The sequence below is a fragment of the Archocentrus centrarchus genome, chromosome 20, assembly GCF_007364275.1.
Source record: "Archocentrus centrarchus isolate MPI-CPG fArcCen1 chromosome 20, fArcCen1, whole genome shotgun sequence".
In the NCBI taxonomy this organism is placed as follows: domain Eukaryota; kingdom Metazoa; phylum Chordata; class Actinopteri; order Cichliformes; family Cichlidae; genus Archocentrus; species Archocentrus centrarchus.
In genome coordinates this window covers 28,173,321-28,381,230 of record NC_044365.1, presented here as the reverse complement: position 1 = coordinate 28,381,230, position 207,910 = coordinate 28,173,321, and the positions used below count along the sequence as shown (strand labels likewise).

Below are 207,910 nucleotides of genomic sequence, written 5' to 3'. Positions count from 1 at the left end.
CATTGATTGGGCAAAGTTATACAAAATGCTGCAGATCAATTTCAGATTTTTGACTTTTTTCTTTTTTAAATAATTTTTGAGATTTGTAAACAATAAAAAAGTATCAGTTCAATGCCAAATTAGCTTCTATTCTAATATATTACATATTGTACAAGTAAAAATTTGACAGCAGCGCTCTATAGGCTAAGAGATCTGTTGTTAAAGACTGTGTTGTCAAACCCGTGGTGATCTTCAGTAGTTCTACAACTCTACAGAAGGCTTCTGCTTGATTAAGTGTATTTTTGGACAGCTAAAAAAAAGGCTTTTAATTTTAAAAGTAGATTATTGTGATCATTTATCAGCACAAGTTTTTTTTTTTTTGTCTCTTTTGTTTTACAGCATAAAATGAAATTAGCGCACTCGAAATAAATACATTTCTTCCTTAGCCATGGGATTTGGTCCATGGACTCGTGTTGGTGTTGGACATCTGCTGACCTGGAGCTCCAAAGGTAGGAACTGAGTCTTGTCTGAAAAGTTCAGATAGGAGGAACGATGCTGCAAAGTTTATAAAGCGCTTTCATGATTAAGGGACCAGAAACCTTTGCTCTTCATTTGAATAAAAACATAATCTTATAATTCATTACATGACTATTTTACATTTCTAAGAAGTGCTTCTGTGCTTGGCCTCCTACAAAAAAAAATCAAAAAGAAGTCTGCTGTGGAAAAGGTTTATTGCTTGGGTAGTTATAAGAATGATAAAGGTATAGATTGTTCTGGCATAGTGCAACAAGCAGTGTAGTAAGTGATGATACTTTTGGGTCAAATTTGAATGCAACCATGTGAGAGCTGCAATATCCAGCCTATCAGAATGACTGATATCACAAGTCAGTATGCCCAGAAGCTACTGCTTTTTTAGTAGCAACAAAAACAGATCACTTGCTGTGGCTTTGCTCTCGGCCCACTTGTTTCTGTTGGGTTCCTGCACCGCAACATGGTATCATCACACATTGCTGGCTCAGATTATTGCAGTTATTATTTGTTCTGTTCAATCCGTTGGTTTTAATTCATGGTCGCTCACCCACAGCACCACTGATTTTCCTGTTCTGCCAGCTAGTTAATTGCAGTCAATTATGATCACCTGGATTTGCAGGTGTGACTCAGTCCCTAATCAGATAACCTGAATAATGTGTGCTGTGAAGACTGTGAAGCCAAGGTCACTGCTCCAGTCCACGCTCCAGTTTGCCTTCACTGTAGAGTATTTCATCAAAACTAATAAATTGAAAAGGCTGGTCTTCCTACCGTCCTTAAAAAATGTAATTGCAATAACAAAAAGTCATCTGCTCTATGAGTTGGCAATATATTTCCCTCGAGAGCTAAGCCACGTGCTTATGTATGCATGTTTGCATGCCATGAGCTCACACATACACTCGCACACAACCTTCAGCCAACTGCTGAAACCTACATTTTGCTGTTTATCTGCAGACTGGTGGTGGTTCTGTGATAAATCACCCCCTTTGACAGATATCTCTGGGTTGCATGCAAGCACATGAACCTTCTTCTAAGGAAGGGGTGACTGAATTAGCTGATGGAGGGCTGGCAATATTTTCTGCAAACCTCAGAGGATGCTGGACAGGAAAGCTGGAGTCAAGAAGTTGAATGAGACGCCACTTGTGTTGCTAGAGGTTAAGAAGCGGGATTGTGATCGAGAGGCCGCTGGTTCGAATTCTCTGACTTGTGTGGAAAAAACGGGATTGGAAGCACTCGGGATGGGAAGGCTTCAGTGAACTCTCAGACCGGCATGGAAAATTGTCCCTGCTCTGATCAGCTCCACTGTGGGCCCTTGAGCAAGACACTTAACCCCCCCAGTCACTCCCTGCATGCATTCTAGCTGCCCCTCCTCCCCCCAGCTTAAAAGCTGCTTAAATTTTATTTTTTATTATTCTAATAATTATAATACCAGAGTTCTAGAGACAATGCATATATTTGCATAGCAGTTTGGGAGATTTGTGAAACATAGCACCTTCAGTCATATAAAAATGCAAAGCACTGCCTTTAAAACAATACATTGTGAAGACAAGGACACTTCTTATCAAGGTCTTGACTCTCTCTTTGTTTCCAGTTTAATTGGAATGTACATTCAGCCTGTCCTCCTTAGTGCTCACTGAGCATCCCTCCAGGATGTGTTTTTTTTGTCTCAGTGGGACCATATAATGTAACTGCGTCTTACAGTGCAAACTTTGAGGCGAGAGACGAGCCTTGTTCTAAGTTGCATGCAGTACAAAAGAATAAGGGCTTTTGCTCTTCTCTGTATCTCCTCTTCAACCAAATTCAAGGCTTGCTGATGTTTCATGCACCCCAAACTGCGGTAGTTTTGGTGCCCTCTGTGTATAGCTAAATAATCTCTGATCCTCACGGCCCGGATTTTGGCAGTGTTTCCCTGCTTTACCTGCCGCATGCTTCTTTAAGCAGCAGGATCTTGTAAAAAGTTGCAGGCACTCATCAATCACTTTGAGATCTGTCTGACAAAGCTGACTTTTGAAGATACTTGTTAAAGGTATGGAAGTAACAACGTGGAAAGGAAAATTGCTCCACCTGACTCTGCATGCCACGAGCCAGCAGTATGTCTCATTTCTTGATGTGACTTACACGCACCTGGAGGTTTGATCTGCTTTCCTGCTGCTGACAAACACCCCTCATCTTTTCCATGTTTATCATAAGAGGTTTTCTTAGTTTCTACCAGCAGGAATGGAACACAGTTAAATAACATAGAAATATAAAAAAAATGTAAGTATACATTAAAAAAGAGTGGGTATATGGGGGATCTTTGCACTGACTTACCAGTTAAGTTACAACTGAACAGGATAAGTGAAGAAGTGAAATATGAGGAGGAGAAGTTGGGTAAAATACTACACAGATGTTCCCGCTCCGCATGTAGCACCAAAGGGTAGTTCTGTGGTATTAGTAGTTACCTTGGGGTCCGACCTGGCCTGAACTGATAGATCAAATCTCGCCCTGTGTGAGTTGCTCTTGTGCCGTGTAGCATGCAGAGCAGAGGCATCTAATTATGTATTCCTTCGAGTGGTGAAGAAGATGAGATGGGAGGGCAGATACACAGTGATTTTCAAATAAAATGCCTTTCACTCAAACACCTGAACCTTGGACCACCCCAGCGGCCTATTTAGTGGTCTAATTTAAATTTCAGTCTGCCTTTGGTCATGTGGGCAATGCAGCTGAACTTATAAATATCTGTCTCCTGCCTCCAAACAAACAAAATGGGTGAAAGCTGGACTGTCGGATTTTAATGAAGAATCAATGATTTAAGGCCCACTAGAAAGACAATGAAATAATTCAGAGATTTTTATACTTGCAATTAGTGCTAATGCCCTGTTGTATAACGCAGAATAATATATTGGCAATATTCCAGTACGTGCATTTTATCTGTGCCAAAAGAAGACTTCAAGGGGGACCTATTACGCTTATACTCGATCATATATGTGATGGTGGATGATCAAAACGTTGAATGTTCCTATTAAAGATGGCCAAAGTATCAAATAGCCAAAAGCATAGAATAAGCACAATAAAATGGCTTGTTTCATTTAAAAGGATGAATTGTGGGCCTTTATTAAGAGCCAGTATAAGAGTGAATAATGCAGTTTAATGGAGTCCCAGAAAGCCCCCCCCCCCAAAACAAAAAACACAACAAAAAGAAAAAAAAAAAAACCATATTGCTGTGAATGAGCATAATAGTCCCTCTTTTGGGGGAAAAAAATACTTCACCAGTTTATTCTAAGCAATGCTAAACTGAGCTACTTCAACTTCCTTCCTTCTGCTAAGTGAGACCGAAAAGAAATCGGTGCAATCTTGTACTAAATTACTTACTTTTTAAAGCGCTGCAAACACAAAACTTTTATTTTATGTCATTATTGACAATCATTATTTGAAAATACTTCCTCAACAAATAGGTGCAAATCTGTGCTTATAGAAGTAGTATACGTGCTAAAAGGGCCGGAGCTAGCTGTAGCATAAAGCCAGTTTGCGTAATACCAGCAATTAGTATGGCCCAGGCTTAGGTTAATTGAGTTAGATGCTTCCATCCCACAGGACCCGGTCCTAAGCTTCAAAATGTGATTAGGGTTTTCTTAATGTAGCTTTGCTTCCTAAGAGCTGCAGATACCCAAAAGCACAGGGACTGACGTTATTGTAACCCATGTGTGTTTTTTTTCAGTTTAGTGTTACACAAATACAGAAAATATCTTCTGTGCTTCTAAATATACTATAAAATACATGAAAACATGTATCAGAAAATCCAACTCAAGTTTAAATATCTGAGTTCAGCTGCCTAGACTTTTGCAAAATTGGGCTCAATTTGCAAATAAATTGAGAAATCAAAGAAAATCAGAAGAATATTAGAACACATTGCATTATTAGGTGGAGAGAGATAGAGAAAAATGTAAAAGAGAAACATGGATAGGGAGACTCAACCTTGGTGTGGTCCTGTGGGGAGTAATAAGTGGGGCCAGAGATGGAGACTAGATGACTAATGAGGCAAGTCACCAATTAGTGGCACTGGCCCTTTTTCTTTCACATGCTATACCTTGTGTGTCAGCCTGTGCATGTGTGTGTGATTGAGACAAGGCACGAGGCAAAGAGACTCTTCCACTTATGCAGGTATGCATTCATATCATTATTTCAAAAAAGAAATGCACAAAAATCCATAAAAAAACCTTATTACCATAGGGAATTTTGCATTTATAAATTACATCTAATAATACTGCTTAGAGTTTTCTAATAAAGTCTAGCTGAGGCTCCTCAGGCTACCAACATGTCTATAAAAAGTCAGTGACTGCTTTTAGATTTCCTGCCATTAATTTAAAATTAAATTATGTAATTTAAAAAACTTTTAAGAACAAGGTCGATGCTCGTGAATCCACGACATGTGTGCAAGAGTTTTCATTAGTGACTAAAAAACATCAAGAAAATAACATTTTCTCTTATATTTCACCATGAAAAAAAGAAGTTGTTCAGCATTGTCGCTGCCATGATGATGGCCTGCGCCTGTGTCATTTACCAGCATAGTGACCAGTTTACAAAGCACAACAAAAACAGAAAAATCTCCAAAAGAGCTTCAAGCATTAGTAATCTCTTGTCTCACAGGAAGCGGTCTTCCTCTTCTGACTCACCTCAGGTTCACATGGTTAGGATCAGTGACACATGCAGCCTCCACTCAGTATGAGCCTACATGTGGACCTTGAGGAACTCTCTGGGGAGCCTTTAAAACCTGTTGACCAAATCCCCCTCAAGCTGTTGTACATTGAGACAGTGACTTTTGTGCTTTTTTTTAGTTGATCATCTAAAGTTTATTTTTGTGTGAGACCAAAGCAGAGACTCCTGGACATAAAGGGTGGACTGCTATATACCCCCACAACATTACTGGAGACAATTGCAGTTATTTGTTCTTTTTATGTATAAAGAAGCTAAGCAGGTTTGAGTTGTGCCATAGTTGCGTAGCTACTAAACAAATATAATGTCAAGTAGGTCTTCCCCTTGGCCTCCTTGTCTCTCTGATCCTATCTTGAGCCCAGGTAAAACATTAAGGAAACAAACCAGTGTGACTTTGAGACATTGCTGGGGTTTTGCCGTTTTTGCCCAGCCTAGCTCTTGTTTAGAGGCTGGAGGAGGCGTCACTGTAATTGCTATGGAACAGCAAATTGGAGAGCTGCCAATCTAATTGCTTCCTGTGTCTGCAAGCCCATCAGTCAATGGTTGGAAAGGCTCAGAAGCTTTGGCTTGAATGACCACAGTTCACCTTCGTTTGACTGCAAGTGTCTATTACATTATTCATAATTAAAAGCAATGCAGCTAAACCCTGAACTAAAGGGACAGGAAAAATATGTGAATGAGCGATGATTTCTGTGCTATGTGCCACTTTGATTTAATAGCTGACCATATATAACAGGTTTATTTTGCATTTTCTTCAAAGAGTTTAGTGCAAATCTGTAAAGAAAAGATAAAACAAAAAAACCCCACCATTTTTGCATGGATGTGTTATTTTCACTTTCCTGATACCACAACCTTTAGTAAGTTAGACCTTGATGCAACTCACACCATTACGATTGTCTCATGGATTAAGGCACGATGAAGACATGTGGAATAATGAGCTTGGCATTTCCTCTCTCGCCTCTCGCACCGAGGTGGTCTGAAATTTATGTTGAGAGTGTTCTTGATCAGAATTAACCGCCGCCGTCCTTTCCACTTCAGCCGAGCAGAAACGGCCCTTGTTAACACACTTCATAGGCAGCACAGCTGCCGCTCATATCACCACGACTTGTTGCATAAGATTTAGCCAACACACGGAAACTTTCAAGACTGTCCCCCAGACTCCTCAGGCACTGATTGATTGGAAGAGATTTGCAGCACTTTTGCCGCTGCTTCCTCTCACACCGCTCAGTGTGGCTGTAAAATAAGTCTTTTAGTGAGTGACACGGAATACTAAACACGCCGAAAAGGTCAGTCAATATCTAATTGCTTTGTCAACTCAGTCTTTATTCATATCTTAAATATTTAATATTGCGATTAAAAATTTAGAGGCAGGATAGTCTAGCCTCAAATCACAAGGTGGTATCAGGAAAGATCTCATTAAGCATTTTCCATAATGAATGACATCTTTCCTGTCAGTAACGGGCTACTTAACATGGATACTCACACCTCCAGGGGAGATCACCTTGCCTCCAATGTGTGAAATGTAAAACAAAGGAAATGAGAAAATGTTTTATCTTATCACGAAGATAAAAGATAAGAAACCTCGCAGCTGCCGTGGACATCGTTATTCCACCGCAGTCTGCTTCCAACAGGGAAACAGGATAATGTATTTATTTGATGAGATTTGTATTTTAATTGTTTTTTTTGTTTTTTTAAAGGTTCACTGTACTCCTTATCTCACACACTAGAAGGAAAATCTGTCTCGATAGCAGCTGTTTTTTTGGGGGGGGGCTTTTTTTCTTTCTATTTCCCTAGATGATAAAGTGACCTTGTTTATTTATTTATTAAATAAGAAATTGCTCCCCGTATTCCAACCAGCTGCAAAACAAAACGCAACAGTGACGAAGTCCGTGCAGAAACAGGAAGCAAGCGTGCAGATAAAACGCCACGCTGCGAACCCCGCAATGAAAAACAAACTTTGTCAAGCTGGATTAACACTCACAAGCTCCCGAGCAGGAAGGCAATTACTTGTGTTAACACTGTTATCCACTGTAACGTCCCTCGACAACTGATTTTTCTTTGTGGGCGTCCGTCCGTGTGTGTGTGTGTGTGTGTGTGAGTGAAGAGGAGAGAGGGATAAAGAGCTTTCTTGCCCTCTTGTCTAACATGGTGTACATGTACACTCCACAGAGGCTTGAATGCAGTAAAGACAGACAGTAATGAGGTGCTGCAGTAGAAGTGCGTGCGTGTGTGTGTTTGTGTGTGAAAGAGAGGCTAATTTGCACCTCTTGAGCACTCTATGACTTCATTTTAAACTCCACTGCATCTGAGCCATATACCATGAAAAGCTATGAACCCCCCCTTTCAATTAAAAAAAGAATATGGGCAAAACAATGAACACTATTGCAAAGCAACCGGTAATTGAGGTTTGGAGGTTCTATTTTTTATTTTACACTCGGGCTCATGCTCAGGAAATCTTCAAAAGCTGACTTTTTAGAAATATTTATTTAGTTTATTGAGCTGAGGTGCTTTCAGAAGAGTGGTAGAACCGCAATGAAGGTTTTCTCATGATGACAGGAATATGTTCATTTGTGTTTTTGCATTGGGCGAGTGTATTTATAGTTACCAGATGTAAAACTTTTCCCAAACTTTCCTCAAACAGCTGTGAGATTATTCTTTTTTCCCCTTTTCTTTCTTTTTTTTTTTTTGCTAAGCCCGTCCCAGACTTCTGTGCTCACTTTTTTTGTCTCATGAGCTCTTTCACTTCAGAGTCACTCAGATGTTGCTGCTGTGTGTAACAAGGTCACCCCTACTAGCACTCACACCTTTATTCATCTTTTTAGGCCTCGCACTGGTAGACCCCACCTTCACACACCCATAACCCCCTCCCTGCACACACACACACACACACACACTTATGCACACACCTCATCACCCTCTCTAATCACTGCATGCATGCCGTTCTGCATGCCAGGCTGACTGACAGCTGATCACTGTGACTGACCTTGGCTGCTTACATTCCTGACAAAGTATGACAGACACTAAGCTGCAGAGAAAAATAGAACCCCCCCCCCCCCCCCCCTAATATCCATGTATATGAAAAGGCAGATTGATAAAACTGAAAGAAATGAAAGGAGAAAAACACAATGGCTGAGTAGACGCGTGAAACAAGCAGCATGCAACAAACATGGGAGAGACAGAAAGACATGAAAGAAGAACAGGAAGGACTGTACGTGCTTGTATTTGTGATTACTTTAAAACTTTGCTGCAGTTGGTACAGGGTCTCCACAGGTGCTCCTGGTTCATGAGTGGATCTCCTCAGAGAAGGCTGGGGTGACCGGGGTCACTGGTTGTATGGTCGGTCCAGAACTGTCGACCCACATAGCCATTAAACACTACAAAGCCTCTTTATCAGCCTGTGTGTCCAGGGGGACAAAACATGCAACCTTGACCCTGAGCACCATCAAAGCTCCGTCAGTACAGCACAACACACTAACACACACACACACACACACACATGCAATGACTGGAAAGGCTCACTTTGGAGTCAACCTAAAGAAAAGCGATTAGGTTGAATCAAGGTGAGCGCTACGAGCACTGAAAGTTGGGAAGGACGGTATTTTTTCCTCCCTTTTTCAGGGCTGTGGGACCAGGTGGTTGACATTTACAAGATTCTGCTTGAATGAATTATTAAGAGTTTTATGAATAAATATGGTGAACAGATTCATGGCATGGGGATCGGTTAGGTTCAATTTTCTGTCTCTTTCATCGGAGTCAATGCTGCTGGAATGCTGTTAATCCTAATTTAACACAGATCCCATCATCCTCCTACTATCAAATGTGAGTCCTAAAGAAGTGAAAGGTTTGAACATTTTTACCTTTAAGTTCTCTTTTTCAGTTGGTTTGAGGTTGACTAGACTGCTTTGAGCTCATAGGAAGGCAACTTAAATAACAACTTGTTACAACATATGCAGAACAGCATCTCTCACTGCACAGCACATCAAACCTTGAAACAGATGGGCTACAGCAGTGGAAGACCACATTGGGTGCCGCTCCTGTCAGTCAAGAACAGGAAACTGAGGCTAAAATTTGCACAGACTCACCAAAATTGGACAATGGGAAACAGCCTGGTCTGATGAGTCTCGATTTCTGCTGCAGCATTCAGATGGTACTGTCAGAATTTGGTGCAAACAGCATGAAAGCATGGATCCATGCTGTCTTGTATCAATAGTTCAGGTTGTAGGTGGTGTAATGGTGTGGGGTGTATTTTCTTGGCACATTTTGGGCTCCTTAGTACCAACTGAGACTTGTTTAAACACTATATCCTACCTGAGTATTGCCCATACTCAGGTGACCATCGTGTATCCATCTTCTGATTGCTGCTTCGAGCAGGATATCACACCATGTTACAAAGCTCAAATCATCTCAAACTTTTAAGTTAATTATTAGTTTTTGAAGAGCTTCTGATTCCCTCTTTAGTGTTTGTTATTCTGTGTTTTATATTTCCTGTATTTTTGTTTATTTTTTTCTCATTCTTTCTGTTACCCTTGTATTGGTTCTAGTTCATGATTGGAGTTTTCTAGTTCCATTTTTAGCATTTATGATTTAGTCTTCAGTGTTTCTAATTCTCTTTTTAATGTTTGGAGTTCCCATCTTATATAGGTCCATTTTAGTGTTGTATTATATTGTTTTGGTTCTCTTTCTTGTTTCTTTTTTTTTTTTCTTCTAATAATTCTTCTTTCTTGCCTTTTTTCTATTATGCATTATGCTATAAACCTATATTCTTGCTATGTTTGGTTTGTGTATAAGTAGAGTATTGTGAATATAATCCGTTGTTTTTTTTTGTATTTACAGGGCTTTATATAAGCCCCTTATCTTATCCTTCTGTCAGTGCACATTGGGTTTTAATATTGTTTATCTTTTACCATGACAAATGTAGACTGGAAAGATAAAAAAAAATAGAATTCTATTAAAAACCAAAACAAACCACTGCAAGTCAGCTTTTGCAGCATCGAAGAGCATCTAAAATTCAATAGAAAGTATAAATTCTGTGATTTCAAGTTTTTTTTTTATGATTTGTGGGCAACAATGCTGAAAATGTTTCAATTTTATAAATTCTCAAAGTTCTCAAAAATATTTCACAAGCTATTCTTATAGGCAAATGTACATTGAATACACACAGTAATGTACTGGAAGATTCATTATAATCTCCTAGACCCTTATACTGAACAAAATATTCTTACCAGGAAAAAAAAACAAAACAAAAACATGGGGGTTAAAAAATGCAGAAAAAAAAAAAAATCCCTGTCTGCTCCTGAACACCAGAGCCCATCTCTGTTCTCTTCAGCTATTTTCTGTGCTGTATTGATTGCTCACTGCAGGAAATATTCCTGCTTCTCCTCCTGTCTGTATTCATGTCTGAGCTTCAAGATCTTTCTTCATTATTGACATGTGCAGTTGAAGACAAGTAGCAATGGGGGACGCGCCTCAGTTCCTGCTGCACGTAGAGTTCAAGCAGCTGCTCTGGCTGATTTCTGAACGGTGTTCTGGTAATTGAGATGTTTTTGGAGGCAATGCCTGCACACACAGCTACAAAACTTAATTTGTAAAACTTTCTGAGCAAGAGGGGAAAAAAAAAATCATAACAAAGATTTAGGATTTTCTCTTTTTGCTAGAGGAGTTTAAGAGACACACCAGCTTAGCACATCATCTCCAGCTGGAAATAGCCCTCATGTCTGGCAGTTCTTGAAGATGAGGATGTGTTTCCTGTTCTGGTCCCATTATTTCCTAATGATGAATCTCTGCTAATGGTTAGTCTCTCCTGTGCTGCTCTGTGGTGCTCACAATGGGCTTCTTGTTAATTGGCCCTTTGACAGTGATGCCCACCCACCGGCGGCCAACTGGGGTTTGATAAATGAGGTGCTCACGTTACTTGCACTCCCTCCATACTTCATGTTTTGAGAGTGGAGTGAAGTGGGCGTTTTTGTTTTCCATTGCACTTTCTGAGAGGTGAAGTACGCTTTGCTGCACACGACAACTCCTAAGAACCCCAAGTTGAACAATGCTTGTTTGCGTGTGTATGTGTGCACTTTGTACTTAAAGGTAAATTCACCATAAAGTGTTTCACTTAAGGCTCCTCATCTCACACACTGAAGTGTTAAAAGTGTATGACGATCAAACTGGAATATGTTTCCTCTACAGCTGCATGCAGACTATTTTCTTATACTTTCAGTAAACATCAAGTGCCTTTTCTAGGTGCAAAATTTCACATCAAATCCATGCCATAAAATGTTGTTGTAAAAGTGAGTGGAGGCTGATTGGCTCGGAGAAGGCGGGCAAGATGATGATTGGACTAGTGCAGCCATTCCCAAAGATGTGCTTCAGGCCACTTGCAACACAGAAAATCCTATGGGGCTCACCCAGTCTTAAACCTTCACTCTAATCAAAATACAAGAGACAGTGTATTTCCTTGAAATTTTTTTAAAATATAAATTAATACTTTCATTAAATATGTAACTGTACATACTTGTGATTTCAAACTGAATTTCTGTTATCACTGCGACCCACCTGCATTACCTTCACTGGACTGGAGCAATGATGTCAGCATTGAGTTTGACAGTGTGGTCAAGTGGAAGTGGTGTAAAGAATGGCCTAGCAGCCTGAACACCCAGGAAAACAGGCAGATGGTTAATTACAGATCTTCTTTACTGAGCTCACACATCATGTGACGGACTGGTGACCTGTCCAGAGTGTACTCCACCTCTTTCTTCATGACAGCTAGAACCTGGAATTGGATAAGCAGGACTGATGGATGGAGCTTTGGCTAGGAACAAGATGGCATCTGCTTGTTAATCAAAATAGCCACTTTCTTCATTATTATTATTTTAGGCAAAATTTGTGGGATTTAGTTAAAGAGCTCAAAACTTTTTTTTTTCTTTGCATGGGGCTGTAAGCATGTTTCAATTTCCTGCTGTAAAATTTTCATTTTAACATCTCTGGGGATTGACTTTGCAGCTAGCTTCAATCAGCCAGTTGGCTGATCGAAGGACTGCAGTTTCTGGCATTTCAGCACTTGGCTGCATCTTTCCAACCCCAGAGCGCGCTGCTTGTTCCGTGCCTTTTAAATGCCGTTTGCATTCAGATTAATGCAAAAAACAACCTGCCAACACTGGCAGTCTTTTACCTCAACCAGCTGCTTACCATGAGCAACAAGGTCATCTATGAACGCATGCCAGATCTGGGTGGCACCAGGAAAGCCTGATTTGTCATCCACTTCCACTGAAGATTCAAATCAAAATGCAGTGGCAGTCTTACTCTATCAGAACCATCTATTAACTTTGATCCATCTGATTAACTCCATGCTTTACTGATGAGCAGTTTTATGGGGACATTTTAGGTGGAAACTAATCTCTGACAGTGTCTTCTTTCCAAACTATAACTGTGATGTTGCACATAGAGTCATAAATATTCAGTGGTCTGGATAAATATTTAATACTTGCACAAGTTTCCAGTGTACCTGGATATGTTGAACAATATTGCAAAGTAAATATCTGACATTGTTGTGTCATTTATATGTCAGAGTCTTCAAATAAATGAGAAAAGTAATTGATACTGCAGAAACGTGGTCGCAAAGGCTGGATTATTAAACTGCTGAAATACGGTAGTAACCTCTAGGGGGCACTGAACTACCAAATTAACCTCAGGTCAACATAATTTGTGAGACAGCGTGCACAGACACCTGCAGATAGTCTCTTGTCATTTCAGTGCGCCGCTCGCAACCATTGTATTATTTCATATTTTCTAGTATAATTCCTGCCACAATAGAAGTACCTCCTGTGTCCTCACTTCGTGTCCTTGAGGAAATATTTCTTCAAAAATGTGGTTGCTTAGGAAAATAATAAGGAGAGGGTTAATTAACATGCTGGGCATATTTATGCCGAATCTTGTTTTAGCTCTATTAAGCCCTTCTTCTTTTCAGTTTCGCCTTGTAGGCTTGTATTCTTCATCGCTTCCTCCTCCCCTCCTGTGTGTCTCTTTCAGTTTACTTTTAATTCCTTCTTGTACTCCACTTTCCTCTGTACACTGTGTTTATTTCCTCACCCGTGCTGCGTCTCAGCCTCTTAATGGATTGATCTAAGTGCTCTCCCGGTGCTTTGCAGCTGCTTGTTGTTCTTTATTGCAGCAGAATCTTGGCCTTAAGGCTGTGTAGTTTCGTCTCTTGTCCCACAGTGGGGCAACAACTGATGCCCTTGATGAGGTGGCCCTGTTGCAGTCAGACTCATTAGCTAGCAGATGTGAGGTGTCACTACATATCACAGCATCAGGCACAGGTGGATAACTTTTTGCCAACGTGTGAATAATATATCAGATTTTGTTTACAGGCTCCTCTCTCCTCAGACATTATGCAGTCGGTAGCAGTCCACCTTTACCTGGCATACAAACTCAGGAGCCACCAACTTGCCTGGGAGCAAATAACACAGCCAGAATACTTCCAGTGTTCTCTGTCACCTTGCATTTAAGTTTACAGTTGCTTAACTATACACGGTGACACTGCCCTCTGCGAGACACACTGGGTGTGGCTGGGTAGGACAGTACATTCAAATTATCTCAAAGGACAATCTGAACAAAAGAGGAGATACGTGTCCTCTGGCCTGTGTCCAAATCCTGTTTGATGGGGAAAAACTGATTAGAGCAACCCTATGAGAAGAGACTAAATCAGATCATGTTTGCTGCTCTCACTTTGATTAGAGATTAATTGAAATAGGAACTGAGCCTCCTGGGAGGAGAGAGGAAATAACAAGGGTTACAAAGCTTCACTCACACACACACACTCACACACTTCACCTTCCTTTATGTCTCCCTTTATTGCTGTCTTTGGATTGGCTAGCCAGCCCAATACACTCTCATCAAAGGTGGAAGAACAAAACAACTTGCATGCATAGTCATTCATCTTAATTGCTTAGACTACTAAAGGATGTTGCACACTTGCTTGAAGTATTGACTTAAAGCTGAATTTATTTGTTTTGAAGCATGTTGGTCCCTTTAAAGTTGCAGAAAAAATCAAGGGAAATCAGACATAGCTGCACATATAGCATAAGCTTTAGCATTACAATGTGTTAAAACTAGTAAAGCTGACCAATCTACAGTATGTATTACTGTCAGACTTGGCTGTTTATGCCTCTTTCTCCTCTTATTAACTCGCCCACTGGTAGGTGGTGGGAGTTTGTGTGTTAGCAATATACTGTAACTCAAAAGGTTTTGAACCAAAATTCATTGTGGAAATATTTCTTAGGGGCTTAATAACATGTGATTTCATTTTCAAGGTCAAAGGTAAGGTCACCACAATTTAAAAAAAAAAAACCTCATTGTCAAATTTTAAAAATTTCTCATTTTTTTATCTATCTTGATAAAATCGGTACTTAGGTGTAAGCAGTTACTGTTCCTTTTCTATTTTTCTATTAAAATACTCACAATAATACAAAGTGAACTACAAATCCTACACAAAAAATCACACATGCAGTTTATATCTCAGCAAATGTTTGTTTTTCCTTTTTTTTTCATTTAGTTTTTTCAGAGGATGCTATTAGGGTCCATAAACTGAATAAAATATATCCCGACTAATATACATATATATATAATATGCCATTATCTGTTCACATGGATCTCATTTTTAAAATAAAAAGATAAAATCATATTTTACAGGTTTTACACACCAATAAAATAAATTCCTTGTCTTTGTGATCTAGTAATTTATGATGGAGTGTGACAGCACTGGGTGATCTATTGCAGTGTAGTATCAGCACATAGAAAATTTAGGGTGGAGGAGGTATGTGCTCTACTGAGTGCCCTTCTAGTTTCCTTTGTGTTATTCCTCTCCTCTTGTTTTCTGCTTCTTTTCCCTCTCTGTCATATCCTATGTATCCTGATTTTTGTCTTTTCTTTATTTTATACGCCTCCGTCTCCTCGCCCCCCCATTTCTGCTGCCTGTGACCTGGATATTTATCTCAGTGGGCCATCTTCAAGGATGACTCAATCCCTAGAATGCACCTGGAGGGGAGAGAAATGAGGAGAGAAGTGAGTTTAATTGCGGCGGTATGAGCGAGAATGAACAAATATGTCCACTGCATCTCAGGTGCTTCCACCAAAATGCCAAGAGAGGAAAAGGAAACTGATTTTGTATAAACTGAGAAATGAAAAGAAAGAAAAGATTTGTACAGTAAGGATTTCTTTCTCTTTTTTCCATTTTCCCAGCTATGCTCCAATCAGGAGCTCTCCGTCTCTGTTAAGCACACCTGTGGCTCATTAACTGCAGTATATCTACTCAGGCTCTCCAGTCGCTGCCAGATCATTCTGCCTGCTGGAAGATTTGGTCCTGCTGTGTTTTGCTAAGTTAGCTCTTCGTGTTTTCTCCTGTAACTAATCCAGCACTATTGTGCATATAGAGCCATCACCTCATCATCCACCAACTCAGTCAGTTTGAATCTTTTACTTGCTGTCAGACTCCATTCACTCGCCTGTTTTCACACCTCCTCCGACACCACACTTAGGGTGTACTCAAACTTGATGACAAGTAATGTGCCCGAGCATGTTTGACTCCCAAAGTAGAGTTCATTTAACTTGTGTGATTGCAGTGTTCTGTGCCCGGGCACATAAAAATGTACCATGACCTTGCTTGAACGAGTAAGAGCAGGTGTTTTAATTGGGCTTTAGTGATCGTGCAGAGGCACAGACCTCCAGAGAGGACTGCCTTTAAAAATTCACACAATTAAAAAAAAAAAAGACCATAAAATGCAAACTGCACAAAGGTGTGAATGTGAGTGTCCATGGTAGTCTGTCTCTCTGTGTTAGCCCTGTGACAGACTGGCGACCTGTATAGGGCGTACCCTGCCTCTCGCCCTATCACAGCTGGGATAGGCTCCAAAGGCGCGCGACCCTGAAAAGGATAAGTGGAAGAACATAAACTGCATTGTTCTTTGCAAGAGTGCTTTTCAAAAATGTACCTGTGAATGAGAGTGAGGGGAGCTGAGATGTGCAGGCAAACTGAAGTGTACTCCAGCGTAGAGCACACGGGAAGGGGCAGTATCATGCCAAGGCACGGTACACCATGCACAGAATAAAACATGGACATAGCTATCGAGTTGGAAAAATAAAGCCAATGCTGAAGTGCCTTACACCTGCATTCTGTCTGAAGGCCAGTAGGTGGCAATAGTTGTGGTTGCAAAAAGACTTTCGGTGCTATAGAAGTCTACAGCAAAAACAGCTTTCCTGCTGAGTTTATGTTCTCAGTCACACATTTTGGGTCATACTGAATAAAAAATGAAGTCTGTTTTATAAATCTTGGTCATATTATTTTCATGAGGATTATCTGTGGTATGAAACAACACACTCATTGGGATATGACTTGTCAAGCAGAAATCATTAGTCAGTGAGTGTGTGGGTGCACAGTCAGACCCACTCCTCCTCACCACATCCAGCGGGGGAAATGCTCATTTCAGTGATTCAAAACAGGACTTTAGAAACCAACGGGTGAAGTTTCAACCTTCTTTTATAGGCTACTGTCTGTAGAGTACAGCCTTACTGTGCCTCCACCTTCAGCCTGCAAACTCGCCATGCTCCCACCTCCCATCTCCAATACAGCACCATTTTTGACATGGAACAACTAAGTTTTTCTAATTCTGCATCATATGGTCCACAATACATAGGGGAAAAACTTATGAATATGTATACATTATACACTATATTGCCAAAAGTATTGACTCACCCATCCAAATCATTGAATTCAGGTGTTCCAATCACTTCCAATCACCTAGCCATGCAGACTGCTTCTACAACCATTTGCGAAGACATTTTGGATAATGTAATGCTCCCAACTTTGAGAGAACAGTTTGGGGATGGTCCCTTTCTGTTCCAACACAACTGCACACCAGTGCACAAAGTAAGGTCCATAAAGACATGAAGTAGTGAGTTTGGTGTGGCAGAACTTGACTAGCCTGCACAGGGTGGGCTGACGTATTAAACTCTGTCAATTATGAATGGGATGCTGCATGTGTGATGCCTGTGAAGGCAGATGAGTGAATACTTTTTGCAATATAGTGTACGTAAAAGCTACATTTATACAAGAAATAAGGAAAATGTAACATCAAGGCATTAAAGGCTTGGAATAAATCCCACCCCAAAGTTTGGTTATACTCTTAGTGCAGCTTTATGTACACTACTTATATATGTGGTCAATAATTGGGGGCTTGCCCTTGCTAGTTACGGCTGCTTTTTACAAATATGTGAAAATGGAAGCATCAAGTGCCAGGGAGCTGGTTTTGTATTTGGAAAATGTATCTTCCAGTCAGCCTTGGGTTTGTTTTCAGCTGAGTGCATCAAAACCTTTTTTTTTCTTTTTAAGAGAAAGTTGAAATTTGGCACACTTATACAAACGTAAAATGTGAAGACTTTTCAGAGGAAATTCTGTATTCAATGCCACACATGTTGATAGACATGACTAATTACAGTACATATTTTATGCTTCTGAATTTAATGGATTTAATGGTGCAAGTGTCCTCTTTGGTCTAAGCCATTACGTGTGGTTCTGAGATGTCTAGGTGAGAAGTTATTATGTATTAATCAAAGGAACGTAAAATCAGGTGGAAAAGCAACCACAGATAGTGCTTAACTTTTATGGTGGAAGGTGCATTATGAAATTATATCTTAATATGCAGTTACTCAAGTTTAGCTTTGCAGTTACCACCTCGCTGATTTGAACTGATGTAAGACTTTGTGCCCGTCCATTAAAACTTGATATAAACAGCAGTTGGTATAAGTGCTCTAGAATAGTCAGTGAATAAATTGAAACCTAGCTGACCTCTTTTCCCCTCAGTGGGGGTGATATGGGTATTGTATTACACTGTGAGAACTGCCTGATGCTCAGCCATTGTAAAAGGCTTGATTGCTGTCGTGCCGTTTGATATGAGCCTACTACCGCCAGGGTTGCTCCATAAATCTCGCTCGTTCAGCTGCTTCTGCTCCTCTAGTCTCCTTTTGACGGAAACCATTGACCAGAAACATTAATAATAAAAAGAGTTTTAGTCACGGCCCATAAAGTTACACTTTGCAGTCGTTAAGGAAGCCCGGGAGGAAATCATTTGTCGTGGTTTTGATGTGAATTGTTTGAAAGGCAACCCAGAGTCAAGCAAACAATTTGCATGCTCGCGTGTGCCGAGATGCCGAATGAATATTTGAAATTCCGAGATAAAAATTTATCACGTTATCTTTCGTCATTCATCACCATTAGGTACGGTAATGGATGCAGATGAGTTGCAATCTGGAAATTAACATAGCTCTCTGATGTTAGTAGTGAGACATTCGCTGGGTTATGTGTGCATCTTACCATTGACTCAGTGTTTGAGCTTTTATTTTCTGCCTGATAACTTTAGACATGCATCCTCAGTCGAGTTTTATTCTGTTTGTATACTCTCCAAGGACTGTGGTAATTTATCTGCCATCCATCTCCATCTATTTCTCCCCATCTCTGTCCCATTGTATGTGGTATATATTTGTGTTTGTGTATATGACAGTGTCCTTGAAACCTATGTACACACGAGGGTGTGTATTAATGCGAGTGTTTCTTTTCTCTCTCTCAAGAAGAGCACTCCCATCTGTCTTCTGCGCTCAGTAATGGGGGCTCAGAGAGGCTTACGCTCGGCCCCCTGATCCGTCCTCATTTGCTTGGCATTTTGTTACAGGCTAGACACTCTTCCTGTGACAAGGAAAGAAACCCAGACTACCTCCCTCCACCTGCCACCTTCGCCACTGCTTCCCTTTTTCTTCTCTTTCTCCTTAGAGCTCTTTCTCCCTCTGCTTGACAGAAAAAACACGTGTACACACACACACACACACACACACACACACACACACACACACACACACACACACACACACACACACACACACACACACACACAGATGCACACATCTTCTTCCCATGTCTGCATCTCAGCTTTCGCACCACTACCACAGGACGAGGCAAAATGAGGACAAATTGATATGAATCTCAAGGAAACAAGCCAAGGGGTAAAGAAAAAAAATAGAAGGAAAGAAGGTAGCGGCGCTTGGCTGCGAGGCAACTGTAAGCATAAATCCACTGATATACTGCTGTGTTATTCGCTCTGTAAGTGCATCCATTCCTCACCATGATGCCCATAACGGTCATACAAGAAGAGCCCCTAGGATAACCCAATGCCACACCAGCATCAGATGCTGTAGATCATGTGCTTTGATTTTGAATTTGCCATCAGTATAGATCATAGCCACGATCATTGTCATTTAATTTAGTCATTTAATCTCAGTTTCTCCTCCAGACACGCTGGCACTGATTGATGCTTCCACAGTTGGTATACAGTTCAAATAAGGGCAAAAATAGTAAACCAGAGAGAAGTGATCTACCTCACCTGGCCAGGGGCATGCAGGCAATGTGCTGCAATGCACTCTGAATACCCTGTGGTTAAAACTGAGGGCTGACAAGCTGAGACAAACCTCATCTTGTTTAAAGGCAATTCCCCTTCATAGTGGTTCTTTAGCCCTGTGCTGCAGGGCCCCAAAACAAAGCCAGTCAATCTAATCATGAGAAAAGGTGAGTGGGGAGGATAGAAGAAAGAAAGAGAGAGACATTGGGAAGGAGGTGGAGAAAGAGCCTTTTGGTGTATATGAGATAGAGTGCGAGGAGGGGGAGAGGGCTTTACAACATCAAATCTATGAACTCTGAGGCCCCTGTCTGACTCTCAGGGGTGTTTATGTGTCTTAAATCCAGATTTAGCCTGCCCGCTGCTTTCACTGTCTGGGAAAAAAAATATTGTGAGATACCAGTGTTGGATTTTGCAGACAAACTTCTCCGCTGTTAGCACCGAATAATGGCTTTCCTCCTTTTTTTTTTCTTTTGCATCTATAAAAGTGTACTTATGCAGAGCTACACTTCCACCAGGTGATATTTTTTAATATACCCTTTAAACTCAAAAGCACATCAGCACAGACACAAGGCACACTCATACTTGAATTCTTTCCGAAAAACTGGAAGAGTAGCTCCATCGTGTAGGTGTGTGTGCTGAGGTGAGCTCTCAAGTCAAGTCAGCACAACATGGCTTCTCTGAGCTGCTGGATAGCCCTACTGCTGAGCACTGCAAGTACAGTACATCTCAATTTGTTCTGGGAGGGATCAAATTCTACTGCCTTGCAAATCTTCCCAAACAGCAGGCGAAGCACACGATGAATAAATGGAGAACTGTAGGAAATATAATAGAGCTGTGTGTGAACCACTAGAATCAAATTGGAGCCAGGATATCTCTATCAATAAGCTGTGGGAAGTCTGGCCGAGTTGAATATAAAGTAAATCAATGAAATCCAGGATAATTACAGGCTGCATATAAAGCAAAACTGCTTATTGTATCCTCATCTGTTCCCAGATGAAAGGCTGTAAACAGCTTGGCATGGAATAATCAAAAAATATCAGTCTTCTCCTCCAGGATGACAGTTCATACAAGTCTGGGGTCTTATTAATAATTACCTTTTGATAGATGTTATTAATCTTTCATTCAGAGCTGGCACGAGAGAGAAAAGAAAGTCCTTACAGGTCTCGGAGAAGGTTGAAGAGCAGAGGTTGTGAAAGGACAACCAAATCCTAATTACCGTCATCACTCACTCTGCCCCTTAATTTATCTGATCCTTTTCCGGAAATGAAAAACCTCATCACTAATAGCCAATATCACATAGCTGAGGAGGAGTTTCACCAAGTAAGGCAGTTTCTTGATGGTATTTGATTCAAATTTTTTTCCTTTAAGGTTGTTAAAGGTTAAATTAATCACCATTTATTTGGCAAAAGGGAAAGGGCATGTTGACAAACAAGCATTCATGGCAGAAGGGTTAATGATCGATTAACATTAACCTTTGCACATGTTGCGGCCTTTACTTTCACACGGCCAGTTTAGGTTGTTTGGAGCAGGGTTGTCAAAAAAAAAAAGCTTCATTCTGTTACTTGTTAAAAAAAAAAAAATCCACAGAAATAACAGTGCAGTGTGTCCAGCACCTGAAGCAGTGGGAGCTGCACCTACGCCACACAGCTGTTCTGACTTTGACACACACTCGGTATGGCGACTGTGGGTGGATGGTGTTTCGTTAACCCCCGGCAGCGCTGTGTCTAACAACTTTTCTGGTGGAAATCCAGCTTTGCATTCTGTGCCGCTCAGAAGAGACAGAGAGAGAAAGAGTCGCTGGCAGCACTGTTTTTTTTTTTTTTTTTCACCCACTATCTTTTATTTTTTTTTACGTTTAATTATATAATCAAATTTAGAATATTCAATCACATCCCTGCTTTGTTTTCATCTTATGTCTGCTTATAGCAGTTAGTATATCTTTATGTAACCACTGCCTGCTTACAGCCCTCCTGCTTCATTACCAGCATGCATCGTGGCAAACTTTCTTGTAATTTCTGTAAGCAGTCTTCAGGAATAGTTCTCCAGGCTTCTTGAAGAACATTCAAAGCTCTTCTTTGGGTGTTGGCTGCCTTGGTTCCATTCTCTGTCAACATGATCCCACGCTGCTTCGGTAATATTGAGGTCCAGGCTCCGAGGAGGTCAAACGACAGCCGCCCCGCCACTGAGATGTTTCTGATGAGGCTTCAGTGAAAAGTAGGTGGATTAGCTGAAGGTCCAGATGGACTTCTCATGTCCTGTGTGTTTTCTTTGGTGGATTCTTTCCTGTTTCATAAGGACACCTTTCAGATACTGTTTATCTGGTGTAGATAGTTTGTTTTAGGCCTGTCACTTCTTCTTTTGTCCTCCACTTGTCCAGTTTCCTCAGTTTTTTTTAAGGGCACACTACACACCATGCTGAAATACACCAAGTTTGCAGCTAATAACTCTTTGTTGGTGCAAAAATATGTTTTTATGTCTGTCAAACTGTGTTAGGTTTGGCATTTCTCATAGATTCAACTAAAGAAATGGGAAAAAAACAATGTGTTTTCATGACAGGCTGCTCGTAACAAAGTGCCTAAAGATCCAATTTAAAATTGGTTCCTTGCTAAGTTGTCTGTTATTTGAAGACACAACAATGGTTCAGTTGAGTTAGATGCCTTTTTTATGCTTGAATGATTAATAAGGCAATGTTAAGTGGTTTAAGAAACCAAAAACAGCCGGGAGAACTATTTCTCAAGACCACTTTAAAAAATTAAAGAAACAAGGGCTGGCTCAAGACTTTTGCACAGTACTGTACAGTATTAAAAAAGGAAACTATTCCAAAATCAGAATATATCATCTTTAAAACAAACCAGATTTAAGAAAAGGATGATGTCAGATGAAGGTGCCTTTTAGAAACAGCCTGACTTACAGACCGCGTGACAGGTAACGGCTGCTGATAAAGTCTAGAGATGGGCATAATTTTAGTCAGTGGACATCAAAGCGATGAGAAGCTTAGTTCTGCTTTCTTTGTGTGGATTCAAAGGTCCCAGTTTTAAAAAAATTAGCTCAGATTTTAAGTGGTCTAACCTGGGCAAACCTTTTAATAAATAGCCTTATTAAAATACCTCCTACATTACTTTGGAGAATATTTAGCTTTTTTTTTTTCCCTGCTGTTTTGCTTTTAGCCTTCACACTTAGTTCCTGAGACACCTTGCTGTAGATCAATAGCTCATCACAAGGTCCATTAGCAGAGCGGATGGATCTAATGAGGTGGGGGAAAAGAAGAACTGGTTTAATCCAGGACAGCCTGACTCTAATCGTACGGCCGCGGTAAAGTAAAGAGCTAGAGAAAGATGAGTTACTGGTTGTTTCTGAAGCTGCAGTGCAAATTAACACTGATTAATCTCCTAAACAGCTTAGGTAATTGAAAATTTAAGATCCAAATGCCGTATTTTTTAATGTGGCCGCAAACTTTGAAAGTGTGAAAGGCATTCAGAACTGTTCTCACATCTCATTATATGATGCCTGTGATCACTCTGCTGGAGGAGAAAACGAGTGTTTTTAGTGATGTTTTATATGCACTTATAAGAACCATTAATATTAAAGCTTTACAGAACATCGTGATTACTTTCCTGGACTGATTTCCTGTAATGATCGCGAACTAAAAACAGGTAGCCAGTCATTACAGTTCCTTATTTGCCATTGTTTTCTAGTTAAAGGTAATCAATTTTCTTATGAGCATGAATCCCTTAAGTGTTCCACTGCCTATGTTGAGTGCTTTCATTAATCAAACAGACAAACCATACCTCGGGGGGAGCTCGGGCCTCTATTGTACATTTGTGAAAATGGCAGCAAAACAAAACAAAACAAAACAAAAAAACTTAATATGTAAAAATGAAAGATGTTACAGCACCAGGAGAGACAATAACAAGAGTCTGTCTTGAGTTTCTCTTGCTTGTATCGTTCTCTGTCATCGCCTGTCTGTCGATTTCTCATTCTCTGACTTTCCCCTCTCTCTCTCTCTCATCTCCTCCCATCCTGTGGCTCATGAAGGGCTTCATTTGTCATCCTGCAGGTGATGAGTGCAGTGTTTTTCACCCTGACCTCCACTCTGTCCCTAATGAGAAATCAGCTATGCTGCTTCATGCTCCCGCAACCGAGACTGAAACCCAGGTCAAATAATATTTGAAAACACTCGTTCAGTTCATTTAAGCCTTCAAGCAACCGGGTGATGGATTTTCCACACAGGAGACTGTAATGAACAGTAAACATTTAAAGCAGTCCCTCAGAGGATATAGCATCTAAAAGATAATAACTGTCTGGGATGGACAACTTATCTGACACTGTGAATGATCTCCAGCCGTGCGGTGAGCTCAGCGGGTAAAAACAAGCAATGACACTTGAAGCTAATTATACAAATAGTCACACCAGCAGTGTCGTAGAAGTTTCTGGCTTCATCCTGGTTTAACACCTGCAGTTCACACGTGCTGTCTCAGTCCTTCTCCTCTTCCATCAGTGTCTGTAAATATGATTCACTAAATCAAAAAAAACAAAACAAACTTTTATATCAGACCCCAAGAGCCTTCGCGGCAATACGTGTTCAGCTAGCACTCCCACACACTTCATGGTTTCAGTCACACACTCACCGTCCATAATCATTCACAGCAAAAAGCAAATCAGCAGGACAGCTGATGCTGTAATGGGATGAAAAATTAATTAAAAAGAAAAACACATATATGCATATATTATAAAATTTGTGAAAAGCCATTGGTCTTATTGGGAAAGGAAAACAAGCTAGGTCAGTGATAGATGATGGGGAAAAAATGAGATGAAATCCAACCTCTCAGCTGGATATGTCGAATGGGAGAGCCTCACTGTAAGATAAGTTACACCTCTAGGGCTGAAATCTAGTCTTTTCTATAGCAGGAATCATGTGGTTGTGCCAGGAATGATGTCATGCGAATAAATTTGGCTTAAAGTTACTAAACACATCTACTCAGGTACTGTGCAATTTTACAGTACTTCAGTATTTTCTAATATCAGCTAGTATCTATATTTCAAAAGGAAATGTTATTCACTGCGCATTTATTTGGCAGCTAGAATCCCCACAAAAACACAAGACTATATGAAATATGAGACCTTTTTAATAAAGAAACTTCTCAAAAGTATGAAAAGTGTGAAATTATATGTTCTCTGCCTTGTTCTGCTCTAAAGAAACGGTAATATATATGAGATAGCTCCAGTTTTCTAGAGTTTTAAAAGGCATGGTCAAAGAATACTACTCAATGAATTTGATTAAGTAAGAATAACTCAGCACAGTGCAGAAACATCCTCCTCAGTGAATCCTCAGAGGAATACATTTTTTAAATCGCCAGTTCCATTGCTTTAATTCTTTGAAATTGTAATTGACTAAACACACACTTTCAAACTTTCCTTCTGCAGCTGTTTGGCTACAGATAGTGGACTGGATGGACACGAGTTACTCATTACTCTGATTTACAGCCAAAATGCTTCTGAAACCAATTTTTACTCATTTTTGGTTGCTGAAATTGAAAAATGATGCTTAAAATTGTTGGCTGGCTCCAGTTTTCGTGATATGCTGCTAGGCCAGTTCTAAGACCAAATGTTCTTAATTAAAGCCAGAAGTGACTAAAATAGATTTTGACCCCTAAATTCTGGCAAAAATGGCCCAAGTGGGGGTAGGTGTTAATTGTCAGATGGCCACTCTTCCTGAACTATCCATTCAATTTTGGGCTCACATGAACTGGAATTATATCAAATATGAAATGCAGTTTTGATAATATCTCGATTTGACCAGTAAACTGACCTTGGATTTAACCCTCCCAGTAGCAGAAAGCCTGAAATGCTGCAAAGTCAAATTACATCCTACTGAAAGGATATGAAAATATCCCCAGTAGTGATGCTTTTCATTATCTTTCACACTATGCTGTTGAAAGTACTATGACTTGCAGTACTTGCATCAGTGAAATGAATATAATGTTTGCAGTTCCTCTGTTGGTGCAGTGCATTGTTAAATAATTAAATAGGTTTGGTTGTGGAGACATCCACAGACAGACATGCAGGCAAGTGGTGAAACCAAGATGTCTTCATGTCACAGCATCCCATCTCTATTTTCTTTTTTTTTTTTTTTTTACAAATTGAGGTGGACTAACCCAGCTGCACTTTCTTATTAAGCTTCTCTATATAGACCTTTTCTCTGAATTTACATTGTTACATACAGTAAAGACAAAAGGTTAAATATTGTCATATGAACAGATAAGCTCACTTTTTCCAATTAAAACTCAAGTATCTAATATACATAGCACAACAAAAGCCATCAGAAAATGGGTGTTTTATCTCCAAGCAGGCAATTTATGGTAAAACCGTTGACCAGTGATTTAGTTCCTTTGGTTTTAGTGGCTCGGGTGCTGCTCTTGTCAACAGTGATGATATAGATTTATCCACAGAAGTGATCCAGGTTGTGATAAAACAAGGTGCACGACTGAGGACTGTGATGGTGGAGCTGAGGAAACCAGAATGGATGCTGGCATTCATGTGTATGCTATTTTAACTCATACCACCCACCTAAATATTGTCACAGATCGAGAACACTCCCTAATAGCAACAGCACTCCCTGATGGCAGCAGCATCCCCCCAGATGATAATGCACTCCACAAAACAGCCCCCCCCCCCCAAAAAAAAACCAAACAAACAAACAAACAAAAAAGCTTAAGCATGCTTTCAGGGACACAACAAAGAGCTCATGGCATTGACCCAACCTCCAAACCCCAGATCACAATCTGATTGAGCATCTGTGGAGTTCACGTCCCCGCAGCAATCATCCCAGACTGCAGGGCACCCCCAAAGGTGCCTTATCCATGCCTCAGTGTGTTGGGGCTGTTCTGGCAGTAGGAGAGGAGGGGCATACAATATGAGGCAGGTGGTTTTAGTGCTGTAGCTGATTGTAAATGTAGTAAAAATGTGGTACAATTGATTTTAGTGTCAATTACACGGACTCAAAGAGCTGCCGAGTATGTTCTGGTCTCATCTTGGCTGAGTACCATCCAGATGAGTGATTGGCTGTGACGACCCTGCTTGTGGTTGAGGAGTGATATCTCATCAAACCATTGTTTTTCTAAAATATAAGCTGTCTACCCCCCGAATCGGGGATCCAGTTTCAGTTTGCTGAAATTCTTCAGCTGTTTAGTACAAATTAGCGAGTTCGGTCTTCTCGCTGGCATTCAGGTATTTCCTGTGTGAGATGGCTGAGCTGCAGCGCTGAAACCTATAAAAACACCAGTGTGCACAAGGAGAATATCCTTGTGTTTTATTGTTAGCATCAGTTGCAGTTGTGCAGTGTGGCCACATTACTTGATGATGTTGAAGCGTTAAACTAGCATCCAAAACCAAATGCAAAGGGCTATTCCTGGCACTATTATTAAAAATATTCAAAACAGGAGTAAAAGTACACACAAAGGTTGAGGGTATGGTACATCTCAAAAGCTCTGCCAGGAATATTATGAACAGATGATTCACAACAACACTGGAGAATTGCTTATTCTTCTGAGGATGACAATAAATGAGATCCTGACTTTGTGAATGCAGAAATAATATCCACAGTGATTCACGGGCGTGTGGGTACATTTCTCGCTTCATAACCGTCAGCTTTGCAGTGAAATGCAAGACATTTGGATGTAAAAGCTCAAATGCTTTCCACAAAGTCAATCTGAGTTTGTTTGAAGTTTGGTTTAAAGGCATCCTTTTTTTTTTTATGACTCCCATTGCTGTGTGTGTATATTTTGAAATATTGATTCAAATATTTCATTTCAGGCATGCCACAGATGAATTTTGCTTGAGGCTATGCTTTGAATATTTTCATTAGATTTGTTATGGTAGTATTTACAATAGATTGGATTTTGTTGAGTAGCTGTTGAATGCAGAACAGCGACTCATGCTTTTTCCCCCTCTTTACAATTTTAGCGCTATCAGCAGAAGCAGTGGCTGCCACACTCTGCTGAACAGAGAGTGGCAGCCGGTGAGGGAGATCTGGGCAATCAGAGAGGAGAAGTGGCCATTTTTATAGCAGTACTGAGTACCACTGAGACTCGAGTGCAGCTCCAAAGATAATAATATAGAGAATGTGGAGAAAGGAGCAACAGGTATGATGCAAAGAATCATCTCATATTTACACTCAACTAAAACAAACCGGTGTGTGAATGCTGAGCACAAAGCTTTGGGTTAATTTGTGATGAAATTTTGTGATGAAAATTTAATCAATGATGGGTTTTTTTTTGTTTGAAAGAGTGATGCAATAGGAGCAACATTTTACAAGTTGCCACAATGAATAGAAGTCTTTAACAGCAAATAAGTGCCGTTATTAATCGAAAGATGTGCAAACATACATGTAAACACAGTATATGTGGCAAAAACAGAGTTTTTCTAACAATCCCCATGGGTTCATCCTTTGAGTTACTGTGGGTGCCTAACTCACACTCACATATGAGAGATGCATCTGTTCCTTCGGCTGATCCATTCACTATTCTCAGATGCCTCATCAGAAATTATCTCAGTGGAAGGGTGGCTATTAATAAAGCTAATAAGGGAAACAGGGAGAAAAGGCTGAGGTATATTCATGCTTGAATAATTCACATATCAAAACAAAACAAAAAGAGCCGTCCTCTGAAAATAGTCAGGTACTTTCAGAGAACCTGGAGAACTACTGTTCAAGACCACTTTAAAAAATTACAAAAACATCTGGCTCCTTGGATGCAATATATAAAGAGATGAGCGGGGGCTCAAGACATTTGCACAGTGCCGCATATTATATAATTTTACATTTTCTGGCCTAAACTAGACCGCACGGTTGTGCAGTGGTTAGCACTGCTGCTTACAGCAAGAAGGTGCTGGACTCAAATCCACCATCTGGCCGGGGCCTTTCTGTGTGGAGTTTGCATGTTTTCCCCATGCCCATGTGGGTTCTCTCTGGCTACTCCGGTTTCCTCCCACAGTCCAAAGACATGCAGTGAGTGGGGTTAGATTAGTTGGTGATTCTAAATTGACCACAAGAGTGAATGGTTGTCTGTCTCTCTCTGTTGGGAGCCTGTCTGGGGTGTATCCTGCCTGCCTCTGAGCCTATGGCAGCTGGGATGGGCTCCAGTGCCCCCGGTGACCCTGAAAAGTATAAGCGGAAGAAGATGGGTGAATAGCCTAAACTTCTTTACTTTTCATCATATTTAAAATAGTTAAAATTTAATTGCATTAAAGTCCAACACTTTCTGACTAATTCAAAGTCCTTTGCAAAAATCACATTACAATTCAACAAAGTGTGCTAGCATTATCCTTTAGAATTAATGAATGATTAATATGCTTTTTTATAAGCTTTCAGACTTTCTTAACCTCTACCGTTTTCTGTAAATCTAAATGTGATACGAACCGTCCTTGCTTTTCTGTCGACAGCCTCAGAGCAACAAACCAGATTAGATGCTGTGGACCTGAGAATGAGCCAATGAAAGACACTGAGGAGCACAAGTTGGAGGTGATTACTCTGAGAGTGGAGCTGAATAACGCTGGGACTAAACTGCAGCTCCAGCACAATGAAACAGAGCTACTGCAGAAGGACGGATGACTTTGGAGTTTTAAGGTTATTCCTTTTACTTGATAAAACAGCCATACACGTCTCTGCCGCATTTAGCATGTTGAACATTTCGGGGGTTTAACTTTTAAAACATTTGAAACTGATATTAATAATTTCCCATAATAATTCTTCAAAGGCAAGCTTGCTTTATCTGTTGGTTTGACCTATCAGGTGGGACAATTCAAGTCAGAGACCCCATTGAAATTCAACATTTGCAGTACTTACATGTATAACTTTAGGCGCAATTCACCTAACAAATGAATCCAAATGGATCCAAGCACACTTAACCTTCACAATGTTTGATAAAATATGAAGCCCTCTTTTCTTATCTTCTCATTCAGGCAGGTTCATTGTACTAGCCAGAGGTCTTCTACTTCAGATTCACTGCCTTTGATCACTAAAATGGGAAACTTTGGTCTTCACCTTTACTGCAATAACCAGAAAATTATTTCTAACTGGGAAAACAAGAATAATGAAGGCCATTTATATCTGTCAGATACATTACCTCCTCAAATAAATGAGGGTGAGTTGGTGTACATACACCTTCCCTCTGGGTACGGCCTTTCTGATGATCCAAATATTCCCAACACGCGATCTCTTACATTTCAGTCTCAAATGCTTGCCGCTGCTCACATTGTGCTGCTCATTTATGGCGACCCACGACATAACTAAATACTTCACGATCAGCAACTGGCACTCCTATCATCCATTGTTGTGCATTTATAACACAGACCATTTTCTCTGCTAAATTACCTGTGATTAACCTTTAATGTGAGTCTCATGAACTACAGGTTAAGGACATATGTTTACTCTGGCAACAAAGCTGATTGCTTTGTTTTGATGACTTCAGTCTTTAATTGCTTTTTTGGAGTCATCTCTAGTTGAAACAGGCTGTTGAAGCCGCACTTGATCAAAGACGTGCAAAAGTGAGGACTGCAGTGAGAGCGTAAGAGAACAAATAGTGATTTCACATTCTGTATGAAGTCTATTTTCTATGATACTCACTCGTAAAAAAATACTAGAAAATAAGACATCTTTTGTGGCTGAAATGTACATAAGTATAACACACACATACACGGGATCATCAACACATAGACATAAAGTGTTAAAAATGTATATGCATGTAGAACAAAGAGAGCCCAGGTCTAGGTCTGTGAGGCTGTACTTTGAACTAAATGCTTATGTCAGCATGCCAGCATAGAGTACATATTGCAATGAGAGTGCTAAAATGCTGATGTAAGGTTTAAATGGTGAACTGTCTGCGCCTTTTTACCTTAGCGGTTCTGTAGTACACTTTAGAACACCAGTGGTGCTCACCTGCTATCAGAAACAGCTCGTAGCTTAGCATGAGCCATGGCTGGTTTACCAGTCACCATTATTCAGCAAATTAGCATGTTATTAATATATCTTTACATCAAGCATGAAAAACAAAGTGCAGCTAATGGTGAAAGGGTTGAAAAGTAGTCATTAGGCAATTCAAAAATGAAACAATACACCTAATTGTACCCATTAGAGTATTTATGTAATCTCACAACATTACTTAAAGGCTTAAAAGGCTACACTACAGCAAGATTTAACAGTGTGACTATGGTTTAAAAAAAAAAAAAAGGAACATCAAATGGGTAATTGCTTGTGTCTTTCATATAACAGAAACACAAATTTGATTGCAGCAAACATCTGTTTGTAATGGTTGATTCTCATTGCAAATGGCAGTAATGCTCTTTAGAATCCAAACTCAGTTGATATAATTACCATGTCATTAAGAAAGGTCTGGCTACAGCTCTCTGGTAGTTTGTTGGACACCAGTATTTGCCAGAGACATTACACTTTGAGAGATACTTTTGCACTATTGATAAGACCAGCTAAACGCCGTGGCAGTCATCCCTTGCGAGTGAATCTAGCGCTGACAGAGCCCTTCTGTTCTGAAAGGTCTCCCTCTGCACAGATACCGAAGAAGCGGAACAGCGCCAGAGCAGCTGGGCAAGATGAGTAGAATCAGGGCCTGTGGGGAAGTTGGCAAGGAAAGATGGAGAAGACATAGTGGGTAATTGGAGCGCAGCGATATCCGCCATCTTGGCTCGTTACCTAAATAACAGCTTTGATTGAGGTGAATAGGCCCATAAAGGGTTCTGGTGGAGCTGATAAGCCTCAGTGTAGCTTGGCTGGTGGTGCGAAGCTTTTGGCATCCACGAGGACTCCTGGCTTCCTGCAGCTGAGACCTGGATCGGTCGGGAAGGGCACCTGGGATTCCAGATGTCTCAGGGTGGAATCTATGGTACCATCTCTCAATTGGCATTAGTGCCTACGGTGACATTCATCCTTCAGTCTGGCATGACGGAACTGGAAGCGTCGTGCCAGCTTCCTATCTACCCACACAGATCTGCGGGTGAGCCCTGCTAGAAGTTGTGGTTCCTTCTGCCTGGAATAAAGGAAGAAAATAAAGAAAATAAAGGAAGAAGAGGCTGCTTTTCTGTCTGGAAACTTGGAAAGTAGCACCAAAAGCAGATGCTAATGTAGCCTAATGAGTCTAGGATTCGGAGAATCGGTGGCAAAAACACAATTTTCCTCAAAGATGTCGCTGTTCAAAAACATATTTTTCTTTAAGCGTGGCAGCGAGCGTGTTATGGAGATTAGAGCTGCTTTGAAAAATCTTTCTCATCTGTTTGCTTTGAATACACGTTAATGTTAATCTGGACTGAAGCTGCATTAGGGAATGTTTGCTTCAAAACATACAAGCGTGTGGAAAAAAAAAATTACACTTAAGGGGATGCTCTAATACACTGTGGGATAGTTAAAGCATCTTCTGTCTGACTCAGTCTATTTACAGCCTCAAAGTAACAACAAATAAAATGATAAATCCACACGGCTTCACCTTGGCCTCAGGTGGGGAAAGATAGAGAGGGAGTGTGAGGTAATGTGGTGCTCTGCTTTTAAAAGTAATTTAAACTGCGCTTACTGTACCCCCCCACCCCACCCAATCCCTGTTCAAGGCTTCCACTGCATAATAATCGCCGGTAATCAGTGTTATTTTCCTACTGCGAAAAACACAACATTTCATGACAGCTCATAAATTGTTCAGCAGTTTTCAGTCTTCCCCGGGGTTGTTGAGTCAACATCTACTACCATCACTTCTCCATGCTCGTACAAATGCAACAATTCAGCATGCATTCATCACTTGGTTTTCTCTCCCTGACTGTATGGGGTCCTATCCCAGACTTTGCTTTAACTTCTTTTGATTTCCTCCACACAAACAAATGACTAAAGAGTGTAGGCTGGATTAACCACAGGCACTGAATAACAATGGCAGCTACAGCAGCCACTTGTTGCTTGGGGACATCTTTTTGGGGAATTTGTTAACTTAGTCCTGCTGATGTTTCAGCGCTAACGGGGTGCTGCATCTACTCGGGGAGGTGCAGAAAGACCACAGCGATCCATGCGAATGAGAGAAAAATCTGATCTTGAGAGGAAAAAGAGGTGTTTAATGGGATGTTCACGCTCTGTTACCTGCCTGACAGGAACAATCTCACTCACTCGCCTTATTTGCCACTCAGAGGCCTCTGTATACAGGCTGCTAATTACCAGGGCTCCTGAATGCTTTATGAGCAAATCTGCTACCTGCACAGAGAAGTCTGGCTCATATTTGGAAAATGAAATTTCTAGCAAATGTATGCCATCTTTCAATCACATCATATGCATTAATAATAATAAGAACGCTCAAAAATGGGTATTTAAAGTGCAATGTTGTGCAAAGAGTAAGTAAAAAGAAAATGCTATGACCTGCCAGTAATTCAAACCTATATTTAATTTAAAATTGTACAAAGATACTCAAGGCCAGAACTGAAAAAAAATTTATTGATTTTTGAAAAATACAAGCTTATTCATTTATAAGCTTATTTGGAGGACATGCAGAGGGTTGTTATGACAGAGGAAGATGCTAGGGATAAGCTGAGATAGAGGCAGATAATCCACTGTGGAAACCACTAAAGGGAGTGGCTGAAAGATGATGACAAAGAAGCTGATTTGGAATCTGATTCCAACAACAGCTGGACAAAAAAAGCTGTGTATTAGGGTAATAGGTCATAGTCTAAATCATTTTTGGATTTCATCATAATATCAGAGAGAATTTTCCCCTCACACTCTGTAAGTCTTGAAATGTCTCAGAGGACTTAATTAATTACCTTAATTAACTTCAAATTGAAGTTAATTAACACTCGGTATAAAAACAGAATTTGTAGAATCACCAGTCAAATTTGATAAAAATGCTTCCGGTGTTTGTTAATTTTGCCCCCAAATAAGGATTTTATACTTCCACCACCATCTTTGCCGTTTTAGATTTCCGTTCAGGATTCTCTGAGTGTCATGTCTGACTCCTATAATGTGTGCGTGCCAAAAAGCGATATTGAAAGGCCACGATCTTTGGGCCCTCGGGTAGCAGTGCATTAAAAACAGACATTATTCTATGGTGGCGATCACAGCATTGACTCAGGAACACTTGGTGAACAAAGCTCTTTGCTGCATCTGCAAATATAAAACTCTACAAAACAAAGGAAAAAATAAAAACAGGATCACACTGCTGCCTTTACTGGGCCTGAGCTTATTTAAATAGACTAAAGTAAAGTTTCCCATGATCTGACCAATTAATATCTGATTTTTGGGAAATTATGAATTCTGTATTCTCCAGGGTGCATTGTGTAATGTACATTTAACACTCAGAGCATTTTAGCATTTGCTAAAGTCTTTCCTCCACCTTATTCGATGCACTTTAAATACTTCTCTTTTAAATACTTCTATGGCCAATTAAGAATCACTAATTTAAGCTAACATACCTGTCTTTGGACTGTGGGAGGATGCCAGAGTACCTAGAAGAAAACCCTGCAGGGACATGGAGTATATGCAAACTCCACATAGAAAAGTTCCAGCCAACCAGGAACCTTCTTGCTGTGAGATGACAGTGTTAACCAGTGCTCCACCATGCTCCAGTTATCAACAAAAAAGTCCAAAAGTGAGTATCTTTGATGGTCACACATGTGTAAATTGCATTTCAGTGATGGCACCATTAATGTTGGAAGATACAGCATTATTAAAAGTACAGTGTGTAAAATCTCACCACTAGATGTCAGTAGATTGCAGATGGCAGTCATCTGAATTCTGTTTTCTTACCCCTCCCATTTCAAGTGCATAATCCTAGCTATGGTGGCCGCTGTAGGACAAACAACTCTGGCCACTGTTCATCTGTAGTGCGTGTAGGCTGTTAGTCTGCTGTTAACCTCAGCTGTCAATATATGTCCATGTCTATTCACTGTGGGGGAGGCTGTAAAATGTTGTGAAAGGAATCTGATTTGACTCAGTGAATCAGTGAAGCTCACTTCTGTCTGATGACAGCAATATTAAGGTGAGTTGTTGAGGATATCTTGATCTTTTCTGTTGGTAAGCGCTGCTGTTTTTGCCGCTGTTAGCCAGATGTAACATTCTTGGACTCTTAACGAATAAATGCTCATTCAGTGTGAGAACGAAATCCAACTGTCAGAGGGAAAGTGTAATTTGTAGGACACTTGAGCCTCAGAACATTAGAAATGGCTTCCAGAAACTGGCACCTGTTCCTACGTATTTTTAATGGATTAATTTAAAGTTCACAAGAATGCATCAATTTGCTGCTCCTCTCAGTTCTCAAATAAATGTTATAAGAAGATGTGATGTAACAACACTGCAGCTGGAGTCAGTGCTTCAAGAACCACCAGCACAGACGAATGCAGACATGGGTTTCAGCTGTCGCAGTCCTCGTGTCGAGCCACTCTTGAAAAAGAGACGGCGTCAGAAGCGTCTCGCCTGGGCTAAAGACAAAAAGGACTGGACTGCTGCTGAGTGCTCCAAAGTTATGTTCTCTGATCAAAGTCAATGTTGCATTTCCTTTGGAAATCAAGGTCCCAGAGTCCCCCAGAGGAAGAGAGGAGAGGCACAGAATCCATGTTGCTTGAGGTCCAGTGTAAAGTGGTTTGGGGTGCCGTGTCATCTGCTGGTGTTGGTCCACTGTGTTTTCTGAGGTCCAAGGTCAACGCAGCCGTCTACCAGGAAGTTTTAGAGCACTTCATGCTTCCTGCTGCTGACCAACTTTATGGAGATGCAGATTTCATTTTCCAACAGGACTTGGCACCTGCACACAGTGCCAAAGCTACCAGTACCTGCTTTAAGGACCTGGTTTAATTGGCCAGCAAACTCGCCTGACCTTAACCCCATAGAAAATCTATGGGCTATTGTGAAGAGGAAGATGTGTTGCACCAGACCCAACAATTCAGAAGAGCTGAAGGCCACTATCAGAGCAACCTGAGCAGTGCCACAGACTGATCGACTCCACGCCACATTGCTGCAGTAATCCAGGCAAAAGGAGCCCCAACTAAGTATTGAGTGCTGTACATGCTCATACTTTTCATATTCATAATTTTCAGTTGGCCAACATTTTTAAAAATCCTTTTTTTGTATTGGTCTTAAGCAGTGATTCTCTAATCCAGGCCTCATGGCCCAGTGTCCTGCAGGTTTTAGATGTGTCCTTGATCCAACAAGGACACAAGTAATATTCTAATTTTCTGAGATACTGAATTTAAGGTTTTATTAGTTGTCAGTTATAATCATCAAAATTAAAAGAAATAAACATTTGAAATATATCAGTCTGTGTGTAATGAATGAAATATAATATACAAGTTTCACTTTTTGAATGGAATTACTGAAATAAGTCAACTTTTTCATGATATTCTAATTTTATGGCCAGCACCTGTATATCATCTTCATAGTTGGGAAATCAGAGCTCATTAGGACTCATTAGTTTTTCAGTCACAATCCAGTGCCTGATTTGTTTGATTCAAATCTTCATTCACTTAAAGCCTCTTTAATACACAAAGCGCAGAATGTGGCCCATCTCATTCTGCGAGTCACATCTTGTGACACTTTGACTTTTTTATACACATGCAAGCACTCCACACAGTCAGTTTCTCTGACATGCACCAGACCTGCTCTTCTGACCTTTAGCTGTGACCTTTAGCAGTCCCCAAATGCCACTTTGAGAAAGTCATTTATCGTCCCGGCCCCTGCTGTCAAAGTGGAATGTCACATGTGTCTGACTGACTATGAGCTGCATAGCTCATGTTGCTCACAAATTCATGGAAGGATAAAAGTGCTCAGGAAAACTTCAGCACTTCTCTTTTGGCTGTATGTGTGTGTGTGTGTGTGTGTGTGTGTGTGCAGTTAATACATTATGTGTGCATCCAGTAATGACTCATCAGTCAAGGTTAGTTAAGGTCAGTTTGGAACAAATTGCTGATTTATATAACATGCGCATAAGATGAAAAGGTGGTTGGAAACTAACCAATACTGAGAGAAATATGGACTTTTCCCAGCCCCTTTCCAACACAGTAACAGATACACAACCGCACTTACACTCACTGCCCTCTAGCCCCTTCTATACACAACCATCTGTGTGTCTGCTGCTGCATCTCTTCTTACTCAGTTTTCGAGAATGAAGTCAAGGTAAAGAGAGATTAATTCTCTGAAGTCAGACCCTCAACCAACCAAACAGCGGGGTGATTAATAACACCCCCTCCCATTACCCTCTGCACACAGATGGGACGTCAGGTTGAAGGTTGATGGAGAACAGCACTGTGTGTGGTATTACACCCAATCATACAGATTAGAGTTCGGACTTGAGACCCAACCACCTTTACCCCGCTGCCTCGCACGATTTGTATCCTTCAGGTATCCTTCCACTGCAGCTGATGCCATTCGTCACCGCAGGGCCCTGCTGAAGACTCCTTTAAAATCAGGTGGAGGGAGTCTGCTCGTCTGGTTTTGGGTGATTTATGAAGCAGTGGTATGTGCCTAAGCTGCTGTGGTTTTACAGTGCTTTGCCCGAGGAATATCACAGTCTCCAATGTTGTGAGATAAACCACAGTGGACAGAGGTGTCTCACACTTGTGAGTGATTTATATACATGTAAGGGGTTCACAATTTTCTCATCTGACATACTACCAAAGTCCTATATGATGGACTCAGCAACCTCTTCATCAAAACCAATCAAATTCAAACGTATTCATTTGCACTTATTTTAAACTGGATCAGCTATAATTATCAATTTACCATATCAAAGTTTTGTCTGCTACTTTTGGTTACTCTCTCTGTGTTTATTGAACACAATTTATTCAAAATACCTGATTAATTTCCGTCCATCCATTTTCTGCTGCTTATCTGGGTCCCAGTCGCGGTGGCAGAGGTCTAAGCCCAGACCTCTCTCTCCTTGGCCATACAGAGGCGCTCCCAAGCCAGCCGAGAGAGCTGTAATCTCTCCTGTGTGTCCAGGGTCTGCCTGAAACCTCACTAGGAGGCATCTTACACAGATGCCCAAAACACTTTCTTTCAATGTGGAGGAGTAGCAGCTCTACTCTGAGTCCCTCCCAAATGACTTAGCTCTTCACTCTATCTTTAAGGGAGCGTCCAGACACCCTTCAGAGGAAGCTCATTTCTGCCGCTTGCATTCACAATCTCATTCTTGTGGCGGCTACTCAGATCTCGTGGCCATACGTGAGGGTAGGAAAGAAATTTGCCTGGTAAATTGATGGCTTCACTTTTACATTCAGCTCTCCCTTCACCACAACAGCCACAATCACTGTCAGCACCGCATCACTTCATCTGTCAATGTCCCGCTCCCCTCTCTCCTCATTCATGAACCCAGAGAAACTTAAAAGTCCTCCACTTGGGACAGCAACTCATTCCCAACCCGGAGTGGGAACTCCATCCTTTTTCCATGACTTTTATCTACCTAATTTAACTTTTAGCACACACTTTAACAATTTCCAACTTTTAATTAACAGTTTTAGTTAGCTATTTCAACTGTTTTGCCAGCATGTTAACCAACAATTTATCAATACTTTTAGCTAACCATTTTAAATAGTAGTCGCAGTGTTAGCTAAAAACAACTTTTTGATTACATTGTTTTGCTAACTATTTATATAACTGTTTGTCCTGTATGTTTAGTCAACAATTTTATTTGTGTACTCTTAGTTAACAATTTTAACTGATACACATAATTTTAGCTAAATTACATTTAGTAAGTTTTTATTTTTTTTGCAATAACAACTATTTAGAATACAAACTAATCCCCCCCCCCCCATAGCTGAGAGGTTTGATGGACGAATCCATGCATCCACTCATCCATTGCTGGACTAAGATTTTGGGCAAAATGGTACATTATTTACAGTTTATGCTTTTTTTGTGTGTGTGCAGCCGGGATTCTCGGTCTGTCTTCGGCCCATATGTTGGCTCTCTGTTAGTATTGCTTATCTAGATCAGTAAATTAACATTTCTGCTTAAACCCGTGCAGATCCACAAAATTCTCCAACTGACTTTTTTCAAATTTTGACCTAAAGTGTGCATCGATTCCCTGGCTACTGCAGAAGTAAACCCCCCCCTTCCCGGTTGGGGATCACAGCTTTATATCATGTCTGTTTTCAGCCAAGTCTTCTTTAGGTCAGTCATTAGAGCCACAGAGCTGATAAGCATTCATGTAATGCACTGCTTTGACACTTTGCAGATGAGATTGCAGGAAACTGAGAAACTGCATAACTCACACCTTTGACAAGTCATTTGTGTACGAAGCAATTTTAATTTATGCACAGTAACACAAGCAAACATGTAAAAAGAGTTAGTTGCAACTAAACCATTGAATAACCTAATATTTGGTTATACACTCTGAACAGAAAGATCTCAACTCGATGAATGAATTTCATCTTACAGTATATGGGTAGCACTCCAGTTGGGTTTTCAGGAGAACAGTAGTTGCTACTTTGCTCCATCTGTACAGCAAATGCCTGCTCTCACAAATAGATACTTAGCTCAGAAGCCAAAGGAATAATGAGCACTATCAAAATTCAAAAACATTTTTTTTTTTTTACAAAAAATATATAAAAAGTATGATGACAAAGACAAAACTTGATGCAGGCTGAAATGAATACTCCCAATTACTTGCCAGAAAGCACATAAACCTTTTTTTTTCTTTTCAAAGGAAAATGTTCTTTTAACACTTGAGACACCGAATAAATGTATTTAGAAAATCTACAGACATGGACTTCAAACATAACTTCCTGTACAAAAAAAAAACAAAACAAAAACCTAAAAACAGCCAACCAAACAAAAAAAACATGTACCCTTTAATGCAAAACAAAAAGGAAAAAAACAAAACAATTTTACATTGATAGTTTAAACACTTCTAGCTGCTAGAGGAACAAAAAGCAAAACAAAGGAAAAAGATGGACAAACTTGACCACAGACTTCAGAAAAACTACATCCTGATTCTGGGGCTGGGGGGGGGGGTAGATATTGATCTGCCTGGAGATTGGTGCAGCAGTAAAGCCACCAGGCATCACCGCAGCCTTTTGTTCTTTTATGACATCCAAAACCAGCCCTGAACTTAAGCCCAGCAAAAATGCCCCCTACAACCTGGAATGCGATCGATCATGCAAACTCAAACAGAAAGGCAGAGAGAACACATCAGATGAAGTCATGCAAAGCAATTTGTGATTATTTCCAATCATTACAAATACAGGTCTGTTTTAGAGGCATCACAGGAAAGTTAAAAGGGATCACATTTCCCAAAGTCTCATTGATATGAGTTCTTCTTTTTCCTTTTGTCTTTTTTTTGTTTGTTTGTTTTTGTTTTATCCACATCAGGAAATCCAGTTGTCTATTTCTCAGTGAGAGTCAAGGCAAGATATACCCCCAAATATTGAGCTTTCCAAGTGTACCCCAAGGCACCTGAGAGAAAGTGGGGATTTCCCTCTGTTGGCAACACCGTGTGTCTGTATTTAATTACATACCAGCTGCCATAGAGTCTCAGAGTGGGTTTATCCCACGCGTGGTGTGACGAATCTCAATACAAAGCACAAAGAAAAGAATAAAGTCAGATTCGATGATAAGGTACGTGTTGAGGGTTAATAGTCATCATAGGTGTTGAGGTCGGTGAAGTATGCGTTGGTATAGGTCTTCCCGGCAAGCTGTGGGTTGAAATACTTATTTCTTTCCTCCAGAATCAGATTGTTTTTGTTGAAAGCCTGTGAATATATATAAAAAAAAAAAAAAAGATGGAGAGGAGAAAGGCAGATGAGTCAGTACGGACTTGTTTGTGACACATGGATCAAGTGATTATTCAGCCCAGATGGCAAGGTAAAAGCAAATCCATCTAGCACCCTCCCCAAAATAAAAAAAAAGGAGCAACACAAATCAATGAGAGGCCGCTCAGTGAATGAAACATACTTTCCACAGTGCAAGGTCAAAGCATTTGCAAACAGGCTGGAAAAATGATAAGCCACCACAGGGCTAAATTATTTTGATGCGCATCCGTATGTCCACCTCTGTCATCTCTAATACACGGCATCAGCAGTTTTTATGGCCCTCGGATTGTTGGTCCTCAGGACAATCTAAGCCATAAAAATTGATCAAAGGAGACTCACTTTTCTGTTAAACAATAAGGATGAGCCATGGGGGCATCTTCTCTGTCCCCGTATGACATGGTAAACATGGAGTGATGCCTCTGATGTGGTGCTCAATACAACATCAGCAATTTGGCAAATAGATGTGTTCATTTCCAGTCTGTTGTAGTGGAGCGTGTGCTGGGAGTCCCTTGGGGGCAACCGTAATTGAACACTTGATGATGCTGCGCTTGCAGCTGATGGATGCTTCCGACTGACACTGATAGGGAACAAGTGTGCCGGACAAAAAACTCATATATTTTGCTTCATTCCCATTATGTGATTTGCACGCAAAAGGAATGTAATCAACTCTCCTGCTGCCCCGGAGACGGTTATGTGTCTCTGCAGGTGGCCCCATGGCTGCTTTTAAACAGATGTGCTACGATGCTTGTTAGCCTCACCTACTTTATCTTCTTGTCTTAAATGCATTTAATTGGCTCAAGAGTGATTATATTTGTAGTTTTTGGTGCTGTAAACAAACATATCTTTAACTATAAAGTAGAATTAGCGAAAGAGAGGTAACAGAGGAGTTTAATAAAAGAACCCAAGAAATCAAACTGTCAAGTAAGAAACAAAACAATACATACATACATGGAAAAAAAAAAACCCACATGCACATGGAGGCACATGTAAGAGAAAAATAAAGATGGGATACACTGCCTTCTCACAAGCTGGGAGGGAGAAGGGAGGGTTTTGTGATGGAGGGATGAAAGGGTCTGAGCAGAGAAAGAGAAACTACAGTACTGTACTCCAACCTGCCACACACAGGAAGAGCCACAGGAAGTAGAAGGGCGGGGCACGGTGGGAAACAGGAAGTAGCAGTAGTAGTAGTAGTAGTAGTAGTAGTAGAAGTAGTGGTTTGGGTCAAATTGCTGTTGGGGGGGAGAGTCAAAAGGCGGGATGTTGTAGAGGTCAGTGGTTAGTAGAAAATCTCCAGTCCACGCATAGACACCCCCATGTTAGAAGAGAGAGGCTGGTGCATGGCGGGGTCGTCCAAGGGCAAGAGTACTGACACATCTGGCTGCAAGGAGGAGAGGAACGGGCAAGAGTCATCTCAGAGAAACCCTAAGGCCATAATGTGTTTACAGGAAGCCTGGAAATATGATACACTGTACATAAAACTGCAGCTTCACGGCGAGGTTTGCGATCATAAACTATACAGCTGGAAACACTCCAAGACACCATTATGAAGGGTGTCTGTGATACGCTGTGCATAATAATAACGACAAATGCATCATCAACATCGGGATTTGAGCCAAATGCCCTAAAATATGTTGTCAGGTGTTCATCATTCCTTTCTGTACACACTTAAAAGAGGCACGTTATGGTTTTGCACACTTAATGATTGAAAATTCACTGCAACACGTGAACTGTTTGGGCCCACTGTGAGAGGGCTGGAGGCAGAATGTGCTTCTGGAAAATCACACATTATTCATTTGTCAGGCACCTCCTTTTGTATTTTCACATGGAGTGTCTATATTCATATCTGCCTCTATTTGCAACTGCTCTAACTGAATTATGCTGCATGCCCCTGACTCTAATTGCATGACAGATGATGCTCCTCACACCTTCATTTTGCAATGAAATAACATTCAGAGAAGTTTGCTCCGAGCCAGCGGATCTGTTCACACTCTGGCAGTTTTACAAAACATTTTCATAACCATGAAGTGGTTTTGCAAACAGAGATCCAGGTATTCACTTAGTTCATAAAGTAGACCGTTTCTGATAGTGAAGGTGCCCCTCTGATAGTGTACAGCATGAACAACTCTGTATGGAAAAGCAAAGTTGTTGAAAGACTGCTGATTTACCTGAATTCCTGTAGTATCAAGTTGACTGTGAGACTTAACAAAATAAAGAATTCTAAATAACTGTCCACTAAGTCCTCCCTCATAATAGAAACTGTCCAATCATAGTCACAGAATCTAATCATAACTAACCAACGCATCGCAGAAGGTATGCCAGTTATAGACTGTAGTTAAAATATGGCTGTAGCTTCAGGGTCTGAGATGTCCATTCCCTTTAATGGCCAGCAGGGGGCAACTTCTGTGGTCACATTAAAAGTCAAATTGTATAGAGGTCTACCCCCCCCCCCCCCCCCCCCCAAAAAAAACAAACAAACAAAAAAAAAACAAAAAACAAAAAACAAATCTACTGCTCACTTTATTCATTATGGTCTCAATCACTAATTCTAAGTCTTATTTAACACAGCAGGGGGTTCATTTAGACAATAATGGTCCCATTCAGAGAAAAATACACAATAAAAAAGTATGCTTTTAGAACAGGGGTACTTTGTGATTAATATGTTGCTAGTGTATGAATGTGTTAATTTTTTTCAGTCTGTTTTAGTCTCTATTCTTTGGTCTTCAGAAGAAAAAAAAAGGCTTTAAAAGACTGTTTCACAAACCTGCTGCTGATCATATTCATCTTTGTATCGAGTCTCTAATGTCAGCCTTGGATGATTCAAAATTGTTTCATTTTTAACATCTAGAACTGGGGTGTCCAAACTACGGCCTGGGGGCCAAACATGGCCCGAGCTTGGATTTCATATGGCCTGTGAAACTTGTCCATACATATTATTTTTGGCCTGCTGGTACAAGCAATGAATACAACTCAGGTTGCAATTCGTCTTTTTAACTAATCTCTTGCTGGTGAGTTATACGACCGTTTTGGGGATTTTCCCGCTATTGAAAAGGACATGTTGCCGTTGACCTCACCTGTAGCTACACCTGCAGCTGGAGCCAACTGAGCCTCAGTGTGACAGCCAACACCAGCATCTCTCTCTCTCTCGCCTTTTTACTGGTGTCGTGCCAAAAAGTGATTTTTGGTATTTGCCAAAAAATGATTTGCTGTATTTAAACTGGTGTAAATTATTTTTGGCCTATAATCTGTCAAACATATCTCTCATGAATGATATCAATTCATTTTGAGTGAGAAAGAACACTCCTGTCACAGGTAGAACCTGCAGTCACATTTTGGTAAAGTGGCTTTTATATATTCTTTATTTATCAGGAAAAAAAACTCATTTTTTCAGAGAGATCTGGCCAAGGTGGCAGCAGAAGTTGCAACAAATATAACATGACAGCTCTATAAAAGAGAGTTGATGTAGATGTTGATAATGTAGATACAATAACAGAGTCATAAAGATACTTGCAAAACAGGTCATTTCTTTATTTTATTTATAAGGCCTTTATAAATCCTGTTTACTACAGTCTATTTACCAATATAAGCAGAGACATTATACATCAAAAACACATAAAAACATCAGAAATCAGTTGTTTTCCTTTTCTGAAATCACTTTTTGGCTAGAGATCACTTTTTGGCACAACACCGGTCAAGTTTCCAGAGATGCAAACATTTGCAAAGAAAATGTTCAGCTTGTTTGACTCCACATATTTGTGTGTGCAGTTTCTCTGTTCTGAACCTAAACAAGAACCGCTTCAGATCAAGACTAAGTGACTCCCACCTGCGTGATGTTTTACGCACGTCTACCACTGCTCTGGAGCCAGACCTGCCCTGTGCACCTGTGTGCCCTTCGCATCAGTGTCAGTAGCTTACCTGTCGCCCTATTATCAGAATTGCACAGTAGTATTTTACAGTTTCTGCATGCTATAAATTTCAGTTGGCAATTCAGAGAGCTTTTATGCTCTACATTTTGGTTACTTCATGTTTGTTTGCTGCATGGAAATGAAAATATTAAATAATATTTATGTGCATCTTAAAATAACGTCATCAGGGACTGTTGGCCCTTGGACAATTTCACATTGTCAAGTATGGCCCTCCTTGAAAAAAGTTTGGACACCCCTGATCTAGAAGGTGAGCTCTCTTTTATACGTGTGATGAATGGAGAAATCCAATCTGCAGATCTTAGCATAGTTGCCTATTAGCAAAATATCTACATTCAGAGTATTAGCAAAAGTTATAGGGTTTTAGGTTCTAGATAAAAAAAAACAAAAAACGTGCTGTTTACCATAAAAAAATACCCTCTCTAATGTGTTTACATCTGTCTGGAAGCCAGCACACACAGTGGCACCCACAGGTGCTACATTTGTTATGTTCTGCTCTTTATTGAAACTGGCTATGTTTACAAACTCATAAGCTCAGCCAACAATACCTGAGACGTTATCACGTGACCCAAACACAACGGTTCCATAATCATCCTCTATTGTAAAGTTAAAAGTGAATCCTGCTGTTTGAAACGAATGTAAGCTAAGCTGAAAAACAGGGTAATGCTAGAACTAAATTACAGTTTATTATACTTCAGGCGGCTGGAAATGTGAAGCCACTTTCACGCGCCCCAGCCTGACATCGAGGACCTTTTTGTTTCAAAAATGACTATAAATTTAGCTACTGCATTTGCAGAGGTGGAGCAGCAGTAAAGTTTGCTAGGAAAGGGAACAAAATGCTAAAACTCTGTGAGTCACTGGTTGTCTTTTTCCTGAAACATACAGCAGTACCAAAGGCAGGCCTTAGCTGCTCTAAAGCAATGACTTTTACATCCTGAATAGCTGCCTATCAATAGTGAGCTCCACTAGACTTTCTTTTAAACCTTTAATAAAGAGCACCAGGAATCTGGAAAAGCCCAGCTGGAGCACGGGGTGTCTGTGGACAAGTAGTAATCACCAGCCCAGTCATGGGACTAAAGGTCTGATCTAGCAGTAGATAAGAGGCTGTTTGTGCCACAAGACTATCTGGCTGTCCTTCACTGGCTCTTACACATCCCACTGTCTGCCTGTACTTTAGGATGCAATAATGACACAAAGAAGTGGCCTAAGCAGCGAAATGTGCAGATGCAAAGCCTCTTCATTGACTTCCTACTTGTGCTCTAGTAAGTAATTGCACTTTTGTGTGTTTATGAGAAAGCAGTGTATGACCACTGACACAGAACAGTCACACACTGGGACACACACCAGAGGAGCACAGGGAGTGAGGATGAACGCACAGCTGCCTATCTGTTACACGACTAGAGAGTGTCGGAGCACGACAGGAGGTGGCGTGACAGTGAGAGTCATGCAGTAAGAAGTGCATTTAATCACAGCTGACACTGGAGGAAGAGGCAAACCGTTGCTCACTGACTCGGAGTGGGGACATCAACTGATTAAGTCAAACAGTAAGGAAATGTTGCAAACTGCTGCTTTGCCTCAATGTATCTGGACGTCTGTCAAGCGTGACCCGCAGCGAAACCCAGAGCAAATAAGTCTACAGACCTTGATGGCTTCCACGGTGTCGTATTTGTCCAGTTTGTTGATGTGGTTGGTGATGCTGGTGTTGAGCGGTGCGGCCGAAATGGGATGGATGACGGTGGCGTCGTGCGACTGCTGCTGGTAGCGCTGGCAGTATGAGTACACCAGCAGGGTGACCAGACAGCCGAGAATGGAGCTGCTGAGCCCCACGGCAATCATGTGGAAGAGGTTGAAGTCTGGAACGAGAAGGAGAGGCTGCGAGTAATTCTCTGCCAGTTCACACAGTGGAAGCGCAACTGAAGCAGCAATTCATATGGTAACCATGGAGCATCTTACACTAAAAAAGACACTTTTGTACTGCTGAAGAAAACAGATAATTTTAGTTGGTGCTCTTTTTTTTCTTCTTCTTTGTTTTCTGTCTGTACTGTGTGCAAGGGGAAAACAATCTATCACAGAGATGACATGCTCTGTTTATACATTCTGTGCACAAAGAAAAGAAGATTAAAGAAAAAATATAAACGCTTAATGGATGCTATTTGCCATACCCTTAGCAATGCTGTAACAAGCTATTAGCAGCCGATAATAGCAAATGAGCCATCATTTAAATACTCATTTAACCTTAGTCTTAACATAATAATACGCTTAGAATTTGATGATAGCTTAGAATATAATATTTTGAAATGAGAGCTGTATTCATGGCTGAAGAAAAAAAGCAATGCATTTTTTTGCAAAAAAAAAAATATCAAAACATAGAATCAGCTCTGTCACTTTCTTCCCTGTTTCTTGGATGTGTTTACTTCAGAGCTTCTATGCTGCTAAGCAGGACTGGAAAGCTATCTTGTCACCCATGATACTGTACATGTGTACTGCCAGGTGCTATACCCCCCTCCCTCTCTTTATCGCACTCCCTCTGTCACACACACACACACACATATATAAATTACCTCCACAGCGCCTCTCCTCCTGACTGGAGCGTGCGATCGAGACTTCTGGAGAAGGAAAAGAAACAGTAAAAAAATGCGGCAGCATTAGAGATACAGCCATACACATATACGCTCCCCTGTTAGCATGACAAAGTGAACCCTTGAAGGTGAATGTGGAGATGAAAGCTGCGCTCAATACGGCGCAGATTATCGTAAAAACTCCACAAGCTAATCACGGCTGTGGCACCTGGAGTGGTTTATGAAAAGTATCAGCTCCCATTAAAGGAAATGAAGTACAAGACGTTGCTAATGAACCCTAATGGACTACCTTTCCCATAAAATGGGATGGATGATAAGGTATAAAGGCAAATGGGCAATTCTATAAAGATCTGTGAAGGTTCTCGTGAGTATTACACGCCTGCTAATTAATACAGAAAGGTTACAAATCCATGTTTCAATCAAATGTTTATTCTGTTTGATAATTAATGATCCCTGTAGTTTTGACTCTGGGACTTTCCTTATGAATATGTAACTTTTGCAAATGCAGTACTTACAGTGTTCCCAGTAACACAATGTGAATAACATAAGCATAAGAGTCCTTGGTTAAAGGGAGAAGTTTCACTGATCTCTGTGCAGCAGAGATCGATACTTTTCTGTGTCTCACATTACTGGCTGTCGATACGGAGATGCCTGTCTAAGCAGATGTCAATACTGATGTGTGTGTGTCAGTCTGTGTGTGTGTGTGAGAGAGATAATGTGCATGTGGTTTTACAGTAAGTATGCTGAGGTTTTAAAAGGAAATGATTTTCACAACTTCTGGAAAAATGTCCCTCTCATAATCACTGAACCCCTCAATTTAAGAAGTATCTTAAGATGTTTTGAACTGCCTTTAGTTGTTCTCACAGTAGGTGTCTTAATCCTTTGTATCCTCTTCCGTCTTACTTTTATGGCATTCTCTGTTTATTGCTTGTATGCATGCACTGGTCTTGTAAGTCCTCTTTTGTGTCTTGCTTTATTACACATACTTCTGATGTGACTTGATATGCAATGTGTACAGCACTTGAGTCAACTTCAGTTGTTTTAAAATGTGCTACATAAGCAAACTTGATTTGATTACTCTCCACTTAACCCGTCTCTAAAAAAAAAAGAAAGTAGGATTTTATCAGCTATAAATAGACATCACAAGCTAAAATGGTCTGTACCAGGCTGCAGTGAGCACGATCATCAACTAATCAGTTGTTTGTGGGGTTACATTAAATAAACCCTGACTCAGAATACCCACTGCCTAAGACTCAACTTGTTGCCATTTTCTCCTGCTCTTTATTGTAACCAACCAACAGGTAGTGTTAAACTTGTGAACACAGAGCAGCCAAATCACACCTCTCCTTAGGACTAGCTAACTTTAGACTGCAATAAAAGAATCATCTAAATGGATCATCAGCTTGTGAGATTGCAGCTTTGCAGCTTTACTGTCAGATTTTTAGGACAATATGCAAATAGACATCAGAGGCTACCAACTTAACTCTGAATTGTAACTCTTACTATTTTAAACTCTTTTAGGTGCTGTGTGAAAACTGATTTGTATGAAGAGTAAGTGGGCAGGGGTCATTTAACCTTCTAAGACATCTAAGTCATCATAGCTGGTAACCCTAACCCTATGTTTTAGGGTTAGGGTTATAAAGATGTGACAGCTGACCTGTACACAATACTGAGTAACACTGGACCCTGATTGGTCCTGTATTTTGGGATAAAGTAATAAGAAAAGACATTTCTGAAACTTTTCTCATGCAACTTATCAACTCTGTCAGTCTATGAGGTTGCATGAATTTAATAATCCTCAAAGGGGAAGACTCCTACAAACAGCTGTGAGCAACACACAAACCGTCTGCTCCTATTTTTTTTAAAAACCTGTACTATATGAAGTGGCAAGAGGAGAACTGCTAGTTTTATTTGATGCGAGACTGGTTCAGGCAGCCTGAGACTGTGAGACGGACCCCAACAGTGGGCGTCTCTGCAAGTTGGCAGCTCTGGTGAGCAGTGAGATTTCCGTGAGCAATCAATAATGCTTATCGTATTTACTTATTTGTCTTATTTACTTTACTTTTTGTACTTTATATTGTTGTTACATTGACATTTAAGAAGTTTTTCACAAGTGGCAAAAACACTCCCACACATTATTGCCTTAACAGTAAAATTATTCTCATTAGGGAACATTAAAGGTAATATTGTTACGTAAACACCACAAGCAGAGAGGCAAGCAAAAATACCTCATTGACCAGATACAAGCAGCATGCAGGAGCAATTTCTTCCATTTGAGAAAGGCAAAAGTGCTTGTGCAAGTGCTTTTTGCACGGCCCGACAAGACTCCTAGGCTCATAATGAAACTAATAGGGAAGCAGGATTGTTGGAATGGGTGGGGAGCTGCCCTTAAGTGTGGCATAAGAGTTCACGCCCCCACATAATCACATGCCGTACTCAGGAGTCCTTGAGCAAAAAACTTATAACCCCAAACATCCACAAAAGTGCTGCCCTGCCGCTGAACCTGACCTCTGACATGAGATGGGTCCCTTAGAGGGATCAATAACGCATTTCATTATCACAGGATTCTTGTAAATGAACTGAATTGCCGCTGTGGGCATATGGTGGTGGATGGTGAAGATTGTGTGTGCGTGTGCGTGTGTGTGTGTGTGCTTGTGTGTTAAGTCATGCATGATTGCCCCAGATATTTCTACACGGGAAGCTCACATACTGTGCAAGTGTGTGTGCGATCACCTGGTATAAAATTGGAGTCAGGCGAGCATGGCCTGGTCTCGCTGCTGTTTCCCAAGCACTGGTTTCCAGTGGGAAAAAGGACATCACAGTGACGCACCCGCAGCTGGACGCCATTGGAGTCACAGTGGGACCACTCTGACCAGCTGGACCAGCTCTCTGGAAACGGCAATGATAGCATCCCTCACAGACTGCCCGATGAGTGTGCGTGTGTGTATGCGCTGCACTGGATAAGTATTTTAGTGATGCATAGGTGCCCTATGAGGGTCCTAAAGAAACTAAGCAATGATCCTATGAAACTGCTTATTATTAAGATGTGTGTGTGTGTGTGTGTGTGTGTGTGTGCGCGCGCGCATACCTGGACAAGGCTGTGTGTTGCACAGTGCCTCTTCAGTGTGAAGACCCAGGCAGATATCCCCTCCGTAGGCTGGTGGGGGGTTGCTGCAGGTTCGCGTCCTCATGTAGTGTCCCCCTCCACAAGTCACTGAGCACTTGGACCATGAAGACCAGCATGACCAGCTGCCATCCACTAAACCAAGGATATCAGATATTGGTGTAAGACAGCAGGAAAGAGTCACTAAATTCGACTGTTTCTTGTTTTCCAAAAGAACAGTTACTAAAATGTGGGCTTTCATATCTTCCAGTGTTTGGGTTCCAGTCCTTTTCAACAGATAATTTCAACTGAAGTCACTCTAAGCCATTTTGAAACCGCAATGATTGATAAAGACATGAGGCACACTGAATATGTGCGAACACATGTGTGTGTGTCTTGAACTGAAAGAAACTGGGTTTCATCCAGCTGTTCCAGCAAATGCCTGACTTCCCTAAACCCTTGGAATAACACTCTCTCCTGTAGATTAATAAAGATAAATGAAGCATTGCAGTCCACTGCCTTGCTTCTCTCTTCATGTAATGCCGAGCCAAACAACAGGCGTTTAAACGACATGAATATTCACGATCGCATCGGTCGCGCAAAGAAGATATGCTGCATAAATAGATGAATGAATTGAGAGAAGGAGGACGGGGAGAAATAAAAGGAGAGGAGTAAAGAGAGCAATAAAAATGGAGGCAATCTTTACACATGAATCACAGTAGAGGCAAATATCCTTTGCCAGTCATCTGGATAAAACCTCACTTCATTGTAGCAGAGAGAAATCCCCTTTTCGATTGCTTTTAAAGACTTTGAGATGGCTGGCAGCACTGCGCAGGTAATTGAAGTTGCCGATGCTTTTTGTCATCTCAGTGTAATTTCTCTATCACAGAGTGACACCTAAGTCGATCCCTGGCCCTCGATGACGGATCGTCTCATCTCAGGCGCCGACTCAAGAAAAACCTGGATTCATTTGTTTCCAAAGCAGATGGATGGTAGGCATTGCACTTTTTTCCTCCTCTCCGCCCTCACAGCAAACTAACAAATTTAAGAAGCACTGGATTAGCCAAAGGAGGATTACAGCTGGTCTTCCAGCCTGGCCTGCATACCTCAAAATAATATCTCACTTTCAGAGGGCTGCTAATTGAGTATGCATTAGTATTCATTGCTGCTCAAGTCGTTTCCTTTGGGGGAGACACGAGTGCATAGTTGTTCATCATCATGTTGTAGCAGTGGTATTATTCCAGTCAACATCCCAGAAAAGGTGTACTACATGTATTAATGCAGTGCAGAAAAATCAAAGCACATTCACACAGTATTTTACTCAAGGCGGAGCACCTGTGGCAACCCTCCTCCAGGATAAACCAAATCTGATTCTCCGAGATCCATCCGGAGTCTTCATCCGAGCTTGCAGCTGATAACAGCTTACCCTATTAGCGAGGATGCTCAAGCTGTTGGGGAACTGAATGGTGTCTGCTTTCACTGAATGAATTAACGGGCTGTAAAAATAGTATAGATGGCCATTCACTCTCTTGTCTCTTTCACTTGCTTACAGCGTGGCAGCAGTTATGAAGACAGATCGCGGGTGTCGAAAACGATGCGCAGATCCGGGCTTTTAGCAAGATAGCAAAGCCGTTCTCCAGGGGGCTTGTTTAATAATCATCTTAGACAACGTCCTGCTTGTCTGCTTACCACCCTTGCAGGATACCAGGTGTGCTTTATGCCAAACTAAGCAGTGGATTTCCATTTAGACAGCTTACTTTCCTTGTCAGACAGAGTATTCTTTTAATTAGAAAGCTTCCTCTTGCCGTCTTCCACTAGTGGAGTGTTGAAAATGCATTGTCTCAGGGCTTTTCACAACAAAATAAGGCCTCCCATAGCTGGCAGCATAATTACCCAGGAATGTAATTACACAGTGGAGCGCCACAGGGATTGTCGCTTTGATTCTTGGTGTAAATTGGGGTCTTCGTCACACCTCTTATCTACAACTGATTTCTTTTTGTGGTTCCTGATAATTTGGTCAGTCATTTTGTCTCTGTACTTCTTATAGATTAATCACAAAAAAACAAAAAACAAAGCCTGAGTATCGTGTGGAGGAGTGTGTATTTAAATGTGTGTGTGAAAAGGAGAACTTTTGACTCCTGATCTTTTTTTTTTTTTTTAAAGTGGTAAATGGAAAATGCACTGGTTTTTACATAGTGCTTTTCTTTTCTACTTGAGCACTTTCTTCTATGCCTAAATGCTTTCTATCTAACATTCACACTCAGCTAAAAACCCAAGGACACTTTAGCATGCAGACTGGAGCAGCCAGGGGATCAAACCACCAACCTTCTGATTAGTAGGTGACCTGATCTACCTCCTGAGCTACAGCCACCATTTCAGTTGTTTCTACAACTGAAATGCTTGCATGTATTTCACCGTGTAAGTGTGGATTTCTTACCGGGACAAGGGGTGATGTTACACTCTTGGTACTCCTGTGCAGGGCCCAGGCAGGTCTGACCTCCATATCGGGGCTCTGGGTTACTGCAGGTCCTCTTTCTGCTCCGGATTCCCCGACTGCAGTCTCTGCTGCACTGAGACCAGGAACTCCAGGATGACCAGCCACCATTTACCGTGTGGCTTGAGATTCTCCCCAGACGCAGCACTTCGCCTATTAGATACAAAGAACACGGGCAAGTCTGACAAAACTCTTAGAAAAAAAACAAAGCTTGCACAGTATCTGAAATTGTGGTATTGTTAGTATTTCTCAGAAATGAGCCCTGCTGTTTTCTGGAAGAAAGCAGATGGCTGTTCTCACTTACTAGCATCATTGTGTGCATCTGTTTTCAACAGCTATAAGAGGACAAAGAGTCAATAACCACTCTTGACAACAGTGAATGTGCATTTACTATTGAAGCTGGGAGCTACAAGCTTTAGCTCAGTTTCTGCTGAAAAGCAGCTCCTGGCTTGTGGTGTTTTTAAACGAGTTTCTGCTGTAAAGCAATTTGACAGATTTCATCAACAGGTAGAAGCTTATAAAGACTGTCAGTCTTAGTCTGCTGTCTCAAACAATCCATCAGAAACACAGAAACTGGTTCATTCATTCCCGTTTCTGTTCATGTGCAATGCAGGCAGCATGGTTCCAGGTATGGCCGTGTCAGCCCTTCTGTAGCTTAATCCACCAAATCTGTTCACACAGATTACATTTATGATACCTGAAGGATAATTACAAGCTACATTTCTTATGGTGCCAACTCTGTGTAACTCCCAAGAAGAGACTTTATATAAAAGATGGATTTAGTCACAGTGATGATTCAACCTAAATTGCATTTACAACCAGAAAAGATGCCCCCTGATGGTCATTAGAAAGACTGCAGAATTAAGGCTTCACTTTTCATCTTTTATATACAATCTCCAGTATCTTTCATATTCATTAGACCTCCACCCAATGTAGTGCTTATTCCACAGCTGTCCTAAATGAACAGTATTTATAATTACCAAAATAATTATGATGTTTCTGTGATGGTTAATCCACCAGCATGTACAAGCTCTTTAATTTAAATTATATTTTTAATGATTATATTTTTAATGAATATTTTTTAGGAATCATTGTTGTATATTCAAATTTTCTCTTTTACAACAAAAAAAGGAAAAATAGTAAAGCACATTATTATTTTTTTGATTAAAATGCCAAATTACAGTTATTTACTTGCATTCCTGAGCAGAAAATTTTGTTCTAGTGGTCGAATGCTACGCTTGATTAATTTCCGACTTCTCAGAGAAATCCAACGTGCCGGCTCAAATTTAGGTGTAAAATTGAGTATTCAGTTTGATATTTGCCTCATAAAAAAAGAATATAATTGCTTTTGTTTTTGATTTTTCTAAAATATTTGTGTCTTCTCGTTTTTATGACAGGGTGTCTAATAAATTTGTTAAGCACTGTACTTGAAGTGCTGTCATTTGACAGGAAGTTATGTTTATAACATCCACCAGCTGGAGGGACTCTCATCCGCCATGCCAATTGCCTTCTTAATTGGACTTTGATCAGTTATAACACTTTTTTATCAAGAAAAAAATTTAGTCACAAGTCGGAAAATAACACTACATGCACGGTGCATGAAAATGTGGCACCAAAAGGTTCTCACGTACTGCACCAGTGTGTAACACTTTGATTTATGATCAAATACCTGTCAAACTAATGGCATCATCTTCACCTATTGTTAAAATCTAAAATGTTAGCTTGCAATACTGAGATGTGCAATGTCAGTGTGAATGTGTTCACTGCCATTTTCCTTACTGTGCCACTCAAACAACTGCTAGTATGACTCTGGACTATTAAACATTTGAAAATCTGCAAACATACATGGTGCCAGAAATCAGCTACACAATGTAATCCTTGATTTGAATCTTCTCTTCCAAAGATGGATTCAGAGAGGGCGGCGTGTGTCCTGTCAACACGCGAACATGCTCGCTCATCGAACAACATCACTTGACTATCCTGTGTGCTCTCATCTGGAATGAGTCGAATAGATGATTCCTAATGAAATATGAAACCCTAATTTCTACTAAACTGTAATTACTGCGTGCATTAATCAGCTCCTTGTGTTGAGAGACAGAGCAGAATGAGTGGAGAGAGAAAGCGTTTGGCATTTTTGAATGAAAAGAGCAAATTCATCTGTGTGACTGAATGATAATCACTCAAACATCCAATGCAACTACAGTCCCTGACCACTGATGATTCCCTCCTTCAACAAACTGTGCTATTATATTTACATTACTTTTTTCAGATAATAATAATACAAATTTCGTGCCTGCGCTGTGTCTGCTCTGCATCATTCTGTGCTCCGTCTCAATTTGCTCTTGCATTTAAATGAGCGAGAGCAGAGCATATTAGGGCTTTTTCAAACAGACCGCAGATGCACATCTGGATCACGAATCTTAGCTATTCAACTGTGAAACCTTCCTTTTGTGTTTGAGTCTCCTTTTAATCTTTTGATTTTTCTTTTATTATTACTATCTCATCTATTTTGCTGATGGCGTTTCTATATCCTTCTCTTCCTGGCTGCCTATCTTTGCTATTAACCTCCTCCTACCTTTTGTCTTGCTGCTGTCTCTCTGTCCTCCAACCTGGCTTTACTGTTTTGTCAGCATGCTCTTTTCACTGACAGTTATCATGGCGCGACTGCTTTGTATTCTCAGGGAGAAGAGAGTGTTTACTTAGTGCAAATCCTCAACCTGTTCATAACTACGGCTGACCTTGGCAGTGCACAGGCTGACTCACCCTGGCGTCAAGATGGTGTGAGTGCTGACAGGGCTGTCGAGGGCTCAAGGCCCCCAGCTCTTTATAGATTCTGAGCAGGAAGTGGCATGGACAGTCCCACCTGCCAGTATGACCCATACTTTTTATCAAGCCCTCAGTAGCCCAAGAGACTGTACCACCGCACAGAGGGAGATGGACCGCTTCATAATAATACTTCTCATATGTGCAGACGTGTACATCAGAGCACTGCAGTCAACACACACATACACACAAACCCACATTCAAACAAGTATGTGCAAATGCAGCTTTGGATCGTGTGTGCTGCAGCCCACAATACAGTATATACACACACTGGACTTTGCTCCCTTTGCTTATTTAAGCTTTAGCTTTTGCTCTGATGTACTGTGCATATTGTTAACTCTACTTCACAGGGGCTGCCCTCCCGTCGCCAAAACAAACAGCTTGGTGCCCTCCTTCTCAAATAGGTAGCGAGAGGATCTATCGATCATCACAAGAACCACACACAGCCGGAGAGAATTAATCCTCGCTCTCCTGACAAGCTAGGCTGAGCCAAAGCTAAGAAGGACATCCAATAGTCCCCACTGCAAAGAAACTAGGACATAAAAACAGTTCCCTGCTCCCTCCCATTGCTCAACCTTACACCCAGCTCAAAGGCAAAATGCACTGTAAACAAACTAATGAACTTATGTGTGTGTGAGATTGTGGATGCTGTGAAAAAGAGGTATGGTGGATTTTTGCGAGACCACACAGACACGCAATGCCGTGCAATCAACTGAGATGGAGATGGAGTTGAGATGACATCTGCAAACCAGAAAGACAACTCGGCTCCGAGACAGACAGACAGATGTGAGAGACAAAGAGGTGGAAAAGAAAAAAAAAAAAACTTGCAGCAGAGAAGGGAGATGCACTGTCAAGTTTTATCAGCACCAGAGTAAACCAAGACCACACTGGGAGAAAAGAAGAGAGGAAAAGTGCTTCTTCCAGCCTGTCCTAGATTCTGAACTGCACATTTACTCCCCATTACTCTTCCTCCCCCTCCGCCTCTACTTTCCATATCAGATCAGCAATGTTTCCCTGAGGAGGGACCCATTTCTTTCAATGTGTGTGTGTGCTTGTAAGTATTTAGAAATGTATGGCTGTCCCCACATACGGCATGAGTTGTAAAACCATAACATTCAGGGCTCCGGCTGCTTGCAGTGGCACAATATGGCAGTTTTACCTGTGTTATCCTGGCGTCTGCAAGGCGACGGTTGACCCAGAAACCCTCCAGAGGAACACTCTCAAGGAAGAGGCAATTAAAGGTTTGTAAAAGTGCAATTAAAAACCCACTCCTGGAGAGCATGAGAAATCAGTGCACAAGTTCAGAAACACACACACACACACACACATACGCACACACAAAAAGCCAAGAACGTGGATTTAAATGCTAACCTGAAATAAGCACATGGATTACTGAATGTACTGGAGCGGGATGTTTCTGGAATTCACCTAGGTTGAATCCGGAGAGTTTGTCATGTTTTTATAAGGAGGATTAAAGGCCCAACTTGCACCTTCAGAGAGCGGTGTCCTCTGCTGAAATACGGTCATCCCCACTTCCAGGTTTGATTACAGACAGATTTATTGGACCAAAGACGTTTTATTCACGGTCTGTAATATTTAGGCTTACAAGGATACAAGGACTAAAAGCACATTATTCAACCTCCAGCAAGTATAAACCACATTTATTTACTTTGTGGTGTTTGCAGGGTTTAATGTTTGAAGGGATTTCCAGGAGGTTAAACTTTATAGCTGAATTTCGACATCATTAACTTCATATCACATAGTTTTCATCCCTGCCAGTGTCTGAAATCCAAAATTTGAACCATACGAGGAATCTGCCTTGTGCATTTCACACTTCTCATGTTTGCCTATTTTTTTTTGTTTTTGTTTGTTTTTTTCTGGGGGCTTTGATTTTCTGACAAGAAAGCTCTGGATTGCATCATAAGATTTGGAGCTTCTGACTGACAATTTGTCTTTGAATGCACCATCAAGGAGAGTGCTGGCAATTGTTTCTGTCTGGATGTGCAACAATAAAACAACTTTGACAAGAAGATTAGGGTAACTACAACTTTTCTTCCATATGCAGGTTTCAGGTTTCACTTTCACAGGTATTGTGATAAAATGAACTGAAACAAACACCTTGTTGGAAGGTGAAAAATCTTTATTGTAGACTTCAGAATCCATCCATCCTAGGCTACCTCCTATAGCTCATCCTGGACACCTAGGCATTCCCAGGCCAGCTGAGAGTGTGTCCTGAGGCCTCCATGCACAAAACACCTCACCTAGGAGGCGACCAGAACGCATCCTAGTCAGATGCCCAGAACATCTCAAGTTGCTCTACTATGAGTTCCTCTCAAATGACTGAGTTCCTCAAACTATCTCTAAGACTGAGTCCAGGCAACTCATTTCCACCGCTTATATCCACAATCTCATTCTTTCAGTCAGAGCTCGTGGCCATAGGTGAGGGTAGGAATATAGATTGAACACTAAATCAACAGCTTTGCTTTGATGCGCAGCTCTCTCTTCACCACAACAGAGCGTTACAGCATCCAGATAACTGCAAATGTCACACCAATCCGTCAACTCCACACTGCCCTCTCTCGTGAGCAAGACCCTGACATACTTAGCCTGCTCCTCATGGGGCAGCGACTCACTCCTGATCCAAAGTGGGAACGCCACCCTTTTCCATCTGAGAACTGTGGTTTCAGACTTGGAGGTTCTAATTTACAGCCTAACCCCTTCACATTCAGCTGCAAACCACACCAGCGCAAGGCAGATGTCATGGCTCGATGAAGCCAACAGACCCACACCATCTGCAAAAAGCAGAGAGGAGATCCCGAGACCAGCAAACTGTCCACAATCCATCCTCCACCCTTTGGCTACACTTAGAAATTTCTTCCAGTATAGGTGAGCAGCTCTGGCAGCGACTAATATCCACCAGGATATATTTAAAACAAACATTTGTTAATGTTTTGGGTTACTTTTTTATGTTATGTATAAATTGTCTAATGATAAACACAGTCTTCACTTGGTATACCAGCTTTCTTGGCCAGATTTTTGTTTTGAATACAGCAGAAGGAGAACATATGAGCATAGGAAACTCAAGGCCAGCTCTTTCCATTCATCCCTCCTGCCAGTACAATTACAAGTAACACAGATAATCAGCTGGTCCTGCTGGCTGTGCTGCTGGACGTCAATCGCACATTTGTTGCATCAAAAAACAAAACAAAAAAAAGAACCAAAAGTGCCAACAAACAGTATAAAGAACCTTTATTTTTCTACCTGCACCAAGGAAAGTTGCCACCATCAAAGAAAATTCCTTCTCACTGATAATTTGCTCTCGTCTCTGAGGTAGCAGTCAGTCCAGAAAAAAAGAGAAACAAAGCAGAAAGTGAATCAATGTCAGAGAAGACAGGCAAAGAAAAGCCCATCACTAAGCCTGAATGTAAGCACCCAAAAACTTTTCTTTGGGCGTTAAGTTTTATTGTTGAAAACTGTTTAGATGGCACTGTCAAAACCTTCTGGTAAGACGTTTTAAGAGCTTAGAGCCATGATTTCATGCAGACATGCTGTAGTGGCTTGGTGCCAAAGAAGTATTTATTTTTTTTTTCCCCTGACAGGTGGTGTTTTTTTTTTTTTTTTTACTGTCTACACTGGCTTTTTAATTTTGTTGACTCTGAGTCACAAAAATTTGTGCTGCTCTGTAAAGTGCCATACTGGGGCCGAAGGTGAAGCAGGCAGTGTGTCACTGGCATTCCAATCTTACACTGCAAATTTGGTGTCAAGTTAATTCCAATTAGGTTGTGAACTTCGTCTGACAGCAATCTGGAGGAGGGCACGGGTTACATGCTTAGCTGAGGCATAACTGACAGGTATACAGGGTGGGATCCTGTCATCAGCAACTAAGGCTACTTCACTATAAAATATACAGCAATATCACAATTTAAGCCATTCACTGCCATAATGACATACGTACAGTGCAAACGCAGGGGTTTCAGACAGAGTTTTCCACCAGAGCCTCATCTTTAAAATGGATCGACTTATTGCACAAAATGAACACAATACTACACAATGACAAGCAAAACGGGCCTTTGGAGGAATTATCATATTTACATGCTTCATTTACATAAGCATTCAAACTCTTTACTTAGTAAACGGTTAAAAGATCTTTGGCAGCAATAACATCCTCAAGTTTTCTTGGGAGTGATACTACGCACTTGGAACAGCAAGCTTCTCTCAATCTTCTTGGCAGAATCATTCAAGCCTAACCCCGCTGGATGGGGAATATTGCTGCTCAGCCATTTTGGGGTCTCTCTCTAGAAGTGCTCTATGGAGTTCTGGTCCAGCCTCTGGCTAGCCAATTCAGCAAGTTTTTCCGAAGCCACTCCCATGTTCCCGTATGGTTTTAAGCCACTGAATCTTTGGAATGTAAACCTAAGGTTGGATTTATATATTTTTGCATCCATCCTTCCCTCTGACTAGTCTCCCAGTCACTGTTACAGATTCCCACAGCATGATGCTGCCACTACTGTGTTAAAGTGTAGCACGGTTAATAATGAGGTGATGCAGAGAGCCTAGATTTTTCCGGTTGGGAGTTGTGGTGGAACAGTTCACGCCTTCAGAGCAGAGGATCTTGCTTCTCATGGTGTGACAGCTGTTGAAGTGCCTTTTGGTAAACTTCCAACAGGTTTTTGAATGCCTTTTAGTGTGGAATGGTTTCCGTCTGGTCACTGTGCCATGAAGGCCTGATTGGTATAGTGCTCTAATGTTCTTAGACATCAATAAAGGAACTCAAAGGATCTCTTTCATAGCCATTATTAGGCTCTTGGTCTGAGAGCCATCCATCAAGACTCTTTTTGGTAGCAAGCTTTTTCTATTTGAGAATGAACAAGGTTACTGTGTTTTTGAGTACTTTTAGTGATACAGAAGTGAGCCCTGGTCCAAACCTGCCTCACAGGTCTAGGGTTGATTCTCTCATTTTCACTTTCACATACACTACTGTACCAAACTGTGGTCCAGTGCACTCCAATCAAACTGTAGGATCACCTTAAGGACCAACCTATGACCTACTATGTGTAATTGCTATTTTTAACAGCGCTACAGTAACTACTGCACCACCATGCTGCCTGTGTGGAGTATGCATGTTCTGCCCTTGCTCGTGTGGACTCTCTCTGGGTACCGTCTTCCTTCAGCAGTCCAAAGAAATGTTAGGTTAATTGGCAATTCTAAATTAGCCATAGGTGTGAATGTGAGTGTGGATGATTATCTGGCTTTCTGTGTCAGCCCTGCAACAGACTGGCGACCTGTCCAGCGTGTACCTCACCTTTCACCCAGTGACCACTGGGATCGGATCCAGCCCCCCGACAACCCTGAATTGGATAAGCGGAAGAAGATGGATGTATGGAATTAGTTGCAATAGCTATTTTGTAAATTATTGCTGGCTCTGAGGATGTTGCACCCTTTTACCACCTCTCATCCCTTGTTGAAGCCAAAAATAAGGAATACATTTAAACATTTTACTATTTTGCAGCAGTTTTCCACAGAAACAGGCACCTTGGGGGGGTGTTGTATAACTTGTGTTGTCTCTAACTAAACTGCGCTCTGTTGTTGGCTCAACTACTTTTACTTGTTTTCTATTTGACAAACAGTGTAATGGCTTACAGAAAACAGGTGTGCTGACTGTGGGGAGAGAGAGCGAGTGAGACAGAATACCAAAAAAACAATAAGGATACCGGGATGGTTGTCATCGGTCAGCGTCGTCCCTCAGCACTGTCCTGTGTCTACTCAGTGCCTGCTCATGACATCCGTGCAGAAGAAACTAATCTGTCGTCCATGAGAAGGCCCTGGCCTTGATACCAGATCAGCTGAAGTGAAACGCATCAGGCTGCTGACAAGCCAGCGTTTCTCCGTGGGATAAAATGAAGCCATCACTCACCAGCACAAGCCAGCAAAATTACAAACTCACAACCTTCTACAGAAACGTCTTTCATCTTTGCAGCGCTTTCTTTTGCCTCCGCCTCTGGCTTTGTGTGATGCAAAAGATAAAACGTTTAAAGCAGCAGTGGTATAATCAAGCTTAAGAGTTTTTTTTCTTTTTTAAGCTTGATTATACTACAGCTGCACATAAAACCAGTCTGACTAACTTTTAACTAATTCACCACATGCACAAATTGAATCGCACAAGAATATCTGTTTTATCGACATATGGCTTTGCAGAAACTGTCATTTAAAATTAAAAGTGCAGTGGGCTGGCCTGTGGCAGCACAGACAGTGAGTAATAGCTACAGAGAATTTTATATTAAGCTGACTAATGATAGAAAGCTACCTGGCTTCAATTTGTGCCACAGTGGGAGGGTTATTTCCAGCTTTGTCTCGAGTACATGTGACTGGCTGATTGGTTGATAACTGACTGAACAAAAAACACCATCCCCCCCAAAAAGAGTACCCAGTCAGTCCTCTATCGCAAGAAACTACTAAAGAAAAATGCAAGCACGCAGTAATCATTACTGCAAGATTTATTAATTCCGCACAGGTTGTCTCATGCTGGGCCCTGGGCATTCCCAGGGGAAAACATACATCAAACACAAAAGGACATGTTTTCTCGTAGATTTGAGCAATGTTAGCAGCTCTGTGTGGATTTTTACTGGTTGCGGGGACAAAACCCCAACCAAATGTAAGCATGCTGTTATAAAGAAGTATGTGAACTAGTAACCAAACAAGCCTGTTTTTAAAGTTTCACAATACTGCTACACTTGAATGCAATACAGTTTCTTCAGTCCTCTGTCTTAAAAATGGATGAACAATTTGAGGATGCTGAAGTTTTAGATATAGGGGTGGCACGTTAGTACTGTTGTCTCAGCTTTCAAAGAGTGATCTTAGAAAAAAAACAAACTGCTAGAAACAATTTCAACCCTTTTTTTGGAGCTCAGACCTCCATCAGGGCCACTAGACTCATGAAACATCATTAACATTTATTCAAAAATAATACACACATGAAAAGAGAAAACACATCAAGCAGCAAACCAGAAAAAAGAATGGAAAATTAGAAATCAGTAAGGTGTGACTTGGAAAAATGGACACTAGTGTCACATGGTTATTCATATTAAAATACTTCCTGTTTGCTTCAAGGAAGCAGCTGAGGCCGCTCTAGTGTACTGAAGAGAGCTTTGAGCGCACACTCCAATGATGAAATTTACACAGGAAGCATAATACGGGCTTAACATATTCTTACATTGTTAAATAGCTGGAGCTTTTTTGTTAGTTTTTTTTTTTTTACACACACCTCTAATTGGGGCTCCTTTACATGTCACTGCAAATCTCTTAGGGGAGGGGGGGGGGGGGGGGGGGGTGACGTGTGTGAGCCCTTGGAAGCCATCCTTGATTTGAATTTGCATTGAATTTTCTTCATGCTTAACAAACCGGCACACGGCAGACAAACAGCACTTCAGCAAACAAAATTCATGTCTGCAAAAAGGACCAAATGATTTGGAAAATTAAGAATTCTTGTGTGAATTCTGCCACAATTTCAACTGGCTTCTAGCTGCTGGGATACACTTCTACACTGTGCTTTCATCCACAGAGAAGCAGAGTGTAGGTATGTGTATGTACTAATACATAAATATTACATTAAGACATACTATAGTACTGAATAAGGAGAACAGTCACAATGGACAGAAAAGGAAAGGAAGGCCGTGTTCTATAAAGTTTATGTTTTGCGTTTGAGAAATTTAAAAAAAACATGTTTATATAGAAGGTTATCCAAATGATCAAATATTTGGCTTTTCATTCATCCATGTAGAATGTAAAAAGAAGGAAAAATGGCTACAAGAGCTACGAGACTAATAACTGGGTGTCCATGATAAGAGAGGTCTTTAAATCACTACAGATCTTAAGTAATTAACTCATCGCTATCATTAAGCCACAATCACTGATATGAAACAAGTCAGTATGTTACACAAAAGCTCATTGTAAATGCTTGGTTAAATCATATAGTCATAATTTGTCTCTCATAATAAAGACAGATAACGATCACGAGTGAAACAAAGACATGGGGAAGCTGGTAGGTTGGCTCTAACAGCAGTTTTATTCTCTGTATCGACAGGGGATTAATTTCCACTTATCTTTATGTCACTGATAAGACTTCCAGGTGTGTGTCAACAGCATCTGCCATGTCTCTGAATAAAATCCAAAATCAGGTATATCTGATGGCTGCGGTGCTTGAGTCTACAAACATGGTGCCCGAGAGGTGGGCGGTGGAGAAGATCTTAAACAACACGGCAAAGTGTTTTTTTTTATTAAATTGCAGGGAAGTGACATTAGTGTGACAGCAAGGCGGCAAGTGAGAGAAAATGTTCCTGCGGTGACTTCAAACGAGACTATCCAAAGAAGGATATTCCTAGCAGCAGTGCAAGAAGAGGATGGTCCACTTAAAAATATGTTTAAAGAGAATCTTTATGTATTTTAGCTCAGTGGTGACACAAAAAAGTGCATACACAAACTCACGCAAAAATAGAATTATATCCAATGTTAAGCAGTTAAGTCAGGAACAGTTGGGAGTCTAATTATTTGTTGACTTAAGCTCTGTTCACATCGAATTAGCATGAATGTACTGACATCTGTGGTCACCAGTTAACATTAACAGGCGTTAACTGTTGATCCTGTTAAAGACTGTAAAATGGTCCTGACTGAATGCTGCCACGCATGTGGCATCTCATCATCCTCGGAGCTTTCGCACTTCTAACAGATTTGAGCTCGCTCTTTCTATGAATAGTGCTGTGTGGTGACATGAGCCCTTGTGAATTTGCACTCAGGAAAGAGGCAGACGAAAGGTGGAGAAAACACTTTGTAGAGAGGAAAATAAAAAACAGACTGAAAAGGAGTGAAATATGAAGATGCTGATTTGCACAGGACTAATAATATCACAAGACCTCTGCTTTGGGCAAAATAAACTACACTTCATTACGTACACCTGTTCATCTGCCTGTTAATGCAAGTACATAATCAGCCAATCACATGGCGGCCACTTAACAAGTGGGAACGCAGACACGGTCAAGACGACCTGCTGAAATTCAAACTGAGTATTTCGGGAACTGCTGATCTGCTGGGATTTTCCCACACAACCATCTCTAGGGTTTACAGAGAACGGTCTGAAAAAGAGAAAATATTCAGTGAACAGCGGTTCTCCGGATGAAAATGTAGGTTGATGCCAGAGGTCAGAGGAGAGTGGCCAGACAGCTGGCAGGAAGGCAAAAGTAACTCAGATAACTGCTCATTACAACCAAGGTATGAAGTACAGCATCTCTGAACAAAAAAAACAAAACTGCATAATATAAAACATCCCACATTTTGACCAGAAGGCTGGTTACTTCAATATAATAATAAAGATAATACATTTTTGTTTTTACAAATACTGTGATTAAATATTCAAAGTTAGTATTATCTCACATAGGCACTAATTTGCAAAAATGTCTAAGAGACAAAGCACATACAAATATTTTGGGCATTATGTTTTGACCAGTTTAAAAGAGGAAAAAATAACCTAAAATCTCACAAATTGAGCAGTACTTGGAAGCATATTCTCACATTAAGTGTCTCAATATGTCCTCTGTTAAGTAATAACAGTAACATATTTATTGTGGGGTGTGTACTAATTGATTACCGTTTCAAATAGCTTTCCCAACACTCTTCATACAGCAGTCTGTTTACACTGGCTCTCACAGGTAACGCCCGTGATGCCATCTGAACTCTAATCGATTGTAAGCTGCCCGACGCGAATAGTAAATCTTTATTGAGTGACACCCCATTTCTTTTCGATGCTCATCTTCTCAGAGGGATCTCGTTGTCCTTTGCCCCGGTTCTGGGTATCAATAAACACCACCGCTACGGTAGTAATTACTTTATGATAGCCTCTTACTTTAAGAAACGTTAACTGCTGTCCCCGGGGATCTCGCACCACACGAGAGATGGACGGTAGGAAGAGGAGGGCTTATTGAAAGAATGTCTGATACACACACACACACACACACACACACACACACACACACACACACACACACACACACACACACACACACACACACACACACAAATGTGCACGTATCCACCCACCACAAAAAAAAAAAAAATTGGCAAACACACATATGAGCCCGCCTCCACATACACCCACAAATACACACACCAGTGCTTTCCAGATGGATGGCAAGTTTGATAATGGCTGAAATGAAGAAGTGGATCGCTGGAGTCCGTCCTCTTTTTCGACAGTTATGACTTAAAACTCCTCCGAGAAGTGAATCATATTGCAGACTGGAGATGAACAATCAACATGGGACAGAGCTGGGCGAGCACACAGAGGCCACGCACACCTCAATAGATCTTCACTTTACTCTGCACAGCTAATTGAAACAGAAGTTTGAGGATGTAGAAACTGTTTCAAAGTGGACACTGAAGTTTTTATCTTTTTTTTTCTTTTCTTTGCTCAAACATGCATGGCTGTAATTTTTTTTTTTTTTTATAAAGAGAAAAAAAAAACAGATTTGAGTTAAACTGTTCTGATGTTGAAAGGAAATTTGCGTCACTGAACATTTGCAGAAAGTAAATGAAAAAAATACACTTTTCATTTCATATATTTCACCAATTTCATATTAAATCACCCTGTTATTCACAAGGCTATGCTTTGAGGAGACCAGAAATATTGCCTGCAGTGATGTTAATTACTTATCTAGTTAAAGTGAAGTGTAAAGTGCAATAGCTTCACAACTAATCATCGCTGCTGATAATCTTTGCCACAGAATGTATAATGAAGTCTGTCTCTATTAGCACAGAACTTCTAACCTCCCCTCTGAAATAATGGTTTAAATGAAACCTGCAAAGCCTTAACCCCCCCCCCCCTGTAAAACAAAGCCCCATTTGTTGATGGTAGTTTAAGCTTGTACTATGCAGCTCATATAGTATATTACCATCTGCCTGCCTGGATCCTGTAGTCTGCTTACATCCTGCACCACACAGACTGACACGTTGCCAAAAGTGACTGCTGAACTCACTGCCTTCGCTTTTTTCCAATTGTTGTAATTAACGCTGAAGCTAATCTGATGTCGGGCTGCTGGTGACAACCCCTAATGAAACACGTTGTGTCGGTTACTTCCTCCCACTAATCAGAAACAAGACAGACCTATTAAAGCTCAAGCCTTTGTTCTCTAACGTCTTAGATGTGTGGCTGTCACTCCTCTTAAAGCTTTGAGTCTGCAGTCAGGTTTTTCCTCTGTGCTTGTCAGCACTCATTTAAAACCCTTCAGGAACATTTAAGCGCAGGCTTCAAAGTGCGAAGAGAACAACTTGTACCACTGTTAGCGCCCAGAAAAAGACAGATATTAATAATCAGAAATAAGGGAGATGTGCGAGATCAAAAGGCTAACCTCGGTGATTATCGCAGCATGTGGCGTGTGATCGGTGGTAGCAACAGACCACCCAGAGACACAGACGAACTCAGCGTGATGGGAGGCCGCCGCAGCTTATCCAGGCGCTAACTCTAAAGCCCTTAAAAACAGCTTTTCCCTCTGAGGCAGAGAGCAGCACCATAAACAAACTTTAACTGCTGCATCTCTATCTGAATCCCTTTGCTGTGGTGTGATGCCATCCCGCCTGTCTCATCTGTAATATGTATACTTCCACTTGACAACATAAACAACTTGTCAATTAGCAGCCTGTTTGTACAAACATTTAGAGCGTTTAATTCAGCAGGGGTGTGGCTGAGTGAGACTGTGTGGTGCACCGACTCAAGCAAAAGGGAATAGCTGGAATTATGGATAAAGAGCTGCAGTTCGCTGCTTCTTTGTGAGACTGTAAATGAAGTTGTGTGCGCATGTCTGTTTGTGTTTGCGTGTGAGTGCGACAGATAAAATTAGTCGTAAACTGCTGATCGGCTTTGCGGATTGGAAGCTCATTAACACGTCTGACGCTTTGATGTCTGATGAAGTCGAGGAAGATGGGACGGTAAACACAAGAGTTGACTGAGTTTGGGCTCCTTTAACTTTTGCAGGGCAGTGAGCGAGGAAGACGAGAGAGACACAGAGCTAGTGAACAACAGCCAAACAGAAAGAAGGAATGGCTTGAGGCGAGGAGGACAATAACTAGCCTGCAGAGATGCAGGAGGGACAGTTGGAGTAGGAAAACAGGAACATCCAGAGGCTGAGAGAGCTGGAAAGAGACCATCTGTCTCTTCCCCTGTGCACTCACCATCAGTAGAGCAGCCAGTGGATCCATCGCTGGAACAGTAGCGCATCTCGATCCTCTGTCTGCCCACTTCTAGCAGGCTCGGGTCCGGGATGCGAGCTTTGCAAGTGTAGCGGAAACGTTGCTCATAGTGGCCGCCGTTGTCAGAGATGTTGACAGGCGTCCACGGGGTCCAGGGTGTGGTCTTTTTAAGGTCAGGACACGGCAGGGTGTTGCAAGACTGGTACTCCTGCAGGCACAAAAAAAGTGCATTTAACCTGCAGTTTTATTTCATGAAAGATAATCACAAATAACTGAAGCAATAATTGGCCTGACAAGCTCAGACAAAAACTTTTGTTGTGTTTTCCAAGCAATAATAATGGCCCAGACAGTGCCTTCTGTAACCCTCAGCAGTCACTCATACGAAATTAAAAACACTATCGGGGGGGGAGAAATTATCTCTCATCCTCGAAAGCCTCTTGATTCTGGTTCTGGCAGGTTTACAGTACCACATGTTACCAGAATGAGTGCCACTCATTCCCAAAAATACCCCTTACAAACCAACCAGGCCTGGTTTGCCTGGCTCTAATATAGCGTGCCATTCTGCCTGCACGCACTGGCTAAGGATGTGTTCCCATTAGACCACTTGCTGAACATGGAAAGAGGCAAACAAACCAAGCAGAAAAGGTCATTGTTGATCAAGTTTAATCTATAACCACAGGGAAAGGATGGAGAGCAGAAGCGATGAAGCCAAGGACCACACGAGGCTGACACAGAAAGAGGCAAAGAATAAGGTAATAATAGCAACTCTTCCTCCCATCTGCATTTGAGTTTGAAAGCCAGGCAGTAAAAATGAATAACGCAGCATTAAACCTATAACAATATGATATGTGAGCCCTACTCAGGAGTGCCATATATATATATATATATATATATATATATATATATATATATATATATATAAATAAATACAACACTCCCCTCAGCCAACTTGGACAGCTGGCTGAAAAAATATTCTTATTCTGTGGTGCTATATTTGGTGATAAGATTCAATGTGATAATAGCTGGGTAATAGGGAGTCCGGCCCCATTTTTGAGCCCAGCTAAAAAATAAGAAGGCGGAGGAAGAGATACAACTGAGGAAAATGACACTGTAGAAGAGAAGGTGAGATGGCTGCCATTTTCCTCACTGCTTGTTTATTTATGCTGAATAGGACTTGACTGACTGCCAGACCTTGACAAAATAAGATAAGAGTTCCTTTCTGCACATCTGTCAGCCTGTCGCATAGGATACGCTGACAGGTCAGCTGAGGAGAGGAGCTCTATACATTATACAGTATGCAGGCATATTTTTCACCATCTCACTTTCTTTTTTATCCGCTGTCATGGTCTTACTTTGCATCCATCCATCTATCATTATACCCCTCCACTCCCACCCACCCGATGCCTTTTTCAAACACAGCTTATAACTCGCTTTGTGACACATCTCCCTCTCTCTTCCCCTGTTTTTCTTTCTTTTTTTTGTTTTTCCCTTCTGTATCAGTTTCATCTCCTTCTCCTCTCCCCATGCACCCTTGTTTCTATCTCCTCCTCCCTCTTGCTTCTCCTCCTCCCTCTCACTCCCTCTGCCTCTCTTCCCCAGGGTACCAAGGTTAAAAACACAGGGAGGATTTAGATTCTGTTAGGGCTCAGTGATGAATGAGGGTGTCACCTCCATCGCACTTCCTGCCTCTCTCCATCCAGAGCAGTAATCATCTTCAGACATTAATATTTAACATTGTCACGCATCACAGACCAGCCCACAATCTGTGATTATCAACCAATAACAAAAGGGAAGGAAAAAAAAAAGAGCCCACGTCAGCTTATCACCATCGCCTACAGTGACACAAATGCAACACATGGCATGGGGGTGGGGGGTGGTGGGGGCAAACAGTCTGTGAGTGTTTGTTGTGAGAGTGGTTGATGGTGGCCAAACACAGTAAATATTTAATGAGGCTTGTCTGGTAAGCGTTTCTCCCTATACTCTCTGGGGATTAGTATCAGTGCAGTGGGCTAAGGAGATAATTACTGGGTGTGCAACTAAACCTCATTCAAGGTCTCTAAAGGAATCTACAACAACTACAGCTGAAGTATATATATCTTACAGTTAGGTGGTTTATATATATATCATACAGTACTATGCATAAAATAGTGAGCCAGCCCTCATTTCTTTATATTTAGCTTCCAAGGAGCTGGACTTTCTTGCAGTTTTTTAAAGTGGTCTTGAGTAATCGTTCTCCAGGCTTTCTGCAGGTCTTTCAAAGCTTATTTGGACATTGGCTGCTTTTTCACTGATTTTCAGGGCTTTCACCTGACCATTTTCACAGGAATGCTTTTTTTTCCCCGTTCAGCCACTTAACACGGACCTATGGATCATTCCAGCATAAAAAGGGTACCTAACTCTGAACCAGTGTTCAACTTAGCAAAGAACACATTTTAAATTGTATCTTTAGGCACTTTGTTACTAACAGCCTGTCACAAAAACATCATTTTTTCCCTTTTTTTTTTTTAGCAGAATCTCAAAAAAAAAAAAAAAAAAGCCAAAGATAACAGTTTAACAGGCAGAAAATAGTATTTTTGCACCAACAAGATGTTTCTCAGCATCTCAGCATGGTGTGCAGAGTGTTCTTAAAAAAAAAAAGAATGATGAAAACTAGACAAGTGGAGGAGAAAAGAAGAGGTGACAGGCCTAAAAAAAAAAAAAAACTATCTACACCAGTATCTGAAAGTCATGTCCTTAAGAAATATGGAAAAATCCAGCAAAGACCTGACACAAGACCTGTGAGATGCATCTGAACCTTCAGTTGATCCATCTAATGTTCACTGAAGCCTCATCAAAAATGGTCTCAGTGGAAGGGTGGCTGTCAAGAAGCCATTCTTATCAGTCATGGATTGGCTTCCCCAGAGCCTGGACCTCAACATTACTGAAGCAGTGTGGGTTCATCAGTGTGGCAGCCAATGTCCAAAGAAACCTGAAGAACTATTCCTGCAGACTACTTAAATAAATTACAGTTAAAGAAAGCTGCCTAAAAGAGGTCAGGCTGTGTTGAAGAATAAAGGTGATCACACCAAATATTGACTTTCAAACTCATTAGAATTGTACAAACTCTGTTTCTTGCTTTATATACTGTACTTCCATGTTTGTTTGGACAGGTTTCAATAAATTGCTGTACCTATTTCCCTTTTTTTTTCAGCATAATATAAATAAATGAGAGGTGGCTCAAAATATTTGCACAGTACTATATCTCTATCTGTATGCATACACTGAACAAACTGGCATCAAATTATGTCCTAGTATGTATATCAGTAAGGTGTATATTTTGATAGCTTTAATGCGGACCCAGACTCTTTCAGTGACAAGTTCACAAAAATCTCTGTATACGGTCCTGAGATAAAGATGAGGGGTCACAAGGTGATTAAAGGGGAGAAAAATAGTCTCTCTACAAAAACACTCTAATTAAACACTGAAAAATGTGACTCTGTAGTTGAACTATTTATAAATTATAAACACACTGATTTTGATATACGGTGACAGTTAGACATGGCTTCATTTTTAGGGGTCACAAGTCAAAAAAATTAACCAGCAGCTGTATGGGATTTGCAGTGGAATAGGGGTAATAATGTTTTTAATTAAGTACATGAATTAATTTATTATACTTTAGAGATAGCAGCTAATTTGATTTACCTCTACTGCAAAGGAAAAACAAAACAAAAGGACTCAGAGTTACTTTTTTTTAGGCTCAAGAGATGTCATTAAGCTAGATAAATATGCTATTGATTTATGTGTGACATTGCAGGCATGTGTTAGGGACTATCTGTTCGAAGAAAATCCGCAAGCTAAGTCAGTTTTATTTATACAGGTGATAATGACAAATCACACATTTGTCTGAAGGGGTTTTAAAATCTGTTCAGCATACTGTCTATCCTGGGCTTCTTCAGATGGGGAAAAATAGTTCCCTCAAAAGATTGTTTGATGCGGAAATGCTGGACAAGCAACACAGAACCAGATATATTTTCCAAGCATAGACTGTACATAAATGATGGACAAAGCAAATGTGACATCTACTGCTGATCTGTGGACACAATGACCACTCAATCAAAAGGTAAACTCACATTTAAGGAGATAAAGTCATCAGCAAAATCTTCCCTGGGGTCACAAATGAAGTGACAATGTCTTTTTTTTATAGTACAACAACTAGTTTAGCCCTCTGCTGGCCACAGGAAGGAATGCAGATTTAAGGCGCTTCACTTGTCCATGTCCATGTTTTATATACAGCCTTTGCTACCTACACAGACACATTCATGCAGAGATGCTGTGTGGGAACATTTGTGAGAAGGATCACTTTTGTTTTATTTGTACAGTTTTACAAAAAATACTTTAATATTAATAATAACTATGCCTGTCAAGTGAATAAGTGGCTAAAAACAATGTAAAACTATGTAAAATTATATTACAAGAGTGCGATGCAGTGCCATGAAGATAATGTTACTGCTCCACAGTATGAACCCTGCGCTATCTCGAGGTCTATAATGTGAAATAAGTAAAATACTCTTGCTGTTAGTAATATCTGCTTTTAAATGTTGAAGGATGGAGGATAGTTTATTGTATTTTACTCCAATAAAAGGAGCCTTGTTATAGTGGCTATGCATGGGACACAATGGCATAATAATGAAAACAAAAACAGTCTCTCCTGCTTTTAGAGTAGAAATTTTTACAACATGTTTTGAATAATGCATTAAAAATGGACCTAAGGAGGTGAAAATAAACATCAATCCAAACCTATAACCCTATAACACACATACACCCACAAATGAGTAAAATGACTCATTTTAATGACTTTGACTGTCTCAGAGCAGTGAATAGGCCATTTTAGGCATAAAATACATCTTGACTATTGTAAATGCGTCTATCTGAATTAAAACAAAGAACCTTTTTTTTTTTATTATTATTACTAAACTTTGATTTTAACTATGCTATTTAAATGTTTTATCTCATTTGCTCCAGCTGAAATGGTGAACTAGTAAAACAAAGTAATACGACTACAGTAAAAGAAGTAAAAGAACAACAAAAGCCAGGAGAATAATCTTCTGCGCTCCTCACTCAGCCACACACACGTCTCAATTTCACTGAAATTACCCTAAAAGGGAAAAACATAGCCCAAAGCAGTCAAATGTGACGAGTGGCATGTGGAACACAAGATTGGATTCAATTAGTCTGCTGATTTTGACTCATACCCGTGCCCCAACCCCCAGTGAGAGTGGCAATGTGCATTATGGGCAAATAGAGAACTGCGATTTTATGCTGTGAAACACCTTTAACAGGCAGCTGCTCAGAGACGGACACCTCTGTAATGGGTTTCTCACTGGAGCTCAGGAGGGCTGGGTGGAAGGATGCTTGATAGCATCATAACTGGTTGGTCAGTACTGGAAGCAGTGGTTGGGCTGTTTATGTGTATATATGCAAGGCTGTCAACTTGACTATTGAGTCAAAGTTTTTACTTTGGCACCCTGCACCGATTTGTGTGTGGGTGTGTGTGCGCGTGCGTGTGCGTGTTTATACGTTTATGCATGGCCAAGTTATAGATTCAGGCTTCAGCTCCTATCTCATTCTGTCTCCATCCACAGACCTTTCTGCTTATTTTTTTTTTTAGCTGTTACACACTAAGGGGATACAAGCTGAGGATGGAGGAAGGGAGAAAGAGAGGCAGTGTGAGTGTAAGCATACTATTTGAGTCATGTGGAAATATAATCCCTCAGCCTCTTTCCTTACTGGAGAATGTATGAATGTAAAGTGGAGACTGAAATACATTGTATATCTCTACTTCTGTGTGTGTGTGTGTGTGTGTGTGTGTCCGTCCGTAAGAAACATAGTGTGTGTGTGTAGGTACAAAAAGACCTCTGTCGTGGTCAGCTGTGGGAGGTGAATAATAAGGAGTCGTGCCTCTCCAGCCTCCTACCAACATTACACTCATTAAACTTCTTATTGGACTGGGAGAGCTGTGAGTGTGTGAGCCAGAGAGGAAAGCTTATGTGAATATAAGGATGGCTACACTTACACACTGCTGCAGAACCCAGACGTTTAAGTGAATGGTCCAGATGTGAGGGTGACTAATCCCCTCTGGTGCCTACGTCTTTATCTATTGTGGTCGAGTCTGCAGAGAAAGGAGGCCTAATGTTCCTCAAGTCTCTGTGACACATCAGTTCAATTAGCGGTGCCGACCAAAACACACTTTGTCAAACACAGACTCGTCTCTCTTTCTCTCTGCCTACCAGTCTGACTCCATAATGAAGCCCGCTCTCGGCCAGGAGCAGGCTACACACCAGTGCACACACAATGACTAAAGCCGAGCGATACACACACACACACACACACACACACACACACACACACACACACACACACACACACACACACACACACACACACACACGCACGCACACACACACAAGTGGCTTCACCTGCCAGTCTGCCTACACAAACACTGGGTGCTTAACTTTCATTTCACAGCCTGGCTGCACAACTGAACTCCTCACAGGTAAATAGAACAGCTCTCAATTTCATTAAGCAGCTCTGTGCATCGTCAGTTCTGCCCGGCCCACGTTTGACTTATTTAACTCCGCGAGGCATATTCAGCAGTGAAGAATGGTTCTTTTTGATCCTTGGATGTGACAGATATTTGATGTACTTTACTGTACAAAGTAGGAAATACCACAGTGAATGATGTATTCTTGAAGACGGCACAACTCTGAAGTCTTCTTTTATCTAACATGAGGAACTAAAAAGAATAACACAGTGGCATTTACAATGAAGTTGTAGCTCTTGACAAGATCTAGTTTAAAATTCTCTCTTATATACTGCCTTTTTACGACTTATATTGTAGATCATTTCTAACATAGTAACTTCATAGCTTTTAATGCATTAAAACTAAGTGCGAGTAAGCAAAACCTGACACCGAGCTGAAATGCAGTAGTATATAGAAAATGCAACGTGAATACTAACTTGCCTTTTAAATGAAACTCAAATGAAACTCAGCTTGAATTTAGGAAGTAATGCATCATTTAATAAAAACTACTGTAGATCTTGCAGCACATGGGCCTTTTTTTTTTTTTTGTCGGTAAGCTGCTGTGATTGAAGAATGAGAAATTAATGTAGGTTTTGGGCAGTGAAATGTATTTAATCATGCAGGAACCTACTCTCCAAAGTTGAAGAAAGACATCTATTTGTCAATGTCGCTGAAAAGTTTCATAGATTCTAATCACCTACAACCATTTTTCTTCTCACTATCTCATTTCTTACTTCATGCTTATGAATAACTGTCCTAACTGCTCTGCCCTCTGACCTAAGTCAGCAGTTGTCTGTGGTAACTGAATGAAATTCATGTTAAAATCTATCCAGACAGTAACATGCTTTTACTGTGAAATGTCTCAGGAGTTGTGGGTAGTGTTGGACAACAATTGTGTCGTTACTTGCGTTACAAAGGCGCTTGAGTTATCTGTAAGATGGGTGAACAGAATGAAAAACAACTTTGGCTCTTTGCAAGCTACTGCAAAAACAGCATGCTACACAAAGCTAGAGAAGAACCCGGAGTGAATGAACGCATAGTGTGTGCTGACCCAAGGAAAACAGCCAGAGCCTGATTTTCAGCAGGTAACAAAGGCAGTGAGAAGCAGTCAGGCTTGCAGCACCTCCATTTCTACCTGTACGTCTACCTGGTTTTCAAGTTTTCTTTGTGTCGTTAGCTTCGTGTTTGAACACTACAAGAAAGCTTGTATGTGTGTCCTAATTAGGACAGAGATTTCTACCTGTGTGCAGGACTGTAGCTTCAGGTTTATATTGCTAACTGGTAGTTTTTTTAATTCACTTTACTTCAGTTCAGTTTTATTTATATAGCACCAAATCACAACATCAGTCGCCTCAAGGCGCTTTATAGTGTAAGGTAAAAACCCTACAATAATACAGAGGAAACCCCCTCTGAGCAAGCACTTGGCGACAGTGGGAAGGGAAAAACTCCCTTTTAACAGGAAGACTCAAGCTCAGTAATAAAGTAAAGTCATGCATTACTTAAAAAAATAGATGAATGTGCAACACACTTTTTATGAGCAGCGACCCCAACACTGGTTGTGGAATATGAAGCAAACAGCAACCACGTCGTGGTTCAGGTTTCTCTTGTGTACTTACACATTCAAGTTTGTGCTGTTTTATACCTGCTTTAACTTATATAGATTGACTTTCAGCGCCCAGTGTTTGTATTTTGTTATTTATTGTTGTGGTTGCAATAATGCTAATGTATCATGATCAGAACTTTTTTTTTTTTCTGCGCTCCTGTTCAAAGCAATTGTCAGCACTTATTAGCCAGCTGTGTTGTTATCAATTACCCGCTTATGCTAGCTAATGTAAAAGTCAAAGCTTCTCTGTTTTTCTGCTTGTTACGCTTTCACTTGTAAATTTTCATTTGTCTTGCACAAAATTTGTCAACACAAAACGCTTCCTGGCTTGTGAAAAGTTTCACTGTCCACAACTATCAATACAGAACATATAGCAGTAATTAACTCGACATAAAGTTTCATCAGTTCACTAAAATGATAACACTCTCAACATAGTGTGTGAACTGCATCTAGATTCATTTTTTTTGAGCAACTTTATAGCAAATTTATAGCCTCTTTTCCAGAATGCATAACATCTGGCAAATAATAACTCATTGTGTCAATACTGGGGGAAAAATAAATATCCTTCCATCCAAGGGTGACTGAGCACAATTCCACTTCTGTAGTCAAGTTTCAAATCACAGGAGAAGATAGGGTTAAGTGCTGTACTGCTGGCATAGTGCATCTCTACGATTTTATTTCCTACCTAGCTTAGCCAGCTTCCCTGGAGATTCAACACTATAGTGTGAACACACGGAAAGAGATGGAGCAGCAGTGTGCGGACTTCAGGCTGATGAAGTTGCAGCCAGGTGGCCTTTTTCATCAGCAAAAATGAGGCACCGAACACCTCAGGAATAAATACTTCCATTATAGTAAGCCTGCAGCTGAGGCTTATGGCTATGACACACAGGGCAACATAAGGGCAGGTTTGATGGAAATAAAGCACAGAGAGAGGTTGTTCCTTTAATCAAGCATCTGGCAGCATTTTGTTTTCAGGGTAGCGGGGTTGCATAGTGAGCAGAGGCTCTCTTATTTAAACTGAAATGTCCTTGACCTGAATCCCTACCAGTTTCAGTTGAGCTATTCTATATCTGACTGTGTTGTGAGCTCCCCGTGGAGGGGTACGAGCAAAGAAATGTTTGCTTCAGGGATCAACAGAGAATCACAAAAAAAAGTAACAATTGAAGTTTTTTTTTTTTTTTTTTTTGGCTTAGAGATTCATTTTACCACATGTTGAGAGTGTATTGACAATGTTGACAACAGAAGTTTTTTGTACACTTGTCAAAAAGTTCCAAAAGTAAGAAGCATTTATTAGGAATTCTCTGTTAAAAATATATATATATAGCAGATGTTAGCTCACTGCTGTCAATAAGCATCTGACAAACACCTGGAGCTGACCACAGGTGGCTGTGACCATATCAGTCCTTACAGGTGAACATGAACGCAGAAATCAACACAAACGCACCACCGTCGAAGCTCTTACATCGTGTTCTTTTTTTCCAGGTCTCAGTAGGAAGACTAAAAAAAGTAGCTGTGATGACAGAAGCTGCAACATGCGTGTGTTTGTGTGTGTGGTGTCCTTCTGTTTAATTAAACATGTGTCCAGGGGAAGAGACACAGACAGATGGCACATAAAATTGAACTCCATCACATTTGGGTGTTTTATTAAAGCTTAAAAAATATTAAAGCACATATATATATATATATATATATATATATATATATATAAAAATAAAAGCATGATGTATTTAGATGCTTTAAATGCACTAAAGGACTTGTTATACATTAACAGCTGTGCCTTTTAGCACCTTATACGAGTTGTAAATAAAAGGCAGCAAATGTTTCTTTGATCTGAGTAGATGTGCGGCTCTGGTGTAAGTTTGAAAAACTGTCCAAATAAGTCTTCCCTGGCAAAGAGCTGCCTCTGAAGTCTGCATGTAATTACATCTCCGGTGCTTGAAATGTCCCTAATTAAGTCCATGTCACAATGTTAGAAGACAAGGAGTCAATGAGAAAACAAAACAAAGGAGAAAGGGACAACAAGTGAAAGTGCAAGAACAAGCAGGAAGAAGGAGGAGGAGGAGGGCAACTTGGCTAAATAGACAGAAAATTTAAAAAGTCAGTGCAAGGTGTCTTTTTGACCTTTCCTGCTTAACTCTGTGTAGTATGACTGTAACCACCGTGACACTGTTCCCGCCACTGACACACACAAACACACAGAAACATCTTTAACGTCTCCTCTGCAGTTCCCTTGTTCCTAATGAAAAGTTGCTTCATCTCAGCTTAGTACTGACTGCCATGCAATGGCAGAAATATGACCACAGGAATCATGTGACTGCGTAGGTGCACGAAGCAGTAGATGATAAGATGTGACTGCTAAATTGCTACTTAATGGGAGGTCAGTCTTTTTATTTGGGTGTTCTGCAGCCACTAATGTGTCATGGGCAATTATCAGATACTATATATGCTCGTGAGGTATCAAGGGCCAGCGTGGGATGTTTCATCATGTATTATTTAGCATTACAACGGGCCATTACACAACCCCTGTAATGTGGCTTCGTTTTTGCTAAATGTGATTTGGGTCAATGAAAGTGTTTTCCAGCATTTCACTGAAATTTTCTGACAGCAGATATCACCCAACACTCTTTAATTCAATAATGTGAATGCCCGTGCAGCCAATCATTTACATACATACAGATTCAAAACCATTCAGCTTTGGGCCCAAGATGTTCAAAAATCCAAATGTCTACTTAAAATGATAAAGAAACCCCCCCAAAAAAACAAACAGAAATACACTTCAAGAATCCTATGCATCCACAAGGCCCTGACCCATATTCTTTAATCCATTTCCAACAGGGGGGACAAGAAGCTACAGCTATCATGTTTGTTCTCTCTTATTTTTACCAGGACAGAGGATGAGGGAGTCTGTGTGTGTATGAAAATAGCAGCAGAAATAACACAAGCATCACATCATTCTGTCATCAAGGAGAAGACTCGTATTTCAACATTTCCTTGCATCATCTTTGCTTTGGAGAAATCTTTGTAGCAGAAAATAAGCCTATTCATATGTGGAGTGATTACAGTATGTGTGTGTGTGTGTGTGTGTGTGTGTGTGTGTGTGTGTGTGTGTGTGTGTGTGTGTTAAATAGGTCTTGGTAATAAATCTGATGGCTGCTGCCACTCTAAAAATATAGCCGGGGGATTTGGTCGTGTTAGACGTTTCCATTTCATCACCACTGACGCTTCATCGCATCAAATGGCTTAAGCTGGGCTCCTAAACAATGAACAGACACGCAGAAAGACTGATCTTAGAACGGTGTGTATGAGAGCCATTGTTCTGGATGACATACCTGACCACACCCGGGACAGTCGTTGCCGTTCTCACAGGTTCTCCGACGCGACTGGATGCCTCCGCCGCAAGGCACAGTGCAGCGTTCCCACGCTGACCAGGCGGACCAGTAGACATGAGGCGGGCAGGGCAAGTGTTCGTTGCAGTACCTGAGAAGTCACATTAAGTACAGATTTAAACGAATATATTCCAGCAGCACAAGAAACAGACTGAGCAGCCTGCCCTATTTTACTGTAGCTGATTTAGCCTGACCACAGTCGCTACACATCTGCAAGCCGCTGTGCAACCATCCTCCAGCTCAGCTCTTTGTTTCATTCTGCTTCTGCTTTAAACAATATCCAATTTATTCTGCTTAAAAGGTGAGGGCTACCACTAACAGCAAACCTGACAACCAGTCCTCTGCCTCCGAGGTCATGTCAGTGTGTTAGCTCCACACTTAGGGTCAGTGCAACATGCTGAAAACAGCACTGTCATATTTTAATAGCAAACATGTAAGCAGCTGGATTTAAGAGCATTACGCTCCCATAAGTGACTCCATATACTCCACCTGTGGCCTTATTTGTCTGAAAAAAGCTCCAGAGGGAAGCCTGACAGAAGTTAGTTTAAAAGCTTTGACCAGAGAGTATAACTTATTGAATCATCTATAGCAGTCTTTGGGATTGTCTGTGGAAAATAGCTTCTCTATCTGACAGATCACTGAAATTATATATGAAGGACACCGAAGACGTTACCACACTCTTGAACCCTTGCCACTGCACTACAACACACAAATGGCTCAGACCACAAGACAGGGATGTTTGAAAAGGAGTTATAAACTTCACTTGAAACAAACTTTTGTAAAAACCAACACATGTCTTTGACGCGGCCTTGGAGTGAGCGGAGTCTGAAGGTCTATAGCATATGTCACAGTGTAATAGCCAGCGTGGCTTAAAAGTACAGCTAAGAAAATTTAATCTCAGCGCAGAACTCGCATATGTAGTTTGCATAATTCATCGACACAGCTTATTAAAAAAGCCTCACATGTGCATGCATCATCTGTAATTACATCGTTTTACAAGACAGGATTATGGCGATGTCTAAAATACTTTAATTACTCAATCCTCATTAGACATTAACTACAGACGATTGCCAGGCTTATTAGAGCCATATAATTTATTTTATAACTCTTACGCATGCTATAAAATTGCTTTTATTGCTATTTTGTTGTGTTTTCGCAGATGACCGCTTTTTGAAGAAAACCGAGTCGTCTTTAAGCCCTTCCTCCAGAGGCTCAGTCTGGATATTTCCATTGTATGATTCTCAAACACTCCGCTATTGTTCACGTCAAATCAAACGCTACATTCTGTACACCCTTGTTGTAAAAAATCCTTGGAGCAGTGTCTTCCTTTCCACTTCTACTAATCTGCATGGTTGTACGACACAGTAGGGAGGAGGAGTGCGGAAAAGTGAGGACAAGTGTGGATTACAATCTTGTGGAAGCCTGAGAGAAGGAGGAAAATGCACAAACACACACGCTCACATAGACACCCATGCAAACAAGTTTGTACACTAACTGGTGCAACACAAAAAAAAAAACCAAACCCCATCAATACAGTATGTAGAGCTTTAGAATCATCATCAGAGACGCTAATCATTTCGGACGAGTAAGTGGCTTTGCTCCATCTCGTCTTATCCTTTTCCCGTCTCTGTAAAACACACAGAGCTGATCAAACCAAAGCGAGGCTAATTACCCGCTATAGGCTGAGTAAGCAGTGCGGACGCTGTCAGTGTGCTGAGGGAAATACCAACAGAAGGTTCATAAATGCAGGCATTAACTGGCCAGATTTAAGCCCGTAGCGCTGCTGTGTACGGTTGGTTTCATAGCATTTGCTTTATCTTTAAAAGCTCTGCCTGCTGCAAACAATCAGGACCAGACTTATTGGAGGCCTGTTGGCTAAAAAAAAAAAAAGAGGTTGAAAGAGGTTTAGTTTGCCCTTAGAATCTTTGTATTTTGTGAATATGCGTGTCTGTGTACATATAAGCTTGTGTCATATGCATGGATGTTTGAACATAAGGCCTAGGAGACGAGTTAATCCCAACAGGGTGCTTGAAGCAAGAACAAAGTGTATAGTGTTCCTTTGCTGCTGATGCCTTGCACCTATGAAAGAAGCCCTGTGCCTCATAAAATAAAAGCCTCTACCAGCATTAAAAGAATCGCTCTGTGCGCAAAAGTTAAGAAAACGGCAGTCCTGTTCAGAAGACGTTAGCTATTGTACACGTGGGTAATCTGAAGTGACAGATGTGGTCGGGATTTTTTTCAGACACAGCGTCGAGCAACGGCACTTTTTTTTTCACAACTTCTGTCCATTTGTTTTTTTTTTTTTGGCACTGGCAATAAACACTGCTACACCTGGATATGCTCGTACTGTAATGAACACACACACACGCACACCTTTTCTAGCATCCCTTTCTTTTTTCCTCCCTCTGGCAGACTCAAACGGACACAGCATAATTCATCTGTTAACACATTTTCTCTCTGTCTCTCTGCTTTCCTGTTCATCTCTCTGTTCAAACACACACACACACACACACACATGCACGCACACACACACACACACAATACTCCTCCCCTCTTGCTACTGTCTTACACGGATCCTTTTCCAGCCCTCACAGCTGGCCTCTAACTGGCCTAAGGTGTTTTAAATAGCTGAACAGAGCAAGTAGTGAGAGCAGGAAGGGGAGATGAAACAAATGAGATTAAAGCTCAGAGTGAAATGGGGGTGGGGGTGGGGGGTAAAATGTGCTTCTGGCCTCCTGTGGTCTTTAGTGCCAGCCAGCATTTTTTTTTTTTGGTTTGGTTCCTGAGTAAGTGGGCTGTGCCGGTCACTCCATATATGTTCTGCTCAGGGCTCCTGGTGGAGCAGTGACTTTCTCAAGGACTGCTCCACCAGGAGCAGCAATGAGTGGAAAAAGGGGGGGGAGGCAGGAGGTTAGATGAGGAAGAGAGGAAATGAAAAAGTGCAGGGTAAAGAAGAAAAAAAAAGTAATATGAGGTTCATCCTTGAAGGCCGTATCCTATTACTCGCCCATCACGCTGTTTCTGTTGCCATGGTGACAACTGGTAACAATTTCTGTCTCCTTTCTCCTGCTGAACTGTGTTTATTTGTACTTTTACTGCCTTCACCTCAGGTTAACAGTAGGAGCTGGATGAAAAACATCAGATACTATGGACACCAAGAAGGAATGCCACTCTATACTTGGATGGAATTAAACGGTCTGATTCAGCTTGTCATATATAATTTTCAAACTAAAGATCTCAAAGTTTTTCTCTCTCTTTTTCAATTTGAACTTATTTAACTGACCTTACTTTAACTTAAGAAAACTCTTGACCTTTTCTACCTGTGCTGCTTTCAGTGTTCACATACTTTCTCCTTGAAAAACAAAGTTTTGCTTTCAGGCCTTGAAGGTTGCTTAGAAACCATACAAACATCTTTAAAAAGGCTATTATTCTACAGAAAAACCTCCAAAGCTTCAAAACGTGGACTCAGTCTGTGTGTGAAAGCCAGATAATTACCCGAGCGCAGGCCTATCCCACTCATTCCTTAATTGGCTGTCACATATTTGGACAGAAGTGAGGGGGGGGGAAACAAAAAGTCACAGTCAAAGTCATACTTTCTAACAGCAGGTTGCAAATTACGGGAAAAAAAGTTGTGTTTTTTTTTTTTCTTTTCCTTTCACATGCAAGGATCCAAGTGCATTGTACAGGTTGTTTTTACTTTAATCAGTTCATGTCAACCAGTGTATATGTATGGGTATTGCATTTGCATTATTCACCTCTCCTCACGGTTCTGGCCCACGCATACTCGTCCGCCATGGCGAGGGGTCGGGTTGCTGCAGGAGCGCTGACGCACCTGAAAACCAATGCCACAGGTGGTGCTGCAGGGAGACCAGGAAGTCCAGGGAGTCCACGCTCCATTTCTATGGTGACAGACAAAGCAATGTCAAGTCTGTGACTTCAGCCACTGATTGAGAAGCCATCCAATCAGTCTTCCTTGCACCAGTCTTTATTGTTTAAGAAGAAAACCTTGAGCTGAGAGCCCATTCCTCATCACATGTTGCCCAGAGGAACAGCAAGACCTCTCATGGGGCTAACACAGAGAAACACACCACCATTCACCTTCACATTCACACCTATGATCAATTTAGCCACACAGGCAGAGGGAGGACATGCAAATTCCACACAGAAAGCCTCCAACCAGCCAGCAATCTGAACCTTCCTGCTGTGAGGCAACGGTGCCAACCACCTCTCCACCGTGTTGCTCTGAAAAGTGGGCAATCACACAAATCTTTGTAGCCCCTATTAATGGAAAACGGGCCAGTGAATCAAATCAGATAAAGGGATGTGTTTTCATGTGTCTGTTTCATTGTAAATGCAATAATGGGCCCCGAGTTTGTGATAAGCATTTATCATTACTCTCAGACATTTATTACTATAAAAGATTAATAGACTGTTACTAACTTCCCCTCATCAACGTGCCTCATTCTTCATGAACGAATATGCTCATATCCTCTGTACAGCTGACAGAAGAGTCATGCAGCAGCAACTTTAGCCATGAGTGTTAAAAACAGTCATATATCAGCTGAGGGAATGCAAAACAGCAACACCCAATCAACGCTTGTTAGCCCTGCATAGGTGACAGTGAGGATGCATCACGTAACAACTGACTGCGCGTGGATACCAAACGAGTGGATGTGAGGCTGCAGGGAATTAACTACTTCCCCTGCCTCACTCTTAATGTTTCATTGTTCCCTACATAGATTTATCCAGAAATATTCATGGATCATTCACAAATATTTGCACATATGTGCTGCTGTGTCAACAAAGCAATTTACCTGGAGCAGTTGGCGACCTCGACGCTGATCCCGTGACACGACTGGCCGCCACACTGCGGGGCGGGGTTATCGCAGGCTCGCGTTCGACACAGACAGGACCCTGCGCTCCCGCCATCATTGTGGCTACAAGTGGACCAGCCGGACCAGGCACCAAAGCCTCCATCGACTGTAACATTACGAACCTGTTAGCAACAGAGAAGGTCAGAAATAAAACACCTGAAAATAAAGGCTTTCTCACAAACTGGTCATCGAGTGATGCTATAAGAAATGTATTGCTCTTGGAAATGCAGCCCATGGGTGTGGGGTGGATGCAAACAGAAATCAATTTTCCTTGAATAGATCCAAAGGGGAAAAAAAAAAAGCATTACATCTACAGCACATCCAAAATTGTGCATTTATGTGCTGTAAACATGAGGAAGAGACACAAAAATTGTATCAGGAAATGATAAGATTCCAAAACAGGAAAATAGAGATTCATAAATGCAGATCAAGGCTTTGAACGGACATATTCAAAGAACAGAAATATGAGGAAATAAAAGTGGCCTCATAACTGAATATGTGAAGCACAACAGAATCGAACAGGAAGGCTCCGATATTGCGTTCGCTATGAATTACGACTGATGTCCTGGGCGTATGAGCTAAATACAAAAAAGCGCCCTTGTGAGATTCAGAGCTGCAGATGATATGAGCCATGTCGCTGCAACATTTCAGGGTGATTTAAAAATGCAAAGAACACTTTCACACAAGGCGAAGAGGGAGCGTGATCATCAGCAGTTTTGGCAGAAGCAGAATACCGTCTGCCCTCCGCTCTTTTTGGTAATTGAACTCTGCTGTGTGCCTAAATGGGGTACCCTTGGCTGAGGCAGACAACATCAATGGGCTGCCTAGAAAGCAAACAGCAATACAGAGACAGCCAATGTAGAAATATTGCAATATCATTTACAGCCCGGGCTATAAATGATTTGGTAGATGAATATTTCATGCTGTATATATCTCTCATTAAAAAATAAAGATCCAAAGAGAAATAAAGTTGCTTTTTTACTGGCAAGAAATGTACTTTTTTTCATTAAAATGCCAAAATAGAAGGGAAAAGGCACCAGAAAGAGGACAATAGAGCAAATCTGAAAGATGATGAAAAGCACTCCTATTTTATATGGAATATAAAAATAATACTTTCTTTCACAGACTGAAAAAGCAAGACATGGGTCTCTTTTTAATTCAAAAATATATTAAAAAATCATGCTTTAGATTTGAGCTCGGTGGAGAACAGGCAAAGTGGATTCTTTACAAAAACATAGAGCAAAAATTTCCATTTTACCTGAGTTAAAATTGGGACAAAAATGTCTATGACTAAGATTTTCACCTCCCCTAAAAACCACAGCGACACGCTTTTTTTTTTTTTTTTGCTTGTTTCCAGACATGAGACTGTGAAGCCAGATGGCGATTATGAATAGGTTGGTAAAGCATATCTCCTGTCTCTGCCTACACAACACTACTCAGTGTGCAAACCCTTGACTGGCCTCCAAACTCCAGACTTCCACGTTGCAGGAGGATGCAGCAGAACAGACATTCAGCCAGTTTAGCCTTTGCGAACTGTTAATGGACTCACAGGGAGTGAAACTGTAGCTGTGATAAAAGAACAGCTCTTGGTTTTCAGGTTTTACATACGGTGACTGAATTGTTGCAGACTCCTATTGTTTGGGCATTCCTCCCTCTCAGCATTATAAAGTTATTACTGTTAATTCACAATGATGCTAAACGGACCAGACCTGACCAGGCAAAGGTTAAGCAAACAAATATATATCCCATCAGTGGTGTGGGCAGTGTTACAGTATGTGGCCACCTGAAAATGCATAAAAACTTAAGTATTAGTGGCTTTGCTGAATAATATCTTTATTCAGATCCTGGATTTAAATTAATTTGAAATTTTTAGAACACATATTTTTTTCTCCCCAACAGTTAGATTGAAAGACCAGTAGAATAAGCCCCGCAGTCTCATGTCCATGGATAAACAGGTGACAATTACTACTCACTTTTGGAGGCAGGTTTTTGGCAGTTTTTGGCTTTATTTTACAGGCCTGAGGTTTGGGCGAAGTTTGGGTGCGACCCTATTTTCGCTCTTTATGCTAAGCTAAGCTACCGTAACTCTGGTTTGGCTCCCCCCCTTCATCTTTAATAAGCAAAAATGAGAGTGATGCCATTTTCCTGCGCATTAGAAGTGTTCAATAAGCAGCAGAGCTAAGTGTTTTCAAGCTGAAATTCAATGAAAACGTGACTATGCTGATGAAATATTGACTAGAAATGCTGTGACGAGCTCATGGAGCTTTTGCCTTTAGCACAAAGAAGAAAAAAAAACTGCTGCAACTGCAGTGAATAGCAACTTGGTGAAACTGTAAAGCTTATTCATGCACATATATGTGTGTGTAATTGTGTCCATGTATGCTCTGTGAATGGGTATGCGGATGTGGTGTAGGCTAGCTTTCTGCCAGAGCTCTGCTGACAGATGCCATGGCTTCAGTGCCAAATATTTCCCTGAATATAAAGCCACATAAAAGACCCACACAGCACTCCTGACTGGCTTGAAACTGATGTCTGTGAAACACTGCTCAAATTGATAGGCTTACCGCCCCCTAATACGGCTCCCAATACTGGTGCGCGTTAAAAATAAATGGAAGAGCTGTTGTGCTAATGAACCAGCAGTCGGAGGTGAATGATTGAGGCAGCATTCTCGATCATTCCAAGGGTACATGCAGCTCCCTTAAAGTCAAGTTGTTCTGTCCCGAGATGGCTTTTGTTGTTGGCAAGGATATGTTTCTCAGTCCTGGTTTTAGGGACTTCTTGTGAACTGTGAGTATCTGCAGAGCAGGATGTGGCTTTCAAGGGGGAAGAGGACAGATTAATGTAAGAACTGAATACATGTGAAAAAGAGAGTGAGCACGCAGGCAGAGCTTTCTGTTTGTTTAGTAACAATGAATTCTGTACACATCAACACATCACATACAGTAACAGCTTCATGGTACTCACAGGGCATTTTGAGATGCTCTGCTCCCACTGGCTCATTCTGACGCTTTCCTCCAGAGTGGTACATTTCTTCAGCAACAGATCCCAACCACAGTACGGGTCCCTTGCTCCTACACAGGCTCTAAAATGGAGAGAATAAAGTTCTGTTTTAATGGGCTTTTATTAACACAGACACCTCTGCATTGTTGCTTGACACGAAATCAAACATCAGGTCGAAGAGGGAGATTACGGGGAAAGCTAAATGATAAGGTGGCGGGATAAATGCTGTATGGAAATATAGGAACTGCGTGAGATAAGAGGGTAGGGGAAGGTATGAAGTGTCAGAAGACAGATGGCAGAGGAAATAAGAAAATATAGGGGTGTAGAGAGAGAGAGTTTGGGAGAAGACAAAGAAGAAAATTAGCAAAGGGGGGAGTTTTGCTTATGAATGTAAAACACTATCATGCATTACAGTGCATTGGCATCCTAGAATTATCTCCTAACACAGTTTAGTGACCGATTTTTCAGGTAATCTTCAGGCAAACACCAGGATTACATTCATACGTTTCTGACTGAAATAGCTTATCAGCTCCCGTATGAGAATGCTGTAGTAAAGATAGCTGGGTCTGTTTTTTGCCGTATCTGCCTCAGATGTTTTGCTGAGTGCAATAAAAAAGCCTGATGTTACTATTTTCATATAAATAAAAGTCTGCACTGACAGCACAATGACATATCTTTGAGCCGCAGGCTTCAATGCTGCCTGACATGCCCCTAGCGAAATGTAACAAAGTTGTCCGTGGGTTTCATAACAATGAGCCACATGCCGACACAAACAAGTGAGCTTATGCAAGCAACACATGATCATATCCATATGAAATTGCAGAAAGGGAAGACTCATGCTTTCCTGCACATACAAAGTGGCTGACATAATGTCTGGGTGACTGTAGGTGTCCAGACAAAATATCAGGGGCGAAGACAGCAGAACAAAATGAAAGGGAGAAGTAACACGTCAGTACCTGTCTTTCACGGGGCCTTAAGGGCTGTACAGATTGTACACCTCCCATCGGTGAGCCACACAGCCAAAGACGGAGACAGCCGTCTAATATTTCAAATAGGTAAACCTCAAAGAAATGTCAGTGATGATCCCAGAAACACTCCCTGCTGCCAGTCCGTGTCCGTGGTTTTATTACTTTTATCTGTTTTGTCTTTTCTGAATTCCTTGCACTCTCTTTACAAAAAAAAGGAAGAAAAAAAAAAAAGCACCAGAGATGTGATGAAGTACCATAATGGCTGCAGCATATATCACAGAGCCAGAGCTGTAATATGAAGCCTTAAGTCTTTTGTGTATTCCAATAACAGCTCATTGTGCGAGAGATAAGGCATGCAGGTGTGATTCCTTTTCTGTGTGCAATGATGGATGGGATCCCAATCTTAGTGAGTCTTCACACCCCGGCCTCTGTCTCGGTTTTTTTCCTGGCCAATATTTATACCTTGATGGAGCTTCTTCCAGACAGACAGAAACTCAATATATCAGATAAACACACACACACACACACAGTCGCTGCAGGACTGTGCACGAGGCTGAAAACATGTGGCTTTGTGGGCGGGTCAATGACAATGAGCGACAGCGAGACAGGGCCGCCGTGGGCACCTCCAGTGGCTCACACAAAGCTGATTTAGAGGATTTTTAATCTCACCAAAGGCCCCTGATCAACACAAAGGCCTGGCTCCCTCAGATAAAGAGCATCTTATGAAAGAGGGAGCTTTAAAACTTTGTTGTAAGCACATCTGCTTTTTGAAAATTTCAACTGAGATTAACGGTGTCGGATTGTTTGCTTCTTTGCGCATGTACTCACTCTCTGCTCTTGTGGTAGCTGCATCTCTTGAGTGGGATCTTGATGACCTGGTCTCTCACACCCACATATAGCTCGCTGCGGCTGTGCAGGATCAGCAGGCTCCGGATATGCTGCCTCTTCCTGGGCGGGAACAGCTCGATCTCTTCCAAAAGGCAGCTCCCCGTAGACTGGTTGAGTGGAGAAAGCACTTTCTTGATGGTACCGTAATCTGGAAGAGAAAGGGTTGAGGTGAAGATTTGGCCACACAGAGGAGGAGAAAAGGAAGGTCATTTCCTGAACACGAAAAGGTAAAGAGTAATGTAGGAAAGAGCAAAAGGACAGGCATGGTAACAATAGAGGAGTCTGAGGAGGGAAAGCAACAACACATATTTGCTGGATGAGCAAAATTGCACCAAAGCCGGTGCGAACGCACACAAATAACAATCACTTCCTAACACTGCGGCTGTGAAATAATACTGTCAAAAAGAATGGTGATGGCTGATGTGCCGAGCTCTGTTATGCCATCAACATGCAGCACTGTTGATGCAACCAGGGAATTGATGTGGCACCTGAATCTGTGATTTCTGGCCTACTTTGCTTTGAGGGGATATTCCAGGGGATAAAACCTCTTTGCGATTCTGAGAGAGAGGAGTGTGTAAATCCATGTCACTGTGAATGTGTCCTGACCCTTATTTCGTGTAAGGCAGGCCCCATGAGATAAGGTTAGGGGCAACTTTTCTTTAGAGAGTGTTAAAACAAATATCATCTATTATACATGCAATCCCCTGGGTGAAGAAAAATAATTAGGTGCACAGTGATGCCCGAGGAAGACGTGTGACATGCTAATAGATATTTTTAAGGCAGGGGATGTAGAAGTTAAGTTTTGCCCCTAGCAGTAAGGGCAAGGGTGCAATTAGTTCTTAAAGTAGCAAGAAGTGTAAGTGTAGAATCCCAGCAAAGCCACATTACTTTGGCATTGAGGAGTTGGCTTGCTTATTTTGGACGGCAGATATTAGCCTAGAATGTCCGTGTAAATATACTGGTGTGCAAGCTAATACCTTTGCAGAGAGATTAAGGAATGGAGAGACAGGTTGACACCAGCAATGGGGGCTGAATGTAGTCGATTAGATATGCAGTCGCTCCACAGTACAGTGGTTTACGCAAAAGATCGAACCACGATTATTTTATTGTGCGACCCTGCTCTACAAGAAAGTTGTGACTGTGTGTTAAAGGTAAATAAAAATGCAATGATTTGCAAATCATTAACTTTACCATTAACTTTATATTTAATCAAAATTAGATTACATTTAATTTGATGCAAGCAATCTGTTTAATTAGTGATTTATCTAATCCTTTTTCTATTTATGTGCTGTTGCAAATATTGCTTATATTAATCATAATATTCATATAATATGCACATAATATAGGTATTTTAAGACACACACACACACACACACACACACACACATATATATGTGTGTGTGTAACGTCACAGATGATGTATCTAATTACTTCTGCTGCTGATTAATTAGTGAAAGTTTAAATCAGTGATGTGGCTTCAGTAAGAAATGTTATTTTTCTCTCAATGCGTGCACCCGGTTAAAAGTTGAGCACTGTGGTGAACAAGGAATTTAAAAAGTCTTTTGCTTTCAACTGAATTCTGTTCACGTTAATGGAAAGAAAACAAATACTGCTGCAGGGCAGAAAATCCTAATGAGGGCTGAAAAACAAGGTGACTGCATGCCACATGCTCGAATTGAAAACCCAGCACCTTCACATCTTCGGACCCCCAGTCGAAGCTCTCAGCATTCCCACAATGGCCCCAATCAGAGGGATGTGTTTAGGCGTTAATAATAGCATGTGATTAGGTACAGTATGTGTGCTAGCCAGTGGCCTTGGCAGTGTTTCAGATGTTTTCATTAGCGTCTGGTTAGTGTCTAGGGAACTTGCAGTGTGGGCAACTCTGGTCCAATGCTACATTGATCACAGCCCCATGCAAACAATGATGGGGGAGTTTTTGAGGGAGATGCCAAGCACGGAGGCAGCGAACTGGAACAGGTTGTGTGTATGTGTGTTTGTGTGTGTGTGTGAGAAAAAGAGCGCGTATGCTTGTATATCAGATATCCTAAAATAACACTGACGCTACAACAGGAAGATGATGTTGACATTTCCCAGTGGGCTTATGGCACATTAGCACAGTGAAGTGGGTCACTACATTCAAATTCTGTTCAGTACACCTGTTCATAATCCATGTATGTGTGTTATATCATAATACAGGCACCCTGGTGTCTTGCTGATACCGTTTTCCCCACCTTGCCAAGTCTAGCATCACATATTGTCACACCATTATGATCAAACAGTGGACTGATAAGCAGACGGTGCCATGCACGTCAGACAGGGTAAACGTGTAAGGGCTGAATGTGTGTGTGTTATTAATTATCCATCTGTCTGCTTTTTGATGCATCACTGTTGGTTGTTTCATGGTGTTTATGATCTGTTCATGAGGCATTGCATGGGAGTGACATGTGGTGTGTCTGCCCGCATTATAGTTTATGTTGAGTCAGTGCATATGGTGCACATATGGAGGTAAAGAGTGATTTAAACTCATGTCAAAGACAGAGCTTTGGAGTCTACATGATAATCATACTGATAGATTGGTTTCATTATTCTTCACGCAGCCCCTTTTTTTTTTGCTTGCGCAGAGTGCACTTCAATTATAAGAGTATAATTTTAAGTATTTTAGTGTGACAACCAATATTCATGGCTGTCTGAGTAACAATTAACAATAACAGTTGAAAAATGACCCTTTATTATAAATTAAGACAAATTTAGCTCTAATTTTGCCCACTTCAAATAAATAATATGTTTACGTAGGATACTGTTGTATAACAAGAAGCTGATTCATAAAAGAAGTTTTCAGGCCCTTTTAGATGCCACAAATTAAACATCAGAGCACCCAAAACACAATGTGAATGAAACAGAACGAGGCAGCAACGTGCACAGTGTGCTGAAAACACTGATTTTACCAAACATGTAATCTTAAAGGTGAAAAGCTTTATAATGGACCTACCTGTGGCCAAATATATGATATGGAACAGCGTGTCTTTCCCCTGGACCACATCCACTGCCACGTGAGTGAAGCGGACGTTGTCCTCCATGAAGTACGGCACAGGAACCACAGGTTGGACCACCTCATGCATCAGTAAAAACTTCTGAGCGTCCTGCAAGTTTCTTTGAGTCAGGTTCACATAGGCGCCAGAGTCGATGGTGCCGCACTGTAGAGGTGGGGAAGTCGGAAAGAAAAAAAAAAAAAAAGGTTTGACTGATTTCATTAATAAAAACCTTTGGGATGGCAAGTTAATAAGCTTAAGCTTTTAGTCCAGAAGTACCACCAGAGATGGAAAAGGGAGGGATTGAATGATTAAATGAACAAGGCTCGAAAGTCAATTGCTGACTCGTTGCAACGGTTTTCTATCCTCACAACCTCAAGACTTTGTACTCAGTACACCGAGGCTGATGGAAGGAGTCTGAATGTGATGTTTGACTGAGCAAGTAGTTATCGCTTTCATTAGATTCTTTCCTCATATGCATATATATTGCTGGTGAGCTTTATTGGTGCCCCCATAATAATGTGTCTTGATTATGTCATTCTTTACCTCAAAAGTATCTTCTTAAATCAGGTTTCAGGTCTTCGTTATTGCTATTCTGAAAATAAAACATGCAGCAATATCATTCAACCAAAGAACTCCCCCTCTAAAAAAAAATAAAATAAGACTTGCCCCCATGATTTTTGGACTGTAGAAATCTGCAGTCAAAGCAACAGAAGTGTCTCACAGAAATAAGTAGATTCCACTGTCACAGATAAATTTGATTTTATCAGGCATTGTTTACTTGGAGTTTGCATTCTAAGTCCCGGTAGAGCCTTGCGACTGAAGCAGAGTCATTGCTGACTTATAATAAGGAATATCTGCCATGTAACATATTTGGCAGGGTCTATTATTAAAAACAATTCAATAAAGTGAACTCTCTCCAACTGGGATTTTAAAGATGGGAATACTAAGGAGTCAAGAGTATGGTTTCTTTTTTTTGTTTTTAAGATTTTATTGTAACTATCTTTTTATTTGAAGTTGCTGAATCATCTTTAGGATTTTTGAAACACGGTTTTTCAAGATCAATCTGGTTCCAACGATCACAGCGCACTACTATTTTTCTAAAAATGACAGACAACGAGATTTCAAGTAAACTGTGAAGTGTGAGACCTCACTCTTGCATCTACTTCTTAAAGCAAATAAACTATTTGAAAACACACTGGATTACCTGAAAGGCATAAACTGAAGACAGGGCTGTATTTCTAAGCTCTTGAGGAGTCAATGTTTGGGAGGCACTTGGTATTCACAGGATGATCCTCACGCTTTTTAAAGTGGAAATGCAGATCCTTTTCTCCACCAAGCTGAAAGGGACAAGGTGAGGCATAAAGCTATTCCAGCTGAGGGAGTGCTGGATGAGTAAAGCTAACCATGCATGTCCTCTTCAGTAAAAGAGGTCCCAGACTGGGGTCAGGATTGTGGATTGAGGCCCAGTCCGCAAAGAATAGCCCTATACTAAGTCGCAGAGCAGAGAAAACCAAAATAAGCTATGCTCTGCAGTTACAACAGCCCAAATGACTGGCAGTGTTTTAGTTTTGTATGTAGGATCATGTTTGCTCCAGGCTAACTATACACAGTCTCTTCTTACTTAGCCGAGACTGGACCTTGGGTGGCGATTAGTTCCTGCTGACTAGCTACAGCATCAACATGACAGACACTTCATACAGATCAATCCCTGGCCTTCCCTGAGCTGACAGATGAGAATCGTAGAGGGCTTCCCCACGCTGGTGAACGGATCAGTGCCCTCGCCACATCAGGAAATGGGAAATTAAAGCCCCGAAGGACGAGGAAAAGCAACACTGAGTGTGCCTGTGCGCCAGACTGCCTAAAATGAACCTCCTCCTTGTGGCAAAAATGTGTTGTGTGTCTATGCGATGCAGTCTGAATAGCAAGACACGTGTAAGGTTTCCTTTTGTGGTTTGCCCTTGTACTTTGTGCGTGTCTCTGAATCTCAAAGTGTCTGCACGACTATATTTCTGCCACAGTGAGACAAAGTCAGGCGCTGACCAGTGAGGGTCTATGACATCTGTGAATGAACCGTGAGATGGATGTTGTGATTTTCTCAGCACAGTCAAGGTGAGGGACACGGCCATTATTTGGCTGAGGACCCATCCAACATCAGCTGTCTCGCGCATCACCAGTGCACCGCGCTCTGGCAGGATGATAAGTGCCACTCAGAAATCCATCCAGGTGGGGCAGCCTGATAGTGTGTCATTCCCCTCTCTTCCCCCTAACCTTCCAGGTTATTTAATATTTTACAAACAATGCTGGTTCTAACTGAATCTGTTTTTCTTTAATTTTGTCAGTTTTATGATTATATATAATATCAAAAGGAAGGCAGAGGAAACTGACACCTCTACTTTCCCGCACTCTAAATATCAACAATAAGCACATCAGTATTTGGCTTTGAGTTTAACTTAACAATTAATGTGTTTTTACAGTTAGCAATTACAGAGTGACAGAAAACCTATACAACTCATAGACGGTATTAGCTCCTAATGCACAGCGAACATGACTCATAGCCCGAATAAACTCTGCAGAATCAATCCGTGTGGTTCAAATAAATGGGGGGATTTTCTTTGCAGACAGACAGGGAATTAAGCTCTCAATCAATGACCAGTATGTGTGTGTTGAGTGATGAGCTCGCAGTCATAATTATCTCTATTTGGCATCAATCTATAACACTTTATTTTTGAGGGCATATTTATGTACGGTAGACATGTACGTGGCCAGAGGCTTTCATGACTGCAAGTTTCCTGTAGGTGTTTGCTTGTGCATTCACATGTGTATGTGTGTGTGTGTGTGTGTGCGCGTGCCCGCGCGTGTGTGTGTGTTTGTGTGTAGGTGTGCTCATAGAAAGGGATGGAGAAAAAAAAAAGACAGGCTATAAATCCTGTGCTCATAAATCTAATCCTCCAACATTGACAAATGCTTGATGAAGATGTCACTGAAACCTAGATAAAGTGCGCATCGGTCCAGTGGTGAGGAGCAGCTATTGTGCTCCAGCTTAAGCGGGGAGATGAGATGGAGAGGAAGAAGCTGTATAAAAGCCTATAGTGCACAGAACCCCCCGCCTCCCGCCTTCCTCATGATGATGTACCTACATGAACAATATGCTGAAAAGGATACATCTGTGGGCAGCACTTACCAAATAGGGAGCACTGGTTTTCTTGAAGGTGCTGATGTGCAGATATGTGACTACATGGTGACAGTGAGAGGCGTTCTGTGTTACAAATTCATATGTGTGTGCATGTTTTGTTTTGTTTTTTAAATACTGTCACAGCCAGCACTTTTGTCTATGTGCATTTCAGCCACTTTTACATGAGAATATTTTTACAGATAATGCGTCCGTGTTAGTTCTCGATGGCAGGCATCGCGAATGCTCGTGCATCCGCTGGTGGAAAAATGGTCGAGGGATGTGTGGAAGCGAGGTGTGTGCTCACCACTGGTAGCCAGACCTCAGAGGGATTTGAATCCCTCACGGAGAGCTGCGTGGATTAGCTCATTCACTATCTGCTAAGCCTGCAACAACTGAGAGCCACTTCTTCTGCTAATAAAGTGTTCCCGCAATGCCATCAGTATGGAGGAGCGCTTCAAATCAGAATAAGGTGCTCGGTTTGCCCCTCCGGGTTTTAGGATGGAGCATAAACATAAAGTGCCACTTGTGCAAAACAAGGACAGTTTATTAGGAGGGCCACAGTTCACAGAACGAGAGACTATGAGACATCTTCAAGGAATGATTGTGCCATTGTAAAAATCACTGGATTTTATAACGAGCGGTCGTAATGTGTGTGCTCATAAGCGGAAGAGAGAGGTGACTGAAAGAGAGGGAAAATTAATGAGAGGGAAGAGCTTCCTGGGACTCTGACCAAGGCTGATCTAAGCAAACACACATTTATTTACCAGTGTACGCATGCAGCATGCACACTAAATGGATACATTTCCTTAGGCATGCTCCCAGCTGTACATCCTGTATGACTGATTTGACTGTGTGTTGAGTCTAAATGACCTCTAGCTTAAAAAAAATGATCAGTCACAATCACAGAAGGGTATCTAGATCTGAACTTGAACTTGCATACATCCTTTAAAAGCTGCTCCATCACACATGGCTTTTACCATACTAGCAGCATGGAGGAACGCATCGCGTTGGTCTGTTGGTCCAAAACGCTGGCCTTGACAAGATGAATTTCTATACAGACATTAAACCCCAGAGGATAAATCTGAGCGACTCTACCTCTAACACACCGGTGGAGTTTGAAAGCTCAGGACTGGGATAAATTTACTAAATGCCCCAAAACTCAGACTGTCGATAACATGCTAAAAGGCTAATCTATGATTGTGGATAAGGCACACACACACACACACACACACACACACACACACACACACACACACACACACACACACACACACACACACACACACACACACACATATGTGAATAGAGAAAGAGTTTGGTTACCAGGGTAACCCCAGTTCTCTGAAAACTGAGTGAGGTCTCATTCCAGAGGGTGCTTCCCATAATGAGATACTGAGGTTTGAAAGACAACTGCTTAATATCAGCTTCATTTTATGGATGTTAGCATTCAGCCCAAAGAACTGCAGACCAGGAAGCTTAGATGTAGTTTCGTTACCTGAAAGTCTGGGTTGGGGTTTGGGTAGGGCAGCCAAGCCGACCTTGAGTTCTCCTGAAACTTGAAGGGCCCATTGAAAACCTGCGATATGGCACTGAGATTGAAGGCACACACTGCAGATGCAGCAATGCTGTTTCTGAATGTCAGGAAGAAAAAAAAAAAAAGGCGAGAGAAATCAAACAAAGGATAATGAGAAAATGGAAAGGATGAATGTCGAGACAGAGAGAAACAGAGATAAATGTTAGAATAATCAAAATCAAAAAGGGGCGCTATAATACAAGCAGAAATCTGTTCAGGATTTCTTGGTATTTGTAAAGCTGACCTCTTTATGTCTGGACTGCTCGCCAGCAACACAAATCAAACTCCGGACGGACAGACGCAGACGCTGGGGTAAGTGATGGTCATTATTGGAATATAAATCCAGCAATGGGACACAATTAAGCTGTTCGCCTTGTCTGATTAACTGTACAGATCTCAGGCCTGAAATACAGCCTTGACTTTTTAAGCTGTCAGTTTCAACAAGTACTGGTCTCCTCCCTCGGACGAGAAGGTAAAGAATGAGAGTATTAACTCTCAACTCAAACACTGAGACTTGGCCAGTGTGAATTATAATCCAGCGCAGCTGTTCATTAAACTCTGTGCCTGCAGGGGGAAATGTTTCCAATACCCTTCAAAAGACTTCTTTTTCAGCAATGTGAAGGCACTGACCATAAAGAATTGATTACTCAGCTTTTAATAATGGTCTGTGCGCGCATGTGTTCGTGCACAGGTGTGTTTGTGTGTGTGTGTGTGTGAGCAAGTTAAGAAAAAGAAAGAAAGATGGAGAGACAACAAGAGGGAAAGCGTTTTGATGTTTGCGACAACAAAAAAATAGGTTTTCATTACAACCCCATATACTTAATGCAGTGTGTAGCATTATGATAAATGTCTTTTATGGGGACATCCACTTTGTTGATGGTTTGGAACATTTCTAGTCAAGAATATGGTAATAAAATACTGAATTTTATATACCCTGAGTTGACTGTTTCTATGAACACGTTATACAAAATTTAACTGCATGTTCATACAGATAAAAAAGTTGTTTTTATTATTTTGTTTTTTTTTTACACAACAGCAAATATTTGTTGGGGGTTTACCATTCAAACCATTCAACCCATTCAAACAGAACCACTTTTACTGTGGAAAACATCTAAATATTCAAAAGAATAACCGAATAAAAAGATAGTTGATTTATTCTGACTAGTCATGATGTCAAAGGCCAAGGAAAAAATGTTTTATGCAAAATTACCTAAAAAAAAAAAGCAACTTGCCAATAAGGAAATTTTAATATTAAATGATATAAAACAAGATGCTGTAAAAGTAAGTCAGACCCAGGAACTGGGTATTTTGTTGGCAGGGCAATTAAAAAGTTTGTGTTTCTCTAATTGCATCACTACACAAAAAAACAGAACTTTTTTGACACAGACACAAAAATGTGTGTACTTCCTGTCACAGCTACAGATAAAAATCATTTTCTTACTGCTGCTGGATGAAAATTATTGAACTATTGTTACCTGACATCTGTATATGATGTTCACATCAGTATCTGTGTTGTAAAGTAATGCATGCTTTTTATTTTTTATTTCTACAGATATTTCATCTATATTTTAAAGTAGGTTTCTTCTATGGTGGAGTTCTCTTTTACCTGCATGTGTATGCATTTATTGTCCCTTGAATGCAAAATTTATAAATTCAAGTGTGAACTGAAGCCAAACTTTTTATTATTTGATATTTCTTTAGATACACACTATAATAGACACGTTTGGTGCGACTTTAACGTACAACTAAACTAAGAATAATAGAGAAAAATATATTTATTCTTCACAATTTTATGAACACTTTTGTGCATGGATCACAAAATGAGCATTCTTTACCAAAACAGAAGAGAAGAGAACCCACACAGTTACAGGTACCACCGTGTCACCCTCAGCACACTTCTGTAAACCATTTGACGCCACTGCAATCACACTGTAAATGTAAAAGACTTTTATTGTGAAAGGAAGGGATTGTGGATTGGGCTGTGATAGTGGGGACTGCAGGTGTAGCAACGATAACTAAATTTTTGAGTTTTGCTAATTTTCTGCTGTGGATAAAAAATAGGATGGAACAATAAATAGTAAAGTGTTGAGTCACTCACACATTAGTGGTAAAAATGCCATAGAGCAGCTCCAGCTCAGGCAAGTAGAAAGTGCCCTGCAGCTCGTTGTAGTTGAAGGGGATTTCCCCTGGTCTGGAGCAGTTCAGCCTGGCCTTCATGAAGGTTGTCCATGTGTCCTCCAGGAGGAAGCGGCCACCAATGTCATTTTTACACACCCGCCCGGCGCGGGAAAACACAGTCCGCCCGCAGTCATGCTCCACTGCATTCTCCCGGAAGAAGAAGTATGTGAAGTTGCCAATATCGTAGGATGAGACAAAATTCGGCTCTGTTGCAGGAAAGGTTACAAGAAAGGAGGGGAATGAATGGGAGGAAGGATGTCAGAAAGAGAAAGAAGACATAGAAAGAAAAATTGAAGAATGCCAAGAGAAAGATGAAGTGCAGAGAAAGGAAGAAAAAATATGGAAAGAAAACTATTTAAGGTTGTGGGAGTAAGACGGAGTGGGAGAGCGAATGGGTATGTGTTATGACTGATTGACTCGCAGTGTGTGTGAGCACTCAGCCCACACAACAGCAGGTGATCAGGATTAATAACTACAGGCTATGTTATTAATGGCGTTGTGTTGTAATAAGAAAACTCATTTTTCACTCCCCAAACCTAAAGGTTAGGATGAGAAATGACCAAAACAGGTGTAGTGTAATAGCTTCACCCTATCTGAAACACACGACCTCCACGACACTGTCACGACTACAGCGTTCGTCTTTATGTATGACATTATTGGATTTAAACCGCACACTTTATTCTCACTGACAGTGATTTAATTCAGCTTTAAATGAAAGTTACCCCCCCACGCCCCCCCTTCCAACACCTCCTCATTTCAACTCTTTTCTCCTCTGCACCTTCGGAGGGCAATGTGGAAAAAAAATCAATTCGCCATAAAATTAGTTATTAAACCGTCTCCCAGAAGGTTGCTGCCAAGCAATGTATGTGGTAGTTTTTAATTTATTTTTTCAATTTAACTTAAATGTGAATCAGATAAAAGTCACTTGCTGACAAGATAGTGATTGACCTGCTCCTCTGTAGGCTGGACACCTTAAGCTGTCTGAAGTTGTCCAATCTGCACTGAGGAGGTCTCTGCTTGAAGTCCGTCTGCGCTTTCAGGGGAAAAGACATCGATTTCTTTTTTTTTTTTTTTTTTGATGAATTCACAATTTTATGCCCCTCCTAAACGAAACGGCGAGGTAAATATAAAGATTTTCTAGTTTCTTTGTAGCTTAAGAAATAATTGTTTTTAAAGGTAAAATGCAGCAGAACAGTTATGAGGGGAGGATCTTCTCTTTTGACACTCCTCACGTTACACTGCAAAGCATATTTAAGGTGGAAGATAATCTTTCAACAGAGACAGACTCCAACTCCCATGCTACATAAGCATCTGCCGTGCTCAAGCATCCTCGAACCACAAATTGAAGCCCCGGCAGCTGCGTCGCTAATGTGAAATAGCTGTGCAGGGAGAAAGCAAAAAAGAACGAAAATCCCGCCGCCGTGTTTCTCTCTATTCAAAATGGCCATTTATCTTTATGTAACAACTTTTTACATATATTTGCATAAATTGTAGCAGTCATTTGAACTTTGGCAGCTCCCTACCAGGGTTATTATAGTTAACGAAAACGAACGAAATAACGAAAACTGAAATTGAAAAAACATTGTCGTTAACTGAAATAAATAAAAACTATAATTAAAAGGAAAAAACGATAACTAATTAAAACTGAATTGTGAGTTTACAAAACTAACTAAAACTAACTGAAATTATCGATAAACTGACTTTCATTTTAAGCCTTGTGGATTGATATGAAATCATTGTTTCCGCTCTCGGAGTTTAAGCTGGGAGCGCCACAGGACAACTGTGTGAGTGCGCATGTGCGTGCGCTCACCGCGCTGGTCCGCCGAGTAATTGCTGCGGTCTGCCGAGAAAGCGGCAGAGTCCCGTATGGAGGTTCTTTGAGTACACCTGCACACGACCACAAGGTAATAACACACACAATCCAGCTACACAAGCATAAATGCGGACATGAGGTCGGCAACTTCTGTAGGTTGTGTACAGAGGCCGCAAAGACCCTGCAGGTTTAATTAGCAAGCATCTAACCAAGCTAGCTCCAAAACAGAAGCAGCTTCAGGTGGTGAGAACATCAGGATGCAGCTGGATTTGAGCTTTGACTCCTTCAAAGAGTTTGTTTTTGTTTAACACCACATGTAGGCGTTATTAATCTGCTGCACTGATGCTGAAGTTTATTGTGGAGTTTATTGTAGAATTTATTGAGTTTGGGAATTCATGTTTTTCTTTGTTTCTCCCTGTTGATGTTCATGTGTGTCCTTAATATTACACACATTTAGCATGTCTTGTGAACAGCTGGTTTTTGAATATATTTCTTTAAACGGTATCTTTTGTCAAGTTTTCATTACACAATAGTCACTTTTGCGCCTTGAATCTTGCACCTGATCAGGTATGAAAATACTAAAACTAATACTGAAACTAACTAAAACTAAACATGAAACCAAAAATAAAAACTAATAAAAACGAGCAAAACCACTCTGAAAACTAATTAAAACTAACTGAATTAGAGAAAAAAAAGTAAAAACTAACTAAAACTAAACTATAATGTAAAATCCAAAACTATTATAACCCTGCTCCCTACCGTTGAGCCACTTGGAGTTGTATTGGGCGGTACGCAATGGTGGCAAGCCGCCCAGGCTGCGGTAGATGGCGGGGTCTCGCCCAGAGAAATCCATGGCAGTGGCAGCGTACAGTTCCCCGCTGGAGGTGATGAGGGCGGTGGAGTTGTGGAGGGGATTGTAGGGACACCGAGCCATCCCGCTAATCTGATCGTGGATCTCTGTCAGATTAGTCAACTGCAACACAGATAGAGAAGACGATGGAGGCGGGCGAATAAAGAGGAAACTGAAAGCTGATAGAGATTACTAAAAGAAGCTGAATTTGATTGTTAGCACGAGTATGCCGTGTGTTAATAAGCCAAAACAATCAAAAATAAATACTCATGGGAATAAGATGTCTTTTCTTCACATAAATGATTATTGTTGAAAACCTGCATAAAAATATAGGACATAGTATCAAAGGGCAGCATTAAAATTCAAATTGGATGAGTCTGGTAATGTTTTGTTTGTTCCGGCTAATATGCAAATGGTACAGACTTTAAAAAGAAAAAGAAAACCCCCAAAACTTCTTCTCATTATGTTTTGCTTGGTTTACATCTACTGCAAAACACAAGCAAAGATCTACTCATGGAAAACCTTCAGGAGCAGCAAGAACACATTTAGAATCATTAGCAACGTGAAACACATCGACACAGCAGCTGTTTCATGTCCAATGTTAAGAAACCACCTGTTATAAAACCAATAAAATTCCTAATCAGGCTTCTTAAATCGAGTTACTCTTGGCCACATTGCTTAGTTGCTTTGGTTTCTGCTGTCTCTACAGGACAAGCAGCTGTTTTTGGCTGTAGCATTATTCTACGGCAACTTTAAGAAGCCCTTCTGAGCTCAAAAGAGGCTTGATGTGAGATGCAGTCTTCTGTTGCATACTGCCTTTGAATATGAAGCCAAATCCAACTCCCTGCTTTTTAAAAATACTTTACAGCATGACCCTGGCTTAGCACTGACACACTGCTCTGGTCTCTCCTAAAAAAAGGAGAAAAAAAAAAAAGCACAGGCCATAGCTCAGTGACTCAGCCCTGAATACCAAAAAGTACTAATGCAATTTTTTAAATCCGAGATGTAATTATATTTTATGGTGCAAAAGTAAACACAGTATACGGGGATTAGCTCATGGTTCGTGCTTCCATCCAAGTTCATCTGGGTTCTGAGGGAAAATGCACGACGCAAAGCGACTGCACTAATCTCAGGTTTAGAAATGCACAAATGATAATTAAAATTATTCAATTTGCAATTACTTTTCTATCAATCAGCCGCGTTCCAGATTTATGATTCCGTTACCTCCAAGTGACAGCACTAAGTCTCAAATGCTTCAATCTTCCCTAGGCTCTTTACACATTTTAACTAGCTGAATAATCTATGCATTCCTTCCCTTATTCCAGAAAGAGCCAGCCGGCTTCTGCGGCCAATTTCCCGGAGCTGGTCAATTTGGATCAAAAGTTCTGTTCATTCCTGCCACCCCTGTTCCGCCCAAACCACAACAGACAGAGCAGCCCTGTCTAATCTCTGCCAGGCCAAGATGAAAGCCTGGTATTGACTGGACTCATTCTGAGGGCCAGAACAGTCATTTTTAGGTCAATTGGGCCATTTAGAAAACCAAGAGCAGGAGTGATAAATAGAATGCAGTGCATCCGTCGCATTTTGAGGAAGTGAAGTGACAGTTGTCTCTATAGTGGACCCAACAGCTGCGAGAACAGGACACTGAATTGACTCTGAATGCCTCTGATAGAGACGATGCAGAAAGAGACAGCTCACAGTTGAAGACGGATCACTGTGAGAGCCAGCGGGGTGCTGTGTATGGTGCTACTGAGACACCATTGAGAGAATTTTAAACTACCCACTATGGCAGGAGATCTAGCCGCAAGCCCTGTGTCTGATCTGAAATGTGTTAGTGGACAGAGTTGTCAATGATAATCCTCTATGAAACACGAGGACTATCACTTTAAATGACACATCCAGTAGCTATCTGTCAAGTAAGCATGAACCGAAGGAGAACCCCCTTCTCATCCTGAGCTGCAACAGAAGTTATAGTGTATCATTTATCTATCCCCAGATATGAACATTATAACAAAACTAGGTGTTCCGGCCATAAAAATACAAATTAGTAGATATTTGCATCCTTTACTGTTATGTAAATATTAAACCACTGCAGGAGATGAACACACACTGAAATGACATAAATAAGAGAGAGAAAGTTAGTCAAACCTCAAATGGTTAAGAGCATTTAATCAGCAATCTCCCAGCGCTTATTAAACCATTAATATTCTCCTCGTTCTTTGTTCATCACCACAGCTGATAGTAAATCTGTCCAAGTGCAATTCCGTCGCCGTTGCCGTTCCCAACCCGTGTTTCACATTAACGGACGTTCAGTGGGTAAATATGACAGCGCCTGATGAAATACTGCTATAATAATGCCATGACATTTCAACTATATGTATTTTCACAGCAGTAAACAGTCATTATGAGCCAGTGACCTTTGGATTCAGTGCTTTTGGACAAAAACAAATGTCATCATAATGGTAAACTCCTGCCTCCTCCTCCTCCTCTAAACATTCAACAGAAGGAGAGCTAGATATTTGCTTTGGCGCTATCACTGTTCTAAGGTAAGAACAACCCTCTAACATTTTAAATGTTGCTCTGTACTTAACTTCAATGCGCATTTGTCACCACCAACAAAAAAAAAAAGCTTCTGACATGTCAGTTACCAAGAAACATAGTTATTAGTGCTGCTTTTATAATAAAAGTGAGAGGGCTGGAGCCAGTAGCAAACCGGTGGTTAATTCACAAGAAAAATATTGGGTTGCTTTACTGTGTCAAGAGCCTGCTGAAACACAATAGCAATTCAAAATGAAAAGTCCGGCTAAACATCCTTTAAAACACGGGATTAAGAGCTACAGAGAATCTGAAGGCGTACGAGAGAGAAAAGTGAAAACCTTGCATCACGCTAGAAAGAAATATAGAAGACGGAAAGACGATGTGATGTGATAGAAAGGAGCAAAGCAAGAAGGACAAAGCAAGCACAGATGAGACAAGGAGTCTGTTCACCTGCAGGCCAGCGCCATGATTTTCAGGAGTAATGAGCTTAAGGCAATGTTTTGATTACGACGCTTAACAAGTCTGAGGTAACACGACATCCAAAATAATAGAGCTTAATAAGATTTATTTTGTAATTAGCCTGCATCCCAGAGTGCAAAACAGGAGACATAAGAAAGCCACAGGAGCTCGCTTAGAGAATCCTGTGATATTAAGATCTCAATCATACTTTGATTAAATGTGTTTATCAACCTTGACCTTTCTTTCTGACAACATCCCTTCAGTCAATCTGTCTTCATATTTTCAATATTTACAGTCTTATTAAAAAATAACGACTTTTGGGGGATGCTTGAGAGAACAACTGGGACTTTCAACATGAAAGTCAGACTCGTGCACGTGATAATGCTTCATCAAGGCCCCTTTGTATCACATTTGAACAAACTGAGTATCCCCTTCAACATGCAGGCTAGGCTAAAGATGTGGTATAAAAAAGACTTGACAAAGGTTTGCATACGCAGGCTGGTGGGATAATGAAAACCCATGACTTTCATCAAGCAGACTATTTTTAGACTTTTCATTAATTTGCTGCTTGGTTAGTCTTAGGCACAACTAACCAAGGCCAGGAGCTAACCAAGGCACCTGGCCTTGGTTAGCTCAAGGAAACTTCTGCATCCCATGTGTAACAAGAGTCTGATAAATCCCACAAAACTGATGGCACCACCAGGGAATGATGTGACACTAAAGGGGTAACCAGTTCTCTAAAATGGGATGTTTCTGGGTTAACAAGCTGTCAATTTAGCAGTTGATCTACATTGCTACCCTCACCTACGGCCATGAGCTGTGGGTAGGGACTGAAAGAACAAGATCGTGGATACAAGCAGTGGAAATGAGCTTCCTCCAAAGGCTGGCTGGGCTCATGGGGTATAACAATTCAAAATCAAAAATAAAAAATCTGACCACGATGCCTCCTGGGCACCTCGTAGGTGAGGTGTTTTGGGCGTGTCCCACCTGGAGGAGGCCCAGGGCCAAACCCAGGACCTGCTGTCGAGGTTCCATCTCTCATCCAGCTTGGAAAACCTTTCGTTTGCCTCAGAAGAGCTGGAGGAGGTGGCTGGGGAGAGCTGGGTCTAGGCATCTCTGCTTAGACTGCTGCCCCCATGTTCCAGATCCAGATAAATTGCAGAAAATGAATGGATGGATGGATGGATGGTCTGCTAGTTTGTCTACCAACAAGCTTCTGATATTATTGTCTAAAGATGTAAAAATACTGAAAGACTACATTTTACTCTACATTAATTCATCTAAAAAACAAACAAAGTGATGAGCAAAAATGCTGGTAAACTATCACCCCTGAAGGGTGTATCAGTCTTAAAAATTTACTGACTTCACTTGAATTAAAACCATCAGGGATACAGTTCGACTTGGTTGCTGCTTTCTTTGGGTTAAATATAATAAGACTTTGCATGAACGTTAAGGTCAAATTAAGGTAGCATGATAGAAGCAAGGGCAAATTCTGGCATTGTTCATACCGTTCGGTTGGTGCAGATGGGGGTGAAGGCATTGGTTCCACATGTAAACAGCCTGTTCCCATTTACCAGTAGCACCCTGATGTAGTTCTGGCACTCCTCCTGTGGAAACACACCAGCAAACACACATATCAGCGATAGCAGTTAGCAGCAGTGCCATTATCTATCCACTGACAAGCAACAGCGGGCAGAGACAAAATTACACTTTATGCCAATAAATGAGAAAAACACCTGCAACCATGGGAGGGCTACTCTGAAACGTGGGCAAGCTAGACAGAGTCAAATCAAGGCTAATGCCCACATAGCTTAGCCAAGTCACATCTTAATTCAACAGGGGCTGGATTTGGAGAGGGATCTGAATAAAGTGAAGAGCAGATAAATGCAACGGCTATGAGAGAGTACCACTCAGGATTGGTTTAGAAAAAAAGCTTTGTCTCTGGTGACTGGTCAAAAAGTGAAATATAAAGTGTAGACTCTCATTTACTCCATTCAGTCATGCTTTCTTTTAGCTGGCTCTCTACATTAATCAATTCAAACTACTTTCCTCTAAATTATGGTGAAGTACATGTTCACAGCTCCTTTCTTGGCTCAGTACTCTTTTGAGGTTTTGGCCTAGGTTTCTAGCAAAACCACTCAGCACTTGGTTAAAAGCGCACAAATAAAGTGGGGCCGACGCAGAGAATGATTGATTGAAAGAATGATTGTCGCTGAAAGTCGTGAACTCTGAACGTTACGGTCCGGCTTTCACAAAAGTTTTCTGGTGATTTCCATCAACAAGAGACATTTTGTAGTAAATGTAACAACAGTAGTCAGTATTCATGTCAGAGAGTGGCATTTGTTTTTGTTTTAGGACAAGGTAATAAACTCATAGGGTCCCCTCCATCTGAAAGGGGCCATGGCTGGGTTGGTGAGGCCCCTCGTAGAAATTTAAAACCTTATAAATCTGCTATTGTCTGAGCCACTTGAAGTGCCCAGGGCAACCCTAACTCTCCCTCTCGAGGGTCTGATTTAGGAGTGGAGGGCATCATAGCGAGGATGGAAGGAAGGAGGGTAAGGACTTTTATTTCCCCCTATCAAGATGAAGGCTGGCTCGTAAAATAACTCGTTCCCTGGTGCTAAGCACACCCAAAGTATGTGCGTATGTGTTTATCCACGTGTACGAGCAGTCACACCTAATGTCACGCATGCCTATATATCTGTGCTGTTTGTGCAGCTTGTTATGCACTGTATACTTGCATATATGTGTGGGTGTAGGAATAGGCGTGGGTTGTGAAGGGGCCTGTATAATTCAATTCTTCACTGCAGTTTGTTTCCAGAGTAAATACCAGCATATTTAATATTTGTCCAGCCTCACAGTCTTGACTTGTTTATGAAAACTTCCTGACAAATGTTCGCCGTCCATACTGTAATGCAAGAGGCTGCTGTGCTTGGCTCTCACATTATAAAACAAAACAGAAGCAGCAATCAAGTCCTGTCAAGTCAATTTAAGTCTCCTTTCTTTTCCCAGCTGGAATAAATCAAATACACAAAAGAAGAGCGGATGCGTGCATTAAGGAAAAAAAAAATACAATCACTTGTAAATTCACTCCAAGCACAGGGACAGTATCTGTGTAATAGCTTAAGCGATGGTATATTGCTCCACATTGAGCTAGGTAATAAACCATAGAAAGCCCTGTCAGCTGCCGGAGAATAAAGTCTTTTAATGCTATTCTTAGTGTACATCACAGGAGCTGATCCTCAGAAGGGAACAGTGAGCAAAACAATTCAGCCTTGCCAAACAGCAGTGACTCTCAAGGACTGAGGTAGCTTTGGTCTGTAATTCACAACAGCTATCTTGTGCTAGCCAGCCAGTGCATGCCTATTATGGGTCCCTAACCACCTTTCACAGGAGGATAAATACACAGTAGTGCACGTACGCACACACACACACACACACACACACACACACACACACACACACACACACACACACACACACACACACACACACACACACACACACACACACACACACACACACACACACAGGGAGCAGGGCTGGGCAGTTCACCTACAAGTCAAGTTCAGCCTCTAAACCATCTGTTTTGTAGGAGAATATCCCAGCTAACCACGCACAAAAACATACACTGCACAGAATGAAACAATAGGAACTCCCTTTGCACAAGCTCCATAAATAGGGGGTTAAGGTGTGGTGGGAAGGTTTTTATTTCACATTAAGTTGATTTAAAAAGTCTTTGAGGTCAATCTCATATACAAAGCAGGGATTCCCCATGTTTCTATATGTTAAAATTGCATAAAAAGCCCCGAGTTGCTTTCAGGCCTCATCATGTTTCATCATAGCTTGACATATTTTCTTTGTGTTCTTTGATACTGATCAACTGCTTCTGTAAAAAAAAAAAAAGAAGAAGAAAGGCTGGTAGATCCATGATTAGTGCCTTTAGAAGATTTCTTTCTTTCTTCTTCTTTTTTTTGTTTTAAAGCCAAAACTATAATACAGCACCGATATGCTGGTGGGAACATCTGGGCCTTCATTTCTACCAGTGAACAGCATTCATTCAGGTGTTATTTTTGTAGATAACCAAACCCACAGGAAAAGGCTGAAGGAACATGGAGGCTGCAGGCTTGTAATTTTGATTTTTTTTTTCAGCAAACACTGGAGGTTTGCATTTTGGTTTGCAATTGTCTATTTGTGTTTCTACTTTAACAAAACATTGTGGGAAATTCCATTCATTTTTCACATTAATGTCAGTTCTCGTGCACGAGCGCGCTTTGTGAGATGTAAGAAAACGTCGTCAGGGTTGGTTTGGATTAAGATCAGGCCCTTTGCTAGCGTGGATTTGGAAATGTCGGCGTCTCCCTGGCATGCAAAGCAAAGTTGCATTATGGGAAATGTAGAATCAAGTTGTTTGCTGTAACTCACACAACCATGAACTTAAATATGGAATAATTCATCAAAACCAACAGTTACCCCTAAAGTAGAAAGTGAGCCAAGTTCATCTTTTACTCAACACCAACACTGAAACTTGTTTTTTTTTTTGTTTCAATCTAGTGACAAGTGATAAAGCAAGACTGTAGTTAAGCCATTGCCTCAACTCACCTCAGACTTTCCACGGCTGAAGCAGGCCCCCTTAGTGAATTCATCGCAGTGCCACTCAGCCTCCTGCAGAGAGAAAGAAAAGCTGTGTAAGGCTACCAATAAACCATCAAGAAGAAGCAAACACTGGGTGCCATGTCATCATGAAGCACTTTGAAAACCACTCAGCGAGCCCAAACAAAACAATGCCTGGCTCTAAGCTGTGGCATGATTCCTGCTTTTTTGAAGTCAGCTTGATGTTTAGCGACTAGCTTGGCAATACAAATGCCACAGAAGACAAGAAAACACATTTGGAAAATCAAATGAAAAACCATACAGCGATTGACTTGGGTGGGAGGAATGGTTTCAAACAGAGGCGAAAATTAATTTGACATCTTCACTGTAGTCTCAGTGCCACACACACACACACACACACACTTACAGTACACACACGTTTATAAGCCCTGTTAAATACACACAGAATCCAATTAAGGTGCATACCAAGCTGAGCCCCCCCCCCCCCCCCCCCCCCCCCCCAAAAAAAAAGAGACGCAAGCGCATGCAAGCTGAATGTCAATTTGATTTATGTGTGAGGGAAAAAGGAGGGATCTTAAGACATAACAGGCGAATCCCTAGAGTAGGGTGTCAATGTGATTTACATGGGAGGGAGAAACAGAGGGACACCTTTGACATCCTACGACAGCAGGAGGAAGAATAAGAAGATAAAACCGACTTTGTCTCCTCTGAGGATGGAGACACCAGTGTGCTCCACTTTCTACCTTTTAATTTCATTGTAACCTCTGGGGAAGGGGGGGGGGGCTTCCTCATTGATAAAAGTTCTCTATTCATGAAATGACTGCTGGCCTTGGGAGGGCAGCAGGCCACTAAGAAACTCACACTCGTGAGAGGCAGAATTAGTCACCACTGCCACGAGCGCCGCACGACTGACGGAGACAGGAATACTTAAAAGAAAAATTGGCTGGTGAAATAATGTGCTTAACGCAGAGTCACGGAAAGTCTCCAAAAGTGAGACTATTTAACTTCCGTTTTTTTTTGCCCACAGCAGTACAACTTTCCTGCAGTAATAACCTGGAAAGTAGCCAGAGGTGCAGGACTTTTCTCTGAAGGAATATAGTAAATATTGCAAACTGACAGAGAATATTAGATTTCACCTTGGTATCAGGACTGTTTTATGCCAGGACAAGAGGGGAAAAGAAAGCTGAACCCCCCTCAGCACTTAGGAGAACTTCTTTCATTTCTTCTTTAGAAGGCAGTGGAAGTTTACGCTGCGTTTTATGACAAGACCTTTGCTTTCTGCTTCAGTGACCTTTAGTAGGCATAGAAACACCTAAATGTGTGTACACAGCTCAGCAGCAGAAGGGGGGATTAAAGAAAGGAAAGTGCTCAGGGTGTGTGGCACTATTTGGGGAGGATAAGATATGGAACATTAATGGGCGCTGGCTTCTCTCTGTCTCTTATGTGTCAGTTCCATTCCAGGCCAAAGCTGGCTATTCTGGGGCTGTGCATCCACTAAACAAACCACACACATCAGCACAAGCAGCACAGCCTGTGCACACAGCCCCACAGCTGGTCCCAGCTGAATTCAATGAGGGTGCTGAAAGCGCTGAAACCGCTTTCGCTAATCACACGGGGGAGAAGAAGAACTGTTAATGGCCTGAAACCTTACTCACTCCCATTCGGTGTTAAAATCAGTCATAGCACGATGCAAAATTACTGCTTGCAAAGTGGTTGCTTTTGTTATCATGGGGCAATAATGTGATTTATCTCCATTCAAAATAGTGCAAAACATATTTTCAGAATACTACGTATTCTTGTTTCATATTTCAGACATCGACTTAATAGCTAATGAAGCAGGTGATGTCCACGAGGAAGCTAAGTGGCAGATAAGCTGACATCACAGACCACTAAAGCCACCTAATCTGACTGCCCAGGCTCAAATGGTCCGGAGTGAAGAACAGAATCACAGCCGAGCAAAGCAAGCACCAGTGTCATTAAGAAACATTAAAAGCTCATTAGAATGCTATTGTTCAGCTCCTGTGCCTCTAAGATGAATCTGTCTTAAACTGAAATATGTCTGGAATGTGCTGTCATTAAGTAATAATAATTCTTGGCTTTATCAGAGGAAGCTGCTTCGGAGAAGTCTTTTCTGTGCCTTTGTCACCTAGAGGGAACTAGAATAAAGACACAGAGGGGAAACAAAGAAGATAAGACAGGAAGAGAGAGCCAGGATTAAATTTAGTGCCACATGAAGGTGTCGATTAAGCCCCAAACAGAAAATGCACCACAGGGAATTCTAATATTTGCAAAAAAAAAAAAAAAAAAAAGAAGTAAAAAAAGAGAAAATGATACATAGATACTGAAGCATAAATATAGTTTACTATTTATTTTGATAGGTTTTCAGTTTCAGCGGGTGTTAAAATGTGCTGTGGTCACACTCTGCAGAATCATGTGACGCACACAGTCCCAAAAACGCAACTTCTGAGGCAAAAAAACAAAGAGTCCAAAATGTGAAAGAAATGCAGCTGCTCCAAAAGCATGCTAATCTCCACAGACCAGAGTGTAGAACAGGGGTGGGCAATTAATTTTCCCAAGGGGCAAAATGATAAACTGTGACCATTGTGCAGGGCCACACCAATGAGTTGAACTCAAGTCTGCCCAATATTCATTTTTATCTCTTTATAAACTGCTACTGATAAGCGTAGATGTTACAATTAGGTAATAAAAATGTGAAATGGGCATGAAATGTGAAATATTTAATCAACATTCCCGTTTTGTCCCATTTCAGCTCCAGTCTATTCAAGAATTAATTTACCTCTGTGAACAAATCACTTCCTGTGGTAGTCCCTTTCACTGAGTGCATCGCTGCCAGCTCCTCTGTAATCTCAAACTCTTTCGCGGGCAGGATGGTTCTCGTAAAGAGCCAACGAGAAACCGTCAAAACTGCCCGCTTTGTTTTTTTAGCTGAAGCTCCAGATTTCCTGCTATATCCTTGTTCCGTCTTATTATGTTTTGCCTGGAGAGCGGCACATTTTCAAATGCTTCCAAAACACTCCCCATCAGAGAATGGCTTATTGTTTTTTATGATTGAAATGGGACAAACTGCATGATGTATACTTATTTACATTTGAATCTTAATTTTTACTTGTCATCGAGGGTTTCATAGTATATTGCTACTCTTACTAAAGGAAAAAAACTAAATAATCCCTCCATCATTGGTCATTCTTTGTTAATGGTACATATATCTCCCCCTCTATATAGCAAAAATAAAACTTATAATCCTAACACTTTTTTCAGCTATGAAAGAGTTTAGGATGAAGATGTCCAGGCAGAGTGCAGCAAGATGCAGGAGAGACACTGTCAGCACAGAAAAGACAGGCAACATTAATCATGAAATGTTTATTATGTTTTCATCTGCTCCAATTTGTCTTGTTGGTGGGTGGAATGAGCTGGTGGAATTGCTCAACTGATTTGGTGGTTGGGGGATCATTTACTCTGCTTTCCTTTCTGTAAAAGTCATTGCACACCACTGATTCAGACCGATAACATTTAGAAAATCTGTGAAAAAGTTAATTATATAATGCTTTCTATTTGTATAGATGCAACAGGACGTTAGTTGGCCAAACACATGTGCTGTCAAACAGCTCAGCTGGATAGAGAAAAACGTGCACTTCTCAACAGGTTTAAACAAAGCTGCTTAGCCCCACTAGCTCAAGTTTTCCTGATACAGCCACAGTTACCTGTAATGTTAATGGCTCTCTCTTAATATTTTTAATATTTTCTCTTCCAAATAGTTCAAAATTTCAAATCTGGATAATTTGTATGTCTGCTCCTGTTCATCATCACAATTAACTTATTTTAGGCATTACTGCTACTATCGTCTGGAGCTCAGCAAGTACTTGGTGGACAGTTTTATTTATTTTTATCAAAACTGCTAAAAAAAGAAAGTGGAAATCGACTGGAACAGCATGTTAAGAAACATAAAATGTGATTACAATGCAGAAATTCAGAGTTAGGCAGAGAGAATTTACCACAGTTCTTTGATGCTTCAGGGAAGAAATGAAAGGAATGAAGAAAAAAAAATGTTATTTTCCATGTGTCCACCCTCTATACTGCCCCCTGTAATGGGTGCAGTCCTTAAAGATGAACCATTGTGTCCGAGCCTCTCGTCAGTCCTCACACTGAGGGGCTATTGTTAGGTGTGGTGGGTGCAGGAGAGCTACAAACGGGGGGGAGTAGGGAGGGAGGGATGTGCGACAGTAACCGAGGAAAGGACAGAAAAGGGAAAATAAGGGACAAACAGAGAGGAAAAAACCAACAAAGTGAAAACAGAGTCCAACTCAGGAGTCAGCCAGAACAAGGGAGACTGTGTGGGCTGAGTGAAGTAGTCAGTGAGATTGAGGAGGGAGTGAGGCGCTGAATTCCAAAACAGCAGTTTCCAGACATGATATTGAATATATTTTGCATAAAGAGGGTCCAGAGAACACACTCGCTGCTGACAGCTGTCTAGCTTTGTGAAATGACTAGCTTGTGTGCCTCATTACAAGGGGACGGCGGGTTGAGAGTAAGAGCTGGACAAATCCTGTGGGGGGAATCTAATCTGGCTTATGAATATCTGATATTACCTTCTGATGTGCTGGCACAGTATTTACTATTCACACTGATGTCTGCTGATGTAAGCTGCTGAAAGATTTACACTCGAAATTGGTCTTGATGTCACGCCTCAGCCAACGTGTAGGTCTGCGTCTCTGCTCATATCATCACGACACCTTAAAGAGCTACGTCAGTGTAGAAGAGACCCCCTGCTACTCTAGGCCTCTTTTAACATAGACTTATAATGATCATGCTTAAACATGACATCATCTCCATGATATCACTGTACATGTCTCTATCTCTGGTTCCAATCATGCATTTTATTCTATGCATTTAAATGCCCAAGTTAGTATTCAGTTCAGTAAATTAGAAGTGCTTCAAGTACTATGGAGGACAATTTCTGTTAGCTACTGATTAGGAGGGCTAATTGTTTGGCTGATGCAGTGTAATTACAAGAGACAGGCCCATGATATACAACATGCGAAAGTAGAAAAGGCCTTTAAAAAAACACACACACACACACACAAAAGGACAGCACAATACAAGAGGAAGCAAAGAAAAATAAAGGCACAATATACATCTCAACAGCATACAGTGTCTGTTGCCAAGGGAAACTGTTATGGATAGTGTTTTCCTGTGCCAATGCAAGAGGACAAGAGAGAGGCTGGAGTGAATTTCCACTATTTTCTCCTCCTTGCCTGTATTGAATCATGAACAATACCCCTGATCCTCCTCATCCCAGTGCTTATTGACTAATGCTGTGCCTCGGTTTTTCTGTTGAAACTCAGGCTCATCGTCTGCATCTTATTCCGATTTAGCATGGAAGCAGGATCCTGATATTGGATTGTACAGGCTATGTGTCTTTTGTTCCCCCTGTTAATTCTGCCTTACATTACATTCACATAAACATAAGCAACATTGTTTATGTGAATTCAGTGTGCTCTTATCACTGAATGCAAATTAAGACACTTTGGGCCCTTTCAGTTCATGCTTTTAAGGACCAGCATGGAAGTTAGCAGTGTTTCATTAGTGCAAGTGCGCAAAGGTAAAGATGCTGCTAAAAATGGGCACGCGGGAGGGGGTGTCACCGTATTTAGCTGCGTCAAACGATATTATTTGGTGAGCTCACGTGCAGACTGAAACACAAGCAATTAATCTGCTCTGGCAACGTGGTGAGGAATGGCAATGCCAGCATTAATTTGCTTTCTCTAAGGCTGGCAGTAGCTGATTTCAGAATATAAATGATAAGCCAGAAGGACAATACTGAATGGTTACGACATGTAATGTGCGATTTACTGTAAACACAGAAAGGAAACTGTGCTTTGTTGGGTCGTTTCTAGCTAACTGTTTGTCTGTGGAAGCTCTAAATGTTTCAGTAGTTGCAGATGCTGCAGAATTAGTTTTTTGTCTTCTTCTTCTTCTTTTTTTTTTTCAGCTCAGCTGCACAAGTTTGAAAGTGGAGCAAGGAGAAAAGTATCCACCTTTTGTTCTTGACAGTGTTTTCCAGATCACTGAGGATGAGGGTAGAGGTTGACAGGGAGAGGAAAGCCTCTCAGGCTACTGAGACACAGCAGAAAAAAAACAAAAAAAACTTTAAGTACCAGATATTAACTCCAATCATGGCCATTGTGGGTGCTGACTCATGTTTCAACGACTGACTCGTCCCACTTCAACCCTAACTGCCATCCAGTTTGAGCACATGTTAGCGAGTTAATGTGATGTGAAATATTTTCTACTCTTTATGATTCTTTAAACGTACCTCTGTCTTGTAAACAGCCTTTATAGCTTTCCTTAGGGAGTGACACAGTTTACGCTCCTAAGACCAAATCTTCAGGGTAATCTTACAAAACACACACGCACACAAATTTCTCAGATGGATTCGCATCCACTATTTTTTTTTAAACAAAGGTTCTTTTTCTCTCCAGCTTCTGATGGTGTTGCCTTTTCTTTCTTTTTTTTTTTTATTACCTCCAAACAAGGAGCCTATTTACTGGGGAGATTATGGTTGCTGGGGCTCAGGCTCGATCAATCTCCTTGTCTCATCTCGATGTGTGCAACAGACAGGCAGTGTTTAGCTACCACTCCAAGTGTCAGTGCTTTCTAAAACCCCCGTAATACAACAGTAAGACTACCAGGTATTCACAGTTAATTTTCTGCCTCTCGGAAAGCTTGAAAGCAACTCATCACACTGCAACCAAGGGCAGGAGAAGTAGGCGGGATTAATTTTTGCCTCAGTGGAAAACCTCGGTGCCCCCCCCCAGCAGAAAAGTTTCATGCATGATGAGATCAGTCATCGATCATATGGTAATTATACCCAACTCTTTAGTGTATTACAGGCTGTTTGTATTGCAGAAGCTTTAAGCCTTGTGCTCTGTCAAACCATACACAGCCTCCCTCTTAACGCTGCCAACCATGCAAGAACAAATCACTGCCATCGGGCATTATCTGACAGGGCTGATACATGGGGATAGGGTGAAATCACAAAGACAAGCGTAGGTGTAGCTTTTAGCTTGATTTCCTTCTGCAGAAGGAAAAAAAAAAACAAGAAAAGCTCATGCAACTCTTTTGAACCTTGGTGCAACCGTTAATAAAACGCACAGAACTACTAACAAGTGTTTGTGCTCAAACTTTCTTTGTTGGCTCTGCCACTGTCAGCGCCATGTTCCCTTGTAAATCTATTTGATCAATCAGCAATGCGTGTAATGTGAGTGGAGCAACAGCGCCAAAGGGGAAATTCATTCAAGTCTTTCATATCCAACAACAATAAGAATGAGAAATATATGTAAACCCAGACGCAGAGGCAACCAAATCTCTGTGCATTTAATCTCCTGTTTCATGCTTGGATGAAAAAGAAGGAAGGAAAGAAAGAGAGTTCAAGGAGGTGAAAGAAATAATTCCATTTTTGCTCCTTAAATTCCACTAGTTTGATATGGATTTATACTTGACCCTATGGAATAGTCAAATGCAAAGTGGGGACTAGTGTGCAGGTCAGCTTAAACTGGCCCCAGATTACTGTACCATCTCCTATTCTCTCATAAGAAGACATCTTGGAGATGAGGCATAGATTGGCTCAGTGAAATCTCCTTGCTGATTCTGCAGCTCCAGCCGAGCACGGGATGAAATAAAGAAGGGGAGGATAGCTGGGTGCGCGGATGGCACAGAGCAACTTTAAAAAGCATCGGAGTCCCAGTGAGCGGCCACAAAAGATCGGCTCTGCATGAATCCTCGTCTCTCTCCACAGGGGGGGTTTCTGCTTTCTTCCCTCGCTGTCTCTGCGCTGTCTCCCTGCTCCCTGATTGCTTTGTGCGTTCCACCCTCCACTCCTTCCTACCCAACAAATTCTGCCTTTCTTCTTATTTCTTCTGACCGTTTTTCTCATTTTCCCTTTTCAGTCAGATCTGTGTCAACAACGCTCCCTCCACCTTCTATTCTTCTGTTCCACCCAGCCGTTCTTGCTCCCCTGATTCTCTTTCTCTCCATCCTCATCCTCTCCCCTGGTTTTCTAGGGTGTAAATGGCAAACATAAAGAGTTGTCTAAGCATCAAAGAAGCCTTGCTGTTACCACCTGCAAATAAAGTCCTCAATGTGTCAGTGTTTGTATGGTAACTCAGTGGGTCACAAAATTGGCTGGCTCCACAGGTGGGAATATGTGGGCTCTTACCAGAGAGAGAAAAGAAAGTGAAATGAGAAGATGCTGGAAAAAAAAATTAGTGACAAGATGTGGGAAAAGGGGACTGAAAGACAGAGTGAAAAAAACAAATTGCCACCTCGCCTGTACTGTTATTTATACATAATTAAAGCAAATTGTACACCATGCACAAGGTGGTAAATCCTTGATGTTAGGACACTTGAATTTCTGTCTGGCATTTCAAAACATTTATAGTATCACATTAGAGAAATTACACAAGATCCTTTAAAAGCTCCAAAGTATGGAAAAGTACAGCTTCAGATTTCATAAACACCTTCAAATTGGATTTCACCAGGAAGGGTATTAACACAGACTACACTTCATATCAACAGTCTTTCCTCCCCTGCGAGTATCAGCCCACAGTGCCGTCAATCGAGCCCGCTGGTGCTCCACCAGGTTGTGAAGTTGTTGTGACATGTGAGTTGCTAAACCATTTTGCTGTAACTGCTTTAAGATGCAAGCACAGACAGCGCCGTGCTAAAAGTAGCGCAGTATTTGTTGAAGGGAGAATCATATGAGCAGACAAGAGTTAATACATACTCTACAAAACTGGGTGAGCGAGACGCAGAAAAAGACAGAGCGAGACAGAATTAGCACTCACCTGGATCAGTGTCAGGTCTTCAAGATTGAGTCTGAAGAGGTGATTTCTGTGAAAGGAAGGAAAGGTGTGAGTTGATGGAGCTCTTTTCTGCATTAAAACTAAGACAGCATTTTTTTTCCTTCTAAGGTCAAAGCTCTCTATATCATTTATCTGCTGTATGTAGTGCCTCTGGCTCTTTCAGCTTCACCCACTCACACTCCAATTTGTAAAGAAACATCAGTAAAATCATTTAGAAAGTTGGGGGTTTGTTGTAAGAGCACTTCCCTCATTTAGTCATGAACTGCTATAAAAAGACATTCCCATATACAGCTTGTAGATCCATCTTTAGCACCAATAACTTTAAGTAATAGTTTTCTTTGTGACTTCATCAGTCTCTCAGATGGCCTCATATTTGACTCTAGAATACTTTGGTATACAGAGGAGTTAATGGTAAACTCAATGACTGCCAAGTATTCAGGTCATGTGGTGGCAAAAAAAGCCCAAATCATCACCCCTCCACCACCGTGTTTGACAGCTGGTATGAGGTGTCTGTGCTGATATGCTGCCAAATGTGGTCTCATCTGTCCAAAAAACATTATTCAAGAAGCCTTGCGGTTTGTTCAAATGCAACTTTGCAAACCTAAGCTGTGCTGCTATGCCATTTTTAGAGATAACACACTTTCTCCTGGCAAACCTTCCAAACAAGCCACACTTATTCAGTCTCTCTCTAATTGTACTGCCATGAACTTTAACATTCAACATGCTAACTCAGGCCTGCAGAGTCTGAGATGTAGCTCTCGGGCTTTTTGCAATTTCTCTGAACTGTGCTGAATATTTTCCACTTGTGAATAATGTTTTTCACTGTAGAACGATGGCCTTGTAACCTTTCCCAGATGGACAGCTCCTCTAAGATCATTGCTGTCGTCTTCCTTCCTTAGCATTGTGTTAACATTTAGAGGTACTCACACTTGCTGTTTGATAATCAATTAATCAAGTGCATTTGATTAGCAGCGCCTCCTGCTTTCCCTTCTTACCCTCTTAAGCCCTATGGAAGCAGTAAGAGTGTGCTTCATTTTTCACACACTGCTTCTGCATTTTGGCTTAGTTTTTGTTGAATAAATAATGGTACAGTGTAAAATATGCTATGTGTTGCTGTTCATCTGTGACTGTATTTTTCGAACATTTTAGAACTTGTTAAGAATCAGATGATTTTTTTTAAATGATTTCCCCATGTGTAAAAACCTAGATTTAAAAAAGGATGCACTTTCTTTTTCTCATCACTGTATTACAAACTAGACAGTGTGGACAGAGCTTTATGACTAATGTAGCTTCAATCCGCAAGCCTCAAGCCTGTGGATTGAAGCAGAGATGAGAAGGAGTTCTGACAGCCTTGGTTGTCTCGCGCGCCACACCCTCATTTTTATTTGTATTTTTTCAAACCTCTCTCTCATCAGCCTGACCTAAGCATTGTTGAATTTAGTTTCACAGAGGCAGCGGTATTCTGCCAGAATTGTAAATAGACTTTGTTGTGTAAAATTGTTGAAGCTCCCCTTTAAAAATGCGACATCTGAAGCTTCTGAAGTTCCCGCATTCAGAGTTAAAATGAATCTTTTCATAGGTGGCACAAGGAATTGTAAGAGTGTAGTCAGGGTATTGAAATGAACTGTATTCAATGGATGGCTGGCTTCAGTGGCTGCAGCAAATGACGGACCTCTAGGTTTCGCCAACTCGTAATTAGGACACCAAAAAAAAAAAAAAAAAGACTAGATAAAGCATAGCTAAAAGGTTTTATGCTCCTATTCCCAGGGTTTCACATGTATGAAAAGAGAGAGAGAGAGAGAGGGGGGAAAAAAAAAGAGACTGAAGGATAATCAAAGCCTGACTGTGAAATCGCAGTCTAATAAGTATGTCCTGCTTGCCTGGAGCTTTTCAAATCTGCGAGGCATAAACAACGCTGTTTCATTGGCATTTCTAACTTTTCAAGAAACATTACAGTTGTAATGAATGCCGTCTCAAGAGGAATATTCTATAATTTGACTAACAATGTCTCAGGCTGTCTAGAACAACCATTATCCACCATTACCAGAATGAGATCACATGAAACCTGACAATTAGGACTAAAAGCATTATTTACTGTGATCCCCCACCCATTGAGACTTCTGCAAAATCCATGTTTTTGCTAGTCCATGCTACCAAAAGAGAAATTTTGTAACCCTAAAACACTAACGTGCTGTGACACGTGGATGAAAATCACCTGACGTTAGTGTTCTAGGGTTAAAGAGGGGAAAGCACATGTTAAATGTGCCCAAGTTTAATATAAATAAATCAGTTTAATATAGCTCTGTGCATTTAGTTTCCAAGTTTTTCTTTAATTTTTTTTAAAAGAAAACTTTTGTGGCGAACTGAAATCAGCTCGTAACAGATTTTATAACGTCTGCTCCAATCACAGCAAATACAACCCAAGTAAGGTCAGCCTTTTAGCACCTTTTCTTACGCATAGCTTTAATTGCTCTACAGACCAGCTGAAAGAGGAGGAGGAGGAGGCAGTGCTCACAGTGTGCTTTAAGTCCTATGGTTCTCTGAGCTAAAACAGCTTGTTTCAGACATGCCGCAACCTACTTGGAAGGCCTCATGAGGGTGGCTCCAAAAGGGAGTCAGTCTCTACAGGCTACCAAGTTAAAACACTGAGCTTTACAGCATGTATAAGAAAGTAATAATTTCAGCCTCTGTAACTATTTTTGCCCATCATGACAATTGGACAGGTAATGAATTTTTATTTAACTTGCATGCTAAAAATTTTTAAGACTTAAAATTAACCATCTTTGAGGGACAGTAAGGTGCCGACTCATTGAACTGGATTTTAACTGATAACTGTGTGGTACTTATTGGACAATTTTTAATGCAGCTATCTGACAAATAAATGTTAGCATTAAAAAGCAGGTATCTGTGTATGTGAACTAAACCCGTATTTAGGTACCTTGCTAGCTAAGATAGCTAGCTAGTATGATATGATTACTTAGCACTAAAGCCTCGTGTCCAAATATTGATGCTGGAAATTGACTTAAAACCAAAAAAAACAAAAAAAAAACAAACAAAAACAAGATGATGATGGCCAAAAATGCCAAACTCAGGCTTCAAAATGTGAATCCACAAAAAAAGAAAAACGTGACACTGTGCTCATCTTTCATATACAGACAAGTTGAGGGTTGTTAAGTTTAGTGCAATTACCCAGCACACATACTTTTTTCAAAGATCGCATGATCTAGTTTTTCATTGCTTGATTCGCTTAAAAGCTCTAGAACAGACCCAGATTTGACAAAAGTATAAGAAGATAAACCATCAGGTTCTTTTCTTTCATGCCAGCACACAGTTTTCAAGAGCAAGCTTTGATTTATTTATTTTTTTTAAAATAAAGTAGATATCTCATTACAGAGTTACAATTTTCAAGCCTGCTCACACAAACACCTGAATACACAAGCACATACAGACAAGTGCTTTGGCAAAGATCTGTCAATCTCCTGAAGAGTGGCTATCAGCCAGGTCTCAGTGTGGCCACGGCCTCCTATTTTACTGTATTGATATTTCCATCGATCCCTCCTTCCTTCCATTATCACTCATACTTCTAACCCAACCTGCAGTCATCCATCTAGCTACACTGCCTTTCATACTTAAACACTCAACAGCCATCGAGTTGGCACAGAGAAGTGAACTAAATATCTTATTTTATTTTTTATTTTTTGTGTGTTGATAGAACTGTCTAAATGGCAGCTAAAAATAAAATATGGCCACCAGACACAATGCTATATTATATTATATTATATTATATTATATTATATTATATTATATTATATTATATTATATTATATTATATTACATTCCTTGCCATCTTTTCCGGTGGGAATTGGCTCACCTGTAAGACCTTTATCGACTCACACATACATTTTCCTGATTAGGCTTTTCCATCTAAGGTTCTTGGTGCATTAGTAAATTCCCTGGGCTCACTTTGTTTCTGTTTGCTTTGCTGCTCTCCTTCCTGATAGCTTTCCTGTTATCTCCTGTTGATGTTGCCATGATTGTTTCTTTCTACAGTTACTAAAGCTATTACACGAAGTGCAGAGCATGCTTCATCCGCAATCAAGCTGACACTTGTGTGTCTAAGTATGCAAGCACATATACAAAATAAACGTGTTGCTCATTCATAACTTTATGCATTCATTCATTCATTCATTTTGGAGCGTAGCCTAACTGCAGCCACTGCTTGCCTAACCCTGACCTTACCCTAACCTTCAACCAAGTCCTTCACGTGACAATTTATGTTTTGGGGACTTGCTGTTTGTCCCCCAAAAGGGAAGCTAATCCCCACGATGTCACTGTGTAAACAGATTTATGTCCTCACAACATAAGTAATGCAAGTACACATATATACAAACACACATGCACTTGGCTGTGCTCGACAAAGACAATGGACTTGGAAACAATCTCCAAAGCCATTTTTCTTTTGAAGACATCTATGGAGAAACGGATCATTACTCATGCAATGCACCAACAAACACTGCAAAAAACAAGAATGAAAGACAACAAAAGCCCAGGCAACAAAGGAAAGACACACGAGAGAGGACGAAGCAAAGAGAATGAGAAAAGTAACAATGTTGGATATGAGTTACCTGGCGCCGACGATAAGTTCGTTCTGGCCGGGGTCAAAGGTCAGCTGTGAGTAATCCACCGTACCCTCTGCTTTGAACCTGAAGATCCATGGCTCCATTTCTGTCAACGACACAGCGGACAAAATGACAATGAGACAATCACAGTGGAGCGGGTTGTAAATGACAGCTGCGCTGATTTATAATGTAAGTTCAGCGGGCTGCTGTAACTTTTTTCAAGGCACTCAAACTGTTGGGTCCTTAAGAGGCAGGTTTGCAGCAAGGGTGCAACTCTCTGTGCTTGTGCCAATGTTCAGATTTTTTTAAATGTAACTAAAGATGTTTTGTTTGGCTTTGAATTGAATGTCCACCCCTCCTCTTTCAGTTTTCTAAGGTGGACGTTCATTAACATAAAAATGCCAAAGGTCCTTCTTTGAAACCAGTGTTTGTCTATTCTGGGCTCATGTCGGAACAAGGCAGCTGTAAATGGCAGGCTCCCTGAAAAAGACCCCACTCCATACAGTATGTAGATATGAAGGGCTCATTCTAAATGATCCAAAACACAATCAATTTATAAGTGATTATACACTAATGAAAACACACTTATAAATAATATACTCCAGTTTAAGGCCTCCCTAAATCCTACACAAGCTTTAAATAAGACATTTAATAAAAGAAAATTACTTGAAAGTAAGTAACTGCTACTTTGTATTTGTAAAGAATCCAAACACTTCTTTCCCCTGTGGGGTCCAGTGGTGTCAGCTTTTAGTCTAGTATGTTGTGCAGACCATGAAATCCTCTTCGGAAGGAAATGAGGTTATATAATAAACCTGACACGACTTATTTACAGGAAGTTTCTTAGGAAAAAAAATACCCTTTTTTGTTTTTAGTTATTTTTATGTTTTGGAGGTAGCTCTTGGCACATTTTCCAGTATTATTTTGATATCACAATCTCCCAACAGAATTTGTCAGTCCACTTCTTAACTGCCATGATTTAAAAAGGGCCTAAGGAAATGAAGATGAGACTAAGCAAAGAACAAAAAGGCTCTGAGCCGTCCTTGGTTGATAAGGTCACCCATTCAAAACTTCTTCCGCGTGGATAAAAGTACTTAGACATTAGTGTTTCACAAGCTCCTTTTCTTAAAATCCCTCAAAGTGAAACCTGAAATTTGGATGTCTCATGACTCACTGGGAAAATCATTTAAATTCAACACATCACTGAAAACTGCTGTTGATTGGCAGTTTTTAAGGACATGAATGCTCTGCAAAAATATGAGATGAGACAGATGAGATTTGGACTATTTTATAGAGTCTGACCTCTTCTCCACAGTATGACAAACACAAACGATGAGAGAGAGAGAGAGAGATCCCAGACAGACGCTGACATCTTATCCACAACATGCCTGTTCTCATGGCGCCCAACCCATTAACCCTTGACCAATTGAATCAAGCGGTGAGGATGGCCTGTCTACTGTCTGGTTACCTGATAGGTTTAGTTGAGGGTAGCAATCAGTCATCATAGTGAGCGTGTGCTGCTTGATCTGTAGTCATTATTGAAGTATAACTGTATACCAAAGTCTGATTATACTTTAAAAACTTTACCATAAATGGGACATTTCAGTCAGATATCTAGGAATTACTGCACGCATGAATATCTTGAAGCATTAACGTTAAGGGTGGCAAGGTAAAAATTTTAGTGGTTGCTACAGTGATTTAAAATCATTCATCACTACATTTGTGAGCTATTTCCAGACTAAAAATTTCAAAGGGACGTTTTTAATTTACTGGGGAGCTTTCCATCAGGGCTGGAACAGAGGGAGAGGACAGCTTGAATATCCCCCCCTCGAAACACATTATCTGCTTCTTCAGGCACACCTGTCAGACAGCGTTTCAAATGAAAGCACGCTCTCCCTTGACTGCATCAAAAGCGAGTACTTCGAGTTTCTGTGACAAACGTGGGATTTGTGAGTGGTTCAAAAATGAAGACAAACAGAGCAAAGAAACAGGAGCTTCCAAAGAACATCTGCCGCCACCAACTCACGTAGCGGGACCAAACCCTGGCTCTCCTAACAAAACAATATCATCCGCAGAGACAGCGCCGCTGTATGCAAAGACATTTTCCCTTGTTCTCTTTCAAGTCTCCAGCGATAAGTACAAGAGAACTACGAGACGAAAAAGCACCCCGCATCTTACGCCACAGCACTAATGCATTTTCATTAGGCGTGCTGAAATAAATATCTGGGAGATCACGACCAACTTCACCCCAAAGATTTCATTTTGCTTAATGGCTGCTGCTCTGCTTAGTCTAGAGGGAGGCAGCAAGTTTTGGATGTGCGGATCCTTTGGCTCTAATGGGCTTGTTTTTCTTTTTTTTTTTTTTTTTTAAGCACGCCATCGAGAGGATCCCTGGCATACAAATGCAGTTGTGACACCCCCCCCAGGGGGGAAGACGGTGCTTGACGAACCCAGCTTCTTCTCATAAATCTCCTTGACTCACCAGGGGAGGCTCTATAACGGGGTGATGGAGAGTGTGTGTGTGTGTGTGTGTGTGTGTGTGTGTGCGCATCAGATGGAGAGAAGAGAGGATATTTGTTGGGAGCGTGCAAAAGGGGCAAAAGGTTCTAATTGAACACAAAAGCACTCAAAGAATTTATGGCCTTTGGTGACGAGGCCAAGGAACCATTCATAAACATTCATAGCCAGAGTGGATGGGCCCTCCCAAGGCTGTGCAGCTAAATATATGTGGAGCTTCCCAACATCCCACTCATGGCGGGGGGATTGGCACATTGCACTCTGGCTTTCCTGTTGCAAAAGTGTGGCACACTTGGAAAGATTAGAAAAAACAACATTGCAGGATACCAATTTACCATCACCAAAGAAACTCATTTAATCTCTCATCTAATGTGTGATATATATATATATATATATATATATATATTTTGGCTGGCTTATAGAAGCTAAATTTAGAGGCACCCAGAGAGGATTTTATGATCCGATATGCTGCCAAGAAATTAACCTTATCGTTAACCCAGCAGATAAGGGACCAGTAGGGCAACCCCCAACTAATAAGACAAATCCAATTTCCTAGCTCCCTTACTAAATTTCAATGCTGCTTTGCATGTTGCATGGACTCACATGAGCTGCACTTTAAATGCATATGATAATGTAATCACATCAAGGCCATGCTTGTACAGCAGCTGACTGAATCAGAGGATTGGCTGCTCATAAGACGAAGGCGTGCAGACACACACGCGGGAAGACTCGCACACATGGACTGGGGTGAAAATTCAGAGCGCAGCCAGGGCTCTGAGCCAACATGAAACCAGCGAACACACACAAATACACACCCCTCCCCCTTTTCTCTGTCCCAACTTATCCTCTCAACCCCTGCCTCCCACCTCCTCAAAATAGTACAGCCCATCACTCACATACCATTTGTTATTCCCTTCTCTGACACACAGCAATTGACACAAAGACAAAATGACAGGATACATAAATATTTACACTGAGCATCAGAGGCAACGCCACTCTCCAGTCTCCCAGTGCTCAAAGTTGCCGCTCAACAACACTGCCAGGCTGACAACAATGGCAACATGTGGAACCAATTCTGAAACATGAATGGTTTCTCTGTGAGTGGTGTAAATAGAGTGTGGCGGTGGGCGCTCGCATAAATGAAGAGCCAATTCGCTCTAAATGCGGCCCTGCGGTAATGGCGCTGCAGCGAGAATGGCAACTATTTGTTCAAGTTGTTACGAGGAAACGAGCGGTCCACGCAGTCAAAGAGGCAACACCTGTGCGGTTGGCGACAATCCAAAGCGAAAAGGCAAGGGTGCTTAAGAGCTTCGTGCACGGTTCAGCGCCCGAAGGTTCCTTCGTGTTTTCTTTTTTTAGGCAAAAACAAGCATGAGTTCCAGCTAGAAGTTTTATAACTTCAAATCCCATTGCTGTGCTGTGGCCCCGGGGCAGTGAGTGAATCATGCAAAACAAACCACAGTAAAGCCACAAATAAGTGTGCACTAAAATATTTAAATCCAATGTGTATTTAGACACAAGTCCTTTCACCAAGATGACCAAATCTCTTCAGGCCGCTCGGGGATACAAAATGAAAACACTTACAAATAGCAATGACGTGTCGGACTCTTACTGCAGTTGAGGAATGAAAAAATGTACTAATCCAAAATAAATAAATAAATAAAAATTCATTCCACAGGCAGCTTGTCATCCATTAAAGTAAAACATGGCTAATACATACCTGACCTTGGACATTAATAGGGATGTTAAGCTCCAAAGACCTTAGTAGGCTTTTAACGTTAAAATAAATCCCCAAATGACCAATTAAAGCATCTCTGACACGACTTGCAGCCTGTTGCATTTATGAATGCTATGAGGCCATTTGTTTATTTTCTTGCTTTCACTCCCCTCCGTCTAATGATGTGTTCGCTGTTTGGGGATGATAAAAGCTGAGCTCAGTTTGTGGCTGTAAAACAAGTCAGGCCGTTGCACTCCACAGAGACATGGCCCTCAGCTTGGCCTGTGAAGACATTGTTTACACCACTGTTTATAACCTTTAAAAGCCTTTCAAGCCTACACCCAGGAACACTTGTTAAATACAACACTTTATTAATACAGTATATCTCAGGGGCTCGGTGCTACAATAACAGTACGAATTCTTGGTCAGGCATCCAAACATAACCTTCTCTAGAAACGGGGATAAAAATCACCCTTGCTAAAGTAATCCTATAAATGGCTCACACTTACATTGGACCTATATTCAGACCTGTTTTTGTGAAAGTACAGCAAGCGTACCTTTCGGGTAAACATTTGGAGCATTGCTGCTGGACTGTATGGTGTACTTTCTTTCTGAAACCCTACATTTCTGAAACCACCACACAAAGCAGAAAGCAGTCTTTAGACTACAGCACCCTTGCACCACAGTAGCAGTTCTGTCAGCCAAGTGTTGTGCCAAGTCAGAAAACCACCATCCCCCAGTGGGGTCAAACCCATGTGAGGCACACCCTTCCACTGTCAGGCCACAATCACACAGAAAGAAAGAAATGCTGTCACTGGAACCCACTCAGACAAACCTTGACCTTGGCTTCTCGTGATGGGTCACAACCGCTCTTTGAGCTCTGTTTTAACTCCTTTTTTACCAGCTGAGCATGGGATGTTTTTCTGTGAGCTGAACAGCCACAGATGCAGGTGCAGTAGAGCTGCATATAAAAAGCCTGTGTCTAAAAAGCAATGCGGCACATCCTTAAATCTCCATTCTCTCTAATGACTGGCACAGAATGACTCCTTTAGTTGCAAAAATAGTTGCAAAAATAGGGCCAAAAATAGGGCTGATACACTTGTATACAAGTGTATCAGAAAATGTCCCCATTATTCTCTTGTTTTCTGACCTCGGTAAATACTTTGAAAATGCATGTCAAATCTTCTTCATGCAGTGTCTAACTTACTGTAGGACTGACAAGTCACTACCATAAGTCATACATGCATCTGCGGTTGTGTCACATGTGCAGCTACATGCTGCGTATGACCCCTTGTGAGTAAGTGAGGAGCCAAAAACAGCTCTAGCTCTTCTTACCATAAAATGAAGCTGCGCCATCGCGATTCACTTTGAAGCTGATGGTCTGGTCATTCCAGGCTCTAGTTGCCCAGATAACCCACTAATGTATTTACTACCAGGTCATATTTCATTTTACAGATTAACTTCTAATGTTGGAAAATTGTTTAACTTTAATATCTCAGTGTCTTAATGGCCAAAATCCTAAAATATTTGGTTTGCAAATATAGAAAACAAAGAAAATCAGAGTAAAATCCACACGTGTTAACTGCTGGCCCTGGAAGGACTAGTTAGTTAGCAAAGTTTAGGGGGTCCATATCACTCTTATGGCTATGTCTGACTAGTTATAACCAGCAGCAGTGTGGCCAGAGCCAGAGTGACTGCATTCCTGTTTCCAATCTGTATTCTCCTTGTTGTAGCTTGATATTAAGCATCCAGTCTTCCTACCCAAATAAAAGTATTCCATGAAATGCTAACTTGCCATACACTAGACTCTTTCTAAACCTCTATGCATTTGTCTGTGTTTGTTCTTAAGGGAATTGTTCGTCCGAGTTGAGTGGGACAGTTAGGTTGCTGTGATCCGCAAGGGTGTATTTAATGTGTTTGTAGTCCTCCCAGCTTGGCTAAAGAGGAGTCATGGCAGCCTGCACACTGTTTATTCACAACAACCAGGGATTACATTATATTACATGGAGCACCATGACTCACAAAAGACAATGATAATAGGTTTAACGAGAGGCTTCGCTTCCCTCACACACAGTCTATGCATATGTGTATGCGTGTCTGTGCTCATATACATATGCTTGCGATATTTGGTAATGACTCATAGCTGTTTTTTTGTTTGTTTTTTTGCTTTTATTGCAAAAAAGCATGGACTGTAATTTTGCAGTCACTAAAAAGCTTTGTACAGCCTCTTTTTTTTTTAACAATCCTGCACAATGAGATGTGTTTGAACTGCACAATCAGGGCACGGAAGGAAAGCTATTAAAAAAACAAAATGGAAATAACTATAAATGTGAAGGAAAAGATAAATGGACATCTTCATGGGACCACGGGAATTAGCAGCTTTGCAAATGTGCTGATTCTTACACGAGGTGAGAATAAATAGGACTGAAATGCAAGTAATCAAAGTTCAGTGATAAAACTTCACGTGAAAACTTGTACTTAAAGCAAATTTTCTTTCCCCACATGGCTGCAGTGAAAAAGTTTAGAGAACTTTAAAGCTTTACAACAAAGCTGATGTGTAAACAAGGCTGCAGCAGGCTTTACAAGCCATTTAAATGGAACTACATCAATGCAATCCCATTTTATGAAAAAACAGGTCCGCCTGCACATGAGCGCCACTGAGTGTTTATGTACCCCAACACACACACACGGCCTAACCCACTCACACACAAGGAAAAAAAAAAAAACACTGCAGGTGAGACAAAATTTGATTTACACTTTTAATTTAAATCCTGTGACCACCCACCTCAAGACTCACGACTTGGGGAAAACTGAGAAATGTTCAACTCGTTCTGACTCCCCTGGTAAACCGAATCATGATGTTTTCTTCTCCAAAATAAAAATTAAGGATAAGATGGACATCATGTTCCAAGACTTCCAAGACTTGATCAATAGATATATTACATGGAAGCCGTGTAGCTGTGGAGAGTGCTTTTTAAACTTCTCAGGGGGGCTAAAGCAGTTTGGAAGCTCAGACCCTTTAACAGTCAGAGACACTTGAGGCAAAGAAACATGCTGATCTTTTTAACTCCACTACATGTGTTAGAAGTGTTGCATTTGTCCACTTTTTTGTTTTTTTTTCACTGGTGCTAATTCAGTTAATCTGTTTGCTATAATGTACCAATACTAATGACACAAACCAGCATTTAGCTGCAAATGTCCATATATAATGAATTTTAATTGCTGCAAAACTATAATTATATAGCATACTTTTCCACAGAAATGTTTTCCTACACACCACTTCTGTGTTGCTAAATTGTTCCAGTAAAACACGGTTGCAAATGCCAATTCCCATGGCTAAAAAATGAACCAACCTAAAGTGCCAAAAACTCCAGTTCCCTGAGCGACCACTCGAAAAAGACTCCAAAAGAGAGCGAGTCCTCTTAGGTTCTCATGCTGAAATGTCCAACTTTATAGCATAAATAGCCTGGTACTATTACATTTAAATAAATTAGTCTTTAAAATTAAAGCTAAAGTTAGTAATTTAGCTACTTTAATTAACAAGTTGACGCCGACGCAAGCAGCTGTTGCCGGCAGCTGTCTGCTAGGCCTCACTTCTGATGAGTTGAGTCACCGAACTAAACCTCTCGACCGTGTTGTGAAGTTTGTGCAATTATCTAGCAGATAATATGGCTTGCTGCTGCGTGGTTAATTGTAGTAACAGACTGTCCGAGGCTGCTTCAGTTTTGGTGCACAATATTATAGTATTTAACTTCTATGTTAAGAAGCACTCATTAGCAGGTATTTGTGTCTGCGTGATACACCCATATAGGTTTTGGTGGTGGGAAGTGTGCTACTGTGAGCTGATATCTTAGCACTCCATCCTTTCATCAAAATATGGTTACCAAAAATCCTGCATGGCTGTGGCCAAAATGATAACATACTTTAAGTATAGTCTATATCCAGAGCACTGGAGTTAAAACTTTAAATGATTTTGTAATTTGGTAAGCCAACCTTTTACTTTTTACTCTACATCATCTACTTTTATTTAACAACTCCCCAAAGAAACTCTAAAGACTCTTTGCATTAAGAAGCAACTGTATCATCACAGCTAATCACTCACTAAAGACTTCTTCACTTGTCTTTCTCTTTCTCAGTACAGTAGACTCTGTGCTGCTGAACCGTATCTGAATGCTAACTAAAATGTCGACCCTTCTTATTAATGCTCCCATATTCCAACCAAAGCATTAACCCGCTGAAGCTTAATGGGCCAATCTGGTACATTAGAGAACACAAACACATTGACCACAGCTGACCCACTAGCTGATGTCTGATCCTCCTCATGCAGAAAGCACAAGGTATGAACGCACTGCATTAGCTGGGCAGTTAGTCATCATCATTGCACTCAATTGGTGCAGAGGGAAGAGCACCACCTCGGCTAACAATGATGTGACAAAGACTGGGAAGAAAGACAGCATGAGGGAGAATCAGGGTTGTAGGTGGGTGGTTATTCTGAATATGAGTCTTTGCATGCATGTGGATCACATGCAGTGACCTTGGTCTTCCAGTCAATTTTAGCCAGACAGAAGGCTATGAGATTATCTGACTGGGGCTCTGTTGTAATGAAAACAGCTCAATGACATTTTGCTGCTTCACAGTGGCTAGACAGGACCGCATTGATCGCTATTGATACTTAGAGTCGACTAGGATTCAGTGTTTCATTACAGTTTAGTTGTTCAGTAGAAAAGTATGATAGAAAGTGAGGGCAATGAAATCGGATGCAGAATTTACTGTATCTAAAAACTGCAGAGCCGTGTCGTAAGGGCACATAACGAAGACAGTGTCTGCCTCGTAGAGCAAAGAGGAAGGTAACAAAGGAGGAGAAGTTTTCCTAGACAGAAAAAAATTTATTTTTTTGCAGATTACATTTGGATTTTTGCAACAGGAGGTAACAAGAAAAATTTGTGAACTGCTGCCAGTCCTCTTTTCGAACACCACATTTGCAATTTGCAAATTTCAATTGTGGTAAATGTATTAAAGGTATTAATTATGATATTTTTCTTTTTTTAAACAATGTGTCCTTGATTTCAATCTGAAAAAGACAAAAAAACAAAAAACAAAAAAACACATAGCTAGTTGATGACTGTTAATTCTGCTTGATGAGAACTGTCTGGAAAAGTTTAAGAGATGGTTAATTAAGGGCTTGACTTTTGAATGTTTCTGGTGTACTTCATTAAAGTAACAAAGGGGACAGAAACAGAATTTGCATTAGGCTTTTCTGTTGTTCATCATTGTGTGACCAGATTGTAAAAATTCCATCAGAATCTGTTGGGTAAAAGAGTTTTTCTCTGCTCTAATGTCTGCTCTAATGGGTCTGAAATGTGAAGCCAACACCGAAATGCTTCAAATCTGCATTCTTTTTTAACTGTCCACCAGGGGGCGTGAAAAAAGACTTACAATTCTATTGAGGCACATGTTGGAGAGTCATCCACCGTATTAGATTATTATTACAGTACATATTATTACATTACCATCACCAGTCACAAGGAATAAATATGCATTCCCCGACTGGTTAGCAAGTGGATCCTGACAGTTATTGTCTGTCACTACACGAAATCTCTCACAAAGAGGCTGCTGCACTAGAAACCTCTTAATGATTGCTTTGATCGGTGGCATGATTGCAGCAGTCGCCTGTCGTTTGCATGGAAGATGCTGACATGTCTGCAAACATTTGCTAACTACTAACCCAGCAGTAGTAAAACTTCAAAGTAAAAGTTGTGCCTCAGCACTGGCGCAATCACATTTCAAAAGGCACACTTTTCAGTTTCGCTCCCACTCAGAGAGTAGCTGGTGTTTGTAGGCAAGTTGTTGTGTTCCATGCAAACTATGGGTGACCACAGCAATCTGCTAGAGAAGTAGGGGAATATATATTTTTCCCTAGCAATCGGTGGTTGCTGACTTCACTTGTGGGATGTAGGATTCACTTGATCCTACATTGTCACCATAATTTTCACACGTTCCAAAATGCGGACAAGCTAATGTCACTTGTCTGCTAAGTTTATGGGCCCAGTAACTCATCTTGGGTCACTGAATAAAAAATTCAGGCTATTTTGTAAATATTGGGCAAACCTTTTTTCAGAAAGGAGGATTATTCAGGGTATGCTCATTAGCTAATGACTTGTGACTGACAAGTTTTTAGCCAATGACCGTGCAGTTTCACAGTCAGACCCATCGCTCTTGTGATGGCTGGTTTCAAAATACTAGTGTGTGATATCATGGTAGCTACCTCCATCTTTTATACTATGTTTACAATGTTTTTTAATTGTGGAATCTTGCCTTTGCTTCTAACAGACAACTTTACAACTTTATTTTGATCCAAATGCTCAAACCCTGTTAAACTCAAACCCTAACTCACACCCTATAGGGTACCTAAAGGCTAACACTGTATATTCCAGGTTAGCTGGGGACGGAAGCAGACATTAGAGCAGAGAAAAACTCTTTTACATTTTTGAAAAAAAAAGCACAAAAAAAATGACACCACAGGCAGCATCATTCTGCATTTAAATAACATTAAAAGTGGTGGAGAAATCCACAGCTTGACAGGCCTGAAGTGTCTAATTACAGCTGCTAAGATTTAATTGGATGTTCACTGTTTAGCAGAGGTTTGGCAAACAGTTAATTCACATTAAATCTACTAAATTTGAGTTAGACTTTAAAAGTACGCTTACCTCATGTCTGTAACATAATCAAAGGTTTAGGTTCATTGCTCTCCGGGGTTGCAGATTTGAATGTTTTTCAAAGCGCTGAATGCATTTGATTCACATGATTTTTGCACATTTTTAAACAGATTGAAACTTGCCAAGCATCAAATGTGAAGGCGATGTATTCTAAAGAGTGATAATTACAATAATATACCATAAAAGTATGAGAAAAGCAGCTAATTGCAAACTTCCTGATCTAAAAATAGACAAAACAAACAAACAAACAAACAAACAAACAAACAAACAAACAAAGTCCTTTACTTGTGTACTTTCTTAATCAATTTCATTGCAATCAAAGTGATGTGAGCGATTATGTCTCTTAGCAACAGAACTGATTTAATGAAACAGTTCAGAAACTGACCATATATGGTTTACAAGTTTAACCTTGCAAAGAGTGTAGGCGGGAAAATAACTGAGGAGAAAATTTCATATAATTATGAAGGGAGGAAAAAAATGTAATGAGTCGTACTGATGACATCAACAGTGTGCGTGCGTGCGTGCGTGGATTTGTTAAAACACTTACCTGAGTGTGGTATGAGTGGGTGCTCTGTCTTGTAACAGGGTGATTCAGGCAACAGCACTGGCCCTCTCCTACCAGCCACACCTCCAGGCCGTAGGACCAGCATGCACTGCAGCAGCAGCAGTGCATGCTGGATGACAGGGCGTCCCATTGGGGGCCTGGGCTTGGCTCACTTCTCCTCAGGCCTCAAGGGCCAAGAGCATTGGGGAGACACACCTGGAGAGACAGAAGGGGAAAGAGATAGATCTGAGTTTAAACAAAGGTTTATTTCACATTTGATTTGATCCATGTGCTGAAAATCTTATACAGCACCTCTGTATTGCTACATTCACCACCCAGCAGTCCCCCCAGGAGATGAAAAGCTGCAAATATAAATCCTTACCAAAAGGGAGCAGGGGACTGAGGTGTGAAGAAGAAAGAGTGTGACAGATTTGCAGGGAAAAGTGTGCAGGGTTTTTTTTTTTTTTGCTGAGAAACAGCAGGGTGCTCGTCTGCACCGAGACCTCACTTTCTCACACCTTTTGACACCACTGTGGTCAGTCAGACATAGTGTGCATTATCACCCAAAGGGCAGTGTTTGTGTGTCCTCTAATATCTGACATTAAGTGCCCTTTGTGCAGGTCTTTGCTTTCACTGCGGAGGACCTTTGTTGTATTTAATCATAAGGGAAGAATTGGATATTCATGTGTTTTTCATCACTGCTTTTGTGCCTTTGTGACTGATATGCACGTGGAGCAGCGCAGCACTCCTCGTGGCTCAATTACACCCTATAGCTGCTGCAAATCTGACATGTATTTATTCACAACCTAACCCTCCAATATGTGGATGTAATTATTACATAATGCACACAGCAGATTCACGCGTCCTGTAGTCATTCGCTGTGCGAAAAACAGAGCAGTTTGCACAACTCAATTGTTCATGATTTCTTTCTTTGTGGGGGTGAATTGATGAGCGGTCTAGACCATCAACATCATTACTTTTTAATCACTTATGCGATGCTATTACCAAGAAAGACGCATGCTGTGCGCAGCGGAGGAGTAAGCCTTCCTGACTGTATATGACATTGTGAGCAGCATGTGTGGTGGAGTGAGCAAAGATACTCATGAGCTTAGTTGTGAAGTACAAGTAATGGAAGGCATTGCTTTAAGATTTCATAACAGAACAACTGAACCTGTGGTACATTCTTATTATTTTTATTGCATATGAAATAGGCTTTTCATCTGTTGTCCAGCCAGTGGAAAAATTGTATTTTCTAGAGCATGCACAGTTGATTTAGTATGAATGGTAGGTTGCAAATAAGAAAAAAAGTGCGTATTTGTGTCCTTTGTGGGAAAAAAGCTAAATATGGAAAAAAAAAAAAAAAAACCTGCATGCTGTATGCAAGCTAAGAAAGAAGTGGTGTGAACATTTGTTCTCCACAGAGCTCCACTTCTCTGTGAAGTATGAATCCCCCTTAGTGCTGGAAAGCTTGGAGTGGCTGTGGGGTAGAATATAAGACACCTACTCCTGCTTTCAAGTGAAAACCATAATGCCGATAGTGTGGTGGTATTATTTCATTTTCTCCTTGAATGAAAAGTTTACTCTGCCCTTAGTGTGCATGAATAAGCTCCACGGTCGAGGGGGCGATATGGAATTCACTCTCTAGTCCAGTGTGTAAAGGTGCAGGCGGTGCAGATATATGGCTTGCTTTCACCCACAGAGTAATGTAAAACACCTGTCATCTACAGCAGGGAAAGCAAGTGACATCCAGTGCCAGTTGCCTCTCTCTGTTCCATTTTCCTCTCGTCTCAACGGTTCACATGTCAGCTTTTGCACCCTTTTGAAATTTTGCTTTAGTCAACCTGTCTCTTTACATGGCACTTTTCTTCGTCTGCTAGTTTCTTTGACAGTCTTTAGCAATGTTTTGCCCACTAAAAAGCCATTTTACCTGTTGCAAGTCTACAAGCTTGGACATTCTTCTTGTCATTTCTCGCACGGCCTTTTCTGCCTGCATTCACTTAGAGAAAATATTTCATAATCTTCTGGGCACAGAGGTGAACTCGATTTAGGAAATGAGATTATGGATGTTTTTACAGTCTTGTGTGTGTATGTGGTCAGAGATTTAAAAGGGCTCTGTTATTCACATGGATTTCTCTGAGCATATTTGCTGGTTTCCAACACACACACACATTCACACCCGTACAGAGGGTTAGCTGACAGGAGCTTAAGCCAAGGCCAGCAGGTTGAGGCTGAGTGCCCTTTGTTGGCCTCGCTCCCTCTGTAACAATCCCGCACATAACCGCCCGTCATCTCAAACAACTCTGCATACACACACACACACACACACACACACACACACACACACACACACACACACACACACACACACACACACACACACACATACACACACACACAGAAAACAAAGCTCCACCAGCTCATTTAAGCACAATTTGTAATGCTATTTTTAAAATTTATGCTATTGTGTAACCGTTCTTGTTTATCTGTTTCTTCATTGTGTCATGCGTTCTCCTTGTTTTACTGATTTACAGGATGTTAAAATTTGAATTTGCTTTCATTTCTAGGCAAAATATGCACTCAAGGTGCTCTGAGGTGTGTGGGCGTACGCACCCATGTGGTATAATTCATCTGTTGGACACTGCAGTAGTGGGGATGCGCATTAAGCTGATCACGTGTAAGTGCATCCTCATGTATGATTCAACCAAAATACAAACCTGCTCAAGACAGTGCTTCATAACGCAAGTTATGGTGCGCAACTCAGCTTGAATTTTAGAACACACAACAATTAACTAAGTGAAAATGAATCATTATTTTTATCCAAGTGAAGGCTTTTGAGCCTTTAGTTTGTTTTCCTTATCATTGACATCTGGACTGAATGACATCTTCCATCACAACGGTACTGTGCAAAAGTCTTGAGCCACCCCTCATTCTTTAAATTTTAAGGAAAATGAGGAAAAAGCTGAAATGATTTATTGAAACATGTATGCAAACATACATGAAAATACAGTATATAAAGTACAAATGGAGTGTGTACATTTCCAACGAGCTTAAAAGTCAATATTTGGTATCACCACCTTTTTTCTTCAACACAGTCTGAATTCTCTTAGGCAATGTTTCTTATAATTTATTTAAGCAGTCTTTAGGAAGCTTCAATAATGCTGAGGTCTGAGCTCTGGGAGGCCAATCCACGACTGATAAAATACCACTGAGTGTTTTTTTTCTATCCTGGTATGCTTTTACTGCGTTGGCAGTGTGTTTGGGATCATTGTCATGCTGAAAAATGAAGTCATTGCCAATCAGATGCTTTCCAGATGGCATCACATGTCTGGAAATGTAAGCTGACTCCGAACCACTGAAACAGCATGGCATTTATACTGGTACGAGGACAACAAAATAAAAAGCAAAAGGATTGATGAAGAACATTGAGAAAGACTCCTCTGAATGTTTTGTTTTGAACAATCTTTTGTTTTTCCTAGTTGAAATACCTTTAACCAGACGGCAGCTGCCCACCCATCTAGAGCACCACAGTGCTGGTCAGTGTGTAGCCATTTCTCTTGTTGCTGGGTTTCAAAAATGGCGTGTTTGATTCTTATCAAGGAGTCGTTCTCATGACTCATCTAGTGATGTCACTGCCTGGGCAATCAGCGGCATGCAGTCTGTTGATGTCACATTTTTGGCTCGACTCACCTCGCTTGCCACCCCAGCTGAATAGGTAGAAAATAGGTGGGAAAGAGGCAAAAGTCTTTGATCTTTCCACTCCACTATTGTCTTCCAGTACCTTGATGCCATAACTTCATACCCTCCACTAAGTGTTGTCCCCTCTTGTGTACCAGTATAAATGGCATGCCTTTTCAGGGGTTTGGGATCAGCTTATTTCTCTGGTCTGGTAAACCCACCATATACTAGAATACTTAATAAACACAACACCACAGCAAATACTGAGAAACAGGGCACATGATGGATCAAAATCTGAAGATATATAACTCCATGAGTTTTGACAAGCTCCTCAACACCTCTGTCACGATTTTGGGCTAAAATTCAGCCCAAACTGTGACAGCACCTCCACCGTGTTTTACAGATGGCTGTAGACACTCACTGTTGTACTTCTCTCTTGACCTCCTGCATACATACTGACTATGGTTTGAACCAAACATTTCAGATTTGAATCCATCACTCTATAAGGCCTGTTGCTGCTCAAGACCACGTTTAAAAAAAGGAACAAGAAAGTGTGGCTCCATGGAAACATGATACAAGAAACCAGGGGTGGCTTAAGACTTATGCAGAGTTCTGTATATTCAAATGAAAGTGAGCGCCAGTGAAAACCTGTCATTACATGGCGAGGCAATTAAGATCTAGAGGCTATAAACATTTATAAGCTGTAAATTTAAAAAATGCATGTGTCACTTCAAAGTCCCACAGAAACCTGATTTATGACCACATAAGCAGCTGCATTATTTAAAGAGAAACTATTTAAACTGTTGTTTCACTTGAAGTGATTTCTGGTGGATCCTATTTTCTCTTTAACGAACCACAAGCCACTGACTTGTCCTATGGGAGAAAACTGGAAGAGATCTCTGCTGTTTGGTGGTTTAACTCTAAATCATCTCCAGGGCATTGATACAAGCCTCCACCACCACCCACTACTATTCTCAATCCTACACAAGAACACATGTACACGGCCAGTACATTTACAGCACACTGAATGCACCCTGGGACCTGGTGATGGATAACACCCGGTATATTCAGGGCACAGAGCAGAGGGAGTAGAAGTCACATAAAAACTTAACATGGTGTAAATGCTGTTGTCATATGAAATGTATGTGGAGAGCCAGGGAAGTATATGTTCCTTTTAGCAATTTTGAAATTTTTCTAGGAAGTAGGGTGACATGTCATCCTCACTTTTCCTAGTTTGTGATTTTACTTACTTCCCTGCTACCACTGGTAGAAGAGAAATCTACATATCTCTCACTTTTCATCAATACTCTGCTTCAGAGAAGCAACTGATGATGATGATGTGGATTTTTTTTCTTGCCCCCAGTTTTGATATGCAGGAACTCACAGGTTGTTCAACCTTATTGTTTGAGATTTATGGGCCACTATGCAGCATGAATAGATGACAGCAGAACCCAATTAGGGGCAGAGGTTAAAGTGGGCTGGGACAATCTGGAAAGGCATCCAGGCATCTTCAATTATAAGTAAATAGATCTGACTGGCAGTTTAATAATGTCACACAAGATAATTGTGTGTGTGTTTGTGTGCAGCAACCTCTTGTTCCTTCCAGTAGATGCTGTTGAGATGCTTGAGTAATTTCACTCACCATGCATCCTTTTTCCATTTATATTTCTCTCACTAGATTGGGTTCATGAGTGTAGGTATCAATAAACTTGAAAACATGGTTCTCATCTTAAGGATCTAGCTAGCTACAGAAGGAGTCAAAATATAAGTAGAGTGGCTTTTGCTGAAGTGTGAGTTAATATCAATGCAACCTTTCAAAAAGTTCAAAAATAAATTGTTTTTCAGTCTTCCTGATTAGAAAGTACATTATTATAATTACCACCTTAGTCCTGTCATGGACTGCTCAGCAAATGGCATTTGATAAATGGAAGGAATTTAAAGTTTCACTGTATACTTACTGTAATTAGGGAGTAAATATGTACTTCATGTGTTTGAAGTTATCAGGTTAATTCATATTCAAAATTATATTTTAAAGTAAACTGGATGATAATCATTTTTGTGTTATTCAAGAGTCGTGTAAGAACACTGCACAGTTTAATTCAATTCAATTTTATTTATATATCGCCAAATCACAACAAACAGTCACCTCAAGGTGCATTATATTGTAAGGTAAAGACCCTACAATAATCACAGAGAACCATCAAAAGCCAACAGTCAGAACGACCTCCTATGAGCAGCACTTGGCAACAGTGGGAAGGAAAAACTCCCTTTTAACAGGAAGAAACCTCCAGCAGAACCAGGCTCAGGGAGGGGGGGTCATCTGGGGTGAGGGGCGAGAGACAGGACAAAAGACATGCTGTGGAAGAGAGCCAGAGATTTATAATAACTAATGATTATTTGTAGAATGGTGTATAAACAGAGTAAAAAGAGGTGAATGAAAAGAAACACTCAGTGCATTATGGGAACCCCACAGCAGCCTAGGGCTACAGCAGCATAACCAAGGGAGGGAAGGTCACTTGATCCAGCCCTAACTATAAGCTTGATCAAAAAGGAAAGTTTTAAGCCTTATCTTAAAAGTATGGAGGGTGTCTGTTTCCTGAATCCAAGCTGGGAGCTGGTTCCACAGAAGAGGGGCCTGAAAGCTGAAGGCTCTGCCTCCCATTCTACTCTTAAGTATCCTAGGAACCACAAGTAAGCCAGCAGTCTGAGAGCAAAGTGCTCTATTGGGGTGATATGGGACTATAAGGTCTTTGAGATAAGATGGGGCCTGATTATTCAAGACCTTGTATGTGAGGAGAAGGATTTTAAATTCAATTCTGGATTTAACAGGGAGCCAATGAAGAGAAGCCAATATGGGAGAAATCTGCTCTCTCTTTCTAGTCCCTGTCAGTACTCTAGCTGCAGCATTTTGGATCAGCTGAAGGCTTTTCAGGGAGCTTTTAGGACAGCCTGATAATAATGAATTACAATAGTCCATCCTAGAAGTAATAAATGCATGAATTAGCTTTTCAGCATCACAGGACATTTCTAATTTTAGAAATATTGCACAAATGCAAAAAAGCAGTCCTATATATTTGCTTGTGCATTGAAGGACATATCCTGGTCAAAAATGACACCTACATTTCTCACATTGTTACTGCAGGTAATGCCATCCAGAGAAAGTATCTGGTTAGACACCATGTTTCTAAAGTTTGTAGGGCTGAGTATAATAGTTATATTGGAATTTAGAAGCAGAAAATTAGAGGTCATCCAGGCCTTTATGTCTTTAAGAGATTCCTGCAGTTTAACTAATTGATGTGTACCATCTGGCTTCATGGATAGATAAAGCTGGACATCATCTACATAACAGTAAAAAGGTATGCAATGCTTTCCAGTAATACTGCCTAAGGGAAGAATGTATAGTGTAAATAGAATTGGTCCTAGCACAGAACCCTGTGGAACTCCATAATTAACCTTGTGTGAAGATGACTCCCCATTTACATGAACAAATTGGAGTCTATTAGATAAATATGATTCAGACCACTGCAGAGCAGTACCTTTAATACCTATAGTATGCTCTAATCTCTGTAATAAAATGTTATGGTCAACAGCACTGAAAGCTGCACTGAGGTCTAGCAGGACAAGCACAGAGATGAGTCCAGAAGATCATTTGTAACCTTCACTAATGCTGTTTCTGTACTGTGATGAATTCTGAAACCTGACTGAAACTCTTCAAATAAACCGTTCCTCTGCAGATGATCAGTTAGCTGTTTTACGACTACTCTTTCAAGAATTTTTGAGATAAAAGGAAGTTTGGAGATTGGCCTATAATTAGCTAAGACAGCTGGGTCGAGTGATGACTTTTTAAGTAATGATTTAATTACTGCCATCTTAAAAGCCTGTGGTACATAGCCAACTAATAAAGATAGATTGATCATATTTACGACTGGAGCATCGGTTTAAAATAGTGAAAGCTGTGGACGTTGGTAAAGTTCAAAGGACTGTATAGAAAATGTTGATATAATCACTGGGATGTCACCTATTGGTTAGTGAAGTGGGTGGGTTACTGCCTGTTGAGAAGCCTGAAGCTGTGTATTTTTGCCATTGCCACTTTAGCTTATTGAAACCAGGTTTCATGGAACACAAAGCTGGCATCTTCTATGCTTCAAAAGAGGTTTCTTATGCAACATCATGCACATGTTGCTCAGGTTATACCGCCATATTGGACGTGATACAACAATCGGTCGTGAGGGGAAAAATGCGTATTCCCCAACTGGTTGGTAAGTGGTTCCTGGAGGGTGCTGCACCAAAAACCGCCTTGGAACCGCTTTCATCACTAGCAGATTGCTGTAGTCTCATCGTTTGCATGAAAGATGCCGACTTGTCTGCAAAGATTTGATAACTACTAGCTGAGTGGGAGCAAAAATTTGAAAAACTGCAATGCAAACTGCAAACTATGAGTGACTGTGGCAAACTGGTAGCAATCAAAGCTATTGCAAGTAGGGGAATATTCCAATTAGGAAATACACATTTCTTTTTAGTGGTCTTCAAGGGGTCCCTGACTGGTCTCTAGCCCTGCATCACTCCCATCAACGTCCAGCAACCACTTTATTTAAAGGAATAATTGTGGGGATTGTGCTGCTTTCATGTTTCTACATTAAATGAATGATTAAATGCTAAAGACACCAGGAAGTTAGCTGGGAACAGTGGAAAACAGGTAGCACCAAAGGTAGCAGCACTCCTGAGCTCACCAATTTATATCATGTCACATCTTGTTTAGATTAAACTGAAAATGTAATCCACTGAAATCTTACGCAGGCTATTTAACTGTGATGGTCTTGGACTGAAACTCTTATGCCTGTACAAAACACACTGTTCAAGACAGCATGCTATGAATAATTTCCCATGCAGATAAATCACTTGCAGCAAAATGTAAAAGCAGGAAATAATGCATTCAGATGCATATGTACAGTGCATATACAGAGACACCTGCATATGCATTTTAGGAGTTGAGGTGTTAACTAACCAATCAATTGAGGTCTTCCTGCAGTAACAAGTGCAGAGAGGATCATATTAACACCACTATTGATTTTGTCTGAGGGGGACTTCATGATGGTTAAATTGCACTATACATAATGAATAGGCTCCTGAATAAACGGCAGCATTGTATTCATCACAGTGACACACACACACACACACACACACACACACACACACACACACACACACACACACACACACACACACACACACACACACACACACAGGCTCACATACAAGCACGTTTGTCAAATGTGAGTAGTGCAGTGATGATCCATCTGTCCAAACACAGTCAGGGGAGTGTGAGATCGGGGTCACACCACAGTGCTGATAGATGCTTCTCTCACTCCCACTGGCCCCTCTCTCTTTCTTTCTATGGCCGCACAGCACACAACCAGTAAAATCAACCCAGACTGCTTTAGACCAGAGCACACAATGACTCTAGCTACGTTATAAAGCTGTACGCTTGTAAAGCAGCAGACTTATATGTGTGTTTTTGGATGCGACTGGTTGGTTGTTTGCCTGTTTATCACTCTGTCTATCAGGTGGGTTACTGCCAGTTTTTGTTTGTTGTTCTGCATCTCTGTCTGCCAATTGGTTTCTGTGATTTTGTGTTTAGACCAAAGCACACACAGAAATGGAGATGTGTCGGTCTGAAAGGGACAGCTGACTGTCTGATATTCCAAATGTCAGACTGACAGATTAGATTATGATTGAACTAAATTATTTGTTGAAAAAGTGACCTGATGAAATAATAACTGCCTAAACAATTGACTCATTCAAGCATTTACCAACTAGCTGAGTAGCCAAAAATGATTAGCTGTTTTTTTTGAGTAACCAGCAAACAAGATGACCAAGTGACTGCCAGGTTGAAAGACAGACAAATGATGTGGCAAAGTAACAAACAAGGTGACTGACTGACAGAGAGACTGATGAGGTGCCTGACAGAGTGAATGACTGCTGTGTGAAACACCACATGACTGACAGAAAGGGTGGCCTGTGGGCTGACTTTTGTTCTTTTCTGGCTTTAATGGGATTTTCTTTACTGCCACTGGTCTGATTTTTCTGTCTTATATTGTTATCCATCCCCGTGCCCCTCTGTCTCCATCTTTCACCGACCTCTTCCCTCAGTGTTTATGCTCTTAGTCCACCTCAGTCTGCTGGGTGTCTCACAAGCTCAGCAGATGACTGAGAGAATGATGGAGTGATGATTTTGCCATCAAAGGCTCATCACAGCACAGCAGGGTCCTTTCCGCTCGGCGACCCTCCACATCAGAGGGCAGATTAATTCCTTGCAAAGAAATGTTTGTGTCTTTCCAAGAGTGGGATTGAAAGGCACGCTTGGATCAGATGGCTTGTTTCAAAACCTTATCTGTGCTGCACAGTGTGGCTTTTGAAGCACAAATCAAATGTGCAAATGTACAGTTTGGTTCCTCTCTCTCTCTCTCTCTCTCTCTCTCTCTCACACACACACACACACACACACACACACACACACACACACACAGCTGAGGAAAGATCTCTCCCAGTTTTCTCCAGCTCCAAAAGCATTTCACACTCCAGCTTTTTTACTCTGTATCGAAATTTCTCTGCAGTCGGTTCAAATAAGTCATCCTGTGTGTGTGTGTGTGTGTGTGTGTGTGTGTGTGTGTGCTCGCGCGCATGTGTGTGCGTGTATGTCCGTGCAAAAAATAGTTACACAACTCGGGTCTCTACAAGCGTGTGTTTTATAGTCTTTACATTATATATGTAACTTTGCTGCTCTCACTGATGTCTTGATCAAACGGCACAGTTTTTACAGCAGGATGCTGCTATAAAAACGACATGACTTCAAATGCTGCCAGACATTTGAGTTTTGGACAAAAACAAGTCATATTTCTACTACAGGGGTGTACTTTGAAGATTAATTAGTTAGCAAGGGATTAGAAAGCCTAAAGCCAGAGTTTGTAGTGACACAATGGTGGCTCGCTTTTAGATGACTATAGTAACCTGCTGAACACATGACTTGGTCTGGAGCAGGTTATGTTCTGATTTTTAGACTAAAACGACTTTTTTCACAGATTTTTTCCCCATAAATAAGTGTGATAGTGATGCCAGTGAGGGAAATTGGTTTTATACAGGCAACTCTTGTGTTAGTAATGCTATCAAAGTAAAGTATGAAGTAAAGTTAAAGATGTGCAAACTATATGTGTTGAATTCCAAAGAATTTATAATGCATGCATTTAGTAGTGATGCATTACATTTTCATATAGCCAAAATTAAACAGATTTCCACTTCATTACAGGAAGTGTGTGTGGATTTTTAGGATTTGTCAAGCACCTGATGCAAAGAAAGCCAGGCTATGCTGAATATGCTTTTTAATATACCCCTTAGGTGCATTAGCAGAAAATGTGGAAATCATGGGTTTTATTATTTAATATCTTGAAAAAATTATCTACATACACTCAAAATAATTTGTCCTCTTTTAAAAAAAATACTATACACGTCTTTTTTCCCTGAAATGGCCGCATAGGTATTTCACAGCAAGTCTATGCTGGCTCACTTCTCAACAATGACGTGAAAACTTTTTTGAGGATTATGTTTTATCAAAATGAGGAGCCAATGCAGGACGTGTGAACAAAGTTCAAAGATTTAATACTACAAAAACTCCAGTAAAACAGAGAACTCAGTACATCAGCTCAAACAAAACAGGAGAACAGAAGGAGTGTTATCCTGACTGACTGTTGTCAGTCTTCCTGTCAGACAACAGAGTGAAGGAGGGACTGGACTATAAATACCCTGGGAAGTAATGGACTACTAGAACACAGGAGAAACTCATTGCAAAGCAATCATAAAAGCTGTAAAAAGAATAAAAACAGGATGTAAGTCAAGATGAAGAAGAGAAGAGCAATTACTAAAATAAAACAGGATTTACCATAACTGACTCATATGAAGCGTACACAGAGGAGAGAGGATGTGTAAGACTCAAATTTCTCTGTTTATATTAAAAACATTCCTCAGAAATTTCACATTTTCTAATTAGTTATGCTTTACATTGTTTGTGGCATTTTAAAAAATATACTGCTCTGTCACCATGCTTAAACCAAGAACAGTGTTCTTAACTTTGGACTGACAGAAACAGGGTGCCTCCCATGTCTTCATTCTTCATCGTAGTGTTTTACCTTCACCTGCACATAATTTGACTGTGAGGCTGAAATTCTATTCTGTTTGACAAACAAGGTCGAAATTGGAACAAACATTAAATTGAGCAAATAATGGATTTATTTTTCCTTTTTGTTGGAGCGACAATTCCAATCTGTTGTTGGGTTTGGGACTACCGCGCAAGGTTTGGAAAACAGAGGTGCATGATTTTCTGTGTGTTTTCTGCTCTCAGCATATGGAAGGAGGCTGGATGGTTGATATAATGCAGGCGCTGAGGGACGAGAAGCAGACGTGAGCTTCTCCGGTGGTGCAGTGAGAGATCGCAGGCAGCCTCCGTAGTTTGAATGTTTGAAGTTCGTTTCACAAAACCTCTGCTGAAACCTTTTTTTTTTTTTTTTTTTAGGGTCAATCTAAGATAATGATAATGTCGCCCTTTCCTCCTGAGTAACGGTTGTGCACAGCTCAACCTTTACAGTATGTTTTATTGGTTTCCCACAGGCTGGAAAACACAATGAATCTCAAACACACAAAAGGCTGCGTACTGTACTGAGTTGAAAGGCTTTTTTTCTTTTAAATTTTGACCAGCCTCGATGACTCGCCCGACCACAACCATAGCTTTGGTCCAGCTAAATCGTACATTGCACATATTCACCGAGCCACAGAGACACACACACACACACACACACACACACACACACACACACACACACACGCACACACACACGCACACACACACACACACACACACACACACACACACACACTCTAACTCCCTCCACTGTCTTGCTCAAAAACACACCCAGCAATTTCACGACAGTCCCACCCTAGCTCCCCAGAGGTTCCCAAATTCTGCTGTTATTTTTACTCGGCCTGCTTTCTCTCGAGCACTTGCGCTGATGCTTTTCCGCATGTCTCGATGCAGTCTGCATGCATATGCATCAGCACAGCTACAGGAGAGGCACGGCTTCAACAGTTTGCAATATGTGGCAGAGAAGTGACATCATGTCTGAAAAGAGAGAAACATCCTCTCTCGTGCCACCAGAAAGCAACACCCAGCAGGAGCTTGTGTTGCTGTTTTCTCTTTTGTGATTACTGGGGGTACTTCAATATAACCCATGACTCAAACCATTACACGAGGTCAGAGTACAGAGTGCCGGTTCCTTCCGAGTTTACGTTTAGGGTAAGGCAGAGTCAGGGCTTCTGACCTGCACTCCGACTTCATAATTACAGGAAATCTATCATCTCAGTGGTCGGTTTCTTTCTTTTCAGCTGAGAAGTAACACACTGAGCAGTTGTTTGATTTTTATTTAAGCAAAACAAGAAGCTGGCAAACCTATTAACTAGTTTGTTGACTGGAGTGAATGACAACAGCAAACATTTCAGCTGGTGGTCTTGAAAAAATAGTTCCAAAATGAGAGTTGAACTGACATTGCTGTGTTGGTTTGAGTTTCATCTTCAATGTTGCCTAGACACTGAAAGAGAAGTCCACAAGTATTTTCTACTATCTATCGATTAGAATAAAATGAAATAAACAAAATAATTTTTTTTTAAAAAAGGTTCTCAATTGGAAGAATCAGACAAATGAACACCTCACCTCAAGTGTGACTCACCACCACAACTCGTCCTTATAAATTCTCCACCTATCCTACGTAGCTACTCAGCTTCACATGAAATTTGTGTTGTGCTTCCTGTTTCCTCTGCTGGTCAGATTTTTTTTCAAATTCAGACGAATTTGTAAGAAAAAAAGCTGCTAATCTTCATCAGACAGCAGATGTTGCGTTTGAGTCTGCATTTTTGGCAAATGCAGGCTCTCTTTGCTCCCCGCATGAACAGTTTACCTGTATGCCACAAAAAAAATGCTCAAATGTGGACAATCAAAAGAGCTTGAACTACAAGCAGACTACAAGCAGAAATTAGAAATATTCTGGCAGCAAAAATCTTGTTGCTTGCCTAAATATTTTGAATATTCATATGTAGGAATCTGTTTATTGAGATAAGAAGCTGGGAAACTCAGCTTAGCATAATATTTGAAAACAGCTAGTCAACAATAACAAAACCAATCTACCAGCACCAATAATAATTTAAACAATTTATGCAGTAAAACCACACGTTGTGACCTTTACAGATTTTTTCTTCTTCTTCTTTTTTCTGCAGAAGAACAAAGATGATGTGTTATTTAGTGAACTTTAGAGCTGCTTGTAGGCTAAACTAAGGAAAACGGACAAGTGGAAGACAAATTCAGCAAAGGCCTGACACAGGACCTGAGAGATGCATCTGGTCCTTCAGTAGATCCATTCATCTGAAGCCTCATCAGAAATGGTCTCAGTGGAAGAACGGCTGTCAAGAAGCCACTCTTAAGCAACGGAAAATTACACAAGAACTGAGTGGCAGCAGGTCTTAAGGAGTGATCACAGCCATTTTTAAAACACGGTTTAGGCTCTGTCATGGTTTGCAGCTGCATTTCAGCCAGTGATGCTGGGGATCTTATCAAAACTGATGGAATTATAAACACAGAAAAGTACTATCGGATTTTGATCCACCACACGATACCATTTGGAAGCATCTTTCAGCATGCCAATGATCCCAAACACACTGCCGATGCAGTAAAAGCATACCTGGGTGGAAAAACACACAACGGAACAATGCTGAAGAATAAAGGTGGTCATACCAAATATTGACTTTCAATCTCATTAGAAATGTCCACTCTTATATGTCGTATTTCCATGTACGTTTCCACACGTTTCAATAAACTGCTGCACCTTTTCTCCCATTTTACTAGAAAAATATAAAGAAATGAGGTGATTTTCATCTGCATATCTAACTCTACAGCAACAAAGTATATTATTGAAGAAAAAAAAAATGATCAACTCAGAGATGTTGACCTGAACAGTTTCCAATATAGGCCATAAAATAGCAGTTTGTCACTTTGATTTATGTCCGTTAGCTGGCTTCAAGGAAGTGAATCAGCATATTTCCCTGAAAGTGTTGAACCGCTTCTTTAAAGTTTTCTTAGTGAAAAAGGCCCTGACAGATTTATATGCAGCACAGACACAGGAAAAAGGATTATCAGCTATCGAGATCTATAAACTATACCCTCTGCCTTTCAGTGCCAATTACCATCACTCCACAAACACTGCACCTATCTTAACCTTTACAGCCAGGCTGCTGCTGCTGCTGCTGCTGCTGCTGAGGAATATAACAGTGTCAACTTCCAAAAAAAAAGAAAAAAAAAAAAAAAAGAAATGTGGTCGACCGAGGCACTGATTGACTCTGACACACAGCCCAGACCCCGAGGCTAGTGTCTGAGCTGCTCTCAGTGTCAAGAAGGCGCTGTTCACAGGGACCAAGTTGTCAAAACAACCTTACAGAGCTGGAGTAGCTTAAATCTCAGAGACAAAATCCACAGTTTGTCACTGCTGTCCAAAAACAACATCTCACTGAGATCTAATATTTCCATAACAGCCTCAGCACCATAATACAGTCACCTTTTCTCCTTCTTGCCCCGTTATTACAACTTTTTGGGCCCTTCTTTAGTGCTAAAGTCATCAGCGTCTTTGACAACAGCTTACACTTAAGTTCAACATCAACCCCCAAAACCCCAGACTGATTTTTGAGGGTTTTAATTTTCCCACCTTGGATATGATCAAAATGATCCTTTTGTGGACGTTTGAAGATTTTTCTGTCATTTCCCCAACGTTTAACTGCTTGGGTAATGAACTGGCATCAAAGATTCCTTACACTTCAAAAGCCTTTGTTCTCTCCGAGGTGTATTAACAGGGCCAATTCACACGGGAGGAGCCGTGTCATCTGATGACTGATCAAGGCACTGGAGCGAAAACGGCCACAACACTTGAAGACTCGCAGACAAATAACTCGGCACCAGTGCAGGAAATACAAACATTAAACTCATACCGACATACGCACATTCACCTGGGACCGCAGCGATAAGGGGCATAAAACCCACCACTGAGGAATGGTGACATTTTTAAAGCTTTAATTACATGCTTGGCTAACGGGCAGCCGACTGTCTCGCTCGGCACAAAATTACACTATCGCTGTCTGAGGCTGTGCACTAACACAAAGTCTAAAACTGACTTGCCAGTCGTACAAACACACCTGCCTGCTGAACCTCTGAGGCGAAGACACAGACTGAGGATGCTCACTGCTCTGCCTACATCACGGGGAAACCACTAACTACAAGACCAGTTAGCTCACTGACCTATACGTCCAAAAGACCATTGAAATGCTACCTTGATGTTAACCACACTACAAATGAAAAGAAAATTACAGCCATCCAAGGGTAAATTCCTCTCATTCAGCTGAGAAATGAAATCAGTGAGTGGAGTTTTTTTTTTTTTTTCTGTTCTGCTGCAGTTTCGAATCATCCAATTACTAATCTTGTAATCAATCATCAGCTTTAGTGTTGACAGAGTATGACTGGGGGATGATGGATGAAACGTCTTACAGATAGATTCCACCACAGGGGAGGTCGAGTCTCTTCAGCTACACTTTGCTGTGATTGTACAGAGCTCTCACCTGTCTGCGCTGTTCTACAGCAGAGGAGGAAAGTAAGAAAGCGCATTTAATTGCAGTTCATCTTAATGTTAATACTTAATTGTGGGGTTATTTTGCACTTTTAAATCTACTCTTTTGTCTCTTTTCATAATCCTGTTGCTATAAAGCCCCTAATTACATGCAGATAACTGTGTAATGAGTCACTATTACCGATGACCCCCGCTATACAGAGCTTTACATCTTCTTTTAACTTATTATTTTGGATTTGGCAAGAAACATGACTCCAAATGAAGGCTAATATTAGCGCACTGCTGCTGGATGTGTAACTACTGCCTGGCAAATCAAAGGGTGTTTACAAGCTGTCTCCACTTTTCCCAAGTGCCAGAAAATCAGATGCTGCAGGTTTACATGTGAACCATAAAACAAGATAAAGCATCACGGACTGTTAGAGTTTAAACTTGGCAACATGACGGATGAGATTTTTGGATGCCAGTTTTTGGATACCAATCTTTATTTACCTGCATAATGCCTTGCATAACTTAAAATGACTCTTCAAAGATCATCAACGTAATTCCTTGCATGCTGAAGCCAAGCTGTTTTCATTAAGTGGATTTTGAGTGAAGTGAGGCTTCTGCATCTGTTTGTTGTCACATTTTTTTTTTCCCTTTCTGATCCGTATAGTTCCAGTAGAATATAAATTATTAATCCAATAAACTCGTATATAAATGATCTTGTTATACATGAGTTTCATTCAGAAATCCAGGTATCGGCATGCTTGGGACGTACAATCACAAGAGTTTCACACTAGTGCATGCCCAAGCTACAGTATTGTCTGGTCTGTGCTGTAGGCTTACTGATACTTAATCACACTAAGAGAAGTAAAAAAAAAATTGGTGTGGTAGAGCCAATCATCCATTTTCTTCCACTTATCCTTTTTGGGGTCTGACAAATAATACTTCAGTATAGGAGTCAATTTACGTTTACATACAGCAAGATGTATTTACTTCTGTGCATTACGTACGACTCATCAGGCAGACACCAGGATTTCATAATATTCATCAAGGTTACACATTTATGTGCCTTATGGTTGACCTATACATGCCAATAACATGCACCTGACAAAAATACATGTATAACATGCTAGAAAAAAAAGGTGATTTTGGACTAATGTGGCTTGAAATCCCATTGCTATAAGTACATGTACACACTTTAGATATATTTAGTCCCTAAAAACAGCAAAATTGACTTCATAAATTAATGTCATATCACATGACACAGTCATGATACTGTAAATCATAATTTGTGATATTAAAATTAGTTTATTAAGTATTTGTTGAATTAGATGTTATTAAAGATGTTATTGAGATGTTAAATTAAAATCCTACAATGCTTTTTTAAGGTGTCCTTTTAGCCCTTTATTAGGTGGTTGCTAGGCAACATGATGGCATCATAATACCTGATGTAGATAAGAACCTTCAGGGGCCTTAAATGTGTGTTGTGATCAGCCAATATTTGGTTACATTTACTGATTTTCTTTTACTAAATCAGTCAGATTTAGTAAAGCATTGACAGCCCAAATTCACCAGGAAAAAAATAAAATAAATGAGGCTGATTTATTAATAAGACTGATGTTTATGTTGGCCACCTCTGGTAATAAAGTGGAAAGAAGCCAGGCCACAAGTGGGACAGTGCCAACAAAGTTAGTGATCTATATTTTTTCAGCACTTTCATATTCAGCCTGCATATCCACATGTATTGTTAAAGATATAGCTTTTTATCAGTTTTTTTTTTCTTTTTAAGTTGGCTGGTCCCTGTCAAAAAAAATCCCTATTGGTCAAACCCAAAAGTAGGCAAAAAAGGGCAGGCAGAAGTAATCAATCTTTCCGCATGTTTCATAAAATCAAAACATCCAAGAAAACAAGCCTAACAGGCTGCCAAATCCTACAGTTCAGTAATTATATGCCTGAAAAACAACAAGAGCCATCTCTTTGGCAGAAAAAAAACAACAACAAAAAAAACCATGCACACATATACTTCAACACACATAAGGGACCTACAGATGGGGAGGGAGCAATAAGAAAGCTGCCTTGAGATGAGTAGTCTTTCTGTATCTGAAGAAATGTGGCAGGAGGGATAGTAAATTAGCTCCTGGCTCCACTGGAACCAATTAATTACCCATGTGTGTGCATTTGTGTAAGCCTGTGCGTGTCTGTTCAGTGTCTTGCCTTTGTAATTTGTCCCGTTAACGGAGATAGGCACAACGGCAGAACGTTATAGCGTTAATGAAAAGCAGAGATAGGTTTGGTTAACAGCAGCTGTTTCAATACAGAAGGGATGTAGCAGAAGTGGTCTTTGTGCATATGTGTCTGCCCGAGCCTCCATCTCCCCAAACTTGTCTCCCAAGGGTAAACTGGAACAAGAGAGGAGCAGAGTCAGAGACAGAGCCTGCAGACATCTGATGTGATCGCGTCTCCGCTAGACAGAGCAAACAGATGTAGGCCTGTCTCTCTCGCCTCTCTCTTTATTTCCTCGGCGTGGTACTGAGGAATTTGAAGGATTGTATTTCACTGCGAGCAGAATGGACCAGTCCACTTTGACAGTTAGCCTCCTCAAAATAGAGACGCCAAAGACTTCCAGCCACTTTCAGAGGCAAGCTGCACACCTTAGCCCCAGGCAACTTGTATTTCTGGATCTATTGAGGCCATGAGAAAGCAAAAACTTATATAACTATGGAATGTGCTACTTCAGTAATTCTCCCTCTCTCTTTTCTGTTCACTTCTACTGGAGCAGGGCCTACGGGTAAAGGCTTTAATTGGGCATTTGATTCCCACTTGTCGTCCAGAAGAAGACTTTTTTTTTTTCTGTTTTTTTTTTTTTTTTTTTAGTCAGAGGTACAATTAAGAGGCGCAGCAAATGTTTTGAATCTGCAGTTATTTATATCACAGGCACAAATATAAGATCATCCAGAAAGCACCTGCACTTTAAAAATAGTTGTGTTAATGATTTACTAAAGTCTGCTAGTTGTAAGTGCTGACTCTGGAGCTGGATTCGTATTCTTTTAAAGGTGTGTTTTCAGCGAGTGTCTTGAAAAAAGAAGCACACACCCACAAACCCAAAAAAAAAAAATTGGAAAGGTTTACATAAAAATGTGTTAAAAAGAAAAAAAAACTTACTTCAAATATATTAATTTCACTGGTGAGTTTTTTTTTAGAGACTCCATTTCATTAAAGTCGGTAATGCTTCCTGAGGTCATTGGACGAACATATGAAAATGTCTGGTTAATAAGCTTATTTACATCTTGTGAGGATGGGAGTGAGTAAATCAAATGATTTGTGCTGCGTCTTTGAAATCCACCACATTAAAGAGACTAACTTTTAACATCAGGGCTCAGTGATTAGGATTCTGCAGGGAGGCGGTAATTGCATTTCCGTCTGTGTGATCCAGTGTATTTTCCCCACGAGAGAGGCCAGGCTGTTTTGAAACAAGCACAACATCTTGCAACACTCTCTCTCTGAGGGGCAAAAACTGCGAAAGCAAAGTTCAACTGACATTAATAGATGCGGAGCTACCCGTCATTGCATGAATGATGTCTGTGCATTGTGTTTTTAACTGCTGCTTGTTTTGAAATGGTCACGTCTGATATCCAACAAAATGATCACAAAGTCAACTAAACAACAAATCTTTGTGTGTTATTGACTCTGTAGATGCTGAATTAAGTTGGGGAGACTCTACAGGCAAAAACACAACCCCGATTTCAAAAAAGTTGGGATGCTCTGCCGTGTTTACCACTGTGTAGCATCCTGACTGAGATGTCTGAGGAGACCAGTTGCTGGACTTCTTCTCTGATATAGGATTTGACCTGATCAACATTCCTGTGTCTCCTTTGGTGGATTTTTCATGTCATGATGCCTCAGATGTACTCAACTGGTGAAAGGTCTGGACTGCAGGCAGGCCAGTTCAGCACATGAACTCTTCTGCTATAAAGTCATGCTGTCGTAATAGCAGCCGTATGCAGGTCAGCATTGTCTTGCTGAAACATGAAAGGCCTTCCTCAAAAAAAACATCATCTAGATGGGAGCAACCTATATACAGGTGCTGGTCATAAAATTAGAATATCATGAAAAAGTTGATTTATTTCAGTAATTCCATTCAAAAAGTGAAACTTGTATATTATATTCATTTATTACGCACAGACTGATATATTTTGATGATTATAACTGACAACTAATGAAAACCCCAAATTCAGTATCTCAGAAAATTAGAATATTACTTAAGATCAATACAAAAAGAGGATTTTTAGAAATGTTGGCCAACTGAAAAGTATGAACATGAAAAGTATGAGCATGTGCAGCACTCAATACTTCTTTTGCCTGGATTACTGCAGCAATGCGGCGTGGCGTGGAGTCGATCATTCTGTGGCACTGCTCAGGTGTTATGAGAGCCCAGGTTGCTCTGATAGTGGCCTTCAGCTCTTCTGAATTGTTGGGTCTGATGTATCACATCTTCCTCTTCACAATAGCCCATAGATTTTCTATGGGGTTAAGGTCAGGTGAGTTTGATGGCCAATTAAACCAGGTCCTTAAAGCAGGTACTGGTAGCTTTGGCACTGTGTGCAGGTGCCAAGTCCTGTTGGAAAATGAAATCTGCATCTCCATAAAGTTGGTCAGCAGCAGGATGCATGAAGTGCTCTAAAACTTCCTGGTAGACGGCTGCTTTGACCTTGGACATCAGAAAATACAGTGGACCAACAGCAGCAGATGACATGGCACCCCAAACCATCACTGACTGTGGAAACTTTACACTGGACCTCAAACAACGTGGATTCTGTGTCTCTCCTCTCTTCCTCCAGACTCTGGGACCTTGATTTCCAAAGGAAATGCAAAATTGACTTTGATCAGAGAACATAACTTTGGAGCACTCAGCAGCAGTCCAGTCCTTTTTGTCTTTAGTCCAGGCGAGACGCTTCTGACGCCGTCTCTTGTTCAAGAGTGGCTCGACACGAGGACTGCGACAGCTGAAACCCATGTCTGCATACGTCTGTGTGTGGTGGTTCTTGAAGCACTGACTCCAGCTGCAGTCCACTCTTTGTGAATCTCCCCCACATTTTTGAATGGCTTTTGTTTCACAATCCTCTCCAGGGTACAGTTATCCCTGTTGCTTGTACACTTTTTTCTACCACATCTTTTCCTTCCCTTCGCCTCTCTATTAATGTGCTTGGACACAGAGCTCTGTGAACAGCCAGCCTCTTTAGCAATGACCTTTTGTGTCTTGCCCTCCTTGTGCGAGGTGTCGAAGGTCGTCTTTTGGACAACTGTCAAGTCAGCAGTCTTCCCCATGATTGTGTAGCCTACAGAACTAGACTGAGAGACCATTTAAAAGCCTTTACAGGTGGTTTGAGCTAATTAGCTGATTAGAGTGTGGCACCAGGTGTCTTCAATATTGAACCTTTTCACAATAATCTAATTTTCCAGGATACTGAATTTGGGGTTTTCATTAGTTGTCAGTTATAATCATCAAAATTAAAAGAAACAAAGATTTGAAATATATCAGTCTGTGTGTAATAAATGAATATACTGTAATATACAAGTTTCACTTTTTGAATGGAATTAAATAAATCAACTTTTTCACAATATTCTAATTTTATGACCAGCACCTGTATACCTTTGATGTGCCACAAAATTTCAGAATTTTCATGGTGACATCTATAAATTCATAATAAGTGGAACACCTGCAAACTATCTTTCTTACTGCTGGAATATTTACTAAATTACAATGGTTTGGTCTGCCTTCATTATGTGCATGTGCAGCATCTCTGCATCTCCACAATTTCACACACACACTATAGGGGTGGCTGTGGATCAAGTGTTAGAGCGGGCCATCTAACAAAAGGTAGAAGGTCAGTGGTTTGATCCTCAGCCCCTCCAGTCTGCATGTCAAAGTATCCTAGGACAAGATGCTGAAGCCCTGATGCAGTGTGTGCATGGATGTGTGCAAGGGGCTAACACTAGGTATAGGAAAAAAATTATTGTATGAATGCATGTGTGATTAGGCGAATAAGGCTTATAGTAAAAAGCATCCTGAGTGTTCACATAGAGTAGGAAAGCGCTATATAAGTACCTAGGAGTTGCCTCAATCATCCCAACGTCCAATCAAAGGACTACTGAGATTAGCTTACTAATAAACACCCTGTACGTATTTGCCTCAGAGGTTAGCCAATAATATTCCCAGGATCATCAACGTCTTAAATGCTAATCTTAAATATCATCCCTATGACTTAAAAACTCTCCACTTCTAAAGAAAAACTGTTAACTTATCAAAATATCACAGCACTGTCAACCACATTAAATTCAAATATGTGGACATTAGGTTGATTGAGGCATTAAGAAAATGGACTGAAACATTGCATTTAATAAATATTCCAGCAGTGAGCAAAATAGTGTGCAGGAGCTCCACTTAATTGCTTTTATCAAGCATTTTCTGAGCTTTCACTCGGAAAAGCGCAAAGAGATTTTGTATGATATCTTTTAGGTTAAAAAGAAATATTCATAAATATAAGTTTCCGATAAAAAAAAACAAAACATTTACAACACATAGATTTAAAGGCTATATTCTCAAAATGAGATTTTTCTCACAGTCTGAGCCAGAAAGCTCCACAACAGTGGAAGCAACTTCTAGAATATTTTATTCCTAAACAGAGTCAAATGAGATTTTCTGATTTATGCAATGATAAGAAACTTCCAACGTTTCCTCTGTAAAATAAATAAATAAATAAAGTTGTTCAATATTATTATTAAAAAAGAAAATGAATGCATACTAAGACAGAAGAACCCTATTTGCATATTAAAACCTCTCTTCATCACCTACTTTTTTAAAAATATCTTATTAACCTTAACACCATCCTCCATGTGCAGCATGAATATTCAGCACTCAAGCTCTATTTATAAAGTACTCATAGCTGACGGCTTTAACAACCCATATTCCCCCCTTAACAGAGACACTCACTGAGCTGTATTACTGTAAGGTAAAAGGGCTTAAGACCACGCCACATCATTATTTCACCCCACATCAATAGATGTCATTATCTACATGCTTAGGTCCAAAGGCTTAATGACCAGGTTGTCCTTCACCATGTGCTCATTAACCACTGTGACAAAGCCTTTTGTGCAGGTAGTTTTCCTCTGTAAATGCCAATTGGAAGGTCATGAGAAGTACTGAATTAGAGCACAAGTTGACAAAGTGCCAGGGCAGAAATGCAGGTTAAATGGGAGTTTTGCCCTGCCACCACAGTGAAATGTTAACCAAGCTAAACATGAACAAACTTGTCTTTGTAGGCTATTCCACACACTTTCATAATAGCACCGAGTTGGTGCATTTGAGAAGCTGCCACACTTTGGAGACAAGGACAGGAGGAGAGACTTCAAACTTTAGAGGGAAACAGGAAAACTGAGGCTCAAGCAGATTTTTTTCGGGTGTCATTACTGATGCTGATCCCTTGGCACGTCATGCTCCACTCTTACTAATCAGGTCTCACTATAATGTTTCCTCACTGTCTCTCTCTTTCTCTGATCAATGACACTCTGCCCTCCTTTAAAAAGCATGAACCCTCAGACAGAAAGCGTGAACTGCACAGTTAATCCACTCCATCGGTGTACTGCTAAATTACGATACAAAGAATGGAAAGGTGGGCGTGACGGAAGCAAAACAGGTAAAGATTAGATCACAGGTTTGAGGGCCTCACGGGTGCAATTCAAGACGTACAAACAAAGAAGTGACTTTGAAAACAGGGAGGAGCCTGCCTGATCAGTTTCAGCCTTGATACTGACCGTGCTGGAATGAGTATCATAGATGCACATTAAATCATCACTTCACTAAAGTGTTTTACAGTATTTCAAGGTGAAAGAGTTGCTGACATTGTCATTTGCAGTTAGACTTTGAGAAGGTTTAGCAAAAAAAAAAAAGGGGAAAAAAAAGGAGAAGCACTACAGGGAAGCTGTGCTGCATACTTTTAGAAGGTCAGTTCTGGTTTTAATAAAAAAAAAAAATAGAAGAAAAAATACAAAGCTGGATGAGTGCTGCAGAAGCTTGTAATTAGGGTGAAAAACAAATTTTGCCTGAGACAGCGAATGCATCATTGGCGCAAGACAATGCGTAAGGCTGTTTGTATAACTATAGCTAGTTTGCTCTGGTCTGAAATCAGTGGATAAAAAGGGGATATCAGCTGGTAAAAGTGATGCAATGAAAAGGGTTTGATATAGTTTCATAGAAAATGCAAGTTAGAACATTCACACACTCGCGTCTGTACCTGCTGTAAGGTCCTGAAGAAGCTCCCAAAATATAAAAAAGGCAGGATCTCAATTCGTACCCAGAGTAGGTCCTTGCAGCTATTGATTTTGATCATTCACATCCAAGTATGCAAAGCACACCTGGCCATGAGCAAGCACTGTCTAGCTCAGCCTTGCAGAGCGCTCCTTGAAGCTGGGTCAGACTGAGGTTGGATCATCTTCCCACAATCTCCTCTAAAGGTTTCCGCAGCACACGTGCATCTGTTCGATTATTAGACAGGTTGAAGGTGATGCCTGTGCCCTCAGGTCAAGTAAAAATTCAGACAAAGTTCATTATAACCACACAATCTCTTCAATCTTTCATGGTCCAAGGGAGTTTCACATAGGTGCATTATGCAAGTTTAATATTTGTAAGCACTGATATTGAACAGGTACTCTGACACCAGCAATTTTCATTGGCAGCAGAGAATGGCGCAACATAAACCACATTATTGTTAATTTTAACATAAAGCTTGACACAGGGGGTGTCCGTCCTCCTTGTTTGCTTTGATTAAACTGCAAATTTTGCTTTGAAAGCAAATATTAAAGCTGCAATTGTAACTACTGCTAAAGTCCTGGTGTTGTATAATTTAAAATAATGTTTTGGTTTTTTTTTTAAGAAGATATCACTGTGCTGGCATTAATAAATATGAAAGAGTGACTAAGTATTGTGGTGCTGTATTTATAAACCGAAAGCCGCAACATGCGCGTGACAAGCTTTCACTCTTCAGCTATTGTCTTTTCAGCTCATGTCATGGCTGCCTTGAACTACCTTGTAGCAACAACACTTCATGACAAACACTTGTGACTATTTGAGGAATTCATAGTCAGACTAATTGCAAGTCCTTGGGGTATGGTGTCACTGTGCCCCCAAAACACTGACAACACATAATAAGTTTCCTCTAATTGACCCAAATGAGCTGCGTAACAAATAGCAATCACTTTGATAGTGTGTCATCACTTTCCTCCAAAAGAAAAATCAGATAGCATCAGGGATCGGAGGCTGCGTTAGCATACACATCCTGTCTATCGGCCTGTCTTCTAGCCGCCCAAAAAAGTGTGTGTGATCACAAATGCTACATCTGTCAGGACAAATAACACATCAAACAGACTTGTAAAACTGTAAATTGCCACATATCACAGATGCAGTATGTCTTTAACATTTTTTTTTTTCATCCGGGGAAACATACAAAGACAGAATTACCAAAAACCCACCCTCTATTTTGCCAGGAAGTGGATGGCTGGACTATAATCATTGTAAGAATGCATGTGTCAGCAGGTATGTACGAGTGTGTGTAAGCGTAAACTTAAGGCTTCATGTCGGCGTTTAATGAGTTTTGTGGGGGGGAAACTCCAAAGGGTTTCAGGATAGAAGTAGGAAGCTGTAGTCTGTATTTGGGCCAGTATTAACTCTAAGCCTTTATTGCTGCAGGCTCCTCTACAACTTGATTAGGCAGGTAAGGGGAAGGGACTTTGTGCACTCTCTTGGCTGAAATGAAAGCGTACACAAGGACAAGATGGCACACACACACTCAAATTAGTACACAAAGGGACACACACACGCAATCTTTGTCCTTCTTTTTACCTTCTTTTTTCCACCCTCCCCTCTTTTAATGCAAACTACCACCTGGGAGCAAAAACAACACCTAATCAGCTGCAAGAGCTGCATCAACTTCCCTGACAGATGAGGAGACGCATGAGGAAGCATGGCATGTGTCTATAGCTGTGGCACATCTAATTTAAGCTCACAGCTAAATATACAGTACAGCGCAACACTGCCCCTCTGAACTGTGCAGTTTCATGACGCCTTTGATGGCTCAACATCAAAGCTGAATATCATCGCTTTTAACTCTAATATATTAATTCACTTTCTATGTTTAGGCTCTGCCTCATATTGCTGTGGAGATGAAAAAAGAAGTTAACTTGCCCTCACAATGCATATTTATGTAGCATGAACATGCACGCACACACACACACACACACACACACACACACACACACACACACACACACACACACACACACACACACACACAGATTACAGCACCTAAGAACCGCACAAGACATTAAGCTCCTGAGAGTTTGGTCAGCTGGACTAAATTTCCCTGAAATTATGGCATGTATTAATTTGGAAAAAACCTTCCTGTGTTATTATAACAACAATTACAGGTTGTGCTCTTGGTTGATACCCCCTTTACAGCTCTAAACCCCCAGCAGTCAGTCATACAAACAGTGGGTGTATTTAATGTGTGGTCTCGCCTGCTGTTGTCACACCGGCCCTGGGGTCCATCTGGGCTTGATTGCAGGCCAAAAACAGATGTTTCTGTCTCTATACATGTGTGTGTGTGCATGTGTGTGTGCGCGTGCGTGCGTGTTTATGTATGGGCTCTTCACTAGCTTAAAGCCTCTTTGTAAAAAAATGTGTGTGCACAGCTGTTTACCTGACCCAAATGTATTTATTACTGCCAAAATGCTTCTTTGTCAGTGTGCACATGACCCACTTATCAGTTTATGCTTACTTGTGTGTTTTTTGAGAGTGAGCGCGAGTTCATTTTACCAGTTTAAGTTTAAGGAGTCATTAGAAAAGAGAAAAAGAAAAAAAAAACTGCCCCAGACGATGCTAGCAACAGCTCATGTTCTAATTTTAGTTTGTGAGCACCTTCACTGAAAAATGAAGTAAAAATGTCAGTTTCCCAAACGACCACTTAAGGCTGGCTCCAAAAACAAGCTAATCCCAAAAGACCCCCATATTAACACACTCAGCTTTACAGCAGACGCAAACATATTTACAGCATAGTACCAAAAGAAAGCCTGCTGCTAACTTTTCATTTGTTTTTTCACAACTCGTGTTTAATTTCAATAAGTTAGCATTATTAGGGGTGTAGCCATTTTGAGTGACAGCTGGATGCTGGCCATAGACAGTATAAAAGATGGATGTAGCTACTGTGACAGTGTTAATTTCGCTGACGAAATATTTTTTGTCATAGTTTTTGCCAATGACCCTTTTTTCCATGACGAAAACAAGATGATAACTAAATTAAAACCACCTGAAAGGATGAAATTAATTTACACTTTCGTCTTGACGAAATCAATCAATTTAGAATCAAATATGGGACAAAGAAGGCATACCCGGGAGAACCACCTAACCACTGCAGCAACGTGCTGTCCGTCATGTTAGCTGTGTTTTTTATATTTCTACAGTTGGTATTTACATGGATGTTCCTCTATATATCAATATGTTGGGTGCATATTTGGGTTTTGTGTGCAAAAAAAATCCTATTGACTTAAACCCTCAGGTATTAGAGTGTGTATGCTTTAGACTTGAAAGAATATGGCTGGAATTTAATTGGTCTGTAGATTAGCTGTTTTCAGGTATTCTTTTTATGTTTAATATCAGTGTAATCAGAATATGTTTGGGTTTTGGATTGATGGTTGGACAAGGAATATGCAATCAAGAAATAATCAGCATTAGACTCAACAGCAACAACAATCATTACTTGCTGCCCTAGAGTTTTGTAAGTCATACAATGAAGCAGCTTTATATGCTGATAATTATGAAGCTGTGAAGAAATGTACTTCTTTTGGCAATATGTAAGAAAATCCACACTGTTGCCTCTCAGGTGTGTGTGTGTGTTTCTTTTATACTTATGTGATTTGGGGGCAAAACGCCTGCGCTGGTAATCAGCGTCACACTAAGCAAATCATAACTTAAAGAAATCAGGACAATATCAACCTGTCACCAAGTTGATATTGGTTTAAACAAACCTCTGTGTGTGAGAAATTGGATTTATCAGTGTAAACGGATTGGACTAATGACAAGGGGGACAATGATATTAAGCGCCTTAAAGAGGAATTTATTTTTCTATGATATGCTAGATGATCCCTCAGGACAGTAATGCTGAAATACGCACCCAAACTGGTTGTTAGAGGCACCAATCAGCTCACTTGAGACAAAGAGACATGATTCACAAAGGCAATTTGTGCGCCCGATGCACTCTGCCAGCCTCCTATTTCACAAATAACTGTCACACACAGACAGCAGCTAAATTAGCAGGTTCAATGACGCTCCTCTGTGCTCATGCCTGCGTGACAATACGGTCTTTCTTTTGGTTCCCCAGCAAGCCTCCGCAACCTACAGTCACCCACAGCACTCTTCTCGGTGAAAGTTTGTGGAGAAGTAGCATTTAACTTCCTGTTGTCATGCGAACATTTGACCACATTATTTCTGTTTATGCTAAACCAAAATGACTTTCAAATGGAATTTGTGATATTTCAGGATAACTTGTTTACAAAGAGAGCACTTCAAAGGGATGCATCGTTGAATCATGTACAGTGAATTTGTTCTTCAGTGTCAACATGGGTGGCAGATTATCAAAAAACGCGACAATATTTAAAACAGATCTGCTCATTTTTGTTTCTTCTCTGCCATTTTATCAGCTGAAAGTATAAATAATCTTTTCTTGTAGTGAAATGTGAACAGGCAGCTCTTCTGATTTTCAGTAATGTGTCAGTAAACCGAAGTGTCCTACAGAACATCTTCACGGAAACCCAAAAGGGAATTATCACATGGTTCCATGGCTTTGTTTTGCTCAAATGTGTGCAGTTGATAGACGAAGTCAGAACAAATTTAGGTCCCGTAACTTTACTGCAAATCACTCTCCAGCTTACTTCTCCAGCGAGTGGATGCCTGCATCGATTATAACTGCTGTGCATATTATTTTTGTTCACGTAAGCCTCTGTGCGTCAGTAATTTGTCAGAGGCACTGAGCTATTCAACTGGCTTAAAGTCTGAAACGCCATGAAGTACATGGCCTTCAGTCTCACACTGACCCGCTCTTCAGCAGCAATAGGCAAAGGAGTTGAGAGGGAGATGGGGCGAGAAAGTCGTTGAGGGTCACTTGAGGTAGATTACTGGAAAGAGGCCAATAATAATGAGACAAATATAAGAACAGAGGATGAAGGAGATGCAGAAGAGGATGAAAGGTAGAGGTTGGGTGAGATAAAACTGAGGGAGCGGGCAGGGATAGAGGAGGTAGGAGTAAAGAGAAAAGGGATGCTAGAGGTTAGCTGGGAACAAAAGGAGCAGAGGGTGAGGAGGAGAATGGAGGGGATTAAGAGAATGTGGAGTTTAGATGGAAAGAAAGAGGTGTTTAGGAGCACTTCAGGAAAAGGAAAGGAAGGGCTGGAGCTGAAGTGTGGCTTTGCTGTGAAGAGTTCCTGGGATCTCCATAAATCAAACATACCGCATGCCATAAAACTCGAGTTTCTCGCATTTCTGCAGTGCAGCGTGTGCATGTCAAACGTCAGGAAAGCGGCCCCACAGAGGTAATTGAATCAGGACACAGAAACAACAGAAAAGGCTCACACTGAGACGTTCAAGTGCAGCTGGAAAAGCAAGAAAGAGACCCCCTTCTTTTAAAGTAAAAGGGGAAATAGCGGTATTTGGAGACTGCGGTGTCCAGAGAGCTGACTCTACACGGCCTTTCACACGAGCCACGGCTCCAGGTGCAACACAGAGCAGGTCGGTTTAACAACCAGTTCCCCTCGTCTTCTAGACAACCTCTACACCACGAGTCTCTGTTTTCACAACCACACTTGCTTTATTTTTTTTTCTTGGTTTGGTTTTTTTTTCGTAAACTGCAATAACATGACTGCAATCAACCATCACGGTGTGAAATGACAAGAGAATGGGCGAAAATGGATTCAAATATGTCCCCTGACAAAAAGGATGTGCCGATTAAACTAAACCAGTCTGCACAAAAAAAAAAAAAAATACCTGTAACAGACTGTCTGCTTTTACAGGCTACCGGCATGTGGCAGGGAAGGGAGGAAGATGCTGACATTAAAGTGCTCTGTTTTGCGGGGCGCTTTATAACTGGGCTCGTCCAGCAAACTACCACCATTGTAAAGGGGAAATTGCCTGTAAAAACTTCCCCTCTGCTACCTCAGTGAAGACTCACTCGGGCAGCAGCATGTGAATAAACACAAACACTACTAGGTGTAAATGAGCCTAATGGGGGTGGGGGGGGCTGAGTCGTATCTACAGCTGGCCCAGACTGTTAATGTCTGCATTTTTTCTATTAGACGGGACCCCCTGGCTGCCTCATACAATTATGTTATTCTTCTGGGACTGTGAGTGTGGGTGTCTGCACTGTGAGACTGTGTCTGGAGGTGATAAAACAGCAGAAAGCACATAAATAATGACTTAATGATCCCCTCCACCCTTAGCCATAATGATGACGATGGAGTTTTGCAACCCGGGGACGCTGATGGAGGCAGGCGGGGTAATCCACATGTGGCCTCCAGGTGTGCTTAACTTCTACAATGTTACTTCTTAACCTCTAAACTCACCAAGGCTATACTCACTTTTACTTTGTTCCTCCTATAGTATTCCACGTCGCCACGCATACGGCTATAAATTGAAGCTTTCTTGTGTGGGCATTCATTATGCAAAAGCTGTCTGTTTTCTGGAGAAAACAGCTGAATATTCTGCATTAATCATCCCATCAAGCTACAATCGTCTTTTTAAGGAGAACAGGCGATGTGTGCGTATGCTGGAAAGAAAAAAGAAACAGGTAATTTTGAGTGACAGACTGGGTGGAATCAGACGCCAAATCAGACGTGTGGCTAAATTATAGTGTAGGCACTGAGGCAGAGATAAGAGTTTGCATAATTGTTCAGGCACGTTCTGCTGCCACGGCTTTACAACAATAGCAGTAAATCATGTGACTGTAAACTGTAATTAACATCCTTTACCTCCTTCCTGTTAATCATGCTCTGCAGCTAAATATTGATGCATCTCAGACATTTTTGAATTTTGTGCTGAAGGTGTTTTTAATTATTTTGCCAACACCTAATTGGCTTTTGCAGCATCTGAGAAGCTCAAGAGTTCAGCAAGAACTCTGAATGTCATCGATTTTACACTGACAGTGAGGAACAAAAAGATGAGTAAGTAGCACTAAAGAGTGAGAATCAAAGAAGAAATAAAGTGAGCGTAATCTGCCAATTAGTATAATTGCTTCAGCTAAAACTGATGAACCCTGGAACCCCGAGAGACTGAGAAATCGTCCACGGGAGCACGCACGCGTCCACATGTGCAAGAAAAATGACACTGTTTTAAAACCAGGTCAAGAAGAAACATATATGGAATGAGAAAGTGTTAATTAAAATATATAAGGAGTCAGTGTAGGTGTGGAACTATGCTGATGATAATGCCGGGTTACATAGGTGACCTACTGCAGCCACCATGGGATGATTTATGGCAAAAAATCCTAATCGAAATTATTTTTGGTCCATATTGAGATCACAATTATTTAACACAATTATCATCATGCACTTATTAAACTTGTTAAAAAGTACTTTTTAACAAAGGATTTCCTTGAACTTTAGTTCAGCCAGAGCTGCTTTAGTCTGAAGAAGATTAGCATCCTATCTGCAGTTAATTATATTTGGTGGTGTGGCTCTATTCTGGGACTTCCCTGCCCTTCCACGTGCATACATGTAAAGCCTAAATCAGGGAGAGCAGCAGCTAGATCAAGAATACAGAACAGAGTAGCCATCACTGACAAAAGGAAGGGCTGGGGTGAAGATGGGTTGCAAAGTGGCCTGCAGGGACAGCAGCAACTGTAGACAGGCTAAGAGGTGCACTTGATAAAATACAAGAAATACAAGACAAAACGGGAGCATTGCTGTGAAATGAAATGCAGCACAGTAATTGTTTTATATAGATTATCTTATTTTCATAATTGCTGGAAGCCAAATATAATTCTGAAATAAATGAAAATAATAAAATGGCTCCAAATTCTGCGGTTATGTAATTAACACACAAACACGGCACAGTAAAGTGGGAAGACTGGCTGTTGGCATCCCTGAGTGAGTTGCTGAATTGTGACCGTGCTCCCTGACCTTCCCATATCAGAGGAGGGTAACTGAAAAAGATTTCTTCCCTCTAGGGACGAATGTTACAGCAGTAACATTATGGTTTTCAGTGCAGGGTGAGAAGGAGGAAGGAAGCTGTAATGAGGCTGAGGAAAAGGAGGGAAAGATGTCTCATTTTCTCTAAAACAACCCAGAATGCTTCGCAGATCTCCAGATGCATATCTCAGGCTTTCGTAACACGATCAGAGACATTAAAAAGCTAAAGAGAAAGAAACAGTCTTTATTCGCACAATTACCTCCTGAGTACCTTGATGGTCTCTAGCAACAGCTTCTTCCTCACATGCTGCAATACAACTCCTTTTTTGTGTGCTCTTCTAAAGTCAATAAAAAGACGTCGACCCTGCTAGAAAGAGTGCCCTTTTGCCCTTAGCTGTTGCAGTGATGGGAGTACTTTTCTACCCAGAAAGCCCTTGGGGAACAGCGTGAAGCACAAAATAGATCAGGATGCTACGGGCCCCTGGCTTCATAAGGGCAGAAGTCTATTTTTAATGACAAGAGGAGCACTGCAACACAGTGTTGTGGTAGGGCAAGTCCAGAGGAAATGTATCCTCTGCGTAGGAGTCCCCTCGCTCACTGCGCCTGTCTGAAGAGTTCTGAGGCTTAAAATCAGAAACAACTGTGGAGGCTTTACCTGCAACAAAATCTATTTTGCCTTCCATTTAAAGTGATTTGCTTGAGCTGATCTCAGCTTATCCTTGTTAAGGAAAACCGGGCTTTTCTGTCTCACTGTCATCATAAGCAGCAAAAGAATTTGCGATTTTATGCATCTCTGCACATTTCTTCCATGCCTGTACGTATCTGTGTTTAAAAGAGGGCAGCTGGAAAGTGGGGTCAGATTTAGGGTCAAGCTGGAGTTGCAAGCAAACCCATTTCTGAGAAAGTGAAATTGGAGCCTTTCCTCTTGAGCCACTGCATCCTGCTGACCTCCAGAGGCTTGCATATATGCATCCCAGCTGCATGTGAAATAAAGAGCAGAAGTATGAATAATTTTCATATTTGTACACACAGATATTATTTTTGTTACTGCCTTTACTCGCTCTGCTTATTCTTGGGGAATTATTTGTTGATTTCACTTTTTTATCTGACAGCCTCTGTTTTCTCTTCCTCAGCCTACACTGCACGATGCTACAGGGTTTAAAGCTCATCTCCTCCGTACAACACAAAAAACACACAATACACACCTTAAAACTATGTGTACAATGCACTGTGTGTTTTAGGCGCTCTGGTGTTTCCTTGTATTTGAGTTTTCTCTTTTCTATGCAGGAACAAGGAAGGAAAGGGGGGGGGGGGGGGGTGCATCTCATCCTAAAGCATCTTTTAACAATCCTCCTCGGTCCCAACAGGGCAGCACGGCGGAAGAAGCACAGGCAGAGAGTCAGCACAACTCTTGAACGTAACTCACTTCTCTGGGGAACTCGGCAACACAATAGAGCCAGAGCAGAATAGAAACATCCTTTGGTTTCATGAACAGCATAATCAGATGACTGCATTACACTGTGTACAGAAAAAAAAAGAAGGATACTCCTGGCAATACCTCTACAATTACTCATTGTCTTTTGGAGCAACTGATACCCTTATCACTGAAGCCCAGTACCTGGCTAGACTTAATGTTCCATAACAAACTATCCCGTGAAACCAAACTCTCACTTGTGTCCAACAGTATTCAACTCCAAATTACCACATCATCTTATGAGCACAGATAATATTAACAACAATAATAATATTCAAAGTCACGCCAGCTCAAAAGACTGCAAATCGACAAAACAAGGTGCCCGCTCCTGGCAGGCATCCACACGTTTTCCAACTGAGGGCTCATTCTTCCTAATGGTTTATTCAAGTAAGAATGAAATGTTTTTCCAGAAAGAATAATAAGTGGTTTGTTACTCACTGCTGGTGGTTTAGATCAGACCACACATCCTCTGTGTGGCTTCACCTTCAGAACTGAGAAGGCATTGTGCCTGTGACTGGGTAGACTACACATTCGCACTGAAGCTCCACAAAGGCCAGTAAAGACCATGACTCATGAGCGTCTCATGTCTGTTTGCGGGCAAGGTTTGGGTACGTGTGAAGGAGGTTTTCACCACACTACTGTTTTCTTTCATTTCTTTTCTGTCTCTCTTTTTAAAAAACATAATACATTTCTAGGTGCTTCAATAAAATCTGATTCGTTTTTAAGGAGAATATTACCTGTGAATAAAATCGACTCCTCCAGTCAGGGTGAAACCAACTGCATGAACCTCCAACTACAGGACACTATGCAGTATTTAGATCCTTTCCTCAAGTTAAAATACCAATGCAACAGTGTAAGCATAGTCCATCACATAAAAACTCCTGCATGCTTCTTAAAGGCACTCTAGTATTAGTTATTATTAAACTTGGCAATTAGCACTGTCACCTAACAGCAAGAAGGTCCTGGGTTCGAAACCACCATCTGGTCGGGGCCTTTCTTTGTGGAGTTTGCATGTTCTCTCCGGGTGCTCCGGCTTCCCTCCCACAGTCCAAAGACATGCACAGGGTTAGGTCAATTGGCTATGAGTAATTATGAGTATGAATAGTTGCCTGTCTCTCTGCGTTGGCCCTGCAATAGACTGGCAATCAGTCAAGGGTGGACCCCCACAGTGAAAAGAGGAAGAAAATGGATGGATGTAAACGAATACCTTAGATAAGCATAATAATGAGTCAGTATGGAAAAAATGATTCTTCTGTTTTGGTTGGTTTTTATGATGTTAAATATTCAGTCCATAGGTATTCAAAGTAAGAAAGTGTATGAAAGTCAGTCTCTGTTCTGGATTTATTTTGGGTTGTGGTGTTTTCATTTTTTGGTGAAGAATTTTAAAAGATAAATGCCAATGGTTCTTTGGTGGAACTGCCAACCATAAAAAGCCTAATTTTTTTAAGCCAAAAATTCCTGGGAGCTGTTGGTTTAGTCTCTTACATTGAAACATATTTTTTTAAAATCTGATTATGTGTATTTGTATAAAATCTTCTTAAAAATGTAGCTACTAAACAGCTGTTGAAGCATATTTCCCAAAGTACAGTAGATTAGAAATGAGAAACAGCATAAAAAGGAAAAGCTATGTCAGGGAGATGCAGATATTTGGCAAAAATGTCCAAATACCTGCTTTTACCTGAGAGGACTCGGGTGAGAAAATGAGCATTCCTGAACTTTGTGGTAAAAACAGTAAGGAGATGCTGTTCAGACAGATTTTTTTTTTTAAAGAAAGAATCCAGAAACAGTAAAAGTGAAGATTCTGAGGATTTTGAAAAGTGAAAAAGACACATCACCTTTATAACAAATTTCCCTTCCATTGCTTTACTCTTCTCTATCACCTGTCTTCTTCGTCTGCCTCCTGTCTTTCATCATCTTCCCTTCTCTTGATGTCTTAGCTTTCTTTTCTCTGCCTCGTTTGGTCCAGTCCTGCCCTGCCTGTCTGTCTGTCCCTCTCTGAGGGCTTCTAGCACTGACAGTTGAATCCAGCAGACAGATGCATCCGGGAACAGACTAGACTGCTGCCTCTTGAGGGAACCTCCTCCCCGTACACTTAACAATTTCCCTCAAACCCGTTCGTCCTGCCTGCCTGCTCATCAGCCTATCGATCACCCCTTCTATCTCCATCTCATCCGTTTTCTTACCCCTGCCCTTTTATTTTTCCATTCAGAAAGCAGGCACCACCCCTCTTTGTCGGGCAAACTTAAGCTCTTATCTTTTCACCTATATCAGTGATGTCGCCTCTGCCTTTCTCTCTTTATATCTCTTCTCTAATCTTCCTCTGCATCTTTTTCCCATTTTTTTTTTTTCTGCGTGGCCAAACTACAAGAACTGGGCCGCTTTATCTCTTCAGATGTTATCGCAAACTTTCATATGAGGTCGGATAAAAAGAATATAGCACGCTCTGTAATTCGGTTTTCTCATTCATCTGCTGAGGGAAGCATCCTCTTGCAACTTGAATATTCTTTTTTTTTTTGAGGATATTGCACTGATTAGCCCTTCGTAATGATTTCAAAGTAGAGATAAATGTTTTCATTTGCTGAAGATTAAAGTATTTTCTGTATTTATATCCTCTCGCTGATCAAATTAGAGCCTCTCCGGCTGTTTGCGGCGCTGCGTTAGATGAAACTCCGATAGTTCTAAACACATCACATCAAAAGAGCTTCTTATCGTATAATGATATGCTCCATAAAGATAACGCGCAACCATTCTCGTCCCACGAGGAGTAAAAAAACTCAAACCCAAGACCGATGGCAGCTACATTGTCTCCTGTTTATTCAAAATGATATGATAAACACAAATAAATGCACAGAAATCACACACATGCGCCTGCTTTAGTAGTGGGTGGGCTGCTAATTTAGTTGTGACTATACATAGCAAAGAGTCTCAAGGTCTCACAGGAGGCAGTCCAGTTTTGCTCTCATCTCAGAGGTACAAGCTGCAGCTTGAAAGAAGCAGCTCCTACAAAAGGGAAATATACGAGCTGAGCACTGCTATCAAATGATCCTCTCATTCATGCTTCCAAGTCATTCATCTTCCAGAGAAATACAGCTGGGTGACGGCCCGGAGTGGGAAAAAAGTGTATTTCCCTCTGTGTATGTCTGCATGTTTGTTTGGTGACAACTCATGACTCATTTCACCCTTCAAATGGCCCCGTGGCACTCAATCAGTCAATAAACAAAGACGAGCATAGCTTCTCCTCCTCTCCTCCACTCGTTTTTCCTCACTCTCCCTTTTTATAAAAAAAAAATCCTCCTTTCACCTCTTTTCCCCTGAGTCATTACACCTCATCACACACTCTCTCCCTGCTCCCACCTTCTTCTCCTCCTCCTCCTCCTCCTCCCCTCAGCTGCTGTGCCTGACTAGCTTCATACCAATACAAGTGCAAAAGAAGAGTACAACACACTCCAAACTTAAAATAAGTTTACAATAATCGCCTCTCCTGATGTCACAAAAAAGTTGGAGCCATCTCTGTTTAACCTTTCAAACATCCTCTCAGCTCAATCCTTAGTGAAAAAGAAGCTTTGGGGATTATTCAGTCATGACCCAAATAGTCGCTCTCTTATGCCTGCGCAGGCATCGTGGTTAAAAGACAGATTCCTCCACTATCTGAGTGGGGTTTGAGGTTGTAGTGAAAGAGAGGGACAGAGCTAATGTAGTGTAACGGTGCCGGCGAGTGAAGGCTGGTTTAGTGGTGCTAATTCCTCCTGACGTGTGGACATGCAACTGGATGTTTAACTCAAACCACAGACATTCACTCTTGGATCCAAGCAGCAGAAGTACAGTAATAGCACATCAAGGATCACATATCGCTTGCTCGCGCCTCCCTACCTCCCTCTGAACTCAAATTATTTCCTACACCTGCCTTTGTGCTGCTTCTGCTGTTTAGCATGCAGTGTGAAATTACCACAGCTTCCTCTGCCTGTTTTACAAGGATAGGTCCCATCAGAGAACTGGTGTGCGTGTGTGTGTGTGTGTCTCTCTCCTCACACATGCACCTTTTATTTCATTTCCAGCTCTTTTACGTGTCAGTCTTAATTTTGCACCTGTACGTGCCGTGTTTTTACTTTAGCTCGGTTTACTCCAACTGCGCAGCATAATAATACAATATTCCTTGCGGAAAACAGACCCACTCACCCGCTCGGTGTGTGTTTGGAAATAATGGCACCACGTTGGTTTTTAAAAGCGTCAAACCTTTCACGGCTGACCTTGACGAAAAGAGACTCGGATCTCTGTGCAGCACCGTGACGTAGACTTTTGTGAGGATAAACAACAGATGCTTTGGGGTTGCATTATGCATCCCACTTTATAACTTCCTTGTGGTCTCTGTGGCAACTGTTAGGACACTTTGGCCTTTAAAGAACAGAAGTGGCGTGGATGATAAACTTTCATTTTGCCAACATTTTCATTTCCTCTGAACAGCCTTTCAAATCCCCTGTAGGAAACCTTGGGAGTAGCCATAGCAACATTGCACCATCTCACTAAGTCAGTGACAATGGCAGAAATAAAAAGAAAGAAAAAAAAAAATGCTTCATTTTAACCTGACAACTTTCTCTTTTGTGTCAGGACAGAAATGGCACAAACAGACCCCCCCCCCCCTCAAAAAAAAGCTAAAAAGTAAAAAGTTAAACAGATATTTGGTTTCTAACACGGGGCTGATTCTCTGGAGCTGCCACAGTCTTGAAATCAGGAGTAGCAGGAAGAACAAGGCGGAGGGATGAGATAATGGCAAAGTGGTTGTAATGTATAAATAGCTTGTGGCAGCGAGAGGACAAAGCACAGCAGGAATGAGCAGAAAACCACTTCAACTATTGTTTGGGACTCCAAGTTTCCAAAAAAAACCATCCATATGGGAAGAATTTGTCAAATCTGGCCTTCCATGCAATTCTCACCCAATAAAATCAAATCTTTTGTGAGGCCGCATATACAGAGGCAAACTATCCCAAAGCCCCATCTTGCTGGTGTCACACAAATAAGTAACCAAAGGGGCCTTAAAGAGCACCGAGAGGCCAGAGGCTAATGGCTGTTTAGTTTGCACGTGCAAGATAATGCCATTCACTTTCGCTCCCAACAGAGCTCAACCCCCCCCCAGGGGATGTTGAATCACAAAGGTCGACAACAATGGGGCTTGTCATTCAGTCGGTTTCCATAGTGACTGCACAGTCTCACCATGCCCAACGCGGCCGGTTTCATCACAGAAAAAATCTTCAGGCTAGGACTAATTGCTGTGTTTCTGCTGGGGTTCTGTGTCAGCGCTCAGGCAAACTCCCCACGCAACACAAATATCAATCATTCCTAAGCATATGCTGCTCTTCACCGGGCGCTGGAATGTGGAGCGAGTTTACATACAATGGGCTCATCTGTATCTGCTGCTCGTCTCTCTGTCAGTGTAGGAGTTCAAGTCTTTTTTTCTTTTTTTTTACATGCCACAAATACAGTTTTTCTATTTTGTCCAAGCAACGGTCCCAAACTCAAAGATAATAAATGCACTTTTATCAAAGATCAGGAAACCCTGCAAATGTTCACATCTGAGAAGATGGAACCACTAATCTGGATTAAAAGTTACTTAAAGGATTTATTAAACATCAAAGTAAATGGCAGTTTTCTCAGTTAATTGTTTAGTTTTTCCTCACTTTAAACTGATCAATGCAGCTCTGAGGCTGTTTTCTCCCTCTCTCTCTCTCTCTCTCTCTCCATGCAGTATTTCTCTAGCAGTTCAGCAACCTTTGGCCAAAAGGCTTCATGGCAATTCTATTTCCTCTTTCTTCCAAGAGGGATTTTTAACCTCCAATGTCCAATAAAAGGCCTGGACACCGTGACTCTAAAGCGCTTCTTCCATCTGGATGATGGTCACTTATTTCCACTGGTATGATGGGACAGACCAGCCGAAGCATCCTCACTGGTCTGCGGCCATAAGGTCTGTACTTAAGAGATGCCCCAAAAAGTTGCAGAACTGACAACAAATGGTAAACCTGAATGGAAAAGAGTTTGGTGAGGGATTGACATTCTGGACATGACTTTTAAGTGAAAATGTGCACGATTTTGGAAAAGATGCTCGCCTCAGGCCAGGAATAAACATTCAGGAAATGTAACTCAGTTAACAATTATAATGTGCACTCATCAGCATGATCACAGTTGGAGATTAGCAACCCTCTAAACCTGCTGCAAGGACAGACTCGTGAGAAGCATTCAGGCAGCAGCTGAACCACATACATTATCTCCTCACAGCAGCAATCTTTTCTCTTTTTTTCCCCTCACAGCACGTCCCTTAGTATATTTAACTTGTCCTTTTTCATTTTTTCTTTAACAAACTCACTGACAAGTACAATGAATGCTGTGCCCGTTTGGCTTTTGTGGAAGAGCTCTGCTTGGTTAAATTGAAAAGTCGAAATGAAGCTTTTATTCCAATAGTAAAATAACTTTTTGATAGTTTTACAAAATCCTGAGTAAAAACCTTCAAGGACAGCTCTGGCTCTGCAAAGTGAAGAGAAGTGAAGAGAATTAAATTTGAGGTGCATGGCTGGAAAGTTTGAATACCTCAACAAAAAGATCAGCAGAACGAAATAAACTTGGCACATCTTGTTATTGTGATTAAATGAAAATTACTAGCATTAAACCGTGGAAAATCAGCGTATCTGAAAGGGGCGCTCGTTCTTGTGGAATCAAAAGGGTGAGAGAAAAAAAAAATTCGACAAAAGCGACTGAGATTGAAATCTTTATCAGAGCCCAACTCAAACATTACAGAAAAGGCAAGGGCATTTATTAATAGAAAAAGAAAATTAGGTGGAATAAATCCATGAATAACATCAGATATTCTTGTTTTAATGAGTTACTAAACAGATGTGAATGTGAAAATTCACCAGCTTGTGTATCACCCCTGAATCCACTGATATTTTCATGACTGGTGCACTGCCATTTACTACACTGTTGGACCTTTTTTTTTTTTCTGTCCTTCTTTCTTTAATTATAACACAACGCACATTTTCCAAGCTTCTCCCCAAACGAGCTGCGTAAGTGAATGCAAGAGAGTCTAGCTTCTAGATCGGGCGTGATAAGAAACCCTAATCAACTGTAATGAGATATTAGAAAGAGGAAAGAAAAGCCAGACACTGCTGCGAATGTGTGAGATGAAAGATCTGATGAAAGCTCTGAGGTACCTGCTGATGGCTGCACTCTGCCAGCACCACCAAGCGGTGAGACATCGCAAAGCGTAATGCAAAACTTCTAAAACTGATTATTTACCTCACTATGGATAAGTGCAGATGCGTGTCCTAACCCATGCAACTATATGCCCATTCTGCCAGATATTCTTGTGCACATGTTCACTTGTGATTTAAGTCCAAAATGTCATCTAAAGGTAAGTTAAAGTCGCCCGTTTTGGGATCAGGAGAAAACACATATCTCGCGTTGAGAAATGCAGAAATTAGTGACATCTCTGAATAATAATTAAAGCCGTCGCAGAGCTCATAATAATAATAAAAAAGGCACCTTTTCTTACCAAGTGAGGCGTCCAACACCCGTTCATCTAGTAGGGAGCGAAGCTGCGTGTCTTGTCCCGGTGAGAACAGTGGTGAGGAAAGACAGAACACAAAGATGAGCGAAAGGTAAAATATCCCCACTTCTTTTGTGTTTCTTGTCAGAAATGGATCTCGGTAAAAAAAAAAACAAACAAACAAAAAACTCCGTCTCTGTGTGTGCGAAGATTACTCTGCGCTCTGTCTCCGTACCTCCGGAGGAGCGCCGTGCGGTATCTCTGCCCCACGGAGGAGCGCTCTGTGCCGCTGGCTCCTCGGCGCACGATTTGTAATCGGACACCGCACTGTCGCGCTGCGCCACAGACAATATGCCTCCGCTTTGTGGTGGTGGTGCGAAAAAGCAAGGCGCGTTAAAACGCAAAAACTTTCCTTTAACTAAGATGCTCAGCGCTTGTGCGAGAAGCGAGAGGTGGAGAGCGGAGGCGGGTGATGTGCCCGGCGCTGCTAGCAGTTACAGCTGCGCAGCTCGCGAGCAGGGTTTTGAAGGTTGAGGACTGCGCCCCCACTTTGCGCGTCCACTCCAGCGGCGAGGAGAGACGTGGCAGCGGCGCACAGCTGTCCTGCAGGTGGAGGAGAGGAATAGAGCCCACTGAGCGCTGGAGCTACAAGTGGGATGACTGAGATTTGGAAGGTTTGAGCTATTTTTGACGGCTTTACCTTGGCTGTGCTCTTGTTCCCAGGAGTGAATGCCTCCTCTGGTTTTTATCTTTCAGGAAGGTCAGAGGTCAACATCAGTTTCGGAAAAGCACTCACCCCCTTTAAACGAGCTCATTTGCACTTAATCCGCAAGGTACATTTGGCTAAATTTGGACATATAACCCTTCTTAAGGGGCTCCAAAGGGCTTAAATTTTTCCATACATATAGTCATATAGTTTTGAGTCAGCTACAAATCATTTGCAGAACTGGTGAACTAGTCAAGGACACTTCAGCAGAGGGGATGCTCACTGCAAGTGGGGTTGAATGCTGCCCTGCATATCTGTAACCACTGAGACACAGCTGTTCAATACTGTGTGCATGCTTCAGACAAGCAAAAGCCACTCTTTCATTCATTTAACAGCAAATTCCCTATGTTAAAAAGTAAAAATATAACATGTAAGTTATGATATATGAGTGTGTGTGTTTGAGAGAGAGAATAAGTGAGCAAGACAGAAAGTGACAATGCTGTGCGTCTGTGCCTTTGTATATTTTAATAGCGACATCCCCAGTTCAATTACCTATTTATCCCCTGGTGAATGAACGCAGCCTTTATCGAGCTCCAAAAGCCCAAACAGTCGTAGACAGCTTTAGGGCTGTGACAGAAAGTGTGTCTGTCTCTTTGACAGACACGTAGCGGAGTCAACAACAGCCTGTTAATACGCCTCTTCGTTAAACCAGAACATGCCTCTGTGAATGCCTCTGCTCCTGCGCATATAAATCTGAATTCAAATCAGGTAATTTTCATAAAAATGTCACTACCCACGACGGGGGGAAGTAAAGCTGAGATTTACATTTCAAGTGGCCTCTGTGCAACTCTGGGAAATGCGTGGGTAACCTTTTCCTTTCTCTTGCTGGGCAGGGAGATGCAAAGGGAGCAGATCTGCGTTCTTAAAATATCAGAACAGATTGGAGGGAGATATGGAATGCCAAAGGCACTGGTAGTGACTGATGAATACAATGAAACAATAAATTGAGCGGTGATACAATAAAGTGAGATTGTGGTAGTAGTTTAAAATCAAATGCACTTTCATCCACTGAAAACACTGTGACCTCCAGAACTTTTTTCCCTTTGCTTCAGGAATTTCAAACTTGCTTTTAGTTCACATGGTTTGCTCTCCCGCACAATAGATGTTTTACTCTCTCACGGCCAACAGCGAAAAAAACTGACAGAGCTGCGCCTTCAGAGTGAAGCTTCGGCTGTGTGCACTGCACGGAGCGAGTGAATTTCATCAGTTAAAACAACGCCGTGCCTTTGAATGGGCCGTCGGAGTCAGCGATGGGTGATTGTGAGTACATTAGTCTATGATGGGAGGCGTGAGAACGAATCAAAGTTACACAGGCGTTCGTGTCTCCCTGCCTGTGTTTGTGGAGGTGTGCGCGGCTACATTTGCTGCTCTGCATTCCTGTTTTGATGTCAGGCAACTGCACTCAAGTTTCTAGGCAACCACAGAAGTGGTCTCCTATAATTCACCTGGTCATGTAAGATCTTAGTGGGATGTGTTTGTCTGTGCGTCTGTGTGTTTGCTGTCTGTATGTTGGTGCATCTGGCAACTTTTTGAGGAATTGGAGGTTTCAGTCTTCTAAGTGACCAAATAATAATTCAAAATAATGTCACGATGAAAGAAACCGAAGGCCAACTTTTATGTGTTATGAAAAAAAAGGCAAAACCAGAGGGGGAAGAGCAATTTTTCATTTTTTTTGTTGTGTTTCCTTTATGCGAGCATGCGCATTTGTAATATGTGTCTGTATACATTGATGGAAGGAGACACTAACAGCAGGCCAAGCCCCTGCTTTAGTGCCAAACCTCAGTTGACCACAGTTGAGCCCTTAAAATCACTTTGTCACACAGGCCATCTGTCATGCAGTTTCTCAGTTTCAAGCTCCACATCATTTTGTACCTCGCAAACACAGCCAGTCAGCCAACCTGCCAGCCGCCGGGACACGCAAAGCACACACTCACTGTCATACAGATGCAACAGCTTTCACATGTTGGGGCACACTCACACGCTCGCGCACATGGGCGATTGCACGAGAGTGACTACAACTGGCTGAGTCAAGCTTGAAGTTGTGAGTAAGAGAGAAGAAAAGGTGTTTTTGGTCATTTCCCGGGAGAGGAGGAGCTGGGGAATAAAAGGGGGCACACGAAAAGATAGCAAGGGTGAGAGAGAGAAGAGCCGGCCAGCTGTGAAAGACTGCAGTCATTCCTCACTCTGAGCGCCATACCTGCAGACTCAATGAGCCATCCCACGCTGCAGCAGGGCCAAAGCTGTGTGATTTCTCAGGCTTACTCAGCCTTACTTTGCCCCTGCAGCAGCAGCATCCAGGGCCTTGTAGTGCCAAGACTCCACAAAGTCTACTTCCCCCGCCACGCTTCATGAGAGGAAGGATTGGACAATGATGCCTTTAACTGTCAGGGTGTCAGAGGAAGTATGTATGCGACACGGGAGCAGGCTCTCCTGTAGGTGTCAACCTCAGCAAAATTATTAAGGGCTTTAGGTTTCTGTAGGCTGCTAATTTATCAGCTAAAGATCTGAGATAATACTTCAGCTCCTTACACCTTATTACTCATGCTAACATCATGCTGTAGGGATGACAATACTGAGCCACTTGGTTCAGACGGAAATAGCTCATAAGATTTCTGGACGTATTGCTATGAATTTAAGCACATATACCAATAGTGCCCAGAGGGTGAATCCCAACGCCTTTGGTGATCCACTGACCTTTCCTAGCGCCACCAGGAGGTTAGTTTTTACTGAGTCTGTGAAATCGCTTAGCACTGTGAATATATATTAGTCCAGAGAGGATCAGTTTGGTAGATGACCCCTCAAGAACAAGTATTAAATGATATTTGCTGACATTTACTTTCTCGTGATGAATTAAAGCATCTTTGGTGATCATTTTTAATTCCCACAGAGTACCACCATCAGGTGAAAGGTTATACCAGTGTAATGCCTTGAGTTCAGACCAAATACCTGCAAAAATAATGAAATTAGTTTTGGCAAATATTGTCAGGCTAACAAGCTAAATTTAGATGGCAGGAAGATGTTAGCATTTTCACTTGCAGTGTTTTTGAAATTATGACCAAGGAAGAAGTTTTTGCCACTGGCTTTATGACCTACTTTCTATTCATCTCTTGCAGTGCCCCTTCATTTTCAGCTGTTTAAGTCATTTTAAAAAGAGGACCACCCCTTAGGAATTTTATCTTTTAAAACTTGCCTTTTTATACAGTTTTTTTTCTTGTCTAAATGCCCATCATTCGTCTTATGGACGGCCTTTTGCCTTATTGTCTGATGGTGCCACACATAAAAGCTAAATTATAAGGTATAAGTATCCTGATGCTAGCACTTTGTTCAGAACACTAACACAGTCAAGCAGATATTAGCATGGTCTTAGCACATAAAAAAGTTCAGACTGAGTTAATATAGCATTTCACTGATTGAGCTTTATACCCTGTTTTCTCACTTACAACATCATTATGAAAGTTTACTCCATCTTTATCTGATCCTTGTGGTCCTGCCCAGTTCTCATCAGCTTGCTATAATGCAGTGTAGAGGTATGATGGAGTGTTTTTAAGAGCCAAAGCCATCCAAAGGTAGTGTATGAATGGACTCGGTGAGATAATGAAATGCAGCACCAGAGTCCAAGGGGGTCATCCTTCTCGCTCTCTGCTGAGATTCTGGCTGGCTGTATTTGTCTTTGTCCTCCCCTCTATGGCCCATGATGGATAGCAAAAAGAATATGGCTGAGAGTGAAAGTTTTTTTTCCTACTCTTCTTCTTTTTTAGTGTCTTTTCTTTTTTTTTCTCCTCCATCACCATTAGCGAGGTGGCAAAGTTAAGGGCTGGAGAGATGAACTCTGTGAAATTCAATCATGGGAATTGAAGGTTTGGAGGCGTGAGGTCTTGGCCCCATGGGCAGTTTGGAGATTGCTTCAGATTAATTAATGTCAAAATGGAGAGGGTGAGGCCGTAGAGAACAATTATATATGTGACTGCTGGACATGATGTTTGCCATTCTCACTAGAGAGTGCTAGCAATTTAAGTGGCGATAGACTAGGGAAAGCTACCCATGGCTAAATGGATAGAAAACTAAAGCCACTTATGTAAGTACTCAAGGCGCATATAATCCAGAGAAGCCACAGTGAGGAAAACTACCACTGTCTCCTGTGCATTGTAATCTTCTGAAGGCAGACTTGGAGTTAAGAGAGTAACACTCAATTACAAATTCAGATTTCATTTGTAATGACTTGTTAATGTGTCTGTACATACGCATCACCATATGGTCTTTCCTGTGTGTGTGCGAAAGTGCCTTTTGTCATCTTTAAACATACATCATCATCGTCTGCAGTCACAGCGACTTCTTCAGCTTTTCCCACTATGTTCTTAATGGAGGTTTACATAGGCAGTGCTACATCCCAGATTAAGCAGACAGACTGTACTCTGCTGCTTTTAGGGCCTCATGGGACCAGAGTGATTCTTCAACAACACTGACCGAGCCGTCTCCGGAAACTGGAATAAATCCTCCAATTTCTAACTCAGCAGAAGCAATTTGTTTCTTTCAACGCTATCTTGTATTTCAGGGTGACTTGACTGGCCTCTCACTGCATGGTACTGTCTATTCTCTCAATGCACACATCCATCCAAGTCTTGGTGCACACCAACTGAGGGCGCAGGCATCACACACAGTTATATTACATATATAAACACAACACATGTACAGTCATGCACACATTTTCAGCTGTCCCTGATATGCTTTCTGCCTTTGTGCAGAGGGGGTTTGGATTTGTGTGACCGTGATGCACTCCAAGCAGGTATGCACAGGAAACCGAGATTGGTCTTCTCGCTACAGTGCATTTTTATCTCCAGAGTTTTGGAAATCATGATTTATGTGTCTGCAAAGGAAACATAAAAATCCAAAGATCTGTGGGGCTTTTCACAGTTTGCTAGACTAAAGGCTAAACACAGACTCAGGAAATTGAAAAGATTTGGAAGAGATGTTTAAGTTCCATTAAAATATGTATGCTTGTGGTGAATGAAGCACATCACTGTCTTTGCCTATTACAGAGCTGATATCTGCATCTCTCAGCCAACACTGACTTTCATAAACTGGCCCATTAAAGAAAAGAAAATAACCAGCAAAGCTGACAACAGCAACCAAAACTGGCATTAACTGATAATAATCAAAGTCATTACTGGGATATTATCGTTTCTTATTATTCTCAGCAATAAAGTATCCTGTATTTTTTTATAATGAGCCTGCAATATGGCAGGGGAACTCATTAGAAAGGAGGCACTGCTGGAAATTCAGACATCCATCATCTCTTTTAGGGGCTTGCTGCAAAGGATCGTAACAATGAGCTTTGCTGACAGGCAAAGGGGTGTTTGGGTAATTGTGTTTTGCCCCACGATGGACAAACAAACTCATTTTAATTACCGTCAGCTCTCCATTTAGAGGTTAGAAGTCAGAGCTGGACCGGGCTGTGTGTAGGAGGTAGCGTGGAATATCTATTTTTCCTTTTATTAATGGAGACACAACTGTAATGTTGAGTCGATGATTTAACCGTGAGCTTGTTCAGAAAGTCTTCTCTCTGAAGTTGTGTTAGGAGCTGTTTTGCCTACTGATGGGAAAAATGAGCTCAGGAGAGTCTAGCTGTCTTCACACAGTAGCGCTGGAACCGTCAAAACAGCATTATAAGATGGAAGCACTTGCTTGTTTTTGAGAAATTTAGGCCACTCGGCAAAAAGGAAGAAACTCTTTTGCTTTGGCTTTGAACATGCCCTCCCCCGAGAGTCACTTTCACCTTTTCCCATCTTTGAGGTATGCCTTTGGACAAGATGAAAGTAAACGTCTGAGCACTTCAGTCAGGGGATGCTAGATAAACTATATGGAGGAAGTTAATGTGAAGTAAATGTCCCTGAAAGGAAGAATTCAAAGACAAGAGAATACCAACAGTCTTTTGATGGTGCTGGCCAGACTGCATGGTTTTCCACCAAAGTGAAAAGAAGGAAAAAAAGTTAACACACGTGGAAGATTATTTTTAGGAACAGTATTCTCAGCAGACAGTTTATTAGGTACACCATGCTAGTACTGGGGTTGACCCCATTTTCCCTTCAGAATTGTTTTAATTCTTCGTGGCACAGATTCAACAAGGTGCTGGCATGATAGCGTCACACAGTTGCCGCAGATTTGTCGGCTGCGCATCCATGATGCGACTCTCCCCTTCCACCGCATCCCAAAGGTGCTCTGTTGGATTGAGATCTGATGTTGAGGCAATCTAAGTACAGTGAACTCATGGCCATGCTCGAGAAGCTATTTTGAAGTTTAATTTGAGCTTTGGGGCATGGCGTGTTACTCTGCTGGGAGCAGCCATCAGAAGATGGGTACACTGTGGTCATAAAGGGATGAGCATGGTCAGCAGCAGGTAGCCCAAAATGTTCCAAGAAAGTAACCTCACAACATTAAAGCACCTCCACCGGTCTGAGCCGCTGATACCAAGCAGGATGGATCTATGCTTTCATGTAGTTTATGCCAAATTCTGACCACACCAGCCGAATGCTGCAAAATCACTTAAGTTGCCTTTCTTCTCCATTCTGATGCTCAGTCTGAACTTCAGCAGGTTGTCTTCACCATGCCTACATGCATAAAAATGCAGTGAGTTGCTGCTATGTGATTGGCCAATTAGATAATTATAATGGGCAGTGAAACAGGTGTACCTAATAAAGTGACCAGTAAATGTATATTCTGGATACTATGTGCTGTTCAATAAAGAAGTGACCTATGTAATCAGAGTTTTTCCCCTTCCTCACATCTTTTGTGCTTTTCTGTCTGTCTTCCCATGTTCTGTTTCTTTGTCTCCCTTTCTTGCTGCTTCCTTTTTTAATTTGGGCAGTTATTTTTCTTTTCTGTCGCATTATTGCTTCATGTCTCCCCTGCCCTTGCAATTGTTCTGACTTGATTGTGTTTACACATTTTATGTTACTGTAACGGGGATAAAGCGGAACAAAACAGGGTTTTAAAAAAAAGTTTTTTTTTTTTTTTTTTTTTTACACATAAGGTGGCAAGCAGCCAAGAGAGGATGGTAATCAAGTCCAACAGAGCCCGTGGGTTCATAAAAAATAAGTTATCAACAATATAAATGATAAATATGCCATAAAATGCCTAAAGTCTTTAATCATAAAAGATCAAACCATTAAAAATCACAGCGAGTCACAACAAGACATGGACAATATAAACTGTAAAAATGATAAAAACTGAACAACAGTATTAAAACCCACAGGTGTGTCTTTAAAATAGACCCTGTGGCCTACAGTGGAAGAATAAAACGATCAGTTTTTGGCAGGTAGAACACAACCGGCCTGTTCTTTGACGGGGTGTTCACACTGGAGGCAGCTCCTTAAAACGGGGGTCACCAACCACCATATAGGTCCACGGCTCTGCTTGCCATAACATGTTCCCTCTGCCGATTTCTTTGCATTCCACTTGACCCAGTGCTGCGACTGCTGCCGTAGGAGTTCACTTCTGCTGGATGGTTGGTCGAACACATTCCTCTCCATGTCTTTCTAGTTGCCCCCACTTCCATGCTCTTTGCACCACTTCCACTCTACTCTCATTCCCGCTGTTCTGTCATTTTCTAACATTATTCCTGAGGAGGCGTAGATTATTACATTAACGAGGTGAGGTGGAAATTAAACTGTCTACAGGCATTAAAAACAGCAATTTTCAAAATAAAAGCACTCAGAATATGAAATCAAAACCACAAAAAGCATTATAAAACCCAATAAAAACAATAAAAACACTTCTACTGGATGCCATTAGAGAGGTTTCCCTTATGTATATTTATTCTTTATGTGTTCCCTAAATCTTTGTCAGTTCATCAAGGTATGCACTGTCTTGGTGTCTCCTGTCAACGTCCTGATGTTTTGTCTTTTCTCCGTTGCCTTTTTCAGTCAGTGTTATTTTCCCAGTTTAGATTTCCTTGGTGGGACTTTTGGCTGGATAATTCTTCCCTGCAGCACCTTTTGTTGTTCACACAAGTTTAATTAAAAGTTGCTTTTGTTTTCTCCACCCTTTCCTTTGCAATTTTAACTGAACTTTAAAAGAACACAGCTGACAACAAAACACGAGCGCAACATGCTAACAGTAAGAATGCTAAAGTGAGGCGCGAAAATGTTGCTTTCTGTTTGGTCCTTTTGGCATTCATGGGATTGTCCTCAGTAGGAGCCAGTTAGGTATAGATGGCCATTTTGATTTATTGAAATAATTATATTAGATAATACAGTTTGCAGTGAGTACACCAGATTTCATGTAGCAATATTCCAAATGACATCTTGAGCGGTATATTGTGGCGAGAACAGCTTCAACAGCAATTAGTCATGCATCAGCTTCCTCAGCACCCAACAGTGTTCAACACCTAACGGTGACAGTTCCATATGTGAGACATTTCGTTAACTGGCGCCAGGAGATGAACGAGCAGTGGAAGTATATACTTTCCACTGCCTTTAAAAAGCTTATAGCATTTTACAGGTATTGTAGCATCAAATGAATCATGCAGGAGATAGATCAGCGAATATTACAAGCTGTTTGCAGCAGGTTTAAAGAATTCAATATTAAATTTCTCCCCCGTTCATTAATAATTTGGGATTCATCAGCTGTCTGGGAGAGTCAGCTGCAGCAATGCTGGGCTTGTAGAGACGTTCTCAGTTCAATCATTTTCAGAAATTTTCATTTGCTCATTTGTGTCTTATTGCCCTCACTGGTGATAACATATCAGAATTTATGTGCACAAGTCTACATTTCAAGCAGCAAAAGCTAATTATTTCTTAATTGTGTACTTCAAATCTTTCCCTCAGGAAGGCCACTGATTTCCCAAGTGTGACCTCTCAGCTGGAAAAGGCAACAAAGGGCTAAACAACCAGACTTTGGCACTTTGTTGAGCGAGGCGCGCACTTCTCACTTCAGCAACATGTGCATTACCATAATGGCTACGTGGAGCCCCATCAAGCCCTTAATTGATTGGTTAATTGCTGAGAATCCCTCAAAGGTAGCCCCAATGACCGACTGGTGTCGCCTTAGCGATTGTGGGGATTGGTGTCAACATTTTCCCATGTCATCTCATTCATTTGCTCTTCCAGCTACTCTTCTACAGAGCGTGAAGCATGAGATTGGATTTACAGTGTAATGGAATAAAGCACATTGTTTCTCATCTGTGGGAGCTGAGGATACAGCTGATAAAAGCCCTAACTTGCCCGACTGGAAAGCTGATCAAAGACATTGCATACAGGGAGGAAGATTTGTGCTTTTCTTGCCTTCTTGTTGACTTTTTAAAAAAATTTTATGGCGATGCTGCTATTGATTCGCTCTGTTATGCTGCGCAGATATCCCGAAAAAACCAAACCAAAACAAAAGAGGTAATCATCGGGCGATCAAAGGCTCTGATATGACAGGTGTAGTGTTTTCTCTAAGAAGGTTGTAATGCAATTTGTATAGAAATAGACATGATTAAATTCATACTTCTCAGTTTAGGTCATTGTTGTGGCAGCTGTGAAAGAGATTACTCAGCATTCATGCCATCCCAATGTGAAACTTAATCAGGAGGAATAAAATTAGCAGCTTTTCTTTGAGATTCACAGAACGTCCATTTTTCTCTTTGACTCCCACCCTTTCATTTCAATGCACTGGCTTTCATCTTGGTGAATAGAGTGCCATTATCAGTTAATTAACTCTTATCTGCATTCTGTTATAATGATAACATTTTCTAGTGTCACGCCAAAGCATAATCTCCTTAAGTTACAATGTCGCAGCTCCCATCTATTGCCACACTTTTTTTTCCCCCCTCATCTGCATGAGGTAAGAGCAGAAACAAGAACATCTATTTGTCCCAGCAGAAGCAATGTGACTAGAAGGTCAGACTAACTGTAATTAGTCAGAATCTTAATGACTTCTTCTTCTTCTTCTATGTAAAAACTGTCTCTCTATTTATGCTCTTGACTTTTCAGTTGCTCTTTATCAGCAGGATAATACATAAGTTAATCGCTATCTGGTTACAATGCACAGCACTTGAATGAAGCCTGCAGGTGCCTCATTCAGGCAATATTGTAATAATAACAAATGAAATCAGCATTTAAATTGCTTTTTAATGAGTTGCGCTTCCGTCCATACCGGAGTATGTATAGTCCTCTATCGTGTTCTTTGTGTAACAAAACACAGAGTAATATCTCTAAACTAATATCAAGCCTGGTGTTGGGAAGAAAGAGTATTTTCAAACAGAAGGCTTCAGTCTTACCCCAATCATTCACTTCAAGACTGAAATCAGTCAGTATAATTGGCGGCTCTGGCTCAGAAAGCAGATTGATGCTTCTTTGGGATGTTTCAAGAACCGTCATCAACAAGCACCAGGGTCAGTGATTAAATCCCCAGCCCTTCCGTATGCTGAAGTGCCCATGGGCAAAACACTTGACACCAGGTGCACCTCGCATTGCACTGCCACCGGTGAGTGAATAGGTGATGGAGAAACACAATGTAAAGTGCTTAGTAGAAGCTACATAAGAGCAGACCATTGACCAAAATGACATCATGGGCAAAGGAAGAAAACACAATGGAAGAAGAAGAAGAAACAAAAAACTTTTGGACCGCTGATAAAATTGAACTTTGCAGTTCATCGTTTGGTTCAGGACCACACAAAACTACTGACATTCCCACCAGCCTACATCTCATAACACAATTTTACCAGAAGTGAACAACTTTTTTTTTTTTTTTGAGCAGATCTACACTACATGGACAGAAGATCTGGGCCATTTACACATCACACCTACAGGAGCTGCTTGGCCATGGAAACCCACGCCAAGATGCTCCCTGCGCACAGTTTTTGTGCTGATGTTGATGCCAGAGGAGGTTTGGAGCTGAGTCAGCATTGGAGACCCCCACACTGTGACTTCACGTGACGTTGCTGTGGTTCCTAAACACTTTTACTTTGCAGTAATACCACTTACAGATGATCATGGAATATCTAGGAGGGAAGAAGTTTCACAAACTGACTTTTTGCAAGGATGGCATCATATTACAGCACCACAAATGTTTGTAAAGGCAGACTGCATGTCTAGGTGCTTGATTTTATACACCTGTGTCAAAGGGATGGAATACACCTGAATTCAAAAAATTCGAGGTGTAACCCACCACAACACCACAATTACTGTTGCTGGTTTCACCTTCTACATTATTTCTGTTTTTCTTTGTCATGCCCCAGATGATGAGACCTTTGGTCTGTCTTGCCAAAGAGTTTTGGTCTGCCTTGCCAAATCAGCTACAGGCGCATGGCTCACACCCCCATCATTGTCTAATATAATATTCTAAATGGATGCAAAAGGTCGAGCAAACGCAGACAGGTGCTGATGAGTCATATCTTTTTTATCTCATGTCTTATTAGACTGAATATCACACATCAGCACAGTTGGGCAACACAGCCACATCAAAGACAGTGTAGGAGTGGACGTGTCCATCCTAATTAGTATGTTAGAGCGCTGATCTGTGACTGATCTGAGAACACAGACAGCACCCTCACACACACACACACACACACACACACACACACACACACACACACACACACACACACACACACACACACACACACACACACACACACACACACACACACACACACACACACACACACACAGGCAAACACAGTCTTAAGCCCACCTCTAAATCCCTTCTGTTTTTAACACACATTCCATGTATACCCCTGGCAAGCATGAAAATCCTGGCTCACTCAAAGCTCATTAAAACACATACAAGGTGATGTATATATATATATACGCGCACGCATAAAGTCCAGCTGGAGTTTTTGTGATATTCCTACACACACTAAATCCAAAGATATTCCTGGTGATGGCAGAATGAGCTATCTTGGCACATGAAGTTAAATTCTGCATAGTCAATGTGAGCAGCTCTGACTGCCCGTCATCTTCACTGCACTCACACTTCAAGCCTGTAAGTCGTTTCTCTGAAGGGGCTCCAGTTACTCAGCAAGTATAGTTTGGCTCAAACATCAGGATTCAATTAAAATGTAAATTTTTGCTAAGCTGATAAACGGGGAACAACAGTTCCTTGGGCGCCAGACAGAAGGCGTCATTTTCTACCGGCGAACTTGGATTTGGTTGTTTGGGACAGCAGGTAAGCACCGAGGCCCAGCAGGCTGAAGGTGAAATTAACATAAGGTCAAAGGTTGGAAGAATTCAGAGCATTCAGTAGGATTTACAGACTTGTCTTGTTTCTGCTGTTTCCCCTCACTGCTTCTGCTTCATTTCCGTGTATCGCAGGTCTTTGTCTGCTCTATTGACAGCCAGAAGAAAAAAAAAAAAATTCAATCTGGTCTGCACCTGCTCCTTTTAAGTTTTTCCATAAACTGCACAAGTGGAGAGGCATTGTTTGCGAGGAGCTGACACACATCTTCAATTCATCATAGTTTCAAAACAAGTCAGCAATGCACGTCACGTCAAATCCAATACGCTGAAGGGCAAACCCAACGCTTTGGAACAGCGAATCCCGATAAGAATTACTGCATTACTGCAAGTCAGAGAGATGTTTCCAAACAGTCTCTGCACTCGCTCTCAGCTGATTTTTTTTTGACAGGGCTGATTTTTGAAGGAACAGCAGCAGGCTAGATGAATGGTTTCCTTCACAAGCCAGTGCCAAGGAGAGCTGCAGGTCCTCCAGGAAGAGAGAATCTCTCATTTTCACCTTTCCTTGTTCAGATGAAACCGGTGGTGGGAAGCCCGTAAGTCACAAACTTACTTGCCTGGATGACAACTTTCCTTTTGGACACAATTTCTGAGATTAAAAATGCAAAATATACCAGCTCCAGTTGCTAACAAATTACTTCTGGGGAAGGCTGCACTGCTTGCACATTTCATAAGTACTCTTAAGTACTGCAGCCATCAAAAAGAAGTCCTGAAGAAAAATGATGATTATATCCAGAAGGTACAATAAATCCTTAACATAAAAAACCCTACCTTGTTGACTGCTGTATCATTACACCCAGACACATGCATGCGTGTCTACACCAAGTGCTCAACCTTCCTGCCTGACATTCAGATATCCTCACTTATCCTGTCATCATAGGCAGGAGCGGGCATGTCCCTGCCCCCAGATCATATCTATAGTTGCAGGCCAAGGAGACACAATCAACCTGCTTATCATGCTTTCAACACTTGATGGAGATGAAAGCTGTTACAGGCAGCAGTGCTTCGAAACATAAATTTAAACTCAGTCCGGTTAATGGGAAAATATTCTGGCTGTCTTGTTTTCCTTAGCTAAATCACGATAATGTAGTGATAAACTACGGGGTCTAAATATTCTTAGATCTAGCATATTTTCTGCCTGGACCAGCAACATTAGTCTAAATAATCTCTGCATCCAAAAGGGCAGAGACAAATCCCAAGAAAGAAGTTTTTCCTGCAGATAAATCATGTCCCTATCACCCAAATGAAGATGGAGCAAGAGCCAAGGGATTTAATAGGGGTTACATTTACTCTTGGATGATAGACACCTTTGTTTATTAAGTTATCCCAAATAAGAGGAAAATGGATAGATCTCTGTCAAATACAATAACACACGTTTGAACTTTACCTCAGTCAATCCACATGGGCCAGTAACTAGATCTGTCAAATAAATGTAGTAAGAAGCAGCACTGATTTGCACTGCAGCAGGAGTATAAAGTAGAACGGAGCAGAAAGCACCGCTGTTTTTCATTCTCTTATTTCTCACACGGGATGCAAACAGACATTAATGGTAAATTTGGTTCTGCGAGCCACTGAAATACCAGGGGAACGATTTAGGTCCACACAAGTTAAACTGCTGCTGCACACAACTGAAAGTTGAACGCATGTTTCAAGCACTGGCAAAACACACGTGTGCCATGCTTTGGCACGGGAACTCACCTTCACTGCAAGCAGTTTGCAAAAGATTCAATGCATAAAATGCACAAATCACAAGTATGTCCTGCAGGAATGGTCGCTTGCCAGTTGGTGCAGAACTTATTCATGCATTTTCCCATAAATAAGTACAATGTGTTATTGCCGTATACACTCTGAATGCATAACACAAACTGTAATGAACAAGTAAAAAAAAAGAAAACACAACAAAAAGTGATGAAGGTGTTCAGCCCGAGACAGGATGGAATCTGTTAGCAGTTAAATGACCTGCGAAACTCATTAACGTACCCTCAGTTGTGATGATACACTGTCAGTGCGCAAGAATGTAATGTGAATCTGAAGCAACATAAGAATTTAAACAGTGAAACAGTGGGGAAAAAAACACGTTTTTTTTGTTTTTTTTTTACAAAGGAGTCCTCATCTGAAACAGCTCTGAGGTGGAAAATCAAAAACAGAAGTATTTTTGACATCTTATCCATCCTCACCCTTTCCTGGAATGTGCTCTCCTGCAGACTTTGAAAAGCAGCACTTTTCCCGTGGTCAGCGCATACATACATACTCTCAAAATGCTCGTCACTTCACAGGTGCTGCATCCATTTGCACGGCTTGGAAGAGCAATATATCTTTGACAGACAACAGTGGGTAATTGAGCCATCTATTGTCTTTCTCAAATGGTCTTTGAGACATTGGTAATCTTGAAAGGAGTTCAGCGAATATCCTTGAGAATATTATCCATTACACAGCTATTTATACCAAGATGCAATGAGAAAGCAATATACATGATGGATTATTGCCTGTTTCCCCAAATACAAATATTTCCCCTGAAAACATAAATTATCCAGAGCAAAACCAGTGACACACATCTTATTTAAATAACTTATTTACAGCTGACACGGGCTCTCATGTGTGAACACATGAATCAATGAATGAAGGCTGCATTCTTATACTTAGACATAGGCTGAGCTTATTTGTATGCAGCTTTGCAATGCAGCAGCTGAGAGGCTTCTATATATTTAAAAATATGAATGGCCTTGACCATTCACTCCACAAGAGGGCTCTACAACTGATCTTGACTGAGCTGTTCAAAACCATGTGGCTGAAATCATCACTGGTGCAAGCCTGCCCTCTAGTGGCACTTTACGAGGTCACAGTTTGTTCTGTTCCACCTCAAAATACATACAAAGTTAGTTTTTTTTATTGTATTTAATAATCCCTCCTGTTCACACTTCCTTGAAGGATTGCTTGATAATGCAGTTCAAGTATGTAACAGTGAAGTAACAATATATGTGGCAGAATGTTCTACTGAAGTTAACGAGGCCACAGGAGTCAGAGGTATTCATATTTTACTTCTGTACAAAAATACCTCCCTTTTATGAAGCCCAAGATGACACAAAGAAGAAAGAATTTCATACTAAAAGGACTGCAGAATCAAAGACGTGACTCTGCACTGAAGGCTCATATTAGCTACAGATGAACTTAAGAATGCAGAGTGAGTACAGACTCAGTTTCCTGTTGATATTCTTTCTTTTATGCTGGAATTATTTTCACATAATGAGCACAAGAAACAAGAAGTCTGTGACAGGAAAATAAAACTCTTTAAAGAATGCCTTTTTACACTTGGTTGCACAGATTTCTCAGTACCTAGTTCATTTTTCAGAACTTTTAATGCGGGAAGGAAAACAGCAGTCTCCGAGGAGGAACCTGTGGCTAACCTTTCACCGCTCTACAAAGCAGAAGCGCTCATACTGAGAGGTGCATGAAGCATTTACGCCCTTTGGATGTGTATTTCACTGTAAATCCCTATGTTCGTATGAAGTGATCTATAAGGTTTATTATGCACGAGGACAGTGAGACTGTGTTGAGGTGTGTGGTTGGTGTGACAGATGGGTAGGAGGTGGGGATGGGAGTACGTGAGGGATTGTCAGACAGGAGCCTCTACAGACTATGAGGTTTGCAGATGAGACTGTGATCTCTAGTGAGAGTAGGGAGCAGGTGGAAGAGAGCCTGGAGAGGTGCAAGTTTGCTCTGGAGTGGAGTGGAATGGAGATGAGTGTCAGGGGTGATTTATGACAGGATAGCAGCAAGAGTGAAAGGCACCACAAAGTATTAGTGAGACCTGCTATGATGTATGGTTTGGAGAAGGCAGAGCTGAAGATGTTAACATTTTCATTGGGAGTGACCAGGATGGACAATTTTAAAATGAGTACATCAGAGGGACAGCTCAGTTTGAATGTGCAGAGGAGGGACAGTGGATATTTGGATGTTGAATATGGAGCTGCCAGTCAGGAGGAAGACCACAGAGGAGATATATGGATGTAGTGAAGGTTGGTGTGACAGAGGATGTCCATCCATCCTCTTATCCTGTTCAGGGTTGCGGGAGGGAGGGGGCCTATCCCAGCTGTCATGGGGCAAAGGACAGGGTACACTCTGTACAGGTCATCAGCCTGTCGCAGGGCCAACACAGACAGACAACCAGTCACACCTATGGGCAACTGAGAACTACCAATCAACCTAACCCCACTAACTGCACGTCTTTGGACTGCGGGAAGAAACCGGAGTACCCGGAGAAAACCCACACAGACACGGGGAGAACACGCAAACTCCACACAGAAGTACCCGGGCCAAGGTGGATTCAAACTCAGGACCTTCTTGCTGTAAGGCAGCAGTGCTAACCACTGTGCTACTGCGCTGCAGGTTTTCAGTGTTTGAAGCAGAAGAAAGAAAAAAAAAAAAAAATGTGACAGAATCTCAGTTTGGAAAAACCTGCATTACAAAGTGCAGGTGTGGAGTTTAAAGAGAGTGGAGACTTAAGAGAGAAGGGAGGTGTAATGAAAGACACAACAGAAATGTGTGTTATAATCTAACTGCTGCTCTTCTACTGTGCAGCACAGAGGTGACACCAAACAAGAAAATGAAAGAGACAATATTTTGTATAACAATTTAATATAGAAGACGTATTCCTCCCAAATCAGGAAAAAATAAATTCCCCTCAACCCACACAGCTACTAAGTCGGGAGATGTGATATGTCACCCACAACTGGAATGAACATGAAGCAAAATAACAGGACACATTACAGAAGAAGCCTCGTAACTCTAAGGTTTAGGTCATCAATCGTCATCATGCTGCAGCCATGTAAGAGATGTCCATTCAAGCCCACATTCAGATTTGTACCTTGCAGCTTCTCCATTAAATTCGTCAGATTGTAAAACCAGACAGGCAAATTTGGGAAAATGCATCATTGTTGGATGATCTGTCATCACAATACAAATGATTACCATTAAAACACATCACATTTTGACGTTTTTAAACTTCTCCATACACCCCCCCATTTTCCCAAAAGTCCAGAAAACATTTAAAATTCAACTGTTTTTTTTTTTTTCCAGATCTCTCCTTTTCCCCTCCTTCATGTTCAGAAACTATCCACAGAATGATTAAACAAACATGTAAAGTGGATTATTTGGGAGTATCATCTTACAGTGTTATTTCTGGATTAACTGAAAGGAAAAAAAAGCAGGAAAAAAAAAAAAAAAAAAAAAACCTTTTCCAAAGCAATTATATTTGAGGAAACAACAGAGGAAATACATATATGTAAAACAGCTGTAGTCTACCAACCTGTGGCAGAGTAAAAGATTAACAGGAACAGAAAAAAAGAAAAGAAAAATTTTTTTTGGTTAGTTTTCATTTCAAAAAGAAAAAAAAAAAAAAAGGAAGAAAAAAGTGATAGCTCAGTTTTGGTGACTTCTAAGAAACCACATAAAAAGCAGCCTTCAGATCCAAAAAGGTATTGAGCCTTTGCTCATAGCCCTGTGAGTGTTTTTCTAAGGTGGTTACACATTTTCATTTGAGGACAGATTCAAATCTGAATTACAATTCATTACAACAATCTTAATCGTCCTACAGTTGAATTCACATCTACATAAGACGCATTTGCATTTTTCCACACATTGAACAAAACCGATTGTCCACCTTAAAAAAAATAAAAATCACGTTTTTGCTGTTTGCATTCTGGTCTATAGGAGTTAATGACGAGCAGCAGCAGAAAGGACCCGGCAGATTATGGCCACTCAACGGAGAACAACCTCTCGTCTACTGTCAGTGTTCATTTATTTCACCCACTTGTTCCCCTTTTCTGCTCACCCTCACTCCCATTCTCAGATCTAATAGTCACTTGAACTGTGTAACATCCCAGTATAATCACCACAATATATTAAACATAACCAGTTAGGGTAATGGGGGTAATTATGTAAGACAATTGGTGCATTCATTATCAAATAGTACTCAAGTGCAGTCACAATGAAGCACCAAGTAAACACAGTTTGAAGTTGAAACTATTTATTATGCACACGTGCTATACATAGTAGGGTTTAATCCCGGGATCCGGGATTCCCGGGAAATGCGATCAGAACCATTTCCCGTTTCCCGGGAAACGTTAGACGGGAAACCGGGAAAAAAGTCGCGCGCGTCGATTTGACTTTCAGAAAGAAAAGAAAGCTTCAGAATGTTAAATTTAAGGAAATATTGAGAGAAGGGTTCGTTTAATGCAAAAAGCATTACTCTTCATTTCAGGCACGTTCAGCCTCCGTTTAAGGCTTCAGCCTTCATCGCAAGCGTTTTAATAGAGGTATTACACAGTTGTACTTTTTTCCTCTTTAATTTGTTAAAATCGTAGGCAATGTGTTTACCCTAAGGTATTTTGTATTATATAATTTTATATTATTATATATTGTTATATTGCATTATATAGCCTATAAAATATGCCTGCCCTGAACAATAAAGAAATATCTGTTTAACTTCGAGTGTTTCTTTTCCTCGTTTGCAGCCGCTTACTAACAACCATGAATTAGGATACGGGCCTAATGGGTGAAGAAATTATCATGAAATAGATTGCTTTAACATATTTCGCTTTTAAAATGGAGTTGAGTAAAATGTATATTTTTTAGGCTATAAGGATTGGCCAGTTTTTCAAAAGACGATTCACAGCGAACCTACTTTAACCCTCAGACACGGTGTTATAAATTTGCTGTTGCCAGAATGGCAATGACCAAGTCGTAGTGCATTACTCAAGGCCCTGTGTTATGCCATATTATAGTGTAGTACGGTAGTTAACTTTTCAATGACTATTACAGCGTTCCACTGGTGGAGATACAGTGTAACAGATGTCGCCACGACAGCGTGGCTGAGCCATTATCAATGCTGTGGAGATGAACCGTATTGTTTTGCACCAGCAGTTGTAAAATATCTTGGTATAATTCCATGTACAATGGAGGAATATTTGAATTATATTTGTTAAGGGAGTGTTGAGGAACGATACAACACCGCATAGCTCGAGCACTCAAATGCCGAGATGTAGGTTTTATTGCGTTAATCAAGCCAACGTTGCCCCCTACTGGGCATAACAGGACATAGCTGGAAAGCTACCTCTACAATATCACAATAGGTTAAGGCCGACACAGGCTACAGAAGGCCTAATTAAAATAAATAAATAAATAAACTTTTTCCCGGGATTCCCGGGAAATGGCTCGTCATTTCCCGGGATTTGATTCATGTCATTTTCGGGAAAAATATTAAACCCTAATACATAGCAAAGGTTCCTCTAAAATATAATTAGATTGTCTACACTATCAATTTGTATGGCAGGCTGTTACTGACTTACTGTGTTTCAGAACAATGTCTCTAGGCAGACACACCAATACGATGTCATGTCCCACATATTAAGCTTCACAGAATCGGGAACAAAAACTGAAGCGTCTACTAGCTTTTGAGGTTTGTCAACTATTTTAGTTCTGTGAAAGGAGGTGGCCTCAGAGAACCACTTTATAAAACAGAGCGCATTTTTAAAGTCTCTCTTATCTGTGGCTCACTGATTCCCTTGAAACTTAGAGGTCAAGGGTATTATTTTTATCCTAGCTGGAAGGCAGGTTCTGCAGTCCTGGCGGAGGCACACAGGCTCACTGAAGTCATCTGTTATTGCCAAACTCATCAGATGATCTTTTTTTTTTTTTTTTTTTTTTAAACAAACAACAAAAAAAAACAATACAAAGTAATAACAAAAAAAAAAAAAAAAACCAACAAGCATACATACACACTCATATGCACACAAACATCCAAATAAACATTTGCTCTCACGTGAGCGTTAGGCTGGCAACAATCACTGAGGTTGAACGTAGGAAGGCAGTGCATGGAAAAGGCAAACTGGCATCAGGGACTGATTAATTGGACCTGCTCTGACTTACAGGGCCGTCTTGTTGACTGACTTGTGTAGGGGGGGATGGCGTGTAGGGGGGCGGAGCTTCATTTACGCTAGTGGAATCTCCTCCCTCAGAAATGAGAAGAGTGTTATGGGAGGGCTGGGGGGCGCCAGCCACGTCGCCTTGAGCGCACTCGCTGTAGGGAGGGGGTTTGAGATCATCCTCTGAAAGGAACAGAGAAGACAGGTTAAAGGAAGAGGAAATCATACATGTGCGCCCCCTCTGGCCCGCTGTTGTCAGGACATTTGTTGCTCAGTTTTAGAGATATCCACTGGAGAAACTGTCTGCCATCTTGAATATAATGGAACTACTTAGTACCAAAAAAAATAAACCCTCAACTAAACAGCAAAATTCTCTCTACCAAACTACATCCCAACCATAACACCCTGCAGAAGAAAACATCCATCTCCTCTAAACAAGGGGCTCACACTCATCACAGAATGAGTCCCCTGAGTTGTAATGTTTGCAAGCTGCAGGGTGTATTTTTGTGGGGTAGAGTTTGACTTTATTCAAGTGTCTAAAAATTGTAAACACGATCACGATCTTAATCCTTCCTGCCACTAACTTTAAAAAAAAAAAAAAAAGCACTTTTCAGTTTAGCTTTTTCAGCCGCTTAATTTTTAAACTCATACTTTATATGGTCACATAACTTTCATGTGTGATAGCACATGTGAAATTGTGCCACAGCAGACACGGGAAATAGTGTTACACAGTGTCACATGGCTGTAAAGCTGCTCTATTACAAGTGAAGCGTCAACACCCCCGCCCAGTATCTCCGACAGGGGAAAAAAAAAAAAAAAAAGATCAGATGTGAGGGCGTAATTACACCACTGCTGAAATGTCACCATTTCCAGCCTTTATAACCACATCCTGCTGTCACACTCAACTACCACTTCAGATCAAATGAGATGCCATTTGCAACAGGGGACGCTCTGAAGCTTGACACAAAAATTTAAAACCGGAGCGGCTAGCTTGTGCCCCCTTACGAAAACACACATTTGCAGTTAATTATGCAAAATGGAAGGCTCTGAGATGACTGTTAGGGAGTACATTTAAACCCAACTAGAAAATGGAGAACATCTGAGTGATTAAGAGTGGAAGTATAATTTAAAAAAAAAAAATGAAAATGTTAGAAGAAGTGGGCACATGATAAAACAAACAACACAGAACATAATTAATTGGGAAAGAGTCGTCAGATATCAAAGTGTCAGAAGCATGCTCATGCCACTCTGTTAGCCTCTGTTTGCTTTTGCTGGCACATTTAAAAACAGTCATAAAAAACTGTCAAGACTTAACTCACACACAAGCAGTACACTTGGATATAAGTGAAACAGATGTGTCTCATTTTGATAAAGTTACTTTGAATACAGACCAGCACAGAAAGTCATTTTAATAAGAGCAGCTCTTTTACAGATAGTATAGTGCAGCAAAGGGATCTGGATGAAACGACAGCTGCTGTGCGCACAGGCTCTGTAGCAATGCCAAAGCTGATGTGTGATCTGAGAGTTACTAAACCTGGCCAACGATGTTTAGACCGAATACAACAGCTAATAGCAGGCATCTTCTCCTTTTCAGCTACACATATCTGACAAAGCCACTTCCACTATAATGCTGTCAGTGACATGCGCTCTATATCGTAGTAAATGAAACGGCGTAATCACAGCGACCGCATAGACTGTTCAGTCAGGAAACACGGTGGACTTTCCCACCGTTCCTGTGAATGACACCAATGTAAATGCAGTTACTGGTGGGGGTGGGGGTAATTAAGCACAATCCATCTTAAGCACATATGACATAACCATCCTAATGTTGTAGTGGAGCTATCAAGCTGTGTAATCTGACACTAAACTGCTCAAAGCAGCACCACAGGTGGAATAGGGGGACTCCAGTTAAAACCTTCGTGCCAATCAAATACCTTGTTTTACTTTATTGGGTGCTGTGAACCAACTTGTTAGTGGATAGTGGCCAAGAGCTCTAGCCTGCAGGATGTTATGCATGAAAAGGGGAACACATTAGAATGCAGCTCGCTTGCAGGCCAACAATAGGATCAGCTATATGGACAAGGAAACAAAAGATGTGTTATAAGTTATTAAGCTTAGCTACCTCCAGACACCGCCTCATATGGCGGTGGCATGTCGAGCTGGGAGAAGGATGCGGCCGGTGGCAGGGCTGTAGAAGGCTCCTCTATTGAAAGGTCATCCTGGACACCGTACCAACTTGGCCAGACAGATGTTTGCTACAGGAGGAAGGAAACAGAGTTAATTATAAATACACACAAAGCAGAAGCATAAAGTACACGGGTGAACACACACACACACAAATCTATTAGTTAAAGCCAACAGCATAACACCATTAGGGAACTAGCTGGGTTGATTTTACTGTACACATCTCTGGGGATGACACTGCTGCTGGTTATGATAATATTAGATTTATGCATCAGCTCCTTTAAACTTTTTTTTTTTGCCACAGGCCAAGACTCACAAGTCAACAAAACACCAGAACACAAAACAGCGGGACAGTATTTTCAAAGAAAAGTGAAATCATTAATGTTTGACTTTAAACACAGATGACCACCATGGAACGTTTTCTCCCCAAACCCGACAAACCGTTTTTTTAACCTTCTGTTTACACAAAATGAAGAAGCGAGGTCATCTGCCAGTCATCACATAAACATAACGGCCGTTGTTGTTTACATTAAACGAGGCTGGGATTTTTAATACACACACACACACACACACACACACACACACACACACACACACACACACACACACACACACACACACACAGAGACACACACACACACACACACACTTCCATGAAAGAAACAAAGATGGGAAAACAGAACAGAAATGTTGAAGCAATGTCTCCATTTGAAAATGATTTTGTATATTGGTGATACAACCCACATATGACAAAGAGCTCTGGTTTATTAACTGACAGATCAGGGGACATGGACTTCCAAGCAGTCAACTGGAATTACGATCCTTCAACTCATTATAGATGTTTTCAAGCTCTCTTGAACTCGGCCTTACATACTGCTGGAGCAGTATATACACTGTAAGTCAGTGATGACAGACTAATGAGCTTATTAGTTTAAAATGATCATCCTGTTTTTGTGGGCGTGATAGGAAATGATGATGAAAATGTAGCACAGACAGAATAGTTCATGATAATTACCACACTAATAAGCTGCATTAGACTTGCACAATTATTGCAATCTGTATTTTCCAAATCAAATTAAATACTTGCACCAGTACCAGTCCATGGCCCAGGTACAGAGCACCACTTAGTAAAAAGCAACGGTTTATGTAGGACTAAAGAACAGGACTGAAATCAGATCAATTAAGCTAAGTACTTATCAAGTCATTTGGATTTCTCTCCATGGCCTTTATGTTTCCAAAGCGCCCCCCCCCCCCCCCCCCTATCTTTTTGCCATATTAGTGGCTGAGTGAGTACGACTGTCCAAGAGGTTTAGCAAGTAATACTACATCATTTAGGCTCTGAAGCTGAAGCGTCTTGGCATGTCTTCAGAAAACTTTGAGGGTGCCAGGTTATGGATGACCACAGGGCCCCACTTCTGCACATTCCATTAAAATCTAAACAGGGAACATTATATATCCAAGACAGCAGAGGGAACAAGGAGGACAGAAAGGAAGAAAGAGAGGAAGAGAAAAAATATATATAAAGGGAAGCAGAGAAAAGGGAAAAGCACTGGAGAGGGAGCGGGGGCAAACAGATACATTGTGAAACAACTGGGAGATTAGAGAGGAGTGAATAAGAACAATGAGAATGCTCAGTTCAAGGAGGTATAGTCTGGTCATGTCTGGTAAGGCAATCTCGTGTTGGACTGCACTCTCCCTCAGTTCAGATAGCGCACATGCTATCATAACTGGTTTTGGGAAACCCAAGGCCAAAAGGCACAGGCACTGCTCAGTCTCCTCTGCATCATTTACTAATTTATTTATTTTATAAATGGGTCACTTCCTGTTGCACTAATGTTCTAAACAATGCTAAAAATATCCTTTTCTGTGCTTGATGCATGCAAGTACACCACTGAAAAATAACTCAAAATCTGGTGCAGATTAACTTTTTTTTTTAAAGCAGATTTCCATTTAAATTGATAGCCTTTTACAAAACCTTTGTCATTCATGCAGCACTTACAACATCTAACAAGGAGCGAATGTAGTGGTATGGAGTTAGAAACTGTTTTTAATAATTTACTCAACATTTTGGGGAAGCTCTGAATCATGGAGATTACTTCCAGGTGTTTCAGAGAGCCAGTAAAGCTGAATGGCTCCGGGGAAGGCACAAACATGATGTCTAAACCTGTGGCCTCGCCCACAGAAAACAGTCGCTACACACAAAAGCTGAGGAAAGGTATTATTCTAGACGTATCCCTGAAAGCATCGACAGAAACACGGGGGAAATTCAACAAGCATTTCAAGAGGATAGTAAAACAGAAGGCTGCCTTTTATAGCTAATTTTAAAATGAGCATGAAAAGCACATGTTTCAGCAAGACATGAGAAGTTTCAAAGCAAACAAAGACAACTATGAAAGCCATCCCGCTGACTGAATAAGCAGCCTGAACAAACCACGTAAACGAATCACAATCTCAAGCAAATTAAACATTTGAGACTAAGCAGTCGGATCTTAATAAGGTTTTTCAAACCTTCAGCATAAAAGACCATCATTACATAAACTGCTCCCTGTCTGTGCTCCTTGTTAATGGGTTTTGCACAACGGTTGGTGGGGGGAAAAAAGCTCTGACCTGAAACAGTAAACATCTGCTAAAGAGATCTAACAAACTTAAGAGAACAATGAAAAGCCCGTGTACTTTCAAATGAGAAGCGTGTGCCTATTAATGAACAACCACAACCTCGCTCAGTATGCCACTAAAAGTGAAATGCTGCCTATCGAAGTAAAAATGACTTGACTGGAAACCGCATGCCTTCTCAGGAAAGCAAAGAACTCCTCTGCAAAGCCGTAACACAACCGTGACCTTATTTGACTGTCTGTTTCTCACTCAGAGTTCAACACTCAAGTTTCTCAGCCAGCACAAGGACACTCTTTACTGTGAACACCCTAGAACGTCTGTGTACTCAACATAAAATCACTTCCTCTAAGGTGTAAAGCCACTTCAGCAGGTCACAGATGGATTTTGCATTGTAAGAGGAGTTCATGTGCACTTACACTCTGTCGCTCACACATCTGATGAAGGTAGGCCCTTCCTCCAACAATGACTATCTGAGCATTGCGGGGGTTGCTCAGGTATGCTGCCAGTTGCCTCTGTCTCGACCGGTACCAGCACACATAGAAAAATATCTTTATGACAATGAATATGATGACAACTCTGTAAAGAAGATTAAAAAAAAAAAATGGGGGAGGCTTGATTAGATTTATGCATCAGTTTTAAGCTCCATGTTTTACATTAAAGAAAACCCAAATTATACTCACATGTACCAGTATAGCTCCATTATTGTGAGATGTTAATTACTGAGCAGAGAGTCTCATAGCTGAGGAACAACTTGCTGATTCCTGGCCAGAAAAAAAACCCAAAACAAGAAAAACTTTCACTTTAGGCAATTTGTAACACATTTTCACCAAGACCATTCAACAAAAACATCCAACACCCACTCTTTTAATTACTCATTTACAATTTTAAATTTAATGTATAACCTTCAAGCCTCGAGTATCTACCTACATAGAACTCGGTTGAGCACTTTGGGCAACTTAAAAACAGATGGCAAGTTCAGCACGGCGGGTTCTCCGTTAGATTAGCTTCCTGATCTCCTAAAGGCAGACATGAGAACGAAACTTACTCTGTAGCGACAACTCGGTCTTCTTGATTAGCCGACGAGGTGTGCCATAACCCCAAGCGGTTTCGGGGACGCGACAAGAGTGGAGCTCCAGGAACCAAGATGAAGCTACGGCTAGTTTAGAGCTAGCAGGCCACAACAAAAACAACAGCCCTTACACTATTTACCCACGCCGCGAACAAAACAACGACGGAAACTGGGAGCGCTTTATGATCATACCTTCCTGCTCTCACATACAAGTTCATAAGCTAGTTACTATAAAAGCTACACGCTGACTTAACACTGGAGAAACAACTAAACTAGTCCCATAGTTTTAGCTAGCCCTGACTGGCTGAGCACATCCCTGTGTTCAGCGTTGCCTTCGCTTTCACAGTGGGCGGTGTTCAAATGTTCACAGGGTTCCTGTCTTCATGCTTCCCGTAAGCTGCTCCCCCTTTGGGAACGTATTATTGGACGCAGTTATTACAATTAATCGGTTAGATTTCCCGTTCAAGTGTTGTCTGTTTGAAACAGCACTTATTTAGAGCCAAGCAGCACCAAGTTACTTCATGTTCCGCATGTGAACGAGAAAGATTTTTTATTTGTTTTAATTATTAAAAAAACAAAAAAAAAACAAAACAAAACAAAAAAAAACTTTTCACTCATTCATAAAAAAAAACACTTAAATCTGTTTCTAGATTATTAAAAACGTGTAATAAAAAGGTACCCGACTGACATCTCAGCAGCAACATCGACGCAGAAAAAGTCACAGAAAGTAGCATTTCAAAGAGAACTGCTACGACGTTTGAGATCCATCACAAATTCGAATATTTCCGAGGGTCCTAGAAGGTAGCACAAGTCCAAGGGACGAATTGTACACATGGGATAGAGTATTACACAAGTATGAGATCAGTGCAAATATTTGGAAGCATAAACCCCTTAAAAGCAGGAATTATAGAGGTTTTTATTCGGGCCCCCGCCTAACAACAGTATCGCGGACGTAAGAAGACCTAAGTCGCTAAGCAAACTTCGTTCTCTGGCTAAAAAAAATGCATATTACTCCGGGTAAATTGATTTTACAAAACGCCTCTTAATGTACCTCCCCCAACAGAAAGTTTCAGTTCCAAGGTAAAGGGTGATGGGCCGTTTCTCAATATGCGTACTTGTGTACGTGTGAAACGTCATCACTCTCAGTCCAAGTACTGTTACAAATCAAAGCTCGCATGACAATGACAAGTCTGCTCCAGCAATGTTCAAATTACATGTTTTGAAATGTTAATATTTATTTGACCGTATTCTAAACATCTGTCTGTTGTAAGTGGTGGAAGTTTTCTGGAATAAAAATAACACTTTTAACTAACCTGTTTTTGTTCAGTAAGCAGCAGAGTTGTGTATACATGTTTAATGTTTTTATTCAGAGACGAAGTTTTTAAAATCAAGCAGTCAGTAAATTTAAGCTGGAAGGCGAAAGAAACACTGGAGATGAGCTGTGATGTCATCAAGTCCGCTGGTGCTCCAATTGAAAAATAATCCCCCGAAGTTCGTAATTGCGTACTCGAGTTTTGAGAAACGGCCTGAATTTGTGAATTTATTGATCTGGTTTCTTCCCGATTATTCCCTACTTCCTGTTTTTGTTTCTTCTGTTTAATCCAGGCTTGTGACCGTGTAGAGAACATATTGTGAAGCCAAAAATCATAGAGGAAAAACAGAAAAATCCCAATCAGTCTTGCTGTTCATCACTTAAAATCAAATATTCAATTGAGAGGAGTTTTAAAATCAGTTTATTGGTTACACTTCTCAAATACTTGTAAAGAGGGGAGGACAGCAAAGATGAAAAAGGGCATATAACGCTAACCATGACTCGATGACTCCATCTGGTGGTGACTATTTCATACTTCTCTGTTTGCGGTACACAACAAATAAAATAAATATGAAAGTAAAGAATCCACAATATTTTTAAGATTTCTAAAAAGACATACATTACATACCTAAAAAACGAGCTTAAAAGGTAATACACGAGTTTAATGGACCTGTTACACCACACATCCAACTCATTACAGCTAAAAGATTACCTGTGGTTCCAATGAAAACTACTGTATCTCACAAAAAACAAGCTGTTTTGGTTGTATGCTTGTTCCTAAAGCTTTTATTGTATTCAAGTTTAAAAGCATTTCGATCTTGATTGTGAAATAATGTAGTCAAAAAAACAAACATTACTCATAAATCAGTAGCACACGACGGTCACAGGATCCTTTGAAATCTGCTTTGCAAGGCTCTTCACCAAATGCTCACATTGTTGTGAAGTGTCAGCCATAACTGTTTAACCACCTTTGACAGTTAAATGAAGGTGAATCTGTTATCTGTTATCTTCCACAATTATTGTCCGTCTCGGGTAGGCGTCAATGTCCACAAATATATAACGAAACTCATATTTTCCAGTTTCAGGATTCTGAAAAAATGACAACAAGAAAACATCTGTTTACTCTGTGGCTTGTAATCTCAGCTGCCTTATAGGAAACTACCTTAACTTTTCAGCATACATATAGCCCCACTTATAAACGTATTTATTTCATAAGCTGCCTTTTGAATAGCAAAATACCAACCTCTTTAGACTCTGTATGCACTGTTCCCTTCACTCCTGGCTCTGCGCCTTCAATGTAAAACTTAAGTCTCATATGCTTCAGTCCATCCTTCAGGTACTCAATATGACTGAGGAGAAGAGACAAAGACGACAACAACAATGCAAATGCAAAACATAAGAGGCCTTCTTTGCTGTTGTTAATACTCCAGAACTTGTTTGACAAAGTAACAAAGTACCAACCTGACTTGCTGCCTCCTTCCTCGACGGGTAGTCTCCCCGTAACATTTGATTGGCTCACCAAACGCACCAATCACCTACATGTTCAATAACAAGAAACTTTTTAAACACAAGATGACCTTAAGAACTGAACTGCAACACATTTGGCCTCAGCAGTCACTAATGTCATTCTTACCTCTGGGTGTGATTTGACTTTGTCAAAGGCTCTCCCGTAGACTTTATTTGGACTTGTGGATGAAAACAGCTCTTGAAACACCACATAGAGCAGCCCGCCTGAAAACACACACACACACACACACAATTTTAAACAGGAGGATAAATTGCCCTGGCTGCGATGACAGCTTTTGAATTGCTGCGGCTGTATTCACCTGTCACTCCTAGCCCGATGAGGACAACGATCAGGTAGGTGAAGTCTCTGCCAGCTTCTTTCACTGAAAGGTGTTCACTGTGGGGGTTATTATGCAACAGCTGTGCAGATTTTTATTTAAATGACAACAGTAGGACTAATAAAAAGCTTGATTTATTAAGTAAAAAAACAAAAACAAAAGAGTGCCTACGGACAAAGCCTAATGGTTTGCTTTGAAAATGTGGGAACCAGCCTATCATGAAACCATGCTGGTGGAACCAGTGTACACAAACTGAGACGACTTAAATCATTTTTAAGTATTTGCCTTGCATACCTTTTTGTGTAGCTGAAGGCTTTGAGCTCCCGCTTTGGTACCTGGAGACTGACCTGTCTCTGTCCTCGGGGCTGCTTTTATTTCTGGCTGTAAAGTCGAGACAAATGCCCCGCCGTCTGTGTGCCTGAATAAAGCAGCTTAGCGCAGGCGAATGAGCCTCTAGTCCTCTGTGGAGGGCCAGTCTCGATAACGCTGAAGCTCTCCTGTGCGTGTGGACAAGCACGTTGACCTGTGGCGCTCCGTGTTGCATATTTCGGTGCAGGACTTTCAAGATCTGTATATAAGCCATGATTAGAGAGAGTCGCTGCCGTCTGTTTACCCGGCCAGTAGCTTCCTAATACTGCAAAACTACACTAACCAACCTACCGTATGGTATAAGTACACTTGTACACGTATAATGACTTAATATACATGAATGAACACCTCGCAGCACCAACCTACTCGAAAACACTGGAGCAGGACGCAGTCGCGCTGTGTTTGTGCTACACAGGCGCAGCATTTTGGCGTCACACAAAACGTCACTCGTTCATTATTAAAGTCATTAGCTACAGAAAAAACGTCTTCTACTAAATAAATAAACAGACTTAAAGAAGGACATAAAGAAAAAACTTTTTTTTCTTAATGTAAATTGTGTAAAGCTTCAATAAATCAAATGCTTCAAATGCTTCTATATGCAAACTGTGGGAACCAGGGATCAAACCGCCAGCCTTCCAATTTGCTGACAACACCCACTACCGTTTGAGCAACAGCCACCCCAACAAACACCACATGCCTGCCTGCCATCCATCCATCCATCTTCCGCTTATCTGGGGCTGGGTCATGGGGGCAACAGCCCAAGCAGAGAAGCCCAGTCCTCCCTCTCCATAGCCATGTCCTCCAGCTTATCCGGGGGAACACCAAAGCGTTCCCAGGACAGCCTATAATCTCTCCAGCGTGTCCTAAGTCTGCCCCGGGGCCTCCTCCCAATAGGACATGTCCAGAATACCTCACCTCAATGGTCAGATGCCTGAACCACCTCAACTGGCTCCTTTTGATGTGGAGGAGTAGTAGCTCTACTCTGAGCCCCTCTTGAATGTTTGTACTCTTCACCCTGTCTCTAAATGAGAAGCTAACTACTAACAATTACTACTTCCACTACATAGACATCACTGGGTTTAGCTTTGTAGTCATAGAATTGTGCAAACTTTCACTTACCTTCACTTCACTTTACTGTCCCAGGTAGGGAAACTTGTGCAGCAACAAACAACACACAAAAAAATTAAACATACAATAAATAGAAAAAAACAACAACTGACTATAACTTAAAATTTATTCATACAAATTGAGAAATTTGATTGCACATGGTACAGATGAGTTTTTATACCTGTTAGTTTAAACCTTTGTTTCAAAGGTAAAGTACTGACATTCTTCATGTAAAGGATGGTTCTTACTGGCCATGATGCATCTGACTTTCCAAAGGGTTAGGGTTAGTCAGTCAGTCAGCAAATCAGCAATGCAACTGATAATATTATAACCACGGTTAAAAGAGTTTAAAAGTTTCTCAGCTAAAATAAATGGACAGATAGTATTAAAACCAGATGAGAAGTCAACAAATAAGATTCTAGTGTGTGTTTAGGATCTTAAAAATGTTTGAAGATGTACAGTGGTAGTGGTGGGGGTAATTATTTGATCCCCTGCTGAATTTGTAAGTTTGCTCGCTTCCAAATAAATGAGCATTCTCAAATTTTTATGGTAGTTTAATTTTAGTGGAGAGAGACAGAATATCAACCAAAAATCCAGAAAAAAAACACATTACCTAAAACTTATAAATTGATTTGCACATTGTTGAGTGAAATAACTCTTTGATCTGTTACAATCCAGCCAGAATTTTGGCTCCCACAGACTGGCTGTGTGCCCATGTGGCACACAGATTACAATCAATCAATCAATCAATTACAGAGACTCCTGATCTCAAGTCATTATGTGTATATAACACCTCTGTCCACAGAATCATTTTCTTCTGTTACAACCGCTCCACCACTATTGGCAAGACAAAAGAGTTGATGATCTGAAGGCAGTTGG

At 41.0% G+C, this 207,910-nt stretch overlaps 2 protein-coding genes across 2 annotated transcripts; both read right to left on the bottom strand.

Annotated features, from left to right (window-relative positions):
* Window positions 1–38,906: 38,906 nt before the first annotated feature.
* On the bottom strand, window positions 38,907–175,969 carry sema5a (sema domain, seven thrombospondin repeats (type 1 and type 1-like), transmembrane domain (TM) and short cytoplasmic domain, (semaphorin) 5A). Its single transcript, XM_030757311.1, has 22 exons — window positions 175,640–175,969; window positions 134,047–134,259; window positions 122,559–122,658; window positions 117,916–117,961; window positions 109,040–109,102; window positions 105,946–106,044; window positions 101,350–101,563; window positions 98,698–98,983; window positions 96,522–96,657; window positions 91,812–92,016; window positions 88,763–88,970; window positions 86,931–87,048; window positions 83,907–84,088; window positions 82,848–82,991; window positions 79,036–79,183; window positions 67,527–67,752; window positions 52,437–52,646; window positions 49,985–50,155; window positions 49,630–49,785; window positions 46,879–46,923; window positions 45,959–46,170; window positions 38,907–40,337 (listed from the first exon to the last, which is right to left on the bottom strand). Exons 2-22 carry the CDS (start codon window positions 134,192–134,194, stop codon window positions 40,218–40,220), a joined length of 3,237 nt encoding a protein of 1,078 aa, XP_030613171.1. The 5' UTR covers window positions 134,195–134,259; window positions 175,640–175,969; the 3' UTR covers window positions 38,907–40,217.
* Window positions 175,970–204,116: 28,147 nt separating this feature from the next.
* Window positions 204,117–206,314, bottom strand: timm21 (translocase of inner mitochondrial membrane 21). Its single transcript, XM_030756653.1, has 6 exons — window positions 205,850–206,314; window positions 205,538–205,600; window positions 205,345–205,442; window positions 205,173–205,246; window positions 204,955–205,060; window positions 204,117–204,800 (listed from the first exon to the last, which is right to left on the bottom strand). Exons 1-6 carry the CDS (start codon window positions 206,136–206,138, stop codon window positions 204,708–204,710), a joined length of 723 nt encoding a protein of 240 aa, XP_030612513.1. The 5' UTR covers window positions 206,139–206,314; the 3' UTR covers window positions 204,117–204,707.
* Between the last annotated feature and the right edge of the window lie 1,596 nt (window positions 206,315–207,910).

Coding starts and splice junctions, on each gene's coding strand:
- sema5a (XM_030757311.1), bottom strand. CDS start 134,194: ATGGGACGCCCTGTCATCCAGCATGCACTGCTGCTGCTGCAGTGCATG. Junction 92,017..96,521: donor ACCCCAACCCAGACTTTCAG/GTAACGAAACTA, acceptor CCACCTCTACAG/TGCGGCACCATCGACTCTGG. Junction 40,338..45,958: donor ACACCGTGGAAGCCATCAAG/GTCTGTAGACTT, acceptor ATATATTCACAG/GCTTTCAACAAAAACAATCT.
- timm21 (XM_030756653.1), bottom strand. CDS start 206,138: ATGGCTTATATACAGATCTTGAAAGTCCTGCACCGAAATATGCAACAC. Junction 205,247..205,344: donor AAGTCAAATCACACCCAGAG/GTAAGAATGACA, acceptor TTGAACATGTAG/GTGATTGGTGCGTTTGGTGA. Junction 204,801..204,954: donor TGCATACAGAGTCTAAAGAG/GTTGGTATTTTG, acceptor TCATTTTTTCAG/AATCCTGAAACTGGAAAATA.